The sequence below is a fragment of the Dipodomys spectabilis genome, unplaced genomic scaffold (genome assembly GCF_019054845.1).
Source record: "Dipodomys spectabilis isolate Male_0828 unplaced genomic scaffold, ASM1905484v1 ptg000018l, whole genome shotgun sequence".
NCBI lineage: Eukaryota > Metazoa > Chordata > Mammalia > Rodentia > Heteromyidae > Dipodomys > Dipodomys spectabilis.
In genome coordinates, this window is record NW_024870695.1 from 6725001 (window position 1) to 6947500 (window position 222500).

At 43.8% G+C, this 222500-nt stretch overlaps 4 protein-coding genes and 1 pseudogene across 7 annotated transcripts in view; 3 read left to right on the plus strand and 2 right to left on the minus strand.

Annotated features, from left to right (window-relative positions):
• Mettl2a (methyltransferase 2A, methylcytidine) overlaps positions 1-16516 on the plus strand; it is a 17523-nt gene extending 1007 nt beyond the window's left edge. For both annotated transcript variants that reach the window (XM_042673666.1, XM_042673667.1), the window contains 7 exons: positions 2573-2928; positions 4629-4678; positions 7813-7873; positions 9798-9937; positions 12422-12528; positions 14658-14723; positions 16179-16516. In XM_042673666.1, coding sequence (XP_042529600.1) covers positions 2573-2928; positions 4629-4678; positions 7813-7873; positions 9798-9937; positions 12422-12528; positions 14658-14723; positions 16179-16333 — 935 coding nt within the window. In that variant the 3' untranslated portion in view covers positions 16334-16516. The remainder of the gene's footprint in view (positions 1-2572; positions 2929-4628; positions 4679-7812; positions 7874-9797; positions 9938-12421; positions 12529-14657; positions 14724-16178) is intronic.
• A 27149-nt stretch (positions 16517-43665) lies between these two features.
• Positions 43666-148046, plus strand: Tlk2 (tousled like kinase 2). Of its 3 annotated transcripts, none has more exons than XM_042673653.1 (22): positions 43666-43844; positions 45734-45816; positions 68139-68210; positions 70812-70881; positions 71848-71891; positions 72610-72705; positions 81352-81519; positions 97230-97325; positions 98653-98745; positions 105121-105231; positions 106693-106829; positions 112186-112338; positions 115639-115705; positions 117550-117647; positions 120192-120273; positions 123011-123102; positions 130977-131066; positions 134049-134218; positions 135514-135652; positions 141002-141113; positions 143725-143832; positions 145363-145697. In XM_042673653.1, exons 2-22 carry the CDS (start codon positions 45736-45738, stop codon positions 145450-145452), a joined length of 2169 nt encoding a protein of 722 aa, XP_042529587.1. In that variant the 5' UTR covers positions 43666-43844; positions 45734-45735; the 3' UTR covers positions 145453-145697. The 3 variants fall into 3 exon arrangements, with proteins under 3 accessions (XP_042529587.1, XP_042529585.1, XP_042529586.1); XM_042673651.1 differs by lacking the exon at positions 145363-145697 and adding an exon at positions 146953-148046 and having other exon boundaries at positions 43669-43844; XM_042673652.1 differs by lacking the exon at positions 145363-145697 and adding an exon at positions 146953-148046 and having other exon boundaries at positions 43669-43839; positions 45732-45816.
• Positions 148047-157243: 9197 nt separating this feature from the next.
• On the plus strand, positions 157244-212113 carry Mrc2 (mannose receptor C type 2). The gene is made up of 30 exons (XM_042674007.1): positions 157244-157444; positions 186299-186700; positions 187735-187908; positions 188130-188294; positions 188503-188616; positions 189100-189243; positions 192427-192615; positions 192770-192924; positions 194804-194911; positions 196414-196529; positions 197445-197593; positions 198234-198451; positions 199428-199570; positions 201237-201339; positions 201575-201713; positions 201830-201865; positions 202119-202279; positions 202378-202445; positions 203681-203781; positions 204927-205069; positions 207375-207489; positions 207628-207791; positions 207927-208035; positions 208541-208779; positions 208935-209103; positions 209199-209348; positions 209958-210077; positions 210266-210445; positions 210708-210734; positions 210825-212113. Exons 1-30 carry the CDS (start codon positions 157330-157332, stop codon positions 211046-211048), a joined length of 4440 nt encoding a protein of 1479 aa, XP_042529941.1. The 5' UTR covers positions 157244-157329; the 3' UTR covers positions 211049-212113.
• LOC122103613 lies at positions 172030-172195 on the minus strand (annotated as a pseudogene).
• Positions 212114-218809: 6696 nt separating the features above from the next.
• Positions 218810-222500, minus strand: part of Marchf10 (membrane associated ring-CH-type finger 10) — an 84660-nt gene continuing 80969 nt past the window's right edge. The window contains 1 exon segment of the mRNA XM_042673982.1: positions 218810-219178. Coding sequence (XP_042529916.1) covers positions 219126-219178 — 53 coding nt within the window. The 3' untranslated portion in view covers positions 218810-219125.

Here is a 222500-nt window from a genome sequence, read left to right on the forward strand (position 1 = left end):
AGGCGAAATAAAGTGAAAGGAACTTATGAGTAGCATGTATCACAGTTTCCTCTTTTTTTGGGGGGGTGGGGGTGTCCGGTCGTGGGGCCTGAACTCTGGGCCTAGGTGCTGTCCCTCAGCTCTTCAGCTCAAGGCTAGCACTCTACCACTTGAGCTACAGCGCCACTTCTGGCTTTTTTGTTTTGCTTATGTGGTGCTGAGGAATCAAACCCAGGGCCCTAGGCATGCAAGGCAAGCACTCTACCACTGAGCCACCTTCCCCAGTTGCCTCTTTTTTATGGTTAAACTTCAGCCAGGGACAGTGGTGTACATGTATAGGCCCAGCTGCTTGGAAAAATCGCTTGGTCTCAGGAGTCTCCAGGCTGTCCTGGGAAACATAAAGAAGGGTATCTCAAGAAGAAAAAAGGATTGAAGATATGTCTCAACAGTAGAGTGCTTACCTAGCTTGTGTGCTGGGACCCCAGGAATGAGGGAGGAGCAAGGGAAAGAATGTTGCAAAAAGGTAAGCATTCAGTTAGTAATAGCAATGGTGAAAGTAAAAATCTTTTATTACTTTTCACTAGTATTGGCAAAGAGCAATACATTGAAATCTGAAATTGTCCTAATCACCTTAACATTTTTCTTTTTTAAAAAAAATCCTGCCAGGCACTGATAGCTCAGGCCTGTAATCCTAGCTACTTAGGACACAGATCTGAGGATAGTGGTTTGAATCCAGCCAGGGCAGTAAAGAGAGACTCTTATCTCCAATTAACCACCAGAAAACCAGAAAGTGGTGCTGTTACTCAAAGTGGTAGAGTGCTAGCCTTGAGCAAAAGTGCTCAAGGACAGTGCCCAGGCCTTGAGTTCAAGCCCCATGACCTACCCCCACCCTCCCAAAAAAAAAAATTCCATGTGTTGGTGGCTCATGCCTGTAATCCTAGCTACTCAGGAAACTGAGAGCGGATGGTGGTTTGAAGCTTGCATAGGTAGGAAAGTTCCTGAGACTCTTGAAATTCCAATTAACCACCCAAAAAAAGCCAGAAGTGTAGCAGTAGCTCAAGTGGCAGAGAGCTAGCCTTGAGCAAAAAGCTCAGGGACAGTGCCTACTTCCTAAGTTCAAGCCCCTGAACTGGCACGCACACACACGCGCGCGCACACACACAAAGAAAAAACAATCTATGTGTTCCTCCTCTCTGATTCATCAAACCCTTTTCACTTGAAGACAATTTTTTATTGTCTATTTTTCTTTTAGCCTTGTTTCCGTTTTTAGTATTTGTTAGTAATATTTAGTTCATGGCTGGACTCCACACTCTAAAGTAACCACAGACAGGAACATAGTTGAAGAGCTGCTTAAATGGTATCCATGGACTTTACATGAACAACCTAGGGGCATTTAGTTTATATTTTTTTTTAAAAAATGTTTAGGGCTGGGAAGGTGGCTCAGTGGTAGAGCGCTTGCCTTGCATGCCTGAGGCCCTGGGTTCGATTGCTCAGCACCACATAAGCAAAAAGAAAAAAGCCGGAAGTGGTGCTGTGGCTCAAGTGGTAGAGTGCTAGCCTTGAGCTGAAGAGCTGAGGGACAGTGCTCAGGCCCAGAGTTCAGGCCCCACGACTGGACCCAAAAAAAAAAAATATTTAAAGGAAGAGGAGGAATAAAAGAGAATGCTGATGATGATTTAGGGGGGAAAATTAGCTGTCTACAAATATAAAAGTATTATGCATGGCCCAAAGAAGCAGTAGACATTTTTCTTTGCCTAATTTTATATGGAAATGGGCAGGGATTGCTTACTTGTACAATTTTTCAATAGTCAAGGGCCATCTAAAGGTGTGGAAAGATAATGATAGGTAATAAGTTCACTGTCTAATAGTTCAAGCAAAAACTAAGCTTCCCTATTCACAATAGCCTAGTTATAAAAACAGCCAAATGCTCTTTGGCAGATGAGCAGATCAGTAAAATATGGTACATATGCACAATGGAATTTTATTCATCTATTAGAAAGAATTTGCTTTGTCATTTGCAGGATGGCCTAGAACAAATGATGCTAAATGAGGTTAGCCAAGCTCAGAGAGACAAATGCTATTTATCAAAATTAATTCCAGGAAATGTAAATGTGGGTTTTTTTGTTTTATGGTGGTGGTGGTGGTGGTTGTTTTAGGGGGGGAAAGGGAAGAAGGGGCAAAAAGGAAGAGAGGAAAAGCAAACATGCAATCATGCTACTCAATATATGCTGTGTGGAAAATAACCTATGTAACCTGTGGGCAGGGAAGAGAAGGAGAAAATGGGAAGGTGACAAAAGGCATGACATTGTCCCAAAAAATGAAATGTTCTCATTACCTGACTTATGAAATGATGACAGTGAAATTATATTTTAAAACATTAAGCTCTGGAAATCAGAAATAGAGAACATTTAACGTATAATAGTAACTAGCATAAATAAATCACTTCAGAAATGCCTTCAGCTCTGAGACTGCAGCTGTATTTGAATATACTTTTAGTATAAAGTTACACTGGTGAAGCAAAATAACTGACATTTGATATAAATAAAAAATGTTTTGAAACTGATTCTTAAAATTCTTTCTGAAATATTTTCAGTTGATTATGAGGTCAATGCTCATAAGTACTGGAATGACTTCTACAAAATTCATGAGAATGGATTTTTCAAAGATAGACACTGGCTATTTACCGAATTCCCTGAATTGGCGCCTAGACAAAATGAAAATTACCTGAAGGATTTGCACTTGGAGAACAAGAGGAATGAAGTTCCTGAGTGTAGAAGCAGTGACAGCGGGCCTGATTTAACAATAAAAGAACAACACAAGTGTCCTACCAGCCTTGGACATAAAATACAGAAGCCTCCTGTGGAAGAGGATGTAACTCAGAAACTCAGTCATCTGATGGTTTGTACTGATGACTTTCCTGGATCCTCAGCCACCTACCGAATACTTGAGGTAATCTTCATTTATGGTCCTTCCCAGGACCATACAGTTATTGATGCTGTCACCCTGCCTGCCAGATAGCATTAAAAAGGCTAATGATCCCAAAGTGTTCTGTTTGTTGAAACTGTCTCAATTTAACACTTAAATTTAATTGGCCTGGAATCACTTCCATTATTTGAACTGGGAAAGAAAGTACCTAGGTGGCCATGTGCCAGTAGCTCAACACCTGTAATCCTAGCTACTCAGGAGACTTGAGACTTGAGGATTGTGGTTTAAAGCCAGCTCAGTCAGAGAAGTCTATGAAACTCATCTCCAATTAACCACCAAAAAGCCAGAAGTGGAGTTCTGGCTCAAGTGGTAGATTGCTAACCTTGAGCACCAAATCTCAGGGACAGCATCTATCTAGGCCCTGAGTTCAAGCCCCAGGACCAGCACAAACCAAAAAAAAGAATAAGTACCTAGGTGGGTATTATAATGGAAATGAAACAAATAGTATACTATCAACTCCACTGGGAGCTTATTTTGGAGCTGGTTTGGCTTGGAATTGAGCTTTATGCTATGATTTGTGTCCCTGTGTGCCTTTAGACAGACACTTTAGCACTGAGCTACACCTTTGGTGCTTTGTGGTGTGATATTAGACAAGCCCCTTTCCCTCCTAGAGTACTGATACTGCTGCTGCTGCCTCTAAACCTCGATAGTTGTTAGAAGCATTGAGATAATGTATATAAAAATGGCTGAGAAAAATGGCACATAGCAAAGGTGGCCTGAGCACTGTCCCTGAGCTTTTGAACCTCAGCTCCGTTTCCAGTTTTTCGGTAGACAGAAGTTTGGGAGGCCAATATTTGGAGATAAAAATGTCAGAGACTTGGGCTGGGAAGGTGGCTCAGTGGTAGAGTGCTTGCCTTGCATGCATAAGGCCCTGAGTTCGATTCCTCAGCACCACATAAGCAAAAAGAAAAAAGCCGAAAGTGGTGCTGTGGCTCAAGTGGCAGAGTGCTAGCCTTGAGCTGAAGAGCTGAGGGACAGCGCCCAGGCCTGGAGTTCTGGCCCCACGACTGGACCCAAAAAAAAAAAAAAAGTCAGGGACTAGAACTCAAGAAAGGTACTCCATGCACTTGAATCGAACCCAGTGCCTTATGCATGCAAGGCAAGCGTTCTACCACTGAGCCACCTTCCCAGCTCCCCCATGTGCTTTTTCTAGACCAACTCCTTTCTACTTTTCTGTGATACTTTAAGGCCCCTTAGGTTAAGATTAGGGACTGTCATGGCTGTTACTGAGCTCTCACTATACCTTGCCTAATACAACTAGGCAAATTTATTATGTAGATTATTAAAGGGCAGAGAGCATGGTGATGGCTATAATCTCAGTACTGCAGAGGCTGAGGTAGGATGATCATGAATTGGAGAGGCTATTGCAAGTTGAAAGCCAGCTTAAGCTACATTGTGAAAGAGTTTAATGTTGGACTGGTAATGTGGCTTAGTGGTAGAGTGCTTGCCTACCATACATGAAGGCCTGGGTCCAACTCCTCAGTACCACGTAAACAGAAAAAGCTGGAAATGTCACTTTGGCTCTAGTGGTAGAGTGCTAGCTTTGAGCAAAAGAAGCTCAGGGACAGTGCCCAAGTCCTGAGTTCAGGCTCCAGGACTGGCAAAAAAAAAAAAAAGTTTAATGTTAATAGCTTCTGTGATTAATAGTTCATTTCTATCTGCAGGTTGGTTGTGGTGTGGGAAACACAGTCTTTCCAATCTTACAAACTAACAGGTAAGAATGTTGTCAGGTTTATCTATGAGAGAAAAAAAAGTTTCCTAAGACTAGGACTCAAACTTGGTATCTGATGCTGTATGCTCATTGGTAGGCACCCTACCCTCTGAGTCACACCTCCAACCCCAGGGATCTGTTTTTCAAAACAATTGTCAAAACTATAATCTAGAGGCATTGATTATATTATGAAGGATTTCTATAATCTGCATGATCCAATGTAGTTTAATTTGTTATCATGGAAATTAATGAAACTTAAAATCTGCTACGATGTTGTATGCCTTCCTCTGAGGTGCATGAAACATGTTTGTGCGCTGTTTCTCCTCTCTCCTGAGCTCTTTTAGAACAGTCAGTGACTAAGCTGTCATTGCCCCCATGGTAGAGGACAGCTGTGACCTACATGAAAGTGTGTCCAATTCTGATGACAGCACACTGCTTCTGTAAATCACACACAGCTCCCTGCTGATTCCAAATATTGGGGAGATTTCCCCACATTGACCAATTCTCTAGCCCTAGCTTGGTGTTCTGTAAATACAGTTACGAGATTTTCCACCTGGTTTGAACATTCCAGTCATACATGCTAAGGGCTCAGTCCTACTTAAGAGGCTAATTGGCCGGGCGCTGGTGGCTCACACCTATAATCCTAGCTACTCAGGAGGCTGAGATCTGAGGATCACCAATCAAAGTCAGCCCAGGCAAGGAAAGTCCCTGAGACTCTTATCTCCAATAAATCACTAGAAAATCAGAAGCTGCGCTGTGGCTCAAGCTGTGGCTCAAGCGGTAGATCGCTCGCCTTGCACTGAAGAGCTGAGGGACAGCGCCCAAGCCCAGAGTTCAAGCCCTACGACCGACCAAAAAAAAAGAGGCTAATTGCAAATAGAGGCCTCCCAGACTTCTATCTATGAGGGGTCACATACCCTTCCTTGGGTTGTATAATTTCCTAGAGTGCTCAGAAGTAACTTACTTATAAGGATCTGTAAGGTACAGATTAAGAGATAACAGAGTGGGATATGAACATTCCTGAGCCAGCCATCAGTGCCCAGCTTGTTCTACTTTTAGTGCTATATTCTTTATATTCCACTTCAACTGACCCTCAAGAATTATAACCATTAATCATCACAACCAGTGGGTTTAAAAAAAAAAGAATGGAGATATCTTTTTCAGGATCTGATTGTGCCAATTCTTTTGCAGTGCTGGGGGTGGAATCTGGGGCCTCAAGCTTACTTGCCTAGTGCTTTACCACTGAGCTTTACCTACAGCCTACTTGTACCTCAATTTAAATGACATTCCTGCTGTTGTGCCAGTAGCTACTCAGGATGCTGAGACTTGAGGGTCACAGATAGAAGCCAACCCAAGCAGGAAAGTGTAAAACTCTTAATCTCCAATTAATCACCAAAAAGACAGAAGTGGAGCTGTTCAAGTGGTAGAACACAAAAGCTCTGGGCTCCATGTTCAAGTTCCAGGACCAATACTAAATTAAGATTATTGTGCTAATTGTTACTAGAACCCACTGCATCAATGTAAGCCATTGTTCCAGGTTTTCCTCTGCCTATGAATCAGACTTAAATTATTTTTTATTTTTTATTTATACTGTACAGAGGGGTTACAATTACATGAGCAAGACAATGAGTACATTTCTTTATATAGTTGTTTTTTTTTTTTTTGTCGGTCGTGGGGCTTGAACTCTGGGCCTGGGCGTTGTCCCTCAGCTCTTCAACTCAAGGCGAGCGCTCTACCACTTGAGCTACAGCGCCACTTCCAATGAGTACATTTCTTATCAAGCATTGTAGCCTCCTCCTTTGTTTCCCCTTTCCATCCCTTCCCATCCGTCACCCCCCCACCCAATCCTCCCCGCTTCCTCCCCTCCCCCCCCATCAAAGTTGTAAAGTTTGTTTTCGACATAAAGACTTGTACATCTCATTGTTGCAATGGGTCCACCTGTATCTCTATTTAAACAATTTGTTTTTCCCCTTCCCCTCCACAAATTATACCTACATCAAATACAGTGAAAGCAGAGGTTATACTGTGGGGGCAGGACATACAAAGCAACGAAGAAATAATCTTATAAATGTGTTAGAAACAATAGCATGAAAGAAAAAAAACATTTGAGTACATATCTTAGGGTTCATTTCTCTAACATCACCTTATCTGACCTTTTCTGCTTGAAGACTTAAATTATTTAACATAGTTTTTGAACTCCTAGACAAGAGTATGTTCTGCTGAGTGCAGGTAGCTTAAGCCTATTATCCTACTGGGACAGCTAACATAGGTGAACCATGCTTGCCTAGTGTATTCCTGGACAGGAAGCAAGGCCCTACCTCAAAAATAGGCAAAGTCAGTACTAGATGCACAGTAAATTCTAGAGTTGTTTTGTGTTTTGATGTCTTTAGAATACATACATATTTCTTAATTGCAATTTTGATAGTTATTAAGTGTATTTTTGTATTAATACCTCATGATAAGACATGCTAGACATTAGGAATTTCAGTAATAAGCACAGGGATTTTTATCTTATTCCTCTTTGTCTCTCAACATCTAGGATAATAGCCAACACATTGTGAACCCTCAATGAGTAACAAATGTGATTGATCCCTGCTTTGGTACCCCTTTCCATGTGATAGGAGCAGGTAGACAGGCACATTGTGTTCCTAGCATGGAGCCAAGTGCCAAGGTAATTCAGAGAAGGTATGGGAATGCTATATTATCAAGATTTTTAAGGGCTAAGGGTGCAGCTCAATGATAGAATGGTAGAGTACTAGCTGCACACAGGGCCCTGGGTTTCAAACTAGTACTGCAAGAAAAAAAAAAAAAAAACATATGTTGCTACTAGTAACAGTTTTTGTTTTTGTTTTTTTTGGTCAGTCCTGGGGTCTGCACTATGGGCCCGGGGGCTGTCCCTCAGCTCCTCAGTTCAAGGCTAGCACTGTGCCACTTGAGCCACAGCACCACTTCCAGCTTTTTCTGCTTATGTGGTGCTAAGGAATCAAACCCAGGGCCTCATGCATGCAAGGCAAGCACTCTACCACTGAGCTACCTTCCCCACCCCAAGTAACAGTTCTTTGAAACCATTTTCAACTCTGCCACAATAAACATAGTTTACTATGTAGCCTAATTGTTGTTTTTTCTGCTTATTTCAGTGACCCAGGACTCTTTGTTTACTGTTGTGATTTTTCATCAACAGCTATAGAACTGGTCCAGGTAAGTACAATCACCCCTATATAAAGAATTGTTACTAATTGGGGGTGGGGAGGAGAAATTAAAAATCAAGGTTACTAACTCTATTTTTATATTGTATCCTAAAAGTAAAAGATTCCCTGAAACAGCCTGGAGCTGGAATAAAGAGCCAGACATGAATGTTGAATCTCCTACTTACCAGCTGTAGAACTCAGGGCAGAGTTCTTGACCTCTCCAATCTTATGTTCTAAGGATTGAAATTAGATTTCTTCAGTAAGTGTTCTTTGAATTATAAAAAAAAAAAAACGAAAAAACTGGATGTGTAGAAGCCCAAACGATAAAGAATTATGTTGCAGAACCTAAGTATACAAAGAGTAGCCCAGGCAGCAGGAGAACTAGAACTCAGGCCTGAAAAATGTTACCACACTATGACAAGCAGTTGCTCCAAGCTATCTCTTTTTTTTTTGTCACTACAGGGCTTTAACTAAGGGCCTTCTACTTCATTGGCTGGCACACTACTACTTAGGCCATGCCTAAGCACTGCTTTTTGATGATTATTTTAGACATAGCATCTCATGGACTTGTTGTGCTAGTACTAGGGCTTGAACTCAGGTCTTGATGATATTCCTTAGTTTTTTCATTCAAGGCTGATATTCCACCAGATGAGCCACAGCTCCACTTTCAGCTTTTGTATGGTTAATTAGGGATAAGAGTCTCATAGACTTTCCTGCCTGGGCTAGTTTCAAACTGTGATGGTCCAGATCTCAGTCTTCTTAATAGCTGGGATTGCAGCCCTGTAGCCACCAGCACCCAGCTCTTCAAGTTTCTTGAAACAAGCTTTCTCTTAGAGGTGTTCCAAGTTTTGCACTTGTACCCAGCATGCTTCTCTCTCAATTCCAGAATCCCCAGAGTTCCTTAACTCTACCCAGCTGATAAACTTGCTTGCCCTATTTACTGCATGAAGGCTAATAAGAAACAAAGTCAAAGTCGCAATTTTGGAGGAAAAAAGTGGGGTATGGAATATGCTCTAGGGTATATCTATCTGTTGCCTTTATTCAGGATGCTGTTTGCACAGGAGCTTAGGAATTGCTATAGTTTGTCTTTCTGCTTATGTGGTTTTTTCCTTGTCCATCACTTGCTTTCCTGATCATTCTTCAACCCTTGGGTCTGAGAAAAGTAGAACATGTGTCAAAATAAAGAAAGAAAGTAAAGCTGGGCTTGGTGGCACATGCCTGTAATCTCAGCACTTGGGAGGCTGAGCAGGATTATGAGTTTTAAGGACCAACCTAGACTGATGAGCCTCATCTCAAAGAGAGGAAGATGTAGAGGATCTGGGCATGTTTGTTTTCATGCTAGTTTGTTTTGCTTCCTTGCTAGTAATTGTAATTCAAGTCAGGGCCTTGTACATTCCTAACCCCTTGATTTTTTTGTATAACAGTCTCTCGCTGTGTACTTTAGGCTGGCCTTGAATTTAAAATTTTGCTGCCTGTCTCTTACATACAGGGATTACAGGCAATAATATTCCATTTTTTTAGCACCAGTTAGATTCCACAAGATCTTCCCTGGGTTATTTTGACTCTTACCCTGTGAGTCCTCCTGGAAAACTTCATGATGCCAAGTGTTACGGCTCACTCCTGCAACCTACCTACTCAAAAGGCAGAGATCAGGAGAATCTTGATTTAAGACCAGCCCAGGCAAAACGTAGCCATACCTTCATTTCAACAGATCAATCAGTTGTAGTGGTATACATTTATAACCCCAGCTACAAGGGAGGCATATTTAGAAGTGTTGTGGTACCCTACCTTAAAATAAAAGGAAAACCTTGTACTGTAATGACTAAAAGTACATTCCTCTGCTGGGGGTGGCAGCTGTGACATTTAAAGGAAGATAAGCTTCTCTCCAACTCTGTTCACGTGGTCTGACCCATTGTGTCTCCACCTTTCTGCAGACAAATTCAGAATATGACCCTTCCCGCTGTTTTGCCTTTGTTCACGATCTGTGTGATGAAGATCAGCACTACCCAATGCCTAAAGAAAGTCTTGATGTCATCGTTCTGATATTTGTTCTTTCAGCAATTGTTCCAGACAAGTAAGTTTTAGGTCCCTTAGCCCAGGACCTAACAAAGATAAAGCTTTTGCCAAAGACCATGAGTTAGTGTTGTAACCTAAATAAAAGGGATTTTTGTTATGTTCTAATGGACAGAAAGACACCACACATCCATAGTCCTAGTGTGTCCACCTTCTCTTTCAGCCTCTACTATTTACTGCTGGCTCTGGGTTCTATTCTTCCTTTCACTGTCAGGAGTGTGTGGGAAAATTGCCTACTGGTAATCTCAGCTGTGAGTGCCACAGCTGTTAGAGAACATCATGATTAGCCCTTTAAATGCTTAAAGTTATTTGTTTATTTTTTTGTCGGTTGTGGAGCTTGAACTCTGGGCCTGGGCACTGTCCCTCAGCTCTTCAGCTCGAGGCTAGTGCTTTACCACTTGAGCCACAACTCCATTTCCCGTTTTCTGTGGTTTATTGGTGATAAGAGTCTTGACGGAGTTTCCTGCTCGGGCTGGCTTTGAACCTCAATGCTCAGATCTCAGCCTCCTGAGTAGCTAGGATTATAGGCGTGAGCCACCAGCACCCGGCTTGCTTAAAGTTATTAACTGCACAAATTTTACCTTGAAACTCAACAAGTATTCTCTGATGCTTAATATTTTTGTATAACAAATACAGAATTCCATAAAATCATGTTTACATAAAAAAGGAAGTTAAATACTGTACCTTTAACTGAGTGCCAGTGGCTCATGCCTGTAATCTTAACTACTCAGAAGGCTGATCTCTGAGGATTACAGTTTGGTGTCCACTTTTCTTTCAATAGCACTGAAGTGGTCTGACCTGATAGGGAGAGTGTATGATTTTGAAATTATGTTGAGAGTTTGGAACATGTATACTTAAGTTATGAATATTTAATCCTGTGCCAAGGCATCACCCTTGTATCACTATAACAAGTACCTGAGATAATTAGCTGATAAAGAGAAAAGCTTTATTTGGCTCATTTTAGAGATTCTATTTCATGGTTGGCTTTTAAGCATTTAGCAAGACAGCAGGAAGAGCATGTTACTAGAGGGTGAAAGAAAGAAGGGAACAGGGTCCTACAGTCCCCTTTGATGATATATCCCTGGTCATCCCCAGACACATCCGTAAAGAATTCCCATTAGAAGGAGTAATAATGCTCAATAGGAAATGTACTCATTACCTTACTCATGTAACTGTAACTCCTCTGTACAGTAACTTTACAATAAAAATATATATATATTAAAAGAGAGAGAGAATTCCTATTAGGTACCACCTCATAAAAGTTTCTACCATGGGGTCTGGGAAGGTGGCTCAGTGGTAAAGTGCTTGCCTTGCATGCATGAGACCCTGGGTTCAATTCCTCAGCACCACATAAGCAGAAAAGGCCAGAAGTGGTGCTGTGGCTCCAGTGGTAGAGTACAAGCCTTGAGCTGAAGAGTTAAGGGTCAGCGCCTCGTCCATAGTTCAGGCCCCACAACCGACAAAAAAAAAGTTTTTACCATGGGCGGGTGAGGCATTTGGGTGGAAGAGGTACTTTAATCAAGATATTCTGATGGGCTGGGAAGGTGGCTCAGTGGTAGAGCGATTGCCTTGCATGCATGAGGCCCTGGATTCGATTCCTCAGCACCACATAAGCAAAAAAAAAGCTGGAAGTGGTGCTGTGGCTCAAGTGGTAGAGAGCTAGCCTTGAGCTGAAGAGCTGAGGGACAGCGCCCAGGCCCAGAGTTCAGGCCTCACGACCGGACCCAAAAAAAAAAAAAAAGATATGCTGTACACACAAGAACTTTCCACCATCTCCCAAGAGTACCCAGCTGATGAATTTTAACATTTGGGTCAGTGGAGAACATTCTAGATCCAGACCGTAGCAGAGCAGTTGTAAAAGTAAGGCACTGTAGTACTTGTTTGCATCCTGATTGTATCACCATATAACTTTTTGAGGTTGTTTTATGCTGGCTACTGGGGCAGATGAATTGCTGGTGTTCCCCACAGTGGATGGTTAAGGCTCTCAGACTTCCACAGAAGCACAGGGCAAAAACAGTTGGCAATCCCAAGATCAGGAGGCTGTGGGCTAAATGAAGAATGTGGAAGCCAGGCGCTGGTGGCTCATGCCTGTAATCCTAGCTTCTCAGGAGGCTATGGGCTGAGGGTCATGGTTTGAAGCCAGTCCAAGCAGGAAAGTCCGTGAAACTCATCATCAGTAAACTACTCAGAACAAGCCGGAGGTGTTACTGTGGCTCAAGTAGTACAGTGCTAGTCTTGAGCAAAAAGGATCTCAAGGACAGTGTGCAGACCTGGGGTTCAAGCCCCATTGTTGGCACAGAAAAAAAGAATGTGGAATTTTCCCCATCACAGAGCCCTACAGTAGAACAGGTTGTCTTTGACCTATTCCCACTGAAGTGAGACAGGGGTTGCTGTTTCCATGCTGGTGTGAGGGTTTGGATGTGCTATAGGGAAAAGGAACTCTGCCCTAAGAAGGCTGATCTCATCATGCTCTACTGCCCCTCAGGATGCAAAAAGCTATCAGTAGACTGAGCAAACTTCTAAAGCCTGGAGGGATGATGCTTCTGCGAGATTATGGTCGCTATGACATGGCTCAGCTCCGATTTAAAAAAGGTACTGTGTTATTATAATCAAAATGATGGTTTTGCTGGCGGGGGATGGGGGGAATACAACAGAGGGGCACATCAGCTGTACTGGACATTGATGGAAATGAACTAAGCACCTCAAGGGCAGCAATGGGAGGGAGGGCAATGAGAGGGAAAAAGGGAACGGCTTACACTAAGCAAAAGGAAAGAAATGTACTATCACCCAACATGGAAGAAATAGTTACGTTGTCAAAGCTTATAGAATTCACAAACTTTATAGACCAAGATAACGACAATTTGCCTTGTGAAGGTCAAAATGTGTTTGTGACGTTAACTGTCACTATCCTACAATACTGTTAAAATTATGTAATCACTTAGTCTCAAAAAAAATTATTCTTTAAAAAATGATGGTTAGATGGGTCAGTAGAAAGAAGCCATAGACCATAAAACCATTATGTAAAGCCTTCGAATATTGGCAGTAGAGGGGTGATATATTTTTGAAGGACACATAATAAGGATTGTATAATCTAGGTATTCTTATTTTTGGAAATAACTACTTTAGAAGAGCTGTTTTTAGAAAGATATTTCATTACACAAATAGTTTTCAATGTGTAAAACAAGTGTCATTAAAAAATTAAAAGAGCCAGGCATCAGTGCTCACATCTAGGCACTCAAGAGGCCAAGATCTGAAGATCAAGGTTCAAAGCAACCCAGGCAGAAAAGTCCCCACGAGACCCTTACATCCACTAAACTACTCAAAAAGAAAAGCTGGAAATAGGACTGTGGCTCAAATGGGAGAGCATTAGCCTTGAGCAAAAGAAATTCAGGGACAGCTCCCAGGCCCTGAGTTCAAGCCCCAGGACAGATAAACAGACACACACACACACACACACACACACAAGTTAAAAGACAGATGGCTAGTCATTGTGGTTCAGCTACTTGGGAGGCAGAGATTGGGTAATCATACAGAGTTAGAGACTAGCCTGAACAAAAGTTCTCAAGACTCCATCTCAGCCAGTGGCTTGACAAAATGCTGTTATCCCAGAACATGGGGAAGCTCAAGTAGGATTGTAAGAGCCCAGGCAAAACCCTGCCAATGCAGCTGTGTGTGTGTAAGTGGCTCACACCTGTAGCTATTCAAGAAGCTGAAATCTGCGGGGCGGGTGCTGGTGGCTCACACCTGTAATCCTACTCGGGAGGCTGAGATTTGAAGCTCACAGGTTCAAAGCTAGTTTGGGTAGAAAGTCTGTGAGAATCTTATCTCCAGTAAACTACTGAGAAAAAGCTGGAAGTAGAGCTCTAGCTCAAGTGGTAGAGCACCAGCCCTGAGCAAAAGAGCTCAAGGACAGTGCCCAGACCCTGAGTTCAAGCTCCATGACTGATAAAAATAACAGCAATAATAATTACATGCTGAATTGTAATGCAGTAGAATTAGCAGAAGGGAAGGGGGATGTCCATGATATGAACAATAGGAAAGCTGGGCTCTGGTGGCTCACGCCTGTAATCCTAGCTACTCAGAAGGCTGAGATCTGAGGATCACGGTTCAAAGCCATCCTGGGCAGGAATCTCCAATTAACCACCAGAAAACCAGAAGTGGCGCTGTGGCTTAGGTGTTAGCTAGCCTTGAGCTGAAGAGCTAAAGGACAGCACCCAGGCCCAGAGTTCAAGCCCCACAACCAACCAAAAAAGAAAGAAGAACAATAGGACTCATCACAGGCACGAATTTGCATGTGGGCACAAGGAGAGACATGTGAGAGAGCTGTCACAAAAATGGTACTAGTGCCCAGTCAGGTTTCTCTATAGTCAGTTGTATTGCTTGGTTTTTCTTTTGACAAAATTGGAGGCCTGGGCATGGTAGTGTGTAACAGGAATGGAGGCATGATTGTGAGTATATGGACAGTGAGGGCTACATGGCCTCCCTGTCTCAAAAAGAAACTGTCATTAGCTTTATCAGAGAGAGGAAAAGTCAAAACATACTGTCTTATCAAATAATTCTATCTAGGCTGCAGACTTAAAAAGACATCTGTACTGAAATTCAGTCCCATGTTGCTGCCTGATCTTTTGTAGGTTCCACTCATGAAATCAGTGTCTTGTTGCATATTCAATTATCAAGAAGTATTTGAATCTTTCTCTTGTTTTTACCCTGTCACCCTGCAGGTCAGTGTCTGTCTGGAAATTTCTATGTGAGAGGTGATGGCACCAGAGTTTACTTCTTCACACAGGGTATGAAAAATATTATCTTTATTTTTGCTAAAAATACCTGAACTACCAAGTTGGATATGTCATCTTTGGCATATTTTTCAGAAGGAAAATCATCTGACCCTCCTGCCTTGTAGGCTGCCTTTTCCCTGCAGGCCCCTTTTCTGCCCCCTCCCCCACTATCCTGGAGCCATTCTGAACCACTTACTGTCCCCAGTCCAGCCCTACCTTGTGCTATCCTTTAGCCATAGTTTTGCCCTATCATTTTGTCCAAAATGGGAACCTACTTTTTGTTTAATGACTCATCTCTAGTACTGTTAACCTGTGCATGAGGCTGGGCTTTAGGTAGAGCTGTATCAAGGTAAGTCACTTCCCCTAAGCTTCAGGAGCTGCTTGCCTCTATTGCCTTCCCTGTCCACAGGCTGGGCCTCCATGAGAACTTGCATATTCCCCATTACTTTATTGGGTCACAGATGCTGAGTCTTTGGCTAAAGCAATGGAAGCTCTCCAGTAAAATATTGTTTTAGGGGACTGGAAAGGTGGCTCAGTGGTAGAGTGCTTTCCTTGCATGCATGAGGCCCTGGGTTCAAGTCCTCAGCACCACATAAGCAGAAAAGGCCAAAAGTGGCGCTGTAGCTCAAGTGGTAGAATGCTAGCCTTGAGCTGAAGAGCTGAGGGACAGCACCCAGGCCCAGAGTTCAGGCACAATGACTGACACAAATATATATATGTATGTATGTATGTATGTATATATATATATATATATATATATATGTATGTATGTATACCCATATATACATATATACACACATATATATACATATATGTAGTTTTAACATATTCATATGTAGATTTTTTCATATAATTTGGTGGTGTTTTTTAGGAGTGCTATTGTTATTAAAAGAGGGTCTTGCTGTGAAGCCCAGCTGCCTCAACTTCCCAAGAATTGGTATTATAGACCTGTGCCACCATTTCAGGTTGAATTTTTTCAAATAATTTAAGGTTGCTCATACAGCCTGGGCCTAAGGGATAAAAACTGACTTGTTTTTACCTTCTTAAAAACTCCTTCCCCTGGGCTGGGAAGGTGGCTCAGTGATAGAGCGCTTGCCTTGCATGCCTGAGGCCCTGGGTTCGATTCCTCAGCACCACATAAGCAAAAAAAAAAAAGCCGGAAGTGGCGCTGTGGCTCAAGTGGTAGAGCGCTAGCCTTGAGCTGAAGAGCTGAGGGATAGCGCCCAGGCCCAGAGTTGAGGCCCCACGACCGGACCCAAAAAAAAACAAAAAAACAAAACTCCTTCCCCTCAGACATCTGTAGGTTCTAGGCTGCCCTTCCAGGAAGGGTGTTTTCCCCAACCTGTCCTGAACAACTAGCTAGTAAATGCATTATCACAGCAGTCTCAGATCTGTTTTACTTGGGAAGTTAATGTAAGAAATGCATTTTCTTCAGGGGAAAATATATATCTCCTCTTTCCCACTCAGATGAGCTAGATGCACTTTTCACTACAGCGGGACTAGAAAAGGTACAAAACCTGGTGGATCGCCGACTACAAGTGAACCGAGGGAAACAGCTGACAATGTACCGGGTCTGGATCCAGTGCAAATACTGCAAGCCACTGGTGCCTGCCACCAGCTGACCAGCACCCGCTCCTGACATGACACCAGCTAAGTACATTCAGGGGTTTTTTAAGAAGAGCTTCCATAAAACAGCAGGCCCTTGATGTTGAACAGTTTAAGAATTCAAGCATCCTAAGACTTCAGAATACATAATTTGTATTTTTTATTTGTGAAGTTTATTAATATATACTTTTCTGAACTTCTTTTGTATTTTTTTTTCTTGTGTGACACCGAGACTGGGTATGTAACACTTTATGCTCATTGGCAGACACCCTACCACTGAGCCTCCCCTGTAACCCCTTTTGAATTTTCAATCTGCCTTACCATTCTATAACTAAAACTGAAGTATGGAATTGTATGGGCTTAAACTCTGGGCTTTAACACTGTCCCTGAGCTTTTTTTGCTCGAGGATAGTACTCTACCACTTGAGCCACTGCATCACTTCTGGCTTCTTCTGAATAGTTTATTGGAGATAAGAGTCTCATGGAAGCAAGGCACAGCATACTAAGCATGCCTCTACTACTGAGCTACAATCCCCAGCCATTCCTTGTTTGTAAATTCACAATTCCACTGGGTGTTAGTGACTCATGCCTGTAATCCTAGCTACTCTAGAAGCTGGGATCTGAGAATGGTGATTCAAAGCCAGCCTGGGCAGGAAAGTCTGTGAGACTCTTATCTCCAGTTAACCACCAGAAACCAGAAATGGCAGAAGTGTCACTATGGCTCAAGTGGTAGAGCATTCGCCTTGAGCTGAAGAACTGAGGAACAGTGCCCAGACCCAGAGTTCAAGCCCTGTGACCAACCAAAAAAAAAAAAAAAAGTCATGACTTTCCTTCCTGGACTGGCTTCAAACCTTAATCCTCAGATCTCAGCTTCTAAAGTAGCTAGGATTACAGGTATGAGCCACTGACACCTGGTGGAGTAAGTTACAAACACGGAATGGCTGGGATTGTAGCTCAGTAGTAGAGGCATGCTAGCATACAAAAAGCCCTGGAGGTCTGTTGCCAGCAAAGTAATAAAACCATAATAGTATCTGTGCTGTGCAGTTGCAGTTTATACATACAAAAATGACTAGAAGACTTACTAAGTCCACAAGGGAAGCAGTTTGAAAGGATTATCTGTTTTAGGATTTTTTTCTCCCTAGGAAGAACATCAAAATGTATCCTGCTGGCAAGGAGTCATAAACCTTTAATCCCAACACTGAAGGCTAAAGCATAAGATGCTATATTAACAAGACCCGGTGTCAAAGTAAATAATGTAATTCTAACTCAGGAGAGGCTTAAATCTGAGGATCACAGTTCAAAGCCAGCCCAGATAGGGAAGTCCTGAGACTCTTAACCTCCAGTTACTATAAAAACTCAGAAGGGGAGCTGTGTCTTACAGGGTAGATCACCAGCCTTGAGAAAAAAGTCCCGATGTCAGCACCCAGACCCTGAGTTCAAGCCCCAGGACTAGCACCAAAAAAAAAAAAAGTAATTGAAAAAACCATCCTGAGACTTCAGCCTGACATCTCGTATTTGGTAAGTGAATGCCAGTCCTGCAGCTTGAACTCAGGGCTTGGGCACTGACCCTGAACTTGTTTGTTTTTTTGTTGTTCAAGGGTAGCACTCTACCATTTGAGCCACAGTGCCACTTCTGGCTTTTTCTGTTTATGTGGTACTGAGGCATCGAACCCAGGACTTCATGCATGTTAGGAAGCAGTCTACCACTGAGCCACCCTCCCAGCCCATATTTTGGAGACGGGAGCTAACAAACTTGTGCCTATGCTGGCCTCAACCCTCCAGATCTCAGCTCCCTGAGTAGCAAGTATCTAGACTTGGAGAAAAGTATGATATAAGGTTGTTGCGGAAATTGTGAATTTTTTTTCTGAACTATGTACAAATAAATTGCAAGGGAATGTCTCACACACCCGTGTAATTTGTGATTTCTGTATCTAAAGACATTCTACCTCTTACGATATGGATCCTTCAAAGTAAGAACTTGGTGACATCACTGTAGTCTATAGAGTCCACTCTCTTTTCACACACAGACCCCCTTGTGTTAACACTACATCCTTATGTCTCAGTCTCCTGCAGCCTTGCTTCCTTAACCTTCACATTTGAGATTGCATTTGTAACAGTCAGCTCAGATCTTGGTTCAGGTTAGGCATTTTGGCAAAAATATCAGAAATGGTGCTATCTTCCATTGTGTTGGGTGATACAAACGCCTGTAATCACCATTTTGGTGATTTTACTTAGGTGAGATAGTATCTCCAGGTAAGTACTTTGTAGGGAGATGCTTTGAAACTTGCTTATCAAAGATTTGATTTGGTACTTGAGTATGTCACTAGTTTCTTGACTGGATTATTACTAGAATGGCCCACAGTGATTGGTTGACATTCTAGCATAAAGAAAAGCATTTGCCAGGTGCCAGTGGCTCACTCCTGTAATCCTAGCTACTCAGGAGGCTGAGATCTGAGGATTGCTGTTCAAAGCCAGCCCGGGCAGGAAAGTCCGTGAAACTCTTACCTCCAATAAACCACCAGAAAACCAGAAGTGGCACTGTAGCTCAAGTAGCCTTGAGCTGAAGAGCTGAGGGACAGCGCTCAGGCCCAGAGTTCAAGCCCCATGACCGACAAAAAAAAGAAAAAACGTTCTAAGCTAGGCACCTATAGCTCACACTTGTAATTCTAGCCGCTGAGGAGACAGATCTGAGGTTCAGGGTTCAAAGCCAGCTAGTGCAAAAAAGTCCATGAGACTCTTACCTCTTACCAGAAAGTAGCTGGAAATGGAGCTGTGGCTTAAAGTGATAGAGCACTATTCTTGAGCTGAAAAAGTTCAGAGACAGCACCCAGACCCTGAGTTCAATTCCAGGACCAGTAAAAAAAGAAGCTTTCTATTCTCCCTTTTCATTTTTCTCAAGCTAGTCTCAAACTCGGCACTCCTGGCTTCTGAGACCTTTTGACATGTATCCAAGCACTTCCAACAAAAGTTGTTCAAGGGCTGGGAAAGTGACGTAGTGGTAGAGTGCTTACCTAGCATGCATGTAGCCCTGGATTCGATTCCTCAGTACCACATACACAGAAAAAGCACAATGGGGTCGTTGACAGTAAAGGTTATTTCTACTGAAGAGAGATTTCCACATTATTTCAAAATTAAATGTATTTGTTATCTTCTACCAAATGGCCCTAGCTACACACAATACCTTGATTCCTGTTTATAGTTACTTGAATATGACTTACCATTACCTCTGTGTTTTTGTGTACTTCTCCCTGGTTAGAAAAATCTATGTCCCTTCTTTTTCACATATTTGAAGATTGTACACTTCAAAATGAGATCTTACTTGTTCATGGATGCTTTCCCTAATCTGAGCATGGTAGAGAATGACAATTATAATCACAACACTTGAGAGTCTGAGGTAGGATAATTGCAAGTTTATGTCTAGCCTGTGCTACATAACAAGACCCTGTTTCAAAAAAATAAGGGTTGGGAATGTTGCACGGTGGTAGAATGCCTAGCATGCATGAAGACCTGGGTTCGATTCCTGAGTACCATATAAACAAGAAAAGCCAGAAGTGGGGCCATGATTCAAATGGTAGAGTGCTAGCCTTGAGCAAAAGAAGTTCTGGGACAGTGCCCAGGCCCAGAGTTCAGGCCCCACAACTGACAAAAAAAAAAGTTGGGTTGGAAGTGTGGTTCAAGTAGTAGAAAGTAGTAGAATGACAGTCAAGCAAGCATGAGGCTGAGTTCAAACCCTGGTACTAGCAAAATAAAGATAGAAATATGCCGGGTGCTGGTGGCTCACACCTGTAATCCTAGCTACTCAGGGGGCTGAGATCTGAGGATTGCAGTTCAAAGCCAGCCCAGGCAGGAAAGTCAGCAAGACTCTTATCTCCAATAAACCACTCAGAAAACCCGAAGTGGTGCTGTGGCTCAGATGGTAGAGCGGAACTTGAGCTGAAGAGCTGAGGGATAGCGCTTAGGCACAGAGTTCAAGCCCCATGATCAAAAAAAAAGAAAAGAAATATCACTTTAGTGATCCAGTCTGTTTTAATGTACAGTAAACGTGTGTGTGTGTGTGTGTGTGTGTGTGTGTGTGTGTGTGTGTGTGTGTGCGCGCGCGCGTATGTGTGTGTGTGTATACCAGTCCTAGGGCCGAACTCAGGTCCTACATCCTACATGCTTTCCTGAGCTTTTGTGCTCAGTGCTAGCATTCTACCAGTTGAGACACACCTCTATTTCTGGCTTCTTCACTGTTGGAAAAGAGTTGTACAGAAGGGAAAGGACTAGAATAAACCTTGTGGTGATAGACTGGAATCAGAGGCACTGATTTGAATGGAGGTTTCAATATGTAAATAAACAGAGGTAAATGTTGTATGTATACAAATGTACACAAAGTGGCCTGGAACCAGGAACATAACAACACTGAGCACACTTGGTGCTAGCTCTTGGTTTCGTTTCTTTTGCATGGGCTGGCATTGAACCATGATCCTCCAGATTTCAGCTTCCAGAGTAGTATCTTTTGAAGTGAAGAATTGGATATATTAACATGATCCACGAAAAACCATCCTTTGGCCTGTTTACAGCATATCAAAGCAATAAGAACAGTTTTTATTCCCCTTTCTTGGCACCTGATTTGGTCTTTGAGTTTAAAAAGATGAGTCCTTTCCTGCCCTGCTCCCTTTTATTCCCTGCCATCTGCTAAGCTCTGCAACCAAGTAGAGCCAAGTAGATTGGGAAGGACTTTGCACAGAGTCGTGGTGGGCAGAAGACAGTCACATGCTCAAGGTGGAACACAGCATGACCTCTGCACACATACTGGTAGGACTCTCAGTCTGACATCTAAAGTGGTGGCAGTTTGGCTGAGGAAAGAAATTCAATGTGTGAAAAATGAGGAATGGTTTCATTTGTGACAGGTGCAGTGGAGCTAGTAGAACAAAGACATGTTCTTGAAGGCCTTGCCTAGAGTCTGGGTGTAACCTGAGTCACCCCAAGACTGCACACTGTAAACTGCAAAGGTGATTCACCTACTCTTGCCTGGTTAATCCTGAGCCTGGCCCCCGTCCATGGTCTACAATCAGCCTCCTACCTTGCTTCATATCACTTTATACCCTTGGGTTCTGGCTAGAATTTTAAGATGCTGGAAACTCAATAGGAAGACAAAACCTAATGTGTTGAGATAGCTGGCTGTCATAGTTGATTCTTGTACTTTTTCTGAAGACATTAGTGAGTTCTTGGTGGGTTAAAAGATGAATTCAGCATAAACAGTTTCTTTCACTCTGCTCACAAAGACCTGTTCTTTGGTTTGGAGCTGCAGCTGCTATTTTCAGAGCCAGGCTGCATTGAGACAGAATTTTTTTTGTGTGCATCAATTACTTGTGGGGGGGGGGGGTTCATTTTGACATTTATGCCAACAGTGTACCTTGACCAGTCATTCCCTCCTCCCATGTCCCCTTCCCAAACCAATCTCTGAGCTTCATTGTTTCATTTTCACATACATCAAGTATTTTGACCTTTATCCTTCTTCACCCTCTCCATTCACCCATCCCCCTGCCAGTACCCACAGCACAGACACGACTTGTTTCACCTCGTTAATGTGCTTCTTAATCTTCAGATTATGACCTGGGGGCCTTGTTTAAGAGGCACCAGTAATTCATACCTGTAATCCTACTTACCCAGAAGGCTGAGATGAGAATTCTGGTTCAAAGCCAGCCCAGGCAGACAATCTTACCTCTAGTTAACCAAAAAGCCAAAATAACCAGGCACCAGTGGCTCATGCCTGTAATCCTAGCTATTCAAGAGGCTGAGCTCTGAGGATCGAGGATTGAAGACAGGAAAATCCATAAGACTTCTCTCCAATTAACTACCAGGAAACCAGAAGTGGTGCTGTGGCTCAAAATGGTAGAGCACTAACCTTCAGTGAAAAAGCTCAGGGACAGTGCCCAGGCCCTGAGTTCAAGCCCCATGATCAACAACAACAACAAAGCCAAAAGTGGAGCTAGCTGTAGAGTGAATGATAGAACACCATCCTTGAGGGAAAAAACAAACAAAAAACCCTGAGTTCAAGCCCCAGTACTAGCACAAGAACAGAAGTAGAATTAGGGTTGGTGGTGAATTTCCCAGGTGCAAACACAGCAGCCTCACTGTGTTGTAGTGAGTGGATTTATGAGTAGACATTGTCTCTTGGCTACAGTCAATGGAACATGCATGACCCAAGCTTTGGGACCGATAGCCATAATCTGAGATATGGACCAGTAGCCTTGACCAAAAGCTCAAGCCTGGCACGTTCACCTGCAGTAAGCTCAAATTGCATTCACCCATTCGTTCTTCCTTTCTGTGAATTTATTTTATTTTGTTTTATTTGGTCTGGTCATGGGGCCTGAATTCTGGGCCTGGGCACTGTCCCTCAGCTCTTCAGCTCAAGGCCAGCACTCTACCACTTGAGCCACAGTACCACTTCTGGCTTTTTTTTTTCTGCTTATGTGGTGCTGAGGAATCGAACCCAGGGCCTTATGCATGCAAGGCAAACGCTCTACCACTGAGCCAACTTCCCAGCCCCTTTCTGTGAGTTTAGATTTCTCCTCTTGGGAGGAAAATATCAGGGCTGGGACTATAGGTTCATTGTGGAGAATGGGGGAAGGAACTCTGATGTAATCCACAGCGTCAAACCTTTCACACACTCTGCACCCTTACTCCCTTTAAGGCCAACCTTCAATGGAGCTTACTAAGTTATAAGTTCCTTGCAGTAACTTGTGTATTCTAAACACTTAGCACAGCGGCAATGCACCTGGCCTATGGCCAGGACACAATAAACAGAGCTGAAGGTGACTCCCTCACAGGACATCTTCCAGGCGGAAGGAACAGTCAGTGCAAACGCCTGAGGCTCACAGTGGCTTCCTCTCCCATTCCACCTCTCTGGGCCCCAGCATGGGGGGCACTGCAGCTAAATAGGAACGTATGGCTCCATTGCTCATTCATGACTGCATCTGCCTCCTGAGTGTTCTATGAAGAGCACTACCCAAGTGCAAATAAATCCAAGGGACAAGAAGTATTACCCAAATGCACCAAGAAATGAGCAAGAATGATTACCTGTCTCTAATTGTCCCTCATGTCGAGTCTGGATTCTCCATTCAGCCCAACCACTAGAGTCCGGTTTACAAAGTACCATTATTGATCTGTGATGTGAAATGTAACTGACAAAGCCTAGGCAGGGACTAAATGTAGGTCAAGACATGACTGTTAAACATGAAGCTCTCCCTCCAACTTGGTCCAGGTTCTCCACCCAGTCAGGCCAGGTTGGCCTGGAACCATGATCATTCTCACCTCAACCTCCCACCTGGGATAACAGATGCACACCACCTCAACCCACTTCTGGTTGAAATGGGGTTTTGAGCATTTTGGGGGGGCAGAGGGCGGAGCCTGGGCTTTCCTTGTGATCCTCCCAATCTCTTCTTTCCAAGTGGCTAGAATTACAAAGGTGTGCCACTATGCCCAGCTCTTATGGATTGTTAACAGTGGGTCCTGCATTTTCATACTAGTCTGTTGCGGTTGAGTCCTTGACCCTTTTGTCCAATACAGCAAAAGCTGTATTGACTTTTTTTTTTTTACTTCCCACCCTATCTGCTGACTCCGGGTCACTTGGGAGTCTCCACCTAGCCGGTCTCAGGTCTTGCCTGGCCAATCCCCCTTGCCTCTCCTTGCTCTTCAGTCTAGGTCTGTGGAACAATTCAGTGAGAAGCCATGGCTCTGGCCCTGGAAGTGCAGGCTGCAGGCAGGAGGGAGCTTCAAACCCCCCCAGAAACCAGGCCCACCTGGATAAGAGGAGGGAGTGACAGCCAAAGGGCGCAGGGCTGCCAGCTGCTGTGAAGAGGTGGGAATCTGGTGATTCAAAGGCACAGCAATGATTATAGACCACTGGAGAACTGCCAAAGTGTGAATAAGCACACATTTTTTTCTCTCCGTGTCAGTAATACACAAGTATCTCCCAATGGTCTTTCAAGCCTTAAACTTGTTTATCCAAATTCCTCCTGGATACCTTGCTCCCTTAGCAAATCCTGAAGCTGGGGCTGGGAATGTGGCTTAGTTGGTAGATTGCTTGCCTAGCATGCATGAAGCCCTGGGTTCGATTCCTCAGTATCACATACACAGATTTTTTAAAAAATTAGAAATGCCATCCAGTCTGTTTCTCTTTAACAGCTGAGCTTACCTCGCACTCAACAAAGGGTCACAGAGGAAATTTTAAAGACGAAAATATGGACACTTAGGCAAGTGATCTCTGGAGAGAATGCCAGGGGAGTGTGGCAGATGTGCAGAGCAGAGCAAGAGGCATGAGGTAAGCAAGACAGAATGAACAATGCTGAGGAAGGCGGGGACAGATGGGGACACATCTAACCAGTACAACAGGTCGAATGGGTACCCAAATGAGGGAGGCAGCAAGGTGAGAAACGGAGAATAACATCCAGGTTTCTAGCTATAACCTAACTATGGCCAGGAGGGCTGGGGGATGGCTAGTGCCATAATTAGGTCTTTAATCAAGAGAAGGAAGAGGAGATTTCAGAGGTTGGAGTGAGGAATAAGAGCTTTGGTTCCGGCCACCCACAGGCATCATGCATAGACATGTAGCAGCAACTTTGAAACAGAAACGCAAAAGGGAGCATTTCAATGAGGGAATGGCCAACATGGAGGCCATGCTGAAGTCAGGGCCATAGGATAAATCAGAGTTAGTGAAAACAGAGAAAGAGCCAGAATCATGGAGGAAGCCGCAGGAGAAGAGCACTTTGAGGTGAAGGCGTAGAGGGGGGCTGCTGTCTAGACAGACAGCCATGGTGGATGTCAGAAGTGGTAGAGTTATGGAAGGGTTTTTTTTTTCTCTCTCTCTCTTCTCTTTTTCTCTCTCCTCTGCTTCTGTTTTTTCCTGTTTGTTTTTGTTTGTTTGTTTTTCCTTGCTGGGGGTGGAACCCAGGGCTTCACGTATACTAGACAAGCATGGTATCACTGAGCTAGACCACTGGTCCCTATTTTTTTTGTAGTTTTCACTCTGCTATTAATAACTACATATTGCCCATTTTTATTCTAAAACATTTTTCTTAAAAAACAAGCACTTGTTATTAGAAAAATAAAAGGATGCCAGGTACCAGTGGCTCCTACTTGTAGCTACTCAGGAGGCTGAGATCTGAGGATTGTGGTAGGCCAAGCTCTAGAGTGAAGATGAGGGGCTGGGAGGGAAGGGGCAGGTGCTGCTGTTCCTGGGATGGGGAAGGGGAGGTGTCAAGACTTCTGTTCGGACATACCATGGTGCTGGAGGCATGTCCAAGGAGAGGCCAGGCAATGCTGGATGCCCATGGCTGCTGCAAGGTGGGTGCCACCAGCTTATGCCTGGGGAATCAAGAAGTTCAGCTGAGATGGCTAGAGAGTACTGAGCACATCATAGAGCCTGACCTTGTACTTGGCTGGTAATGTGGTTGTGCTTGCCTAGCATGTGTTAGGCCTAGGAAGAGTGGGAAGGAAGGAGAGAGGGAGGGAAGGAAGGAAGGAAGCAAGCAAGCAAGCAAGAGAATGGACTTTATATTATACAGTACTGGATCAACATTTAATTTCTTATTTTTTGCCTGTGGTGAGAGATAATACTGGTCCCTGAGGGACAACGCACAAGTATTTATTGATTATTGAAACTGAGGGGAGCCCTGAATAAACCCTCTATTTTTGCTTGCTTTTAGTCCCTTGCTTTTTTCATCAGCTTTCAAAGTTACCTAGCTAAGGGCCTCAGGAGGTTGAGATATGAGGATTATAATTCCAAGCCAGCCCTGGCAGAAAAGTCTATGAGACTATTAATCTCCAATAGCCACCAAAAAGGTGAAAGATGAGCCATGATTCAAATGGGAGAGTGCCAGTCCTGAGTTCAAATTCCAGTACTGGAAAAAAAATTAAAGTTACCTAGCTAAGCAAAGCACTCCCATTAGCTTTACTATAGATGGCACTGCTGATGTGTGTGGGTCACAGTAATGGCTCCCTAAACTGATTTTCAGCCTCGCTTATGTATAAGGCAGTTCAAAAGCTGTTTTGGCTGGGCCTATGAATTTACTTAAAAACTGGGCATCAGGTAGCCACCTTTTGCCTCTCTGCTGTTTGATCTGAGCCAGTCTCCATTTCAGTCACTCTACAATCACCTTGTGCTTCCAAGAAAGATAGAATTTGCTGACAACTATTGTGACAGGAAGCGAACTGCCCTTCAAACAACAAATGCCAGCCTCATCATCTTAAAGAAAATAGCCAGTAGCTCAGCAGTCCACCCGCCAGGCAGGCTGTGCCTGTTCCAATGGTAGAATACCAATGTGGCCCGTATTCTTCCAAGCACAAGGGCTGAAATAATGATCAACCAAGCCCTATGTTAGCCAGGACTAGTTTAATTTTGCATACCTTTCTCACCCCCTTCTTCAATTCTGCCTATTTAACCTGAAGCCAATATCTGTACTCCTGGAGATGACTGAAGATGTACTGGAGGGCCATCTTCCCATAGCTGCTATATAATAAACCTCCTCTCTCTGCCCTTTACAATGTCTCTTTATTTGGTGGATAAGGGTGAGTGGACAGATGGAACATGGAACTCCTGGACTTTGGGCCTGAAATCTAAAACCCCAGTGTCACTTAGAGATAGCTCAAACTGGTTGAAACCACATACCTTCACTTAGGTCTGCGTCAGCATCAAATAGGTGACCTTTCTATGTCAGAGCACACGGGCCACCCTTTATCTGGATGTAGGTCCTGTGAAGAGCCACGAGTTCTGTAGTGAAAAGCCTGAGATAGCACCACTTTCCTAACCTCCAGTCAGCTTTCCCCTGAGCCCAGACCAACCTGTACCCATCCCATAAACGCCTATCCTAAGCTCCATCCTCCGGAGAAGGGCTTAATGAGAAAGGCCCCACCTGCTCATGCTGAGTCACCTAGTGAATAAATCCTTGTACAAAACTTCGCAATTTGGCTGGACATCAGTGGCTCACACCTGCTACTAATCCTAGCTACTCAGGAGGCTGAGATCTGAGAATTTCAGTTCAAAGCCAGCCCCAGCAGGAAAGTCCATGAAACTCTTTTTTTTCTTTTTTTGGGGGGCGAGTGTCAGTCATGGGGCTAGAACTCTGGACCTGGGCACTGTCCCTCAGCTCTTCAGCCCAAGACGAGCACTTTACCACTTAAGCCACAGCACCACTTCTGGTTTTCTAGTGGTTTATTGGAGATAAGAGTCTCATGGACTTTCCTGCTTGGGCTGGCTTTGAACTGTGATCCTCAGGTCTCAGCCTCCTGAGTAGCTAGGATTACAGGTGTGAGCCACCAGCTCCTGGCCATGAAACTGTTATCTCCAATAAACTACCAGAAAACCGGAAGTGGTGCTGTGGCTCAAGTGGTAGAGTGCTAGCGTTGAGCTGAAGAGCTGAGGGACAATGCCCAGGCCCAGTGTTCAAGCCCCATATCCAACAAAAACAAAACAATTACACACGTGTGTGCATGCATTACATACCACAGTATGTAATATGGAGAGGGGGAGGGAAGAGGAAGGAAGAGGCAAAGGAGGAAAGAGAGAAAAAATAGATTTTCCAAAATGCTACTTGGGAAAATCTAAGTAAAGGAAATTTTAATATCTTGTTTCTTTTTTCTTTTCCTTTTTGTCCAAGACCAGGACTAAATTTGGTATCTGATGCTCTCATGCATTGGTTGGTGTTCTACTAAGTGGGCCTAGGTGCTGTCCCTGAGCAATTTCATTCAAGACTAGTGCTTTACCACTTTAAACCACAGCTCCACTTCTGGTTTTCGGTGGTTAATTGGTGATAAGATTCTCATGGACTTTCCTGCCTGGGCTAGCTTTGAACTGAAATCATCAGATCGCAGCCTCCTGAGTAGTTAGGATGACACGTGTGAGCCACCAGCCTTCTTTTAACTTTCTATAGGCTTAATTTTTCAAAAAAGGAGGAAAGAGTAGTGAGTGAAGATGTGAATGTCAGAGTCTAAGTATGGTTTTATACATCATCAGTGGTTTTAAAATGTGTTTGTACATACCTGCACTTGGGAAGCTTCCAGCAAAAGGCCAGGCTTCCAAAGAATGGCTTGATGACGAACATTCCTGTCTGACTACTTCAGTCTGTCCACCACAGCTCCTGAGGCTAGCTCTGCACTGACAAGGGCCTGCAGGGCGATGGGAAGTTCAGGCCACAATGGTTGATTGGCGCATACGAGCCACGGGGAAAATGAGTGGGATTTGTTTTTTGAGTTGAAGATCTGAATGAAGATTGTTTCTGTGCTGAGTGTGGAATCCACTTGGGCCTTAGGAGATTGAAGTAGGAGATCTCAAAAGACCTGGCAAATTCTGAGCCCTTAAGACGTCTTACTGAGGCCAAGCGCCGGTGGTTCCTGCCTGTAATCCTAGCTACTAAGGAGGCTGAGATCTGAGGATCAAGGTTCAAAGCCAGCCTGGGCAGGAAAAGTCCATGAGACTCTTATCTCCAATTAATCTCCAGAAAACGAGAAGTGGCGCTGTGGCTTAAGTAGTAGAGCTCTCACCTTGAGCTGAAGAGCTCAGGGACAAGCACCCTAGGCCCAGAGTTCAAGCCCCACAACAACAACAAAAATAAATAAACAAATCTTACTGAAGTCACAGGGTAGGGCACTGGGAAGAGCATGTCTTGAACAGGCATTAAAGGCCTGGAGTGGTAGTTGGGTGGTAGAGGGTTTGCCTGGCCAGGTGCTGGAGGCCGGTGCCTATAATCCTAGGTACTCAAGAAAGTAAGTGAGCCGGGCGCCGGTGGCTCACGCCTGTAATCCTAGCTACTCAGGAGGCTGAGATCTGGGGATCAAGGTTCAAAACCAGCCCAGCCAGGAAAGTCTGTGAGACTCTTATCTCCAATAAACCACGAGAAAACCGGAAGTAAATGCTGTGGCTCAAGTGGTAGTGTGCCCGCCTTGAGCTGAAGAGCTGAGGGACAGCGCCCAGGCCCAGAGTTCAAGCTCCACGACCAACAAAAAAAAAAGACAAAACAAGGTGAGCTCTAAGGATTGCAGGAAAATCCATTAGACTCTTTTTTTTTTCTTCTGGCCATTACTGGGGCTTGAACTCAGGGCCTGGGCACTGTCCCTGAGCTTCTTTTGCTCAAGGATAGCATTCTACCACTTAAGCCACAGCACCACTTCCAGGCTTTTCTGTTTATGTGGTACTGAGAAATCGAACCCAGGGCTTCATGGTACTGAGGAATCAAACCCAGGGCTTCATGCATGCTAGGCAAGCACTCTACCACTAAGCCATGTTCTCAGCCCCCAGTAGACTTTTATCTCCCATTAGCCATCAAAAAGTCAGAAGTGGAGCCGTGGCACAGTGGTAGAGAGCTAGCTTTCAGCAGTAAAAAGCTCAGGGACAGCACCCAAGCTCTAAGTTCAAGCCCCAGCACATGTGCTCATGTGCATGCGCGCAGGACACACACACACACACACACACACACACACAGAGCAAAAGCTAGTCACTTATCCCAAAGGTTTCTATTGAGCATTAAAAGTAATAAAACAGAAATGCTTGAAAGGAAGGCTTTATAATCTCCCTGTCAGGAGAGTGAGAGGTGGCCCAGAGGCCTGGGGGCTCCGAGACGCTGTGATGGCACAGCCAGGGTGGGACTGGGGTGAGGCCAGGCAATGTTCTGCCAGTGACTGCTGTTTTCCTGGCTCTCAAAGAGATTTGCACCACACAGCATGAAATGAAGCAACCGCACATTAATATGATTCACTCCGAATAAACCTCCTTGTGTGAGCAAATATAGCATGAAGTGGGTTTCAGGAATTTTACAGTATCTATTATTAAAGGCAGTCCCCAGGGATGCAGTGGCATCTGAAGACAAGCCTGAAGCTGCCACCAGGCTCTCACCTGCCAGCAGCCCTCCTCAGCAGCCTTGGCTTCTGTGCTAATGCTCTTTTGCAGAGCCCCTGGAAGATGATCTGCACTCCCCATTTTATAGATGGAGAAACAGAGCACCATCCAAAACAGGTCTCAGACATTATTCAGGATAAGAATTGGGTGTGAGCACTCCATCTGACTCCCCAGAGACTGGAAGAGTACAGGGGAGAGGGAGAGGGAGGTGAGTTCTGTTAGGCAAGCCCCTGTAAGCTGCTAAGCTGTGGCTTGCGGACTGCTCTACACACATGGTCTCACTTAGACTTGATGACAACTTCTAAAGGTTGGTGTTATTAACCCCCAAGAGGAAACTGAGGGCAGAGAGGTTAAATAACTTGCCAAAGGCCACAGAGCAGAAGCAGGATTCAACAAAAGCTTATACACTTCAGCCTGCCTGCCTGCCTGCAAGTTGTCTTCCAACAGAGCTCAAGGTGGACTTTGGGAATTCTTGCAGTGACTTTACTTGAAAGCAGTTAGCTCCGTGCTGAGCACAGGTAATGGGGCTTGGATGGATGTCAGCACCTGTAACTGCTTCCATGATTGACAGTCTGAATGAATGAATGAATGAATGGAGATGTGACTGCCTGCCTTGCAAGGTAGGGGTGGAGAGGGGGCTTTCTCTCCAAATGAAAGATTTCCTCCAGAGCCATTGAATGCTTGGGATCTAATTAAGGCAAAAAGGCATTGGAGAATTGCTGGGCCTGTCCTTTATTAACTGTCAAGACCAATCTGTAGGCTGTTTATGTGCCAAGGTCAGAGATCAGTCTTTAGCTGCTCTCTTCTCATTCATCTGGCAAAGTGCTGAACATAAAGTTTATTGATGCAAAACTGATTGGCAGGCAGGGGTAACAAGGTGGTGGCAACAGGGAATAGCTCAGAGTTCTGAGCCACTGTCATTCAGCCAGTGCATTGGTGGAGTGGCTTCCCTGGATTCCAGGTTACTGGGTCATAGCTTTTGCACTAAAATCAAGAGAGGTAGCAGATGCTTGGTGCTGGGAAGTTCTTACAGAGTGCATCAAGGGGATGAGGGGCTAATCTGTTAAGTTTTGAAAGGGCAGACCATAGGTTAAGTGGGAAGGTTCTTAGAGGAGTTCTTCCTTAAGCCCTCCAGGTGCCATGATGAAGGCAAATGTAGTATCTTTAGTTTGCAGCCAGCCTGTAACTAATCAGTCACCTGGTTTTCTGGGCCCACCAGCAAGAGTGGTAGAGAAGAAGGTATGGGTCACACCTCTGGCTCTATTTACACAGTGCTTAGCATAAAAGTCAGGAAGTGGGTAGTAAGTTCTAGAGGAGGCAGGTTGTGCCAGGAGCTGCCCTTGAGATGGAGAAATGTCTCAATAGTATCTATCAACACCAAACAAGTGGCTGAGCGCCAGTGGCTCACACCTGTAATCCTAGTTACTCAGGAGGCTGAGCTTTGAGGATTGTGGTTCAAGGCCAGCCTGAGCAGGAAAGTACACTTGCTTCTTTCCACTTAAATCCACACACACACACACACACACACACACACACACACACACACACACACACACACACACAGAGCCAGATGTGGAGCTGTGGCTCAAATGGCATACGGGCATCCTTGAGTAAATAAACTAAGGGACAGAACCTAGGCCCTGAGTTCAAGCCCCAGTACTGGCAGAAAATAAAAGCCAAAAACCTGACTCTGTTTGACCCAATGAAAAGCCACTGAAGTCATTTAAAATACTTTTTTTGTCCCTGTAACTCACACATAGTGACCTCCACAGCAGACAGCTATCTGGATTTAAACCTCCAAATCATATCACAAGGTAAAACAGTCTATTCAGAAGCAAAAAATAGGACTGGGGCGTGGCTCAAATGGTAGAGGACCTGCCTAGCAAGTGAGATGCCTCAAGCTCAAACTTTGGTTTGAACATCTATATTCAAAGCATGGCTCTCGTTTCTCTGAGACACTGAAGTATTCAGGCATTCAGGGCAGCAGTTTCTCGAGTCAGAATGAACCATAATCCCACCAAGAATGGCCACTGGGGGGTGATGGGCAGGCAGTGTGGGGTGTCTACTGCGTGAGGGTCTGTAGTTGCTGCAACATCCCTTTTCTTTTCTATTGCAACAATTGTCTTATGGAGACCTTGCCTTGAAAGAACAATTCCATCTACCATGTACATACCTTAAAAAAAAACAAAAAAACTTCAAAGTCTAATGAATGTGTTAACTGGTTTCATCCTGATTAACTTTAATGGATGAAGAAATTGGCCCCAAGAGGTATTGTGACTTCCCTAAAGTCAGAAAGCTAATGAACACTAAAGCAGTGTCAAAACCTCAAAGTCGCCATCACACACACACACACACACACACACACAAAACAGAGAGCAAAACATGGAAGACTCAAATGGGAGCTGAGATCAGCCACATACAAAAGAGCTACAACCCAAGGCATTGGCTGAACTTGGGTGATCTAATTTTCTTTTTTTTTTTTTTTTTTTTTAATTTTATTTTATTTTATTTGAGAACATACTGTACAGAGGGGTTACAATTACATGGTCAGGATAATGCATACATTTCTTACCAAGCATTGCAGCCTCCTCCTTTGTTTACCCTTCACCTCCCTTCCCAGCCTCCCCCCTCCCCCCCACCCAATCATACCCCCCCTCCCCCCCCCCTCCGACATTGTAAAGCTGGTTTTGACATGACATTTTGTACTTCTCATTGTTGCAACAGGTCCACCTGAATCCTTAAACGACTTGTTTGTCCCCATCTCCTCCACATGTTATACTGACATCAAATATAGTGAAAGCAGGGGTTACACTGTGGGGGAGGGACATACAAAGCAACCAAGAAATAATCTTATAAATGCGTTAGAAACACATGCATGAAAGAAACAAAAACATTAAAATACATATTTGAGGGTTCGTTTTCCTAACATCACATTCTCTGACTTTTTCCGCTTGACTCATACCTATACTAGATATTGCAAATAAGGGAAACCATGGGACCTATGTTTCTTTGGGCCTGGCTTACTTCACTTAATATAATTTTTTCCAAGCCTTTCCATTTCCTAACAAATGGGGCAATGTCATTCTTTCTGATGGAGGCATAGAATTCCATTGTGTATATATACCACATTTTCTTGATCCATTCATCTATTGAGGGGCATCTGGGTTGGTTCCATATCTTAGCTATGGTAAATAATGCTGCAATAAACATAGTTGTGCTGGTAGCTTTAGTGTGGTCTTTTTTGTAAACATTAGGGTAAATGCCCAAAAGTGGGATTGCTGGGTCATAGGGGAGTTCTATGTGAAGTCTTTTGAGGAACCTCCATACTGCTTTCCAAAATGGTTGAACAAGTTTACATTCCCACCAACAATGAAGTAAGGTTCCTTTCTGTCCACATCCCCTCCAGCATCTGTTGTTGTTAGAGTTCTTGATTTTTGCTGTTCTAACTGGAGTGAGGTGATATCTCAATGTTGTTTTGATTTGCATTTCTTTTATGGCTAGGGATGTTGAACATTTCTTCATGTGTCTATTGGCCATCCTTCTTTCTTCTTCAGAGAAGTTTCTCTTTAAGTCTTTCGCCCACTTACTTATTGGGCAGTTGTTTCTTTGAGGATTTGTTGTTGGGTGGTTTAATTTTTTGAGTTCCAAGTATATTTTAGATATGAGACCCTTGTCCGTTGTATGGCTAGTAAAGATCTTCTCCCAGTCCGTGGGCTTTCTATTGATCTTGCTAGCTATGTCATTTGCCCTGCAGAAGCTCTGCAACCTTATACAATCCCATTTGTCCAACCTTTCTTTGATTTGTTGTGTTTCCAGGTCTTGGGTGATCTAATTTTCTAAGAAAATGTAAACCTATACATCACTTGTGGTTTCAGAAGAAGAGTGATTCTCCTTCCAGCAGCTGGGAAGAGAGAGTTTAGGGGCAAGCTTACTATCCAGTCTTTCAGAAGACAGGGCCCTGACTTTTTAACTCATAAACTGAATTTATCAGCATATAAATTGACTCGGTACAAAGTGATGTGATTTATGAGCATAATGTATAATAGTTAACTTTGTGTGTATATGTGTGTGCGTGTGTGTGTGTGTGTGTGTGCGTGTGCGCGCGCACATGCGTGTGATGCTAATAGGACTTGAACTCAGGCCTTGCATTCTTACATGGCTTTTTTGTTCAACTATGGTACTCTAACACTTGAACCTTACTTTCTCTCTGGCTTTGTGCTGGTTAATTGGAGATAGAATCCCATGGGCTTTTTTTTTTTGTTTTTTTTTGGCATAGTCTGGTCTCAAACTGTGATCCTCAGATCTCAGCCTCTTGAGAAGGTAGGATTACAGGCATGAGCCACTGGCACCAGGCTTCAGGTAACATATTCATCACCTCAAATACTTTTTTTGTTTTTTAGTCAGTCGCGGGGATTGAACTCTGGGCATGGGCACTGTCCCTGAGCTCTTCGGCTCAAGGCTAGTGCTCTACCACTTGAGCCACAGCGCCACTTCCTCCTTGTCATTTTTGTAGTGAGAACATCTGACATTTACTTCAGTAATTTTGAACTATACATTATATAATCTCTGTGCTGTATGGTATAACTAAAAAAATATCCCAGTGCCTCTGAGGAATGTTCTAGTGTAGTCTGCTCTCCTGCAGTGAGTCTATAACCAACTATTGCTGTCTGGTAAGCATGTTCTCCTTTTATTTATATATTATTTATTACTCATTCATTCACTTAATATTGAAACAGGGCCGCACTATGTTCCCCAGACTGGCTCAAACTTTTGATCCTCCTGAGTGCTGGGATATAGGTGTCAACCATCATATCCAGTGGTCATGTTTTCCTTTTAATTAATTGTTTGTGCTGGTCCTGGGGCTTGAATTCAGAGCCCCTGGGCACTGTCTCTGAGACTCTCTATGTCAAGGCTAGTGCTCTACCACTAGAGCCACAGCAATACTTTGGCTTTTTCTGAGTAGTTTATTGGAGATGAGTCTCACAGACTTTCCTGCCCCAGGTGGCTTTGAACTGCAATCCTCGGATCTCAGCCTCCTGAGTAGCTACGATTATAGGCATGAGCCACTGGGGCCTGGCCCAACTACTTCTTCTTCTTCTTCTTCCTCTTCTTCCTCTTCTTCCTCCTCCTCCTCCTCCTCCTCCTCCTCTTCCTCCTCCTCCTCCTCCTTTTTCTTTTTTGCCAGTCCTCAACTCTGGGCCTTGGCACTGTCCCTGAGCTTCTTTTGCTCAAGGCTAGCACTCTACCACTTGAGCCACAGGGCCACTTCCGGCTTTTTCTGTATATGGGTACTGAGGAAACAAATCCAGGGCTTCATGCATGCGAGGCAAGCACTCTACCGCTAAGCCATGCTCCCAGCCCCTCAACTTCTTCTTGATGCTATGAAGCATTCCGGCTGTGCTGTTAACAGAGATAGATACTTTTCTTGTGAAGACTGTAGTGGAAATGGCAGTGGAGGTTTTGATGCTTTGACATCTCAGACTGTAATCAGGCACATATGAATGTGTTTGGCCACTGTTGTGCTCATGCGCACTGGTTTTCCAGTGTCAGACATGTAGCCTGCTCTGAGATTGGAGCTGCTAACCTTAGTGGAGACATTCATCTGTCAATGAAATATTCTGGCTCCATTTTGGATTAAAATGACACCATCAGACTTCTGTGTGCGGCTGGGAAGGTAGCTCAGTGGTAGAGCGCTTGCCTTGCATGCATGAGGCCCTGGGTTCGATTCCTCAGCACCACATAAGCAGGAAAAAAAAGCTGGAAGTGGCGCTGTGGCTCAAGTGGTAGAGCGCTAGCCTTGAGCTGAAGAGATGAGGGACAGTGCCCAGGCCCAGAGTTCAGGCCCTATGACCGGACCCAAAAAAAAAAAAAAAAAACCAGACTTCTGTGTGACATAGACCCATTCTTCTATCCTGGCTGTCAGGAATATCAACAGAGTTGCAGCTCAGAAGGCCGTTGATGAGGTCTTTGAGTCTTTGTTTCAATGACCACGAACCTTTGGGAAGGATCCCACATAGCAAGATATACGCAAAATACACTTAGAGACTTTCAGAACTGTGATTGTATTACTGTAATATGTGAAGGCAAGGATGATGTATGTTTTAGAGCTTCAGTGATCATGAAGAAAAGATGGTTCTTCAGGAAACAGATGTATAAAATGTAAATGATTGGGCTGGAAAGGTGGCTCAGTGGTAGAGTGCTTGCCTTGCATTCATGAGGCCCTGGGTTCGATTCCTCAGTACCACATAAGCAGAAAAAGCTGGAAGTGGTGCTGTGGCTCAAGTGGTAGAGCGCTAGCCTTGAGCTGAAGAGCTGAGGGACAGCGCCCAGACCCAGAGTTCAGGCTCCACCACTGACAAAAAAAAAAGCAAATGATTAACTGAATCCAGATAAAAACACAGGATGTTGCTTTTAGCATGTGATCAAAGTAACTGGGAAAAAATGAAACTGCTTTGAACTCCAAGGTACGACTTATTATCTTTGTAGCTAATCAGTTGGTAAATGAGATAAATTAAATTTTTTTTTTTGGGGGTCCGGTCGTGGGGCCTGAACTCTGGGCCTGGGTGCTATCCCTCAGCTCTTCAGCTCAAGGCTAATGCTCTACCACTTGAGCCACAGCACCACTTCTAGCTTTTTTCTTTTTGCATATGTGGTGCTGAGGAATCGAACCCAGGGCCTCAGGCATGCAAGGCAAGTGCTTTACCACTGAGCCACCTTCCCAACCCCATAAATTACATTTTTTGTGTTAAAAAAAAAAAAGAAGGGCTGGGAAGGTGGCTCAGTGGTAGAGTGCTTGCCTAGCATTAATGAAGCCCTGGGTTCCATTCCTCAGTACCACATAAACAGAAAAAGCTGGAAGTGGTGCTGTGGCTTAAGTGGTAGAATGCTAGCCTTGAGAAAAAGAAGCAGCTCAGGAGCAGGGACCAGGGCCTGAGTTCAAGCTCCAGGACTAGCAAAAATAGAGAACTCCTGTTCTAAACTGGCTTACACCTGTCATCCAACTACTCAGGAGGGTGAGGATCACAGTTTGAAGCCAACCAAGCAGGAAAGCCCATGAGATTCTTCAATCAACCAGCAAACTATCCAGACAGAGAGGTATGGCTCAAGTGGTAGAGTGTTATCCTTGAGTAAGAAAGCCAAGGGAAAGTGGGAGGCCCTGAGTTGAAGCCTCAGTACCAGCACGCACAAAAATGTCAATCTTTCAGCCATACAGGGTGTTTACCATTGTTTCTATCTTCAGAGTTTTCTGAGAAAAACTGACAGGATTCAATAGCTGAAGGAAGGGAGTTTCTTAAGAGTAGAATTTATTCTTTTTGCCCCCTCCTTTTACCTTTCATCTGTGGGAGAAGGAAGGAACAAGATGCAGAAAAAAAAAAAAAAAAGAATGATTAAAGAGAGATAATGTTTGGGGAGGCATTCATGAGTGAAGGGAGAGTGCTCTCCAGAGACTAAGAGATTGTTCAGCCTCATTGGTTGAGAAGAGCCCCTGACTTGCTCAGTAAAACAATGTCAAGGGAACTTGCTTCAGCCAAAGATATGAAAAGCATAGGCAGAAGGACACCTGTAAGTAAGCCTCAATGAAGGTAGAGATCTGGAAAACCAGTTTTCCATTTCGTTAAAAATGGGAAGAAAGCCTGGACACCAGGGTCTCATGCCTCTAATCCTAGCTACGTAGGAGGCTGAGATCAGATCAAGGTTAGAAGGAAAATCCATGGGCCTCTTACCTCCAATAAAGTATCAGAAAAAGCCAGAGGTGGAGCTGTGGCTGACGTGGAGAGTACTAGCCTTGAGCAAAAGAAGCTCTAGGACAACAGGCCCTGGGTTCAAGCTCCAGGACTGGCACAAAAGAAAAAAAGAAATGGGAAGAGAGACTAATGCCATAGACTACACTTATTCCTTGCCAGGAAGGATTATAGGCATTACCCAACATTATTTCAATTTTGAGTAACACTATTCATGGAGTGAGCATGTTGGCTACAGGTGAGGAACTTGTGCAGAACCCAGTTTGGCCACACTGCAAATATCTTATGTTCTCTGCTGGCTTGTCTCAGTTAATTCATAATGGAAATACTGTCCAAATAAATCTTTATTTCTTAACACTGTAGGCCATGAGTATAGACCCTGGATTCAATCTCCAGCAACACAAAACAAAGGCTTTTAATTTACTTACTTATTATGCTGGGTCTGGCAGCTATCCTGGAGCTTTTTTTTTTTTTTTTTATTCAAAGCTAGCTCTCTACCACTTGAGCCACAGCCCCATCTCTAGCTTTTTGGTGGTTAATTGGAGATAAAGCTTGAGGAGCTGGGTGCTGGTGGCTCATACCTGTAATCCTAGCTACTCAGGAGGCAGAGATCTTAAGATTGTGGTTCAAAGCCAGCCCCAGCAGGAAAGTCCATGAAACTCTTATCTCCAATAGACCGCCAGAAAACCGGAAGTGGTTCTGTGGCTCAAAGTGGTAGAGCACTAAGAGCAAAAGGGCTCAGGGACAGTGCCCAGAATTGGAGCCACTCAAAACAGAGATGGGCCTGGTTGGAGGAAAAAGGTCTTTAGGGGTATGTTTTTAAAGATGTCTTTTCTCTGGTCCCTTATGGTCACTCTTTCTACTTCCTGGCTACCACTGGTGAAAGGAAAAATGTGACACAGGCAGAAAGTAACCCAAAAGATCACATGGACACAAGTCAAGTAGAAGGAAAGATTTATTACCAGCATAACAGAGGGAGAAAATGGGCCATCTGACTCCTTGGAGGCCCCTTTTATATCACTGGGGGCCGGAAGTGGGAGGTGCCTCACCTACTGCGCAGGCGCTGCCATCAAGGTCGGAGATCAGGTCTGCGAGGGGGGCATTTCCTTACAATTCCAGCACATTCTTCTGCCACGATGCACTGCGTCACCACAGGCCAGAAACAACAGACCCTGCAACCACGGACTGAAACCTCTGCAATCCAGGTCCAAAAGGAATCCTGCCTGCCTGGAGTTGTTTTCTCAGATATTTGTCACAGCAATAAACAGTGATAAATCCGACCTATCACCTCTCAGAAATGCAAGGAATGCCTTAAAAAGGCACAAAAGCCTTCTCAGCTGTGAAGAAAATAGTACCCCGACCTGATTCAGTACAATGGCAGCCTGGTTTCCCAAGTTCAACTGTATGTTGCCAACTCAACCTAATGACAAAGGTACAACCCTTGACAGAAATTGAAGTTATGCTCAGAGACCATTCATTCAGGGATTACTGGCAGGCATGTATACTATCATACTTAATCCTCCCACAGCCCTGTGAGGTAATACCACCATTTTGTGAGTATAGCTGAGAGTGCAGTTCAGTATCTTGTTTGAGGCTACCCAGCTGCTAAGAGGGCCAGGAAAAAAACTGAGATCCTTTCATAGGATCTGCCCTTGGGGTTCACTGTAGGTTCCTTCTATGAAAGGACCAGAGCAGCATTGCCATCAGGCAGCCTCAGCATGCTTAGATGCTTAGTTTATATAATACCATCTTTTTGATGAAGACGGTGGCTACTGCAGAACATTAAAGAAAATGCCAGGCAGGTTTTTTTTTTTGGTTGTTGTTTTTTTGCCCTTCCTGGGGCTTGAACTCTAGCACTCTTCCACTTGAGCCACAGTGCCACTTTCAGCCTTTTCTGTTTATGTGGTACTGAGGAATCAAACTCAGGGCTTCATACATGCGAGGCAAGCACTTTACCTCTAAGCCACATTCCCAGCCCACCAGACAGTTGTATGGTAAAGACCAATGGAGAGTTAAACTCTGGGTTTTCCCTAGTGTCTTCCTTGGAACACTTTTCCCATGAGAGACCCTGTAACAGATGAACCACAAAAATACAGGGTGGTGGTTCCAAAAGTTACCACAAGTATTCCCAAATCCTCCTCTTGGAAATGGACACATCCATATTATAAACTCTAAGATGTAGTGCAATGAATTATTCTGCTTACATTTAATCCACAGTTCCTTCAAGGTTACTTGACCAAGGCAACTTTGGAGAACACCAAAACTAGTCTAAGGCATGTTCAGCTAGTTCTGTGGTCCTCCAGTCATGATATGAATCTGAAGGACCTTTCATTCACTCCCTGAAGGTAGTAAGGGTCTGGTGACCCATCTAGTTTCATCCATATTTACACCCTCCATAACTGACGGGAACGGAAGTTTTTCACAGAGAAATGTTGTCACTTACATGGAATTCCATGGAGTTGCCATGTGATCAAACATACTTCAATCAAGTTTATCCAAGGTATAATCATATTATAAAGAACCAGCTTCAGACTGGGGGGGTGGGGGGATAATGTAACTCAAATGATAAAGGGCAAAACAAAACAAAACAAATAGACCCATAACTTAACAACAGTACCCGGTTTTGAAAACTTTTTCTGGGAAAGAGTATATGGCCTATATTTTTTGTTGGTATATATTTATATGGTCTTTGCAGCAATCTAACTCATTAAATATCTACAAGCAGTTTCCTATGGGGGGGTTGGGTATAGTCTAGAGTGGGGCTATGAGCAGATATGACAGTGTTTGTTGACATGTAGGAAAAGTGAACCAGGAATAGTGAAACTAAAAATCTAATTTCTCCTTGTGTTCCAATGATTAAACAACTACTTTAAAATGGTGTTGGGCACTGGTGGCTCACCTCTGTAATCCTAGCTACTCAGGAGGCTAGATTTAATTTAATATTCTAAGTTTTCCCTAGTGTCAGGAGGCTAAAGATTTGAAAATCAAAATTTGAGGCTAGCCTGGGTAGGAATGTCCATGCGGCTCTTTTCTCCAAGTAACCACCAAAAAGCAGGAAGTGGAACTGTGTCTCAAATGCTAGAGTTCTAGCCTTGAGCAAAAATGCTCAGGGCCAGAGCCCAGGCCCTGAGTTTTGTTCCAGGACATGCACACAAAAGGACTCATGCACAGGTTGGGTCATGTGAGGTGCATGCCTGTAGAGAGACCTAGTACTTAGGAAGCCAGATCCCTAGTTTGAAGTCAGCCTGGGTTACATTTCTTTTTTTTTTTTTTTTGTCGGTCGTGGGGCTTGAACTCTGGGCCTGGGTGCTGTCCCTCAGCTCTTCAGCTCAAGGCGAGTGCTCTACCACTTGAGCTACAGCGCCACTTCCGGTTTTCTGGTGGTTTATTGGAGATAGGAGTCTCACGGTCTCTCCTGCCCGGGCTGGCTTTGAACCGCGATCCTCAGATCTCAGCCTCCTGAGTAGCTAGGATTACAGGAGTGAGCCACCAGCGCCCAGCTGCCTGGGTTACATTTCTGTCCCAAACTTTTCCACTAAGAAATGACTTTGGAAATCGTAGTCTAGCTCCAAGGAGGTACCCTACTTCTCATGAGGTTAGTCAAACTTGAAAAGTTAGGTAATAGATCCATTTAGCTTATTTGTGGAAGAGGTGGGGCTAGAACTCAGCTCCAGTCTTTTTATATTTTGTTGTTGTTGTTTGCACTTTCTTTATTCTTATCTAGGACATTCTAGTCTTTTCCCCTCACAGGTACTGGGGCTTGAACACAGGAGATGCTGTCCCTGAGTTTTTGAGCTCTACCACTTTCAGCCACAGCCCAACTTCCAGCATTTTGGTAGTGAACTGGAGATAAGATTTTCATGGACTCTTGCTCCCATGGCTGGCTTTGAACCGAGATCCTCAGATCTCAGCTCTACTAGGAAAAACTTTGCCTTTTTTTTTTTTTTTCTAACCTCTGTCCCTGACTTGCTCTCTCTCCCTTTGACATAGTTATCTTGAAAATACGTGTGTGACTTCCCAAGCAGTCTGGAATACAGAGTAAGGTAACTCCTGGTTTGAGTTTTTCCTCCATGCTTGAATATGCTAAGACTTTGGAAGGCTTTAGAGTCAACAAATAGTAAACGGCCATCTTTTCTTCACTGGCAGGTCTATGGATTGTCAATATACTGAAGGATTATGAGGAAGGAAGAAATCAGGGCAGAAATGCCCCCTAGGGAGTACTTGCCTACCCCTAGACAAGTTCAAGGCTGTTCTTCAAGGTCTGATTTTCCCCTTTGTGATTATCTGTAGTCCAGCCAGTCCAGTCATCCTCAGACATCGGATCAAGACGGCACGAGAGGAAAACAAGAAGTTGGAGAGTTGCATTGAAGTCTGCTTGCCGGGCTAAATGGTGGTTGGCGGAACAAGTGACTTTCTCTGGGATCGGCGGGACCCCTTGCTCACGATGCAGTGGCTTGCCAGAAATGGCTCTTCCTTTCACTTGTCATTCCTCAGCAGCCTTTCTAGGAGAAGCAGGCTTGTTTTTCCATTCTAGCACTTACCCTCAGACCCACCTAAGCACCCTGGAGGGCCGTGTTTGTAATTGGAGGCTGAAATGGAGCCTCCGCCTAGGGGCTCCCGGAGAGTCCCCCCGGGGTGGCGCCCTGCCCCCTCCGGAAGGCAGCATCCTAGTGGAGGGCTCGGCTTCGATCCCGCGGCGCCTTCCGTCCCGGGAGACACCCAGGCAGGCGGGTAGGTCTGCGGAGGGCAAGCGCGGCCGCCCTCCGGGACTCCGGGAGGGGCCTGGGGACCGCATGGCGGCTCTGGGGAGGGGCAGGCCAGCGAGCCTGGGAGCCTCGGCGGACCCGGAGAACTCACTAACGGGGCGTCTCCAGGAAGTCCGGGCGGGGTCCGCCTCTCCAACCCATCCCCAAGGAGAACCGCACTCCCTTCTCACCCAAACTTGTGTGGACCGGGCAAGAGGCGGGAGCGGAGGTCGCCGCGGCGGAGCTGGGACCAGCTCAGCCCCGCCGCGAGGACCCTCGGGAGCCTGTCTCCAGCCCGGAGGGGCCGGGGGCCTCTGACACAAAGGCGGCGGCTGAGGCTCCGGGGCGCCCGGCCCGGCAGATGGCAGGGCGCCCCGGAGCCGCCCGGCCGTCACTCGCGTCGCGGGAGGTCCGCCAGCGCCACTCGCCGCCCGCCCTCGGCCGCCCGGCCAGGCGCGGCCTCCTCGGCCGGCGCGGGGTCCCCCGGTTAACCCCTGCCCGCCAGCCCGGTCGCTGATTGGCGGAGGCGGGGCGCCGGGGCCTCGGGGACCCCCCCCCCCACCTTCCTGGTTTCCTCCCCCTCCTCCCCCACAGTCGAAGCTACCCCACCCCCCCAGGGCCCCCCCCCCCCCGCCTCCCAGCCGTGCAAATCTCGCGAGGAAACACGCGGTTTCACTAGTGTGTTTACACCGATCACTACTAATCCGGACCGAACCGATCCGGATTAAGGGGCCGGAGGCGGGTCCTGGGCACCAGCGGTTCCGACCCCCCCTCCCCCCGCCCTCCGCGCCGCACCCGAGTGGCCCCCAGCCGAGCGGGCCCCCACCTCCCCGGCCGGCCTGGGCCCTTCTGCGCCTCCCTTGGCCTTTGTCCGGCGCCAGGAGGCCCGGTCCCGCGCCCCCCGCGGCCGCCCGGGCCCGGGCCCGCGTCAGGCGCCTGGCTCTGTACGCGAGCCCGGGGATCTGCGGCCTCCGCGGCCCCCCTCCCCCGCCCGCCCTCTCGTGGAGCCCGGCGCCGGCGGCGGCTGCCCGGGCGGGGGGTTGCGGCGCTCAGGAGAGGCCCCGGCTCCACCCCGGGCCTGCCCAGGGGGAGAGCAGAGCGGTCCGCAACCGGGTCGGGTCGGGGCCCCTCCCGGGAGGAGCGTGGAGCGGCGGCGGCGGCGGCAGGTGAGAGGCTGAGCCCCGGGCGAGGGAGGGCGCCGGGCCTGAGTCATTAACCGTCTCGGAGACCCCCTCGGCCCACGGAAACTGCGACCTGGGCCCGCTGTGGGGCCGGCGCCGGGCCGCGGCTCCTCCGCGCCGAGGCGGGAGGCGCTCCCCGAGGGCTGCGAGGTCGCCGAGGGGCCCGGTGAAGATGGGGCAGGCCCAGGCCTGGGAGTGGGGCTGGCGGTCGGCCGAGAGACGGGGGACACCCCGGGAGCTGGAGGCCCCGGCTGCCTCCTCGGCGCCCCCCGAGAGCCGGCTTCTCCCTCCCTCCGTGACAGGTGGGCCTGGAGTTGGGGAAAGTTTGGAGGCGGTGAGGGGCGCCGGGAGCAGGCCCCGGCAGCCCTGGGGCTCGAAGGCTGTGGGCCACGGGGAGGATCCCGGTCCAGAGCCTCGCCGGAATGAGACCGAGTGGATATTTTCTTAACATGAGTTGACATTGAGGCGTCATTTTCCGGGTCAGGCCTGGGGATGGAGGTTTGTTAAATGTTTCTGGAGACCTTGGGGCTGGAGAGAGACTTAACAACCTCTGCCATTTCCATTAGGGCAGGGCTAGACGCGAGGAAGGCCACTTAAGGAAAACTCATTCCCATAATCTCCTTTCTAGTCTGTCTCTCTCTCTCTCTCTCTCTCTCTCTCTCTCTCTCTCTCTCTCTCTCTCTCTCTCTCTCCCTCCCCCTCTCTCTTCCTCTCTCTCAAGATGTCTTTCTTCTCTTCCAAGAATTCCCTACTTCCTCTGTAACCTGCACTTGGATGTGTGGGTGAAACTTTAATTTGTCACCCTCTCATTCCTCTTTGCCCCAGGCTTTCAATCCAGGAAGGGAAATGAAACTGGAGGACTTTGTAGGGGTTGTTGCTGGCAATGTGGAGTTACTAGATTGCAGATTGATTCACGTTTTCTGTGAACTTTGAAAGCACGCCAGTCATTCCACTCACCACCTAATGATCTGTGCGAAGGGGTTCTGTGTAATGATACACGTTTCTTTCCCACTTTTTAATATGGAGGAGAGAATTTAAATGCAACTTGCAGGAGTTAGTCGCTTACAATGGATGGGCATATCTGCTCAAGGGGCCTGTGGATTAATTGGTCAGGGAAGGAGTTTAAAAATGGTGCCCTCCCCGTTCCTGCTTAGAAGTGCTAGTTAACAAGCAGACATATCCAGAGTGGAGAGAAACTTACTGATCGAGGGAGTGGTCATCAAAAGATTTTGTAAAAGGTATTATTAAGGAATTATATTAATTTCCCGAATAAGTGGAGGATGATAGTTTCACCATGGTTCTCTGTTCAATTTAAAATAAAATTCCTTTTTTTTTTTTTTAAACGAGCTGTGAGTTCTGCAGAGAAAGAAGATGTATGATGTTATTTGAAGTTATTTGCAATTTTTGGTTCATGCTATTTTTGAAATTATTAATTTATATTTTTAGTTTAAGGATTGATTGTTGTGTTTTAGAGAAATAACTAAAAGTACTTAGCTTAAGACAAAGGTTGATGGAAAGAGTTTTCTTTTCGGAAGTTTACCCTTGTTTCATTATTCCCTCTGCTCAACTTTTATAGTGATTATGTGAAGAGTTTGAAGGTCTATTTTAGTTTTTTTGTTAAAATTATACCAGAATTTGGGGAGAATAAGTGGCCTTCATGGAAGACTTTTAAGCTGCTATGTAACTATTGATAACATCAAATAACTATTTGATGAAGCATAGTTTATCACTTGTAGGATGTTTTTTCCTGTGACTTACTTGCATATTATCATTTCAGTGCTACTATTTATTATAGTTTTTGTTATAAATATAATTTTATTTCCCATTTTAGTTTTCATAGTTTCATATATTTCTTTTTTCTTTTTTTTTTGTAGAAATGATGGAAGAATTGCATAGCCTGGACCCAAGAAGGCAGGAATTACTAGAGGCCAGGTTTACTGGAGTTGGTGTTAGTAAGGTGAGTAAAAATGATGATAATACTACTTACAGTGTAATTTAAGCACATTTAAAAATGACTTATGTGGAACATACTGAGAGACTGCAGGAGAGATTTAGCTTGTGGTTCAAATGGTTTTAAAACCTAAAATGTTCTATTTGGGAGAATATGTTTCTTTCCTTTTCTAATATAGAAGTTTCCCAAGGGGCTTGTTGCAAGAATATGAACAGGATGCATATCTAGATTCTGTGCCATATTTTGTTAAAACTCTTTAGCCCCTCAGGGCGGGAAATGCCTTAATTACAAGGTATTACATAGCTTCATTACATTGGATTTTTTGGAGGTAGTTATGTGGCAGTGTCTAAGAATCTGCCTCTGTGAAGTCTGTCGATTCTCTGAATCTGCAGTTCAGCAGGTTTCTCTAGGTTTCACCCCCAGATTGCTTTCTCACTCCTATTTGCTTTCTGATTTACTGTTTTTATTTTCGTTGTGGGGGAGTATAAACTAGTAGATGGATAGTTAAACAGTATTGTGCTTTTTCTATGCGTCTTTATGTAGTTGCTTGTCTACCTTCCTACTCTAAGCAGTGGTTTTAGTATAGTACGTAAGTATATTTGTGATATTTTACTACTTACTTGGTTTTGAAACGTGAGGTATGAATTTTTGATATTCAACTAATACAACATTTTTGTGTTTGCTTTTTAAAAATTCTGTATGGTAACTTAGATGTCAATCTTGTTCTTTGGTCAGTTGCTTCTACATGAAGGTGTATGTTAAGGTTTATAGTTGGAAAATCTGACTTCTTTAATGGGTCAGGCAATTTAATTTTTTTTTTTTGTTAATTGTGGGGTTTAAACTTGGGCCCTAGGTGCTGTCCCTGAGCTCTTTGGCTCAAGGCTAGCACTTTACCACTTTGAGCCATAGCACCACTTCCAGTTTTTTGCTGGTTTATTGGAGATAAGAGTTTCATGGACTTTCCTGCCTGGGCTGGCCTCTAACTGCAGTCCTTAGATCTCAGCCTCCTGAGTAACTAGGATTACAGGTATGAGCCACCAATGCCTGGCTAACATAGTTTTTGTGTCTTAAACAAATACTGAGTGTTTATATTATGCTATACATTGTGTAAGGTGTTAGAGATGATAGCATAATACCTCCAAACCTTCGGTATGTGGGGCGAGGGGCACAGAGAACACAAGAGGTAATACTGTGATGAGAACCAAATTACTGGGACACAGGATTTGCTTACACATTAGGTGTTTTGGTTTGTTTTGTTTTTTTGACAAGGTCTTGTTCAGGCTAGATTGGAACTTAGAATTCTTCTGCCTCAACCTTCTACATCCTGGAGTTATTAGATGTGTACCACCATGCCTTGCTACACATTAGTTCATTCTACTACTGATTTAGAGGAAGTAGCTTCATGTAGAAATGAGCAGTGTATTTGAGATTGAAAATGATCCCTGATTCAAATGATTATATGTTTATGTATATATTTTTTTGTGGCAGTACTGGGGCTTGAACTTAGGACCTTGTGCTCTTGTTTGTTTTTTAGCTCAAGGCTACCATCCAAGCTACACTCCTACTTTCTGTTTTTCCTAATTTATTGGGGATAAGAGTCTTTTATTTGTCTTCCCAGGCTTACTTCAAACCACAGTCCTTAGATCTCAGCCTTCTGAGTAATTAGGGTTACACATGTTAGCCACCAGTGCCCAGCTTGTATTTATTTATTTAAGTAGAGCTTTGCTATATATGTATATATACATAATTATATGTAATATAAATACATATACAACACACACACACACACACACACACACACACACACACACACACACACACTGACTTTGAACTAATCCTTTAACCTAGCCTTGTTTGTGCTGGGATTGCAGGTATATTCCACCATGCTTAGGCCTTTTTGATGTGTCTTTTTTCTTAAAACAAGTTTAGTCCTCGGAGTGAACCTATGTCCTTGGCTTTGTTCAGGTAGCAAGTACTCAGCCTCTGAGCTCTCCCCAGTCCTGATGTGTCTTTTTAGTTGAGAATTCAACCAAACGCTTATATCCAGATTTGTCTTAATGATCCTTACTGAGCAAGTTGACAGTTTTTAAGTTTGTATTCAAATTGTATGTAGTTTAAACTCATTGGTCTTGTTTGGGATGTTTTCTTCTGTTGTTAGGTGCATGGTGACTGTATCCAAGTGTAAATTTGATGGAATAGGGTATAAGTCATGAGGATGAGAAACATTCTGAATTTTGCTGCTTAGGCCCAAAAATTTTAAAGCTTTCAGAAAGAAAACTTTGATGTACTGACTTATTGGTATAATAGGAAATTCTGTCTAATGTAAAGAGAAAAAATGTTTTATAGATGGAAATAAATTTATATCCAGCTGTTTGTGTACTATTAATTGTGTATTGTCTTGATGTCATGGTAAGCATGGTTATTTCAATAAATATGTTATTCTAGGACTAGCAGGGGAATATTTTTTTTCTTAGCTAAGAAACTTGAAGGAAGAATAAAGAAATTAATAAGTAGTTTTCAGAGCTAGGAAGAGAAAAAGAAAATATCCATTTTGTATAACTTCTCTTACCTGCAAGACATTGTACCCCTCAGGCCATAGATTTAAAAATGGGGTCAGAAAGGAGTCATGGTACTGGGAAAAAAGGGTGCTTTTGGATGAACTTATCCTGGCTGTTTATTCTTCATTTTGGGTTATAATTTCACAGTGATATTAAGAAGTTGCTGACAGCTTTCAGTTTTGTTACTATCAAGACAGGTTTCAATCCTTGCTACTCCAATGAGAGCAAGAGACTTGGCCTCTGATGGTGCCATCTAGTGGGACTGGTACTGCCTCATGGGCTCTCTTGGGTTTCTCCTAACATTTTCTGTACTCTTTGATGTCCATAGAAGGAAGAGTCAGTGCTATTGTGGATTCTTTCAAAATAAATAGTAAACCAAAAGTCATTTCTTTGGGAAGCCTTATGTGGTTTTTGTTTAAAAGACTGATGATAGAGGAAAGATGCACTGAGAAGCCTATGGAAGATTCTTATAGTCTAGCTCCCCCATTTAGGAGAACTTGGAACCATCCTTTTAGCAAATTTGAGGTGATACGATTAAATTGAGATGTGAACCTACTTCATGTCCTATTGATATTTGAGCAGTCTTTTTTTTTTTTTGTACTAGCACTGGGGCTTGATCTCAGGGCCTTAGCTTTGTCTCTTAGCTTTTTCAATGAGCTGTCTTCTTTAAGGTGTCCTTTTTTCCTCCTCATACTAGGACTTGAACTCAGGGCCTTATGCTCTTGTTACTGGCTGGCACTCTACCACTTGAGCCATGCCTCTACTTTGGCTTTTTGCTGATCAATTGGAGTTAAGACTCTCTTGGACTTATCTACTTAGGCTGGCTTTTGAACCTTGATTCTCAGATCTCAGTCCCCTGAGTAACTAGGATTATACATGTGAGCCACTGGTACCTAGCTGGAGTCTCTTTAAGCATTGGATAATCCACTTTTAGTACGAGTGCTATTGAAGCCAGCACAGATAATCCACTTTTGATCATGTGAAACTGCCTGTATCTTACATTCATATGTTTTAAATCAGGGCCTGTTACAACTAACATTCCTTATTTTGTTCTCTTTTGACAACTTAAGTATAAGTACTCTCTGATTATATAGTAGATAGACTATAATAGTAGATGGAATTCAAACTTAGATGAGTACTGAAGCTAATATAGGAGCAAATACTTATAGTTCTTACTGTGTGCCAGTTACTATCCTAGAAGTTACAAAAGCAGTAAGTGAATTTACATATTTTGTAACAGGACTACTGATTAATAGACCTCTGTTTAACTCACTGAATTTATGCACATTCTCCATTTTCTCCTTACTGCATTGCTTCTACTAGTTGAATCATAGACTTGCCAAGGATCACTTTATTACATCTTGCCTCTGTGTGTGTGTACGTGTGTATGTACGTGTGTACTGGGACATGGACCTCAGGACCTGGATGCTATCCCTGAGCTTTTTTGTTCAAGGTTAATACTCTATCACTTGAGCCAAAGCTCCACTTCTGGCTTTTTTGGTAAGTTAAATAGAATTAAGAGTCTCACAGACTTTCCTGCCCAGGCTAGCTTCAAACTGTGATCCTCAGATATCAGTCTTCTGAATGCTAGGATTATAGTAGTAAGCCACTGGGTGCCTTACTATGCCTTTGTATTTTAATTACATAATTTAATACAGAATAGCATAAGCCAATGAAATAGGACTGCAAAATAAATTTTTATTTCTTTGAAAACTAAGTTAGATGCTCTAAAAAGACTAAAATACAAAGTGTGTCATTGAGGAGATCTGCAAAAAATGTTTACACACATGCTTATATATGTATGGTTTTACTTTTTAAAGAAATCAAAATGCAATTGATGGATAATAAGGGTATGCTTTATCTAAGACCATTGCAGGTCTATAACTCAAAAGACTGGCAAGAATGTATATTCAGCCTAGTATGTACTAAGTCTAGGGTTTGATCTTGAATATGTTGGTCAGCTTTTCATTACTGTAACAGAATACTTGAAAAAATCAGCCTGTGGGAGAAAAGATTCATTTTGGCTGTTTCAGAGGTTTCAGTCCATGGTTACTTGACTCTGTTGTTTCTAAGCCTGTCTAAGGTAGAGCATCATGTTGGACAGAGGGCATGGTAGAGTAGAGCTGGTTACGTGGTAGCTTTAGGAAGCAGAGACAGAGAGAGAGAACAGGGAAGGGTTTGGGTATAAGATGAAGACCCCAAGAATGTACTCCTTTCTTCTAGGTTCATCTCTTACCTGTCACCTCCCAACAGTCTATTAAATTATGAGTCCATCATTGGATCCAGTCACTTTCATGAAACCTCACCTCTGAACATGGCTACCTGAGAGACCAAGCCTTCAACATATGAGCTTTTGTGGAACATTCCAGATCCAACCTATAATAGATACCTAGCATTGTTCATGATCCGATTACATGAGCAAATTTGACTTTTGAAAAGATATTTAAAAAATGGATGCCTTTCTTTCAGTCATATAGTTAGTTGCAGTTGGAAGGTTTCAGTTATGTATAATCTACTCTGAGCTCTTTCACATAGCAATGTCATTTTCATTATGCGTAAATATGTATACTTAAAACATACTAGGCAATACTTAATAAGCATAAATGCACCAAAGAGTCTACAAGAATGCTTGTTTTCCCCTTCTTGAGACTATGGTTTGATCCTAGTACTTTGCGCTTACTAGGCAGTGCTCTACCACTTAAACTATTCTTCCACCTCTTTTCGTGCAGGTGGGGATTTTTTGTATGCCAGTACTGGGGTTTGAACTCAGGGCCTAGGCACTATCTCTTAGCTTTTTGCACAGAAATGGAGCTTTACTCTTGAGTCACATCATTCTGGCTTTTTAGTGGTTAATGGAGATACAAATATCATGGACTTTCCTGCCCTAACTTGCTTTGAACAGTGATTTTTAGATCTCAGTCTCCTGAGTAGCTAGGGTTACATAGGCATGAGCCACCACTGCTAAGTTTATGGTGTTACTTTGAGGTGGGATCTTGCTTTATGTCTGAGCAGGCTTAGACTGCGATCCTCCTATTAAGCTTCCCTTGGATACGGGTATGACAGATTTATATTACTGTTTCCAGCCATTGTGCTTCCCCTGTAGCTTTAGATGGCAGGCTCAATCCTCTACAGTCAGCCATTAGTTGACATATGGAGTCTTGTAAGCTTTTATGCCTGGAATGGCCTTGAACTGCAATACCCTTCTCTGCCTCCCAGTTGGCTAGGATTATAGGCTTGAGGCACTGCACGCAGCATATTGCTTTTTTGTTTGTGGGACTGGGGTTTGAGTTCAGGGCTTCCTGCTTGCTATGCAGATGCTGCATCTCTTTGAGTCCTTACCTCTAGCCCATTGATGAGTTTTAAGGAACTGCTGGCACATTTACTATTAGACTGGCCTTCATGTTGCCTTTTTCCATTTTATTTATTTTGACATTTGATTCTTCTGTCATTTCCGATGTAGTCGGTTATTAATCCAAGTCTCCCTCTCTCTCTCTCTCTCTCAACAGTTGTTTTTCATTTGGAGATAGGGTGTTGCTTTGTAACCTAGGCTGGCCTCAAATTCAAGATTCTCCTGCCTCAGCCTTTTAACCTGGAATTATAGCTGTGCACCACGGTGTCCAGCTTTCATGTGTCATTGTAGTTGTCCTCCTCTTCTTCCTCCTTTAATTTTACTTTGTTTTCATTAAATAATAAAGAGTATTTCATTCTGATAATTTCATAGATGTATGCAGTATAGTTTGAGCAAGTTTATTCCCTTGATTATATTCTCAAGCTTGCCCTCTCCTGCTTTTTGAAACAGTTTTTGGTGGGTTTCATTATGCTGCCTTCATACATATGTATGTATGCATGTATGTGACCTATTTTGATTATCTTCATTCTTCTCTCTTTTCTTCCTGTTCATTTCCTCATGAGCAACTTCCCTTCAACATTCATATGTCATCATCTCACCATCAATATCACCACCATCACCATCATTATCATCATTCTAGGTCTAGATTCCACAAATGAGTGAAAACATGCAATATGATATTCTGAGTTTGTCTTTTCTCTGTCAACATAATATCCAGTTCTATCCATTTTCCTGCAAATAATGCAATTTTATTTTTCTGTATGGTTGAGTAATATTACTCAACCACTATATATATATATATATATATATATATATATACACACACACACACACACACACACACACATATACATATATATATATTTGTCTTTTATTTTTGCCCTATATTGAGATTTGAACTCAGGTTTGAGCTTGCTTGGCTGGCTTCTTTTGGCTAGTGTTCTAACACTTGGTTAATTTTAGAGAGGAGTCTTGAAGACTTTTCTGCACGGACTGACTTCAGACTTTGATCCTCTAGATCTCAGCCTCCTGAGTAGCTGGTGTGAGCCATTGGCACCAGGCTTCATATTTTTTTATCCATTCATTGATTGTTGACTGATTTCACAGCTTGGCTATTATGAACAGAGTATACAGATATCTTCTATATATTGATTTATACTTTTTTGGATTTGGATATATATCCAAGAATGGTTTAGCAAAGTCATAAGATAGATCTATTTTTAGTTTTGTTTTTTTTCTTGTTTCTTTGTTGGTTCTGGGGATCGAACACAGGATGTTGCACTTGATAGGCGAGTGCTTTGTCACTGAGCTACATCCCAGCCCTATTTTTAGTTTTTGAGGAATTTCTGTTACTGATTCTCACAGTGTTTGCACTAGTTTATATTCCCATCAACTATACATGAGGGCTGCTTTTTCCTCTGTCTTCTCACCAGCATTTCATTTTTTTTTTTTTTTTTTTTGGTCGGTCGTGGGACTTGAACTCTGGGACTGGGCGCTGTCCCTGTGCTCTTCAGCTCAAGGCGAGCGCTCTACCGCTTGAGCCAAAGCGCCACTTCCGATTTTCTAGTGGTTTATTGGAGATAAGAGTCTCATGGATGTTCCTGCCTAGGCTGGCTTTGAACAGCAGTCCTCAGATCTCAGCCTCCTGAGTAGCTAGGATTATAGGTGTGAGCCACTAGCACCTGGCTTTGTTATTTTCTTGATGATGCTATTCTGACTAGGGTGAGATGAAATCTTAGTATACTGTTTTTTCTCTTTCCTCTCTCCCCGCTACCGTGTGTGTGTGTGTGTGTGTGTGTGTGTGTGTGTGTGAGAGAGAGAGAGAGAGAGAGAGAGAGATATCTCAGCCTCCTGAGTAGCTAGGATTATAGGTATGAGCCAATGGTGTCCAGCAGTCATAAGTCCTATGTTTTAAATTGCATGCTGTTCTGAGCAGCATGATGCTGTCTTGGCTGTCTCACTGTATCTTGTGCTAGATGTGAATCATGCCTTGGTCCCCTAATGTCTGCACTGTATATGCTGTTGCTTATTAATTACTTAGTAGCCGCCTTGGTTGATTACTGGTAGTAAGTATTGCAGCATTTGTGTTCATGTAACCTTTAGTTTACTTAATTATGGCCCTAAAGTTTAAGGATAATGATGTGATGCTGGTAATTGGGGTTGCCATATAGAAAAGTACTACTTTAAGTGAAAAAGTAAAAGTTCTCAACCTTTTTGTTGTTGTTGTTGTTAGTCATAGATCTTGAACTCAGGGCCTGGGTGCTGCCCCTGAACTTTTCTGGTCAAGGCTAGAACTCTGCCACTTTGTGCAACAGCTCTACTTTGGGTTTTTTGGTGGTTATTTGAACTTAATTAGGAAACAAAAAGTAAATTTTCTGTTTATGAAATTATGAAAAGGAAGAACATTCTAATTTTACATTGTATGTGAAACTGCAAAGATAATGGTTTCTATACTTATTAAGATGAAAGATAATACCTTTATGTATGTATAGGAAAATATATCTAGTGTTTAGTAATAGCTGTAGTTTCATGTATCCATATTTAGTCTTGAAATGTATACCTCTAAAAAAATAACTATTTATAGAATCTTTTTTTTCCTGGTTATTTTTCCTGGGCTTGAACTCTATCTAGGCTTGGGCGCTGCCCCTGAGCTGCTTTTGCTCGAGGCCAGCACTCTATGCCACGGTGTCACTTCTGGCTTTTTCTGAGTAGTTTGTTGAAGAGTCTCATGGACTTTCCTGCTCGGGCAGCTTTGAAACAGGATCCTCAGATCTCAGACTCCAGAATAGCTAGGATTACAGCCATAAGCCACTAGCTCCTGGCTAGAATCTTAATATTTACACTTTCAGCCTTTGAGTTCAACCAGCTCTTGAGTCTGCATTGTATTTAGATGTAATAGAGGATTTGAAAAATCATTTAAGAAAAATCATTTAGCTATACTCTTAAGGTACTTTGTAGTTTACATATAAAAATGTCCTTGAGGGCTGGGAAGGTGGCTTAGTGGTAGAGTGCTTGCCTCGCATGCATGATGTCCTGGGTTCGATTCCTCAGTACCATATAAATAGAAAAAGCTGAAGTGGTGCTGTGGCTCAAGTGGTAGAGTGCTAGCCTTGAGCTGAAGAGCTGAGGGACAGTGCCCAGGCCTAGAGTTCGAGCCCCATGACCTACAAAAAAAAAAATGTCCTTGAAGTTTTATGTGGTGAAAGTTTTGTCCCTATCATTGGAATGCTAATTCGAATGCTAATTAGTTTATTGATGAGTCATTGATGAGTTCATTGCTGAATGGACTGTTAGGTAGCAGGCTCACATTGGAGGAAGTCACTGGGAGAATGACTTCAAAGGGTGTATCTTCTCCCTTGAATCCTTCCTGTTGCTCTTTCTGCTTCCTAGTTGTGAGATGAACAGCTTACCTTTACTCTGTCCTGATTTTTTATGGGGGTGGGGCTGTTTCTGCCTTGCCACAGGCCCACAGCAATGGAGACATTAACTGTGGACTGAAACCTCTGAAACTCTGAAGCAAAATAACTCCTTCATCCCTTGGGTATTTTGTCCCAGTGATGAAAAGTTGGCTAACATAGAGTAGATAAATACGAAGATAGGAGTCCAAGCTGTGTATATGTGTATGTATATATATATATATATATATATATATATATGTAATCCCAGTGCTTGGGAAACTGAGGCAGGAGGTTTGTGAGTTTAAGGCTAGCTTGGGCTACATAACAGGTTCAGGGTCATCCTGAGTGAGGTTTTATCTTTAGCAGAGAGAAGAAAAAAATAAAGCAGATATTATGAGGGCTGGAGGTATGGCTTCAGGGCTAGAAAGCCTACCTAGCAAGCGCAAGTCTCTGAGTTTTATAACTCTAGTACCATATAAGAAAATGTACCATACAAGAAAAACTAGTACCATATAAGAAAAACTCACTGAAAGTTACTGAACCAATAGAAGGGAGGGGGAAAAATAAGTAAACTAAGGGTCAATCTGATTAAAATACAGTATATGGACGTGTGAAGTGCCAAGGTGAAATCCCTGTCAGTAATTAATATACACTTAAAAAAATTATGAAAACAGATCCTGTCCTGGCTGTAAGTACTAGTGGTAGAACAAATGGAGAAGGTGAAAGAGGAAGAATATGGTGAAATAATCTATATACGTACGTGAAAATTAGGCGATACAGTGTGTTGAGATTGTTTTAGGAAAGAGAGAGGATGGAAGAGCTGAGTCTGATAAAGGTTTGTTGTATGCATATAGAGACAGGTCAGAATGAAATGCTCTTATACGACTAATATATGCTAGGCACCAGTTGCTCACGCCTGTAATCCTAGCTACTCAGGAGGCTGAGCTCTGAGGGTCATGATTCAGATCCAGCCCCAAAGGAAGGCTGTGAGACTGCCTCCAATTAACTACCAAAAAAGTTGGAAGTAGCTGGGCGCCGGCGGCTCGCGCCTGTACTCCTAGCTACTCCAGGAGGCTGACATCTGAGGATCGAGGTTCAGGGCCAGCCTAGGCTGGAAAGTCCATGAGACTCTTATCTCCAGTGAACTACTCAGCAGGATGGCTGCTGCTGCTCCTCCTCCCCCTCCCCCCCTCCTCCCACTCCCCCCCCCCTCCTTCTCTTCTTGTTCTTCCTTCTTCCTTCTTCTTTCCACCTCTTCCTTCGCCTCCTCCTTCTCCTTCCTTCCTTCCTTCCTTCCTTCCTTCCTTCCTTCCTTCCTTCCTTCCTTCCTTCCTTCCTTCCTTCCTCCTCCTTCTTCCTCCTTCCTCCTCCTTCCTCCTTCTCTTCTTCCCTCCCTCCCTCCCTTCCTTCCTTCCCTACTCCTCCTCCCTCCTCCCTCCTCCCTCCTCACTCCTCCCCCCCTCCTCCCCCCTCCTCTCACTCCCCCCCCCCCCCCCCCCCCCCCCCCCCCCCGTTAGTTGTGGGGTTTGAGCTGTGGTCCTGGGCACTGTTCCTGAGCTCTTCAGCTCAAGGCAAGTGCTCTACCACTGAAGCCACAATGACACTTCTGGTTTTCTGGTGGTTAATTGGAGATAAGAGTCTCTCGGACTTTCCTTGCCAGGGCTAGCTTTGAACTGTGATCCTCAGATCTCAGCTTCCTGAGTAGCTAGGATTACAGGCCTGAGCTCTGGTTCCTGGCTTTGGCGTTTCTTTTTCTGTTGAAACAGTCTCACTAGATAGCCCATGCTGGTCTTGACTTATACTCTTCCTGCTTCTACATTCCCTCCATTTATTCGAATACAAAAAAGAGTGTATGTTTATGTATCTATATATACTATATAATATTAAATACATGTAGTCTCTATATTATATACATATCCTACTTATTGTTCCATTGTACAGTGAAACATAATTTAACCAGTTTCCCTTTGAAGGACATTTAGATTCACCACAGTGTTTTGTTCATAAATACAGTCTGTAGCCTTGTATATAATGTTATTTCACTCATATGCATATGTAACTATGGGATAAACCCCTAGAAGTAGGATTGCTGGATCACAGGATATATGAGCATTCATCATTTTACTAACTGTAGCTACACTCCTCTCCATAGAGAAGGGGAATATAATATATTATACTGTTAGTATCTGAGTAAGTCTATAGATAAGATCTTCTTATCTTATAAAATGTTAATGGGCCAGGATAAAGCTCAAGACCTCATTGAAAAATAAGTAAAGCAATCCATCCCCCACCCCAAAAGTCTTAATAGGGATGTGACTCAAGTGGTAGAGTAGCTTGTGGCCCTGAACTCAAATGCCAATACCACTAACAAGCCTCAAAAACTCCAAGATACTATAAATGGGAAAACATAATTGTCAGAGTACTTGTACCCAACTATAGTGTTAATTAAATAAATTATAATGGTTTTTGACATGCCAATCAAGAGCATCAGGCAAGATCAAAAAGCAAGTTCCAAGTATGTTGTCTATAAAGAAACACACTGTATATAAATCTTATTTTTTCATTTTTCATATTTAAATGTTTATTAAATGAAAAATTTAAAGAATTATCTCACAATGTTTGACAAGAAATGTACTAATTACCTTACCCATGTAATGTAACCCCTCTATATAGCATCTTCACAATAAAATAAAAAAGTTATCTCAGCAAATCTTTGTAATGAATATAAATAAGAAAAAAGTTCATAGAAGGAGAGAACATATAAAAAGAAAAATTTTCTCTTGATTGACATCTTGCATGGTGAGTTCCAACTTGTAACATAAAGAAGCATTTCAGACAAAATCCTGACGATTTAGATTTGTTACAGAAAGCCATGCAGACCTTATGAACAAAAAAGTTTTATGAGGCAATGATAAATTAGCAGGTGTATTATTACATATATAGAGACATTAACATCAGAGGAACAATGAAGTTAAAAAATGCTAAAGGCAACTAAATTACGGCATTTTTATTCATAATTTCTAAAAATCCATACCCTCAGTATTTCCTACCAGTAACCTGTATCTTTAATGTAACAGGATACTCCTTAGTGAATAGGAAAAATGGAACCAAACATGTCATTACTACAGCAATACACTGGATTAGCAGACCCTCTCTTTAGCCTCAGAGATAGCAAAAGCTATCTGCAGGAATTCTGCCCATCTCCATTTCCTTCTCCATACCTCCCTTTCCTCCAGTGTCTTTTCCTGTTTAAGGCTCACTATGTATGCTCTTTTTTTTTTTTTCCTGATTAGGTAACTTCATGTTTCAAAAATCTAAAAAGATAACAAGAGATACATAATGGAAAGTCTTGAATCTGCTACTTACTGTCCGTATCTGCCACATTCTTAGCCCCTTAAGTGTATATAAATTTAAATATAAACTTTAAGGAATGGGAAAAGATACTATATAAAGGCTAATTGAAAAAATACATGACAATATTAGACAAAAGTCTCAGAATAAGCAAAATGTTAATAGTAACAACAGGTAAATTTCATCTTGGAATAAGGATCAGTATATTGCCAAGATATGGTAGACATAAATGTGAGTGCATTCAATGAGAGAGTGAAGCAGGGGCTCAGTGCATGCATGGTTCAGTGGTAGAGCACTTGCCTAGTAGCAACCCAGTGAGGTACTGGGTTTAAATTCTCAATACTAGAAAAAAAAAGTGAAGCAAAAATTGACAGTTGAAAGTGGAAGTAGACAAATCCGTAAGCAGAGTAGGAAGCGGCAACATTTTCTCTCAATTGATAGAACAGGCAGGTAAAAACAATCTGTAAGGCTTGGTGCTGGTGGTCACACCTGTAGTCATAACTACTCCCGAGGCTGAGGCCTGAGGATCCCAGTTTGAAGCCAATGTAGGCAGGAAAGTCTGTGAGACTGTTACCTCCAATTAACCACAAAATGCTGGGAGTGGAGCTCTGGCTCAAGTAATAAAATGTTAGCCTTGTGTACAAAAGCTCAGGGACTGCACCCAGACCCAGAGTTTAAGCCCTAGGACTGGCAAAAAGAAAAAAAAATCAGAATATAGAAAACTTGCACAGTATTCACAATACACTGAATGGACTGTACCTAATTGACATTTATTGAATGCTCTGCTAACATTCAAGTGTACATAGAACATTTACCAAAATGCCCATGGACTGGGCTATGAGACATGTTTCAACAAATTTAAAAGGATGGAAACATTGTAGAAATTATTTTGACTACAATAGAAATAAATCAGAAATTGAGAAGCAGAAGATACCTGAAAAATCTCCAACTATTGGAAGCAAAATAACATACTCCCAAATAGCATTTGGGTCAAAGAAAAATTAAAGGGAGTTTAAAAGTATTGAATTGAAACATAAATGTCAAAATTTATAGGGTTCACTTTAGAATGTATCTCAAAGCTTCAGAACAGAGGTCTGAAATCAGTGTCCCAAGATTGTGCCTGGAGAATCTGGAAAAAAGAACAGGAGAAAAATGTTTAAAAGTTGAAATAAATTAGAAAACAAACCTAAATAACACTATATTTATGAAAGAAATTGGATTTGTAATTGTTTTCCCACAAAGAAAAGTTCAGATTTTTGGCTTTGTTGAGATCTACCAGACATTTAAGGAAGAAGAAATACCACAGATTTCAGAACACATTTGTGAGGTCAATCCTACTGTGATACTAAACAAGACAGACCAATAGGAAAAAAGAAAACTACAGTTCAGTAACCTTTATGCGCATACATGTACAAAAATCACAAAAAAACAGCAAATTTAAATATAACAAGGGGGTTGATAGTTGCAGGGTTGATTTAACATTGTAAGTCATTGGAGTTCACCATATTAGCAGACTAGAAGAGAAAAGTTAAGCTTTATGTATCTTGTAATTGATAAATAAAAACCATGGCATAGTTTATGAATTCCTGAGTTGTGGTGGTACATGTCACAACATCACTTTGGCTCTTTTGATAGTTTATTGGAGATAAGAGTCTCATAGAGTTTCCTGGTGAGGCTGGTCTCAAACTATGATCCTCATATCTCAGCCTCTGGAGTAGCTAGGATTACAGGCATGAGCCACTGGCACCTGACATGTAAGGTAGTTCTGAAAGTTTGAAAATACATATTTTTGCCTGTAAGCCTTTGTTCAACAGTAAGCTGTTCTAAGGCAGGGATTATATCTCAGTTCTTGCTAATTAAATTTAATCTACTAACTTAAATAATATGAGATATTTTACTCTTCAGAAGATAGGAAAGGTGAGATTAAATAATTCTTGCTCCTCTTTGTACTTTTGGGTAGACTAGAGATTTTTCTACAGTGTACATCACTGTATATTATAGTTTTTTTTTCATAATTTGCAATTGCTAATAAAAATAGGTTTAGTTCTTTCATTTGTATTCAACATTCTTGCCATTTCCTTTTGAAAATGAGGGATATTTGGTGATAAAATGAATAGTCAAAATCTATCACATTGTTTTATTACTGTCCTAGAGTGAAAATGCTCATAATGGTAACATTAAAGACAATTCATGCTGGGATTGTAGTTCAGTGGTAATCTGTTTGCCTAGCAAGCTCAAGGCTCTTCTCCAGTACTTTACCCCCAGTACTTTACCCCCCTAACTGAATAACTTAAAAATTTAGACATAGAAATATTCAAATTAAGTTATTGTAGTTATGTAAATAAAGCTCTTGTTTTCATTTTAAAACAATTTTCTTCATTCAGTTTTATTATTGAGCTCTGTAGGAATAAGTCTTTGGTTGAGTCCTGTCACTGAGAATGCGTGATTTGATTTGATTTCTTCTTCAGTTTCATTTGTTTTCTTTGCAACTTCACAAGATACCTCACTGTGACATTCCCTCATACAATGTGCTAATTATAGTTTTAAGACTCACTTTAAGGATACAGTGAAAGAAATACATAGTACAATGTTAATAAGTATACACATTATTTCTATCATGAAACCTAGTAACTTTGATAAAACAGCTTTATTGAGATAAAATTTTTTTTTTGTTTTGTTTTTGGGTCCGGTCGTGGGGCCCGAACTCTGGGCCTGGGCGCTGTCCGTCAGCACTTCAGCTCAAGGCTAGCGCTCTACCACTTGAGCCACAGCGCCACTTCTGGCTTTTTTCTTTTTGCTTATGTGGTGCTGAGGAATCGAACCCAGGGCCTCGAGCATGCAAGGCAAGCGCTCTAACCACTCAGCCACCTTCCCAGCCCTTGAGATACAATTTATAGATTCATATATATGTCACATACAAAATTACATAATTAAACTGTGTAATTCAGTGTTTTTTTTTTAGTATGTTGCCAAGTAAGTATACATCATCAGTGCAGTTTTAGAACATTTTCATCACCTTCAGAAGAAATCCTATGGCCTTTCACTTTTACTCTTTTTTGTTTTTTGGTAAGGTCATGAGGCCTGAACTCTGGGCCTGGGCGCTGTCCCTCAGCTCTTCAGCTCAAGGCTGGTGCTCTACCACTTGAGCCACAGTGCCACTTCTGGCTTCTTTTTTTTTCTGCTTATGTGGTGCTGAGGAATTGAACCCAGGGCCTCATGCATGCAAGGCAAGCGCTCTACCATTGAGCCACCTTCCCAGCCCTCACTTTTAATCTTTTCACTCCCTCCCACCTTTACAGCTGTCTTCAGCCTACCAACCACTAATTTTTCTTTTCTTTTCTTTTCCTTCCTTCCTTCCTTCCTTCCTTCCTTCCTTCCTTCCTTCCTTCCTTCCTTCCTTCCTTCCTTCCTTCCTTTCTTTCTTTTTTTCTTTCTTTCTTTCTTTCTGTCTTTCTGTCTTTCTTTCTTTCTGTCTGTCTTTCTTTCCCTCCCTTCCTCCCTCCCTCCTTCCCTCCCTCCCTTCCTTTTCTTTTTTTGGTTGGTCTTGGTGTTTGAACTCTGGGCCTGCAGCAGTGCTGTTCCTGAGCTCTTCAGCTCAAGGCTAGTGCTCTACCACTTGAGCCACACCACCACTTCTGGTTTTCTGTGGCTTATTGGAGATAGGAATCTCATGGACTTTCCTGCCTGGGCTGGCTTTGAACTGTGATTCTCAGATGTCAGCCTCCTGAATAGCCAGGATTACAGGTGTGAGTCACCAGCGCCTGGCTCCTAATTTATTTTTTATGTGTTCTAAACTTATCTATTTTGGATTTTCATAGGAATGGAGATATTTGCTATATGGTTTATTCTGACTATTTTTACTTTAGAAAAATATTTTCAAGGCTTATCGGTGGCTGTGTCTATACTCAGTTTAATTGGATTTATAGTGAATAATTAAGGATATTCCATATTTTTATTCTTTTTGAGTCAGTAGTCCTCTGTTTTTCAACCTGTTAGGTTTTCTTTTTTTTTTTTTTTCTTTTGGTCGGTTGTAGGGCTTGAACTCTGGGCTTGGGCGCTGTCCCTGTGCTCTTCAGCTCAAGGTGAGCACTCTACCACTTGAACCACAGCACCACTTCTAGTTTTCTAATGTTTTTTTTTATTGGAGATAAGAGTCTCATGGACTTTCTTGCCCAGGCTGGCTTCAAACCTCAATCCTTAGATCTCAGCCTCCTGAGTAGCTAGGATTACAGGAGTGAGCCACTGGCGCCCAGCCCTTCCTTTCTTCCTTCCTTCCTTCCTTCCTTCCTTCCTTCCTTCCTTCCTTCCTTCCTTCCTTCCTTCCTTCCTTCCTTCCTTTCTTCCTTCCTTCCTTCCTTCCTTCCTTCCTTCCTTCCTTCCTTCCTTCCTTCCTTCCTTCCTTCCTTCCCTCCCTCCCTCCCTCCCTCCCTCCCTCTCTCCCTCCCTCCCTTTTTTGCCAGTCCTGGGGCTTGAACTCAGGGCCTGGGCACTGTCCCTGAGCTTTTTGCTCAAGGCTAGCACTCTACCACATGGGCCAAGTGCCACTACTGCCTTTTTCTGTGTATGTCGTACTGAGAGGGCTTCATGCATGCCAGGCAAGCACTGTACCACTAAGCCACATTCCCATCCCCAACCCCGTAGCTTTTATGAATAATCCTGCTATTATATTTGTATCCACATTTTTGTGTGCATATATTTTCACTTTTGTTGAGTATATACCTAGTTACCTTAACTTTTTTTTTGTCGGTTGTGGTGCCTGAACTCTGGGCCTGGGCGCTGTCCCTCAGCTCTTCAGCTCAAGGCTAGTGCTCTATCACTTGAGCCACAGAGCCACTTCTGGCTTTTTCTGCTTATGTGGTGCTGAGGAATCGAACCCAGGACCTTATGCATACAAGGCAAGCACTCTACCACTGAGCCACTTTCCCAGCCCCTACCTTAATTTTTATAGACAAAGAAGAAGTGTGTGGTGGGGAATTGCATGCATAATTATTAAACAGTGCTGGTCAAAGTATGGTCTAGTTGATAATTGGTACAGTCCTCACTATTGTAAAGAATTCAGGAGAAGTTGTTAGTTCTGTCATCACTGGTCAGGAAAAACAAGTCTTTGTTGCCTGATGGGTAGTCTGTCCTAAGGAAGCTCTGTTCTCTAGGAGTAGCTTTTCTTTCTTTCTTTCTTTCTTTCTTTCTTTCTTTCTTTCTTTCTTTCTTTCTTTCTTTCTTTCTTTCTTTCTTTCTTTCTTTCTTTCTTTCTTTCTTTCTTTCTTTCTTTCTTTCTTTCTTTCTTTTTGTCGGTCGTAGGGCTTGAACTCTAGGCCTGGGCGCTGTCCCTCAGCTCTTCAGCTCAAGGCTAGCGCTCTACCACTTGAGCCACAGCACCACTTCCAGCTTTTTCTGCTTATGTGGTGCTGAGGAATCGAACCCAGAGCCTCATGCATGCAAGGCAAGCACTCTATCACTAAGCCACCTTCCCAGCCCTCTAGGAGTAGTTTTAATCCCATAAAAATGTTACTGATCAGTCATAAATCCAATTCTTTGTTTTTGGGTTTTTTTTTTTTTTTTGGTCAGTCATGGGGCTTGAACTCTGGGCTTGGGCGCTGTCCTTGGGCCCTTCAGCTCAAGGCGAGCGCTCTACCGCTTGAGCCGCAGCGCCACTTCGGGTTTTCTAGTGTTATATTGGAGATAAGAGTCTCACGGACTTTCCTGCCGGGGCTGGCTATAAACCATGATCCTCAGATCTCAGCCTCCTGAGTAGCTAGGATAACAGGTGTGAGCCCCCGGCGCCTGGCGTCACTCCCCAATTCTAAAAGTCACTGCAGAGAGAATGACTGAAAGACATATATACAATGCAGGTAGAGATGCTAAGCTTTTTTCCTGCTTTTATGCCCAACAAAGCAGCTGTTAAGTACTTCTTACAATTAGATAGTCTTTATTTTACTCTGTGTGTGTATGTATGTATGTACATACGTATATATGTGTGTGTATGTGTATTCCTGTACTGGAGCTTGGACTCAAGGCCTTGTGCTCTTGCTTAGCTTTTTTTTATTACAGCTGACATTGAGTAACAGCATATTGCTTGAATACAGCAATTAGAGGTCGAGATTTATTAGAGATGGAATCTTACAGATTTTTATACCTGGGCTGGCTTCAAACCTTCATCCTCAGAATCTTAACCTCTTGAGTAGATAGGATTACAGATGGGAGCCACCATTGTCTGCAACTCTTGAATTGCCTGTATCAGCCTCCTAAGTGGTGAGAATACAGGCTCATACCATCATATCTCTCCTTTAAAATTTTTATTTATTTTTCATTGATTGCTTGATTACTTGATTGTAGTGCTGAGGATTCCCCTCAGGGCCTTTGGCATTATCTATGCCAGGCAAATGATGTACTACTGACTATATATCAGTATAGATGATTTTAGATGATATAACAACTCTGGGAACTGAGTTCTCCCCTAGCTCCTGTGCTTGTTACTGTTACATTTGCTTTGGGGCCAGTAAAGGTGGAGGTGGAGGTGGACACATGTAGGAGGGTACCACCTTAGATGTGTTATTTTAATGACATCTATTCTGCCCTATCCCTGCCTCTTAAGTGTTGAGCCTCTGATCGTATGCCTTTCTGTATGGCAATATTCATCCTAGGTGACTATAGTATGGATACTCTATTTCTGTACCATATCCACCTGTTAAATACAACTAACATCTAGTTGCTTTCCCCCCCTCCCAACAATTTCCTGGGTAAATTTTAATATAATCTAGCTTAATCAAATGTAGCTTCTCTGAACGGTTTCTGCCCATTTTTTCTTAGCTGTTTGTTCTGACCCTAGGAGAGTTACTCCCTTGTGCTCTGGTTCTCTGTTGTAAACTAAGTAACTGGTTTACTGTCTAGGAGGAGGTTTATAGTCTGGTCCAACTTCATTAAACTTTTCTTCTATCACAATCTTTTTTTTTTTAAAGGGGGCAGGTGCACAGGTAGAACTCAGGGCCTCATGTGTACATGTATTCGGTTACTGTGTTACACCTTCATCTCTGCTGCCACTTTTTTTTGTTTTTTGTTTTGTGGGTTATGGGGCTTGAAATCAAGAGTCTAGGCATGGTCCTTGAACTGTTTTTGCTCAAAGCTAACAGCCAGCACTCAACCACTTCTGGTTTTCTGGTGGTTAATTGGAGATAAAAGTCTCAGAAACTTTCTTGCCTTAGCTGGCTTTGAAGTGTGATTCTCAGATCTCAGCCTCCTGAGTAGGATTATAGACCTGAGCTCTAGGGGCTCAGCCATCTATTCTTAAGAATACTCTTTTTTTTTGGGTTATTTTCCTCAAGGCTATAGCTCTCTACCACTTTGAGCCACAGCTCCACTTCCAGCTTTTTAGTGGTTAATTGGAGACAAGAATCTCAAATAGACTTTCCTGCCTGAGCTGTCTGGGAACCACAATCTTCAGATCTCATCTTGCTGAGTAGGTAGGATTACAGGCATGAACCACCAGCACACCAGCACCTGGCTTTTAATAATATACTTAAATTTGTTAACACTATTGCAAATGAAGTCAAGTGCTTTGGATACTGTGGTCCTGTTTCTTCCCTTAGACTCAAAATACTAGTCAGAGTTTTGAAGACTTGGGACAATGACTAACTGTTTCTGTGAGTGAAGTCCTCTTGGTTTCTCTCCTATTGTGGAACCACTGACTTTGGAGGAATGGAGAGCTGTTGGTTTGTTGTGTTCTCTGTGCCATGCCTACAGTAGAGCCTCTGTCCCACAGTAGGGGTTTGACAGAAAAAGGAAGGCCCCTGCTTGTCTGAGACAGCTTTAGCAGCAAGAGTCTAAAGGCAGGAATGCTTGCGTGTGGGGGAAGGGTGTGTTGTTGACCAGGGCAGTCTGGAGCCAGGCTTAGGGGGGAAGACAGAAGGTAGTAGTATTGGTTTGAATACCATGGGCTTTTCCCTTTTTGAATGAATTTTCATATATTTTATTGAACAGATTTTACTGTTTGCTTTTAGGAACATTTCCAGTGTTTTGTTTTGTTGTTAGTCCTGATGCTTGAAATTTGGACCTGTGTGCTGTCTCTGAATTCTTTGCTCAAGACTAACATTCTACCACTTACCACTTGAGCCACAGCTCTACTTCCAGGCGCGCCGCCCCCCCCCACGCCCTTTAATTGGAGATGAGTCTCACAGACTCTCCTGCTTGGGCTGGCTTTGAACTGCAGTCATCAGATCTCAGCCACACCTGAGTAGCTAGGATTACAGGTGTGAACCACAAATGCCTGGCTTGAAGTTTTGAATACTTGTCTTTTTATATAATGTCATCAGTTTCCTTGAGGACCAGTTCCTGAAACTTACGTTATTGTACAGTCAATCTCATGTAACTTTTTTGTTCTTTGATTTTTCTTCTCAGACATAGCCTGTCTATATGGGTTAGACTGGCCTCCAACTGATGATCCTTCTGCTTTTAGCCTCCCAAGTGCTGGAATGTAACCTTTTTTTTTTTTTTTGAGCTTTCGTGCCTCCTTAAGCATGACTTAGAAAAGTACTTGCTTTATTGTGGTTCCTAACCATCCCTCATAAAGAACTCTTAACATACTCTTGAGCATCACAACTTCTAGATGCTGTTTTTATGATATACAAGGCAGGGAGAATTGATTTCCATGCTTATTTTCCTTTAAGAAGAATTTATAATGAAAATATTCTTTTTTTTTTTTCAAGAGAAAGATTATTATAAGTTTTATTAGAGGAGCCATATTTCCTCCAAAAGGGAACACATGGCCTCCATCACCATCCAGGTAGCAGGAGGGTTCTGAGGGTTGGAAGTGAGGTTGATGGGAGCCCAGATGGATCTGGGCAGAGAGAGGGAGGAGCCAGCTGTATGGCAGGAACTCCAGAGATGGGAGGAGCTCAGGTCTGGGTGGAGCTGAGGACCAAAGGTGAGCATAATACTAACATTCCCCACTCTGTTGTTTAATAAAAATAGGGGGTACCGGGCCAGGGGGTGTGGGCAGAGGTCATTTCTTCTGGAGCTACTTCCTGCTGTAAAGGGGCGAAGTAGTCAGGGGTCCCTGTTTTGTTGCTCGGCTGAGTACTGTCCAAGAAGCTTCTGCTTGACAGTGGTTGGCAAAGGTCCTCCTTTTTCCATTACAATAGTTATCAGAGTAGAGAAGTGGCGTGGATGTGGATGTGAAAGCAGCAATGGTATTGGTGAAAAATCTCGAGTGGTGTCTCAAGGCAGTTCAGTTCACAGAAAAGAGGTGGTTAGGAAATTCTAACATTTCCAACTCAAAAACCCCATCCGAGTCACAGCACCATATGTAAGGTATATTAAATAGGTAGGTTTCAGGCAGGAGAAGTTAATTTACCGAACTGCTGCCCTGCCATGCATGGTGGAGAGGCATGGCTGAAAAGGAAAGGGGGAGGGGGGGAACTATAATGAAAATATTCTTATTAAGAACATGTGAAAGTACTTTAGAGGAAAAACCTGCACACGAATAGTTTGTAAAGCAAGTGAAATTAGTAAGAGCTAGAGAATTTTAATGTGGAGGGCATAGTTCAAGTTATTGTCAAATTGATAGAAGGTGTTGTTGCTCTTAACTTAGACATCAGAATCAGCAGGCTTCTTCTTCAGTTTTGTAGTCATTTTAAATTAAAATTTCTTTTGATTCTTTTAAAAAATTTTTCTTTTCAGGGGCCACTCAATAGTGAGTCTTCCAACCAGAGCTTGTGCAGTGTGGGGTCCTTGAGTGATAAAGAAGTAGAGGTAAGAAACTACATCCAGGCAAGACTTCACTTAGTCTGGGTTAAAAGCACTCTTTTTTGCCTTCACAGACACTCAGGCATTGTTAAGCCTGTGTGAATTGTGTGTTGTTTGTATTTGTATAGCTTTGATGTAGTATTAATGAGTTTTTATCTGTGTGTGTGTGTGTGTGTGCGCGTGCGTGCGTGCGTGCGTGCCCGCACCAGTCCTGAGGCTTGAACTCAGGCCCTGGGCACTGTCCCTGAGCTTCTTTTGCTCAAGGCTAGCACTTTACCACTTGAGCCACAGCGCCACTTCTGGCTTTTTTTGTGTATGTGGTACTGAGGAATTGAGCCCAGGGCTTCATGCATGCTAGGCAAGCTATCTGCCACTAAGCCACATTCCCAGCCTTACCATGTATTTTTTAAAAATCATTTTTTATCTTTTTTTTTTTTGGGTCCAATCGTGGGGCCTGAACTCTGGGCCTAGGTGCTCTCCCTCAACTCTTCAGCTCAAGGCTAACACTCTACCACTTGAGCCACAGCACCACTTCCGGCTTTTTTCTTTTTGCTTATGTGGTGCTGAGGAATCGAACCCAGGGCCTCATGCATGCAAGGCAAGCGCTCTACCACTGAGCCACCTTATCAGCCCTTTTATCATTATTTTTATCACGTCTTTTTTTTTGGGGTGGGTGGGTAGGCATAGTTGCTATCAGTAAGTATCAGCCATCTGCAGTTGTAGCTGAATTAAATTTAATACTCATATTTGAATAATAATAATTATTATTATTGTGCTGGTCCTGGGGCTTGAACTCAGCTTGGTCACTGTCACTGAACTTTTGTGCTCAAGGCTAGTTAGCACTCTATCATTTGAGCCATAAGGTCATTTCTGGCTTTTTGTTGGTTAATTGGAGGTAAGAGTCTCATGGACTTTCCTGTCAGCTCTAGCCTCCTGAGTAGCTAGGATGATAGGCCTGAGTCATCAGCACCCAGCTAAAGAACTTCTTGATGTTTGTAAATGTGAAACATCTTAAAGAACAGCCTCCAGGCACTGGCTGAATTTATTTCATTTGTCAGTACTTTAACAGAGTGGGCCCTTGGCTAACTTTAATAATAGAGGGTTTTTTTGTTTGTTTTTGCTTTTTTCTTTTGAGGAGAATGGCATTGGAGTTTGGACTTAGGACATCAAAGTCCTATGCTCTACCACTTGAGCTGTACTCCCAGTCCTTTTACTTTTGAAACTTTTTCAGATAGGTTTAAGTTTTTGCCCAAACTTGCCTCTCCCAACCAGGTAACTGGGATTATGGTATGGACCACTATGTTTTACCTGTTTGTTTTTAATTTTTCCTGCTCAAATTTAAAGTATTGGGCAAATACTCTTAACTGCATAGATATAGATGTGAGTAAGTCTGTTACCATACATAAGACTTGCAAATTCATTTGTTTGGCACATCTTTCCTTCTTGGAAAAAGAGTGTTGGCTTAACTACTTTTATTTACTTTTTTTTTGTGCTGGTAATGGGGCTTGGACTCTTCTTATTCCTTTTTTTTTTTTTTTGTCGTGGGGGCTGAACGCTGGGCCTGGATGCTGTTCCTTAGCTCTTCAACTCAAGGCTCGAGCCCTACCACTTGAACCACAGTGCCACTTCCGGCTTTTTTCTGTTTATGTGGTACTGAGGAATTGAACCCATGGCCTCATGCATGTGAGGCAAGCACCCTACCAACTGAGCCAACTTCCCAGCCCAGACTCTTCTTATTCTTGCTTAGTTTTGTCATTCAAGGCTAGCATCTGCTACTAGAACTACAGCTCTACTTTCAGCTTTTTGCTGGTTAATTGGAGATAAGAATCTCAGGAATTTTTCTGCCAGTGATGGCTTTGAACTGTGATTCTCAGATCTCATCAGCCTCCTAAATAGCTAGGATTTTAGGCATGAGCCACCAGCTCCGGCTGGGTTAAGCACTTATAAAGTTGTCCGAGAGTCTACTTTATCCTATATTTGTGCTTTTAAAAAATATTTTTGTGTTTTTAGAGAAAGGCTTACTGTTGTAGCTCACACTGACCTTAAATTTGTGGTCCTCCTGCCTCAGCCTCCCAAGTATGGCATTATAGGCATGTACTATCAATTTAACACTTATGGAAGTTTAACTTATATGTCAGTAAATCAAAGATGTAGTATTTTAAGCAACTTGCCAAAAACTGAATAGTATTCTGGACTTTTTTTTTTTTTTTTGGTCAATCCTGGGGTTTGAACTCTAGGCCTGGGCTCTGTCGCTGAGCTCTTCAGCTTAAGGCGAATGCTCTACCACTTGAGCCACAGTGCCACTTCTGGTTTTCTGATGGTTCATTGGAGATAAGAGTCTCATGGACTTTCCTGCCCAGGCTGGCTTTGAACCATTCTCTGTAGATCTCAGCCACCTGAGTAGTTAGGATTACAGGTGTGAGCCACTGGCACCCAGCTGGATTCTGTATTTTTTATTTTTTGTTTTCTCCTCAGAGCAAGACACTGATTCAGGAATTGTTTGTGCCAGACTCATCTCTTATATATTTGTTATTTTGTATGTGCTCTATTTTCCTAATGTAAAAAGTTTACCAAGATACTAATTGTGACATATGTGAAATTTAACAGACTCCTGAGAAAAAGCAGAATGACCAGCGAAATCGGAAAAGAAAAGCTGAACCATATGAAACTAGCCAAGGTAGTATTTTACACCAATGGAAAATACTGAATCTTTATATATTTAGAGTTTTCTAATTCACAATAAATTATTAGCTTATATACAAGGATTCCTAAGAAAGTTTTTGTATCTCTCCACACTATCAGGCTGTTTTATAATGGGCTTGCACACCAGACAAAATGGGATCAACTCTGGAGGCTGTTTTCCCTATTTCTTTTCTTTCTTTCTCTCTCTCTCTCTCTCTCTCTCTCTCTCTCTCTCTTCTTTTCTTTTCTTTCCTTTTATTCCTAAGACTGGAGGGACTCAAAATCAGTACCTGACACTTTTGCTGATTGGTGCTCTACCAACTAAGGCACACTTCTAACCCCTTCCCCCATTGTATTTTAAGCCAATTTTAGCTCATAGGTTTTTCTTCAGACCAAATTTGAGTTGCATACAAAAGAGGATACATTTAAGTTTTAACCATGTCTTAGATTAGAACTGTGGTTTGTTAGTAGCCAAAATTTTAAAAATGTACATTGCTGCTGTTCCATGGCAATTATTTAGTTCAGGAATGGGGTCCATTGGAATAAATCTATAAAGATGATGGCTATAATGCCAAATATGTACTCAAAGAATAAATTGTTTGGCCCTTTTCACTTCTGTTGTAAGGAATAGAAGTCTTGATCATTTTCATTGTTCTTACATTTTGGAAGGAAAATTCTCCCATAGTGACAAAATCATATGTTCTTAGTGAAACAGAATCAATCAACTCTGTAGTTATGTTTAGTGCATTTTGAATCTCCATTCTCATAAATTGAGATTATAGATGAGTTTTGTTCCTCTTCTTTGGCATATTTATAAAAGAAAGATTGTTTTTGGTTCATTTGTTATAACAGTTAAAGCCAGCACTTGGGTTACAGCAATGTGTACAGTTAAAATGCATTTTGGTTATAATGTTTTACATGTGCATTGGAAAAACTGTAATCACTTTGGTTTCATTTTCAGGGAAAGGCACTCCTAGGGGACATAAAATTAGTGATTACTTTGAGGTAAGTTATATTTTTTGGGAAAAAAAAACCTACAGTGAATTTTTAAAAACTTAAATCTGTGTTCCTTCAATGCATTAGGGTGCAATATTTTGCCTTACTATCATTGTCCCCTTTTTCTTTCCATCTTTATCATTTAATTCTGCCCCATCTCTCTTAATAAGAGGAAACTGCTGCTAACTTGCTAAATTTAAAATAGTTTTTATTATGTGCTCTGTTTGTGATGATAAAAGAATTCACATGAGGTATTTTTTTTTTCCTTGGCCAGATGAGGTTTTGTGTCTTTCAGAGATTAAGGTGGAATGATTTACTCTCTTCTTTTGTCCTCTTCCCTTAGACCAGAGGAATGTGTGAGAGCTCAGTGAACCATTCCTAGTGTTACTAAAAACAACTAACACCACTGCACCACTGCATTTCTGCTATGTTTATTTTGAGGCAAACAGAGAAAACACTCTTCTGCCATTCAAAACCATGTGTACTTTCAACTTTCTACTCATGTTTTCCATATATCTTGGTGTATTTCTGTGGTAGCTCATTCTTAAAAATCTCATTGAAAAGAGCAGAATTTCACTTACATGAAATTTTCTCTCTAGAGTAAGATGTACTGACTTAAAAGGGCCATGTATAATTAAGACCTGTTTGTGTATTAATCTTTTACTCTCCTTATCTGAAGCATAGTACTATTTTGAATTATTCATATCCATTTTTCCCTGTTGGCCAGTTTGCTGGGGGAAGCGGGCCAGGAACCAGCCCTGGCAGAAGTGTTCCACCAGTTGCACGATCCTCACCGCAACATTCCTTATCCAATCCCTTACCGGTAAGCATTCACCTGGAGAAATCTGACACCTGTTATAGGAGACCAGAAGCCCAGGAACACTCAAGCAGTTTCTCTTCCATTAATTACCCACGGGAAATGAGGAATGAGGGGGAAAAAAACTTCCTAGTATTCCCTAGGAATAAGTGATTCCCTTACTTAGATTAAAATCTATAACACTAAGTTAACTTTAGAAAAAAGCTAACCATATTTACTCAGTGGGAGCAGGGAGGGAGTTTAATTGGAGATAAGAGTCTCATGGACTTTCTTGCCTGGGCTGGCTTCAAACCGTGATCCTCCTATCTTAGCCTTCAAATCAATAATGTTGGCATCTCCCCACCCCCAACTGGTTCTGAGGCTTGAATTCTGGGCCTGGGCACAGTGTGTGAGCTTAATTGCTCAAGGCTAATACTCTACCACTGGACCCACAGTTCTGCTTCTGTTTTTTAATTGGTTAGAGATAAGAGTCTCCTTGACTTTCCTGCCCTAGGTGGCTTTGAACATCGTTCCACATATCTCAGCCTCTAGAGTAGAAAAGATTACAGACTTGGGGCACAAAACAGTAGGGTTGTTTTGTTGTTGGCTTTTTGTTTTTGTTTTCTGATGTTGATCTTGGGAGACTTGAACTCATGACAAGAGAGCTTAGTCACTGAGCTTTTTTTACTCAAGGCTAACATTCTACCACTTGAGCCTCAGTTCTACTTCTTGTTTTCTAGTGGTTAATTGGAGATAAGAAATCTCCTGGGCTTTCCTGCCTTGGCAGGCTTTGAACTTCGATCCTCAGATCTGTCTCCTTAGTAGCTAGTATTACAGGCAAGCAGCTAACTGTCTCTCTCTCTCTCTCTCTCTCTCTCTCTCTCTCTCTCTCTCTTTCTCTGTGTCTAATTTTTTTTTTTTTTAATGCCAATCCTGGGGTTTGAACTCAGGGCCTAGGTGCTATCCCTGAGCTTCTTTTGCTCAAGGCTAACACTCTACCACTTGAGCCACAGCTCCCCTTCTGGCTTTTTTGGTAATTTATTGGAGATAAGAGTCACAGATTTTCCTGGCTGGTTGACTTTAAAGTGATCCCTAAGATCTTAGCTTCCTGAGTAGCTAGGATTACAGGCTTGAGCCACCAGTGCCCAGCAATAGTAGGTTTTTAATTCTTGTCAAACTTACCTGTTTCTGTAACTAAATTCTTTTTCTTCCTTTTTACAATTTGGTCACCTCCTGGTATTTGAGTTGCCTCGAGCTTACATAGAAAGCAGGAAAGCTAATATCATACACATTTGGGACTGGTTCTTTTCAGCCTTTCAGTGAGACCACAAATTCTTTAAATTATTAGACCTCCTATTAGTGGTTTTCAAACAGAGACAGTAACAATATTTGGAGTTTTAAAATTATATTTATTTAACTCACAAACACCCTTTAATCTTCACAATGATAATCATTATCTTAATCCACATTGCTTATGAATTCTATGATCTTTAGCAATAAAACTATTTTTTACAAATTGGGTGATAGGTACATTTTTTTTCCTTTTGCTGTTCCCTCTCTCATTCCCTCCCATCACCGCCCTTGAGTTGCTTAGTTCATTTTCATCAATGTCCAGTGCAGTTGATGGGCCCCTGTGCTTTATTTTTTCACCCACTTCCCACTGATTGTGTGTTCTGCTCCCACTTTCCTTCAGATGTGCATGTGTATGCACCATATATGAGGTAAAGAATACAGAGTCATCTAAAAACAATAGGACAAATTAACAAGAGGTCCTTTATTTCCTTATCTTTGGGGTTTTTTTCAGTATGCTTATTATTATATACAAATGAAGGGGTACTTGGGTATTGCAACTTGGTGCTTTTTTTCCTGAGACTATTCTCTTTTGGTTGGAGTATTTTGCTTGTTAAAAATATGACATCTACTGGGCAGAGGCTGAGTGCTGGTACATACCCTATAAAGTTAGGACAGTTGCTCTGTAAAGAATAATTATCTGATTCAAATGTTAATAGTCCTGAGATTGGTAATTACTGAACAAGCTAATGTAGGAATTGGGTTAATTTGCTTTAGTACCTTTAGATAATTGATGTATAGTAATGAAAACTCCAACACTTTGTCCGTAATGCCGTGGATAGAGCTTTCATTGGAATCTTAAGGATTGGAGTTGCCACTATTGGAAGTGGTCCTCTTGGATCTGTTCGTTTAGGAAAGTTGTTTTTCTTTGCTTTGTTAGCACATTGGATAATACTTCCCTTTTTCTGAGTGACTTAAGTTTTATATTGTTAAAGCACTTAAGATATACTTTAAAAATTACTTCCTTCTCCTCTTCATAGAAATATGCTTGTATTAGGATGAAAGTAGTTGTTGAAGTACATACAAAAATGTAAGTTAAACTTATGAAATGACATTTTTCATCACTGCCACACTTTAATAATGCTAAATGTATGTATGTACATGCTTGGATAGACTGAGGTTTGTTAGATAATAGCTGAAGAGACTGTTGTCTCTACTTTAGGATTTAAGCCAATTAAAGTTAGAAAATATTACATGAGCTTGCAGAATATTTGGCACAGGAAGGTTTTGTAGAATGTCTCAATGTTTCGCTCTTTTGATTGTATCAGTTCTGGGGCTAGAACTCAGGGCCTGGACACTGTCACTGAGCTTTTTTGCTCAAGACCAGCATTTTACCACTCGAGTAACAATTCCACTTTTGGCTCTTTTGGCAGTTCATTGCAAATAAGAATCTATGAATTTTCTTTTCCTGCCTTGACTGGCTTTGAAGCTCTGTCTTCCGATCTCAGCTTCTTGAAAGTAGTTGTGATTACAGGCATGAGCCAACAGTGCCTGGTCTCTTAAAATCCTTTTTTTTTTTGGTTTGTTTTTTAAAGTAGTATGACATCTATGCTATGTCAGTTGAGACATAATTCCTTTTATTATTTCTCTACAAACCTCCATAGCACCTCTTGTAATTCAATTAATAGCCTTGATATTTTATTTTACTGAAAAAAATAGAAGTAGTAAGAGGACATCCACATTCTAAGCTGCATCTGCCATGCTGCTTGCATCAGTGCCGGGCAGAGACCATGATGCTGGTAAATATCCTATATAAAGTCAGAATAGTACCCTAATAACAAACAATTACCCAATTTAAAATGTCAGTAGTGCTGAGGTTAATATTTCCTGAGGTAGCTAATATGACTAGCTATCTGCTTTTTTGAATGAGTGAACTTCTTTGCCCTTCCCTTAGGTTCTGGTCCCCATGATAAGTGTGTGTCCATTTTCCTTCTTGAGATTGCCACTAGTATTTAATGCACAGTTTATACTTCAACATGTTGGAAAAGGGGCTCTTTATTACCTTATACAAAATAACGCAGACTACTTTTCCTATTGTCTGGGCTGTCCTGATAGGTGACAGTTTAATCTGCTTTTCAGGTTGTGACTTAAACATCAAAATAGATAATCCATTTTCCTTTAAAATATATTGGAGTCTGACCACTTTTATTCTTTAAGAACTCTGCATTATTTTCTAGCTTCCACCATAGACTCCTGTTTTTGCCATTTTTTGACACAGTTCCAGTTTCCTGGTCTGAAAGATAAGAAAGTTATGACTTATCATGGCTCTCTGTTCAGAATTACGCAGGGCTTCCTATACTGAAGCCCTCACATGCCTGATAGCTCCTGTCTGACCTGTGCTGTGCTTCTCTGTCTGTTGTCCATGTTGTGTGTGGCGGTGACACACAGTCTCCTTGAGTACTGTGAAGTATTTTTCTGCTTCAGGGCCTTTGTTGCCTTATTCCTTTTTCCAGAAACATTCTTTTCCAGAATTGGCAAACTCTTCAGCAGGTTGTTGCTCAAAAATGACCATAGCATCGTTTATCCCTGGCCAACTTTTCTAAAACAGTACTTCTCCATACCTTGTTACTGTCTCTAATATGACTTTAGTTCTTAATTTCTCTCTCTCTCTCTCCCCCATCTTCCCCCTCTCTCTCTTCCTCTCTCTCCTCCCCTTCTCCCTCCTTCCCTCCCCCACTCTCTCTCTCTCACACACACATACACACACACACAAACACAAATGTGCTAATTTTTATATACTTAAGTTTTTTCTGGATTCATATTTATGCTAACAGAAGAATACACTTGTAAGTCTACAGTGTGATTCTTGCAAACTGTATCAATATAAAAAGCCAAGTGTTTCAGCCCTGCAGATGTCCTCCCTGGACTCTTTTCCTGCTGCTCACCTCCTTTTTCTCCCTTGGGCATAGCCACTGTCCTGACCTCTAGCAGCTCAGATTCATTTTTTTTTTCCTGCTTTGTATTTTGTGTAAAAGTGAACAGTTTTTCACAAGTGGTAAAATAAAAAGTTCCCTTCAAGGGGCTAGGAAGGTGGCTCAGTGGTAGAGCGCTTGCCTTGCGTGCCTGAGGCCCTGGGTTCGATTCCTCAGCACCACATAAGCAAAAAGAAAAAAAGCCGGAAGTGGCACTGTGGCTCAAGTGGTAAAGCACTAGCCTTGAGCTGAAGTGCTGAGGGACAGCGCCCAGGCCCAGAGTTCAAGCCCCATGACCGGACCCCCCCCCCCCCCAAAAAAAAAAAAAAGTTCCCTTTAAAAGAATTGTTATTGAGGTGTGTAGAGGGCAAATGGTTATGTAGACCTTTTCTGGCTATATACATGTGTGTTTTATAATAGCTTTTTTATTTCAATTTACTTTATTACTATTATTATTTTATTATTTTTTTGTTGGTCATGGGGCCTGAACTCTGGGTCTGGGTGCTGCCCCTCAGCTCTTCAGCTCAAGGCTGGTGCTCTACCACTTGAGCCACAGCACCACTTCTGGCTTTTTCTGCTTAGTGGTGCTGAGGAATCGAACCCAGGGCCTCATGCATGCAAGGCAAGCACTCTACCACTGAGCCACCTTCCCAACCCCTACTTTATTATTATTATTATTGTTTTGTGTGTGTGCTGGTACTACGGTGTGAACTTAGGACCTTGTGTTCTTGTTGGGCTATTTTTGCTCGCAACTAGCCCTCCTACTTGAGTCATGCATGTGAGTTGGGGTGTTTTGCTTCTTTTTCTTTTCTTTTTTTTTTTTTTTTTTGGGTCCGGTCATGGGGCCTGAACTCTGGGCCTGGGCGCTGTCCCTCAGCTCTTCAGCTCAAGGCTAGCTCTCTAGCGCTTGAGCCACAACGCCACTTCCGGCTTTTTTCTTTTTGCTTATGTGGTGCTGAGGAATCGAACCCAGGCATGCAAGGCAAGCGCTCTACCACTGAGCCACCTTCCCAGCCCCGTGTTTTGCTTCTTAATCGGAGATGTGAGTCTTATGGATTTATCTGCCTGTGCTGGCTCTGGACCTTGATCCTCAGATCCCAGTCTATTGAGTAGCTTAGATTCTTCTAGTTTTTTTTTTTTTTGCTTTTGTTTTTGGGTCTGGTTGTGGGGCCTGAACTCTGGGCCTGGGCACTGTCCCTCAGGTCTTCAACTCAAGGCTAGCGCTCTACCACTTGAGCCACAGTGCCACTTCCGGCTTTTTTCTTTTTGCTTATGTGGTGCTGGAGAATCAAACCCAGGGCCTCAGGCATGCAAGGCAAGCACTCTACCACTGAGCCATCTTCCCAGCCCCAGATTCTTCTAGTTGTAAGCTATGTCATCGAGGCCAGGAGGAAGAGATTTTTTTTTTTTTTCTTCTCTGTGCCAATATTAGGTCTTGAACTCGGTTCTTCACACTTTTCTTTAGTTTTTTTGCTCTGGGCCCTCACTCTACCACTTAAGTTACACATCCAGTTACTCCATTGAATTTTTTGTTGTTGTTGTTGGTTGTGGAGCCTGAACTCTGGGCTTGGGAGCTGTCCCTCAGCTCTTAAGCTCAAGGTTAGCTCTCTACCACAGCGCCACTTTTGACTTTTTCTGCTTATGTGGTGTTAAGGAATCGAACCCAGGGCCTCATGCATGCAAGGCAAGCACCCTACCATTGAGCCAACTTCCCAGCCCACTCCATTGAATTTATTTAGTCAATATCTTAGAATTTTATCTTTATAATCTTTTAAAAGTATTTTAATTAAGTAGTTGTACAGGTTTTTTTGTTTTGTTTTTTTGGGTTTGGTCGTGGGGCCTGAACTCTGGGTCTGGGCGCTGTCCCTCAGCTCTTCAGCTCAAGCAAGGCTGAGGAATGGAACCCAGGCTTTTTTCTTTTTGCTTATGTGGTGCTGAGGAATGGAACCCAGAGCCTCATGCATGCAAGGCTAGCGCTCTACCACTGAGCCACCTTCCCAGGCCCTGTACAGAGGATTTTAATTCCAATGTTAGGTTATGAATATAATGCATCTTGATCATTATCACTGGGTCCATCATTCTCTCTTGGCTTTCTCCTTCCCATCCCTACCTTCAGGTTACATAGTTCAGTTCTTACGTAATGTGTACTAAATATAATGACTGCATTTGTTCTCCCTTCTTCCCTTCATTGGTATAATACCCCCTTCATAGGTAAAATCTCTCTTGTTGAACACCCCCCTCCCTCACATGTTCCAGCTTCTCTGGTACTCATTGTGTTAAATGGTTTTGTTCAAAGGAGTTATTCCTCCCCTAAGTATATTATCCTTTAGTTTGCGTGTATATGCATATAACTGTATCTTTATAATCTTTAGTTAGAAAAATACCTTGTTTTACCTTTCATGTCTTCACTAATCTTGTCTAGCAGGTTTTCATATATTGGATGGCTTTTTCAATTTCTCCTTTAATGCATATTTTTTTGCATCTTCTCTGTTGGAATATTTGTTTATGCTAGTGTTGGGTTGGAGCACTTTATTAAGATTACTAACTCCTTGTGTAAATAATTTACCTGTTGTGGTTCCCATAACTTTCTGTTGAATTTTCCATTCAGATGTAAAAATATTTAAAGAGGTCAAAATGATCAGTTTTTCCTTTATGAGTTTATGAGCTTTTTGTTGTTCATACATGTTTGTATATAGTTTACAAATACATGCACACATATATTTGATACCACTAGAGATCAAATTTATGACCTAGTACATGTTAGGTAAATACTATATCCCCAGGTGGTTTACACACACATACACACACACACACACACACACACACACACACACACATTAAATATAATTTTATTGTTATTATTAAGATGTTGTACAGACAGGTTGCCATTTTGGTTTATGTTTTTAATGTTAATGTTTAAAAGGCTTTCACAACCACCTGGCAGTAACTTACGCTTATTACTCTAGCTACTTGGGCAGCCAATGGGAGGATCCAAGTTTGAGGCCAACTTGGAAGGAAAGTTCTAGAGACTCCTTTTCAACCCAAAGCTGGGGGCTATGTTGGGAGGCCAAGATTGGGAGGATTTTGGTTCAAGGCTAGTCGGGGCAGAAAAGTCTGAGAGACTTCAACTGTCCCTTTTCCTTCATGGCAATAATGGTGTTTTAAAACACAGGGCCTTTTGCTCCCCTCCCTCATATTTTCACCCTGGCTAAACCTTCTATAATAATGTTGAATGTGGCCAGGTATAGTGGCACATACTTGTAATCACAGCATTTAGGGAACTGAGTTAGGAGACACTTTAGTTTAAGGCCAGTCTGTACTACATAGCTAAACCTCATCTCAAAACAACAACAATAAACAGTAACAAAAAGAAAATTGAATGTATAAACTATTTGATTTCTAGCTTTAATTTCTTCTTTTGATTCTTTTTTTTTTTAAATTTCGTGGAGGTGGGGGCTGAACTCAGGACCTTATGCTTGTTAGGCAGCAGTTCTAGAGTCATGCTCACGCCTTTTATACTTAGATTATTTTTTGAGGGTCTCACTCTTGGTACAGGCTGACTTGAATCATGATTTTTTGTGTGTCTGTTTGCTTCTGGTATTTGGATTGTTACATACACTCAACTGCTTTTTTTAGCTTGTTTTTTTTTTCTTTTTTTTAAAGCTTTTGATTGGTTGAGATGGAGTCTTGTCGACTTTTTTTCCAGGTTACCCTCAAGTTTTGGTCCTTCTTATCTTTACCTCCTGCCTAGCTAGGATTTCAGTCCCTGGCTATATCAATGTTTTTGAAAAAATACTTTGAAGTATTAAACTGAAAGAGTTCCAGTTTAAAAAAAAATGGCCCAAAAGGTACATATTCTCTGGTTCAATGGGATAAATCAGTTTTTCCTTCTAATGTTAATGTAATTGAATTAGATTTGGTGATTTTGCTTATGTGTAACTATCCTTACATTTTCAAAAGAAACTTCATAATTGTGTTTATTCTTTTAACTTACTACGCTTGTTTTGTTTGCATTTATTGTAGAGTTTTTTATACAGAAGTCTTGGTATATTGAGAGTCTGATTGAAAGTGACATAAGGTCTATCTATAAAAGCATGGACAATTAGTTGTCTTAATTCTTTATTTGCAGGATTGAATAAGCTTTGTCTGGGAGAGATTATTATGAAATGGATTATTGAACTCTACAAAGTAATCTGTAAATTCAGAGTTATATGATTACAGAGAATCATTAGAATGTCATTGCATGGAATTGAATTATTTCTTCAGATTTATAGTGACACAATTGAGTGACAATATTGTTGGTCTCTCTTAGGCTTTTTGTAAATCATATATCTTACAGTCTGTAGCTGTATGGTTCCATATTGTGGTAGTATTGCTTTCTCATGTAAGATATTCCTTTAATGTTTTCCAGCGGCGAGTAGAGCAGCCCCTCTATGGCTTAGACGGCAATGCTGCAAAGGAGGCCTCAGAGGAGCAGTCTGCCCTGCCAACGCTCATGTCAGTGATGCTAGCAAAACCTCGTCTGGACACAGAGCAGCTAGCACAAAGAGGAGCTGGCCTCTGCTTCACTTTTGTCTCCGTAAGTGTAACACTATATTTTTATCCAAATGCTTCTTGTCTGAGGCTTTTTGACAAAGTTGTATTAGTTATTTTAATAGAGATTATATTTTGTATTCTATGTCAGCTTGAAAAGTGCTTTCAGTCACTTGAAAACTCTGAGGAGATACTGCTTTGTCCAAATTGAGTCACAATGGAGAAAGAAAGAATATAGGTTTAGGTGGACAAAGAAGAAAAGAAAGTACAGATTAAATTCCATTATAGGCAAAATTAAAAAAATAAAATTCCAAATTTTATCCATCACTTCCATCAATTAATGTTCAAATTGGTATCATGTAACATGTATGTTCTACAGAGGTCATTTCTCTTGTGTGATCTGTAGGCCGTCTACTTACTTGCCTTTTCACTCCTTCGGAATATTTAATACAGTTACTTTTTTCAGGAATATTTGAATGTTTTCCACCCCCCCCCCCCTTTTTTTTTTTGCCAGTCCTGGGGCTTAAACTCAGGGCCTGAGCACTGTCCCTGAGCTTTTGCTCAAGGCTAGCATTCTACCACTTGAGCCATAGCATCACTTCTGGCTTTTTCTGTTTATGTGGTACTGAGGGATCGAACCCAGGGCTTCATGCATAATAGGCAAGCACTCTACCACTAAACCACATTCCCTGCCCTCTTCTCCCACTTTAAAGAACAAGTATTTGGTATTAATTTGTATTTGGTATTAATTGTATTTGGTATTTTACTTTGCCAAATTACAATGCAATTTGAATCAAAAGTTGTTATTTTCCTTGATTTCTGTATCCTACTAAATATCTATTTTTGTTCCTAGTGCTATAGGAGAATAAATGCCCTGTTGCCCTATTCTTCATTTTCAGTGGTGCGTTTCAAAGCTAAAGTCATCACTGATACAATATTTTTCCTCTTATTAGTTCATTTTTCCAGTTATAAGTCAAATTTCCTCTTTGTTCTGTGGATTATTGTACATTTGGAAAGGTAAAAATGTTGGGCATCTTGAGGAAAGGAAATAAGAATATAATTATCTGGGAAGGAAATAATTATGTATTATTTGGAATACTTTTTTAGTTATTATAGCTTTACCTCATGAAACAGATAAGACTTTCGACAAAAGATCTACAAAATTGTTTAGTAATTCAAGGAATTGGAAAACTTCCTGTGTAACTATAGTAATGTTTTCAGCACATGTAAATTAGAAATGGGAGAATGGGTCATTATGATACTATGGAGGGCCTGAGGGTAGTTTGGAATAATTATGTAAGAAAGCAGATGTGTTTGCCATCCATGATGTATTTATTATTCACTGATATTTATTAAATCTCCATCTTAGATCTAACTTTTCCAGGCAAAATCTTGGATAAGATTTTTTTTTTTTTTAAATGATGACTTTTTCACTTGAGTGTTTTCTTTGTTTTTCCCATACACTTATCCAGTGCTATGGGCATATAGTGAAACACATAGGAGGTTTTTTGTTTTGTTTTTGGGTCAGTAAGGGCTTAGGTGCTGTCCCTGAGCTCTTTTGCTCAAGGCTAGCACTCTACCACTTTGAGCCACAGTTCCACTTCTGGTTTTCCGGTGGTTAATTGGAGATAAGAACCTCACAGACTTTCTTACCTGGTCTGGCTTTGAACTGCGATCCTCAGATCTCATCCTCCTAAGTACCTAGGATCACAGGTGTGAGCCACTAGTACCTGGCAACACACAGAATTTTGATTTCCAACCTCTGTCATCTACTTTCATACAAAGTATGGGTCTTTGGGCTTGGGGTGGGTGTACATGAAGGATCATGTACTCAGTCCTGTCATCTAGAATACTCAGGCTTCCAAAGGAATTGTAGGAGGGCTGGGAAGTTGGCTCAGTGGTAGAGTGCTTGCCTTGCATGCCTGAGGCCCTGAGTTCGATTCCTCAGCACCACATAAGCAAAAAGAAAAAAGCCAGAAGTGGTGCTGTGGCTCAAGTGGTAGAGCGCTAGCCTTGAGCTGAAGAGCTGAGGGACAGCGTCCAGGCCCAGAGTTCAGGCCCCACAACTGCCCCCCGCCCCCTGCCTCTCCCCCCCCCCCCCCCAAGGAATTAAAAAAAATAAAAGGAATTATAAGTACTCTAATAAGATTTTTTTTCTCCCAGGGCAGACGGGTAAAACTGTTTATGTATGAATTCAGAAGAAATATGTAAAGAGTACAAGGCCAAAGACTAAGAGCTTTGATACAGTTTTTTTCTTCTTAGCAATTCTAGCCAGGACATAAACTTAATAATTTAAGTGAAAGAAAAAAAGTAAAAGGGTTATTAACTTTAATATATAGCAGTAGATTAAAGATAAGTAATTTCCAACAGATCAGAGATAATTTCGAGCCCTAGTACTATAAAAATAAATTTTGTTTTTTTGCCAGTCCTGGGACTTGAACTCAGGACCTGAGCACTGTCCGTGAGCTTCTTTTGCTCACGGCCAGCATTCTACTAATTGAGCAACAGTACCACTTCCAGCCTTTTCTATGTATGTGGTACTGAGGAATTGAACTCAGGGCTTCATGCATGCTAGGCAAGCAGTCTACCACTGAGCCACATTCCCAGCCCTAAAAAAGTAATTTTTAAAAGAGTGTAGGAGGGACTGAGTTCAAACTCAGTAACCTCCCAACCCCAGTAATAAGCAACTTCCTAGAAAATAAGCAGTAAAACATCCTTAAGAAAAGTCTAATAATAATAATGTGAATAAAAAGTTCAACTCACTTTGTGTACATAAATACAGAATAAAACAAGATAACATTTTTTACTAATTTAATTGGCTAAGGATTCAGTAATTCTCAATGTTGTTGATAGATTTAAGAGACATACATAGTTTTATACTGACTAGAAACTAGTAGTATAGTCATTTGAGCAAACTGGTCATGTATTTTCATGTTAAATTTGAATGCCTTTATTCCAGAGTCTATTTCCATGAGACTATAAAGGTATTTATTGAGGTATTAATTATAATTGTGAAAATGTGGAAGCAATTTTTCCTTACCAATATTCCAAAGGATGTAATTTCCACATTGTTAAATCCAATAAACAGTTCTCAGCTCATTCAACATGAATTGTTAGCCTTTGTTCGTCTTTCCCTTCTCCTCACACATGTTTTTTTTTTTTAAATACATTTTTTATTGTGAAAATAGTGTATAGAGGGGTTACAGTTACATGAATAAGGTAATGAGTATATTTCCTATCGAGCATTGTTACCTCCTCCTTTGTTTTCCCCATACCATCCTTCCCTCCCCACCTCCCCAACTGCTTGTTTTCATTATAGTGTTTGTACATTTCATTGTTAGAATGGGTCAACCTCTATCCCTATTTAAGCATTTTGTTTTTTTCCCTTCCCCTCCCCAAATTAGAAAAGTGTATATACAAGATGCAGGGCACCTGAATCAAATACAGTGAAAACAGGGGTTATACCATGGGGGAAGAACATACAAAAGAAACAAAAAAAAAATCATATAGTACATTAAAACAATAGCAAGAAAGGAAAAAAAAAACACTTGTTCATGTTTTTTTTCTTTTTTTTTAATTTCTTTCTTTCTTTTTTTTTTCTTCCGGTCGTGGGGCCTGAACTCTGCGCCGGGACGCTGTCCCTCAGCTCTACCATTTGAGCAACAGTGCCACTTCTGGCCTTTTCTGCTTTTGTGGTGCTGAAGAATTGAACCCAGGGTTTGCGAGCCAAACACTCTACCACTAAGCCACCTTCCCAGTCCTGACTTCTAATTTTTTCGTGTTTTTAAACTGTAAACATTAGAATGTCTTAGGCCTCAGTCTTTTTTTTTTTCTTTTTAATTTTATTTTACTGTAGAGATGCTGTACAGAGGGATTACAGTTACATGAGTAAGGTAGTGAGTACATTTCTTGTGCAGCATTGTTACCCCCCTCCTTAGTTTTTCTCCTACTATCCCATCCCTTCCAAATTCAATATAGTTTTAAACAACTATGAACACAGTTGGAATTCCCTTCTGACAATAATCATTTGTACAAAACACCACCCACATGTTGGTCTTTTGCTCATACTCACACATCCATGATAGCAAAACAAGCACCCTACATGGATTTCACCAAGGAAAATGCTGATGCTTAGGTGAAAAGATTTACTAAACGTTACAGTCAGCATCAAACCACATTTATCAATTTGTCTCCAAAACTCTGCCAAGATGGCTTTTACTATTTCTGTAGACAGAACTTAACAAACTCCTTCAAACCCTTGGCCTTTGTGTATTGTTCATTGTGACACTTCATTTCCAGTAGCTTTTTTGTGCTAGTGTCAGCTAATATCCTTTATGTGTGTTTTTCTCTTATTGGTTTCCCTTATTGTGTTTGAGACATCTCTATTCCTTAGAATTTTGCCCACACAAACACCACCATTTTGGAACCCTATATGCAGTTGTACTTCCTATTGACTAGACTTATACTGAGTGTAGATGCGCTTAACGAATATGTGGTGAATGAATAAACAAATAGGTGAAATGGGTGAGTATATGAGTAAATGAGGTTTCTTGCAGCTGCTGCTTGCACTGTTCAGAGAAGGTGAAGCTGTTGAAGGGATGACACAGATCAAGATGCATTGTACACATAAACTGCTTTGTTAAATAGCAAACATTCAATATATAACCTAAAATTAAGTAAGGGAAGGAATGGATGGGAGGGGTAAGAATGTTGAAGATGGTGACATTGTATTCATAAACTGCTTCAGTGAATAGCAACTCCTTTGTAGAACTACTTAAAGATAATAAAAATATTAAAAAAGAACAACATTGAGGGCTATTTTATGCAAATTACTGAAATCATGGTGGTTGTGTAATATGTGGGTAACAGTAAAAAAAAAAAAGAAAGAAAGAAAGAAAAAACACAACATTCTTGAGTGTCTTTTATTGGGCCGGATATGGTTCTATGAGATTCAGAGACAGTATGTATTTCCAAGAGTTCACTCCATAGAAAGGTACTATTAGTTTGACTCTTCTACAAATGAAAAGACTGAGAAAAAGTGGTGTCAGTAATCTTTGCCCAACCTGGCACTGGTGGTTCACGCCTGTAATCCTAGCTACTTAGGAGGCTGAGATCTGAGGATCAAGGTTCAAGCCAGCCTGGGCAGTAAAGTCCATGAGACTCTTATCTCCAGTAAACCACTCAGAAAAGTAGAAGTGGCGCTGTGGCTCAAGTGGTAGAACACTTGCCTTGAGCTGAAGAGCTGAGGGACAGTGTCCAGGCCCAGACAGAGTTCAAGACCCACAACAGATAAAAAATAAAAACAAAAAAAAAGAATCTTTGCCCAGATTCTATAGTTAGACAGTGGTGGCACCTGGATTGTAATGAAAAAATTTGGTGCAAATTGGATATTCAGTCTTCCATCTCCCAATGCTAGATAGCATACCTAAGCAAAGGATCAGTAGCCCTAGATAAGAAAACAAGAAGGAAATTCAAACTGCCACATTTGTCTTAAGATGAAGGGAACTAATGTTATGTATGTTAAATTTGTATCGCATTCATTATACTCACTGTCTCATGTGACTTTCCATAGGCTGGAGCAAATAATAATAATAGTTACTATTTTTTTACAAATAAGCAATCTGAAGATGATGAAGTTAAGCCAAAGGTTCATTCCTGCAATACTTGTTAATTCTCGAAGCTGAACCCATACTCCTTCCATTACAGGATTGACATTGTCTCTGAACAGGGCTTAGTCTTTAGATTCCTTTGTCTTCCTTCATTTTCTGCTTAATCTTATCATGTTCCTTGTTTATTAAAACCTATCACCTTTATTCAGTGGACTGCCATTTTTATATCTGTAGGTAGGTTCCTGTCCTGAATTACAGACCTGTATTGTCTGTTGTCTTCAGTCATCTCCCTTTTCCATCCAACAAACGGCTAGATTTAAAGTGTCCACAACTCTTCTTTCTGTCTTTAAACTTAGAATAAGTTTCTCCTACAGCTTTCTACATTTCAGTAACTGTGAACTCTTCTTTTCTAGGCTAAAAACCCTGGAGTTGTTTTTGTCTCTTTGTGTATACCTCAAATCCAAAACATCAGGTAAAAAGATTTTACCTGATTAGAATTACACTACTTTTAATTCTCTTAAATTTTATTTTATTTTATTTTTTATTCGATTGTGGGGCTTGAACTCTGGGCCTGGGCGCTGTCCCTCAGCTCTTCAGCTCAAGGGTAGTGCTCTACTACTTGAGCCACAGCGCTACTTCTGGCTTTTTCTGCTTATATGGTGCTGAGGAATTGAACCCAGGGCCTCATGCATGCAAGGCAAGCACTACTACTGAACCAGCTTCCCAGCCCTCTTTTAAATTTTAACTCTCTTAATTCTGCCATTCTGATCTAAATCATTGTCTTCTGCTGAGATGTTGGCTTTTTAATTGGTTTTGTTTCTACCTTTGTTTCCTTTTAATTTTTTTCTCGACAAAACACAGTGATCATATTGTAATGTTCAGTCCCATCTTGTCTCGCTCCTGTTTAAAAATCCTTAAAATGATTCTACATAATTTATCCCCTCTCCTTCCATGTTATATTTCTACCTCCTTTTCTTGTCCTGTTCCATTCACACTGGCCACCTTATTTCTTCAAATACTACCAGCCATGTTTTCACTTCTGGGCCTTTATATTTAATGTTGCCTTAACATTTTTCTAAATATCAGCATCCCCCCATTCCTTATTAGAGAGGCCTCACCTTGAGCTCACTGCTGAGCACAACCCCTCCCCGCTTACTCTACACATTATCTAGGTCTTAGACCCTGTCTTATTTTTCCTTGAGAAGCTTATCACTAACTGGCACGTTTGTGTGTACTTTGTGTAACTTTCCTCACTCGAATAAAAGCTTGTCAGGTCAAGGACTTTGTTCAGTTCTGTATCTTCAGTGTCCCATGGGATTTGTTCCTGTAGGAGCCTGGTGCAAGTATATGATGCATAAGTTAATAAAGGCAGCCAGGTGCCAGTGGCTCATACTTGTAATTGTACCTACTCAGGAGGCTGAGATCTGAGGATCACAGAAGCAGCACAGACAGGAAAATCCTTTAGACTCTTATCTCTAATTAACCATCAAAAAGCTAGCAAAAGAAGTTCAGGAACAGTGCCCAGGCCCCAGAGTCAGACCTCAGGACTGCTGTGCACATGCATATGCACAGACATATGGACATAGACACACATTCTTCTTGGAGGGCTTGGTTAAATGAATTACAATACAGTTGAACGATAGAAAACAATATAATTGACAAAAGAGGTGATGAAAGGTCTGTGAATTTATATTGATAAAAAAGCAGGTTAGGCTTGGGCATGGCTCAGGTGATAGTACATATTTACCAAGCTTGATGCCCTGAATTTAAATCCTTGTTCAATTTTTTTTTTCTGTCCATTGAGGAGCTGAACTCAGGGCCTGGCCGCTGTCCCTAAGCTTTTTTGCTCATGTCTAGCATTCTACCACTTTGAGCTACAGTTCACTTCTGATTGGAGATAAAAGTTTCAGGACTTTCTTACCTGGTCTGGCTTTGAACTTTTTTCTTCAAACTTCAACCTCTTGAGTAGCTAAGATTATAGACATGAACTCTCAAAGCCCGGCTCCTTCAACACAGCTTTGGTCTTTTAAACAGTTAAATTTATTACATAATTTTATGTTTTAGCATAGAAAGTTTATTTTTAACTCATAAGCATATAATTTCTAAGTTGTAAAAATAGTACATGTACTTGACTTGGGAGAAATTAAAGAAATGGAGACTGAAATTCCCTTCTTTGGTCTCAGGGAGACAACTACTGTTGACAATTTATATTTTAGATTTTCTATTTTATTAACTCCTATTTAATTAACTTTAAACAATGTCTATTTATTCACTATGAAAGATAAATTTAATAATAAGATTCAGTCTTTCCTGCCTTCATTTTTCAGTTGTTACATTATGAGTGACATTTGTTATTTTAGCTGTAACTGAGTCTTTTCTGCTTTGTAAATTATTCTAAGACTTGAAAATGAATATTTACAATGTTAAGATTTTTTTATTGTTGGATATTACAAAGCCATATGATTTTGTTGAACTCACTGAGAAGAAAACAGACCCAGTAACTGAATTTTAATTAAATAAAATACTTCTTATCAAAATCTACTGGATTGTTTTAAAGTACCAAGCTTATTATTTCCTTGAAAGCTGTATCTTTTAAAATTATATAGGTCTTCTTAAAAGCATGATTTTTTTTCCCTTTTTACCCACAAGGGATTCAACTGAGAGCTTTATGTACACTGAACAAGTGTTCTACCACTGAGGTATAACCCCATCCCCAAAACTTGATTTTTAAAATTAATTTTTTTTTTTTTTTGTGATGATCCTGAGATGGCTTTAACTCCAGGTCTGGCTGCTGTCACTGAGCTTCTTTTGCTGAAGGCTAGCACTGTACCACTTGAACTATAGCTTCACTTCCAGCTTTTTTGGTAGTTAATTGGAGATAATAGACTTCAATGCCTATGCTGGCTTTGGACCAAAATCTCAGATCTCAGCCTCCAGAGTAAATAGTATTACAGGTGTAAATCACAGGCACCTGGCCAAAAACTTGATTTTTATTTAAATTGAAGTATAGTTCAAAAGTACATTTCGAATTCTTGGCCTCATCCAAATAATTTCATGGCATTTTCTATAAAAATACTGACATTTCTATAGATACCCAAATTAACATCCTACATTCTAGCTTGTTTTATAATGTAAAATGGAATTTTCATCATCTCCTGTTTCTTAGGATATGGAGAGTCAAGCTAAAATGTCTAGTTGGTCTTTTTTTTTTTCATTTATTTTTTGTGCAGTTCTGGGATTTGAACTTATGGTCTGGTACTGTCCCTGAGTTTTTTTTTTTGTTGTTGTTTTGTTTTTTCCTCAAGGCTAGTCTTCTACTACTTGAGCCACAGCGCCACTTCCAGCTTTTTGATAGTTTATTAGAGATAAGAGTCTCATTGATATTACTGCTTGGGCTGGCTTTGAACTGTAATCTTCAGAGCTCAGCCTCCTGAGTAGCTAGGATTATAGGCATGAGCCATAGATGCCTGGCTTTTGTTTATTTTCCCTTTGATTACCAATTTTGATTTCTTTTTTTCCTCCCATGATTTAACAGTATTTTTTTTTTTTTTGCCCTCCATGAGGCTTGAACTCTGGGCCTGGGCGCTGTCCCTCAGCTCTTCAGCTCAAGGCTAGTGCTCTACCACTGGAGCCACAGCGCCACTTCCGGCTTTTTCTGTTTATGTGGTGCTGAGGAATCAAACCCAGGGCCTCATGCTTGCAAGGCATGCACTCTACCGCTGAGCTACCTTCCCAGCCCCGATTTAACAGTATTTATTGCTTATTTCACAAAATCCATTACAGCTCTGTTGTCCCTGGACCAGCTACCCTCATTGTGAGGAATCCATATTCCTGAGTACTTCGGTCTTTGATCTCATGGCTCTTCTCTCCTCCTTCAGTTTCCTCCCTTTCCTTCCCTCTCCCTCTCCCTCCCTCCCTCTCACTCTTCCTTCCCTATTTTTACTTCTACCTTCCACCCTCTCTCTCCTTCCCCCTTCTTTTCCCTCCCTCCTCTTTTTTAAGAGAAGAGAGTTTGTTCCAAGAGTCTATAGCTGAGAGGCTGTTGGATAAAGAACTAAGTATACCAGGGCTTTAGAGCTGACTACACTTAAGAAATAATTCTTGGTGTAACATAAAATAAAATTACTGCTGAGATCTTGAGTCAAATAGTGGCTCTTTATGACATAGACCATATTGCTTTGAAACCAAGTATTAAATTAATTTAGCATAACCATTATCACAAGTACTTGCTAGCTCTTGAATAGAGCCTCAATAGCCACAGATGTATCTGTTTCTTTAATGCAGTCAGTCCATCCAATTTATCACTGGAGAACAGAGAGAAAGGAAAGAAAATACATTGGCTGTGTTTTACTATGACCAGGTCCTGTTTTAGATGCTTTACTTTTTCTATTCATCTAATACCCAGAACAGCCTGAGTTGAATGCTATTTCTGTTTTAGAGAGGAAATGGAGACTTGAAGTATATTTTAGGAACCCATGAAGAAGCAGTAATGTTTGTAAACTAGACTTAAATACAACATCAAGTTATTAAGGCTTGTTGTTCAGAGATAGCATAACTAATTCTGCCTTTATACCTAAAACTAAATCATAACAACACAGCCTTTAGTGGTGGTATCTTGAGCAAAAAAAAATTTTTTTGTCAGTCTTGGGGCATGAACTCTGACCTGGGTGCTGTCCCTGAGCTCTTCAACTCAAGGCTAGTGCTCTACCACTTTGAGCCACAGCTCCACTTCCTGGTTTTCTGGTGGCTAATTGGAGATAAGAATCTCAAGGATTTTCCTCTCTAGGCTGGTTTTGAACTTCAATCCTTATTTCTCAGCCCTCCTGAGTAGCTAGGATTACAGTCCTGAGCCACCAACCCTCAGCTTAAGGAAATTTTTATATTTTTGAGCCTCAACTTTATCTTTTGTAATACAGTCTTGGAATAGGTGATTTCTTTAGCCTTTCCTGATAAACCTAAAAGTTTAATAGACTCATACCTTAAGTCATTGTTACAGCTAAACAGGAGAGTTGTAAGAAGCTATATTTTTTCCTTTTTATTACCAATTTTAACTTTTTAAGTAAAAATTTAAATTTCAAAGTAGTTGGCTTACTATTTCATCAATTGGTGACAAATAGCTTTCTCTTAATTATTACAGTTTACTTATTTATTTTTGGCAGTATTTGTGATTTGTGCTTTGCCATATCCTCTCTACTTTGTCCTTCCCTCCTCTTGGGGAAATGGGTATGGGAAGATTGAGCCCAAGACTTCACATGTGCTGAGCTGTCTCCTAGCCCTCATGGTGCTCTCTGGATTTAAAAAATTAATTTTGAAAACGGTCCAAATAACATTTTTTATGTCTAAAATTATTCAGCCTGAGAACAGAGATGGTTTTATTTCTTCCTTTTCAATCTGGATGTCTTTTCTTGTCCTGGCTAGAAACTCTAGTACAGTGTTGAGTAGGAGTGATGAAGATGGGCAACTTTGTATTTTTCCCAGTTGTAGGGAAAAGTGTAAGATCTTTGACTGTATGAGGTCCAGTGTATGTTTTTCAGAATTTACCTCTAAAATGAGTGAGTTTGGGATTTAGAATATAGGATGCGGGCTGGGAGGGTGGTAGAGTGCTTACTTTGCATACATGAGGCCCTGGGTTTGATTCCTCAGCACCAGATGAGCAAAAAGAAAAAAGCCAGAAGTGGCGCTGTGACTCAAGTAGTAGAGTGCTAGCCTTGAGCTGAAGAGCTGAGGGAAAGCGCCCAGGCCCAGATTCTGGCCCCACGACTAGACCCCCCCAAAAACAATAACAACAACAAAAGAATATAGGATGCTTTTCTTTTTGATCCATTGTAGGGCTAGATGCTGTCCCTAAGCTCTTTTTGCTCAAGGCTAGCACTCTACCACTTTGAGACATAACTCCACTTCTGGTTTTCTGGTAGTTAATTGGAGATGAGAGTCTCATGGACTTTTCCTGCCTGGGTTGCTTTTGAACCATAATCCTCAGATCTTAGCCTCCTTAGTAGCTAGGATTATAGGCACAAGTTACTAGTGCCCAGCTGTAAGATGATTGCTTGCTTGCTTCTTATTCCTTCCTTCCTTCCTTCCTTCCTTCCTTCCTTCCTTCCTTCCTTCCTTCCTTCCTTCCTTCCTTCCTTCCTTCCTTCCTTCCTTCCTTCCTTCCTCCCTTCCTCCCTTCCTCCCTTCCTCCCTTCCTCCCTTATTTATTTATTTGGAGGTTGTGGGATTGAACTCTGGGCCTGGGCACTGTCCCTGAGCTCTTCAGCTCAAGGCAGGTGCTCTACCACTTTAGCCACAGTGCCATTTTCAGTTTTCTTGTGGTTAATTGGAGATAAGAGTCTTGAACCTCTGATACTCAGATCTCAGCCTTCCAAGTAGCTAGGATTACAGGCATGAGCCACCGGCACCTGGCTTACTGTTTCTTTTATGATCATTATGAATATTTTTTTTCGGGTTGGAGACTTGTACTTGAATTTAGTACCTGACACTTTCGCTCATTGGCTAGTGCTCTACCACCTCCACTCCTCCAATTCTTCTTTGGTTATTTTTTTTCCTCTGTTCTTTTGTTTGCAAAAGCTGTTAAAGACATAGAGCCTTTCTGCTACTCATATTTAATTCTTTTGTGTTTTGTTGTCTTCTGGGAGTTCTGTTATCTTCTAAATTATTGGTGCTATATTCAGCTTTGTCCATTTCATTATTTATCTATTCAGTATTTAGCTTTTGATAATATTTGTCACATTTATGTTTCCTTGTTTTTCTTAGTATTCTTTGACCCTCTTTGAACATTTTTCTTTCTATCTGTCTATCTTGGTACTGGGGCTTAAACTTCTTATGCTGCTAAGTAGCCACTCCCACCTTTTCTATTCCCTGAACCCTGAATATATTATCTTCTTTTCTTTCTTTTCTCTCTCTCTCTCTCTTTTTTTTTTTTTTTTTTGTTGTTGTTGTTGTGTTGGTTGTGGGCTTGAACTCTGGGCCTGGGTGCTGTCCCTGAGCTCTTCAGCTCAAGACTAGTACTCTACAACTTGAGCCAAGTGCCACTTCTGGTTTTCTAGTGGTTTATTGGAGGTAATAGTCTCATGGACTTTCTTGCCTTGGCCGGCTTTGAATTATGATCCTCAGATCTCAGTCTCCGGAGCAGCTAGGCTTACTGGTCTGAGCCACCAGTGCCCAGCTTATTATTATTATTATTTCAATGCTGGGTGTTGGGCCTTGTGTGTACTAGGCAAGTAAGTGCTCTACCACTAATACCAGCCCACATAATTCTTAAAATTGATTATATTTCGTTATCTGTTTTCTCTGTGGTCAGGTTTTGATCAGTTTCTTACTGTTGGTTTTCTTGAAAATAGGTATTTTAGTTGAATTAAGGACTAGCTGATTAGCATATATTAGCATGGATTGTTTTTTATGTTGCTTTTTTGTGTTTTGTTGTGTGTTAGCTTAGTTCTGTTTTTCAAATAGTTCTTTGTTAATAACAGTGGTAGAGTTGACTATTTTCTGTTTTGAAATCTAAGTGGGAAAACCAGCTTCTGTACAGTTGTTGAAATATAGGGCTTTATTCTGATGGCTAAGCCTTTTTTTTTTTTTTTTTTTTGGTATTGGGATAAGATACTGTTGGCCTTAAACTTGGAATCCTCCTTCCTTAGTGTTCTTAGTGTATATATTAGAGGTGTGTGCCTGTTTGCTACCATGCCTGATCTGTTTTCCTTCTTAAGACACGTCTGTTTCTCATTCTTAAGATAATTTGAACTATAAAATTCAGAATTTCATATTCTCCATGCATATTCATATGTGCATATATGTGTATATAGAGAGAGAATGGGTGAGAGAGAGTGGTATCAGTCACGGGACTTGAACTTGGGGACTGGGCACTCTCCCTGAGCTTTTTTTGCTCAGAGTTAGTGCTCTACCATGAGGCACAGCTCCACTTCCTAGTTTCTGGTGGTTCATTGGAGATAAGAGTCTCATGGACTTTCTATTTTTTTTTTTTTGGTCGGTCATGGGGCTTGAACTCTGGGCTTGGGTGCTGTCCTTCAGCTCAAGACGAACGCGCTACCGCTTGAGCCACAGCGTCACTTCCTGTTTTCTAGTGGTTTATTGGAGATAAGAGTCTCATGGACTTTCCTGCCTGGGCTGGCTTCGAACCTTGAGCCTCAGATCTCAGCCTCCTGAGTAGCTAGGGTTTCATGTGTGAGCCACCAGCACCTGGCTTGTGATTTTACAAAAAAATTATATATATGTATATATATATGTATTTGTGTGTGTGTGTGTGTGTATATATATATATATATATATATATATATATGTATATATCTTTTGAATATTCCTTTTTTTTTTTGGGTGCTGGTACCACTAGGGTTTACGCTCACTTGGCTCATAACTGGCACTCTGCTACTTAAGCTGTCTCCAGTTTCAGCTTTTTGATGGTTAATAGGAAATAATCTCTAAATTTGTCTTCCCATGCTGGATTTGAAATGCAGTCCTCAGTTTCAGGAGGAAACTGAAAAAACTCCTAAAAAACTAGGATTGTAGGTATGAGCTTATAGTCCTAACAAAGTCCTCAAAATTTAGTATAGTGGTATTGAATGGGCAGGGCAAGGAGTGCAGAGATGCAGGATTATAAATTCAGAACCATTCAGCCACATAGTGAGATGCTATCTCAAAAAAAAAATTTCTGAAACAAAGGAGGGGGTAACAATGCTCAGTAGGAAATATTACCTTACTCATGTAGTTGTACCCCGTCTGTACAGTATCTTTACCAGAAAAAAAGAAAACCATTTGACATAATAAAAAAATTCTGATCCTTGTCTTGTTCTTATTTCTTAATGCTGTTACGATTTTACCCAAATAGTCTCTGGCTGGATAGTGACACCCCCTAAAATCAGAAGATATTAAAATTTTCTGCATTTCAGTGCGATTTTGGAAGACTACCTGTCATCATGGACTTAGTTTGTAATTACAGTAGCTCTCCTAGCTAGTGAAATGGATTTTGTTCTTGCTCTGGGATATTACTGTTTAATCACTGACTTGGGAGAAAATACAATGTTGTCAAGGTTTTTTGATTTTTTTTTTTCTAGTTCTCAGGGCTTGGGAACTGTCCCCCAGCTCTTCAGCTCAAGGTTAGCACTCTACCACCTGAGCCACAGCTCTACTTCCAGCTTTTTGGTAGTTAATTGGAGATGAGTCCTACAGACTTACCTGGTTGGGCTAGCTTTGAAATGTGATCCTCACATTTCAATCTCCTGAGTTGCTAAGATTTTGCTTTTTGAAGTATGAAGATCAAACCTACAGCTTCTCGTATGCTGACCACATATTCTACTACTAAGCCATACCCTAATTCCCTAAAATTCACATATTTGGAAATATTACATTCTCTGATGGGATAGCAGAGGTAGAAGGATTTGGGTTTGAGATTGCTGAGAGAAAAACCCAAGTCTTCTCTCAAAAACTAAAAGCAAAAGGATTGGGCTCAGGTCTTAAGTAGTAAAGTGCTTAGAATTCACTCTCATGGTACTGTAAAAATAATAAATAAGCCAGCCAGCCATAGGGCTAAGGTGTGTGGCATAGTGGGTAGGGTGCTTGGCTAACATGTGGGTTTGGTCTGTACTGCTGCCAAAAGAAAACTTAAAAAGTAAAAGAAATGATGTACCTTGTGATTCTAAGTCAGTGAGTGACTATATTGGAGACCAATTGTTTTCCAAAGTACTTAGAATTCTAGGTACTGAATTCAAGGTCATGCTCTATTGTAGTTTCCAGCTTGAAGTTTTAGACCAGTGTGTTCATTGCTAATGTGGGTATATGTAGGAGACTATTCTGAATATTAGTTCATTATCCTTTCTGCTTTTTACCCCTTGTATCTGAGATGTTTCACTTACCTTTTCTGACAAAAATATACTAAGACAAGTTATTACAGGAGTAGCTATCCATATTCTCTAATTTGAACTAATTTGGATATATTTGATACTTTAAAGCCTACTTAGAGAAACAACGTCTGATCTTCCATATTTAGCTCTGAATGTCTTTGACTTGTTTTGCTTTCGTCTTAGCCATAACTTCTGACTTTCATCAGAAAGATAATTGTTTTCATTCATACAAATGTTTATGGAGAAAAATGTAAAACCTTCCTGTGATTGGTGATGTACCTTTATTATAGGCTCAGCAAAACAGTCCTTCTTCTACAGGATCTGGCAACACAGAGCATTCCTGCAGCTCACAAAAACAGATCTCCATCCAGCACAGACAGACCCAGGTAGGTTTTAATTAATGAACAGCGGAGATCTACTCAGGAAAAATTTGATCATTGAGAAACTACAATTTTTCTCTTATTCTTCCCTTGTTTCTTGGCTGTACTTCCTTATTTGTGTGAATTGTATTCTGAACTTTCATTATGAGGATTAAAGGTCTTTGGAAGATGCTTTAACTGATGCTTTTAACTGTATTATAGAACAAGAGGTGCAGAAAAACACATGCTTTGAAGACCTCTGGGCTTGGGTTCAAATTCTGTCTCTGCCACTTGCATTTTATTTTCTTGGTCCTCAGTTTTCTTTCGTAGAAATCAACTAAAAATGTAGTTTCTAATTATCTTAGTGTTTACAAAATGTTGGTCAGGTCAGTTTTTACCAGTAGGCTTTCAGTGTTAACTCTCTGCTTTATGAAAGGAATTTATTTCTTGTACATGCTTGCGTATTTGGCAGAACCAAGTTAAAGTTCTTTAAGATGTGCTACAGTAACATAATTTCCTTCTTAAATTTAAGGAATGTTGTGAACATTTAAGTTATATATAGGCTGGGTGTGGTACATGCCTGTATTTTGGCACTCTAGAGCCTGAGGCAGGAGGATTGCATATTCAAGGCCAGCCTGGGTTACATAGCAAGTTTCCAGAACAGCCCCAGCTACACAGTGAGACTCTGTCTCAAAAAGGGGGGGGGGGGGGGAAAGGTTAATAAAAGTTATATCTGACAATCGGGCATGGTGGCACACACCTGTAATCCTAGCATAGGAGGCTGAGGCAGATGAATCCCAAATTTGAGGCCATCCTGGGCCATATAAAGAGAGCCTGTCAAAAAAGAAAGAGAAGGGATGGGAATTTAGGGAAGGTAAGAGAACTGGAGTCTCTTTTAAGTCTCAAGAACTATATAAACTCCTGGAGCAGATTTTTTATTTTGTTTGGAGAATAGACTTTAGTTGAACATGCAGAAAACTTTCTCTCCTGATTTATCTGTTTCCACTAGGTGGCATTTTTGTTCCTTAGCAATTTGGTCATGTCTCCATACAGTCATCTTCTTTTCAGTTTGATTTGTAGAGTATTGTATTTTTGTGCGATTCAATGCACAGTAGTTTGAGAATTTGTATTTGCCTCCAGAACTGACATGTTTTGGAAGTGCATGTATAGTGGGATGGAAGGCACCCATAGCTAATGTTGAAGAATGGGATGAATAAAGCATACTTAATTTCTTCAGCTTTTCTAGGCTGTTTGTGATAGAAGATTTCTTTTATTTCCAAGAAAAGTAATGACAAATGTGAACATGTAATATTTTGCTACTAATCCTGAATTGGTTTTTCCTTTGTTTCTGTAGTCTGACCTCACAATAGAAAAAATATCTGCACTAGAAAACAGTAAGAATTCTGACTTAGAGAAGAAAGAGGGAAGAATAGATGATTTATTAAGAGTAAGTATCAAAATATAGGGGATTTTTTAAAACAAGTATCTATTGTGTATATTTGGATAATGTGCATATTTTGAATATAATTACTGCAGCCAGATAAAACAATTGAATAATAAATATTTGAGCATTTATTTTCCTTTAGTTTGAAGGAAACAAGTAGAAACTACATTTATATGTAAATTCTAAATATTATCTTTGGGTTGAAAATCTAATATTGCAGTATTTTGATACTTGAATTTATACTAAATAGGCCTGGAGTGTTTTATTTCATCTAGAATTGTGGGATTAAGTGTAAAATATCTAGTTAATTGTTATTTAGGAAATTTATTTATTTTAGTGGGAGATGGGGACTTGAACTTGATGCTTTATGCTGATTGGTGGGCACCCTAGCACTAAGCCACGCCTTTGACTCTTTTTTTTATATTCTTTTTGTTTTCTTGCAGTGCTAGGTTGACTCCAGGGTCTTGTTTATGCCATGAGCTGCATTCACATCCTTGTATTCTTAAATTTTAATAGCCTTTAAACAAGGACCTTTCAACCCATTTTGCATTTTTTGTTTTATTTGTTGGTTGTACAGCTTGAACTCGGGTCTAGGCACTGTCCTTGAGCTCTTTTCTTCAAGGCTAGTACTCTACCACTTTGAGCCACAGCTCCAATAGCAATTTTCTAGTGGTTAATTGAAAATAAGAGTCTTATGTACTTTCCTGCCTGGGCTGGCTTCAAACTATGATCCTCATATCTCGTCTTCCTGAGTATCTGGGATTACTGGTGTGAGCCACCAGTGCCTGGCTTTATAAATTTTTATTGTTATTATAAAGGTTATGTACAAGAGCCTACAGTTACCTAAGTCAGGTAATAAATACATTTCTATTTGGACAATGTCACACCTTCCCCGATCTCTTTCAGTTTTTCCCTCTCATCCTCACCCACACGTTGTATACTGTCTAGTCAACATAGTGTCTAGTAAGTATCATTGCTGAATTTGTTTTCCCTTGGTCCCTCCATTAACCTGTGGGTCTAAAACTTTTCAAGCTTTCAAGAGAAACTTTAAAATGTCAAATCAGGAATTTATATACTTCAAAACAATATATATTTCAATTTATATTAATATTTATTTATATATAATATATATATTTATTATCCCCCCCCAAAAAAAAACAGGGTCTCATTCTATATCCCATGCTGGTCTCAAACTTGATATCCTCCTGCCTCAGTGTTGGCATTACAGGTATATGCTATTACAAACTGGCTCCCAAGATTTTTATTTATTTATTTATTTATGAACTGAGAGTATTGAACCCTGGACCTCATGCATGCTAGGTGAGCACTCTTACCACTTGTATTGTGCTTCTGAATATGATTTTGTTTGAATAAAAGGATGTTTAGTAACAAAAATAATAAAAGCCACTTTTTATGTTTATCTGTCCTCCCCAAAATTTTACGTGTATTTTCATAATTAATCAAATGTATATTGTCGTTTAAAATTTTTTTTTTTTTTTTTTTTTTTTGCCGGTCATGGGTCCTGAACTCTGGGTCTGGGCGCTGTCCCTCAGCTCTTCAGCTCAAGGCTAGCGCTCTACCACTGGAGCCACAGCGCCACTTCCGGCTTTTTCTGTTTATGTGGTGCTGAGGAATCGAACCCAGGGCCTCATGCTTGCAAGGCATGCATTCTACCGCTGAGCTACCTTCCCAGCCCCTGTCGTTTAAAAATTTTAATGTTTTTGTGTGTATGCTAGTACTTGGGCTTGAACTCAGGGCCTCAGCGCTATCCCTTAGCTTTTTCCATTCAAGACTGGTGCTCTATTACTTGAGCTACAGCTCTACTTCTGGCGTTTCGGTGGTTAATTGGAGAGTCTTACAGATTGATTTTCTTCCCAGGGCTGGCTTCAAACCATGATCCTTAAAGCTCAGTATCCTGACTATCTAGGATTACAAGCATGAGCCACTGGCAGCCTGCATAAAATAGTGCCCTTTAACTTGAAATTTATCTCAAACCTTGGGAAGGGGAAACAAAGGAGGAGGCTACAATGCTTGATAAGGAATGTACTCATTATCTTGCCCATGTAATTGTAACCCCTCTGTACAGTATTTTCACAATTAAAAAATAAAGTAAAAAAATAATTTAGTTCAAACCAGAAGTCCCATCTTTACTAGCACATCTTTTATGATTATATCATTAATATTACTAATGATAGTATTTTATTTAAGGATAAGTTCTTATAGACAGCTTTAAGCTCAGACGTTTAGAAATGTGTTCATGGTCATTAGCAATATCTCTTGATGGACTGAATTGCATTTTTAAGTAAATATTTTTCAGGGTATTTACATCAGGTTAAAATTTCTATGCTCTTCTGAATCTGAGAATTCTCTGAGAATTCTTTGCTTTCTTCTCTCATACAAAACACAGCAGAGTCCATAAGATTTTTGTCATATCCCATTGTAGTTTTCTTATTGCTCCTAAATCACACACACACACACACACACACACACACACACACACACACACACACACACACACACACACACACACACACACACACACACACACACACACACACACCCACACCCACACACACCTTTAATTTTTCTAGCATTTAGTGTTTCAGATAAGTCCATGACCAGAAGAACGAGGACCATCATAATCTATCTGTTAAATTTTTGTAAGGCTGAACCTATATGTGGGTCTCTATAGTTTTATTCTAAAAATCTGTGAAAAATATGCCTTAATGATTGCCTTTCTCCCTAACTTGACTGATTTCTGGCATTTTTAATATTTTATTTCATTTAATATGAATACCCTTTTCTTTTGAGTCCTGTTAAACATTATTTTTTTATTTATTTTTTTTGTTTTGTGGGGGGGTCCGGTCATGGGGCCTGAACTCTGGGCCTGGGCCTTGTCCCTCAGCTCTTCAGCTCAAGGTTAGCGCTCTACCACTTGAGCCACAGCACCACTTCCGGCTTTTTTCTTTTTGCTTATGTGGTGCTGAGGAATTGAACCCAGGGCCTCAGGCATGCAAGGCAAGTGCTCTACCACTGAGCCACCTTCCCAGCCTCCGTTAAACATTATTGTCTTTGCATTTTCTCCTATTTACTTGTAGCTTGTTTGAATTTCAATTATAGTATTTACATTTTTGTTATTTACTTTCTCCCCTTATCTAATATAATTAAAAAAATTCATCCTGTGTATTTTAAATAGTTTTTTTGTCTTGTATTTTATTTTTTTGTTGATACTGAGGTTTGAACTCAGGGTCTCACACTTCACTCTTAAGCCATTCCCTTCAGCAAAGCTCCTGTTTAGTAAGTATAACTTTTACATTTTTTAGTAGTACAACTAACAGTATTTTACAATGACCTTTTGATTTTTGTAGGTGACATTTTCTTTGTGTTCAAGTGGATATGACTTTATTCAGAAAAACTTTCCTGGGGCTGGGAAGGTGGCTCAATGGTAGAGCACTTGCCTTGCATGCATGAGACCCTGGGTTCGATTCCTCAGCACCACATAAGCAAAAAGAAAAAAAGCCGTAAGTGGTGCTGTGGTTCAATGGTAGAGTGCTAGCCTTGAGCTGAAGAGCTGAGGGACAGCGCCCAGGCCCAGAGTTCAGGCCCCATGACCGGACCCCCCCCCCCCCCCCCCCCAAAAAAAAAAAAGAAAGAAAAACTTTCCTTAGGTCTGTTTTTATTTTTATTTTGCCAGGTCCTGGGCACTGTCCCTGAGCTTTTGCTCAAGGCTAGTACTCAACCACTTGAGCCACAGGGCCACTTCTGGCTTTTTTTTTTTTTTTTTTTCTTCTTATGTGGTACTGAGGAATCGAACCAGGGCTTCATGCATGCAAAGCAAGCATTCTACCATTAAGCCACATTCCCAGCCCCAGGTCTGTCTTTATTATTTTTCTCTGTCTGAGTGTGCAAAGTTGTGTGTTGAATCAGTTCCCAGGTTCTTCCCCACCTCCAAAAAAAAAAAAAAATCCTAGCTAAATTGTAATGTTTGGTAGTGCTTAATCCAAAGTAGCTTTTCTGGACCCCTTCTCCATTGTCTGACTCTCCTAAGACTGTGAAGATAATGAGACTGGGAGTAGAACTTAGTAGTAGAGTTCTTGTCTTAGCATACATGAGGCCCTGGTTTTGATCGCCAGCGCAAGGAAGCATGAAGATGGAAAGATTGAGAAAAGCGGTTTATGTAAAAAACTTAAATCCTAACTTGGTGTTTATTTTACTCCTTGGGCTTTAAGAAACGATTGCTTCCATTTTCTAGAGTGGTATTCTGCCTTTTCTCATCAACACTCTCTTGTACTTCATTGTCTTTTTTCTTCCTTTCTTACCTGATCTTCCCTCCATCCCTTTTTCCCCTTCTCTCCTCTTTCCCAGTTTGCTCCTCTTCCCACCTCTCAGGGCATCATGCATGCTCAGCATAAGTTCTATCAGTAAGCTTTATTCACCCCAACAACCCCTCCCCGCCTTATTGTCTTCTGAAGTTGTTCTCTCTGTTTGGGAGTAGAGTTATAATATAAGAGAATGGATATAGTGGTCAAGGCGAGACCCACAAGGGAAGCTGCCATGTTTTTTTCTAATTGTTTGTGTTTTCGTTTTCTTTGTTGTTTATTTGAGATAGTGTTTTGCTGTGTAGCCTATACTGGGCTTGATTTTATGACTGTCCCACCCCAGCCTCCTGAATACTGAAATTATAGGCAATTGTTACAGTGACTGGCAGAATTTTTGTTTCTGAGTTGGAATATAGACAGTAGGAATTTTCTTATTTCCATTTTGTGAGATGATGGTATGGGTGCATTGGAGGCTACAAACCACTTCCTTCTTAAAGATGAGCTTGAAATCATTAATGTTTATTTTTAATTTTTATTTATCTATTTTTGTTGGCTGTGGGGGGCTTAAACTCAATGGGCACTGACCTTGAGCTTTTTTCACTCAAAGCTAGCCCTTTACCACTTTGAGTCACAGTGCCACTTCTGAATTTTGGTGGTTAATTGGAGATAAGAGTTTCATAGACTTTCCTGCCTGGGGCTGGCTTTAAACCGTGATCCTCAGATCCCAGCCTCCTGAGTAGCCAGGATAAAGGTTTGAGCTACCAGCACCTGGCTCATAGTGTTTAAAAAACCACAAAGTTTTTAATTCTTCACATTTTAGACTGCCAGCAGTTGATTGATTCCATACATTTCATTAGGATTTTGAGAAAATACTTCCCGAGTCAATTGAATTTCATGTAAACATTATATGATCTTTGACTTAGAGTCTTTATTAATAGAGTCAAGTTTTACAAATGTAGTTACATTTTGCCTTTGATAATATAACCTCTAGGATTCTGTAAGAAAAACTAATAGAATTGTGCTTATGGAAATGAGAAATACTTGAAGATGGAAGCTGTTTCACACCAGTCACTTTAAAAATGAGGACAGGCTGGAAGTATGGCTCAAGTATGGAATACCTATCTAGCAAAACTCCAGAACTGCCAAAAATAAAAAGGAAGAGAGAGGGAGGGGGTGGGGAGTAGCTGAAAAGTCTCAAAAATTGAGTATCTTGTAATTATCTTCTGTTTGTGCTTTACTGTTTCAGAAACATTTGTATCATTTGATTGGGGAATAACAGATATTTTCATCATTCAAGGAGGTTATTATAAAGTAGCATTATTTTCCAAGAGTAGAAATTTTTTGTTTAATGCAAGAAGAATAAATTCAGGATTTGCAAGCCAAATTTGACCTTGGGTTAGTGGTTCTTTCCTTCTCTGTTATTGTTGGAGGCTTGAAAATTTCAAAGTTTAGCTCATCCTGCAGGTTTCTGACCACAGCTAAATTAACTGTGTTATTTACATTTTGGCATTCTTGAACTAGGACCTTACTTGTTTGCCCTGTCTTTTGTGGACATGTGTGTGTGCCTGGCTTTTCTGGTGGGAATCATTTATAAAAATTCATTTTTTTTTTCACATTTACTATATTAGAAATAAGAGCTGCAGAAAGAATAAAAGCATGAAGAATATTACATGGTTTAAAAAATTAGTTGTTTTTCTAAATGCTATTTAGACTTTTAAAGTATTCTGTAAGTGCTAGTGTATATTTTGAACATTCATTATAGATTGTTTTGTTTTACTTTATGATAGTTTAATCCTTTGCATAATATTAGATGTAACTGGTTATTGCGAGGAACATTAAGAACATATCTACTTTTCAGGATGAAAGAATTGAAAAAAACATAATGTTAAGTGGTTAAAGGGGTGAATATTTTCACCTTTCATAAAGCCATGCTTACCTCTTTGAATCTAAATTTTGCTTTTGATTTAATAACAGAAGTGATTTTTCTCCCTCCCTAGATGCTATATTTCTGTTAACTTATCATTTTTGGAGCTAATTTAAAAACATTTTTCCATTGAAGGCTAACTGTGATTTGAGACGGCAGATTGATGAACAGCAAAAGATGTTAGAGAAATACAAGGAGCGGTTAAATAGATGTGTCACAATGAGCAAGAAACTCCTTATAGAAAAGGTTAGTGAATAATGGTGGTATCTCAGGGTAATTAACATATATCATTGTGTGGCTCTTTCTTGACTTAGATGAATCTATTCAGGGCTTTATAGGAAAAGACTTCTTGTTTATGTTCTCCATATCAAACCTAGACCTGTGTATGCTAGGCAGGTGCCTTGTCAATGGGCCATGACCCTAACCCAGGTAAGACTTTTTTAAGTTCGTATTCTGTCAATGGAAGTGAGCGCACTTATTATGACTACAATGTTTTAACTATATTTCCATTTCAGAGCTGGTATTTGGAGTGCCTTTGAGTGTAATATTGTGATAATTAGGTGCTCTGTGCTTCACAAAATAATATCATCATGTAATTGTATATAATTACTTGGCTTATGTTTACCTTACTTTACCGTAAAATGGCAATATTTCCTGGAAAAAATTTTAAGATTAGACTTTACAGGCTTGAGCTATACTGGTGGTTACTTTTCTCATAGTCTTTGGAATGCTGTTAAACAGATAAGGAGCTGTTTTTCAGTGCATGTGAAAGGGATTGTTTTACTGAGGCCAAAAATAATAGGTAGAACTTTGCTCCATTTCTTTAATCATTAATCAGTTTAAAAGAGGAAAAAAAATGTTCATTCCTTTTTTGTGCTATTGAAAAATAATAAAGGTAAGTAATACTAGCATATGCTATTATAGTGCATTTATTTAAAGTTTTAAAAGAAACTTCCTGAAATCAATCTGATATAAAATCTGAACACCATAGTACTGAAAAATAAGCATAATTCTATCTGAATTTTCACAGTACTTTGTTCTTCAAGTTCTTATCATAATGTATACTTAGATTTACAAATTAATATATTCAGTGGTAGTAACACCGTTTGGTCATAAACACCTGTTTTTCTCATTTTTTTCTGTTTTAAGCAGTCTTATAATCCTTATTATATAATTAGTTTTTAGTAAATATATGTAAAATTAACAATGTACTTAAGAATCAGACGTATTTAAAGTGTCCTGGAATAAGAATTATGGTTTCCCATAATTTGTTCTTCCAGTTCATGGAGGACTTTCTCACGTCAGGATTCAGAGTTTGCAGCAAAAGAAGACATTGTAGGTTTGGAGCATCAGCCAGGACATTAGAAATTAGCACCAGTTTTCTGGAATAGCTTGCAGAGAAGAAACTAAAGATAGGGCAGTGTCACAGTTGGACATAGCTACAGTCCAAATATCAGATGCTGTAAAGATATAGAGATCAAAGAAAGTTTACCTAGGAAGAACCTGAAGTTCTTCATTACCCTATCATGTCTACTCTGCTGAGCTAGGAATAGATTGTTACCCAAGAAATCATTGCTGACTAACCTGAGATGGTGTATCGTTTGTCAACAGTATTTTCCCAATAATCTTAATTTTTTTCAGTTTCTAAGAATTGCTAATTAAACTCCATTCTCTTTCCTTTTTTTCTTTTGGTCTTTTCCACCTAAGTCAAAACAAGAGAAGATGGCTTGTAGAGATAAGAGCATGCAGGACCGCCTGAGATTGGGTCACTTCACTACTGTCCGACATGGGGCCTCATTTACTGAACAATGGACAGATGGTTATGCTTTCCAGAACCTTATCAAGTAAGTCTTTATGACTAAAAAGAGAATTGGGAAGTTTGCTTAAATTTTTTAAGTTTTCTGTAACTTGTAGTCATTAAGAATTCTGGTTATGGTTGTCATTTTTTAGTTTTGGGTGTTCTTTTTGTTTTTATGGTGTTGGTACTGGGTCTTGAACTCCAGGCCTCTTGGCAGGTATCAGAAATAGTCTGTGAGGCAAGGATCTAGGCAGTAGTTGTGCTGGTGACTAGCGTACTGTTTGTGTTTGTCTACAACTTGTGATCTTGAGCACTCCTTTTTTTAATAAAACCTTTTGTTTTGAAATATTGAGATATATATCTTAAGGAGGGAATCAACATTTAAGAGCCTAAATTTCCAATGGCGTGAATAGTTGTTATTAGGTTAGGACTTAAAATATATACCTTCATGCCTGAAGTACTAGTACTTGACATAGAAGCAGGTGAATTGATAGTGTTAGGCCTACCCGGGCTATATAGCAAGTTCCAGGCCAGCTATCAAGCCAAAGATACCTAGGAAGAAAAGCAGACTTTTGTATTAGGCCAATGATTCAGAGCGGCATCGTGTGATCTGTAAGCATAGGAAGACGGCTAATGATGACCAAAGTACAAGGAAGCAGTCACACTAAGGCATGATACTCATCAGTACCCTGACCAAGAAGTACAAATTGCCTGGCTTCCAGATTTGTGAGAATAGGATCAGAAGATGTTGGAACTCATGATTCCATTATTCACTAAAGCTGTGTAATAACGCAGATGGTGGCTCAAATGGGCTAATTTCTCATACCAGCCTTTGACAGTGGCTATTTATTAAGTAGCAGTCATTGTTTTAAGAAGTAACTGAAGCTGGGCTCTGGTGGCTCACGCCTGTAATCCTAGCTACTCAGGAGGCTGAGATCTGAGGATCGAGGTTCAAAGCCAGCTCGGGCAGGAAACTTCATGAGACTCTTATCTCCAATAAACCACTAGAAAACAGGAAGTGGCATTGTGGCTCAAGTGGTAGAGTGCTCGCCTTGAGCTGAAGAGCTGAGGGATAGCGCCCAAGCCCATGGTGGGGGCGGGGGGGGGGGGGGGGAGAAGTAACTGAAGTGTTTCTTGGTAACAGTATTTTATCTTTCTGCTTAATAAACAATCTAACGCTGAGAAGGTTCTGAAATGTCTGGTAATTTTCCTGTAAGAGCAAATTGAGACCACATCAATAAGATCTGTCACCTTAGATGGATAGCATGTTTTTCATGGGTTTAAGACATATAAATAATAAAATACCTATCTTTTTTCTTGGGAAGTTGTTTCTACCTGGTGTCTATTATAGGACTCTATTTTGTAATGTTTAGGTTTCCCCTCTGCTTCCCTCTCAGTACTAGAGTTTGAACTCAGGTCTCATACTTGCTAGGCACTTAAGCCATGCCTCAGAATGTAGTATACCTATGTTTACCACCATGCCCAACCCTACCTATATTTTCAATACAGATTGAAACTTATTAATTGTAAAAAGCTATACGTAATCAAAACAAAACTCTGAGGCTGAGGCAGGAGGATCATACATTCCAAGGCCAGAGCTAGGCACTTGTGGCTCAGGCCTAATATTTTAGCTACTCAGGAAACTGAGATCTGAGGATTGCAATTTAAAGCCAGCCTGGACAGGAAAGTCTCTGAGACTTTTAGCTTCAGTTAACCACCAGAAAACTGGAAGTGGAGCTGTGGCTCAAAGCGGTAGAGCCCTAGTCTTGAGCAAAAAAAGCTCAAAGACAGTAAAGCCCCTGAGTTCAAGCCCCACAATTGAAAAACAAAAAAACACAAAATTTCACAGCCAGCATGAGCTGTATAACAAGATCCTTTTCAAACAACAAAGCAAAATAGGATAAAAGTAGATTTTGCCATTTTACAAATGATTGGTTCCAAAAAAGAGGATGGGAATAAAAGGTCTGAAAGGGAGAGAGAGACAGGAGCTTGCAGTTTGACTATCAGTTGTAATAGGTGTCTTGCTTGGGTGTTTCACTTGGTAGGGAGCCCTTCCCTCGTAAGGGTGAGTACCTGAGTTCAAACCTCAATATTGCCCCAAAGACTTGTAAATCTTAATTTTTTTTTTTTTTTTTTTTTTTGGTCGTGAGGCCTGAACTCTGGGCCTGGGCGCTGTCCATCAGCTCTTCAGCTCAAGGCTAGCACTCTACCACTTGAGCCTCAGCCCCACTTCTGGCTTTTTCTGGTTATGTGGTGCTGAGGAATCGAACCCAGGGCCTCATGCATGCAAGGCAAGCACTCTACCACTAAGCCACCTTCCCAGCCCAATCTTAAATTTTTGATAAATTTTTAATACACCAATTTAGGTAGCAAGATACATAAATGAAAGTGTCCTTTTCTTTTCTATTCTTTTTTCTTTTTTTGGTTGGTTGTAGGGCTTGGACACTGGGCCTGGGCACTGTCCCTCAGTTCTTTAGCTCAAGACTAGTGCTCTACCTCTTGAGCCACAGTGACACTTCCGGTTTTCTGAATAGTTTATTGGAGATAAGATTCTCATGGACTTTCCTGCCTGGGCTGGCTTTGAACCATGATCCTCAGATCTCAGCCTCCTGAGTAGCTAGGATTACAGGCATGAGCCACTAGCGCCCAACAGTATCTTTTCTTATAATGGAAATTTCTTTCTTTCTTTTTTTTTTTTTTCTAATTTTTTGGGGGGGTCTGGTCGTGGGGCCTGAACTCTGGGCCTGAGCGCTGTCCCTCAGCTCTTCAGCTCAAGGCTAGCGCTCTATCACTTGAGCCACAGCGCCACTTCCGGCTTTTTTCTTTTTGCTTATGTGGTGCTGAGGAATCGAACCCAGGGCCTCAGGCATGCAAGGCAAGCGCTCTACCACTGAACCACCTTCGTAGCCCCCCTAATGGAAATTTCTTTTTGTGTGTATGTGTTAGTTGTGGGGCTTGAACTCTTGGCCTGGGCACTGTCCCTGAGCTCTTCACCTCAAGGCTCTACCACTTGAGCCACAGTGCCACTGGTTTTTTGGTGGTTAATTGAGATAACAGTTTCAAGGTGTTTTCCTGCCCGGGCTGGCTTTGAACCGTGATCCTCAGATCTTAGTATCCTGAGTAGCTAGCATTATAGGTGTGAGCCACCAGCACCTGGCTCATAATGAAAATTTTATTGATTCCAAATTTATAGACCATAAGCTGAATATCTAATCCAAATGATTGGTTCCTTGTTGGAGGTGTGGTACAGTAGTAGATTACCTGCCTAGCAAGTGAGGTCTTAGTCTAACCCATCAACCATCCAGCAAATGAAAAAAAACCTAAAAAATGCTGGGGACCAAAAATGTTTCAAATTTCATTTTTCTTTTACATTTGGGATATTTTATAGACTTTATGGATTAAACATTACTTTCTTTTGTTTTTGTTTTTGTTTTTTTTTTTTGGTCTCGTTATGGGGCCTGACCTCTGGGCCTTGGTGCTGTCCCTCAGCTCTTCAGCTCAAGGCTAGCGCTCTACCACTTGAGCCACAGCGCCACTTCCGGCTTTTTTCTTTTTGCTTATGTGGTGCTGAGGAATCGAACCCAGGGCCTCAGGCATGCAAGGCAAGTGCTCTACCACTGAGCCACCTTCCCAGCCCGGATTAAACATCCTTAAGTCAAAATAAATGCTCTGAAATCTGAAAGATGTAGGGAATGCTCAACCTGTAGATTGTTACAAGAAAATAAGGTATCATAAGAAATACTATACAAGCTGGATGCTGGTGGCTCATGCTTATAATCCTAGCTAGCTACTCAGTGGCTGAGATCTGAGGATTGTAGCTTGAAAACAGCCTAGCAGACTCTTTAACCAGCAAAAAGCCAGAATTCAAGCCTTCCCACAAAAAAGAGGATCAAGCCAGCATGGATGTGTGTATGTGTGTGAGTATGTGTGTGTGTGTGTGTATGTGTGTGTGTGTGTGTGTGTGTGTGTAGGGGGGGATAGGGAGAAAGGGAGAGGGAGGAAGGAAAGGAGCAAGTGAAGGAGGGCAGGAAGAAGGGAAAAAGGAAAAGAAGAGAAAAAGAAGAAAAGAAAAAAAAGAAAAAAGAAAGGACTCAGCTGGGCACTGGTAGCTTTATGCCTAACTACTGAGGAGGCTGAGATCTGAGGATCGCAGTTTGAAACTAGCTCAAGCAGGAATGTCTATGAGACTCTTATTTCCAGTTAACTAGTAAAAAGTCAGAAATGGACCTGTGGGGCAAAAAAGCTCAGGGACAGTGCCCAGACCCTGAGTTCAAGCCCAGGACTGGCATATACACATGCACATACAGAGAATGAAATACTTCAAACTTGTTAGATTTCATTGGCTTTGTCTTTTTTGTTGTTGTTGTTTTTTTGTTTTTTTAGGCCCGGTTGTGGGGCCTGAACTCTGGGCCTGGGCGCTGTCCCTCAGCTCTTCAGTTCAAGGCTAGCACTCTACCACTTGAGCCACAGTGCCACTTCTGGCTTTTTTCTTTTTGCTTATGTGGTGCTGAGGAATTGAACCCAGGTCCTCATGAATGCAAGACAAGCGCTCTACCACTGAGCCACCTTCCCAGCCCCACCCCCCCTTTTTTTTTTTTTAAGATTAGGTGTCACCACATAGGCAAGTGAGAATGAGTTGCAGGGTGGTAATGACTTTCTTGACTTGTATAAGTGATCTGAAGAATCATGTGTTCGGAACTGGGAAGGTGGCTCAGTGGTAGAGCGCTTGCCTTGCATGCTCGAGGCCCTGGGTTCGATTCCTCAGCACCACATAAGCAAAAAGAAAAAAGCCGAAAGTGGCGCTGTGGCTCAAGTGGTAGAGTGCTAGTCTTGAGCTGAAGAACTGAGGGACAGCGCCCAGGCCCAGAGTTCAGGTCCCACGACCGGACCCAAAAAAAAAAAAAAAAGAATCATGTGTTCTTTATTTGGTATCCTATAGACTATGTTTCTAGATGACATTTGAGGAAGACACTTAGAACATTTATACTTTTTTTGTCTTAATTAAATATAAACCTTTAATGAGTTCATACTAAAGTTGTTTTCTTAGCTGTTAAAAGTCAGACAGGTCATAATAGAAATTCGGTATGTTCCTTCTCTTCTGCTTTTAAGATGTTATTAGTCCCCACCCCTCCACCCCCTTTCTGTTACTAATCTCTTAAAGTTATGTCTGTTGGGGAGGAAAAGAAGCTGAGAGTTAACATACTAAGTTTCATTCCCCAAAAAATGTTTCACCAGTTATTTAGCTCTTACACCTTGAAGATCAAGTACAAATCTCTATTTGATTTAAGGAATTTTATTTTATTTTGGTTTGTCAGAGATGTAGATGTCAAGTTACTGTATTTGTTCTGTAGCAATTTTAAGAAAAATTTTGTTTCTCTATGCCAAATCTTTTATATCTCTAGGCAACAGGAAAGGATAAATTCACAGAGGGAAGAAATAGAAAGACAACGGAAAATGTTAGCAAAGCGGAAACCTCCTGCCATGGGTCAGGCCCCTCCAGCAACCAATGAGCAGAAACAGCGGAAAAATAAGACCAATGGAGCTGAAAATGAAACGTATGTTCTTCATTGATGGGAAATGAGACACAAAGCCTTCACCCCAAACTCCCAAATACAAATACCCTGTTGAATGTCACTGGAAACAGTTAGAAATTACAGATATTTCTAGGGTTTCAGATCACTTTTTAACTCACATTAATGGATTTGTTCAATGCATGTAAAAACCATATAAAAATTAAATGATTTTCTTTGAGAGTTTTACTGAGAGGGAAAAGTAATCTCACTTCTTGACAGCATGATTTTAGGCCACCCATAACAAATATTATGTCAGTAATAATCACTATTTACGTATGACTCTAGGTCAGGGTAAACTAGTATCATCTTACCAGAATTGCCTAGCTACTACTTCAGACTGAAGAATATTCTTCATTGGTCATCAGTAATTAGCTGAGATAGGAAGGGTAGGATATCCTGAATATAAATGCCTTCCTTTTCCATTTTTTTTCTCCCTTTCTCTTTTAGTTGAAAGTAAACTTTATTTCTAAAGGTAGGCACATAATAAAAAGTATTACATAGCTTATTAATATGCCTTTAAAAATGTTTTCATATCAATTCCCAAAACACACTAACTTACAATCCACTTCAGAAATATTACTTGTATTATAGCATTAAAAAAAAAAATCTCAGAGCTGGGCTGGTGGCTCACGCCTCTAATCCTAGCTACTGAGGAGGCTGAGATCTGAGGATCGCAGTTCAAAGCCAGCCCAGGCAGAAAAGTCCATGAAACTCTTATGTCCAATAAACTACTCAAAAACTGGAAGTGGTGCTGTGGCTCAAGTGGTAGAGCGCTCACCTTGAGCTGAAGAGCTGAGGGACGGTGCCCAGGCCCAGAGTTCAAGCCCCACGACAGATTCTTCTGTTCCAGTGACAAAGATGGTGTAACACCAATCCTCAACCTATCCATACTTGATATGTTGGGAAGTCTTTTCTTTGCATTCATTTAGTAAGTCTATGTTAAATGTTTGTATTAGGCCTTTTTTAGGGACTGTAGAGTTTAAAGATACAGCCCCAATTTTAGAACTTCAGTTAACTTAGGGGAAGTCTTAGGATTGAAGTTCAGGAAAGTCCATGAGTCTTATATCTTATCCACCAAAAAAAGGCCCAGTACACACACACACAAGGCTCGGTACTGGCAAAAACACACACACCCCCCAAATAGGCCCGGTACTGGCAAACACACACACACACACACACACACACACACACACACACACACACGCAAAACCACACACACGCAAAACCACACACACACACGCAAAACCACACACACACACACGCAAAACCACACACATACAAATAGGCCCAGGCACTAGTGCCTGCAATCCTAGCTTAACTATGGAGGCTGAGATCTGAGGATCACAGTTCAAAGTCAGCTTGGGTAGGAAGGTCCATGAGAGTCATCTACAATTAGTCACTAGAAATCTGGAAGTAGAGCCATGCCTAAAAGTGTTACAGTGCTACTCTTGAGCAAAATTGCTCAAGGGCAGCACCCTGAGTTCAAGCCCCATGACCAACAAGAAAAGTTAACAAATTATGTTTGGAAAAGATTTTCATATAATTGATTAAAATATAAAGTATTTTCTTTCAAAAGTCCAAATAGGAGCCCAGATTTGAAAACTTCTCCAGATAATTAATCTTACAATTTATTTTAGCTACAGAATAACAATTGGAATTGACTGTAGGCCATAGTGTATCAGTAGGCAGTTGCTATCTGGAAGGCTGTGTAAAATCTATGCTGGAATGCTTTTAGTCTAGTTTTTAATAAAGAGTGTCTGTGACTTGGCTCTTTCACTTGACCAGAAGCCAAAGTAGGTCTTTGGAGTGGGACACATTATCTTGATCTCGCATATAGAATCTGTTACATTTGAAGAGAATTCTTATTTATAAGTTTTCATTTTTCTTCCCCTTTTTTGGGAGGGGAAATTTCTGCCGTTATGAAGTAAAAATGTAACAGTCCTATTGAATGCATTAGTTCTTAACTTGTTTTTTGCAGACTCTTTTTTTTTTTGCCAGTTCTGGGCTTGAACTCTGGGCATGGGCACTGCCCCTGAGCTCTTCAGCTCAAGGCGAGCGCTCTACCACTTGAGCCACAGTGCCACTTCTGGCCTTAACTTGTTTTTTGAATTAAACCTCAGAGGCTCTTTTATAGCTTTTCCTGCTGGGAAATGCTGTGTTTCACTCTTTCTTCTGCTATTTAGAATATGTCTAAACAGTGAGGTCTAAACTTTGAAGTATTACGCATATGCTTCTAGAATGTGAAGCAGGCAGATGGAGAAGAAAAATTGCACATCTTGTTCATTCTTGAGATATAAGAATGTGACTGGATTATATGGAACATGCAATCAACCCTTTGAGAATTGGTTTAAATACCATTTTCAGCATTCTTTTAAAGTTTTTATTAAATAGACACAATGCTTTGTTGTTCTTTGTTCCTCTTTAATTTGTTGTGCTTTGTTTCAGGAAATTGAGTTAAAGGGTTAATGTTGGTTGCCCAAAGTCTCATTGCCAGAATCCATATCCTCAACTCTAATTCTCTACCTTATCTTTCTCCTTGCTATTATAAAATCAAAACCTAGGAGGTTAGATGTGATGGTATATATCTGTAATCCCAGTTACTTGGGAAGAATAGGAGAATCATGAGTTTGAGGCTAATCTAGGCTACAAGGCAAGGCCCTGTCTTTAAAAAAAAAAAAAAAAAAGAGGGGGGAAACAGGAAACAAATGTCTTAGGAGTTACCAAGAATAATAAAATTCTTTGACCTATTTGGGCCTTAAAATATTTTAAAATAATCCCTCTGAGTTTTTGCCAAAGTATAGAACAAAACTAATTTCATAAATATTGTAAAAATTTGGCTCACAGTTTTTTCCATGGTTTACAAGTTAAACTTTTAGCTTTTGAGTCTTCATTGTATGTTAGAAATCATAGGGGTTTCTTGTCAGAAGACTGCAAAATAACCTTTTCATCTTTTTTTGATGTTATTGTTGGTCATGTGGCCTGAACTTAGGGCCTGGATGCTATTCCTGAGCTTTTTTGTTCAAGGCTAGTTTTCTACAACATGGAGCAACAGTGCCACTTCTAGTTTTTTGGTAGTTAATTGGAGATAAGAGTCTCACGGACTTTTCTGCCTGGGCTGGCTTGCAAGCTTGATCCTTAGATCTCAGCCTCCTGAGTAGTTAATATTACAGGTGTGAGCCACTGGTGCTCAACTGGAGAACAAATATATCTTGTGGCACACTTGAGTGTTCCTCTTTAGACACATTATTTCAACTAATTTATTGAATTTTCATTATTTTTCAGGTTAACATTAGCAGAATACCATGAACAAGAAGAAATCTTTAAACTCAGATTAGGTCATCTTAAAAAAGTAAGTTAGCCTGTAAACCTCTGATTAAACACATGGGGTGGGATGCAAGTGGTTATAAATGTATGAATGGAAGGAAATAAGGTATATTCCAAAGAGAACTCAAGTTGTGTCATTGCTTAGAAAGGTAAAGTCAAAATCCAGCAAAATAAGTACCAAGAAGTGGGTTCTTGTGAGAGGTGGGAGAGGGGGAGACAAATAAAGAGGAGATAGCAGGGACAATGCAGAACTGAGCCATCAGTCCAATAAAAATGAATAATTATTAAAGACTTTTTAAGAAAAAAAAGTAAGTATAATTGGAAATTCTTACCAGAAAAAAAAGTGTGATTTCTACTTTACTTCTGACATAGAATCTATTTGGCCATTTGGGCAAATATAATAGCTTCATATCACTGAATAGCTACTCTTACTATGTGTAAGGATGGGAATTATTTCTTTAGATTTTTCAGGTCAATTCCAGCCTCCCAGTTAGAGTACTTTTTTCCTCAATGGACACTAATTAGTAGATTAATCTGCCTATATTATAATGCTATATAAGTGGCTGTCCCTATACTAGAGATTAAATATATGGAGCAGAGGGTTCTGAAGTTGATAGTAAGACACTTGTGCTGTTTTAAATAACATACCAGCTCTTATTTTTTTTTGCCAGAAGTAGCTATAGAGAAGACATTATTATGCCAGTTTAACAGTTGAGGATTGATGTTCATTGAAAGTTACTTTGAAATTATAAACATTGGCTACCATACCAGCCTAAAATTTTTCTTCTTTTTTCTATCCTTCCCTCTCCCCCCAATATTGGAGATAAAACCTAGTGCCTTGCTGGGTGCTGGTAGCTCACACCTGTAATCCTAGCTATTTTAAGAGGATCATGGTTTGAAGCCAAACTAGACAGAAAAGTCCGAGAGAATCTTATCTCCAATTAATCACCAAAAACCAAAAGTGAAGCTATGGCTCAAACAGTAGAACACTAGCTTTGAGCAAAAAAAAAAAAAAAAAACCCTCAGAGACAATGGCCCAACCCTGAGTTAAAACCCTTGGACTGGAACACAAAACTATCCAAACAAATTAGGTCCTTGAATATGCTAGGTAAGTATACTACTACTGAACTAAATCCCCATTTTCAGGATGTGCTCAGTTTTTAAGTTCAGCAGCCTATACTTTTTATTTTTTATTTATTTATTTTATTTATTTTTTTTGGCGGTCATGGGGCTTGAACTCTGGGCCTGGGTGCTGTCCCTCAGCTCTTCAGCTCAAGGCTAGCACTCTACCACTTGAGACACAGAGCCACTTCCGGTTTTCTGGTGGTTTATTGGAGATAGGAGTCTCACGGTCTTTCCTGCCCAGGTTGGCTTTGAACCGCGATCCTCAGATCTCAGCTTCCTGAGTAGCTAGGATTACAGGCGTGAGCCACCAGCGCCCGGCAGCCTATACTTTTTAGAATAATAGTGGTCAGTAAGCATTTAATAATTGCTGCTATTGGTATATGTGTGTGTTTACTTCATATATTAGTTTTCATATCTTTTTTTTTTCCAACTGGGTTCTCAGATTATAAGTTAGTGGAACTTAAGACACAAGTATAAAGCATACTAGAGAAAAGAACCCAGAAGGCAAACCTAATTTTTGTAAAAAGTATTTTTTACATGCCCATATGTAAATGCAGAAAACATTTGTGAAGACTTACTTAAAACTGCTTATATCATAGGGATTGAACAAGAGAGGAGGGAGTAGAGGATTTAATCTTATTAGTGTGAAATATTTTCCTTTAGTTTTCACAAGAGAAATATGTTTCATTTTTTGGAAATGAAAATGTGAAGTTCCCTATATTCTAAGTTTTCTTTCCTTTTCAGGAAGAAGCAGAGATCCAGGCTGAACTGGAAAGGCTAGAGAGAGTTAGAAATCTACATATCAGGGAACTAAAAAGGATACATAATGAAGATAATTCACAGTAAGCATCTTGGGGTGTATTGGAGTGGAGGTTGCTGAGCACTTTCTGACATGAATGGTCTAGAATAGTATTTTTCCTTTAATACAAGTTAAGTATATGATTTTCATGGTATATTTAGCTCTTTTGTATGATTACAGTTTTGTGAACACAATTATGATCTGCTTTAGCTTAAATATATGAATATATTTTACATACTAAGTGTGTATATATATGTATATATACATATGTACATATGTATACACATACACATGGCATTTTTACACAAGTAGAAGTTACTAAAACTATAGCATTGCAACTCTAAATGGTTGGGATGTGTATTATTCCTATTACGTATGGAGCCTTGAAAAAGGGAAACATGGGCCACAGAAGAATATTAGGTTGAGATGACCTCAGTTTCCAAATGACCCTTCAGGGCCATTAGAGTGTTGAGATTTTAAAGTAAAACTTTTAAAATTCCCATTAACTAGCCAGCACTATTAGCTCACACCTGTAGCTACTTAAGAAGCTGTGATGTGAGGATCATAGTTCGAAGCCATTCCAAGCAGGAAAGTCCATGAGACTCTTATGGAAGTGGAGCTGTGACTCAAGTGATAGAGTGCCAGCCTTGAGCAAAAAATCTCAGGGATAGCCCCCAGACCCTGAGTTTAAGCCCTAGGACCAGTACCCCAGTACCTCCCAAAAAAGAATCCCATTAATTATAAATTAATGTCTACTTTTATTTATGTCATTTAAAGGCCCAAATATGGGAAAATTAGACTAAACTGAGAGAGATCTTACCACTTACTATTCTTTCCCACATATTTTTGAGTTTGAAGCACTTTTCACATAGTCAAAAGCTTCTTGTTTGGCCATTGTCTTGTTTGGCCCACTCCTTTGCCAAGTGTCAAGTATACCAGTACCTGCTATTCACAGAGATCTTGTGTATCAAGCATGGTGCTAAGTGTCTACATTCTCACACATGACTCTCATGATTATCATTTTTAATACACAACTAAGAAAATAAGCTTAGAGAAGTTAATTTGACCAGGAATCCATAACAGATGTAACCAAAGAGTCAAAATTGGATCTATCTAATACAAACAACAACTTTATTGCATTTGTTGTCTCTCCTCCCAGGCAAAATACAGTTAAATTAAAATACAGTAGTTTTGGGATTAATAGAAATGTTGTTTTAAGATCGGGAAAATGGTTTGTTAGATTTTGTCTCTGCGACAGATTACCTGTGAAAACTAGGCAGAAAGGATTTATTTTGGCTTATTTTTTTCAAGTCACTTGGCATCATTGTTTCTGGGCTCATTTGTGTTGAGACACAGAACATCTTGGCAAAGAATTTATAACAGAGCAATGCTACGCCTCATGACAGCTGTGAATGAGTGGTTAGAAATAAGATAAAGCCCCACCCAGGAACCTATTTTCTTCCACTAGGCCTCATCTCCTAATAGTCCAATTGCCCTCATGATCCTCTTTTCCATCATGACAGCAGTTTAGGGACCACACCTTCAACACGTGAGCCTTTGGAGCCATTTTCTATCTGTTGTATAACATATATATATATATATATATATATATATATATATATACACACACATATACATATATATATATATATAAATATTTATTTTTACCAGAATATGCCATTTCTTTATAATATTGTTAGACAACTGATTCAGGGTAGGACCCTGTTTCGTTTTGTGCTACTAGGGATTGAACCCAAGGTCTTACACATATTAACAACTGTGGTACCATGTATTTATATCCCTAGAGCTTGTTTTTTTGGGACAGGGTTTTACTATGTAAGCCAGGCTATCCTTCAATTCATGATTGTTTGCCTCTGCCTCCTGAGTACTAAGATTATAGGCAGACACCATAGGTAGAAATCAAATCTGTAGAACATGCTGGTATCATAGACATTCTTCTTAAAGAGAAAAAGATGAACTGGATAAGGTGGTACATACCTATAACCTCAGCACTTGGGAGACTGAAGCAGAAGGATCATGAATTCAAGGATAGTTTGAGCTACATAGTAAGACTGTCTCAAAAATAAAACAAAAATACAGAGGAGGAAGGAAGAGAGTCAGAAATAGAGAAATGACTACATAGAATGTGTAGTCATTATAATTATCCATTTTTAAGGGAGTAAATACCACCTTTGAATTTTACTCTATATAGTTTTGAAATGGTGAGAGCATGTGATTCTTAAATGGATGGGAAGAGTTGAGTGGTTTTGAGAATTCCTGCTCTACTCCAAACTACTCCTTCTCACTTTGTAGCAGGAGAGGTAGCAAGAATGATCAAGAAAGTCAGAAGATCTGCTGATTGTGGCTACTTAGACCTTTGGCTCTGTAGCAATCATTGTTCATTGTAATTTTACTTCCTCTTTGAACCATGAAGCTTTGTGCTCAGAGTTCAGTGTGTTGGTGTAAATTGTCAAATGATCAGCAGCCGCTGTAATCGAGTGTATATTGTGTGATATTTTGGAATTTTTGGCTAATGAAAGGTTGTAGTCCTTGACCTCAGAATGTTACATGTTCCCTATTTCCACAGATTTAAAGATCATCCAACGTTAAATGACAGATATTTGTTGTTACATCTTTTGGGTAGAGGAGGTTTCAGTGAAGTTTACAAGGTAAGTATGAATAACCCAGTACAAGGACAGAATACTGGCTATCACTAGTGATAACAGTAGGTTGATATCCACTAGCTAGAATTTAAAACCTTAAGAACCTGTCTCTTTAGGAAATACTTCCAATAAAATTTAAGAGACTTTTCAACTTGGGAAAATTAGTAATCGATATGTCAGACATATTTGGCTTTGGTACTGGCACTGAAATTTGAACTCAGGGCCTCCTGCTCTCGCTTAGCTTTTTCTACTCAAGGCTGGTAGCTCTTCCCCTTGAACCATATATTACCACTTTTAGTTTTGTGCTGGTTAATTGAAGAGTCTCTTGCATTTGTTTGCCTGGGCTGGCTTCAAACTTTGATCTTCAGATCTCAGCCTCCTGAGTAGAAAGGATTACAGGTGTGAACCACTTGTGCCTGGTCCTTCTGTTGATTCCCCCCTCCCCCCCCCCCCCCCCCCCCCCCAATCCTGGGGCTTAAACTAAGGGTTTAGGTGCTGTGTCTGAGCTTTTGTGCTCAAAGCTAGTGCTCCACTACTTGAGGCCCAGCTCCCCTTCTGGCTTTCTTTATGGTGATTAATTGGAGATAAAGAATCTCATGGATTTTTCCTGCCCTGGCTGGCTTTGAACAACAATCCTCAGATCTCAGCCTCTTGAAGAGCTAGGATTATAGGCATGAGGCATTGGTGCTTGGCTCCTCCAATTGATATTTTACCAACTACAGATGCACATATTTCTAGCATCTGGCTATAAAATGCAGAATTGGCTTACTAAGTGGTTATTGCTGTATAGCTGTTATAATTCTGTTTACTAAGGTATAATCTTTATTATGAGGTGTGTTTAGATCATAAGAACTTTTTTCTTATTTATTTTATTTAAAATTTTTTGGTAGTGCTAGAGATTGAACCCATGGCCTTGTTTACATGGTAGGCAAATGTTCTACTGAATTATATCCTTAGCCTGAGAAATCTTTTGAGTAAATAAAAAGCTTTCATAAAATGTGGTGTTTCACTGGAGATCAAACCTAGGGCCTCATACATGCTAGAAGCATTCATAACTGAACTACATATTGAGGCTGTTTTTCTTTATTTGTTAATTTATTTATTTATTGCCAGTCCTGGGACTTGAATTCAGGGTCTGGGCACTGTCCCTGAATTTTGCTCAAGGCTAGTACTCTACCATTTGAGCCACAGCTCCACTTTTGGCTTTTTTGGTAATTTATTGGAGATAGGAATCTCATGGACTTTCCTGCCCGGGCTGCCTTGAACCACGGTCTTCAGATTTAAACTTAAGAATCTAAGGGTAAACAAAGGAGGAGGCAACAAAGCTCAATAAGAAATGTACTCATTACCTTGCCCATGTAATTGTAATCCTTCTCTATACGGTATTTTCACAATTAAAAAAAAAAAGAAAAATCTAGCCAGATGCCAGTGGCTCATGCCTGTAATCCTAGCTACTCAGGAGGCTGAGACCTGAGAATAACAGTTCAAAGCCAGCCTGGGCAAGAAAGTCTGTAAGTCTCTTATTCCAGTTAATCACCTGAAAACCTATAGTGGCTCTGTGGCTCAAAGTGATAAAGTACTACTTAAAAAAAGCTCTTAAGGACAGGGCCCAGGCCTTGTTCAAGCCCCACAACCAACCAAAAAATAAAAATAAAAAATAAAAAAGGAATCGAAGAATTCATGCTAAAAGAATTCTTTAATTAACTTCCCCCTTTTCTTCCTAAGAATTCTTTAATTAACTTTCCCCTTTTCTTCCTGAGTTAAAACCATACTCTTACTGTGCCTAAGCTATTCACCCAACTCTTCAGGGGCAGGGGTGTTTGTTTATGAGATGGAATCTTGCCAACTGCCTGGGCTAGCCTCAAACCACAATCCTGCTGGGTGTTAAGGTGACTAGCTTTAAGCTTTGCATTTACCCTGCAAATAAGGATAGAAGTAATAGCAGGGCTGCCTTTTGTTTTTGGATGTTTTTTATCTTAATAGACACAATATACCAAATACCAAAACATAGAGTTTTTTGAAACAGCTAAATTCTAGAAAGTTGCATCCTGAGGAGTTATTTTTCTCTAGGAAGCAGGCAGTGTGAATCCTTCCTTCCCGCCGCCCGCCCCCCCCCCCCCCCCCCCCCCCCCCCCCAGTTTTGGGGCTTGAGCTTAGAGCCTGGGTGCTGTTTCTGAGCTTCTTTTGCTCAACGCTAGCACTCTACTGCTTGGGCCAGTGCCACTTCCGGCCTTTTCTGTTTATGTGGTACTGAGGAATCAAACCCAGGGCTTTATGCATGCTAGGTAAGCTCTCTATCACTAAGCCATACTCCCAGTCCTCCTCTGGATTTCAGCAGCAGGAAGACTTTCTGTTGCAGCATGTAAAGTCACGGGGTCCACTGAGGGGCTAGAGACAACCTAAGGGAGAAAGGTCTGAGATGAAGAGGGTGCTATTCAAGAAGGAGTATTACTAGGAAGAGTGGGGAAGGCATGTGCAGGCTTTCTGCTTGTAGTGTTTGCTTGGGTTTGTCTTCTAAACCCCTTGGTGCCAGTGTGTCTGGAGACTTCTAAATTATCTAATCACAAGTTTCAAGATGATTGCAACACTGAAGGAAATACGTGATGTGTTGTCATTTGCTGCTGTTTTTATTTAATAATGTATTCTGGACTTTGTGCTTATCTGTTAAATAGAAGCTTCAGTTAATTCCCAATCATTCTTGTTAATGTTTATTTAGAATACAATCTATTCCTTTTCTTTATAGGCATTTGACCTAACTGAGCAAAGATATGTAGCTGTGAAAATTCACCAGTTAAATAAAAACTGGAGAGATGAGAAAAAGGAGAATTACCACAAGTAAGTAATACTAAAGTATCTGCTTTTTTTTTCTAAATTTAATAACTCTAGTTTGAACATTGTGTCAAGAGATTTAGATGTTTGTTTTATCTTCCTAATTAACCTAGGAGAGTGAATATACTTTGCTTCTTACTGATAGAGAAAGTATACACACTATTGGAGTAACAGTTCACTGGCTGAGTTGTCAACCTAGAACCCATGCTCTTAACTCCCTTTTCTATTGTGTCTAAAAAACAGCTACAATGAAACCATTGTTGCTAATCTAAAAAAACAACTAAGAGTGTCCCCTAATGGTCTGGGGACCCTGGGAGACTGGTAGCTCAGTCATGTAGTTTTATAGGAGATGGTAGGGAAGGGGACTTGTAGTTTGTCTCTGTGTATGCGCTTGACTTATTCAGCCCTTAGTGCCATACTCCTGCCCCAGTATAGTTTGCCCATCTCAAAATTGTGGGTGTTCCCTAACTCCCTGTGTTTGCTTCTCTTCAGAATGCGCTAAGTGGAGCCCTCCTCTGTCCTTGGGATGAAAGGTTTCAGAGGGTGGTGGGTTTTTTTTTTGTTGTTGTTTGTTTGTTTTTTGAGTGACTAGTTGTTAGATATGCAGCTGTGAATTTCTTTGTTCCAGTGGTATCAGGTTTGTCTGCAACTGCCTCTGGTTCATTTGCTTTGAGAGCCCCAGACTTAATTTTCCTTTAGGTTTCCCACTGGGCTGACCTGTGTTTGTTTCCATGTGATAGGTACAAGTATTGAGTGAGACAGGTCTTGCCCCTGAAGGGAGGAAACAAGCTCCTTTTGATAGAAGCAAACACCTCTTGATTATAGAGACAGCTCTGTGCTTTTCTCATAAATAATATTTCAGGGTCAGAGGTAAGGAGAGCAAAAAGCCTTTTAGTTGACTTTTGAATCTTAAGAGAAATTCTAAGTATTTGTCTTAAGTCAGTTCTTGGGACCTTAAACCAAAACAAATCTTGCTTCATACCTGTTGCTTATCAGGGATTCCCCACACACCATTTTTTGAAATTGAGTGCTGTGATTCCAATTCAAAGCCTTGTGCTTGCTAGACAATCCATCTGAGAACTGAGCCTCACTCCTCACCTGTTGGCAATGGGGCCCAACTCTGGACTCCAGAGAGGTTTTGTACAACATTAAAAGAAATCAGGATTAACAGAGGTAGGAAGAGGGATGATGGGTGTCTTACACATGGCTTCCCTGCATGTGTGTCTTATGTGACAAGCAGCTGTGGTCCAGATGCTCCTGAGGAGCAGATACATTATTACAAGCACATTCCAGTCGCATGACGTCTGGGAAGAATGGCATGTACCAGTGAATGCCAGGAGCATTTTGGTGAAGGAAAGCACACATTATTCAGACCATTTATTAGTGAGAATTGCCCCTTTTATATTGAGGCTTGTGAATGGCTTAATGGCATCAGACCAGGTCATCAGTGCTCTTTCTGTAGCTTACCTGTGCATCGGCTACTCTAAACCAATTGACCATACAATGGTCAACTTTGAAAATACAGTTTCTATACCAGGACTTGTACATATTTTTCCATTTTAGAATTTAGTTTTTACGCTGACCTTAAGAGAACCATAGTAATTTGAGGAGAGCAATCAGCTGATCTAGACTTTCCAGAGTTGAAGCCAGGCTCACGTCCCTCCTAAACATACTTGAATAGCCAGTTTTAGCCTTGTTGGTTATAGATTTGGTGTCAGTCAGAGAAAGCTAGTTAAGAGACTGCTTTATCCAAGCTCTGCTGTTCCAGCTCAGCTGCCTGTGGTGCCTTCTTACTATTTCCTCATCAGTGGGACTCACTGTATCTCAGAGAGCATGTAGAGCCCTCTGGTCAGGGTCCATTTCTTAGCTGACAGACACCTGGGGGAGAGGGGGAGTGTGCAAAATTGTGACCTTCTTGCTTGAGAGGAATTCTTCAACATTCTGCTTTTCTTTGAAAGATTTTACTTTGTAAGTGATAAGTCATTATGAATTTTAAGCTACATACCTTTGAGCATAAAGAAAGCTTAGATCAAACACGTAACACTTTGAAGAGAGTGCTTCAATAATTTTTTTGTTAAACAATGAAAGATAGTACACTTTGTTATGGGGTAACATAAATATGAAAATGCTATTACTCTACATAGTACTGTTTTAAAATTATATTTCCATTCTTCAAGGTGATTTCCCATGTGTATTTGAAATCAGATCATTTGAATGAAAAAAGGAAACCTAGAAAGTTAACTACAGAAATAATTTATAACTAAACTAATATGTCCTTGTATGAAACTTCTAAGTGAAAGCAAGTATTTTGAAGTTCAAATTTTATATCTACCTGTAATAGGCTAAAAGTGTAGTGCATTTCTCCTGCTTTCTTACTTCTCTATTTACAGTGCACTGGTAGCTTGGATACTAACTGGAAAATTAAGCATGTATGGAACTGTCCAGTCAAGCCTTGGCTGATGAAGGATGAGAGCTGGCTATGAGTTTACTAGTAGCTGGTGCTCTACCAATGGAGCCAGCCTCTGGCTGTGAGATTGATGCCACTGAGCGACTGCTGCTGTCAGGGAGGCTTGGCAGATTTCTTTTAGTGTTTAGGATTTGGAAAGATTCTTCCTTTGATTCTTGGTTTCCTCTGTTTTCTGTACTTTCACAGAGAAATTGGCCTGTACAAAAATGAATAAATTAATCCGTTAATTGCAGAGTTAAAAAGCATTCTCAAGTAATTTCTGATTTGAGCAGTGATCTGCTTGTTTTTAAGCATCAGTACCCCCTCCCACTGACCCCCTCCTCCCCCAAGGTAATGTAGTATGTGGAATCTTGATATATTCAGAAAGGCAGCTGTGATGGGAGGGAAAAACTGCCAGGGAAGGGGTGACATTGTCCAAAAAGGAAGGTATTCTTTACCTGACTGATATAATTGTAACTCCTCTGTATATCATCTTTATAATGACAAAACAAAATTTAAAAAGCAAACCAAAAAGGCAGCTGTGGTGCTACCTTGGTGAAGGGCTTGAGCCAAAGCTGTGTGTGCTTATAACTAGAGTGTGTTTCTGAACTTGCCACCAAGGACAAGGAAACCACAGCTCTGGGAACCAGGTTTTTAACTTCTTCATGCAGCAAGGAAGGATCTCATGCCATTCTGCTGTGCTGTTGGCCCATCTTTTCTCTACGGAAAGACATAATTATGAAATGAGGCATTAGAAAAAGCAAACATTGCCCAAAGCGGTAGCTTCAAGAATAAGCCTGAAGTTTCCATCAAGAAAGTTTTATTTTTTTCTCTTTGGGCTGGGAAGGTAGCTCAGTGGTAGAGTGCTTGCCTTGCATTCATGAGGTCCTGGCTTGGATTCGTCAGCACCACATAAACAGAAAAAGCCAGAAGTGGGGCTGTAGCTCAAGTGGTAGAACAGTGCTAGCCTTGAGCTGAATAGCTGAGGGACAGGGCCCAGGCCCAGAGTTCAAGCCCTACAACCGATGCTGCCCTCCCGCCCCAAAAAAAAAAGTTAATTTTTAGCATTTACCTTAAAAAATATTTCTGAACTAAATTGTGTACGATTACCTAACAGTTTATGGTTGTTTTTTTTTTATTTTTTTTTGTTTTTGGTGCTGTTGGAAATGAATCCAGGGCCTTGCACAAGCTGAACAGTCTACTAATCTACATGTCCAGCCCAGTTACTGTTAGAAATAGCTCAGATCAGGATGTTGGGATGTGATGTCAGAATAAGGGACTAGAAAACCGGAAGTGGCGCTGTGGCTCAAGTGGTAGAGTGCTGGCCTTGAGCTGAAGAGCTCAGGGACAGCGTCCAAGCCAGAGTTCAAGCCCCACGACTGACAAAAAAAGACAATTAAAATTCAAGGGGCTTCTAACAGGATGTCCTAATTAAAATGCAGCAGGAAAAGGATATAACTAAAATGTAATTACCAAGGGCCAAACCACCTGGCCAAAGCAGGAACTTTTCAGAAAAAACAGCTCTCATAAGATTAACAGAAAGGAAGTAAACTAATAAAAGAAGATGCTTTTCTCACACTATTTTTGGTAACTTAAGATCTAAATACTTGAAAAAATTATGGGTAATTATGCTGTATAAATACAATTTTTTATTTTAAAATTCAGTATGTGAATGTCAGATTATATAATGCGTTTTTGTTTATAATCTTAAAAAACGATTTTAAAGCAGAAAAGTGCTTTTAAATCCATGGTGGATTTGTTCTAGGATCCCCGTAGATACCAAAATATGCAAATGATTAAGTCTCTCATATAAAATGGCACAGGGCTTACAAAACCTGTGTGTACCCTCCTGTATAATGTTCTAGAGAATTTATAATGTCTAATAGAATGTAAATACTATTTAAATTGTTGAAAAGTCTATACGTATTTAGTACAGCTGCAATTAAGTGAATGTTTTTGATCCATGGTTGGTTGGATCCATGGTTGAAGAGTACTGTACATTTATTTATTTTTGTAGCAGTCCTGGATCTTGAACTTGGCCTGAGTGCTGTCCCTGAGCTTCTTTGCTGAAGGCTAGCACCCACTTGAGCCACAGCTCCATTTCTGACTTGCTGGTTAATTGAATGTAAGAGTCTCACAGACTTTCTTGCCTGGGCTGGCTTTGAACTGTGATCCTAAGATCTCAGCCTTCTGAGTATCTAGCATTAATTACAAGTGTGAGCCATCAGCCCTGGCTGTATTAAACATTTTCTAAGAAAACATTTTTTATAATTTCAAATTTTTATAGTCTTCACATTTCTTAGAACAAAGTACAACAAGCCCATTTTATTTGTGAATTTTTTTTGCATGCCGTTTTAATCTAACATGCTTCCTCCCAAAACAAAAGACCAGATTTGATAGTTTATGTTCATAATCCTAATAATTTAGGAGGATGATTAAGGCTTGAGGCAAGCTGAGACCCCCATCTCAACTAATAATTGGGTATCATTGATGGCTCATACTGTCATCCTAGCTACATAGAAAACTTTAAGTGGGAGGATTTTAGTCAAAGCTGGCCAGGATGGAAATGTAAGACTTATCACAAAAATAACTAAAACATAAGTGGCTAGGAGAGTGGCTCAATTACCTGCTTATTAGCAAGCTTGAGGAACTGAGTTTGAACCCCAATACCACCAAAAAAAAGAATCCTCAAAACAAAAATTTTGTATGTATTTGTCTATTTTGTGCTGGTCCTGGGGCTTGAACTCAAGGCTTAGGCATTGTCCCTGAGCTTTTTTGCTTAAGACGAGTGCTCTACCACTTAAGCTACAATTCCACTTCTGGCTTTTGGGTAGTTAATTAGAAGTAAGAGTCTCACAGACTTTCCTGCCTGGGTTAGCTTTGAACTACAATCCTAGATCTCAGCCTTCTTGAGTAGCTAAGATTACAGGAGCCATCCACCAGTGCCCAGTTCAAAATCAAATTTTTTTTTTTTAATTTTACTGTAAAGATTCTGTACAGAGGGGTTACAGTTATATGAGTAAGGTAATAAGTACATTTCTTGTCGAGCATTGTTACCCCCTTCTTTGTTTTTCTTCTCCTAGTATGCACATTATACTTAACTCAGATGATACAGAGAAGCTCTGAGTCTCATATTATGAGCATTTGTATTTGAATTGTTATGTGATCTGCTGAGTGTCACTCTTCCTCTAATTCTGTAAAAATGTTCCTCCCCACAACAAAAGGTAGCCAGGCTTATGACTGTAATACTAGCTATTCAGGGTTGAAGTTTGAAGCCAGCCCAGGTAAAAAAGTCCATGCAAAAATGTTGTACTAGAGGTGTGGCTCAAGTGGTAGAGTACCACTATGAGCAAAGAAGCTGAGTGAGAGAAAAAGGCTCTGAATTCAAGCTCCTATACCAGCACACACACAAAAAGCAAGCAGTGCCCCAAAAGCAAGGTCTAAGTTATGATAATCTTCCTACAATTTTAGATTTGTTGAAAGACAGCAAGTTGGGCAGCATTATATAAATCAGACATCTGCAGTATACCACCAAATTACATACCTCTCGAGCACTCCTGGGTTTTTCTCAGTGGTGGTCTTGGAATCATATACCTGTGGATACCAAAACTCTAATGTAAAGTCAAGATCACCATGAATTTTATTAGTAAGGAATAAGATTTAAAAGTAAAAGTGCTGCCAATTGATTTATCACATAATTCCTGAACACAGGAGATCACCATTTATATATGTAAAAAATATAGCTTTGGAGGAGAAGAAAAACATGTCTTTGAAACCATAATTTTAATTAGTTTTTCCACTACCTGGAAAGAAAACATTTAAGAATAGTATCATTAAGACAGCTCTGATAAAAAGTATAGTCACTATTATATATTATAAAGCAGATTCAAGCTATTATACATTCACATATGATATAGTACTAGTGGATACATTTAAAAAGATATTCATTGAGACTTGATTCTACTTTTCCAGCAGAGGGCCCAAAAGATGGTATGACACAGCTATATTAAAAATGTGCCTTTTTGTGTGTGTATGTGTGCCCATAGAGAGTTTTGAACTTAAGGCTTCACGTTCTCTATTGGCTTTCTTGCTCATAGTTAGCCCTCTACTACTTGAGCTACACTTCCAATTTGTTGCTTAATTGGAAATAGAGTCTCAAAGACTTTCTGATTGGAATGGCTTCAAACACAGATTCTCAGACTCCTGAGTAACTAGGATTATAGGTGTGAGCCACTGACAGCTGGCTAAGAAATGCACTTGGTTTCATTAGCAGCACAGATCTTAGCACTCACTTTCTTCGTGAATACCAGCTAAAAACCATTTTAAAAAATGAAAGAAAAAGAAAACAAAGTAAAACCCACAGCCATTGAATTCATACAAAAATGACCAAATAAAAGCAAGCAAGACTCAACCTCACTAGTATTTTATGTTATTTTCTTTTCTTTTTTTTTTTTGTCGGTCATGTGGCTTGAACTCTGGGCCTGGGTGCTGTCCCTCAGCTCTTCAGCTCAAGGCGAGCCCTCTACCACTTGAGCTACAGCGCCACTTCCGGTTTTCTGGTGATTTATTGGAGATAGGAGTCTCACGGTCTCTCCTGCCGGGCTGGCTTTGAACCACAATCCTCAGATCTCAGCCTCCTGAGTAGCTAGGATTACAGGCGTGAGCCACCAGCGCCCTGCTTATGTTATTTTCTTAAAGTATAAATCATCTTTACTTCATTGCTATTTCACATTTCCCACTTCATTACTCATTTTATATTTCCCGCATCCTTATCACATATATACATTGAATATTCTGACTGTACAAATCTGTCATGTTTAATAGTGAGAAGCTACCTAGGTGATGCCAAGTAATGCCTCATTGTTTCAAACCACAATCAGAATACATCATTTCAGGCAGAAGTGGTGGCCAGACACTGCTCGTTGGGTTAAGGATCTGTATTCGATAATTTGCTCAAATACCCAGGAACTAAGGGAGAACTTTTATCACTGTACTTTGTTTTTGTGTTCAACCCAATATTTTTAAATCTTTGATACTTGGATAGAAACAGAAAAGGTAGGATTTTTGTGGAAAGAACTTGAAAGAGCCTGGTGCCAGTGGCTCACACCTGTAGTCCTAGTTACTCCAGAGATAGAGATCTGAGGATCACAGTTCAAAGCCAGCTTAGGCAGGAAAGTCTATGACACTCTTCAGTTAATCATCAAAACCTGGAAGTGGAGCGATGGCTCAAAGGTACAGTGCTAGCCTTGAGCTGAAAAAGCTCAGAGACAGCCAACACACAAGCCCAGAGTTCAAGTCAGAACTGGAAAAACAACAACAAAAAACTACCAAGGTTGATGTCCATTCATTTAACCAGTATACTCAAATATATACCTGTAGTTTTGTCAATGGTGTGCTCAAATGCCTTCTTGTTAATTTTTCATTCTGTTTGCAGGCATGCGTGTAGGGAATACCGGATTCACAAAGAACTGGATCATCCCAGAATAGTTAAGCTGTATGATTACTTTTCACTGGACACTGACTCGTAAGTCTGCCATTCTAGCAATGAAAGCAAGACTTAGGTGAAATCTTTGGCAATTGTTTAATAATCCTCTATGTTATTACCTGGCATAACAGGTAAGCTCTGGAGCCCCTGGGCTTATCTAGAAGTTTAGGAACATTACAACAGTTAGAAAATGTTTCTGTGTAGGAGTTTGGCCTGAGTTGGGGAAACTATATCCTAGATGTGGTTTACAGGTATCCCCTTTGCCTCCTAGGGTAATTCTAGGAATTTCATTCTATTCAGCCAACAGCTATCTTGGATGGCTACACAGATAACTAGCCCAAATTACCTCAGAAATCATGTGATTTTCCTTTTTTATTAAGGAGCTCTTGTACCAAGCATAGAATGTATGTTTCTGAATATCATTCAGGAAAATACCTTAGTTGGAGAGTAGGAGAGGGAGGACCTGGTCAGGTCTCCACAGGTAACACCACATTGAGTGGATTCCTTAACTTTGAGTATATCCCTTGAATATTAGATAGGGATTCCCCTACTCCTCCCTGAAGTATAAATACTAAAAACATTTCAAAGATAAATAGAATGACTTGGAGTGTCTTCTGTTGAAAATTATTTACATACTTTTTGGGCTGGGAAGGTGGCTCAGTGGTAGAGTGCTTACCTCGCATGCATGAGGCCTTGCGTTTAATTCCTTAGCACCACATAAACAAAAAAGCCAGAAGTGGCGCTGTGGCTCAAGCGGTAGAGCGCTAGCCTTGAGCTGAAGAGCTGAGGGACAGTGCCCAGGCCCAGAGTTCAAGCCCCATGACCGACCAAAAAAAAAAAAAAAAAATTAGCCGGGTGCTGGTGGCTCACGCCTGTAATCCTAGCTACTCAGGAGGCTGAGATCTGAGGATCGTGGTTCAGAGTCAGCCTGGGCAGGAGAGACCGTGAGACTCCTATCTCCAATAAACCACCAGAAAACCGGAAGTGGCGCTGTAGCTCAAGTGGTAGAGCGCTCGCCTTGAGCTGAAGAGCTGAGGGACAGCGCCCAGGCCAAGAGTTCAAGCCCCACAACCGACAAAAAAAAAAAAAAAATTACATACTTTTAACTATTGTGATGCACTGAAGTGATTCCATACTATTCTTTTAGCTTTGTTTGTCCCATTTGTATATGATGAATTTTCACCAAAAATAAGCCAGACCATTGTTTGGTTATTAAAAGTGAGATTTTGTTTCTGTTTCATGTTGATCAAAGATGTGAAAGTCTCAGATTTTAGCACTTCAGATCAGAAAATACACGTTGGAGATATTCATTCTCAAATAGAGTACTAGCTTGTCCTGCTATGTTTTGTAAGATGCATAAGATTTTGTTCAGTTTTGAGATTCCACAAGAGCATGTGTTAACCATCAATGTCAGTGCTGTTTGAAGTTCAGTCTCAAGTTGCCCACCCTGAACACCCCAGTGCTAGTCCTGACCTGCTTGCCTTTCCCTGTTCTACATTAAGGAAGGAGGTTAGCCCTTGTAGGCTGTGCTTTAATGGACTCATGTCAAGTTGATGTCCATCTAGGTTCAGCTGAGGGAGGAACACGGAGTTTTGAGTTTCCTCAGTGACCCTGAGTTCTAGTTGAACTATTTTTTCCTGTGATTATCTGGTTTTAGGTTGTTAAAGGCTTCCTGTTATAGATGATTGCTGGGGTTGCCTCTCTGGCCAATTTGTCTTCTCTGATCTTCCCTCATTTGTGTGATCAGTTTCCTGAATTAAAACCTGTTTTCTGTCTTAAATACTCAAGTGGTTTTTGTTTTCTGGCTAGACCTGATTGATAGACACACCCTGTCACAATCTAAGTTCTAAAGGTATTTATCTCAGGGCTCACTGGGATACTCAGTTTAGAAAGACATATCAGGTTTTTTTTTGTTTGTTTGTTTAAATTTTTGTTTTGTTTTTTTGTTTTTTTTTGGCTTAAACTTGGGGTCTGGGCGCTGTCTCTGAGCTTTTCTGCTTCTAGGCTAGCACTCTACTTGAGCCATAGGACTACTTTTGGCTCTTTTTGGTGCTTGAGATAGGAGCCTCTCAGGCTTTCCTCCCCAAGCTGGCTTCGAACCACTATCTTCTGGTCTCAGCTTCTTGAGTAAGTAGTTTGGATTATAGGTATAAGCTACCAGTGGCTGGCTTTACATCAGTTTGTTATTTATTTATTTTTTTTTAATTGGTCGTGGGGCTTAAACTCTAGGCCTGGGCACTGTCCCTTAGTTATTCAGCTCAAGGCTAGTGCACAGCAACACTTCCAATTTCTTGCTAATTTATTGGAGATAATAGTCTCACAGACTTTCCTTCCTGGGCTGGCTTTGAACTATGAGTCTCAGATCTCAGCCTCCTTAGTAGCTAGGATTACAGGCATGAGCTACCCGCGCCCAATTTACATCAGTTTTTAAATATCTTGGAAGACAGACACATGACCTGTAAGGCTATCAGTGGTGTGTAATTTTAAATGTGGGTCTGTATGATCTATTGACCATAAAAAGAATCCATACCATATTGTAACACATTTGTGTAATACTGTATAAAACTCCTAGGAGACAGACTATGCAACTTGTTTTTGGGATCTGGGCAAACCCTAGGTTTTTCTCAGTGCTTACAGGGAGAAGTGTATACTTGATCCCATATTTAGAAATGGGTATATGATGTGGTTATGTAAAAGAGTACTTGGCTAGAACATGTTTAACACATACACATTATAGTTCTTGCCAGTGTCCTTAATTAATGGTGTAGATTCAAGAAGAGTTATACCTTGGTGAACTTCAGCTGGGTCAATGCCAACGTAGAAGGGTACTAGAGGCTCTTCAGGGAGAGCAAACACTTTTCCTGTGACATAGCAGATATGGATACTGAGTAAAGAAAAGTATTTTAAGGGACAAAGGAGAAAGGAATGAAAGAAGCCAATAGTTTCTGCTAGGAGTGATTGAGATCGTTGTAATCTGCTTGTTCTTACCCCAAGGTTAAATGTTGGTTTATTTGTCTTTAGGTTTTGTACAGTATTAGAATACTGCGAGGGAAATGATCTGGATTTCTACCTGAAACAGCACAAATTAATGTCGGAGAAAGAGGCCCGATCCATTATCATGCAGATTGTGAATGCTTTAAAGTACTTAAATGAAATAAAACCTCCCATCATACACTATGACCTCAAGCCAGGTATGTCTAACTTTTAGAAAACAATATTGGTGACTTTTTCAGTCTTTGAAGTGATTGGATTTTATTAAGTTAGACGATTTGAGAGGAGTCAAGAAGACCTAACAACATCCATTTGTAGATTGCCTGGGTAGTGTGGGAAGAAAGGTATTCTGGCTGCCCAGGGCTGGTTTTAAGGACAGTGGGTGAATGGGATTAAATAATCTGAAGAAACTGCTCTTATCTGCAGAGCCAGGGCTACTCATGGTCTAAGTTCTATTGAGCAACAGTTATCCTGGCAAGTTCAGTTTTGTTTATTCCTATTACTCATACTGTCTAGCAGTTCTTCTTTGGTAAATGTACCCAAAATTAGCAATTTACTTTACACATATTTCATTAAATTATGGCAGCTTTTAAAAATATTTTTGCATTATTAATTAATCATCTTTGATGACTTTGATAGTTATCAGTAATAAGTAAAGACCAGATACACTTCTTATTTCAGTTTTGGTTGTTATTCCCAAGAGGTTCGTTTTTTTTTTTTTTTTTTTTTTTTTTTTTGTTGTTGTTGTTGTTTTGTTTTCTAGGTATCTGCATATATTCTATGTAGGATTACTCAAACCATTTTAGGATTATCTTGGCCTGGGTGTTAGAAAACTAGTCTTACTAACTTCTTCTGTGCCAAAGTTGTTAACTTTGCTTTACTCTTCTGGTAGTTACATATTAATCTCACTATTCAGTGTTCTTCAGTGTTCACGTGACTTAAAAAATCATACTGAGGTGGTTTTTCAAATATAGCTATTATGTGATCTAGTTCTCTGTCACTGAATTCAACACATCCCTATCATAGGAGCTATAGGTGGCGCTGTGGTGCTAGCTTTAATAACCTAGCATTTTCTTTATTCTTCCTCTCCCCTCCAATTCCCTCTCCCCTCCTCTACCCTCTCCTTTTCCTTCTTTCTTCCCACTTCCCTTTAAAATTGCCATTCTTAACAGGGTTGTATAGCAATCTTACTGAAAGTTAGTAGGAGATTTTCCCATCATTCGTTACCCTTCTGTACAAGTGATATTTTATTTTGGCAAGTTATTTTTATTTCCAATGCTTATAGTAGTGTAGGTTTGGCACATTAAGCAAGTAATTCTTGGAAAACAGAAATTTCTAGCAGACGCCAAAGACTCTTCCCCAGCATCCAGAGTTAAATTGTTTTATCCCAGAGATTCAGAATTCTGTTGTTCCCTTCATGTCTGTTAATACATTGTGTTTTTCTCTTATTAACTAAAACTCTGCTTATTCATAAAGTTTTTTTTAATCTTTTTAGGTAATATTCTGTTAGTAAATGGTACAGCATGTGGAGAGATAAAAATAACAGATTTTGGTCTTTCCAAGATCATGGATGATGATAGCTACAATTCAGTGGATGGCATGGAGCTAACATCACAAGGTGCTGGTACTTATTGGTAGGTATCCAGGAGGTCTACTGGGTTAACTTGTGGAGATGTAACTGCTGTTCTGAATTCTTGAGAATTGACAGTTTCTGTTTTCTGCCTGCTAAGACAGAAATGTTATAGCTGTTTTAGCAGTTTGGTCCTTTGTATTAATTTATCTTACTTTTTTCTTTCCTCTTTTAAAAACACTTTGGCTAGAACTTGTGTGTGGCCAGGTCTTTCAGAAAATATGTATCTCCACTGGGCTAGCCTCAAGTCTGTAGAGAATGAAGTTGCTCATGTGCAAGTAGAGATCTTCATGAGTTAATGAGAGATGAAGGACTTGTTTCTAGAGTTACCGGAGGAGAAACAACAACAACAAAAAAAACCACTTATAGGCTCACACCTATAAGTGTAGCTGCTCAGAATGCTGAGATCTGTGGATCATGGTTCAAAGCCAGCCCAGGCAGGAAAGTCCATGAGACTTTTTTTTTTTTTTTTTTTTTTTTCAGTCGTGGGGCTTGAACTCTGGGCCTGGGCACTGTGCCTGAGCTCTTCAGCTCAAGGCCAGCTTCTACCACTAGAGCCACAGCGCCACTTCCAGTTTTCTTGTGATTAATTGGAGATAAGAGTCTCATGGACTTTCCTGCCTGGGCTGGCTTAGAACTGCAATTCTCAGATCTCAGCCTCCTGAGTAGCTAGGATTACAGGTGTGAGCTACCTGTACTGGCTTGTGAGACTCTTATCTTCAGTTAACTACCAGAAAACCAGAAGTGGTGCTAAGGCTTAAAGTGGTAGAACATTAGCCTTGAGCAGAAAGAGGCTCAGGGACAGCATCTAGGCCCAAAGTTCAAGTCCCACGACTGACCAAAAACAAACAAAAAAACCCACAGCATACCATGAAATCTATATGAAAAAAGTGAACACAATTGACCAGAAGTTAATCCACATACATTAGCCATATTCTAAAAGGTTTTGAGGCATGTTTCTTCCCACCATCTACTGTCACCTACTTCTGTCTGCCAGTTCTGTGTCCTCTCCTATTCTTGCCTACTCTTCCCCCTTCCCCCTTACTGTGACACTGAAAATCATAAGGTACACTGTGGCATACAACTTTGTGATTGTAGAAAGGTGTTAACGGAGGTTTCTTCCTCTTGAGGTGGTGACTCAGAGCCACATATTGACATTTGTGATTTTGAACCTGGAGAAGCCCCTCCTTATCACTAAAAGAGGGATAATGTGCTCTTGTCACTTACCTTTCTGACTGAGAGCTCTGGAGTTTAGCAGAATACTACTAGGAAGAAAGAGGCATGATGAGGAAGAGACAGAGAGTGAGCCATTAGCAATAAGCAGGATGAACCTCACTCTCCACAGTTGATCTGCTGCTAACACTGTGTGGACAGTACTCTGCTTTCCATTTCTCCTTATTCCTTGTGGTGGAGATGGTACCTATACTAAAAGTCACTCTAAATTAATACTTCAGAATCCTAACTTTAAAATAGAACCTATACTTACTGTGTTTATCCATTATGGTGGTTATTGTGAGTCAGTATCCCTCTCACTAAGTGATGTAAAAATACCTGATTTTTGGAAATCCAGGGGAAAAAAGGTCTATATACCTCTATTGTATAAAGTCCCTGGAACTTTTTTTGGGGGGGGGGGGGGTCCGGTTGTGAGGCCTGAACTCTGGGCCTGGGCGCTGTCCCTCAGCTAGCACTCTACCACTTGAGCCACAGTGCCACTTCCCGCTTTTTTTCTTTTTGCTTATGTGGTGCTGAGGAATCGAACCCACGGCCTCATGTATGCAAGGCAAGCACTCTACCACTGAGCCACCTTCCCAGCCCAAGTCCCTGGAACTTTGAGCTGTGTGTCTGATAGCTTGTTCTTGAAAGGTGCAACATTTTCATGTCTCAAATAGTTATTGCTTCACTAATGCTATATTTGCTTAGCTTTAAGAATTCAAATTTGAAGCTGAGCACCGGTAGCTCACATCTATAATCTTGTTACTCACAAGGCTATGATCTGAAGATCTGGTTCGAAGCCAGCTCAGGCATGAAAGTACATGAGAGTATTTCTAATTAACTACGAAAATGTTGAAAGTGGAGCTGTAGCTCAAGTGATAGAGTAGTTTCCTTGAGCAAAAAAAGCTCAGGGAACTGGGTGCTGGTGGTTCATGCCTGTAATCCTAGCTAATCAAGAGGCTGAGATTGAGGATGGAAGTTTGAAGCCAGCCTGGGCAGGAAAGTCTGTGAGACTCTTCTCCAACTAATCACCAGAAAACTGGAAATGGCGCTGTGGCTCAAGAAGTAAAGGGCTGGCCTTGAGCTGAAGAGCTGAGGGACAATGTCCAGGCTGAGTTCAAGCCCCAGGATGGACTCCCCTATCTTCCCACCCGAAAAAGCTAAGGACAGTGCCCAGGCCACACAGCCCACCCTCCCACCCCCGCCCCTGAAAAAAAATCTTTAGAATTGAAATTTAAATAAAAATATTTTGTTTCAGAGTAATCTGTTTAGGGTAGTATGAAGGGTGTATGTGAGGAAAGGTTGGCCACATGGTGCTAGCTGGTGTTCAGTTGAGGGTTCATCTTAGTGTTCCTTCTATTGATTATGAGTCCTTTTTTGTGATGAAAAGTAAGAAAACTTTTTTATGTGTTCTTATAAAGACTTAAAGACTCTCTCTACAGGTAGAAACAATTGTCATAGTCACCATCGTCAATATGTTACCCTCTTATATGACCCAAAGACATATAAACAGGTTAGGTGGATAGAACAATTTAAGTAACTATTAGCAGTGTTTAGTTGTTCCATTATTCTACATTGATGACTTTTTTTTTTAAGATGCGTGAGCTTAGGTTATAGCTTGAGTATCATTTCTATACGAGGACTTCCATTGAGATGGAAATGCAGCTGCATGTTTTGTTGTTGTTGTTGTTGTTGTTTTAATACACTTTTGTCACAGATGTCGTCTATTCTCTTTCCCAAAGTCTTTGTAGGCAATGAGAATTCTTGTTTTCTTTGTTATTTGGGTAAGATACTAGTTTATTTCTTCATTTACAGATGGAGAAACTGAGATTTAGGGGATAATTTACCAGACATGAACTGTCAAGTTGGTGGTGTCTTACATTCTAAAAATCTTACTAAGTTATCACTTGTCTTTGGATGAGTTCATCAACCCCTGTTTTTCTCTACCACCTCCACAAAAGTTATAAATCCAGCAAAATGGTCATTTTTAGAATCAAAATTATATTTGCTACTTCTTAAAAAATCATATTTAGCTGGATACTGGTGGTTTACACTTTTAATCTTATCTACCCAGCAGGCTGAGCTCTGAGGATTATGATTGAAGCCAGCCTGCACAGGAAAAGTCCATGAGACTCTTACCTCCAGTTAACCACAAAAAGCTGGAAGTAGAGCTGTGGCTCAAATGGTAGAATTTGCCTTGAGCAAAAAGAGCTCAGGGACAGCACTCAGACCCTGAGTTCAAGTCTAGAATTGGCACAAAAAAGAAATCATATTTAACTTCTGTGTGTTAAAAAATCAAGAACTAAACCTGAGTGCCAGTGGCAGGCACACCTCTGTCTTTCACGCTCTCTTTCTTCTCTTTCTCTCTCTCCCCCAAACCTCATTCTCCTTCTGCCTCAGACTTGCAAGTGTACCATAATGCCTATCTAATTTTTTTTTGTTTTTGTATATATTTTTTTAGTATGGGTTTGCTTTGCATTGTTTTTTTCTGTTGCTGGGATTGAACCCAAGGCCTCGTGCATGGGAAGTATTTGGACTCTCACAGTGTGTTTAAACTAAAAATGTTTATTGTGAAATAATCTAGTCAGTGGTTTTAATCATCCAGCAGTCTTAAGAAAAACAAAAGATAAAGATGAAACTAAATTTCTTTTTTTAAAAAAGAAAAGAAGGTTGGGAAGTTGGCTCAGTGGCAGAGTGCTTGCCCTGGATTCAATTCCTCAGTACCACATAAACAGAAAAAGCCGGAAGTGGCACTGTGGCTCAAGTGATAGAATGCTAGCCTTGAGCAAAAAGAAGCTCAGGGACAGTGCCCAAGCCCTGAGTTCAAGCCCCAGGACTGGCCAAAAAAAAACAAAAGAAACACTGTCATCTGAAACTAAGTTTGGGAGAGCTGGTGAATGAGAGATGAAACATTTTTTGTGATTCTTTAAAACTGTAAGTTTAGATTTTTATATTAGGAACACAGCAGGATCCAAAATAAAGATTTTTGTGTAGAATGGATTTTGTCACCTGAAATCTGCAGAAATTGATCTGTTATCTTTAGGACTCTGTCTCCTAGATGTGCTGTAGCTAAGATTGTTAAGAGAATGTATTTGATTTCCTAAATGCCCAGAGGCGCTTACCTTCCACACCATACAATTTGGTGTGGTCTGCTGTTCCCTGGGTTCTTCAAAGACTAGTGGTCAGAAGGGAAAGAATTTAGATCAAATTGTGCTAACTGCTAGTTTGCATGGTTTTTTCTACATTATTTGTTAGTGTTCCAGTAAGCTTCATCACCCTTAACATAGGAAATATAAAATATCTTCTGATAATGTAGACTTTAATGTCACCTTCAATTTTAAATTGGCATGCTTTCAAATAGAGAGTTCCAAGAGTCTACCTTAAGAAGGCAGAAAACATTTCTCTTTAGAGATGTGTATTAAATCCTGCACTCATTATACTTTTAAAACATTGATTAACTTTAGGGGCTGAGACCATAGTTCATTGGAGACCTTGGATTCAGCCCTCTGAACTATGAGAATGAATGAATGGATGGATGGATGAATGAATGTTGATCTTAGAGAACTCTCCTTTTCTAGGCAACAAGAAAAGAAACCAACATTTCTAATTATGGTATTTTTTGTTGAAGTTATCTTAGGAATTGTTTTCTTCTGTTCCTTCACTCCTTTTAAAAACTCACTGTGTGATGTGGCTATAGCTTAGTGGTAGAATGCTTATCTAGCAAGCACAAAAAACAAAACCTTGTTGAGTGACACCTAGATTAGGCCTAACTCTGTGAAAGGTAGCTAGGGGAGAGATGGGAAAGAATGATGGAGTGACATTGATCAAGATGTATTATACTCACACTGGCATGTGGATTTGAAACCTTCTGTATAACTACTTAAAGATAATAAAGTAAATTTTTTTAAAAAAGTAAGTGAAGTAGGACTAGGGACAATATTGACCTGTTTCTATAATTGAGAAATGTTTTCCAAGGATGTTGCTACCTCCCTAAGTTTGTGTTTTTTCATTGACTTGCATATATTTCTAAGTTGATTGTTAAGACTTGGATATATCTTATTTCACCATGGTCTTTCATTTAGCCTTTTTGTACATGTCTGTATTCATCTTTCTAAGCATTTTTCTTTCTCTTTTCTCCCAGGTATTTACCACCAGAATGTTTTGTGGTTGGGAAAGAGCCACCAAAGATCTCAAATAAAGTAGATGTCTGGTCAGTGGGTGTGATCTTCTACCAGTGTCTTTATGGAAGAAAGGTAAGGAAGAAGGACAGTGCAGTAGCCTCACTTCCTTCCTGGGTAGAAGGTGTCCACAGTGCTTCAGTGTGGATTGGTCCTTGGAGCTAATCATTGGGTTTTACTAAATGTAATCCTGAAACTAATGATTTAAAGAAAATACAGATTTTAAGGTCAGACTGGGTATCTCAAACCTGTAATCCTAGCTACTTGGGAGGTAAGGATCGGGGGATCACAGTTTAAGGCCAGTAAAAAAGGGTTTTTTGTTTTTGTCTTCTCTTTTTTGGTACTGGGAATGGAACCCAGGACGTTGCACTTGCTAGGCAAGCACTTTGCCACTGAGCTACAGCCCAGCCCAAGTATAAAAGTTTTTGAGGGTGAGATGGGGGAGAATGATGAAGGGGTGACATTGGTCAAGATGTAATATACTCAAACTGGCAGGTTGAATTGAAGCCTTTCGTGTAACTACTTACTGATAATAAAGTAAAAATTTTTTTTAGAAAAAGGGAGAGTGAAAAGACTTAAAAATTTGAGATTGTGAAGAGGGGGGAAAAAAGAGTTTTCGAAATTCCATCTCATCCAATGGCTAGGCACAAAAACATGGGGGAATTCAAGTGAGAGGATCTCAGTCCAGGCTACCTTTGGGGTAAAGTGAAGACCCTACCTTGAAAACGGCCAATAAGAAAGGATCCAGATGCATGGCTTAAGAGTCTGGGAACAAGCTCAAATCTCTGGGTTTCATCCCCAGTACCACCAAAAAACTTAACTAAATAAAATTTTATGTATGAGCATAAGTTCTTGGCTGTCGGGTAACTAAAGAATTTTTTGGGGCTATTGAAAACAAGTTATTTTTCAGTTAGATCCAAGACACGTTTCGATCCTGATAAATATGTATAGAGACATGAAATTAAAATTTGTTGTGAACAATTTTCAATCCTGATACTCCCCCAGAAAAGAAAACAATCTTCTCAGGAGCCATTTTTCTTTGTGTATACCAGTGCTGAGTCTTAAGCTCAGGACCTGTGTATTGTCCCTTAGCTTTCTCACTCAAGGCTAGAGCCACAGTTCCATTTTCCAAATTTTGCTCATTAACTGGAGGTAGGAGTCACATGGACTTTCCTGCCCAGGGTGGCTTTGACTGGAATCCTTAGATCTCAGCCTCCTGCATAACCAGGTTTACAGGTGTGAACCCACCAGTGCGTGGCTTCAAGAGTCAGTCTTGAGGATCCCAAGAACCAAAACTCAGAATAGCCCCACTTTATTTTTAACTACTCTACTAGTTAGAGCTATCATTTAGAAAAGAAAGGGAAGGAGAAGAGAGAAAATACTATTTTACTGAGAAAAGTGGTGTTAGAAAGTAGTCCTTGGCTAGGCATGGTAGGTAGGTAGATACTTGTGATTCTAACACTCAGGAGACCGAGATAAGAAGATGTGTACTCATGCTCTCACACTTTTTCTTGCTCACTCTCTCTCTCTCTCTCTCTCTCTCTCTCTCTCTCTCTCTCTCTCTCTCTCTCTCTCTCTCTGCTTAAGGTCAGACTCAATGTATAATGAGATATAAGGACTGGGGATGTAACTCTGGTAGAATATTTTCCTAGCATGTGCAAGGCCCTAGGTTCCATCCTCAGCACACCCTGTAAATAAAACTTCTGAGTTCTTAATATTTGGATGACACTCCCCAGACCAAGCTTTTAATTCAGGTGATATCTTCTTCTCAGGTTTTTTCTCTATCCTAACTCTCCAATATAGGAAAACTATGTAGAACTAGTGGAGCTTTATTATTTACTCTTTCGAAAATGTTAAACTGTTGCTGATAGTAGTGGTAGTAGTAGAAGTTATCTAGAAATAACTGTTATTAATCTGTCCATAAAAATACTACAGACAAGACAGTAATCTTGAACTTTTTTTTGGTTGGTGATGGGGCTTGAACTCAGGGTGTGGGTGCTGTCCTTGAGCTCCTTTTGTTTAAGGCTAGTGCTTTACCGCTTTGAGCCACAGTGCCATTTCTGGTTTTTGAGTTGTTAGAGATAAGAGTCTCACAGGGACTTTTCTGTCCGAGCTGTCTTCAAACCTTGCGTCTCAGATCTTAGCCTCCTAGGTAGCTAGGATTACAGATTATAGGTGTGAGGCACCAGTGCCCAGTTTGAACTTACTTTTAAGAATTAATATTAGGAAGTTGCAACTTAGGCCACAGTTGAAGTCACGAAGTAACTCTAGCATATTTTTCTTGTTTTCATTCTCTCCTTAGCTTTCTATTTTAAATTTCTTTTTCTATCTCTTTTTTTTGTACCTGGATTGGACATTGGTGTGTGTGGGATACATAGGCCTAAAGCTATTACTTGGGGTCTAAAAGGTTGCAGATTCTGGTCTGACTTCCTTTTCTTTGCTGTGAACAGAAGTTGAGATAGGAGATGCTACTTCCAGTCTCTGTTCAGCTTTGACCTAGTCCTTAAAGTTCCAAGCCTAGCTCCCTTATCTGTTTAAGGTGAGCATTAGATAAGAGAGGTCTCTAGAGTTGTAGAGCTCCTAGGCATGGTTGGGAGATGTCTTCTTTTCTTACTGGATTGTGTTCTGTTTAATTTCACCAGAAGCCCACCTTTATTTGTTGGTTTATTTTGTTTTTATATGACAGCCTTTTGGCCATAACCAGTCTCAGCAAGACATTCTACAAGAGAATACTATTCTTAAAGCTACTGAAGTACAGTTCCCGCCAAAGCCAGTAGTAACACCTGAAGCAAAAGTAAGTTTGACTTATTTATTACTACGAGAAATAGCTACCTTGCTGCCCTGTTTTCTATATTAATGCTTTGCATGGTAGTAGATGGAATATTTGATAAGAAATTCAGCATAATTAAAAAATAGTAGGGTAGGCATGAATTAATGTTTCTAAGAACAGTGGACAGAAAACTATTGCTTTCTACTGTCTGCCCACCTCATCCTCAAGTCCCGTAAAAGGATTGCTGATATGTGGGGTTTTGAACGCACAAAGATGCTGTAGGGACGGGGCAGGTCAGGGAAGGGTAAACAGCTGCTTTGGTAGAAATTTATACCAGGCATTGTAGGTTATAGGAAGGATACTCAGACTGGTTTCTGTAGAGTATGCTATGTTTGGGGAGTTAAGGACCAAATGGAATATACAATAGAAAAGTACTAAGGTAGGGAGATGGGAACTCCTCCTTGTGATGGCATGGTTGGGGAAGGCCTTGATGATGAAGTGACATTTTGAGCATTGTCTGTAACGATGTGATAGTGCATGTCAGGTGTAAATTTGGGGACTAGTGTTTTGCAAAGACAGGAACAAGCATAGCTCTGATGCATGAATGAACTCATGGGTCCACTGAGCAGGCAGAGCAGAGAGGCATGGAATAGAAGAGGCATAGAACCACTGTGAACTGCGGGGTGGAAAGCAGAAGGGTGTAATCAGGGCAGCTACATGATCTTAAAACTGCTGTTTTAAGAGCCTACATTGGCACCTGTGTAGAGAAAAATTCAAAGGCATTTGTTTGACCAGTATCTGACCCAAGAGAGAACCTGCTAAACTCTAGTTACGTGTTAAACTCTAGTTTCTCACTAAGAAAGGTTCATTTTTAAAGCTCAGTTACTTTTTTATGTTTATGAATTTGTTTTTATCTTCCAAATACTTTAATCAATCATCTGTGTCTTCATGGAAAATCAGAATTGGCATTGTGCTTTTTATTTGACAACTAAACATGGCAATCAATACTTTGTTTCATGTATATATTTTTTTTGGGGGGGGGTCAGTCGTGGGGCTTGAACTCTGGGCTGGGGCACTGTCCCTGTGCCCTTCGGCTCAAAGCGAGTGCTCTACCACTTGAGCCACAGCACCACTTCCAGTTTTCTAGTGGTTTATTGGAGATAAAAGTCTCACGGAGTTTCTTCCCTGGGCTGGCTTTGAACCTCAATCCTTAGATCTCAGCCTCCTGAGTAGCTTTTTTGTGCCAGTTCTGGGGCTTGAACTCTGGCCTTGGGCACTGTTGCTGAGCTTTTGTGTTCAAAGCTAGCATCCTACCACTTGGGCCACAGCTCCAATTCTGGCTTTTTTGGTGGTTTATTGGAGATAAGAGTCTCACAGACTTGCCTGCCCAGCTGGCTTTGAACCGTTCTCTTCAGATCTTAGCCTGTTCAGTCGCTAGGATTACAGGTGTGAGCCACCAGTTTCTAGCCAAGCTTTACTTTTAAAGCAGTTTTAGATTTACAGCAAAACAGTATAAAGTATAGTTCCCATTTACCACTTGCCCTTCTCCCACAGCCTCCTTTGTCAACACCCCCCTACCAGAGTGGCCCATTTGTCATCACCAGTGAGCCTACTGCATTGGCGCATCATTGCTACCTGCTGTAAAATTGGGCCAGGTGATGTTGACATTTTAGATTTTTAAAAAAAAAACTGGTTCAGTCATTTAAAATAGTTGGAATATAGAACTTTGAGTAAAGAGAACTGTCTGGTTGAAAAAAATAGGAAGAAGTAGAAAAAGAAAACTGTCTTTTTTGATAAGCGTTATAGAAATAAGGCTGCATTCACACTTAAAAATTGTTTATTGTTACTATAAAAGTGATGTACAGCGGGGTTAAAGTTATGTAAGTCAGGTAGAGTACATTTCTTTTTGGTCATTGTTACCCCTTCTCTTACTCTTTCTAGTTTTTCCCTCCCATCCTCGAGTTGTATAGTTCATTTTCAACATAGTGTCCAGTGAGTACCATTGCTGCATTTGCTCACCCTTTGCCCCTCCATGTCTGTGCCTCTCCTCACGCTCCCAAAGACTTATGAATGAACAAACAGAACAAAAAGGAAAGAAAGCAAAAACAGCAAAAAAAATTAAAAAACTCATTTCCTGGAGCTCATTTTGATAAATATTATGTTGTATGATCAGATGCACCTAGGCATTGTGTGTATCTGTTCCTCTCCTGAGAGTATCCTCCTTTGGCCTTACTGTATGTAAGTGCCTAGTGATCTGTATAATTTATTGTGTCCTGATATTTTAGATCTAGCATCTGCATATGAGAGAAAATGTGACCGATGTCTTTCTAAGTTGGGCTTACCTCACTTAACATGATTTGTTCTAGGTCTGTCCATTTCCCTGCAAATGACAACATATTATTCTTTCTAATGGCTGTGTAAAATTCCATTATGCATAGGAATCACACTTTTTGGATCCACTCAGCTGTTGTAGAACATCTGTAGGCTTTCATACTTAAGTAGAAAGGGAGCCTCCCATTTGAATTCTGTGTCAAAACCCCTCACAGTGTAGTATATTTTGATGTCTGCAGTACTTATGGATCTAATCTTATTCAAGTTTTCTTTGCTGCTTAGGTGCTTGCCTGATCATTTGCTTAACTACATTTCAGGGAAATGAGGTATATAGAAAAAGCTTTCCACAGCCTATTATAATTTCAGTTTTGTTGGTGTCCTTATACTACATGTGGTGGTAGTATAGAATTTCTTCTCAGGAAGTTCACATGAGGCCATGGTTTGTCCAGGCAGGACCACGTAGTCAAACTGTTCATATGCAGACCAGTTGGTGTTAGTGCTTTGGTGGCAGGGTGATTTGGGGAGGCCCAACAACAGCTTACCTACATTCTGGAATGACTTAGTCCCCTTAGTGAGGGAAGGGCAGCCCATAGCAGCAAAGAAGTTTGCTGCTGTTGCTGCTGCGGCCACAGTGGCTCCCATTTAGTTTTCTTCCCTAGATCTGTTTTCTGGTGACTTTCAGGAAAGACCTTGAGCCTCTTCTCTTATGGAGATATTTTATCTAGGCCCTGGCAGCAGATCCACAACCTCAGGATCCTTGTAGGGCACCAGGATTGTTTTCTTCAGTCTTCTCCAAGAAACTTTCCTTTGCAGGCATTTATCCGACGATGCTTGGCCTACCGAAAGGAAGATCGCATTGATGTCCAGCAGCTGGCCTGTGACCCCTACTTGCTGCCTCACATCCGAAAGTCAGTCTCCACAAGTAGCCCTGCTGGAGCTGCTATTGCATCAACCTCTGGGGCGTCCAATAACAGTTCTTCGAATTGAGACTGACTCCAAGGACACAGACTTTTAACACACAAAGTGGACAAATGGCATTCAGCAGCGGGTTTGGAACATAGCGAATCCGAATGGATCTCATGAAACCTGTACCAGGTGCTTTTATTTTCTTGCTTTTTTTCCCATCCATAGAGCATGACAGCATCGATTCTCATTGAGGAGAAATCTTGGGCAGCTCTGGCCAGGCCTCATAGGAAAAGGCCCCGCCCGAGGTTCCGGCGTCAACAGCCACTGTGTGTGTGGCTGCTCTAAGTGAGGAAAAAATTAAAAAGAAAAAACTGGTTCCATGTACTGTGAACTTGAAAACATGCAGACTCAGGGGGGTCCCTGATGCATTGCTTCAGATGAAGAATGTGGACTTGAAAATACAGACTGGGCTAGTCCAGTGTCTATATTTAAACTTGTTCTTTTCTTTTAATAAAGTTTAGGTAACATCTCCTGAAAAGCTTGTAGCACAAAGGCTCGGCTGGGGATGGTATTTGACTTCGGAGGAAAAAAGTTGCTATTGCCCGTTAAAGGCACTAGAGTTAGTGTTTTATCCCTAAATAATTTCAATTTTTAAAAACATGCAGCTTCCCTCCCCCCTTTTTTTATTTTTGAAAGAATACATTTGGTTATAAAGTGAAACCCGTATTAGCAAGTACGTGGCAATGTTCATTCCAATCAAATGCAGCTTTCTCCTCCGTCTGGTCTCCTGCTTGAATTGCTTCCCTCATTTCAAGAGGGAAAAATGGAGTGGGAGGACTGAGATGCGTGGTTTGCCATTGGACAAAGAATGAGGTTAGAAGACTGCAGCTTGGAGTCTCTGGGTTTTCAAATATTTCTTCACAATTTGAACACTTGACGGTTGTCCCTTTTAATTTATTTGAAGTGCTATTTTTTTAAATAAAGGTTCATCTGTCCATGCAGTCCTCCTGGATTCACTGAATGTAGTCACTATCAGAACTATCCAAAGGTAGGCAGAAAACTGGCTGGGAATCTGGATACTCTGGTCATCCGTAGTTTCCACCCTCAGTCTTTGTGTGCTTGCTAAATGGTATACATTTCTTGTTAACCACATTATTAAAACTTGATCAGCACATAAGCTTTCTTCTGTTAGATCTTTTGGCAGGAAATACCCTTCTTCCATCCCCTAAATTTGGAAGATATATGCTAGGGGTTGGGGTGTGTGTGTGTGTACATGTTCACATATACCTTATGTAACACATTTGAGATGCAGCGAATGGAATTTTTAAAAATCATCTCAAGGAAATAAGTATTTCAACATAAATGTTTCTTTTAGAACTAAATTTTTAAAAAATTATTTCTCAGATGTGTGTTCAGCTGAAGATAGAATTGAAATGGAGATGGTGTGGCCCCACCGTACCCTTGAAACAGCAGAGCACTCAGCAGGAGAGGGAAGGAAGCCAGAGCCTGAACATGTGGTAGCCAGCTTGGAATGTTACTGACATATGTGGCAAGAGGGCTCAGACAGAAATATTTTAAAGATGTAGCATTCAGGCCTTGGCGGGGGAGGGGTGTCAGGAAGGGCAGAAGGCTCTTAAATAACTCATGACTCTAGTGTTTCTTTTACATGTGAAAAATACCACTGAGGATACATTTTCTAGGATCCTTGTTTATTTAGTGGGCCTGGCCCCACTCTTCTCAGTATCAACTGAATACGGAGTGCTGTAGACTGAGAGAGATTCATAGGTACATCTGGTCATTTGGAGTTCTGAAGGAAGTAAGTCACCCCTACAGGCCTTAGTGCCCTCAGCTTTAATAAAGCTATTTATTTTTTTAAAGCCATCAAAAACTATTTATTGGAATATGTATTTATACATACATACATGTGCATGGAGTATGTCAGAACCCCCCACCCTACCCCCCACCCCCCTTGGATATCAAACTCATGGCCTTGCTTGTAAGATTTCTACCACCAAGCGGTACTTCTCCAACACAGCCTTTTAGTTTTAATTGTTGTTTCTGGTATCAGTTAGTTTACAGGGGGACAGGTAGTGTCATTCTGACAAGTCCATATATGCATACAATGTACCTTGATTAGACTTGCCCCCTTCATCACTTCCCGTAGCTTGCTTCCCTCCCTCCCTCCCTCCCTCCCTCTTTCTTTCTTTCTTTCTTTCTTTCTTTCTTTCTTTCTTTTTCTTTCTTTCTTTCTTTCTCTCTCTGTTCTTTTTCCCTCCCTCCCTCTCCCTCCCTCCCTTTTCCTTCCTTCCTTCCTTCCTTCCTTCCTTCCTTCCTTCCTTCCTTCCTTCCTTCCTTCCTTCCTTCCTGCTGTGACACAAAGACTAGCCATGGCCTCTCACATGTTGAGCAGAAGGCTGAAAAGAGTGGTGTCTACATTCATGAAGAAGTGGATGGAGCTAAGATGATGTATAAACTCACAGTAATTCTTTTTGTAGACTGGGGTACAGCTCATGTGGTAAAGCCTCTGCCAAGCACACAGGAACCTTTGGTTCAGACCTCAGAATTGCCAAAAATAAATAAAGTTAAGTTTGTGCCTTTTATTCTTCTTTTCCAGTGACCTTATAGTTTAATTTTTTTTTTTAATTTGAACTTTTTAAGGTTAAAAAAATGCCAAATGTGGGCTGGGAAGGTGGCTCAGTGGTAGAGTGCTTGCCTTGCATGCATGAGGCCCTGGGTTCGATTTCTCAGCACCACGTAAGCAAAAAGAAAAAAGCCGGAAGTAGCGCTGTGGCTTAAGTGGTACAGCGCTAGCCTTGAGCTGAAGAGCTGAGGGTCAGCACCCAGGCCCAGAGTTCAGGCCCCACGACTGGACCAAAAAAAAAAACAAAAACAAATGTTTAGCCTTCTCTAATTTCCTGTCCCGTTTTTGTCAAAAAAAAAAAAACAACACACAAATGTTTAGCCTTCTCTAATTTCCTGTCCCGTTTTTGTCTGGGCATGCCTGTGAATCTCAGGACTTGATCTGTAATCTGCCTTTCCCTCTCTTATCCCGAAGAAGGGTGTCCTCCTCTCTCCTTGCTGTGGTTGGGTCTAGGGCCTGGCTAAATCTGGGCAAAGCATCTTTCTACTGTATGGTTCAGACCCAGAGAGCACACAGTGTCCATACCTTCGAGCTTTGGTATTATTTAGGAGTTCTTTGTTAAGATGGGTTTCACTTTCTCCAAGGATAGTTCCTTAGTGCTACAATGTTGGTTTACTTTATACAATAATAAAAATGTATATTTATTTGTGATTAAACCCAGCCAGACTTTTGGCATTTCCCAACAGGAGGTGTGGTGGAGAAAGGATATTAAATAAGTTTTAAGAATTGCATTTCCCAGCCTCCTGCTTTTCACTCCAGTTTCAAATGGGTCGTAACATTGAGGATGTAGATAACAGGCATTCTGGTAGTGTGTTGAGTTGCCTTGGACATGGCAGGCGTGATGGGAATGTGTTAATTTGCGCAACCGCTTTTGCACCACTGTGCCAGGCTTGTTGGGGATGCATCAGTGAGCAGCATAGTAAAGGCCACGCTTTCAGCTTGCAGTCCAGAAGTGAGAGCCTGGGCCAGAAAGAGATGGTTTGCACAGGGATGGGGAAGTGGGCATGCTTTTGACTTCCTTCCCTCTGGTCAGAGAAGAGACAGTTTTCCTCTAGTTGAGATTAGCAGTCAAGAACTCTTGTGTTTCTTAATTTAGAAAATAACTCTTTAAACAAAGTAATCCTGTAGAATGTAGAGTTAAAAAATTAAGCATTGACTTTCTTCTAATAAGGCAAAAGTTATTACTATTGACCCAGCTAGGTGTTTTTCTTTTTGAGCCGCTTTACTTCTATCCCTTACTTCATCATAATAATAGCTCGAACTATCTGTTTTCAGGGTGAGGTGAAAATGAGAGAGTGGAGGGGGGGGGGTTGTTGTTTTTTTATTTTAGTATGCGAGTGTGTGTGTGTGTGTGTGTGTGTGTGTGTGTGTGTGTGTGTGTGTGTGTGTGTGTGTGTGTGTGTGTGTGTGTGTGTGTGTGTGTGTGTGTGTGTGTGTGTGTGTGTGTGTGTGTGTGTGTGTGTGTGTGTGTGTGTGTGTGTGTAGATGGTCTTGCTGTGGACCCAGGCTGGCTTCAGACTCATGGCCTCAGCTTCCTAATCCTTGGGAATACAGGGTTGTACCACTATTTCTATCCTGTTGTCAGTACTTTAGGCAGAGTAACTTAGAGGTTAAAAGTTTAAACTTTAAAAAAATGTGTAAGCCAGTCGCCGGTGGTCCCCACCTGTAATCGTAGCTACTCAGGAGGCTGAGATCTGAGGATTGTAGTTCAAAGCCAGCCTGGGCAGGGAAGTCTGTGAGACTCTTATCTCCAATAATCCACTCAGAAAACCGGAAGTGGCACTGTGGCTCAAGTGGTAGAGCACTCACCTTGTGCTGAAGAGCTGAGGGACAGTGCCCAGGCCCAGAGTTCAAGCCCCATGACCAACCAAAAAAAAAAGTTTAAACTTTAAAATTAGATCTGGGTTTATATTCCATGTCTGCAAGCTTCAAGGATGTCTCCTTGCATTGTAGGAAAAAGGTATAGAGATAAGATAGGCAAAGTACCTGTCATACAAAAGAGGGAAAAAAATGATTTAAGAGAAATGACAAAGCTGAGTGTAGTAGTAAATCCTCTAATCCCAGTGCTTAGAAGGACTGGAAGTTTGAGGCTAGCCTTGGCTACATAGTGAGCCCCTATCTCAAAAGAAAACAAAACCAACAAAAACTGGGGAAGGGAGGGAGGAAAGAGAATGGTTGGTTGGATGGATGGATGATAAGACCCAGTGTGTCATCAACATTGCTGGGAACTTAGAAATGCAGTTCAAGCCCTTGCCTTATTACTGATCAGAAACTAGAGGTGGATCTTAACAGTCTATATCACTTACATACGTTGCTGGTGCAGGAAGGAGAGTGGAGAATTTAACAAGGTAGTAGCTGCTGGTGAGCTCTAGAAGGATGACTGAGAAAACCTGCCAAAACTGGGAATACAGACCCACCTTAAGAGCAGGTCTGGGACTTGATAGGGTTAGGGAATACAAGAGTGCTATTGTGCAGGAAGAACCCAGGAGGAGAGGACCCAGACAGGCTGGAATCATGGCCAGAGGTATATATATGAGGCTCTGGGCAGGAGACCCCATAATGAGAAAGGTCAAAGAGCAGCTGGTTGGCTGACGGGGTATGGTGGGCATTGCCCAGCTAAAGAACCATGCTAGCTTCAGGGAGCAGTCTGAACTGTGGCTTCCTGTGTAGCCTAAGTCTTCTGTCCTGGGAGAGACTGCTGGAGGGCTGCAGAAAATAGTGTTGGCAAAGAGAAGAAGGCTCTAGCCCTTCTGTTTTACAAAGAAGTTTCTTGGGAGCATCTCACTGATTTTACAGACCAGGAAACAGGCCTAGAGAGGCTTGATGACAGGCAATGGATGGAGCTATAGCAGGTTAAGATTTTTGTAAGGTGGATTTTCTGAGTACTGTCTTTGGGTATCAGGGGCTATGGATGAGGGTGGCGCTTGGGCTCTCAGCTGGAGGCACATCTTTTCCCTAATCTAGGCCAGTCTGAATCCAGGCATTTTTTGTCCTGATCTAGACAGTGTCCCTCACCTACTTGCTGGGCAGTAGTCCTTAGAAAGCTACTTGAAGGTCTGTGCAGGAGCCCTGCCTCTCTAACCCTTTGGTGGAGGGAAAATGGGGATGTGTTTTCACTAAACAGTTATATGAGTTCCCTAAAATCTGATTTTGTTACTTTGTTTATGGATTAGGAAGCCATAATGCTGCCCTCCTTCTAGAGGGCAAGATTGTATGTAGGAATGGGACCTCATTTTTTGATTTTTTTCTTGAGGTTGCTGTAATCTTGAAGGGGGTGAAGGATGAATAAGCAGTTGTGGCCAGCTGTGCACCTGTGGCTCATGCCTATAATCTTAGGAGGCTGAGACCTGAGGATGGCTAAGGCACAGCACCCACGTCCTGAGTTCAAGCCTTAGACCAGTACACCCATGCATGCGCGCACACACATACATACATTGTGGCTAGTTGCCACTTCTGTGTCACAGTGGCTCCTGGAGAAATGTTCATAGGGCACAGAAGACCCAGTTGGTTTTGGCCTGACACACAGCCAGACCTGAGTCCTTTAGCCTTTGCCCTAAGACAAGGACACACCACTGGGCAATAGCAAGGGAGGGGTGTCACTACAGATTAATCTCAGGAGCCATGGCTCTTGAAATCTTCATAGGAACCCTTGTCATGAGATCTCCACCCACATTAACTAGGCAAAACACATCCAGGTTGGAATCACAGAACAAGGATAACAGGTTCAGGTCACCACTGTACAAACGGCCCTGTGCCTGTGGGTATGTACCATTTCTTATTTTCCCAGACCAGATCTGAAGCCTATGGAATTTGCCACACCTCCAGGATTCTACCCCTGTATTTCCTCATCTCCCATGGAGCCTACTCAAGCAAAGTAACAGAAAGCTCTCCACATTGTGTCCTAAGTAGATATAAGATATCTTCATGTGTGCTAACTATGGCTCCATGTGTGAGTGCCTGGCCCACATGCACAGCTTTAGGAGCAGGTGGATCCAAAGTTGGACATTTGGTGTTGTCTAAATCCCCACCCTGCATTCTCCCTGTAGCGCAGTTAGTTCTGGAGTTCTCAGAGCGATGAAGGAAAAGGAGGTGGACCGCCACTGGTACCTGAGGGTTTGTGATGCCAGATCCAGGGCGGGCTAGAAAGGGTGAGATTTATTTTTTAGCATGTTTGGCTGGAGACTTGAAAAGGGTGCAGAGTGTGCCCCATTAGGGGGTCATATCCCCTTTTCTAATTGCCTCAGGCAAGCATTGGCCAAACCCTTGCAGCTTCCTCAGGATGGATTATGTTCTTCCTTTCTGTGTTTTCCTTTCCTGTATTTGTATTGTAGACCTGGCCTCCAGAGGGTGCTCTCTTCTCTTCTGGGTGTCTCCAGCTGCAGAGGCTGCTGAGCTCCAGACTAGACTAATGCAGAAACACCCTAATAAGCACAGTGAACAATGACACCAATGTGTGTACTTGAGAATACCTGAGACTCTAGGGAAATGACTGCCTGAGAATGTGTGCCTTAGTGACTGGCAGAAGTTAAATTCAAGTCACCTTTGATGCTCAGGCCTAGACTTCTGCATTGCCCCAAACTGGGCTATTTAATATGTGGCATTCATTAGCCACATTGAGCATATTGGGTTTATTCTTAAGATGCCATTCGTGTACAGTTAAGACTAGAGATGTTCAGACACTGGGGAGGAGGTCATATTGTTCTTTTGTGACAGCCCAAGGTTATCCTGAGTGTCCTGGGCAGCTCTGGTGGGCGGGGGATTCAGCGAAGAGTCAGGAATTGGGGGGGCTCCCTGGTATCCAAATGGCAAAGAAGGGGAACAAGGAGCGGATTCCATTTCCTGAACACCTCCTGGGACTGTGCCATCCCTGTAGACTAATGGTTAACTGTCAACACAGGGATTGTTCCATTTACAAATGACAATTGTGAGCTCAGGGAGAATAGAAGTAACGTACTTAACATCAGAAAACTGGTGAAAGGGGAGCCAGGATTCTTAGATCTGTGACTCCAAAGTCTAGGCTCCTTCCACTAAACTGGCCAAATGAAATCACAGACATCCCCACCTCTAGGCCTATTGCAGGCTGAATCAGCACCTGAAGGACATTACCAGACTGTTTGCAAAAGAGCTGTTTCTTGGTGTTGATCCAATATAGCAAGTACTATGTTGTCAGACCATGCCAGAGACCTCACTAAATCCCAAGCTTATAACCCAATGTCTGGAGCAAAACTGGGCCATCAACAAAGCTGCCCAAACTTTCTGGAATGGTGAGTAGGTCATGGGCATGGAGGACACTGACTCTTGCTTGAAAGCCAATAAAGGGTTGAGTGCTGGGTGCTTCAAAAGCCTCAACCCTCACAACACCCAGCACCTGTAGACCTGACGGTTTGTTAATAGCTGAGCCTCCATAGGATCGTTAAGCAGTGGAAGACTGGATTGGAATCTCAGAAGATTGCTCAGATGTAGCCCTTGGAGCTCAAGATCTGAGCCACATGGTGGATGTGGGCACCAAGGCAGTGAGCAGCACAGTGAGTAACCCTGGTACCTGAAGCAGCAAGGTATCCTCAGGTCGGTGCTTGAGCAGGCCTCTGTCCTGAAATACAGCAAAAGTTCTTTTCCCTCCTGAAGCAAAACTCAGGGCTACAACTGCGTTCACTTCTTTTCCCCAGTAGTTGACACAGCAGTGGGCAGTGCTCCATGAGTGGGTGGAGGGCACATCCTGTGTGCTGGGCACACGGGGACCCTGTGCTGGCTAGTAGTAGACTCTGGAGCCACATCACACTTTAGTGATGTAAGGGAGTTGGCTTCTACTATGCCATCTGAGAATGCCAAAACTTATGAAGGCTGGCTGGGAAGGAGGAATCCAACCCCCATCCAGAAGCATCTTGTGTTTGGGCTGAGATAGGGAGAGAGCAGTTTAGTTGAAGCTGGCAAATCCTCAACTCCCTTGTAGATAACAGGGCTTTGAGACAGAAGGGCAAGGAGAACCTTGGAGGCTGCCTTAGCAAGACCTATCTTGTGCGGGTGCTTAGATCCCAAGACATGCCAAACCAAGATGACAGGCCCTAAGGGACAACCAAGTAGCCAGTTCCCCAGAATGACCTGGGAGCGGCAAGTTTTGTTGGCCTGGCTGCCAGTCCTTCTTCAGGGCCAACATGACAATGGAATCCTTCCAGAGCCCATTGGTTTCAAGGTTTCAGTGGGGACTCTCTTAGGGGTCCTGCAACTGATAACTTGCCAAGAATCTCAGCTGGTGCTGGTGGGAAAATCCAAGTGGGCCTTGCGGGCTCAGCACCGCATTGTAGACAGAGATGGTAAAGATTACCCAAGACAGGAGTCATAAAAAAGAAGAAAAGTCACACTTGTTATTTCCAAATAAATTCCACGTGTGGACAGCCCAGGAAACAATAAAATTTATATTATAGTTTCCATGTTTTTATTTACTGTGGGGGAAGAATGTGTCATCTTTCTTGCACTTGGGGTCTCCAAATGTCTCAGTCTGACTCAGCCCAGAGAGCTCAAGCAACTTTTCTAAGGTTCAGGGAATGAGAAGTGGTTGTAGGGGCTGCTCTCCAAAATCCTGACTCCCGGTCCAGTGCTCCGTGCTGCAATGACCTGTTGCATAACACCGAATAGCTGGATTGTCTTCTCTTTTATGAAATTTCCATTTGGTCCTTTGCTACTGGCCAGCAAACCAGTTTGGTGGGAGCTGATATAAGTCTTCTGGGACGTCCGGTGGACAGATTTTCCCCAGGTTTCTGGATGCAGCCCCAAGCAGCCAAAGTGCTGCTCTCCTTTTGTGCCAGGGACACTGACACAAGGGGTCACACACATGCAGAAACAAGACGTGTGAAGAATTGTGTTTTGTCCCGCGCAGGAACCCAGAGTCCCGGCATCCCCCTCCCCCAGTCTGCTCCCCGGTGGCCGAGCCCGGGGCTCCACCCCTTCCCCGCACCAGGACGGAGGAGCGGGTCTCAGGCGAGGACGAGGACGTTGCGGATGCTTAAGAGGCCACAAAACTTGGCAGCCAGAGGCGGGATGCAGGGGTGCGGGGAGGCGGCGCCGGCGCCCTGGGTCTGGCCACCTGGGTCAGCAGCGCGCCCCCGCCTTCGCCTGGCCTGGCCCCTCCACATCTCGCCACGGCGTGAAGTTTGCGGAAAGTTTTGCAGTTGCTTCCCCGCCCGCGCCAGCAGGGGAGTTGTGACGCAGCGTCTGGGGCTCCAGGCCCGGACCGAGCAGAGAGGGAAGGCGAGGCGGGGAGCCCAGCACGAAACGGCGCGCGCGGGGGTCCTCCTTTGACCCCCCCCCCCCACACACACCCTCCTCATCGCCGGCCGTTCCCTCCTCTCCCCGGTCCCCGGCCCCATCCCCCACCTCTCCCCTCCCCTCCCCTCCCACGCTGCCCGCTTCCCTTCCCCTCTGCCCCTCAAACCCTCCTCCTGGGTTCTGCGCTCCTCCCTCCGCCCTCCCTCCGCCAGCCTTGCCTCCTCCCTCCTCCGCCCCGGGAGGCATCGCTTCATCCCGACCCGGAGGAGGACGCGAGCCCCTCGCGGGCGGTCAGCACAGCTCCGAGCCCGGGCCGCAGCCGCGCGCCGTCTCCCCGCGCGCCCTCGCTCCCCGCATCCTCTGCGCGCCGCGCGCGCACCATGGGCCCCGTGCGGCCGCCCCCGGCGCCCTGGCCTGGTCACCTGCTGCGCTGCGCCCTGCTCCTCGGGGGGCTGCGCCTCGGCCGCCCCAGGGATTCCACCGCCGCCCTCCCGGGTAAGGCGCGGCCGGGCGCGGGGAGCGGGCCTCTCCACTTTTCCCTCCTTTTCCAAACCGCGAAGCATGCGTGCATGCGTGTGTGTGTGTGTGTGTGTGTGTGTGTGTGTGTGTGTGTGAGAGAGAGAGAGAGAGAGAGAGAGAGAGAGAGAGACTGGGATTTTTAAAAGTCCTCCCCACTTTTCTGGAAGCGGGGTGGAGAGACGAGGAGGACCTGAGTGGAACCAGATGTGGCGGGGGGGAGGGGGAGGGGAGCGCTAGCTTCCAGGCTGGGAGTGGCGGGCTCAGGAAGACCCTCACCCCGGCCTCCAGGACCCCTGGCGCCCGGCCTGTGCTGGGCCGGGGACCCGCGCTGCGCGCCCGCCTGGGGAACCAGAGGCTCGGTCCATCGGGCCTGGGGCTGATCCCGGGCCTCTGTCCCGGGACTGGCGCGGCATCGGTGTTTCTATCGGTGCGGTGCGCTCAGGGTACGCCCTGCATCTGCTGGCGTTTCTGTTCTCGTTTCCACACTTGGTCTTCAAGGACGCCTTGTGGCATGTGGCATCTTGTGGGGCCATCAGAATGCAGTGGCCAACTAACCGCCGTGTGTGTGTGTGTGTGTGTGTGTGTGTGTGTGTGTGTGTGTGTGTTTTCTGTGTGAGCAACTCTAGCCAAATTGGCGCCTCTCCAGAATGGACAGATCTTGAGCAGCAAAAGAGCTGCTAAAGATGTAAAAACTCAACCAGCGGAAAGCCAGCAAGCCCCCAAACGACACCCTTCTTTCTGCTGCTTTTAAGGGGGTGACAGTAAAAATTCGAGAGTTAAGGGGAAAGAATCTTCTGCATGGGGGTTTTCAGGAGTAAAAACTAGTCTGTGCTACCCACCCCCTCCTGATTCTGCTTCATGTTTAATTTGGGGCTCGGGTGAGTGAAAGGGAGGTTGTGTCTGCAGCTTTGTGCAAAGACCAGCCAGCCGGTCCCCCTGGAGAGTCAGAGGCCTCCACGGTGGCCTGGTGTGCACTGGGCCTCTGCTGAGCAGAACCGTGGGGGCCAAGGGTGACCCACGTCCGGTGGGGAGCGCCCCCACCACGTTCCATCCCACCTGGAATTGTAGGCTGGACAAACAGGAACGGGGCAGGAGCCCCTCCGTGCACTTCAGGCCGCCACAGTCTCAAGAGTTTGAATTGTGTACAACACCATACCAACTAACTGAGGAAACTTGGGGTCTGGGCTGGGTGACTGGAGATAGGGAGTTGCCATTGAAGCCATTGAGCAGAAGAAAGAGGAACTTAACATAACTTTCCTGTCACCATCCCAGCACACAAAGGTCCCTTCTGCCACCTCCCGTTGGTGCCCCTTTGGGAAGCCCTGTGCGGAGCCTTGGATTAAATTCTTTGCCTGAAAAGCTCCTATTCCCAGGTTTCTCCCCGACACTGGGAGGAGGAACAGGGCCCCAGGAAATGCTTGTGGGAGGTAGGATTTGCCCGGCCTGCGAGCCCAGGGATGGGGGAGGGGCTGCAGAGACTGCCTCTTGACCACTACCGGAGAGCCCAGCAGGCTAGAGGATGGAGCACTAACTACAGTGCTCCTTGGAGACCAAAGGCAACAGGGCTGCAGGACCGTGGCAGAAGCCATCTCTCCACCTCATAGAGAGGAACACAGAGTATGCCCCTGGAACGTGTCCTCTTTGCTAATTACTATTTTTTTTTTTTTGAGCATTCATAGTTTGTTCACCATTGAGCCAAATAGTAGAGAAAGAGGGAAGGTAAGATCGATGATGCATCCTTGAGGAAAACAAAGCCTAGCTGGAAAAAAAAAAAAAAAAGATACTTGAAACTTCAGCTGTGTGGGGAGACAGAATTCCACTGCAGGGTTCCCATTCACAGCCCAGAACTATGCCGATTGGTTTGTGTGCAATTTCTCCATTTATTTCCCGTAATAACCCGAGGAGATGGTTATTGTTGGACCCATCTTTCAAAGGATAAGTTAAAGGCTACAAAGAATCTGATTATTTACATACTTTGGGTTACATGTAGTGAAAGGTTGGGGCTGGGAATGCTTTATAACTGGAGGAGGAAGCAGTCTAAAGCTTGAGGTTCTGGAGAAAGCTGAAGAGGAAAACCAGGAAGTTGGGCTAGGCTCTCCAGAGCTTGTTAGGCTCCTGGATTGAAGGGTAGTTACACAGATCAAGGTGCTTCAGAGGCGGAAGTGAGGAAATGACTTGCAGGCCTGTCTTCTGGGAATCCTGGAGAAGCCCTGGAGTTTCAGAGCTGAGGAATGAGGTGTGATATGAGTTGGAAGGAAGATCCGTTCTCCAGGTTGTGGAGTGACTTTGGGGAATTCTTGCAGAAAAAAAAGACTTCTCTCTAAAGAGTTGGGGGTATTTCTTCTGAGGGGCATTACATATTTGCTCATGCCACCAGAGTTAGCCAAAGTCCTCTCTTCTAGCCAGCTCCTGGTGAATCAGAGCTCAGAGCTTCTTCCTTCAACCTTCCTCAGTCAGCTTCCAGGGTTCCCGAGGTACCAGCCTGACAGTGCCTGGTGCCTGTCCTTGAGTTCACCTGGGCAAGGTAAGAGTGCAGGTAGGGGAGGAGGAAGCCTGGGTGTGGTCCTCATTTGCTCATACTAGAGAAGTCTTGGCTTTCCCATGTCCACATGGTACTGTGACTTGGTGGAATGTGATAGGAGTTCCATGAACTTCCCAGGAGAATCTTCTTTTGAATTTTTTCACTAATTTCATCATTAAAAAGTAGGGTGCCAGTTGCTCACACCTGTAATCCTCCCTACTCAGGAGGCTGAGCTCTGAGAATAATGGTTCAAAGCCAATCCAGGCAGGAAAGTCTGTGAAACTCTTATTTCCACTAAACTACCAGAAAAAAAAAAACCAAACACCAAAAAACCAGAAGTGGTTCATTTGGTAGAGCACTAGTCTTGAGCAAAAGAAGCTCAGGGGTAGTGGTCAGGTACTGAGTTCAAGCCCCAGGACTGCCCCCCCCCCCCCCCCCCCGCCAAGAAAATAAAACAGGAGAAACTAGACATCAGTGGCTCACACCTACAATCCTAGCTACTCAAGAGACTGAGATCTGAGAATTATGGTTCAGAACCAGCACAGATAGGAAAGTCCATGAGACTCTTATTTCCAATTAACCACCAAAAAGCCAGAAATGGAGCTGTGGCTCAAATGGTAGTGCACTAGCCTTGAGGGTAAAAGCCATGATAACCACAATGGATCCTGCATTTGTGTGCTGGGTGCTGTGTAAAGTGCTTTATAGGCAGTTGTTTTTCACATCTCACAACTCTTATGAGTGTGTCAGTGGCCTTTCACATCCTGTGATTCAAAAAGATAGAGCCATTTGCTTAATACCACACAGCTAGGACGTGGTACAAGTGAGATTGGAATGCAGATGGGACTACAGAACCTGAACTCATTAGTACTAGACCAGGAAGCAAGCCATGAGAAGATACCTGCTAGTGTCAAGCTCCCTAGGTGACTCCCCCTGTGGTGGTAAATGTTCTTTACTGCAGCAGAATACCTGAGGTAAAGGAGTAAAGGTTTATTTTTAGCTCTTGCTTTCAGAGGTCATCCATCCAGCTGACTCTGTTACTTTTAGACTGAAAGCAAGGAATAATATAGTGAAAGGGCCTGGCAGAGGAAAGCTGCTCAGCTCATGGCAGCCAGAAAGCAGAGAGGAAGGGGCAGGGGACAAAGCATATCTTTCTGGGTCATACTCCCATTGATTTACTTTCTCTAAGCTTCACCTCTGTCATTCTCCCAATAAGGCTACTGTATTATGACTCTATCGATGGATTAACCCATCAAATAGGTCAGAGCCCTCAGGAGCCAATTACTTTCCCAGCTGAACATTGCAAGTGAACACTGCATGAGAACCAAGCCTGTAACATGAGGATTTTTTTGCTCTTTTTGTTTGTTTGTTTTGGCAGTGCTAGAGGTTGAACTATGAGCATTGTGCTTGCTGGGTAATGCTCTACTCCTATTTTTCTTTTTGCTTTTCTTTTTTTTTGGGGGGTCCGGTCATGGGGCCTGAACTCTGGGCCTGGGCGCTGCCCCTCAGCTCTTCAGCTCAAGGCTAGCGTTCTACCACTTGAGCCACAGCGCCACTTCTGGCTTTTTTTTGCTTATGTGGTGCTGAGGAATCGAACCCAGGGCCTCGTGCATGCAAGGCAAGCGCTCTACCACTGAGCCACCTTCTCAGCCCTCTACTCCTATTTTTCTTTGTGTATGTACTGGTAACAGGACTTGAACTCAGCACCTCAAGCTCTCGATCAACCTTTCTTACTTGGCTGGCACTTTACCTCTTGGGCCCTTTTTTGCATTGGTTATTTTCATGGGAAGGCATCACTTTAAGCCTAGGCCAGTTTGGGCTGTGATCCTCCTATTTGTACTTTCCTGTGTCACGTGTCATAATGCCCAGCCATCATGCTTGTTTTGTAGCTGAGACAGCAAGTACAGACCATTGGTATTGGTACAGGTATTGGTAGAAAATTTATTCCCAGACTGACCTGGAACCTTAGTTCCCTGATTGCTACCTACCAAGTAGCTAGGAATACAGACCTGAGCCATCACATATGGCTTCAACATGAGTTTTTTGGGGGGAGAGGACATTTCATGTTCAAACCATAATACCCTTTACATGTGTCCTGAGAGGGAGTGGGTAGAGTAATCTATCTTCTGTTACACTTCAGCTGACTAGGCCCTTGTTTCTTCCACATCCCTGTGGATCCAGGAGTCAGCATCAACCTCTGCTCAGTGCCCTGGGGGCCTCTGAGATGTTTCAGAAAAGGTATTGATAAGTAAGTGCTCAGGAATTCAATGCCTTAGCCTAACTGCTTCATTTCCTTGAAGTCAGGGATTTTCAGGTTCTTTGATTGATTGATTCACTCATTCATTCAATGAGATGAGTAATAGAGCAGCAGCGATCAAGGTCTGTTCTTCTCTTGGGTTTACTTTCCTTTGCACCTTCCCTGTCTCCGGACTTGGAGGCCCAGGCATTGCTGACAGGAAGTGTGTCTTCCTGTTTAGTACTTTATGAGATGGGGAGGGTCCCATTCCCATCACTGGATCCTATAAATCTGGGTGGGCCGGGCCATTGGAGTGGTGACTTGGCCCTGGACACTACAGATCCTAATTACTCCTCAGCTAAGCGTTGTGTCAGTAAATAGCAGGCTGGAGGAAAGTATCTGTGGCCCAGGGGAATGCTTGGGTCAGCCAGCTCTATTCCTTTAGTAAATAGACTGGGTTTGTCTCCCAAAATTGCACTACTTGACCCCAAGGTATAGGTCTAGTAGTTGGTTCCTCCCTTTTCTTGGCCTGAGGGCCTCTCCATCTTCTGTCCCAAAGCTTGGCCTTGTGCCCTCAAAGTGCTACAGGCTTGGCTAAGCCTGTGCTTTCTGCCTGTGTCTGCTCTGGCTCTACACCCACTTCATTTCCTCTGTATTTTGTCCTTTAAAAGAAGGAAGGGAAACCTCTGCGGCTTTCCAGGACTCCACTCTTATACCTTCACTCTATTGTCCTTTCTTGTACTCCATCCTCCCTGAGTCTTTCCCATCCCTAGACTTTGGCCCACATGCATCCTCTATTGGGTTGGCCCTTCCAACTGTGGCTACCCCACTGGCTCTTTCCTTCAAAACTCAAGGATCCTGAGAAGAATACCCAGGAGTCCTGGCCACTGCCCCTTGTGCCTCTCTGAGCTAAAGGAAGAGAAGCACTCAGACATTGCCCACAGTGATAAATAAGAGAATCCACGGGAAAGCTCCTCTCTCTTCCTCTCCTCAGGGACCACCTGGAAAAGGCCATTCCAGGCTGAGGCCATGCTCTGATGGGCTGGGAACTTCCATTCATTTGTCATCCAACTCAAGGTTTCAGAGGACTCAGCCCACAGTCATTTGGTGGGGGCAGGCCAAACAGCATGGTGGCAAATGCATAGCGGAGCAAACCTGCTCATCTCATAGCAGCCAGGAGAGAGAAAGTTGCCGGGGACAGGATGTGTGTTTCTGGGGCCCTTTCTCAGTGACTTAGTTTCGCCAGCTGGACCCATCCTCCAAGTCTCTACAACCTTCCAGTAAGTACGACCATCATACTATGAATCCATTGAGAGATTGACCCATTGGTTAGATTGGAGCCTTCAGGATCCCATCACTTCCCCCCAAAACCCATCAACTAGATTCTAATTATAACAGAACTTCTCTAGGGAAAACCATAGCCATAGTCCCCCAAGCTTCTCTGGTGTCTGCAGATGTTTTCTAGAAGGGTCATTGGAGATGGTGCCCCTCCCCTGGAGATGGAGGCAGGAGTATGGGCATGGCCTGGCATGTTCCTTCCTTCTTTTAGTTCTCTGGAAATGTGAATAGGTGCAGGACCCAGGGGACCAGGATGAATGCCACTTACCAACTGTGTGACCTAAGGCTGAGGCTCGTGTCTTAATTTGTCAGATGGGAGCAATAACATCACCCTCCCCACAGTGGTGGTGTGAGATTTACATACAAATGGGATGACGGATGGACGACATATGTATCTCACTTCTGGGCATAACATTGTGGCTTAGAAAAGCAATATTAAATTATTAATACATTTTTGTGCCTGTCCTTAGGCTTGAACTAAGGGCCTGTGTGCTGCTCCTGAGCTCTTTTTTTTTTTTTTTTTTTTTAGCTCAAGGCTAGCACACTACCACTTGAGTCACAGCTTTACTTCCAGCTTTTGGTGGATAATTGGAAATAAGAGTCTCACAAATTTTGCTGCTGGGCTGGCTTTGAACCATAATCCTCAGATCTCAGCCTCCTGAGTAGCTACAATTACAGGTGTGAGCCATGGGTGCCCAGCTTAACTATTTTTATTAAGACGTTTCATGAACATAAAGGGACTCAAATATGATGCAAAGTCCCAATTACAACCACTTTTAAAAATTGAAGCACGGGCTGGGAAGGTGGCTCAGTGGTGGAGCGCTTGCCTTGCATGCATGAGGTCCTGGGTTTGATTCCTCAGCACCACATAAGCAGAAAAAAGCCGGAAGCGGTGCCATGGCTCAAGTGATAGAGTACTAGCCTTGAGCTGAAGAGCTGAGGGACAGTGCCCAGACCCAGAGTTCAGGCCCCAAGACTGACAAAAAAGAAAAAAAGAAAGAAAAGAAAAAGAAAAAAAATTGAAGCAGGTCTAAACTCATTACTTCTTGGTCACACTTTGCCAACTATTGTATGTGCCTCAAAGTAATTGTGATTTTTCTTCAAATAAGCTTAAATCCTAACAAAAGAGAAAAATCCCAAAGCCAGACAGTCAGTGGTCCGAGTAGCTAGGATTACAGGCTTTAGCCTCCACACACATCCTGAGACTCTCCCATCCTCTGCCCTTGTGATGTAGTTTGTGTCCATGTCTTCTGCCTACAGCTTTCTCTCTATCCCTAGTCCTAAGCCTAAGGGGCAGCTATAATAATTTTTGAACTTTCTGATTATATAATTCCAGGCTTTCCACAGGCAAATCCTTTGCACAAGTAAACTGAGCTATGAAGCTGGTAATAATCATGGATGCTCAAATGCTGCACAGTAAAGTTATTGTGCCTACTCTTCTTTATGCTACCAGTGCCAGCTAGCTTCCTTCAGGACTGTCTCTGTATCCTGACTTATACCTGAGGCCTTACCTGGCCTATGTCAGCCCTTGTACCTGAAGCAGTTCACTTTTCAGCTGGAAGAAGCCTTTTCCTCCTCCAGCATTTTATTGCTGACTTCCCAATTCTTCCCTTCTTAGACTAGAAGGATCTTCCAGCAGGGTCTTTTGTTTTGGAGGGGAGTTGCTGGGAGTCAAACCCAAGGCCCTGTGCTAAGCATGGTTAACATATACTATACCATCAGGTTACACCCTAACCCTCTGTCTTGTTTTCTTATCTCTCTCTCTCTCTCTCTCTCTCTCTCTCTCTCTCTCTCTTTCTTTCTGTCTTTCTGTCTTTGTGTGTATTGGGACCTGAACTCCAGATCTCAAGCTCTCATTTGTTCATAGCTGGTGCTGTACCACTCAAGTCACTCTGCCACTTCTGGATTTTTACTGGTTAATAGAGATGAAAATCTCAGATTTGTCTGCCTCAGTTGGCTTCAAATCATGATACTCAGATCTCAGCCTCCTGAGTAACTATAATTATAAACACAAGCCACCGGTGCTGGCACACCTCAGCCTTATAATTCCTGCACAGGTTCAATGCGTTAGACACAGTGGCATTAAGTAAATATTAAGTGGGGGAAAAACACTAGAAAGACAAGTGTTTCAAAGATCTTTTTAAACTAGAAAGACAATAAGGAAAGTTTTAGATGATGTCATAATAATTAAAAGCATATGGCATTGAATTAAATAAGCAGTAAAAAGTCCAATGGACCAGAATAAATTCCAGACGTTGATTTAAACTATTATAAGAGCTTAATGTGAGACATACCAGAGACAGCACTTTAATGAAAAAAAAGAAATCTTTTAAACATTATTGAGACAACTGGATTGCAATTAGAAAATTTGGAGGGGTGTAGATTTATGGTGGCGGGTATGCTTAACATATGTGAAGCCCTGGTTTTGACTCCCAACATGCCCCCCCCCCAAAAAAAAGAGAAACTTTAATTCTAATTCTAATTTATAACTGATCACATTCGAGGAGCTTCAGATGACAAACTGTTGCATAAAAAGTGCAAAGATCAGTAGAAATGAAAGAAATGAGCTTTCTTAAATACTTAAGCTAGTAAAAACAGAAAACCTAGTTTGGAAAGAGCTGTTAGGAATGTAATAAATATATGTGAGGCACTGGAAATCAGCTCTGTCTTTCAAGGTTCAGTCTTTTGGACAATATGGAGTGCAGTAAATGTCAGATTGTAAACTACATAATGGACGATTTATGCAACTCTTAACTGACACATAGATAGCTCATGTCACCTCATAGAAAAAGGTCAAAATTCTCATGACCACCAGGCAATCTTGCAAACGAATGTGTGCATTCTCATGACAAATGACGATGCATGCCTGCTGCTGACATTTATTCCTTCATTTGATCAGTATTGTGTGTTTGCTGAGCACTGACAATATGCTAGGCCTGGTGTTTAGTATGGTAGAAACAGCCAGCCCTCCTGAGGCTTGTTTTCTGACCCCCTCCCTCCCCCCCACCAAAAAAAGTAAAAACAACAGAGTCAAATGTGCATGGCATTGGTCTCAGTACGGTCATCTGGTTGCATAGGAGAATTAGGGAGGATCATGGTTCAAGTCCAACCTGTACAAAAAGCGAGACCCTTTTCAAAAATAACCAGAACAGAAGGGCTGAGAAGGTGTGGAGAAAGCAGTGCAGCACCTGTCTAGCAAAGACAAAGCCTTAAATTCAAACCTCACCCCCCAAAGTCAAATGCTCACTAGTTTTTTGGGGTTTTTTTTGTATGTTGTTTTATTGTAAAAATGCTGTACAGAGGGGTTATTGTTACATGAGTGAGGTAATGGGTACATTTCCTATTGAGCATTGTTGCCTCCTCCTTTGTTTTTCCCCTACCATCCCTTCCCTCCCACCTGTTCACTAGTTTTGTGTGTGTGTGTGTGTGTGTGTGTGTGTGTGTGTGTGTTGTAACATGTAGAGTTTATTCATAGAAAGAAGCAAGCTGAGCCAGGCGCTGGTGGCTCACGCCTATAATCCTAGCTACTCAGGAGGATTGCGGTTCAAAGCCAGCCCGAGCAAGAAAGTCCGTGAGATTCTTATCTCCAGTTAACCACCAGAAAACTGGAAGTGGTGCTGTGGCTCAAGTGGTAGAGTACTAGCTGAGGAGCTGAGGGACAGTGCCCAGGCCCAGAGTTCAAGACCCACTACCGGGGCTGGGAAGGTGGCTCAGTGGTAGAGTGCTTGTCTTGCATGCATGAGGCCCTGTTTTTTTTTGGGGGGGGTGGGTTCATTTCTCTTAACATCATCTTTTTTTTTTTTAATTAATTTTATTTTATTTGTGAACATACTGTACAGAGGGGTTACAATTACATGGGAAGGATAATGCGTACATTTCTTACCAAGCATTGCAACCTCCTCCTTTGGTTTACCCTTCACATCCCTTCCCAGCCTCCCCCCTCCCCCCCAATCCCAATCCTTCTCCCCCCCCCCCCCCCCCCCACCGACGTTGTAAAGCTCGTTTTGGACGTGACAACTTGTACTTCTCATTGTTGCAACAGGTCCACCTGTATCCTTAAACAACTGGTTTTTCCCCATCTCCTCCACAAGTTATACTGACATCAAATATAGTGAAAGCAGGGGTTATACTGTGGGGGAGGGACATACAAAGCAACAAAGAGATAATCTTATAAATGCGTTAGAAACACATGCATGAAAGAAAAAAACATTAAAATACATATCTAAGGGTTCATTTTCCTGATATCACATTATCTGACCTTTTCTGCTTGACTCATACATATACTAGATATTGCAAATAAGGGAAACCATGGGACCTATGTTTCTTTGGAGGCCCTGGGTTTGATTCCTCAGCACCACATAAGCAGAAAAAGCCAGAAGTGGTGCTGTGGCTCAAGTAGAGTGCTAGCCTTGAGCTGAAGAGCTGAGGGACAGCGCCCAGACCCAGAGTTCAGACCCCACGACCAGCAAAAAGAAAAAAAAAAAAAGACTCACTACCTACAAAAAAAGAAAGAAAGAAACAAAGGAGCAAGCTGGGTGAGGTGGCACATATCTAACTGCTTGGGAGGCTAGGATTAAAGGAAGCCCTTCTCTTGTATTTTCTTGTTGTTGTTGTTTATTTTTATTTATTTATTTATTAATTTATTATTTATTTATTTTTGTTGGTCATGGGGCCTGAACTCTGGGCCTGGGCACTGTCCCTCAGTTCTTTGGCTCAAGGCTAGTGCTCTACCACTTGAGCCACAGCGCCACTTCCAACTTTTTCTGCTTATGTGGTGCTGAGGAATCAAACCCAGGGTCTCATGCATGCAAGGCAAACATTCTACCACTGAGCCACCTTCCCAGCCTTGTTGTTGTTGTTTATATAGCCTACAGATCCCTGTTTAGGACTTGGTGAATTCCTTCCATTTGAAGCATAGGGTCAGGCATTTGCTGACAGTGCGCCAGTAAGAGGTGGCTGTGGTCTAGAGGGAACTCGCCTCCACCTCCCTCCATGTCCAGCCCACAGATGCTAGCTTGCTCCTCTTCTCTGGCACTTAGCAGCTGAAGGGTTCCAGCAGGGTATGGGTAGGGAGTTCAAAAGCTGTGATGCAAATTTGCTTTCAGAGAGCAGCAGGATAACAAATTCTGTAAACACAAAATGATGGTGCCTATGTACCAGACTGGAATGCCTATCAGAAAGGCTCCAGGAAGTTAGGGGATGGGCCTTAGGGAGGTTCCCCTTTTTTGAAGTAAAATGCTTTATCACATTTCTGTATGAACTTGTTTGTGCAATGGATGAGAAATGTAAACCACACATGCTAACTTGTACTGAGCACAGGGCCAGTGTCAACTAATTCCACACATCCCACATTTCAAATCCATACATTCTTTTCACAGATAAGGAGACTGAGCCAGAGAGGCCAGGAGTGAGTGAAATAGTAAGGTCTGTTTGTTCCTTGCATGGTCCTTTACCGATGCCAGGCGTATCTTAATTATCACAAGTAATGTAATTATTAATATCATCAGACAGGAACTCACCATCTAATCCAAGGCGGAGCACATTACAGTATTTATCAATTTATTCAGTCAGGTTTGTTGCTTTAGAATTTTAATGATCTAGCTGGACAACGGTGGCTCCCACATGTAATTCTAGGTACTCAGGAGGCTGAGGTCTAATGATCGCAGTTCAAAGCCAGCCTGGGCAAGAAAATCTGTGCGACTCTTTATCTCCAATTAATCACAGGAAAAGCCAGAAGTAGAGCTTGAATGGTAAGTACTAGCCTTAATCAAAAGGAGCTCAGGAGCCGGGCGCTGGTGGCTCACGCCTGTAATCCTAGCTACTCAGGAGGCTGAGATCTGAGGATCGCGGTTCAAAGCCAGCCCGGGCAGGAGAGACCATGAGACTCCTATCTCCAATAAATCACCAGAAAACAGGAAGTGGTGCTGTAGCTCAAGTGGTAGAGCGTTCGCCTTGAGCTGAAGAGCTGAGGGACAGTGCCCAAGCCCAGAGTTCAAGCCCCACGACCGACCAAAAAAAAAAAAAAAGGAGCTCAGGATAGCACCCAGGCCCAGAGTTCAAGCCTCAGGACTAACAAAACAAAACAAAAATAATGATGATGATCTGAACTTCTTGTCCTATTTGCTACAAAAAAAAAAAAAAAATTTTTTTTTGGTTGTGGGGCTTGAACTCTGGGCCTGGGTGCTGTCCCTGAGCTCTTCAGTTCAAGGTGAGTACTCTACCACTTGAACCACAGCACCACTTTCAGTCTTCTGGTGGTTAATTGGAGATAAAAGTCTCATAGACTTTCCTGCCCAGGCTGCCTTTGAACCACAATCCTCAGATCTCAGCCTCTTAAGTAGCAAGGATTACAGGTGTGTATCACCTGTTCCCAGCCAGCTACAAATATTTTTCCCATTAGTTTTTTATTTGAAAGTTTTGGTTTGGGAAATGTGTGTGTGTGTGTGTGTGTGTGTGTGTGTGTGTGTGTGTGTGTGTGTGTTGTGGGGCTTGAATTTAGGGCCTGGGCACTGCCCCTGAGATTTTTTGTTTAAGGCTAGTGCTCTACCATGTTGAGCCACAGCGCCACTTCTGGCTTTCTGATGGTTAATCAGAGATAAGAATCTCATGGACTTTCCTACTCAGGCTGGCTTTGAACTTTGATTCTCAGATCTCAGCCTCCTGAGTAGCTAGGATTACAGGTGCCATTGGGCACCGGCTGGGAAATATCTTTATATATATCTTTACTCCACACCTTGGCCTTTTTGGTAAGGATTGCAAAAGAACCCTGGAGTACGATTGAGTTCACTCCTTCCTTGGAATTCCTCCAGCTGCTCCCATAACCAGCCCTACCTAGTCTAGTCTGTTCTTCAATAGGCCTTTAGCACAATTTAACATCTACCCATCTGTAGTTGGCCAACTTTGAACAAAGCTGCAAAAAATACAATAAATAAATGAATAAAAGATGCAAATATGTACATATGTATATTTCAAGTTAAGAATATATTTTGCCAGGCATTGGTGTCTCATACCTATAATCCTAGCTACTAAAAAGGCTAAAATCTGAGGATCATGGTTCAAAACCAGCCCAGTCAGAGAAATCCATGAGACTCTTATTTCCATTTAACCACACATACCAAAAAAAGCTGGAAGTGGATCTGTGGTTCAAGTGGTAAAGTGCCAACCTTGAGCATAAAAACTAAAGGATAGCACCTAGGTTCTGAGTTCAAGACCCAGTACTGTCTCTTTCTGTCTCTGTCTCTCTGTCTCTCTGTCTGTCTGTCTCTCTCTCTCTCCCTCTCTCTCTCTCACACACACAAACCCATTTTAATGATTATAAAAATGATATCTTCTATTTAAAGTTGATAATTGAAACAATACAAAAAAATCTTCCCTCCTCCAATTTCGTGGCCAGACACTGGTAGCTCACGCCTACACTCCTAGATACTCAGGAGGCTGCAATCCAAGGATCTCCATTCAAAGCCAGCCTGGCCAGAAAAATCCTAGGAAATTCTATTTCCAATTAACCAGCAAAATGTTGGGCTAGGGGTATGACTCAAGTGGCAGCAAAGACACAAGGGGTGTACTTCGTAATTCAGTTCCCAGGTAAGAAAGTGGAATGAGTCCCTACAGTACTTAGACCTTAAATGGCTGCACAGGGACCTAGACTCGCAGTTCCATCTACCCTGTGGCTGCCCTGGTCCCTGGGAGGGTTGCACACACTTCTGTCCCTGCATCTGCTCTGCCATGGCTGCGGCTAGTGCCCCACCTCCTTCCAGCTGAGGGGAGTATGTGACCTCATTTTCCCTTTACAACTGTCCTTGACTTTCTGCAGGACCCCAATGTGATGGGGTCACAAGCCTTGACCCTCCCAAAAGGCCTTTTCCAGCACCCCCTCTTCTCCACACACCTCCTTTCCAGGGAAGACCTGACCCAGGATCCAGAAAGAAGTTTACTTTGTACAACTACTTAGAGATAATGTTTTTAAATATAAATTTAATAAAAAGTTCAAAGACACAAATGGTAGTTTTGGGAGATGAAGAAGGCACTCGTGGGGATGGGATAAGGACAGTGCATCTGGACTCTGGGTTTATTTTTCTTTTCTTCTGAAGAGTTTAAACACTAGAGTCCTTGGCCTTCTTTTCTCTTATCGTTGCTTCTTATCCCAAGTGCAGAATGCAGTATCTTCTAAGCCTGGTTCCCAGGCTGTGCTGTGAAAACCAGATTCTCTTGCTTCAATACCAAGACCCAATAGTGGCTTCTTTCCCACATCAGCATTCTCTACCTCAAGCCTCCCTGAAACCCACAGGACCTCCCCACACCACACCAGACTCTGAGAGTGAGGCACAGGCTCAGAGCTCAAGAGCCCAGGTATTTGAACCTTTCTATCTCCAGAGTCCAGAGTCGCCTGCCCCAGCCCTCTGGTGGGAGCAGTGTTTTCATGACCTTGTTCTTGCAGAAGTCAGGTTTTTGTGTTTTTCTTTTCAAAGTAAACACTTATTTAATCTTGAATGATAGTTCAAAGATAATTTATTTCCCAGGCCAAAAAGCAAAAAAGATTCTAAATTCACTTGACTGTATTTAGTGCTATGCTGTGCTTTTATACTGATAAGAACAGATACTGCACTTGATCTTAGCCAAAAGGCTAAGATGATGCTATGCTTTTAGAACCAAGCAAATCATTCTTGAAGTCAGGTCAGGATGGTGAATAGAGCAAAAGCTCGCTCTGTGATGTCATGTTGTCCTCCTTTGTGTGGTCTTTCACACATGTCTCATAAAAGCATACAACTACATCATAGGCAACATAGTGGATACAGATCAGTGAACCCCTCCATTCTCCGCCCCCCCCCCCCCCCCAGGGACCATCATCTAATAAGGACTCTGTAGGTTGGAGAGAAACCCTTACCCTTTGATTTCAAGTGTTTTTAAAATATAACTTACCTATCCAGAAATAGGATAGAATGCTAATGTTAATATTGTGTGTGTGTGTGTGCATGCGCGCACACGCACAATGATACTGGGACTTGAACTCAGGGCCTGGGCTCTGCCCCTTAGCTTTTCGCTCTAGGCTGGCACTCTACCATTTGAGCTGTACCTCCACTTCCCCTCCTTTTGGTGATTATTAGAGATAAAGTCTCATGGATTGTGCTTCCTGGGCTGGAGATCCTCTGGTCTTAGCCTCCTGAGTAGTTAGGATTACAGTTGTAAAATTGGCAAATACTAATATTTCAGATTTGACCTTTTCACAAGCCATTACCTTTTTGTGTAATTCTCAATGCACTTCTTTTGTCTGGGTATCTAGATTTTTGTTTTTCTTATTTAGAAAGCTAATATAAATTTTCCTTACGGAAAGCTGGAAGTGGCAGGAGGGCCTAAAGGAGGTCTTCATTTCCATTCAGGTGGCCAGGGAGGAGGAATTCTAATAAGTAAGCTGTTGGTTGCCTCCGGTCTCTTGTCTCTGTAGCCACTTTGTGGAAATGAATTTGAAAACAAAATTCTGATTTCCCAGATTGGTGCCAATGTCTTGTAACAAATTCACCCATGCACTCATTTATGCATTCATCCTCCTAACAAGCTAGGAATGGCAGGCAGGCAGTGTGTGGCTGGGACCCTACTGGGGTTGGTATCAGTGGATTCACAGAAGAACCACAGATAAGAAACAAATGGGTCTCATCAGCCTTGGGGACCTGCTTTAATGAGCGTTGGCCGAGGTGATGGTGACGTTGTCCTGGGCCTGGACGCGCCCCTCTCCACCCACGGGTTTGGGTTACATTCCGGAATTGTGTCCTTGTGGCTGGGTCAATGGGGTTGGATTGTGCTGGCCCAGAAAGCCACTTCCTGCCGCCACCAGACCCGCTGTCCTTGTGAACGTCCCCCACCGGGGAAGGAGGCGGCTCTTGGTGCTGTTTATTTTGGCTGCGGGCTTGGCAGACGGCTCACCCACCCGCCCTCCGCCCCTGCGGCCTTGCAGACCCGGCCTTGGCCTCCTGAGTGGGCAGAGCCTGGGCTGGGGGTGTGTGGTGTGGCATGTGGCAGCTGCCAGGATGTGAACCCCCAGACCCGAGGGGCTCCACGCCCCAGACCCTGGGTATCTGGGCTAGGCAGGGATCAAGGGGTCAAAGTGTGCCTGCTTCTGGTATGCTCTGGCCGGGGGTTCCACGCTGGAGTGGGAGCTGAGGAAAGGCTACACCTCCAAAACTGTCCAAAAGTGGAGGATGAGGGAGGGGGCTCCCCTCCAGTTACAGTCTTACTGGGTGAATCCCCTATTCATCCAGCAAGATGGAGCCTGGGAAAGGGCTGGCTGAAAATAGGATGCTTGGGTCTGCAGAAGAGGAAAGCCAGCAGGGGATGAGATCAAACACTAAGTCTCAGGGAGAGGGTGAGCACCCCTGCAGTCAGATCCCACTAACCCTGTCCCTTGGGGGCTGGGGACCATCCAACCTGCAAGGGAGGGGGAGTCACCCTTGTAGATTTCCATGGATTCTTCACCACCCCCTAAACTTTCCCTTTGTCCTGCATTGAATAGGCGAAGGCCACTGCTGCACCCCTTTCTCGGACAGTTTGTTTGCTTGATTTTTCACTACTGGGCTTGAACTCAGTACATGGGCGCTGTCTCACTTGAGTTACAGCTCTACTTCTGGTTTTTTGGTAGTTAATTGGAGATGAGTCTCTCAGACTTTCCTGCCAAGGTTAGCTTTGAACTATGGTCCTCAGACTTCAACTTCCTGAGTAGGAAGAGTTACAGGTGTGAGCCACTGGTGCCCAGCTTGTTTATTTGCAAGTCAAGGTTTCCCTGTGTAGCTCAGGCCAGGCCAGAACTCTCTACCCTCCTGCTTCTCTCTCCCTAGTGTTGGGATTACAGACATGTGCCACCATGGCTGTGGCTCTCCACCATTTTTCCTAGAATGAAGTCTAATTACGTTGTGCAGCATGCATTTGAAGCAGAGAGAAGTGATGGTCTGCAACTGAACAGTGGAGAAAAGCCGTTGGAAAGCAAGTGACTTCACTCTAGGGCTGGAGACAGCCACAGAGCAGGGCCAGGGGCTAGGAGGTTACATGCAGGGTTTAGACACATGTAAAAGCTGCAGGCGTAAGCAAGTCTGGCCTGACTGGAACGGAAGTCAGAGATACCACACATCTGGGCTTCTACGGAAGGGGTTCTGCTTCTCCCCAACACCCCAGATCAGGGTCCACATGCCTACATGTATATGGACAGTGTCTCGCGTGGGTGGTGCTGGCTGGGGTGCAGGTCCCCAGGGTTGGCCTCTTAACAGGGAGGAGCTGGAGGCTTGTGCTGACTCAGGGACATTTCCAGGCTTGGCCTCAGGGCTAAGCAGCTCATTGAAAACAGCTGCTTCTGTTGGCTGACAGCCCTGTGGGCTGCAGGCGGCCTCTGGCTCTCCCTCAAATGACCCTTCACCTCTGCCTCTGGGAGGCTGGAAAGGGGACTGGTGGGGGAGAATCTGAGTGCTGGAGGCCCCCTCCTGTCATGCCCTCTGGACCATATCAGGTCCCTTCTGTCCCCAGCTCTCCAGGATAGCTATACCAGATGGTTGCTGAGCCCCAGATTCCTGTGTCTGGCCTTTGCTCCCGCTCCTGCTGCTTATGCCTCTCTGTTGGGTTTTGTTGGCTGTTGCTTCTCATCCAGCAGATATTTGCTGAGAGTCTGCTGTATGCCAGGCACTGAGAAGATGAACTTCTCATCTGCCCCTTCCGTGGTGATGTCTTCAACTTGTAACAGCTATCGGCTGGCTGGTCCAAGGTCAGATCTCTGGCTGTCTTTGCAACTAAGCCGAGACTGGAGATTTTCTCCCAAGAGAGAAGCTGTGGTCAAGCCTTTCCACTCAGCTTCAGACCCCACAGAGGCAATTCGTGTCAGATCTGAAGGGAAAGGAAGCCGTGGCGAGGGAAGAGATGGGGGGATGGGCAGCCCAATACAGGACAGATCACTTTAATTTCTACTTGATTTGGAACAGGAATAAATTTCCTGAATGATGCTCTGGGGAATGCAGGTATAGGAGGTGTGGATTATAGGTGCTTGTTTTTTTTTTTTTCCCTATCATTGATTGCTTTGTGACAGGAATCTCTTTGTGATTGCATCTCAGAGATTCTTGTCGCTGGAAAGTATGGCAATCCAACACCTGCACTCCCCCAACTCTCCCCCCTGCCCCCCCAATTAAGCAGTATAGTGCAAGGTTGACTGATATGCACATTTGTTGGTTGGTGGTTTGTAATTTTCTCATGGATTGCATCAAGAGTTCAGTCTCTCCGTCTTCCTTGTAAACAGCATGAAGTCAGAGGCCACATCATCCTGCTCATTTTTAGTTTCCCTGTACTCCTGTAATGCTTATCATCAGCATGGGATGTGAGAAAGCTCCTCAGGGAGCAGCTAGAAGAATGAGGAGAATTGGCTGGGTGGGAGAAGGACCCAAACTCTTCAGAGACAATCTCAGTATTGCTACTGACTCAAGAAGCTGATCTGACACAGGAAGGTCCTGGGTCAATAACCACCTCAAGAATAAAGACAAGGAACCCGTGTTTGGGATGTGAAAAGGTCTCTGGCTCTAAGGCATAGGGCTGTGTATTTATTGGGATTTGTTGTTGTTTTTGTTTAGCCAAGATAGAAACCCAGTGTAAATCAACTCAGGAAAAGTATGTCTAGTGAGCAATTGGTTGCTTGTGCCTGTAATCCTAGCTACTCAGGAGGCTGAGATCTGAGGATTGTATTTGGAAGCCACCCTGGGTGGGAAAGTCTGTGCGAGTCTTTTTGTTGTTGTTGGTGGTGGTGGTGTGGGGCTTGAACTCTGGGCTTGGATGCTGTCCCTGCACTCTTCAATTCAAGGTGAGCACTCTGCCGCTTGAGCCACAGTGCCACTTCAGATTTCTAGTGGTTTATTGGAGATGAGTCTAACGAACTTTCCTGCCCAGGATAGCTTTGAACCGTGATCCTCAGATCTCAGCTTCCTGAGTAGTTAGGATTACAGGCGTGAGCCACTGGCTCCCGGCTACGCGACTCTTTTTTTTGCCAGTCCTGGGGCTTGAACTCAGGGCCTGGGCATTGTCCCTGAGCTTCTTTTGCTTAAAGCTAGCACTCTACTACTTGAACCACGGTGCCATTCTGGCTTTTTCTGCTTATGTAGTACTGAGGAATCAAATCCGGGGCTTCATGCATGCTAGACAAGCACTCTATTACTAAGCCACATTCCTAGCCTTGTGAGACTCTTATCTCCAATTAACCACCATAAAACTGGAAGAGGAGCTGTGCCTCAAAGTGGTAGAGCACTAGCCTAGAGTAGAAGAGCCAGGGACAGTGCCCAGGCCCTGAGTTCAAGTCCCCAAACTAACAAAAAATAAATAAAATAAAATAAAGAAAAAAAGAATATAATCCTGAGCAATTCACAGGATTGCTCCAAGAACTCAGAAAAGAGATTGGATGTCCAGCACCTCTAAAAGTCATTCAGTCTCCTTCTAGTTCTCAGCTTAGCTCAGACTTTTTGTTTCTTTTTGTACTTATCCTTTTGGGTAGGCAACATGGCCACCATAATCTAGCAAGCTCAAAAGAAAAGGAAAACTATGTGTTCCAGGGACAAGTTCTTGAGTATGTGCACAATGACATCGTTGTGGCTAGGGAGATGGATGCTGTCATTAGCCATTAGTAAGTCTTGAGCCCACCCATATAGCTGTAGCTTCTTCCTATTTATAGAAGGGAATAGGCCTGATTTCAATGGCTTATAATTCTAGTGGCCTATAATTCTAGCTACTTAGGAGGCTGAGACTAGTTCAAAGAAGCTAGCACAGGTAAGTTGGAGACAGTCCTCTCTAATTAACCAGCAAAAGGCCCATCTGGAGGAACAGCTCAAGTGATAGAGCAGCAGCCATTAGCAAGCTCAGTGGGTGTGAGACTTATGAGTTCAGTCCTTTAGTACCAGCAAGCAAGCAAACAAGCAAGAGAGAGAAAGAAAGAAAGAAAGAGAAAGAGAGAAAGGAAGAGAGGCAGGAAGAGAAGGAAAAATGAAATGTAAAGTTTCCTGGGTAGACAAAAAATGCAAAGTGAATGTGGACAGCTCAGCAAGGTTAAAGATGTCTATGAGATGCAGAGCTCCACACTGACGGGCCATATGAAAATAAAGGGCAGAAACACATCTGTGTCATTCACTATGTGTTCTCTATGAAGTGCTCAACAAGTATTTGTTGAATGGATGAGCAGTGGTGTTCAGTGCACAGCTTTCTGCCTCACTTCATTCATGTATTCATCTGCAGAACAGGCACATACTGAGCCACCACTTGATGCATAGCACACTGTACCAGGCATGGGATGGTTACCACCAAAACACTGTTCAATTCAAGGCCAGTCCCAAGATCCCAGGGAAGGGCCCATGCTCTCAGAGGTGGGCATTTTCATTTCTTGTCTTGACATCTGATGCCCCCAAACAAGTGCAGTCATATGGGTGTGGTGAAGCTAGAAGGGCCCTGTCGCTTTGGGGAGGGGGACATAAGCCCCTTCAGTTTCCTTTGCCTGCTTCCATGAGCTCAGTAGGAGCACAGGCACAAAGAATGCAGAGCAGTTCTTAGCACGGCTGCGTATCTTCCTCCTCTCCTTACAGTCCTGCTCAGCCAAGCTGCACTCCTGCTCTCCTCCATTGCCTCCTAGGGAAATAACTTCCCCTCTCTCTGAGAACCAAGCTTACCCCTACACCTGGGGTTTGACATGCTCTTTCAAAAGCCCTCAGTCCAATGTGACAGAGTGCCAGAATCTACTTGAGAGGGCAGGAACCATGGCTCAGTAGTAGAGTGTCAGACTAGCAAGCATGTGAGCTGTGAGTTCAAATCCAGCACCACCAAAGGTGGGGGGAGGGTGGGAGGGAAGAGAGCTGCTCAAGAGTCTGAGATCTGAAGATCAAGGTTTGAAGCCAGCCCAGGCAGGAAAGGCTACAAGACTCTTATCTCTAATTAACTACCCAAAAAGCTCCAAGTGGAGTTGTGGCTCAAGTGGTAAAGTATTAGCCTTGAGCGAAAGAGCTCAGGGGCAATGCCTAGGCCCTGAGTTCAAGTGCAGGGCCAGCACACACACACACACACACACACACACACACACACACACACACACACACACACACACACACACACACGTCTCCATCTACAAGAATTCACCAATCTGTATGCCTTTGTTCTGTTTCTGGCTCCTTGTTCTTTTCCAATTTGCTTCCATGACAGTTTTAGAACCTGCCTTCACCCTCTGCCATATTCTTCAGAGCTCAGTTCTGAGTTGATCTTCCAGCACAAAACTCCCTCTGACACTTCAGACTCCTGGGGCTTAACGGCTTGTTTGCCCTTGTGTCCTGCAGTGTTCGAAGCCACTATCTGTCTCTACCCTGAATTACACCTCGATAAGGGCAAGCATGGTGTTGGGCCCTTTGTTTCTTTGCAGCTTCAGCACTGCTGTGCATGCAGCAAGTGCTCCAGGAAGTTAGGTGGTGGATTTAAACCCAGAACCTAGGACATCAGAGGGAGGAAGAAACAAGAGGCATTGGAAGGTACTGTGATTGGACCTCCTCAGCTTCCTCTTCTGTCAGGAGGTGGGCCTGATCCCAGGGGTGGTCTTTGCCAGCTACTTCTTTGTGACCCTTCAGTTGTCATTTGTTAAAACCTCTGCAGTCTGGCTGGCTGGGGTTGGTGCCCACATGGCTCTTCTGGCTGGGAAGGAGGGAGAGGATATTGTCCTCTTGGGCTGTGGTGAGCTCTTGTGAAGTTTGGGGCCTTTTTATCCAGTCTTATCTGTAAGAAGCATCTGTAAAAACAAGTAATTCTTTTCTGGTCTCAGATCCTTTCTCTATCCCCTGCTGAGGGTTACTTTCAGTTACTACAAGCTGTCTGTCCTCTCTGACTAGAATCTGAGAATAAACTACCCAGACTTAAAGGAAGTTTGGACATGGCTGGATTAGGCCTGGGCCAGTACATTGTTTCTGGAGGGTTGTTAGAGAGTGTCTCAGTTCATTTTGGTCTGCTGTTAAAAAATATATTCCATAACAGCTGGTTGCTGTTAGCTCACCACTGTAATCCTAGCTACTCAGGAGGCTAAGATCTGAGGATCGTGGTTCAAAGCCAGCCCAGGCAGGAAAGTCTGTGAGACTCTTATCTCCAACTAACCACCAACAAAAAGCTAGAGTGTAAGTTGTGGCTCAAGTGGTAGAGTGTTGGCCTTAAGCACAAAAGCTCAGGCATAGAGCCCAGACCCTGAGTTCAAGTCCCAGGACTGGCATTCAAATAAACAAACAAAACATAAATAGGAGAAATAGAAACAACAAGCTTGTTACAGATTTTTTTATTTTTATTTTTGTGCCAGTCCTGGAGCTTGAACTCATAGCTTGGCACTATCCCTTCATTTTTTTCACTCAAGGCTGGCACTTTACTACTTGAACCACAGCTCCACTTCTGCTTTTGCTGGTGGTTAACTAGAGATAAGAGTATCTTGGATTTACTTGCCTGCACTGGCTACCATCTCTGATCCTTGGCTCTCAGCCTCCTGAGTAGCTAGGATTATAAGTGTGAGCCACTGGTGCCCAGCTTGCCTGACTTCCCTCCCTCCCTCCCACGCTCTGCCCCCTCTTCCTTCCTTCCCTCCTTCCTTCCCTCCTTCCTTCCTTCCTTCCTTCCTTTCTTCCTTGCTTGCTTGCTTTCTTGCTTTCTTTCTTGAACTCAGGGCCTGAGTGCTGTCCCAGAGTCTCTTTGTGCTCCACTAGCACTCTGTCACTTGAGCCACAACACCACTTCCAGTTTTTGAGTGGTTAATTGGAGATGAGGGTCTCACGGGAACTTTTCTGCAGGGCTGGTTTCAAACCGAGATCCTTAGCCTCCTGAGTAGCTAGGATTACAGGCATGAGCCACCAATGCCCTGCCTGGCTTTCTTATAGTTATGGAGGATAAGAAACCCAAGATCAAGGAGCCAGCAGTTTCAGAGAGACCACCGTCTCATGGTAACCTCACATTGGTGGGGAGGGTGAGGGTCTCCCTAGGGTCTCTTTTATTTATAAGGACATTAATTATAGTCTCCAGTGATTTGCTTTCCTGACCTCCCAGAGGACCTACATCCTAATCCATCACCTTGGGGGATATGATTTCAACCTAAATAGCAAAAGCGAAGGAGCCGGCTAAGGCAGGAGCCCAGTGAGAAGGGGATTTGCGGCAGAAGCTATTCTGATAGCCCACCTCATGTATATCTTGCCAAAGAGGATTTCCATCCTTAGTGCTGTCAGGGAATAGGGGAACCCTGTCCCCATCAGCCTACCGTGGTGTTTTGAACACTTAATGACAAAAGTTTATGATGCTGGGCTTTAGAAAAATTCATCTGGTAAGTGGGACAAAAGGATCAGAAAGGCAGGCTAGTTGGTGGTGATCTTGATGCATATGCTTGTTCATTCAATACTTATTAGGCATTACTATGTGTCAGGCAGGGTTATAGGTGCTGGGGAATACAGTGGTGGAAAAATGTACAGAGAGACCTCCGGACACAGAAAATCAACAGAGTGTATCAGTCAGTTTTGTGTTCTGGAATGCCAAGGTATCTAGAATGTCTAGAGGTGTCTGGAATGGCCAAGGATGCTTTATGGACTCAGGATAAAATATGAAATATGGTTGTTCAGAGGCACTGGCGACTAATTAAAACCCAATGGATGGAGGAGGAAAAAGGCCTTGGGTGTGTGTGGGGGGTGGGGGAGGTGGGAGATTGACATGTAGAACCAGCTTTTTCCCCTGAGCATACTGCCCAATCTGAGCTCATCGGATGGAGTGGTTTTTTTCTGGGCTGCAGAAACAGGTCTGAGTTACAAGCTACTAGAAAGGGTAAACACAGAGGAAAAATCCTATAGCCATAGACATTCCCCTCAAGCCCTCTATGATTCCTAACTTGTACCAAGCCCACCAAGCCCAGCAGGAACCAGGAGGCAGGGTTTCCATTGTTACTGGTACTGAGAACTAGGAACTTGGAATTCAAGTTCCACCACGATGGCCTGCTGATCAATAGAGTTTCTTTTTGAAACCTCAGAAGGGCCTCATCTTTCTTGATTAAATCCAAGGCTAAGAGCCACACCCTAAGATTTAAGGCAAAACCCAAACAACTCCACCCTGGAAAAAGCTTAAAATCAAGCCTCAGGATCAAAGTGCTCCATTGCCAGAAAAAAACCCAATGTAGTTTATAGGAAGACTGAAAAAAAATCAGATTCCTATCTATAATATCCATCATATGATTAAAAAAAATTTATCCACCAAGCTGAGTGTGGGTGGCTGACACCTGTAATCCTAGCTACTCAGGAGGCTGAGATTCCAAGGATTGCAGTTCAAAGCCAGCCCAGGCAGGAAAGTCAGTGAGACTCTCATCTCCAATAAACTACTCAGAAAAAGCTGGAAGTGGCACTGTGGCTCAAATGGTAGAGCATTAGCCTTGAGCAAAAAAGAGCTCACGGAACCCTATTACACTGCTGGTGGGAATGTACACTTATACACCCACTTTGGAAAGCAGTCTGGAGGGTCCTTAGAAAGCTAAAGATTGACCTCCCTTACGACCCAGTCATACCACTTCTAGGCATCTACCCTGAACAACAGGAACCAATATACAAGGACACGTGCACCTCTATGTTTATTGCAGCACTGTTCGCAATAGCTAGGATATGGAAACAACCTAGATGCCCCACCACAGATGAATGGATCCAAAAATTGTGGTATCTATACACAATGGAATATTATGCAGCCATTAGAAATGACAAAATAATGGCATTTGCAGGGAAATGGATGGAGCTAGAAGGAATCATGTTGAGAGAGGTAAGCCAAGAGCAAAGAGGCAAACGGTACATGGTCTCCCTGATAAGTGGATGCTAAATCCAAAATGTTAGGTGATACGACAAAACTAACAGGACTTAAGAAACAAAGAACTCCCACTCATCTAGTCGAACCACTACTAAATATCCCCATGCTGCTGATCACATGTATGGTGTATCTGTGTACACCGTTATATGTTATAGACTGTGATAGACAATTTGCTCCAGGAAAGTTAGAATGAACTTGTGACTTTAAATGAGCATCATTATTCCACAATACTGTGAAATTTGGGAAATTATGTAATCACTTAATCACAATTAAAAAAAAAACAAACCTCGGGGAAGGTAGGGAGGGAAAGGATGGTAGGGGGAAAACAATGGAGGGGGTAACAATGCTCAATAGGAAGTGTACTCATTACCTTGCTCATGTAACTGTAACCCTCTGTATAGTATCTTTACAATAAAAAATTAAAAAAAAAAAAAAGCTCACGGACAGACTTCAAGCCCCAGGACCAGCAAACAAAACAAAACAAAACACCCCCAAAACAAACCAAAAAATGTACAATGACTAGTATGTAATAAAATTATTAGACACTTACCCATAATGTCTAGTATATAATGAATGCTAATTCCTAGACATGTAGGCTGGAGAAAGTGACCCAAAACCAAGAAAAGAGAATCAATAGGTACAGTCTTTCAGAGAACCCAATCATTCAACACAGTGAAGAGAATTATGATGAAGCAATATGATAGAGAATAACTGGTTACTGAGAAGGAATTTAAGTAAGAGAGAGACTTACCTAACTTACATTGTTTATTTTCCTTTGACTAAGACAGACACTTCAAATATATAAATGCTAATTGCATTTCACATATTTAGCTCTCTATGCATGCCTTTCATTTTCTATTGGATTGGTGATTTTGTCTTTGTAATGTATTCATTTGTTTATTGTGGCAGAAGCTCTTGGTTTTTTTATTTTTGTTTTATATTAAGGAATTAACCCTTTGCCTCTACCAGGTTACATATCATTTAATCCTTTGAATTTTGCCTTTGCTTTTGGCATTCATCCTGCCATGGGAAAAAATTCTCCTACCATTAAACTCATCACTGCTTTCTTTAAGGCCTTCAACACTCCAGTATTGTTTAACTTTTTTTGAGGAATTTATCTACATCTTTAAAAGATGATTCTGATCTAGGTGCAGCTAGTGTAGGTAGTCAGGAAACTGAGATCTGAGGATCACCGTGTGTGTGTGTGTGTGTGTGTGTGTGTATCTTTAAAAGATGATTCTGATCTAGGTGCAGCTAGTGTAGCTAGTCAGGAAACTGAGATCTGAGGATCACCGTGTGTGTGTGTGTGTGTGTGTGTGTGTGTGTGTGTGTGTGTGTGTGTGTGTGTGTGTGTGTGTGTGTGTGTGTGTGTGTGTGTGCGCGCGTCTCCTAGAGCTTGAACTCAGGGCCTGTGCTCTGACTCCGAGATGTTTTTGTTCAAGGTTAATGTTTACCACTTGAGTCACAGCTCCATTTCCAACTTTTTAGTGGTTAATTGGAGATGAGTCATACAGAATTTCCTGTCTTGTCTGACTTTGAACCTCCGGAGGATCACATTTTTGGGGGGGGAGGGGGGTCCGGTTGTGGGGCCTTAACTCTGGGCCTGGGCACTGTCCCTCACCTCTTCAGCTCAAGGCTAGCACTCTACCACTTGAGCCACAGCGCCACTTCTGGCTTTTTTCTTATGTGTTGCTGAGGAATCGAACCCAGGGCCTCATGCATGCAAGGCAAGTGCTCTACCACTGAGCTACCTTCCCAGCCCCCGGAGGATCACATTTTGAAGCCAGCACAGGCACACAAATCCTCCAATCCCCTTATCTCCAATTAATCAGCAAAAAGGTAGAAGTAAAGGCATGGATCAAGTGGTTGAGTGCCAACCTTGAGCAAAATAAGTAAGCAAAGAGCACAAGAACACCTTGAGTTCAAGTTCTACTACTAACAAAAAAATAAAAAAAAGAAAAGAAAATCATTCTGGCTATTCATAGAAAATGGACCCTAGAGAAATTATAAGGCCAGCATGGGAGAACATAAAGAGATGGGGTTTGGTCTCTATAGAATAAGTAATTTTTTTTACTCTATCTCTTATTAACCTGCAAGTCTGGTCTTCAAATTGCTCACTGCCCTTAGTCAGTTTCTTTTCTTTTGTTTCTTTTTTCTTTTTTTGGGGGAGGGGGGGTGTCGGTCGTGGGTCTTGAACTCTGGGCCTGGGTGCTCTCTCAGCTCTTCAGCTCACTCTACCACTTGGGCCACAGCGCCACTTCTGGCTTTTTCTGCTTATGTGGTGCTGAGGAATCGAACCCAGGGCCTCATGCATGCAAGGCAAGCACTCTACCACTGAGCCACCTTCCCTTTAGCCAGTTTCTTTACTTATAACTTCCATAACTTGTAATCATCATGATAAGGATGAACACTTTTAGTGTTCTTCTCCCAAGTACTTTCCATCTCGCAGCTGTTGTTTCACTTAATCTTTATAATAGTCTTACAATGAGAGACTGGTCATAAGGAAGTTAAGCCCTTGTCTGAGTCACACATGAAGTGGTAGAACCAGAATTTGAACACCAGCATTCCAACTCATGCTTTTGAGTCATGGAAGCAACCCTAGGTAGCTAGCCAACTTCAGTACAGCCCGGGATGAACAGTGTGAATGTGTGTATATGGTGCACTTAGAGTTCACCTCAGCTGGAGAAGAGGAAGGTGTGCAACATGGCTGACAGAGACCTGAGTTTGCTTACTATCTGGGTGACACTGTGAGTAGTAGCCAAAGTCTTTCCTCTTGTTTATTTTGTTCCTTCTCCTCTTTCTCAAGGCTAGCTCTTAGCTCTTAGCTCAAGGCTAGCACTCTACCGTTTACCAAGTGCCACTTCCAGCTTTTTTTTTTCCTGCTTATGTGGTGCTGAGGAATCGAACCCAGAGCCTCATGCATGCAAGGCAAGCGCTCCACCACTGAGCCACCTTCCCATCCCATGAAACACTATATTCCTTAGCAGTCTCCATCATTCTTAGCTCAGTTCCAGACTACCACTAATTGGTTTAGTGTCTCTGTCCCTTTAAACCTCAGGTGGCATTTCCTAATCTGTGAAGTATATTGGGAGAGGGGATTGTATTGGCCTTGTCTCTTCCACAGGGGCTCCCGGAGAGGTGGTGGAGAAGAAGATGCAAAACAGAGAGGCCCAAAACAGCCTAAATGGTGCTGTCTCAAAAATAGGGCCTGAAATAGTTATGAGGGTGTGAGTATGGTTAGGTATAGGCAGAGGATGAATGGTTTGAAAAGTTTCTAGAAGGAGAAGAGTATGGAAACCAGTGAGTGAGACAAAATGCCTGCAGGCCAGAGGGCTTTGGCAAAACTTTGGTGTGTCAGGGAGATGGAGACTGGGCCTGCAGTGTGGGGTGTGAGCAGTGTACCTCTACAACCCCTCCCCAGCTGCTCCAAAACAATTACAGGCCTGTAAGAGAGGAACAATAACTAATAATAAGCTAGAGCAACTGAAATGACATGCTATAGTAAAAGCTGTGTCAAACTTAGGAAATGTTTATTTCTGCCACTTTCCATTGATGATATATTTTCAGCTGCAGTTGACAGTGGAAAATGCAACTGCAGGTGAGGGGGAACTAATAAGTACAGGACTGGATCTGCTGCCTGCAGTTGGGTTTGCTGTGGAGTTTACATCCTAGGGGGGATGGGGCTGGACTACAGGTGGGTTGTGCCTCCCCTGGGCACAGGGGTGGGGGTGGGAGAGGCATACTAGTGCCCCTCTCTCCACCTTGAGGGGGACTACATAAGGGCTGAGTGACCGCCATATAAAGTGACTGACATTCTAGGCAATGATCAGTGTCTATTGGCTTCACCAGGCCTCAAGGGTCACCATAATAGTTTCATGTCCCACCTTCTCTTTCCTTCCAGAAGCCGACATCTTCCTCATCTTCAGCCATGGACTGCAAGGTTGTTTGGAATCTCAAGGTGCAAAGGTCCGAGTCACCCCAGCCTGCAACACCAGTCTCCCAGCCCAGCGCTGGAAGTGGGTCTCCCGGAACCGGCTTTTCAACCTGGGTGCCATGCAGTGCCTTGGCACGGGCTGGCCAGGCACCAACAGCACAGCCTCCTTGGGCATGTATGAATGTGACCGGGAGGCCCTGAGTCTCCGCTGGCAGTGCCGCACCCTGGGGGACCAGTTGTCCCATCTGCTAGGGGGCAGCGTAGGCAATGCATCCAAGCCTGGCCCCCTGGAGCGCGGAGACCACACCCACAGTGGCCAGTGGCGTATCTATGGCAGTGAGGAGGATCTGTGTGCTCGGCCCTACTATGGTGAGGAGCTGCCTGCAGGCAAGGGAAGGGTCCCTGGTGTCATGGTGACTGGAGCAATGAGGCCTTTGGTTTTCTCTGGACCACTTGGCTGTCACCTTTTTAATTATAATTGGAAGCTTTCTATTTATTTTTTTTTGGACGAGTGGGGGGTGGGGGGAGGGGATGCTGGGCCTTGAACTCAGAGCCACAACCCTACTTCCAGCTTTTTGGTGGTTATCGGAGATCAGAGTCTCATATAGCTTCATACTTGGGTTGGCTTTGAAACAAGGTTCTCCGATCTCAGCCTCCTGAGTAGCTAAGATTATAGGCATGAGCCATTAGTGCCCAGCTAGGAAGTATTTGTTTTTTGAATAATTGGGAAAATTAGCTTTAAAGGAGTTACCTTTAAGAAATGAAGAATGAATGCTGCTCAAAAAGCCTTTAAACAGTATAACCTAAAACTCAGTGGTAACTCCCTTCCCCCAGGGGACTAGCTTGGGCAACATGGCACTGGATTAGCTACTAGTGAATGTTATCCAGTGAGGAGCCGCTGGTGGTGGGCAGCTCCACTGTTTGGGCTCTTTTCTGGAAGCTGCCCTGATCTCGTGGTAGAATTTTTAGTCCCATGGCTAATTTTGTTTTTGTAATTAAAAAAAATGTGTATTATAAAGGTGATGTACAGAAGGGTTACAGTTCCATAAGTCAGGTAAAGAGTACATTTCTTTGTGGACAATGTCAATTCTTCCCTTGCTCTCTCCCAGTTCCTATGGCTGATTTTATAGGGCTCAGCCCTTGGGGATGACTTAGAGCTGCCCTCATTTAGATGGGCGTTCAAGGGATTGGGGAGGCCCTGTTCTCTCCCATGGGGTGAGCCATGAGCCTGTGCCAGCTCCAAGGAGAGGACACCTTAGAGTTATCTAGCACCATTGTCCCTCTCAGTCTCTTCTGACTGCATCCACTCCCTGGCCCCCTGAGTTAGAGGGGGCTTTCCCTGAGAAGAGAGAGGTTGTGGGGTGGGGTCCACCAGCCCAGGGCCTGACTCTGCTCCCCTACAGAGGTCTACACCATTCAGGGGAACTCCCACGGAAAGCCATGCACCATCCCCTTCAAATATGATAACCAGTGGTTCCACGGCTGCACCAGCACAGGCCGCGAAGATGGGCATCTGTGGTGTGCCACCACCCAGGACTATGGCAAAGATGAGCGCTGGGGCTTCTGCCCCATCAAGAGTGAGAGCGGGGCGGGTAGGGAGGCATCTGGAGGGAGGCTGGTGATGAGAGGCTGGGAGCTGGGAAAGCGGCTTCAGTGGGAGCTGAAGAAGCTATGGGACTGGGGTGAGAAACCCTCCTCTGTGGCATAGACTTCTGTGCTTCCAGAGAGATGCTGGGTGGGGCTAAGGGATCACCTGCTGGGGAAGAGCCATCCATAAGTCCATTGGTTGTGGGGCTAGGTAATGATTGCGAGACCTTCTGGGACAAGGACCAGCTGACCGACAGTTGCTACCAGTTTAACTTCCAGTCCACGTTGTCCTGGAGGGAGGCCTGGGCCAGCTGCGAGCAGCAGGGGGCAGACCTGCTCAGCATCACTGAGATCCACGAGCAGACCTACATCAATGGTAAAGTGGAGGCAGCCCCTGCAGCGAGGTTGGTGGGCTGGAGTCTAGTCTACCCTGGGTACAGGATGCAGTGTCAGCAAAGCCTGAGACTTCCCTCAGGTGGCGACCCTGCCCCCTTTCTGCATGTGAGGAGGGGTGAGGAGAGGAGAGAAAGCTGGAGGGCTGAGGATGGGACTCCTCCCTTCTCATTGCTCCCTCTTGCTGCCAGGGCTCCTCACAGGCTACAGCTCCACACTGTGGATTGGTCTTAATGACTTGGACACCAGTGGAGGCTGGCAGTGGTCAGACAACTCGCCCCTCAAGTACCTCAACTGGGAGAGTGGTAAGACCATGGGGTTTGGGAACTCAGGGACCCTACAAGTACTTGGCTTCCATCTCCCCTGCTCCAGTGCGAGTAGGTGAGACCCACATTTCCACTCGTGCTTAGACTGGGCTGTGCAGGTTCATGCAATGACTTGACACAAAGTAGAAATGGGCCCCTCCCATTAGGCTCCCTCCCCTGTCCCAAAACTCGGGGAATGGTCCAGGGTTCAGCCTCCAGTCACAGGTTTGGACAGTGTATATCCAGATCCAGTGCCCTGGAGGCCTGAGTAGGGAGGTCGGCATGGGGGCTGCTGTACATTGCAGAGTAGAAGGTTCAGGACTGTTTGGGCCCAGGTGAGAAAACAAGAGGATCTAACAGTGGAGCTGGCACTGAGGCCTGACTTCCTCCAGCTAGCCCTGGAAGTAGAGGGAGCAGGACACTCCATGGGCCACAGGGTGAGCTTCTGTCTCCTGGGGTGCCGGTGCTCTGCCCATCCCATAGATCAACCAGACAACCCAAATGAGGAGAACTGTGGCGTGATCCGCACTGAGTCCTCAGGCGGCTGGCAGAACCGTGACTGCAGCATCGCACTGCCCTACGTGTGCAAGAAGAAGCCCAACTCAACCACTGAGCTGACCCCTCCAGGTGAGCCAGGGGCTGTGCCACAGGTGTGGATGTGGGAGTGCACGTGCGTGAGGTTTATTAGGGTTATAGCCAAGGGGGCTCAGCCTCCCTTCTTGTTATGTCCACAAGGTGAAGTGGTTCTCATCTTCTCTCTCTCTATTTAATTGTTCACCTAACGTTTGAACAAGTTTGAATGTGCTGTCCATTCATTTGAGAAACATTTGTGGGAACCACGTTAAAGATTGGTAATATTCTTGGTGCCCTGTGGAGACCATAGTCAGTTGGAGGAGACAAGATCTATAAACACATAATTAGAATACCTTGAGTTACGGGCTGTTGTAGTAATATGTATAATAAGTGCTAGAAAAGAAACTGATGAAGTTTCTGGCACTTGAGAGTTTGGTGAAGTGACATGTGACTTGTGCCTTTCAAGTTGAGAGCAAAGACAGGTGTGGGGACGCTCACGTGCAAAGGCGTGGAGACAGGGAAGAAGAGCCCCCAAGGTGAGTCTGTGGTTGAGTTGGAGAATAGGCCCTACTTCTTCCAAGTGGGGTCTTCAGCCAACTTCACACACGAGCAGTACCACATCATCTAGAAGTATGTTAGAAATGAAGCCAATAGGTCTTGCCCCAGATTAACCGAACCAGACCTTTCTTTTTTTCTTTTTTTTTTTGTTGGTTGTGGGGTTTGAACTCTGGGCTTGGGCGCTGTCCCTGCACTCTTCAGCTCAAGGCGAGCTACTGCTTGAGCCACAGCGCCACTTCCAGTTTTCTGGTGGTTTATTGGAGATAGGAGCCTCATGTTGCCCAGGCATCAGCCTCAGATCTCAGCCTCCTACTCAGGATTACAGTGGTGTGAGCCACTGGCACCCGGCTCAGACCCTTCTTTTAAGGGTTTCACGTGAGCCCTGTGCAGGAACCATTTGGGTGTGGGGATGAGAAGAGAGTTGAGAAAGGCAGGTTGCAACCAGTCTCAGAAGAAGCTTGACTGCTGGGTGAAGTTGGGTGAGGCCAGGTAGCCTGTGGGGAACCTTTGCAGGTTTTTAAGCTCCTTTGGATGATTTACAGAGATAGTTCTAGTGTCTTATAGGAGAGATGGAGGAGTTTGGGACTATGAACAAAGCCTGTTTGGGGGGGCTTTACCCCTTACTGGTTTGTGGCCATGCACAACAGTTTGGTCTCTGGGTTGCAAAATCCTTACTTACATATTACAAATAAATGCAGGCATCCTGCCACCACCCTGCAAAGCTGAGTCCTGGCCCAGGGTGCCAGTGCTCCTGGACACCCTGCCTGGCTTTATCAGTACAGCCTACTGGGCTACTGCTACTTGTTTGGGTAACCTCATAGCTGTGGAATAAAGAGGGAGTTTTCATTACAAAAAATATAGTAAAATAAAAATATATAGCAAAACCAGAAAAATTCACAAACCTGTGAGGTTGGGGAGTTTGAGCGCCAACTTTCTGCTCTAGACTGTGAAACTCGCCAAAAACTGACTCAGGACTGCCAGCTACTGCATTCTCAAGTGACCCTTTTGTGTGTGTGTGGGGGGGGGGGGGGGCGGGGGTAGGAGCAAGCCCCGGTCAAGGCAGCCCTCCTCTGGCTGGGGGAAGCCTGGGTAGTCATCAATCCTGGGTCTTCCCAGAAATGGCTTCTGATTTTTCCCTGCCCCCAAGGCTAGTCCTGCTCCAGCCCGGAGGATGGTCTGTGCCCTCGGATTTCCTCCCTCCTCCCTCCTCCTCCATTCCCAGGCATAATCTAAGCAGTTATTCGGGCGGGTGGGTTCTGCTTTTGGGGTGTCATCACATAAGTCATGTCATTTCTGAGGGTGGCGCCATTGCTATCCTGCGCCTGCGTTCCCCAGATAAGGAATCACCTAAAATCCGTTCTGTCGAGAGCGGCAGCTTCAGGTCGTAGCTCATTGGCTAGCGAAAGATGATTGACGTCTTCTGAGCCAAGGGGTGAGCCGGAGCTGGCTGTTAGCCCACCCACTTTGCTAGGTCTCCTGGAAAAGGTGTGTCTGGAGCATCCAGAAAGAAAATCCACGTTTGGGGCAATGCTTCGAGTAAGCACAGGTCTTCCTGCCTGGCCAGGCGGAATCCTGCCCGAGCCTGACACTGTGGGTGGTTTGAAGAAGTCCTGTTTTCTCTTGCCAAGACCCAAGTGAGGGCTTGTTTGCCTCAGCTGCCCTCAGAACCCAGTCCCTAAAGGGTGAAGCTGAAATGCATGGTCCTGAGTGCAACAGGGCTTTGGGGTGCATGGAGAGGAATTGGGGGTGGAAAAGGAGCCAGAGGACGAATCCTAGCCAGGGGATGTGACTAAGTGCAGCCACTTTATGCATCCCTTGATCCTGACTGCTCACCCAACCTGTGACCTGCTCAGTTTCCTGGTGCTGTTCAGACTGGTCCTTGTGATTACCTCAAGGCCCTGTCCCTTCATCAAAGACTTCCCAGGCCAGCACAAAGTTGGTGCTCAGTGACTTATTTGCCAGAATAATTAGGATTCCATTTATTAAGTAATGTGGCCACAAGCTAAGTTTGATTCACATAGCAGGAAACACCATTTGCAGAGGAGAAAACAGGCCTAGGCGGCTGTGTGTGTGTGTGTGTGTGTGTGTGTGTGTGTGTGTGTGTGTGTGTGTGTGTGCCAGTAGTGGGCTTAAGCTCCGGGCCTAGGTGCTTTCCTTTAGCTTTCTTGCTCAAGGCTGGTATTTCCACGTCTAGCTATTTGGTGGTTAATTGGAGATGAGTCTCATTAACTTTCCTACCCCAGGAACTGGTTTCAAACTAAAATCCTTAGATCTCAGTCTACTGACTAGCTAGGATTACAGATGTGAACCACCAATGCCCAGAGTGAACTTCAATCTTTATTTTTTGTTATGTGGTACCAAGGAATTGAACCCAGGGCCTCATGCGTGCTAGGCAAGCACTCTTCCATTAAGCCACATTCCCAGCCCCACGAGTTTTCATCTCAATCTTGGTCTCTGCCTCTCAAGTAGTTGAGAATGCCAGTGTGAACTACCACCCTGGGCTCTAAGAAGGGTTTTGTTTTCAACATCCACACTGGTCTGAATGGGGAAGGCCAATATGAGACATATTTGGGAAGAAGATGACTTGGTGACAGTCCTGATTGTGTTGACATCCAATGAGCTGGTATGTATCCAGTCTGGGCAACTCTGGGCAATGGCCATGTGGGTCTCTCTCTGCAGACAGGTGGGCCAACGTGAAGGTGGATTGTGAACCGAGCTGGCAGCCCTTCCAGGGCCACTGCTACCGCCTGCAGGCTGAGAAGCGCAGCTGGCAGGAGTCTAAGAAGGCGTGTCTTCGGGGTGGAGGTGACCTGCTCAGCATCCATAGCATGGCTGAGCTGGAGTTCATCACCAAGCAGATCAAGCAAGGTGAGGGGCTGCCTGGTCTCATGGCTGGGGTGGAGGGCTGGGCCTATCTGCTGTCCATCCGGTTCTTTATCCAGGAAGTTCAGAGAATGTTCCTCCTCTCCCTGTGGGTGGCTGACTTGTCTGTGTCTTCTCTGTCCTCTTCTGCACTTCACAGAGGTGGAGGAGCTGTGGATCGGCCTCAACGACTTGAAACTGCAGATGAATTTCGAGTGGTCCGATGGGAGCCTTGTCAGCTTTACCCACTGGCATCCTTTTGAGCCCAACAACTTCCGGGACAGTCTAGAGGACTGTGTCACCATTTGGGGGCCGGTGAGACCCTCCCTTCCCATCACAGAGCCATAGAATCCATGCCTCCTTACCCCAGACCTCCTCACTGTCCCTCAGTAGGCCACCAGGGTTTTCTTTTTTTGGGGGGGGGAGGGGGTCGTCATGGGGCTTGAACTCTGGGCCTGGGTGCTGTCCCTCAGCTCTTCAGCTCAAGGCTAGGGCTCTACCACTTGAGCCACAGCACCACTTCCGGATTTTTTCTTTTTGCTTATGTGGTGCCGAGAAATCGAACCCAGGGCCTCATTCATGCAAGGCAAGCGCTCTACCACTGAGCCACCTTCCTAGCTCCCCAGGGTTTTCTTTTCTTTTCTTTTCCCTTCCTTCCTTCCTTCCTTCCTCCCTTCCTCTTTTTCTTTTCCTTTCTTTCTTTCTTTTTCTTTCTCTCTCTTTTTCTCTCTTTCTTTCCTTTCTTTCTCTCTTTCTTTCTTTTTTTCTTTCTTTCTTTCTCCCCCTCTCTCTTTTTTTTCTTTCTCTCTTTCCTTCATTTTTGCCAGTCCTGGGGCTTGAACTCAGAGCCTGGGCACTGTCCCTGAACTTCTTTTGCTCAAGGCTAGTGCTCTACCACTTGAGCCACATTCCTAGCCTGCCACCAGGGTTTTCATCTCATCCTCAACCCTACTAGCTGAGTCAGTCACCCTGGCCACATTATTTTGGGCCATTGGGAAGATGAAAGGAATTTACTCTCATGAAACCTTAGGCACATTTGCCTGACCATTCTTGGTCTCCCGCCAGCTATTCCTCCCCACCAGCAGGTGGCATCAGAACCCATATCATGGGGAAGCTGTAGGATCAGGATTAGTCTGCCAGTCTGCACCCTACGGGATCTTGAACTTAACTACAAGATCTTTTCTTTCTCTAGAAATGATAGGGTTCTGTTTGCCATAGTTTTAACTTCAACATGGTGTATGTAAGCAAATTAACTCAGGGCTTCCAATAGAGAAGAGACCCTTTAAAAAGAGAAAGAGCCAGGAGGACACCTTGCCTGTTTGGGAACCATGCAGAACATTCTGTCAGATGCAGTGCCAGACACTGAAGCAGCTGAGTTTTTGCCTTTGGGGATGTTATTTAACAACTTAAAAGCAGTTATTTATTGAGTACCCACTTTGTGCCAGGCATTTCCTGGGTGTGAGGATATATAAGCACTGTGCCCTTAGGGCTGGAAGGCTGTGTGTACCGGCAAGGGCTCAGGTACTTTTATGGGCATAGGACTAAATTCCTCTCAGCTTCTTCATCACTGAGCTTCTCAGCTGGGAGAATCTGGTCTAATTTGTAGATTCAGCTTTATCCTCATAGGTATAAAAACACAGTATATACAGGATTTGGTACTGTCTGTGGTTTCAGATATCCAGTGGGGATCCTGGAACACATCTCCTGTGCATAAGCAAGGACCTTGTACTTGGAAACATGCCTATTTCTGCTATTCAGCTACTCTAACAATCCTAGCCAGTTTTTTGTTTCTGGCTGGGGAAGTTGTTTTTGGTAGTACTGGGGTTTGAGCTCAGAGTCTCAGGCTTGTTAAGCAGGTACTCTACCATTTGAGCCACACCTTCAACCCCAGCCAGTTTGGGTTTGATGTTTCTAAAATGAGCCATACATAATCCAGCATATCTTTCTCTACTGAGGCATTGTTTGTTAGGGCTTTAGGGCATTTGCATATAAATGATGTATGCGCTCATCTACCTGTGAGACTTACAGAACTGAAAGTGTTTTCCCCACTGAACAGCCTGGGACACAGAGATGCTGTCACTTACTCAAAATCACACAGCAAGTCAGAGACAGGTCTAGGTTCAGAAGTTAGGTTCACAGAAAGACTGGAGGTATGGGATCTGGGATATGACTGTCCCTCACTGTGTGTTCCTAGGAAGGTCGTTGGAATGACAGTCCCTGTAACCAATCCTTGCCCTCCATCTGCAAGAAGGCCGGCCAGCTAAGCCAGGGGGCTGCTGAGGAGGACCATGGTTGCCGGAAGGTGAGGGTGTTTCTGGACCTGCCCTGAATGGGGCCAGCCAGCAGAGCCCCCAGGGTGAAGGAGTGGAAGGAATCCTTCAGCCTTTCCCAGCATGCATCCACTTCTCTAGCTTTCCAATTGCTCATTCCTGAAGGAGAAATATTGAGTGGGGTGGGATAGGGCAGGGACTATAGGAGGAAGCAGAGGTCCTCACCCCAGCCTTGAACCTTTTACCCTATCTGTGGGGAAGCCACTTCTCACCCACAGTAGAGAACAGGGAGGTGGAGGTGGGGATGACCTGAGTCTGGCCCGGTCAGAGTAGGAGGAGGCTGCTGGAGGGGTCTGTGTACCCCCAGGCCTTTCTCCTCTGTGCCTTGCTGGCATGTGCCTCAATGGAACACAGTGAGTGCTTGCCTGTCACCTCTGGAGGAATGAGGTCCCTTGGTAAGGGCCATCTTCTCCTTAGTCTACTGCCCTGGGCTCCTTTCCAACTCCCCCTGGGCTCCAGAAGAGGCTCAGAGAGGGGAGGGCTTAGGAATGAAAGGTGAGTGAGAGGAATCTTGAGGGTGTGAGTGAGTGAGCTGGTGCTGCCTTGTGGGGTGGTGGCAGGGGGGTGAGTGGCAGGGGTGTGGGGAGATTGCTTATAAAGCCTACTTTGTGGCCTTTGGGCTTCTTCTCCCAGCCCCTAGCTGAAGGTCTGGTCCTCACTCTGTTTTCCTACGGATTAAGCCCCTCACCACAGCCTGCCCACCTGCAACCAGACCCTCCTCCAGGGGTGGAGCAGGAAATGCCAGCCGGCATGCTCTTGATGGATGGGCTCAGCTGAGGAGTTTGCGCTCAGCAAGCTCCCAGTTTAGCCTGGAGACTTTGCTCTGGCTTGGGTGGGGTGGAGGGAGAGGAGTTGCTAATTGCCTGGCACCAAGGTCAGTCTGGAGGGGGGGGGGGAATAGAGGAGGGACATCTCAGGATAGCTAGAGGTCTTTGCCCAGCTCCTAATGGGCACATGTGCTCCCCTCCCCCATCATACCTTCTGCCCTGGCTCCTGCCACCACCCAGATACCAACATTGCACCTAGATTGATCTCTTCTCTGCTCCCCACAGAAAGGCTGCCTGGCCTCCCACTCAACCCCAGGCACATCCTCCCCAGTTTCAGCTTTTTCCAGACCTCTGAGAACTACTCCGTCCCCCTCCCCTACGTCCTGGCATCTCTCAGCTTTTTAGCTTTGGTTTCCCAGCCAACCAGCAGTTTCACACTGTACCTCTTTGTTTAAGTGCTACTCATCTTTCTGAGCTAGCCTGAGTCCATCAGCCACCTGCAGCTGTGCTCCATCCTGGCCTGACTATCATGGGTAACATGGGAGTGGGGAGAGAGGACACAGTGACTGGGAACAGAGCCCAGCATAGACCCTGCCCTCTCTGGGATTGAACCTGTGCCCCTGTTGGCCTTCTGCACCCCAGTATTTACAGACAAGGGTAGAGTCTTCCTCTCACAGACTCCCCTCTTCTGTCCTGTCTTGAGCCAGGGTTGGACATGGCATAGCCCATCCTGCTATTGGCTGGGAGAAGACCAAGTGACTTACAGCGAGGCTCGGCGCCTGTGTACTGACCATGGCTCTCAGCTGGTCACCATCACCAACAGGTATCGGAGGAGGCAGGAGCCCTGACCAGCCCTTGCCTGTGTCCTGACCTAATCTAACCCTTCTACCAAATAAGATAGCTTCCTGCCATCAGGACTACAAAGGACTCCAGGATCTTTTTTTTTTTTTTTTTGGCCAGTCCTGGGGCTTGAACTTAGGGCCTGGGCACTGTCCCTAAGCTGCTTCTACTCAAGGCTAATATTCTACCACTTGAGCCACAGCACCACTTCTGGCTTTTTCTGTATATGGGTACTGAGGAATGGAACCCAGGGCTTCATGCATGCTAGGCAAGCACTCTACCACTAAGCCACATTCCCAGCCCTCCAGGGTCTTTTTGAAATCTTGTTACAAGAAAAGTAGGTATGTGTATATACTAGGACTTGAACTTAGAGCCTTACACTCTCACTTGGCTGTTTGCTCAAAATAGCACCTTGAGCTGTGTACGCTACCACTTGGACCACACAGCTCTACTTCTTGCTTTTTCATAGTTAATTGGGAGATAAGAGTCTTATGGACTTTCCTGCCTGGGCTGGCTTTGAACCTCAATCCTCAGATCTCAGTCTCCTGAGTTGCTAGGATCATAGGCCTGAGCCACCGGCGCCCAGCAAGGAAGACATTCCCATATGAAATGACCTCAGGGTAGTGGAGGACAGGGGCAGGCCCAGGTGTGAATTGGATGCCCAAGAAAGGCAGGCCTTGGCTGTGTCTGATTGTCTCTGCTTTCTTCTCAGCAAGGCAAGAAGGTGTGGACAGTAGAAGAGGGAGCTTGGTTTCCTCCTCTGTCAAATGGAGCCTCTACTTCCTTTAGCCTCTACTGGTTGGGCAAAGCATTCAAGTTCCTGGGGCAGGGTACCTGGCCTAGAGATCCAGGAATGGGGGTAGTGCATTTCCTGCCTTGACCAGCCCATCTCCCAAAGGTTCGAGCAGGCCTTCGTCAGCAGCCTCATCTACAACTGGGAAAGCCAGTACTTCTGGACAGCCTTGCAGGACCTCAACGGCACTGGCTCCTTCCACTGGCTCAGTGGGGACGAAGTCATGTACACCCACTGGAATCGGGACCAGCCTGGTGAGCTTTGACTTGTCCATGGTGCTTTGGTCAACACCCCTTCTTTTTACTGGTCTTGAGGAAGCTGGAAGGCTGTGGTGGACTTAACCCTCTAGGACTGAGCCCTAGGGTTCCCCAGGAAACAGATCATTTCTACAATATGGCGTGTTGCTCAGGAGAGCAGCTTCTAGAGCCAAATGGCCTGGCCTCGGATCCTGATGCTGCTGGTGACTAGCTGGGCATCTCTGAGCCCAGGCCTCTTCTGTCAGATGGAGATTGTGGCGCTTTCCTCAAAGAGCTCATGTGAGGTTTTAGGATAGGCCCAGTGCTAACATAGGGAAAGGGCTAATATATGTAGAATAGGTATAGTAGTGTGCATAATACAGTGCTTGCTGTTAGTAGTATTAAAATTTCACATTAATTGCCTTTATCTTCCCCTAACCCTTTACATAACACATAAGGTGCATCAGAGGCTCAGAAAGGTTAAGGAACTTGCCTAAGATCTCACAGGAAATAACTGCAGAGCTGGGCCACTGCCTCATTCCTTCCTCCTCCCTTGGTTCTGTGCATGTCCCTGCAGAGATGGCCAAGCTGGTTCCTCCTGTCAGAGCTAGAGTGGCGAATCCTCTTTCATGTGTGGTCTCCTTTATCTCTTCCTCAGGGTATAGCCGTGGGGGCTGTGTGGCCCTGGCCACGGGGAGTGCCATGGGACTGTGGGAGGTGAAGAACTGCACCTCATTCCGGGCTCGCTACATCTGCCGGCAGAGCCTTGGCACACCAGTGACACCAGAGCTGCCCGGGCCAGACCCCACACCCAGCCTTGCTGGCTCCTGTCCGCAGGGCTGGGCCTCAGACACTAAACTCCGGTACTGCTATAAGGTAGGTCAGCCTGTTGGCAGCATGGCAGGGGGCAGAAGAGCAGGGCAGAGCAGAGAGGCAGCTTTCCTGGGCACCATCTGTGATCCAGAGATCCAGAGTGTGTGTTAGTCCTGGAGTTTGAACTCAGAACTTAGGGCTTGGATTGCTGTCCCTCAGCATTTTTGTTCAAGACTAGTGCTTGAACTGCAGCTCTACTTCTGGCTTCTTGCCAGGCACTGGTGGCTCTTGCCTGTAATCCTTAGCTACTCAGGAGGCTGAGATCTGGGGATCATGTTTGAAGCCAGACTAAGCAGGAAAGTCTGTGTAAGAAAAGCAGCAGCAGCTGGAAATAAAGCTGTGGCTCAAAGTGGTAGAGCACTAGCCTTGAGCACAAAAGCTGAGGGACACTGCCCAGGCCCTGAATTCAAGCCCCAGGAATGGTATGTACACACACACACACACACACACACACACACACACACACAAACAACAACAAAAAGACTTTCCTGGCTTCAGATCTTAGCCACCTTAGTAGCTAGGATTATAGGCTTGAGCCACCAGTGCCTGGCAAAGTAACTCTTCTAGTTCATCTATACAAGGACTTGGGTTCTATTCCCAGCATTACAAAACAACAAAATAAAAAGATCTGCTAGGTTGCACTGTAGAGACTCAGTTCAATAGATCTGCAAGGCGCCTGGTAATCTGCCATATTTTGGGGTCACGGAAGGAATCTAAGGTCTTTTATGAAGTGCAGAAACTAAAGTCTAAGGAAAGGAAGGAACTGGTCCATAGCACGTTGTAGCTCTGCTAAAATGGATCCCCACAGAGATTGGGCACAGAAGCTCTCACCTGTGCTGATGGTGCCTGCTTCCCTTTCCTGATGAGCAGGATTGTCCTTAGCAATGAAGCCACTGCATCCCACCCTCCTGCTGTCATAGAAACCCCTGAGGAGGAGGGCCAGTGGGCACAGCTTAAACAATGGGCTCTACTCATGCAGGTATTCAGCTCAGAGCGGCTACAGGACAAGAAGAGCTGGATCCAGGCCCAGGGGAACTGCCAGGAGTTGGGGGCCCAGCTGCTGAGCCTGGCCAGCTACGAAGAGGAACACTTTGTAGCCAACATGCTCAACAAAATCTTTGGGTACGGAGCTTGGGACCAGGCAGGGATAGGTGGGGAGGGGCTGTCTGCACAATCATGTTACCAGACTCCTGGATTTGCTGAGTAATGGGGACAGGAGGTGGGTAGAGTGAAAAGGACCCCAGTAGGGCCTATCTTGAGTGCTTGGAACACCTGGACCATTCTGTCCCCATCAAGTAGCCGTGTCCCCTGTAATCTCGGGTGAACATACTGGTGTGGCCCACTCATGCAAAGGAGACTGAGGTGCAGCCTTAGAGAGCCAGCAGCACCCACTCTGATGCACAAACTTGCCATCACAACGGATCCCAGTTGAGCACCCCCTCTGTTACAACAATAGCAACTCACAATCCTCAATAAACCCTTCTAAGACATTAAAGAAAGGCTGGAACTCGATGGCTCAGGGCATCGTTTCAGGACCCCATCTCTATCCTGTGGGCTCCAAGTACTGTTTTCTATGGCACACAGCATTTATATACCTTAGTATTGGGAAAAATCCAAAAATAAAACTTTTTATTTTTAATTAATTTTATTTTTTGATTATGAGGTACCAAGGAATTGAGCCTAGGGCCTCATGCATGCTAGGCAAGCACTTTTCTGGTCCCGGTTCCTGAGATCTAAATTCCAAGTATCTCTCCTAGCAATCAAGATTATGTGTTTTTTTGTTTTTTTTTTGGTACTGGTTTTGGGCTTGGACTCATGGCCTGTGCACAGACTCTGAGCTTTTCCATTCAAGGTTACTGCTCTACCACTTGAGCCACAACTCCACTTCCAGTGTTTATTTGGAGCTAAGAGTTTCACCAACTTTCCTGCCCTGGCTAGGTTTGAACAATGATCCTCAGATCTCAGCCTCCTGAGTAGCTAGGATTTCAGGCATGAACCACTATAACATTAATTATGTCATTTAATTAATTATGTCATTTAATTAATAACTGCAATAACTCAACATCACACCTTACCATTCATTGTGTATCTGATACTGTGGTAAATGTTCACAGTTCTCAACACCTCTGGAAGTAGTAATTTCCAGTGGCCCTCGAGGGCTAGGTTATTTGTCCTAGTGTCATAGAGTTGGGCTTGAATACAGGTTTATTTTTCTCCAGTCTGGGTTTTCTGGCTGTTTGACCATCAGCATGCAGAATTTTGCTGGGTAGGGCATCCCACACAGAAGCCAAGGGAAAGGGAGCCAGGCGACTGCCCCATAAACTGGACAATTTGCTTTAGCTCTCATCTCTAGAGAGAGAACTTGAACAAACAAAAGAGTGCTTTGGAGCTGGGTGCTGATGGCTCACACCTGTAACCCAGCTACTCAGTAGGCTGAGATCTGAGGATTGTGGTTCAAAGCCAGCCAGGGCAGGAAAGTCCATGAGACTCTTATCTCCAGTTAACCACCAGAAAAACTCTAGTGGGTAGAGCACTAGGGTTGAACAAAGGAGCTCAGGGACAACGCCCAGGCCTTGAGTTCACATTCCACGACCAACAAGAAAAAAAAAAGAAGGAAAGAAAAGGAAAGGAAAAAGAAAGAAAATGAGTGCTTTAGTTTAGCAGGTAGGGTGAAGCAAAGATGGAGCGGCCTCAACACAGAGCTGCCAGGTCATCAGTAGCCAAGGGAGTTTTGGCCCCTGTGATTCTCACTTCTCTTTTCTCTGTCCATCCCTGCATTGTACTGAAGTGAATCAGAGCCGGAGATCCACGAGCAGCACTGGTTCTGGATTGGCCTGAACCGTCGGGACCCTAGAGAGGGTCAGAGTTGGCGCTGGAGTGATGGCCTCGGGGTGAGGATTAGGGAGGAGGGGGCGTGGCTTGATTGTGGGTGGGATTTACCGGATGAGGGTGGTGCTTGGGGGAGGTGGAGTTCTAAGAGGCCAGAGTTTAAGAAAGCAGGCTGGAGATGAGAGCCCAGCCCAGTTTGGCGGTGTCCAGCTTAGGCCAGGCCTCTTGGTCCTAGAGATGGAGCCGCCTGTACCCTGTGTCTTAAGTCTCTCTTCCCTCCTCTACCGGGTTGTCCAGTTCTCTTACCACAATTTCGACCGGAGCCGGCACGACGATGATGACATCCGGGGCTGTGCAGTGCTTGACCTGGCCTCCCTGCAGTGGGTGGCCATGCAGTGCGAGACGCAGCTGGACTGGATTTGCAAGATCCCTCGAGGTGGGCTGGGGTAGCCCTGGGGGACATGCTCTAGAAGGAGAGAAGCGCAGCGGGGCCTGGCATCCTAGGGAGAGCCTGCCATCCCCGGCAGCATCTTCGTTTCTGTTCTCCCTTAGGCACGGAAGTGCGGGAGCCTGATGTCAGCCCACAAGGTGAGGCTCCACACCATGGCCAGGGGTTCCAGCCCCAGGGGGATGGACTTGGCTGGGGTTGGACACCATCACCCTGTTTTCCTCAGTGTGGAAGGAGGGGCAAGTCCAGGACCTGGAGCCTGGCACCTGGCCTGGCCTGGGTCTGTTGCGCTCCCAGCCTGGCCCACCTGCCACCTGCCCTTGGCCCTGCCCTGGCCCCTCGGAGAGCCTTTGGGCCCTGGCTGTGGCTCCCACCCCTGGGCTGCTCCCGCAGGCCGGCGGGAGTGGCTGCGCTTCCAGGATGCAGAATACAAGTTTTTCGAGCATCACTCCACGTGGGCGCAGGCGCAGCGCATCTGCACGTGGTTCCAGGCCGAGCTGACCTCTGTGCACAGCCAGGATGAGCTGGATTTTCTGGGGCACAACTTGCAGAAGGTGGGAGAGAGATAGCAAGGGGCATAAACTTTGGGGGAGGACCCATCGGGACCCAAAGCCAGGAGGCTGCCAACCTTCACCTTCCGCCCCTTCCCCAGTTCTCTCGGGGCCAGGAGCAGCACTGGTGGATCGGCCTGCACACCTCTGAGAGTGATGGGCGCTTCAGGTGGGAAACTTTGGCAGGCAGCAGGTGTGAAAGGAGTGTATGCGCAGGCGGCCAGCTCTGCCCCTAGGCACACCCCTAAGGGTGTGTTGGGGGAAAGATGTGATGTTTGAATTTAGCTCTGCCCCTCTCTTGACTGTGTGGCCTCAAGTAAGTGACTTAGCCTTTCTAGGCTTCTCATCTGAAAGTAGTGATTAATGGAGCCTGCCTTCTAGGATTCTGTGTGTGTGTGTGTGTGTGTGTGTGTGTGTGTGTGTGTGTGTGTGTGTGCATGCGCGCATGCGCGTGCGTGTGTATACTTGCCAGTGTTGGGGCTTGAACTCAGGGTCTATCCCTTAGCTTTTTTTGATCAAGGTCAAGGCTGACTTCTACCGCTTGAGCCACAGCTCCACTTCTGGCTTCTTGGTGGATAATTGGAAATAGTATTATGGAATTTCCTGCTCAGGCTAGCTTCGAACCTCAGATCTTAGCCTCCTGAATAGCTAGGATTACAGGTGTTAGCCACCAGAGGTGCCCATCTATGGAAGATTCTTGTGAGGATTAGAAATCCCTATACTGCAAAGAAAGAGGAAAGGACCAGGAAGGAAGGAGGAAGGGAGGGGAGAGGAGCAAGAAGAGAAGGAGGGAGGGAGGGGAGAGGAGCAAGGAGAGAAGGAGGGAGGGAGGGGAGAGGAGCAAGGAGAGAAGGAGGGAGGGAGGGGAGAGGAGCAAGGAGAGAAGGAGGGAGGGAGGGGAGAGGAGCAAGGAGAGAAGGAGGGAGGGAGGGGAGAGGAGCAAGGAGAGAAGGAGGGAGGGAGGGAAGAAATCCAAGTCCTTAGCACAGCATCCAACACATACTGAGCACTAAATAATGAAATAACAGCAGCTGCCTTCTAGTATACCTGGGATCACCATCATGAACAAAGCGACCTCAGAGCATCTGATCACCCAGAGGGGGGCTCTGCAGCCAGTGCTTGAGGCAGGACTGTGCTTAGAGCCCCTGTGAAGGAGTTTTCAGGAGTCTCAGAGAAATGAGGGCTGGGCTATTCTTGGAGTCACCAGGTCCTCAAGTCCCTGGCTGCCGGGGCTGTGTGGTTCTGTTCTTTAGTCTTCAGCCTTGGAGCTCCTGGATGTCTGTCACTCCCCCCCTTCTCCCCCCGCACCCCCTCCGGCTGGATGCTACCCTCATGCTGCATACAAGGGAGGCTGAGCCCTGGGTCAGTGCTGGCTGGCGTCACCCCTGTTCTGTGCCATTGCAGGTGGACAGATGGCTCCATTATTAACTTCATCTCCTGGGCAGCAGGCAAACCTCGGCCCCCAGGGAAAGAGAAGAAGTGCGTGTACATGACAGCCAGCCGAGGTGAGCGTGAGGTGGGGATGGGAAGCAGCAGTGGCCTGGGCCATCAGTTCTTATTCTTTGTCTCTTTTGGGGGAGGGGCAGGACTGGTACTGTGCTTTGAACTCATCCTGTCACACTTGCTAGGCAGAGGCCACTTTCAGGCCTTTCTGCTTTAGTTATTTTTCAAGCAGGTTGTTATGTTTTTGCCTGAGGCCACCCTCAGACTTCAATCGTGACACTATGTCCAGCCACCCCCCCCCCCTTTGGTTGTGGTACTTGAACTCAGGGCCTGGGTGCTGTCCCTGAGCTTAGGGCTAAAGCTAGTGTCTATCACTTGTGCCACAGTGTCACTTCTAGTTTTATGGTAGTTAATTGGGTATATGAATCTCATGGACTTTTCTGTCCAGGCTGGCTTCTAATCACCAACCTCAGATCTCAGTCTCCTGAGTAGCTAGGATTACAGGTATGGGCCACTGGCACCTAGCTGCCCAGCTTATTGATTGAGATCTCTACCTCCTAAGTAGCTGGGATTACAGACATGATCCTAGTTCTTCTCATTCTTTGTTCCCAAACTCAGGAAGGGCTAGACCTAGAGAGGGCTGGGCTCTGCTCTGCCTTATGGCCCCTAAGTTACAGAGGACTTGAGTTCAGCTGTACATGAGTCCCAACCCATGCTTTTCTTTCTTTCTCTTTGTTTTTTTCCCTTCCTTCCTTCCTTCTTTCTTTCCTTTCTTTCTTTCCTTTCTTTCTTTCTTTCTTTCTTTTCTTTCTTTCTTTCTTTCTTTCTTTCTTTCTTTCTTTCTTTCTTTCTTTCTTTCTTTCTTTCTTTCTTTCTTTCTTTCTTTCTTTCTTTCTTTCTTTCTTTCTTTCTTTCTTTCTTTCTTTCTGCCACTCCTAGGCAAAAACAACTCAGGGACTGGGCTCTGTCCCTGATCCTCTCTGTGCTCAAACCTAGTGCTCTACCACTTGAGCCACAGCACCACTTCTGGCTTTTTCTCTTTATGTGGTACTGAGGAATCAAACCCAGGACTTCATGCATGCTAAACAAGCACTCTACCACTAAGCCACATTCCCAGCCCGAACTCATGCTTTTCTTGTGGCCAAGAGTACTACCAGAAACTGCCCTGCCCTATCCTGGGGTGACTGTCCTCCCCTCCCTTTCACAGAGGACTGGGGGGACCAGAGGTGCCTGACAGCCTTGCCCTACATCTGCAAGCGCACCAACAACACGGGGCAGACACAACTCCCTGACCTGCCACCTCCAGCCCTGGGGGGCTGCCCTTCTGGCTGGAGCCAGTTCCTCAACAAGGTAGGATGTGGGGGAGAGATTGCCAGCATGGCCAGGGGAGAAGATGTGAACCTGGGAGGGCTGAGCCTCAGGAGTTCTGGCTCTTTGGCAACATTCAAGTCATAGCTTCTTGCATTTACCCACCAACCTCTCTTTTACTTGGGCCCAAAGCCAGGGCTAGAGTCCTTGGAAAATGGCTCAATGTGGTAGGATCTTCTGGTCTACCAGAGTGGAAGGGGTCCAACTACATCAGTGAGATTTTTGGATCCATCATTGTCAAACTTTTTGATAATGAACTCCCCCTAGTAAAACAAAATATGGACCATACATTCCCAGACTCTGTGTGTGTGTGTGTGTGTGTGTGTGTGTGTGTGTGTGTGTGTATTTGGTTGTGTGTGTGTCAATAAAAATGTTTGTAAAGGGCTGGGAAGGTGGCTCAGTGGTAGAATACTTGCCTTGCATGCATGAAGCCTTGGGTTTGATTCCTCAGCACCACATAAGCAGAAAAGCCAAAAATTGCACGGTGGCTCAAGTGGTAGTATGGACAGTACCCAGACCCAGAGTTCAGGCCCCACGCCTGACCAAAAAGAAAATGTTTGTAAGAACAAAACTTAAAACATAAGTTAAAGATAAAAAATAGTATTTTTAAAATGAAAACTTCTTTATGACTGCTATGTAAACATGTTTGGACTCACTCAAATGATTAGTTGTAGTAATTATCAACATTTAAATAATGTTTAGAAGCAATGTGATTGCATATATTCCACAATTATTTTCCTCTATAATAGAAAATTCTCTTCTTTTTTTTACTTTAAATTTATTTTTAACTGGCACCTACGAGTATAAAAGTTGCATGTATTTTTTGGGTACCATGTGATACTCAGTATGTGTTTACATGGTGAGCTGTTTAACTCAGAGTCAGCATCCATCTTCTTAAGTATTTATTATGCTTTGGGGGTGAAAGCATTAAATAATCATGAATTCTAGCTTCTTTGAAGTACACAGCACATTATTGTTAGCTATAACCACCCTACTGTAGAGCAGCACCCCAGCACTAATGGGTCCTGTCTTACTGTAACTTATACCCACTGATCAGCCTTGACTGCCCCTCCACTGGGAATTCCCATTCTATCTTTAACTTCTGTGAGATGAGCTTATATTCTGCATAGGAGTGAGCTCACATGGTATTTATTTTTCTGTTATTATATTTAAAAATCTCAGTGTGGGGCTGGAGATATGGGCCCAGTAGTAGAGCAGCCTGCCTAGCGAACATCAGACTGGGAGTTCAAACCCCACTACCACCACAAAAAAAAAGTTGTTGAGCGCCAGTGGCTCACAACTGTAGCCCTATCTACTCAGGAGACTGAGATCTGAGAATCATGTTCAAAGCCAGCCCAGGCAGGAAAGTGCATGAGACCCTTATCTCCATTTAGCCACCACAAAACTGGAAGTGGAGTTGTGGCTTAAAGTGGTAGGGTGCTAACCTTGAACAAAAGAGCTCAAGCACTCAGACCCTGAGTTCAAGCCCCAGGACCAACACACACACACACACACACACACACACACACACACACATCTTTCCTTCCCTAGGCTAGCTTTGAACCACTCAGATTTCAACCTCCTGAGTTAATATTACAGGCATGAGCCATCAGTACCTGGCTTGTCCTTGAGCTGTGTGTGTGTGTGTGTGTGTGTGTGTGTGTGTGTGTGTGTGTGTGTGTGTGTGTGTTGGTCCTGGGGCTTGAACTCAGGGCCTGGGCACTATCTTTGAGCTCTTTTGCTCAAGACTAGCAAGCTACCATTTTGAGCCTCAGCACCACTTCCAGTTTTTGAATGGTTAATTACAGATAAGAATTGTACAGGGACTTTTCTGCCCCACCTGGTGTGGAATCTCCATCCTCAGATTTTAGCCTTCTGAGTAGCTAGGATTACAGGTGTGAGTCATCAGTGCCCAGCTCCATGAGACTCTTAACTTCCAATTAACTACCAATAAATAAATACATAAAGCCAGAAATGGAGCTGTGGCTCAAGCGGTAGAGTGCTAGCCTTGAGCAAAAAAGCTCAGGGCATTGCCTAGACTCCCAATTTAAGCTCTAGGATCAGCACAAGAAAAAAAACTTTTTTTTAAATCCCCAAGAGCATTGGGCACGTGTCTGAATCAGCCTCTGTGGCAAGTTAGGAGGGTGGAGTCTAGTCTGAGGACACCCAGACATCCTGGTTCTCAGCCGCCAAACTTCTCAGGACCCATGCTGAGGTGGGTGGCGGGGTTTCTGGAATCCGCGGGATATGGAGGTACGGCCGCGGCTGAGACACCTCCTTCCCACAGTGTTTCAGAATCCAGGGCCAGCACCCCCAGGACCGGGTGAAGTGGTCAGAGGCACAGTTCTTTTGTGAGCAGCAAGAAGCCCAGCTGATCACCATTGCAAATCCCTTAGAGCAAGGTACAGCCAGACCATGGGGAGGCCGCCCCCCTCATGTCCTCCAACCCAGCCCCCCCCTCCTCCCCCCCCCACTATCTCCCCACTCAGAGCAGTCAGGGATCAGCCCATCATTCTTGACTCTATTCTGGGGGTCTGTAGCGTTCATCACAGCCAAGCTACCCAATGTGACCTTTGACCTCTGGACTGGCCTCCATGCCTCACAGCGGGACTTCCAGTGGGTGGAGCAGGAGCCTCTGCTCTATGCCAACTGGGCACCGGGGGAGCCCTCTGGCCCCAGCCCTGCTCCCAGCGGCAACAAACCGGTGAGGACATCCTTCCGCTCTCTCCTGGCTTGTCTGCCCTCATTCCTTCTTTCTTCCCTTTGGGGGGCAGGCAGTGGTACAGCTGGGGGAAGCAGCCCCCATGGGACTCCCCTGAGCAGCTCCTTCCTCCCCCAGACCAGCTGTGCGGTTGTCCTGCACAGCCCATCGGCACACTTCACTGGCCGCTGGGATGACCGGAGTTGCACTGAGGAGGCCCACGGATTCATTTGCCAGAAGGGCACAGGTATGTGTCACCAGTGCACCTGGAAGTCTAGCACTGAGCCAGCTGCCAGGAGCCATGCCATCATGAGGAGTGGAGGGTCCCTGAGTCTTAGAGGCCCTTAGGACAGGGAGTCGTGTATCTGCTGGGGAATCAGATCTCAGGTGGTGGAAACTCAGGCGCTGAGAGTTGGAAAGACAGTAGCAGCCCTGAGGGGTCCTGGCTATAAGATCTGGGTGTGTGGCGGGCTCCCCTGGGAAAGCTGAATATTGGGTGCCTGACAAACACTGGGTGCATGCCTGGGGTAAGAGGCCCCTGAGCTTCCTCTCACTCCCTGCATGGTGTCTTTCTGCCCTGGGTTTGTTTCTTGGGCCAGAGTAAGGCCAAGGCTCTAGCTTCTTCCTCTATCTCTATCTCTATCCCTCCTACCACCCTGCCCACCCCCTCCCCCCTCCCGCCCCAAGTCTCATGCCTGGGAATGAGATGAGGGTGGCAGAGCCCAGCCTGAGCCCTGCCCCCTTCCCTGTAGACCTTTCCCTGAGCCCATCCCCAGCAGCATCGCCCCCTGCCCCCGGCACGGAGCTCTCCTACCTCAATGGCACCTTCCGGCTGCTGCAGAAGCCTCTGCGCTGGCATGATGCCCTCCTGCTGTGTGAGAGCCGCAACACCAGCCTGGCCCACGTGCCTGACCCCTACACCCAGGCCTTCCTCACACAGGCTGCCCGAGGCCTGCGGGTGCCACTCTGGATCGGGCTGGCCAGTGAGGAGGTGGGCCCCCAACACTGCAGCCCCCAACCTCACCCTGCCCACTGCCTGGATTTCCCACCCGCCCCCTCCCCTCGTCCCTTTCTCCTCCGCCCAACCTCTTCCCTATTCCACTGACTGTCTCCTCTTCTTCCCACCCATGGCCTCTTCATGCCTAGGGGTCCCGGCAGTACTCCTGGGTCTCAGAGGAGCCCCTGAGCTATATGAACTGGCAGGATGGAGAGCCCCAGCACTCAGGGGGCTGCACCTACCTGGATGTAGACGGGGCCTGGCACACCACCAGCTGCGACACCAAGCTGCAGGGAGCGGTGTGCGGAGTTAACAGGGGTGAGCACCACCTACTGAGGTCCAGGTCTGGGTAAGGTGGTCCTGGGAGGGTACTGGGCTGCGTCTTCAATCCTGTACCTCCTCCTCTCCCCCAGGGCCACCTCCTCCCCGAAGGATAAACTATCACGGCAGCTGTCCCCAGGGGTTGGCTGACTCTGCGTGGATCCCCTTTAGGGAGCATTGTTACTCCTTCCACATGGAGTTGCTGCTGGGCCACAAGGAGGCGCTGCAGCGCTGCCAGAGAGGTAGGTGGAGACAGGTCAGCCCAGGCGGGCATTTCAGAGGGCCTCCTGTGTGGTCACTCAGAAGTCAGTCACCTTGCTGCACAGGTTCTTTTGTTTTCAAGGCAACTCTTGTTTTCAGGAACTCTTCATCCTCTTTGCCAGCCTGGCTATGGCTCACAGCCTTTTCATTGTGCCAGTACTGGGGCATCATGCTGGCTTACTTGGCTTTTTCACTCACAGCTGGCAGGCGCTCTGTCACCGAAGTCATGCCCCCAATGCAGGCAATTTGCTGATTAATTAGACATAGAGTTTTGTGGACTTTTCTGTCTAGGCTGGCATTGAAGTGATTTTCATATCTCAACCACCCAGGAAGCTAAGATTACAAGTGTGAGACCAGTGCCTTCACTTTCTAATTGCTACAGACTATATGTAACATGTACAGTATAGAGAACGCAGGTGTCATCTGTACAGAATATTTCTATAATGTACACATGCATACAAATACATGGATTCCACACTATCCTGTATTGGATGCCAGAGAGGAAGGTTAAGGTTGCTTTTTTTGGAAGGGGGACGGTCTGCTACTCCAGGGAGACCTAATGGCCCTGACTGGGCCTCCTTTATGTCCAGTGGGTGGGGCAGTCCTGTCCATTCTGGATGAAATGGAGAACGTGTTTGTTTGGGAGCATCTGCAGAGCTCGGAAGGCCAGAATCGGGGTGCTTGGCTGGGCATGAACTTCAACCCCAAAGGTAGGTATCTCAAGGAGGTGAGTGGACCTGGGCTTGTGCTGTAGGAGAGGTGCCCTCCCTTGTTCCTCCCCAGGTTGGAGAGGCATGGGAAGAGAGGAGGGTTGGTCCTGGAGCACTGGCCATCTCCCCCTGCTCCTGCCCCGCCTTGCACCCCTGAACCTACCCCCCCAGTGCCTTCTTTTCGACAGGAGGCACACTGGTCTGGCAGGACAACACAGTGGTGAACTACTCTAACTGGGGATCCCCTGGTCTGGGCCCCAGTATGCTGAGCCACAACAGCTGCTACTGGATCCAGAGCAGCAGTGGGCTATGGCGCCCTGGGGCCTGCACCAACATCACCATGGGCGTTGTCTGCAAGCTCCCTCGAGGTGAGCGGGCATCCTGGCAGGTCCAGGAGACAGCGGGTCAGGGGTCAGAGGGCATGAATAGACAGGACTGAGACAACTGGGACCCTTTCTGGGGATCCATTAGCCTGTAGGAAGTGCTGGCTGTGGGACTTAACCTTCCAAGCTGGACAGCAGGCCCCCAGAGGTCAGCAAATCCTGCAAAGTGCTTTCCAGGTGTTGGCTCAAGCGATTATTATTACTGTTATGGCAACTGTTACCAACCTGTCTCTTCCTTCTTCTGCAGTGGAGGAGAGCAGCTTCTCCCCATCAGGTGAGTGGAAGGCACTGCTAGAGTAGGCCCTGCTCTTCCCCTCGTCCCCTGCGGGCAAGACTGCAGCCTGATGTCTACTCTCCCCTGCAGCTGCGCTCCCTGAGAACCCAGCTGCTCTGGTGGTGGTGCTGATGGCGGTGCTGCTGCTCCTGGCCCTGATAACTGCAGCCCTTATCCTCTACCGGAGGCGACAGAGCGTGGAGCGTGGGGCCTTCGAGGGCGCCCGCTATAGCCGTAGTAGCTCTGGCCCTGGCGAGGCCACTGAGAAGAACATCCTGGTATCGGACATGGAGATGAATGAGCAGCAGGAATAGAGCCACGGGTGTAGTCAGGGCCATGATCAAGCGCTGGGGAGGCGGGGCCCCAGGACAGCCAGGATCCCCCCCCAGCCAATGGAGGGGAGGCCCTGGGAGTCACTGTTGGGAGCTGGGGCTGGGGGGACAGGCCTGGGCTGGGGGAGGGCTCCTACTCTCCTACAAAGGCTGGGCTGACACCCAGATGGGTACAGCATGGAGATTTCCTTTCTGGGGGCCTGAGGTCTTGTCACCTGGGCACAGGTCCCTGTAGTAACCAGAGGCAGGTTAGGGAGGGCCAAGGAGAGCCTCTTCTTACCTCCCCAGCCCCCCCAGCCCAGGCCTAATGACACCCCCACCCCCAATACCTCTTCCTTGTAGACCTAGAGGCCTGTGCTGGCCCCTCAGCAGCTCCCTGCCGCTTCTCCTCTCCTGCCTGGCTGTCTCAGCTCAGTGACCCTCGCCCTGCCTTTCTCCTAGCCCCTCTTGAACCAGGGCTCTGAAGTCAGGGAGCTCCTTAGCTCATAGTGAGGGTCAGCTGATGGCTGAGCATCTGTCACTATGGCTGGAGTGGCCATGGGGTGTGATAGGAGGGGCCTGGGTAGGTGGACCCCAGAATGGGCACCAGTGTGCTTTTTGCTGGGGTGGAGACATGACTTGGGGGAGACATTCCATTCACCCCGTGGGGAGCTAGGCTGAGTTGGGGTGTCATCTCCTGCCGGATGGGGGGAGGGTTATGTCCCTGAAAGAGTCCCCTGTGGGGACCAAGATCCCTAATCAGCTCCTAATCAGCGCCTGCTCTGGTTTGGAAAGAGGTGCCAGGGTCCAAGAGGCCTGGGAGAAGCAGCGGGAGCCCAGGACGATGCCAGGTGCCACCCTCTAGTGGAACTCAGAGGAACCGCGCCCCAGCTTCTGGGGAGGGTCTCAGCCGGCCACCAAGGATGGAGTGTGGAAACAATGTGAACACTTGAAAACATGGTCCCTTTTATTATTTTTTTGTAGTTCTTAATTTTTTTAATGTGCCCTTATTCTAAAAGAGTAAAAAGTCAAAAAGAAAAGCAAACCAATAAAACACCTTCCAGAGGCTTGAGAGCTCAGGGTTCCAGTCTTGTCCTGGGGTCAGCCTTTGCTTTTGGAACCCTTATCATAATGTTTCTAAAGCCCGTGTCAAGGTCCTTGGGCACTCTCATTTTCGTACCCTTCTGCGTCTGCTGATCTATTATGTTCCCTAGAGTGAGGGAGAACTGAGGATCTGGGCCACATCTGTCCAACATGCACCTGCTCATCATTACAAGCACTGAGCCCAGTGCCTTTGAGCGCATGCAGAAATGCCAGCTGTGGTTCCAGGGGAGCACTCAAGATCCCCGAGTAGGGACTCCACCATCATCCTTCTAAGGCAGCTGTTGGATCATACCTGCTTTCTAGCTGCTGGAAAGTTCTCTTCTGTCTTTGGGGACTTTGGACCCTGAAACCACCCAGAGGTGGACACATGGATGGCAGGAAGTTCCCTCATGTTCATTTAACAGATGTTTGAGCTAGAGCGACCTCAGAGAACAAAGAGCAAGCCCGACAGCAAGAGGGGATGCTGGGAGGAGGAATGAAGCCGGACAAGGGCAGGGTGCTGGTTTGGACTGCCTGAAGTGGGGTCCTACCAGCGGGAGGGAGATACATGGAGCCTAAAAGAAGTGGAGGATGGGCAGCATAGACATGCGGGCCCCAGGGAGGAGTTGGGGGTCCCTGGTATCCAGCAAAGAGGCTAGGCCTGAGGAGGATTATAGAAACGTGTGTGTGTGTGTGTGTGTGTGTGTGTGTGTGTGTGTGTGTTGGGTGGGTCATTTTAAAATATGCTTAGAAGGAGGGGGATGGCCAATCTGACCTTTTAACAAGATTGTTCTGGCTAGGATATGAGCAAGAGACAATGGGTAGGAAGCAGGAGAGAGAGCAGGAAGGCCATGAGGAAACTCTTGTAATAATTCAAGCAATAGGACGAGGTGGTTGGTTTGGCTCAGAACTGCAGCCTTCAGATGCTCTGTGTGTGTGTGTGTGTGTGTGTGTGTGTTTGCCCTGCTCATGGCTTTTTAAATATACATTTCTACTTCTATGAATAGGCAATGCCGTCACATGGTTGGAACACTGAAGGATATAAAAAGACACACAAAGATACACATTGAACATTCTTCCTCCTACCCCATTCCCATCCAGCCTGCAGCCTCCTGCCCTGCTGGCTTCCTGTGTCTCTTTCCAATGTTTCTTTATAAAAACATGAGCGCGCCGGATCTGCCCAAAGGGATGAGGGACACACACTGGGACTTGTATGAGCTGAGGGTTGGATGTGCTGCTGGAGGGGTTGTGGAGGTAGGGGGAAGCCCTCTGCACTTTCTGGAGAATGGGTGCCATTAGCCAGAGATGGGACCCTAGGACCTTGTGCGCTGTATTCCTGAGTCCAAGACTAGGGGACCTGGCCCCAGCTGTCCCCTCTGTAACTCAGCAACCCCTGCATTTGTGGGGCAGAAGGTGCTGGTCACTGGAAGGGGGGCCCTTAATGATTAACTCACTTCACCCTGAAGTGATAGGCTCTCCCAGTCCAAGCCAGATAGGCTCCCTTTGTGAATGAAGTGCCTGCCACAGACCACAACTCAAGAGTCACTTGACAGGCTGGCTGGGAACCACTCTGAGCCAGTGACCTCCTCAGATGCCCCTGACCCTTGCTCTAGGAGAGAAGGAAGTAGAGGAGTGAGGCCAGGTTCACAGGAGCCAGGGGGAGGGGAGGACCCCCCAGTGCGGCTCAGGGGACGGGCCTGCCGTCAACCCTTGTCCAGCAGCCTTCCACTGTGGTTGGAGTCTCATCAGAGCCCTGCACTGCCATGCAAGCATTTCCCATGAGCCCCAGGGGTCTCCCTGATGGAGGCTGCTGTCTGCCCAGTGGTGGCTCAGAGGACCTGCTGGTCACTCTGGAAGTGCAGGAGGCAGGCTCTAGGCCTGATTGCATTAGAACACGTGGCAGAGCCTCCCTTCTCCCTGTTCATTTCAGTACACAAGTGCCTCTTCCATGTGCCAAGATGTTTGCAGGGTGGCAGATGTCCGAAGCCTGTCCCAGTGGGTCTGGGCAAAGGGCGCTGTCTGCCAGGCACTGTGCCCAGGCTTCCCTCGCAGGACTCAGCCGGCCCCACTCTGGCCACCTGGACATTCAGTGACAACTCAATGAATCCGAGGCGGCTGTAGAATGGCATCCTGGCAGTCACTCTTGTGTCATGTCGGGGATGGCCTCCTCCCAGGTATCCTGGCAGGGCTGGCCTGGCCCAGTGGGGAGAGGAGCCAGCCACACCACGTGGCTCTTCTGGACCGAGTGGCCTGAACCTGGCCGAGCTGCCTGAGGCCCCAGGGCTTGTGAGCATGGCAGGCTCACGGTGAAGAATTCCATCTTGGGGAAGGCACTGAGGAAGGCAAGCAGGAAAGGGGAGAGGAGGAGAAAGGACACCAAGGAAATCAGGGGTCGTGAGCGGGGACCAGAGTAAGATAAAAGCATTCAGATGGCTCTGTGGGGCCTGACTTCATCTTAGGCCAGGAAAAGGCTGTCCTCAATCTTTATTCCTACCAGAATCAGCTCCCAGTAAACGTTTTGCTTGGTTTTGGTATCTGTACTAGGGCTTGAACTCAGGGCCTAGGCACTGTCCCATAGCTCTTTTGCTCAAGGTTGACACACTCTACCACTTGAACCACACATCCACCCATGTCTAGCTTTTTGGTGGTTAACTAGAGATAAGAATCTTATGGACTTTCCTGTCTGGATTGGCTCTGAACGATGATCCTCACATCTCAGCCTCCTAAGTAACTAAAATTACAGATCTGTACCTCTAGCCCCCAGTTAGTTCCCAGTACAGAGGGGCAGAAAGCAGGCAAATGCCAGCCCTAGGAGATCTGGCAGGAAAACAGTTGCAAGTGGCCCTTTTGTGCCAGAGGAAGATATGCTGCTGGCAATGAGGTTCAAGGTCACATATTCAGGAGAAAACAGTCTTCTATCAGCAGGTGGAGAACTTGCTCTAGGCTTTCCAAGGAAATACTAGTCAGCACTTTTCTAGCCCTGTTGGCATTTCTGCCTTTATTTCCAAGTGCTTCTGAGCTTTGAAGTCTAGGGGGACCAAGGTCCACAATGGGGACCAGTATGGTCCTCGCTCTGCCAGGTTATGTTGCAGAGCTGTGCTGCCCTTCTGTACCTCTCGGACTGGGCAGCCTGGGGTATCTTTCAGGGGCTTTCAGAGCTTCAGGGGCTCTAAACATGGCGTCAGCTATATAGTTCCTCCGTGATAATGATAAGTTTGTCAGCACAGTCATTCCTGAGTATCTGAGGAGGATTGGTTCTAGGACCTACTGCAGCTACCCAATCTGACAGTGTCAAGTCTCATATATAAAATTGGCATAATATTTCCCTGTAATTTGTGCGCCTTTCCTCCTGTGCGTCATTTGGTGGTGCTGGAATTTGAACTGAGGACTTCGTGCTTGCTAGGTGCTCTACCACCCCACACCCTTTTTACCTTATTTTTCAAGCGGGATTTTGCTCCCTCCCTCACCCCGCCCCCCCTCGGCCAGGAGCTGGCCTCATCCTGTGATCCTCCTACCTTTACCTCCCAAGTAAATGGGACTACAGACATGCACTGGCCTCTCCCATGTACTTAAAATCGTCTCTATATGATGTAATTCCTATGAATTGTGTAGGGGAAAAGTATATTAGAAATTCCACAGGATTTTAATATTTTCTATCCCATGCTGGTTGGATCTGTGGATGCTAGACTTAAGGGTATGGAAGCCTGGTTGTCTTTACCATGTATGAGTCCTGTTCTACTTGATGCTTGTTCACTTATGTCATGAGGTAAGTGTTACTGTCTCCACTTTGCAGATGAGGAAACAGAGGCGCAAGTAGCCGAGCTTGCCCTGCCCATTCTACCCCTTCCAGAATTGGAAGAGGTGATGGGAGGGGCAACGGGGATGGAAGCGAGGCCTCTTACGAGCTGCCAGTCAGGCTTTGAGACTCAAGAACTTTGATTTACTCAAGGAGTAGAGTGCTTGCTTGGCCAGCACAAGGTCCTGAGTTCAAACATCAAGGATGGCCTTCTTTCCTTTGTTCCTCCGTGGCTTCCCTTCCTCAGGAGGAAGGAGCTGAAGGTCCGTAGGCTGGAGCAGGGCCGTGGGTACAATGCAAAGAAATGATGGGCTCTGCTGTTCCAGTAAACATAGATCTTGAAGCCCACACTTACCCTCTTGGAGCTGTTAGAGATGAGAGTTTACTACCAGATGGGAAAGGGGCACTTGGAGTCTCTTTGCTGTGTATGGATTCTTAGCTCCCCAGTTTGACCTTGAGACCCCCACCTCTCCACTGCCTAACAACCCCATTCTAGCCCTCCATGCCCCCGCCATCTGCCCCCTCCTGCCTCACCTCCTTGCTCCTCCATCTCTCAAGCCCCTCTCTCTCCTCCATGCCCTTTGTTGTACCCCTTGGCTCTAGCATCCCATACCTCAACTTGGGAGCTGGTAAAGGTGTTGCCATCTCTCCCAGGCAGTGGAGCAGAGGGATTAAGCACATGGCCTTGGCCCAGTAGAGCCACAAATAGCAATCCTCCAGATCCCAGCGTCATGCTTGTGAACTTGGGTGTGGTTCCTTATCTTCCATGAGGTTCAATTTCCTGCCAGGTAACTTGGGGTTAATAATAGTTGCTTCACAGGATTATTTGGATTACAGAGACATTTCAAGTGCCTATTTTTTTCCCCCAGGATCTACAGCTCTTAGGCAGTACTGGAGGGTAGGAAGGGAAGGGGCATACAGTCTCCTGTTACCCTTCTTTGACTTTTTCTGTCTATATCTCTTTGTCCCAAGAAGGCTGAGCCCGTGGGGGGTGGGTCTCATCACACCTCACAGCCTGGCACATACTTAAGAGTCATCATGCCAGCTTCCAGAAGAGCCAAAGGCTGGCAGAGGCCCTGTGTGTCTCAGCCTCTGGTAGAGGCTGGCAAGAATTACACCCCCACCCCCCATTACAGAGGGAAACGCAGCCCTTTTTTAGCTCTGCCTTTTCTGACCGGAGATTCGGCCCTTTAGGCACCAGGGGAAGGCCTCACGAAGGAGCCCCATGGCCAGGTGGTGTGGACTTCGATTTGGTGTCTCTCCTACTTCTGACCTTGTAGGAGGCAAGCCTGGCTTGTATATGGGTGCACCCTGGAGCAATGTTCGGTAAAAAGAGAACTCTTTTCACAGGCAATGTTTTTCTGATGACAGCTCTGACAGACTCAGACAGTCCCATCTTTCCTTGGGACTGGAGCTGCAAGGATGCACAGGTGCTACTTCCGCCTCCGCCTCCCTAAAACCCCGCTGGCCCCATCATTCATCTCGAGGCTTTGAGCCTACCAGGAGAGGGCTGGGTTGGAAAGCAGGAGCCATCTTATGAACTCAAGGGCTTAGTTAGCCATTTTCTCAGCTAGCTTGATGCTGCTCCACCACTTGAATTATGTCTCCAGCCCAGCTTTTTGCTGATTGTTTTGGAGATGGGGGTCTCAAGGACTTTTCTACCTAGTATAGCCTCAAACATGGATCATCTAGATCTCAGCCTCCTGAACAGCTAGGATGATAAGTATGAGCTAAAGGGCCCATTTGTCCTCCATGATTCTCTTTCTCCCTCCTCCCTTCTGTCTCTCTAAACAGAAGCATGGATGTTCAAAGTAAGAGCGGGAAACACTTCCTTTTCTTCATGTCGCCTCTCTTTCTGCTGCTCCCTTAGACCCTTTCCCCACCAAATTTGAGAACACGGAGGTACATACCTAGACTGTGGCATCAGGTTCAGGCTTTGTAAACATGCAGCTCAATGAGCTTGAGCAAATTTGTCTAGTGGTGTGAATATCACTATGAACCAGCAGGTGTCTGCTTAGTCCCCGTGCCTTTTCCAGTTCCCAGAACCCACAGATCTGTGGGATTTACTGCCTTTCCTAGAAACTGTATAAATGGAATCATCATGAACTATATAGTCTTTGATGTTTGGCTTTGGGTCTGTGTGTGTGTGTATGTGTGTGTGTGCTTAACACATTTGCATGTAGCATACTCTTCCATTCTTCCATCGCTAATGAATTAACTAACCTATCTCTGTTTCTAGAGGTTTTCTCATCCCTCCCCCTTTGTACCAGTTCTGGGTCTTGAACTCAGAGCCTGGGAACTGTCCCTGAGCTTCTTTTGCTCAAGGTTAGTTAGTGCTCTATCACTTGAGCCACAGTACCACTTCTGGCTTTTTCCAAGTAGTTTGTTGAAGAAAAGAGTCTCATGGCTTTTCCTGTCTGGGAGGGCTTTGAAGCACAATCCTCAGATCTCAGCCTCCTGAGTAGCTATGGTTATAGGCATTAACCACCACACTGGCTCCTATCTGTTTCTTTTTTTTCTCCTCTCCCCTACACAACTATAACTCCTCCCCCCCCCCACACACACAATTTTCCCACTGAATCTTTTTGACCTTTTTTTCATCCCAAGCCTTGACTTAGTCTTGGGGCAGGTCCTAAGTGGGTCCAACTGCTCTAGCCCATGGGGGCCTGAGGTGTGTCATGCCCTGTGGTAACAGGCAGCTGAGAAGAAGTGCAGGTGGAGATGTATGGTTTTTCTGGGGGGAGGGGATATGTCCTTCCTTCTCCCTGAAGCACGTGACACGCTGCCTTCCTCTGCCAAGAAAGGAAATAACATGAAGGCTGGAGAATAAAGTCAGTTTACTGAAGGTCTGGCTCCATTCCACTTGGGGTGGATGGAAGCCTGAACCAGCACCCTGAGCAGTGGATCCCAGCTGCTGGGACTGCAGAGGGCACCTTGGGTTTCTTGGCCACAGGAGGACAGCCTGCCAGGGGCTCAGCAGCCCCAGCGGTTTAGACCTGGGCTGCCCAGAACTCCACTGTCCCCTGTGGCAGCTGTGATCACCCAGGCCGGAGCCCCATGCAGAGTGGTACAAGTTGCAAATGGTAACTGGACACGGTGGCTTTGGTTTTGGTAAAGAGGAGGCAGGAAAGAGGCTCACAGGACATGGGAGGGCCGCTGGCTGCAGGGGGTCTCTGCTGTGCCCCATGGCCGGCTCCCTCGCTAGACGACCCGGCTTGAAAAATTGCTCTCATTTCCATCTCCAGACTCGGAACCTAGAAAACAAGAGGTCATCTCAGGCCTCAGTCGGCTTCAGGATCTGTCATGAAAGAAGATGGTGTCACCGTCCTTCTCTGTCCCACTCCAGCCACATACACACATGGCTGCAAAGCCTGGAGTGGGCACCTGCAGTCTAGGGCTGTGTGGTTGTTTTAGCCTGACCAGTAGCTGGACTGCAGACTCCTGTTCAAATGTTCTCAGTCATCTCCACATCCTACTTAGCCTGGTGTGCAAATGTTTACAGGCTGAATAGAGGAGCCATGGATGACCTCCTCCCAGAACAATGTCCTCAGCCACCCCCCCCCCCCAACACTGCTTTACCTGACAGTAAGGTTTGTAAGATAGCTACCAGAAGTCAGGGGTTAGGGAGAGACCGATGCTAGCAGGAAGGTGTGGCACTGGAGACAGGTCAGAGTGCTGTGGGTGGAGGGTAGTGGAAGGTGTCTCCTTATTCTTGGGGGCTAACTCTTGTTTGCAATATTTTTCCATCTTGGCTAGAATGAGCATCACCTCAATATTCAGAAACAGTTTCTGGAGTCAGGTGTGGTACACACCTACAATGTCCGTTTCTCAGGAGGCAGAGGTAGAATGATCTTGCCCCAAGGCTGTACTTAAAAACAAACTAGTAGGGTGCTGGTGGCTCAAGCCTGTGATCCTAGCTACTCAGGAGGCTAACATCTGAGGATCATGGTTCGAAGCCAGCTCGGGCAGGAAGTCCTTGAGACTCTTCAACAAACCACTCAGAGAAGGCTGGAAGTGGTGCTATGGCTCAACTGGTAGAGCACTAGCTTTGAGCAAAAGAAACTCAGGGACAGTCCCCATGCCCTGATTTCAAGTCCCAGGACTGGCAAAACAGCAGCAGCAACAATAAACCAAACTAAACAGGGCCTGGAGTGTGGCTCAGGTGCTGAGTCCAATCTCCAGTACCGGTCCATTCCTCCCCCCACCCCCTAACAGCTTCTGATTGTTGTCATCTCTCCATTTCCCTCCAGAGCCTCTTCAGTGCTACCTTTAGCCTCAAGGAAGCCCCATCCCCTAGAGCTGCCCAAGTTTGCTAGCTCATACTTAGGTGTTCTCTAAAATTTGGGAGATTTGACTTGAGTTTGGGAAAAGGGAGGATGCAAGCTCTGGTCTAGCCTTTGGCCTAAGGGTCAGCATGCTTGTTCCTACTCCTGTCCACACCTGTATGGAAATCAGCAGGTGGCATTGTTCCCCTGCCCAGCCTTGGTCTTGGCTATGGTGATGATCTGTGCCATATGGTAAGCAGCTGTTGAGGGGTTGGGCCACAGAGCTGTGTGACAGGGCACACCTTCCCAGATTCCCTTACCTGGGTGCTAACAGTGGCCTTGGAGCCAGGGTTTTTGTTTGTGTTTTGTTTTTTGGTCCTCAGGGCCAAGGGGAGGGTACCCAGCAAACAAGCTGGCATGGACACCTCAGAACCGCAAAGCAGCTGGCACTTCTTGTCCTGATGTTTTGTCTCCCCCTCACCCCTGCCTTGACCTGAACTGTGCTGGGGGTGGCAGGTCACAGGTGTGACTTAGTGCTGGCAGCCCCAAATGAACAAAGTGCAGCCAACCAGGTGGGTCATGCCAGGCTGGGGGTGAAGCTGGGGGAGGGTCAGTGTGTGTGTGTGTGTGTGTGTGTGTGTGTGTGTGTGTGTGTACTGATGAGGGAGGGCTGAGGAGGGTGGAAGCCTCTGGGCCTGCCTGGGTGGGTCTGGCTGCTCTAGTAGCTCTTATTTTGTTAATGTCTCTGGAAGCAGGCCAGGCTGACAGCACACCTGGCTGGTCCCTCTCTGCAGGGCTCTTTTGGCCCCTGGCTCTGTCCACCCTTGTCCCGGGTGTACCTAAGACAGGGGGATAGGTGGAGAGGGCCTGGACCCCTATTTTCCAGGGGACAACTTGGTTAATCCTCATTGGGACCGAGGGGCGCTGGGAATGGTGGGGTGGAATCTAGAGCCCAACCCAGCTCCCTGAGCACAGATGGTTAATGGGTGCCAGACAATCCGGGGACAATCTGCCTTAGGGCCACATGGAGGACAGCAGGTCCCCTCCCTTCCTCTGTCCGGGCAGCCTCTTCTTGAGGGGTCCTTTTAGCACCCCCCCTCCCAAAATAAAAGCGCAGCGTGGAGTGGGGCGGGCTCAGAATCCAGGGCTCCTGTTTAAGGGTCCCCAGCCCGCAGCCTGGGCCTGGGCTCCGCCTTGGCCAGCACTGGACACTAGAGGGCGCAGCTGCCCAGCCGAACCCACCCGGGCGCGCCCGGCTCCGGGGCGCAGCGGGGCGGGGCGCGGGGACCCAGCCCAGATCTCCCCGCCCCGAGACCCTCGCCCAGGCCAAGCGGAGGACCTGCCGGGCCAGCCACCGCCCCGAGACGACGTCTCCAGAGGTGGTGGGTGCGGAGGGCACACAAAGGTCACCGAGACCCCACCGCCCTGGGGCGGCGCCCGCCCGGGCGACCACTGGAGCATCCCCCGGGGCCAGGCTCGGCCGGACTCGCTGGACTCGCGGGGAGTGGGGCCGCGGGGGCTCTTTCTGTGGGCGCAAGTAAGAGTCACCCCCTTTCCCATGGCTCTGTGCCCTGAATAATAATAAGTTGGCCTCCCCAGGGTCGCCGGTGTGGGCCCCACCCCGCGGAGCCCTGAGTTGGCGCCATCCGTCTTCTGCACCCATCTATTGGGGGCGCGGGGGGGGGTCCCCCGGGGCCTCCCAGGGACCACTAGAGTCAGGGTGGGAAAGGGCTACTGCCCCACCCCCACCCCGCGCCGCACCCCCGGAGGCGGGATCGCTGGGAGGGGAAAGTTCCTCCGCCATTCCCAGGGCTCAGCCAGGGTGGGAGGCAAGGGCAGGTGGTTGTAAAAAATCTCTCCCCGACCCCCAGAGGACAGCCCCCACCCACCCTGCGCCGCAGTGTTTATCATCCTCCCTGCTGAGAAGAGGTCGTTCTTCCCGAGCCTCGCCCTCCAGCTGTAATCAAGATCTTTTTTTTTTTTTCCTGGTGGGAATTTCTATGGACTGAAGAAGAGGGAGAAGCCTTTTTCTTCAACCTGTTTCGCCCTGCCTCCTTTGTAGGAGCTTTCTCTGGGACCTGTTTGCTTTGCTCAACCTCTGAATCCAGGAGATACGCTAAATTGGGCCTAATGGTAACACCATCCAATCAAGACTTGAGCTTGCCAACCAATATGGTTCCTTTTGGTAACGGCCAAATAGGCCCCTTTCAGTGTTTGGGAAGGAAAATCCCAGTCAGGATTATGATAGGAAACAATAACAACAACAACAACAGCCAACCACCACAACAATAATAACAAACACTAAAGTTCA

Coding starts and splice junctions, on each gene's coding strand:
- Tlk2 (XM_042673651.1), top strand. CDS start 45,736: ATGATGGAAGAATTGCATAGCCTGGACCCAAGAAGGCAGGAATTACTA. Junction 45,817..68,138: donor CTGGAGTTGGTGTTAGTAAG/GTGAGTAAAAAT, acceptor TTTTCTTTTCAG/GGGCCACTCAATAGTGAGTC. Junction 72,706..81,351: donor CCTTATCCAATCCCTTACCG/GTAAGCATTCAC, acceptor AATGTTTTCCAG/CGGCGAGTAGAGCAGCCCCT.
- Mrc2 (XM_042674007.1), top strand. CDS start 157,330: ATGGGCCCCGTGCGGCCGCCCCCGGCGCCCTGGCCTGGTCACCTGCTG. Junction 201,340..201,574: donor GCTGGAGTGATGGCCTCGGG/GTGAGGATTAGG, acceptor CGGGTTGTCCAG/TTCTCTTACCACAATTTCGA. Junction 202,280..202,377: donor TGGGGCACAACTTGCAGAAG/GTGGGAGAGAGA, acceptor CCCCTTCCCCAG/TTCTCTCGGGGCCAGGAGCA.